Consider the following 288,358-nt stretch of genomic DNA (forward strand, 5'->3'; position numbering starts at 1 on the left):
ACATTAAATTGGAAAGTACCAGTTAGGATCAAGCACATGACAAAAATCTAGCCTATGAAGAAATAATATGGGCCCCAGGTCAAATCAATGAGGTTTACAGTTAACAATATTTATATGCTTTGCCCATATTTGGGAGCTACGCTCTTCCTTGATCCAGCTTTTTAGTCTTACTTCCAGCTCTGACACCATCTCCCCCAAACAATATCTTTAGCTACATGTTAGCTGTCAGGCTCAGACAAAAATTAGTAAAGTCATGGGCCCTTTGGAATATACCTAAAATAGACCTACTAGCTTTTTCCAAAATGGAGACCCTAAATCTTATCTGATATATTCTTGCCTTTAGGTTCCTGATTATTAAACAATTTGTTCTGCTTTATATCTTAATGTTTTTTCAGATACCAAGTTGCAGATGCTACCTGACTTCCCTGGGCAGATGACTTCACTAATGTAACCTGGAACCCCACCTCCCCAGAAACTTACCTCACTAGGAAAAGACAGAAACAGGCTGGGAGTATGGATTGACCTGCCAATGTGCAAATCCATTGGTGAATCAATCACAGAAGCTAGACCTCCCACCTTCTACACCCCATAATGATCCTGGGTCCATGCTCTCAGAGGGATAAAGAGCAGGAACACTTCCAATGGAGGGGATGGGATACAGAACTCTAGTGGGAATTGTGTGGAATTGTACCCCTCTGATCCTATGGTCTTGTCAGTCATTATTAAATCAAGAAAAGAAAGAAAGAAAGAAAGAAAGAAAGAAAGAAAGAAAGAAAGAAAGAAAGAAAGAAAGAAAGAAAGGAGGAAAGAAAAAAAAGAAGGAAAGAAGGAAGGAAGGAAGGAAGAAAGAGAAGAAAGAAAGATTGAAATAGATCCCCAATCTTTCACTTCCTCTTGGAAGATCTAACTAGGAGAACGATGCCTTGTTTTACATGTTACCCTATAATGTCACTGAGCATCAGCATGAAGGAAAGAACTGATGGATTTCTTTCTCAGAGTGAAGTGCATGACGTATCAAAGATAGTAGCAAGAGTATAGTTATGTACTTTTCATACTTAGATGCCATTTTCCTACTCAATGTGCCCCACACTTCATATCATTCTTTTAGGTTAGATGTAATACAAGTTGATGTTTTCTAAGTGGAAGAGTTCTTCTTACAATTTAGTTTTGATTACCCATGTTAACTTGAAGGAGGGATGGTACAGGCACTCCAAAACAGTAAGTGAATAGAAATATAGAAATAAGCTTCGGCTTCAGAGGTCAGAAACTCTTGAGCTATCAGAAAAGCCATAACATATTTTCCTTTCTTTCTTTTCTTTTCTTTTTTTTTTATTTCTTTATTGGGGGATTAATGGTTTATGGTTGACAGCAAAATACAATAGTTTGTACATGCGTAACATTTCCCAGTTTTCCACATAACCATTCAACCCCTACTAGGTCCTCCTCTGCCATCATGTTCCAGGATGTGACGTGTTTTTCTTTTTTTTTTTCATAAACACCATTCCCACCACCAAAAGACTGTGTCCCATCCCAGGCACCCAACCCCACCCCCCACCATATTTTTCTATGCAAAAATGTGTCCTGACTTTTCCAATAACCCAATAATTACTATTTAAAGGAGAAAGATGTTCAAAAGGAGCTCTGTCTCCTAATATTTATATATTATACAGCTACGTACTAACATAATTAATTATGTAGCATAATTAATGTGCATATATATTAAATGCATTATATTTGGTTATGGATAACTCATAAGTCAGATATATGGCTTACTGAGATCAAAGATGAGTTCTAAGGCAACTAGAGCATTTTATTTCTTTGCTGTATATTTTCATGTATAGTTTTAATTTTGATGAAACCCAAAACTCTATGCGAATGCATTTGATTTTTCCCCCAGTATGTTTAAGTTTTCTTTTGATCCAGGTTGATCTGAAAATTTATAAATTGAAACCTATAGTCAAATCATTATGTACTTAATAATTAAATAAAACTATACCTCAAACTCTTTGGTGCTAGACTTAGTTCTATTTGGTGTTAAGGTTTTTTTAAAAAAAAAAATCTTATTTTGAGGGAGTAAAGGAAATAAGTACCAGTTCAGCATAGCCATAAAAGGATTATCCATTACAACATCTAGAAACATGACTTTGTATCTGAATCCACCCAATTTCTATTTCCATTGGCAAATTTCATTCTACTGTTGAGAAAGATAAGTGCTATGATTCATGCATATTTGAAGTACTTTGAGCTTCCCCATAACTTAATAATTCAAAGTATTACAGTAAACTCCCATTTATTCTGAATCTAAGCTACCAGAAAGCTGAAATAATGAGAATATTTTTGTACAATTTATAAAATGGTAATGTCCCTGGAGCATGAAGAGATTCAAAATTCTTTTGAATAGTCATAGAAAGATTAAATTTTGTTCAGCATAATTTTGTGGTAAAAATATTTGAAAGCGTTGTAGTTCTTTGAAGATAGTAATTAAACCATGTGCAGCCTATGGTAATTTTTTAAAACCCCAGTATAGAACTAGTGTTTTTGCATTTCAGGAAACTTGGGCTTTGTATTTCTGGCTTAATTATACCCTAAAATGTATAGCATATCATGAATTTCACAAAGTTTAATAGCAGATAACATATGTCCTACTTTATAAGCTATAAATGATTCGTGTGGATTTAAATAAGAGACACCGACTCAATTAGCTGAAGAAAAAAATACGTTATTTGTTACTAGGATAATAGCTTTTTTAAAAAAACATTTTTATCTTTTTTTATAGGACAGAGAGAAATTGAGAGTGGAAGGGGGTGGACAAGGAGAGAGAAAGAGAGACACCTGCAGCAATGCTCCACCACTCGTGAAGCTTTCTCTTACAGGTGGTGACCAGGGGCGTGAGGCCAGGTCCTTGCTTATGGTAGCACATGTATGTAAGCAGGTACACCATCACTTGGGTCTTGATAATGGAGTCTCCCATAGCAGCCAAGTCTAACCTCAGATATGACTTTGAAATGAGGTGTGCAGAAAATCCTGGGAGTAAGATATTTTCTGTCTCTCATCTCTACTTTTTTTTTTTTTTGGTATGTTTTCTTCATTCTTTTATCAGTCTATAAGCCAACTTCTTCTCTAATTCTCTGCACTAGGCAGAAAGTTGGCCCCTGAGGGGTGAATGAATGGCCTCATGTATTATTGGAGTGTTGTAGAGCCAGATGTTGTAGTGAGCGGGCCGCAGAGAAGAGAGAGAGAGGGTCCGGAGCGAAGAGGAAACACAAATCTTTATTCGCGCTGGCACCTCAGAGTTGGGTGTTAGAGAAGCAGGTTGGGCCACGTGGAGGTAGAGAAAATGGCCGCCTCACGCAGTAACCTTTCCTGCGTCTGAACACCAGATTGGAGCGCCGGCAAGAGAGCGAGGTGCGGAAAACAAAGGGTTTTTATAGGAGTAGCTTTCGCGAGAATGGGAAGGGGGAGGAGTAACCATAGCACTCCAGGATAGGATAATAACTCTCGTGAGAATGGGACAGGGGAGGAGTAACCAGAGCACCATCTGATATCGCAGGGATATAGACAATGTCCTGAGGGCACAACATGGCTGAACAGGCACTCCGAGAATGTCCCAACTCTCCAGGGAACTAGCAGTAGCCTGAGGGGACAACATGGCAGATGTGACTGCATTGGCACAATTTCCCAGCATTGGAGTAGGTGTTGGAGAGACAATGACACTCTTGATCCCATTTGTATTTTCAAAAGACAACAAAACAGACCTGCTTGGGAGTCAGGCATCCATCTGTCCTCTCCAGCTCTCCACTCTTTACCCTCCAATATACTGATAGGTTATGAGGAAAAGAAAGATCACAATCTATGTAAAAAAAAAAAAAAAAAAAGTTCAGAGGCTGGAGAGGCTGGGGACATTTAGTACAGAGAGAATATGAACTAGAATCTTCACAGTAGTACTCAGGCTTTTATGACCTCACAATTACTTTATAGTCTTAAACATTATTCAGAACACAAAAGGCATTAGTTTCTTTGCACATGGCTATCAGTTTTACCAAGTTAGAAAATTAAAGCTGAAGGATTTAAACATATGTTAATTTACTTAAAAGTAATTAACCCATAATATGTCAATATTGATCAAATTTTATTAAAATGGCATTTTCAAAGAAAAAGAAATTAGGGATAAAAACTTTAGAACAGGAGAAAAGCTCAGTGAAAAAAAAAGTGAAATAGGGGCCCGATGGTGGCACACCTGGTTGAGCACCCACGTTACAATGCGCAAGGGCCCAAGTTCAAGGCCCCCACGTGCAGGGGGAAATCTTTGCAAGTGGGGAAGCAGGCTGCAGGTGTCTCTCTGTCTCTCTCCCTCTCTATTTCCCCCTACCCTCTTGATTTCTGGCTATCTCCATCCAATAAATAAACATAATAAAATATTTTTTAAAAATGAAATTAAAAAACTGATACATTTGTCATCGAAATTGAAATCACCTTTCAGAAATGAACAGCTAGACTGGGAGGAAATACTCGAATAGCATACACCTTGTAGAGTACTTGTATACAGAATATACAAATAACTTTCAAAATGTAATGAAAATAGGCAGTTACATATATTTTTAAGGAGAAAAAAATTGAACAGACTTATCATTAAAGATATATTGATGGGATGATCTCTCTCATAGACAGAAGCTGAAAAACAACGTCCATACCACCATGAACACGCCCACTCTCGTCTGATCTCAGAAGCTGAAAAACAAGACCAGAAGGGAAAGCTCAAAGCAGAAATTGGACTTGGTTTGATGTATTGCACCAAAGTAAAAGGCTCTGGGGTGGGAGAGAGGGTTCAGGTCCAGGAATATGATGGCAGAGGAGGACCTAGTGGGAGCTGTATTGTTATGTGGAAATGTTATGCATGTACAAACCATTGTATTTCACTGTCCACTGTAAACCATTAATCCCCCAATATAGAAATAAAGTAATAATAAATAATAATAATAAAGATGTATTGATGGCAAGTAAGCACATGAAAAGATTCTCAGCATCTTCAATGATTAGAAAAACAGTAGCAGATGTTACCATCACAACAACGTGACTTCCCTGGGCAAATGACCTCACCAGTGTATCCTGGTAAGGATACATCTCCTAATCTCTTCTGACATCCTCAGCATAAATGTCTGCCCCAACTAAGGAAAGATAGAAACAAGCTAGCGGTGGGAGGGGGGGAGGGGTATGGATTGGCCTGTCAATACCCAAATCCAGTGGAGAAACAATTAGAGAAACCAGACCTTCCACCTTCTGCTCCCCATAAAGATCTTTGGTCCATGCTCACAAATAAAATAAATAAAAGAATAAAGAATAAAGAGTAAAGAAGCTTCCTATGGAGGGGAGAGGATACGGAGCTCTGGTGGTGGGAACTGTATGGAATTGTGTCCCTCTTATCCCATAATCTTGTCAATCATTATTAAAGCACTAATAATAATAGTAATAATAAAACAAATTGAAACTTCAGTAGGATACTCCTATTTGCCCTGGGGCTGGTTGTGGTACATCTGGTAGAGCACACTTGTTACAGTGTTCAAGGACTCAGGCTCTAGCCCTCAGTCTGCATCTGCATGGTGGAAAGCTTCTATCTACAAAGAGTGATACAGTGCTGCAGGTATCTCTTCTCTTCTCTTCTCTTCTCTTCTCTTCTCTTCTCTTCTCTTCTCTTCTCTTCTCTTCTCTTCTCTTCTCCTCTCCTCTCCTCTCCTCTCCTCTCTCTCTCTCTCTCTCTCTCTCGCCACATATATAATATATACTTGATGCTACTGTATGCCCATTATAGTGACTAAAATTAAAAGACAGATCACAGTCCCAGAACCGCTGGGACTTTGCTTGTATTTCTTGATACTTCTCCTCTCAAGCCTTTACCCTGTTATACTTGCTCTGAGAGCCTCAACTAAATCAACACGACCGTGCCTGCCATGTTATGTTGCCAGTGCTTTTTGTTGCGTACTGTATCCAAAGACAACAAGCCTGAGATGTCAAACTTCCAATTCCAATAATCTGGTGAGACCTTTCCTAATACATGGGACTACCCAATTCCATTTCATATGACACATTCTCAAATAAAGTTACAGACCAGGGACTGGGCGATAGTGCAGCGGGTTAAGTGCACATGGCACAAAGTGCATGGACTGGCGTAAGGATCCCGGTTCGAGCCCTGGCTCCCCACTTGCAGGACGGGGTGGTTGCTTCACAGGTGGTGAAGCAGGTCTGCAAGTGTCTGTCTTTCTCTCCCCCTCTCTGTCTTCCCTCTCCTCTCTCGATTTCTCTCTCTTATCCAACAACAATGACAACAATAATAATGACAACAACAATGATAAACAACAAGGGCAACAAAAGGGAAAAAATAGCCTCCAAGAGTAGTGGGTTCAGTGCAGGTACTGAACCCCAGCAATAACCCTGGAGGCAAACAAAAAAAAAAAAGAAAAGAAAAAAAGAAAGTTACAGACCCTAGATAAAGGCTATGGCCTAGGGACCTGGGTATATGTGTACACTTATCTGTAAGTTAGGGGTGACTACATACCTCAAAGTCAAAGGCTTAGTAGTCACTTGTGATTAGGCTTAGACATAATCTCTCAAAGCAAGTAGAGAAGCCTAAAGAAGGCACCATAAAGGGGCCAGGCAGTGGCACACCTGGTTAAGCACACACATTACAGTGCTCAAGAACCCAGGTTCAAGTCCCCGGTCCCCAACTGCAGGGGGAAAGCTTCACAAGTGCTGAAGCAGGGCTACAGGTGTCTCTCTGTCTCCCTCTCTATCTCCTCCCCTCAATTCTTCTCTGTCCTATCAAATAAATAAATAAAAATATTTTTGAAAGAAGGCACCATAACTTCTCTAATTAAATATTTATTACTTAGACCAAGACACCCTCCTCTCTTAGTTCCCTCAAACACCATCTATTCAACTAACTACACCAAAGAAAGTAAGATACATCTCCTAATCTCTTCTGACATCATCAGCATTAATGTCACCCGTTGATAATCTTTAGAAGAAACCCTGTATACTTTTGGCCTGTATATATAAATATATCAACTAAAGGACAATTATTGCCCCTATTACAACCTTTGTTAGAATCAACAAATGAGTAAATGTAGTAAAACTCAAGGTTAACTTAAATCCCACTAAAATCTTAGGTGTATTTCTTCCCCAACTTCCTGCCAAACCCCATAGACCTAATACCAGCTTGAATACAACAAATGACACTCAATGCTTTGACAGCTGGGAGAAAGTCTAAGCTCGTCAGATGAAGAAACAACTACAAACTCTGGAAAAGGGCCAGAAACTGGCTCACTTAATGATGACTTTCTTCGTCATGCCCAGGCCACCCTATTACCTGGGGCCCTAGTCAGATACGATGGGCCTAGACCTTTAATAGACCCCTCTCTCCATCATCACTGGTCACGTTCATCAGGAATGTCACCGTAAGTCCTTTTAAGGGCTTCTGTAGGACCATGCCCTCACTATAAAGTAGCAATGGTAGGGATGTCCTACTTTCTGAAAGGAGGCTGGGTCAGCCTACTCTGCCACTTGAGGAAGACTGGTCCTGAAATGAGTGCAGCCTACAATGTTCCCAACTGTGACTGTGAGCTCAGACTGACAGGGACTCAGAGATTACACAGGCTCCTGTGCTAAATATAAATAGAAATGGGCCCTAGGTCGATTGAGGTGGTAAACAATTGATTGTTTTTATATATTTTCTTTAAGTTTGAGAGTTGCTCTTTTCCTTAATCCAGCTTTCTAGTTCTGCTCTCAACTCTGAAACCATCTTCACAAATAATATTATTAGTCCATCTCTATGTTAACTGTTAAATTCAAGCAAAACTTACTAAAGTCATGAGGCCCTAAGAACATACCTAAAATAGACTTCCTAACTTCTTTCCACCATGAATTTCCCATTCTCACTTTCTGAGAATGCTTATTAAAAACATTGTATCCTGCTTCAAAGTTAACTGCCTTTTAGACATCAACTCACATTTGATACTATGATTCCATCCTGAACTCCCTAGGAAAATGACCTCACCAATGTGTCCCTGAACATCATCTTTCCAGAGCCCTACCCCACTAGGGAAAGACAGAAACAAGCTGGGGGTATGGATCAACCTGCCAACATTCATGTCCAGTGGAGAAACAATCCCATCTTCTGCACCTAAAACAAAAAAAAGAAATTTAGTCCATACCCCCAGAGAAAGAGAGGAACATTGGGGGAAGATGACCAGAGGGACTGGAAACCTAATTCCATCAGAACCCAGAAAGAGAAGAGGAAAAAAAGAAGACATTTGGAAATAGCAATAGGCAGAGGTGAGAGCTAGAGAGGATGAGAAGGCAAGACCATAGAAAAAAACGGGAAAAAAAGCATATATAGAGAGCTAGATAGTTATAGAAGTAATAGTCAACCTATATCTGTGACTTTGGAAGAATCACTGCTATTTCCAATGGAAGGAATGGGGACACAGAACTCTGGTGGTGGGAATGGTGTGGCATTGTACCTCTGTTATTTTTAATTTTGTAAGCCAATATTAAATCACAAATGAAAATGGTAATAAAAAGACGTGCACACAGACAAAATCGTTCACCTCTGTACATGTATAATTAATAAAGTAAATGAACGGTCAGTAGTAGAAACCACATTTCTCACTATCTGAGTGGGCGATTACCGATAATCAAGTTGTGTATGTAGAAATCATGTGGAGCCAGAGAGATAAGTATTCATTCATGTCTGACTTAATATAAGTGCAAATCATTACAAGTAGAAGTATTAAAGAGATGCATACACTTAAGTGTATACACATATATCTTCATATTCTCCCAGCAGATAAAATGAAAAGCAATATAATTCATTAGTAATAGTACAGTGACCTACTAAATCTTGGTTTATAACACCATAGTGTAATAAAAGGAACCAGTATATATAGTAGGATTCTAGGATTGAGGCAGAAAATAAAAAAGATAAGTCCTGGAGCATTTTATAGTGCCAGATAGAAAGGAAATGCTCAAATGAAAACACCATGACAGAGCTATGTCAGGAGAACACAAGAATCAACGGATGTCACCAAAGGTGTGTGTGTGTGTGTGTGTGTGTGTGTGTGTGTGTGTGTGTGTGTGTTCCTTTTCCTTATCTACAAAATAGAAACATAGATGATTTGAACCTTACTGGGTTATTATGAAGATTTAAATGTGTGTGATGTCTATAGTAAGTATTCAGTAAAGAGCTTTCAAATGTTTCAGATATCTTCAGAGAAACTTCTTTAACATATTACAGAGTGGAAAAAAGAGCAACATAGCACATACGTTAAGACCCTACTGGTTCATAGACATTTTCTAGGTTAATACTAGAGAAGTTGTTAATAAAAGGACAAATACATCCACGTTCAGCAGAAAAGCAATTACAGAAGCCAGACCTTCCACCTTCTGCACCCCAGAATGACCCTGGGTCCATACTCCCAGAGGGATAAGAATAGGGAAGCTTTCAGGGGAGGGGATGGAATGTGAAGTTATGGTGGTGGAAATTGTGTGGAATTATCCCTCTCTTATCCTATGGTTTTATCAATGTTTCCATTTTGCAAATAAATAAAAAATATTTTAAAAGGACAAATATGAGATGCTCATTGTAAAAGTTTCCACAGCTAAAAACTTTGCCATATGTTCATGCTACTGTCACATTTAAAAACACAAATTTTAGTTAAACCATTATTTTGCTTAATAAAAGTTTGATTTATCATATCCAATAAAATGTTTGAAGACATAGTTTGTGAGACTGACTTCATGAAACTCAGCTTGAGCAACCTCTGTGCTCTGGCCAGCCTGAGAAGCTGGTCTTCTAGGCAAACTTGCCATCAAGAATTTCTCTTGCCATTGTCATATCCTATTTTTACATAGTATTAGAAAGAAGAATTCACTAAGAATGTCCATTTCATTATCTTGTGCCTCTCTTCCACCTAGTCATTAATTGTCTCTACAAATGATAAATGGCCACTTAGTTTCAAGTACGATCTGATGCATTTGAACACAGCCATCAATAAAACCAATAAATCCTTGTCATTTTAAAGCTGCCATCCTAATGTAGAGATGTTTTTTTCATCTCTAATCTTGCCTGATAATCAAACCTCCCAAATGGTATCTACAAATAATTTTTTTTTATTCCCTTGGAATCCTATAAGACCCCACATATCTATATTCCAAAAACAGTTTTCCCCCACCATCTGAAAATTGAATTTCCCTTTGGTATGCTATTTTTGGAGTCTAGAAGTGGCACAAATTTTCCATATAAATTAATAGTAAATGGGGCAGGGGTAGATATTACAGTGGTTATGCAAAGAGACTGTCATGCTTGAGCCTCTCAAGTCCCAGGATCAGTCACCAGCATCTCTATAAACCAGAGCTGATCAATGCTCCTGTATAAACAAAATAATTAATAGTAACAACATTCCTACGTTCTCAAAATAATCTACCGAATTTTAATAAATAGAAACGTCCTACTTTTAGATAGAAGTGGAAATCTGTAATGACAGGTGGGTCATTTCCTTGGCTCCACTGATCAAGTCACAGCTATGACAGGTTAGTTAGAATGTTCTAAGACACTTCGTACATTTAAGTGGAGGTTTTATACTCATTCATATGCAGGCCTTCTCCATTTTGCTAGTGTGAGCTTCCTCAGAGTATGGTTGTCTCGGTCCTTACTTATTCTTCTTATTTGACTACTTGTTTCTGAGAAAATGTACTCAGGTTAGTAAGATAGCTCACCTGCATAGTGTCCCTGTATTCCTGTATTACCATGCATGTGACGCAGTTTGAGCCCCGCAACAGAGGAAGCTTAGGTATGGTTATCTTTCATGTGATCTCTCTTTCTCTCTCTCTCTCTCTCTCTCTCTCTCTCTCTCTCTCTGACTATATGTGTAAAAAGGTGACTCAGAGCAGTAAAGACTAGGTGATAAGAAAAGCAAAAATTCCCCCTTCCTTCCTTATTTGTATTGCCATTGGAGTTATCGAGGGAATTGTATCTGCACTATACACCCACTACTCTAGCAGCCATTTTCTCTTTCCTTTTTTCTTCTTTCCTTTACTTAATAGAACAGAGAGAAAATTAAGAGAATGGGAGATAGTGAAGGAGAGAAATAAACTCCTGCAGCACTGCTTCACCATTTATGAAGTTTAAACAGGGGCTGGGTGGTGGCGCACCTGGTTGAGTGTACATGTTACAATGCACAAGTACCTGGGTTCAAGCCCGCAGTCCCCACCTGCAGGGGGAAAGCTTTGTGAGTGGTGAATCAATGCTACAGGAATTTATTTCTCTGCTTCGCTATCTCCCACTCTCTCTTTCTTTCCCTCCTTACCTCTCCCTCCCATTCAATTTCTGGCTGTGTCTATCCAATAAATAAAGATAATTTAAAAAATCTAGAAAAAAAAAAGAATGTCAAAATTTTATTTTATTTTTTTTAAAAAGTAGCTTACCCCTTGTAGGTGGGGACTGGAGACTCCAGCATGGGTCCTCGTGCATGATGACATGTGTGCTCAACTCGATATACCACTGCCTGGTCATGAGAAAATTCTAAGAAATGAAGACAGAAGTCCAAACACAAGTGGTCAGGGAATAGATTCATTTCTTGAGCAATGTCACACTTAAAATGAGAGTGTGGTATGGGAATTAATGCTGTACTCATTTCTGGAGACGTGAGAGAGATAGGTCACCAATATGTCAAATAAGTGAAAACAAATTCTAAAAAAGAATAGTAAGTAGTAAAAAGGAGAATCATAGAAAGTGTGAGTCTGGGATGGGGATGAAATCTTAAGCAGGGCCGTTTGGGAAGCACGCCTTGAGAAAGTTACATTTAGATTAACATCTGAGGGAAATAAGGATTGGCGGAGCAAAAACATTCCAGAGAAGAAGAAACAACTAGTGCAAAGGCCCCGAGGGGGGCAGGTTCAAGAGAAACTACCTGTGTGACTGAAGCAAATATGAAAAAAGTGGCCTCTAAGAGAAATAGAGGAAAAATAGAGAAATAAAGGGTTAGTAGTTCATGTAGGTGTATAGGTACATGTAAGAACTTCTGAGTTTTATTCTGAATGAAATGGGTTCCTTTGGATGGGTTTTGAGTGTAGAGGAGATACACTCTAAATTGTGTTTTCACAGGAGCCACTCACATGCTACACTGAGGAGAAAGTGAGTAGCTTGGATACTGTAATAATCAGTAGGAGATAATAGTGTCTAGAATTAGGGTAGGAACAACAGAGATGTGTTAAGCGGCTGGATTCTCGATATATTTTCACACATACCCATAAGGATTTGCTTATAAATTGGACACAGAATGGGAAGGCAAGGAACCAAAGGTCAAGACTTTTGACCTATATAATTAGAAGGATAGAGATGATATTTATGTGAAGAAAACTGAGATGACAATAAGGAGAGAATATAGTATAAGACTGTTAAATTCATAATGATGTGGTCTGGGAGGTGGCGAAGTGGATAAAGTATTGGATTCTTAACTTTGAGGTCCCAAGTTCAACCCCCAGCAGCACATGTACCAAAGTAAGATCTGGTTCTTTCTCTCTCTCCTCCTTTCTCACGAATAAGTAGATAAATTCTCTTTTAAAAAGTTCATAATGACTATTAGACTTCCAAGTGTGTAGCTGTTTAGTAAGAAATAGAACATGCAGTCGTAATTTTTTTGTTTGTATATTTATACATGCACACTTTAAATACATATAAAATTTGAAAATGTACATGAAAAACATCTAACAGTGAAATCACTGTTAGATCTCTACAAAATAGAAATCTTCAAAAACTGCCACTGGGATGCCAGTGAAGAGAGTAATATGTAACTTTAAAAAAATATTTTATTTATTCCCAACACGAACATAAGCCAGAGTTGAATAGTCCCCTGGTGTCTCTCTCTCTCTCCCATAAATTAATAAAATTAAAATATTTTATTTATTTTAATGAGAAAACATGCAGCATGTTTGAGTGAAAGAGAGCATGAGAGAGAGAATGTGTGTGTGTGTGTGTGTGTGTGTGTGAGAGAGAGAGAGAGAGAGAGAGAGAGAGAGAGGAGAGCAAAGCACAGCTCTGGCTATCAATAGTTCTGGGAATTAAACCTGGGACCTCAGACCATAGGCAAAAAAAAAAAAAACCTGTTTGCATAACTATTATGCTATCTCCCAGTCATGTTTTTTTTTTAAATATATTATCCTTCTGTGTCATGTATATATGTTTAAACATGTCCTTTGTTAATTACTTTTATAACTACAAAATACTTTTTAAATTTTATTCCCTTTTGTTGCCCGTTTTATTGTTGTAGTTATTATTGTTGCTGTTATTGATGTTGTTGTTGTTGGATAGGACAGAGAGAAATGGAGAGAGGAGGGGAAGACAGAGAGGGGGAGAGAAAGATATAGACACCTGCAGACCTGCTTCACTGCCTGTGAAGCGACTCCCCTACAGGTGGGGAGCCGGGGGCTCTAACTGGGATCCTTATGCCTGTCCTTACGCTTAACCCGCTGTGCTATAGTCTGACTCCCCTAAAAAAATGCTTTTTTACAAAAGATTTCCCCCCTTTGGGAAGGGGGATTAATGGCTTACAGTTGACAGTAAAATACAGTAGTTGGTACATGTGTAACATTTCTCAGTTTCCACATAACACTCTAACTCAGCATCTTGGTCCTCTTCCACCTTCATGTTCCAGGACCTGAAGGTCCCCACTCCAACCCCAGTCCTTTACTTTGGTGCAATATACCAGACTAAAAACTTACTTTAAATCTGTGTGGTTGGTGCAATTAATGAAGACAACACAAATAAAATCGTATCAAGAATACCCAGGTTGGACTTCAAATTCTGACACTGATTTCTACAACTGGGAGTTAAGTGCTAATTTTTACTCCTACTTCCTCCTCAAACTTCTGCTAAAGTTGGAGTGTGTGAACAGCCTCTCTAATTCGCTTGTCTCAACTTGAAAACAGTACCAAGGGCTCTCAGAGGTTACCTACCTCACAGGAGATTTGAGGTTGCATGAGATAAGGTGCTCAAATTCTATGAGTTTCCACAAAAGACAGTAGCTCATGAAGGCTGGATATTGAGTTGCACAATACTAAAAGACACAGTGGGTTGTGTTGGATCGACCTTCCCGTGGTGCATCCCGTGAGGACCCATTCATTGGGGAAACTGACGATCCTTCCGAGCCGACTGAATCCACATGGATCCCAGTCACTTTCAAAGCCAGCAACAAGCAGCTCCTGACAGCTTTCAAGCTGACGCTGTTGACTGGCTACGGAAGAAGGGCAAACGCTAGAAGAAGAAAAGACATAGTTCAAAAGAGCTGTTTCTACCTTTTGGCATTCTGACACTCTTGAACTACTACTCTTCATTCAGTCTGCCCTAGAATGAGTGCTTCTCTCCAAACACTACTCATTTTAGCATTTTTGTTCATGCCTCTGTCAAACAAGATTTCCTCTGCCTTTGATTTTTATCATGATTTACTTGACTTTATTCTTCAAAGCATTTAATTCAAAGTTCACTTTATCAGCGTGTGGGTTAATTGAGTAACTGAAAAATCCAGTGCTGAATGTAATAATAATTTATTATAATATCTTTTTTCATAGGAGATATACTTAACTGAAGTCATATATAATGAACAATGATGTAACTGACTATCCAAATAACAGACATTTTTTAAAAGTTGTTAGTGGGAGTTGGGCGGTAGCGCAGTGGGTTAAGCGCAGGTGGCGCTAAGCACAAGGACCAGCAGAAGGATCCCGGTTCGAGCCCCCAGCTCCCCACCTGCAGGGGAGTCACTTCACAGGTGGTGAAGCAGGTCTGCAGGTGTCTGTCTTTCTCTCCCCCTCTCTGTCTTCCCCTCCTCTCTCCATTTCTCTCTGTCCTATCCAACAACAATGACATCAATAATAACTACAACAACAAAACAAGGGCAACAAAATAAATAAATAATTAAATAATTAAATTAAAAATATATATAAAAATAAAAGTTGTTAGTAAGTATGGAATGAAAAAATAAGCAATAGCAGCTCTACAAAACGTTTATTCAGTGTTGGGAAATATTGTGAGGATGTGGTTGAGCTAGGCAGGGCTTGACTTGAGGGGACATCCATCCTCTCATCTCATCAGACTCCCGGCCTCACAAACCACCCTGCATTGCTGATACCATGGCCTGCTCCCTTATTATCTACATAATCATTGTTTTGCCTGAAAGATCCCCACCCATTCCATTCCTTTAATCTATCTTCTTTCTACCCTCAAGACCCTCCCTGCCTCCAGGGTATTATTAACCCTACCAATTAAAACCCTCGAAACACTTTCGAAAGGAAGTTCTTACTTTTCCCAGCCCTTTTGCCTTTCTCTACCCCTTTCCAAACCATATCAAGCCATTTCTGTTTCTGACTTGCCACTTCTGGGTCTGCCACTTCTGTCGCTGATCAATAAAGATTTGAATCGCCTCACCGCCACAAGCGTGGTTCCCAAGTCATCTCTCTCCCATGTCTCTGAGTGAGTAGCAGCTCAGGCTGGTTCCGGTCGCGTTACCTCCGGCCCAGAGAGTATGCGCCCGGGAAGAGGCACCCCCACACTAGCCTGGCAATTCAGTGCCTGTAAGTATTCTTCTAAGGCCATGACTATGTGTTTGGTACTGGATAGGGTGCTAAAAATGCAAGAGAACAAATGTGTTTTCTCTAATGAAGTCTATATTCTACCAGAGAAGTATTTTAACTTTTGGATCACTTCTAATAAAGCATTTGAGATGCTATGTGAGGAGGAATTTGAATGTTGCTGGCAGTTTTCATTTCTGGTGATCACATAGATGGTTATTATAATTTGGGGAGGAAAAAAATCACTTTTAATCCCTCAAAGGTGAGGAGAAAAGTAAGACAGTTACCACCAAACCTGTCACAACAGGCAGTGGAAAAAGTTGCACTTTCTGGAAAGATGAGCTTCTCAATACAGAAGATCTTTCTTAACTATGAAACTTACAGGAAGAGAAGTTGAAATTCTTTTTATTATTATCTTTATTCATTTATTGGATAGAGACAGCCAGAAACTGAGAGGAAGGGGGAGATGGAAAGAGACAGACAGGCACCTGCAGCCCTGCTTCACCACTGGCAAAGCTTTCCCCCTGCAGGTGGGGGACAGGGCTTGAACCTATGTCCTTGCACACTGTAATGTGTATGTCTAACCAGGTGTACCACCACCCGGCCCCAAAGTTGAAAGTTCTAAAAAAAAACTAAACACACATACACACCCCCAAGTGAAAACTAAGGGCTGAATGTTCCTGGATATTTCAGGGCTGAGGGCCATGACTTCTGCCTCAGGAAGGAGATTCCTTCCACGCTTTGAAGGAATATAAATATATACAGCAATTGTGAGCTTCCATTTTCTCTAAAGAAAATGTTTTCAGCAACAAAATGCACTCAAGGTCCCAATATCCTGTTTGTATTGTATGACTATTTAACAATTATATAAAATCAGAGTAAGGACCTCACTAGGAAAAGAGAGAGACAGGCTGGGAGTATGGATCCACCTGTCAATGCCCATGTTCAGCGGGGAAGCAATTACAGAAGCCAGACCTTCCACCTTCTGCACCCCCGTAATGACCCTGGATCCATACTCCCAGAGGGTTAAAAAATAGGAAAGCTATCAGGGGAGGGGGTGGGATATGGAGTTCTGGTGGTGGGAATTATAGAACTGTACCCCTCTTATCCTATGGTCTTGTCAGTGTTTCCCTTTTATAAATAAATATATAAATAGACAAAAGTGAGTAAAGAAAAAAAAACAGGCCTTGTTAATCTACTGAACAGGAACTAAAAGTAAAGCTTTATACCAGTCATTCTTTTGTTTAAATCTCAATTAGAAATCTAACCATTCACTGGTCAAACACCTGCCAGACTTGATGAACCACTAACTAGTTCATGTTCACTTCAAGGCCTGTGACATCATCAATAACTCCCAACCCTCTGGAAATCACACCAAATCTCCAGTGCTTTTGCCAACTGGTTCTAGTTAACTTGCCACTCACATTTGTGATTTCAGAGCCAAGCTCTGATGACTTTTATTTTGTTGTAGGACAACTTGCCACTGCTACATTCTTCTATAGCCTAGTATAAGTAAGACTTCTACAATAAAAATTAAAACTTGGACAGGGGTAGATAGCAGAATGGTTATGCAAACAGACTTTCATGCCTGAGGCTCCGAAGTCCCAGGTTCAATCCCCTGCACCACCATAAGCCAGAGCTAGCAGTGCTCTAGTAAAAAAAATAATAAATTAATAATAATAAATTTTAAAATTAAAACTCACTTTTTTTTTTGTTAGCAATAGCTTAGGCACTAAGTCCAAGTGAATGAGTGTTTGATTGCATCAAATTCACCAGTTCTGATGAAAAAGAATGCTTTCAGCAAAGAAAATATCTTACTCTCAAGTTGTGGTGAGATGTCAGCGGGTAAAGCTCTTGGTCTGATTCCTTCAGGAAACAACCAGGTGAAATCAACCCAGTACCCGGAGCTATGGTAGACATGATGATTGTCTACTCACCTTGCAGTCTCTTCAGTAGTATTGATGTATCCTGTGCTTAGAATAATCTTGGGGACTGAGACAATAATTGCATCAGTACTAATGTCTTTTGGACACTTGCTGTTTTCTGGGATCTTCACAGATAGATTCATAGATAGTTTCTTATTGAATCCTAGCAGTAAACATTTGAGGAAAACCTCATCGTGACTGTTTTATTTTGTTGGGGCATTAATGGTTTACAGGACAGTTGTGGACAAATGGGTACAATTTTTTTTTCCCTCCAGGGTTATTGCTGGGCTCGGTGCCTGCACCATGAATCCACCGCTCCTGGAGGCCATTTTTCCCACTTTTTTGTTGCCCTAGTTGTTGCAGCCTCGTTGCGGTTATTATTGCCATTGTTGATGTTGCTTTGTTGTTGGATAGGACAGAGAGAAATGGAGAGAGGAGGGGAAGACAGAGAGAAAGGGGAGAGAAAGACAGACCCCTGCAGACCTGCTTCACCGCCTGTGAAGCGACTCCCCTGCAGGTGGGGAGCCGGGGGCTCGAACTGGGATCCTTACGCCGGTCCCTGCGCTTTGCGCCACGTGCGCTTAACCCACTGCGCCACCGCCAGACTCCCATGGGTACAATTTTTTATCTCCCCATGGTAGGAGTCTCCAAAACACTCTCACCCCTTTCCACCATCATGCCCCAAGACCCCAAAGCCCCTCCTCCAACTCCCTCTCCCAGAGTCCTTCACTTTGGCACATTTTATTCATTATTATGATTTATTTTTATTTTTAACCAGAGCACTGCTCAGCTCTGGCTTATGGTGGTGCAGGGAATTGAACCTGGGACTTTGGAGACCAAGGAATGAAAGTCCCTTTGCATAACCATTATGCTATCTAATCCCACCCCCTTGGTGCATTTTACAGCAAAGAATTATATAGACAGTCCATTTTCAGACAGTTCAAATAAATCAAAAGTTCCAGGGGAGAAATAGGCCAAGAAATGGGATTCGAAAAGGGAGCATGAGGAGGTCAAATGTATGTGTTAAGTGGGCTATGCAAGAATGTTTGGAAGTCATCTAAGGCCATACGACCCTGAACATGCCCGATCTCATCTGAGCTGGGAAGCTTAGCAGGGTCGGGCCTGGTTAGTACTTAGAACTTGGATGGGAGAATGTTTGGAAGTGGGAGTCTACTGCTAAACCAAAACAAAATGTAGCATTGCATATTTGCCATTTTTAAATTCTAGTTATCAATTTCTTGAGATGTATTTTTCCCCCAACACTGGAACAAAACCCTATGAATCAGTCCTACAACAAAAGCCAGTCCTCACCCTCATCTTCACATGGATAGGCAAAGAGCTGAGTCCTACATATGCCAAAGACTAGCAAAGTGTTGGCTCAGTATGTCTCTTACCCAAATATTTCATTAATAATACAAATGATCAATGATTCTCAAGAGTGTTCATGCAGACTGTTTTCACTTATGTTAGAACATTTAGCCCTGTACTTTATGAGTTCTATACTACAAACATTTTTTATTTTAGTAACTGACTTGGGTTGAAATCAGTCTAATATTCAATACTATATCCAAGTATTTATTAATTTAATTCTTGGGCTCTTTTGCAGTTTTAGCAAAGTCATTATTCTATTTCATAATTTCCCAGAAAAGCTCTGAGAGGACATTTTGATGGGTGACAGCAATCTTACTCTAATTGTATATTTTATAAACATTTCTGGTATAAAAAACCCTAAAGAACAATGTACAGTTGGATTTCACACAGAGAATAGCAATCATGGACTCCATTCAAAGTCCTTGGTGTGAATGCATATAAATGAAGTTTGCCCTGGGCCTGGAATGTCTCCTCCTTTCAATCTGTTCCCTCTCTTTCACTTCGCCACCCTTCAGGCCCCTTGCCTACTGAAAAGAGAATTTGAGAAACTCAGTCATGCTAAGATGTCACAGGTGGGTGCAATTTAATGTGGCACCCTCTCCTTGCAAAAAGGCTGGTAAGATATATATATATATATATATGGTTAATGGTGTCACACTAGTGATCTGAATCCATGTGAGAATCATTTTCACCTTATTATGTTTTTCTCTTTAGAATTGCCACCAGTGTTAGCACTGGGCTCAGCGCCTGCAGCCTGCACATTCTCTTTTCATGTGAATGAATCCACTTCTCTGGCAGCCATTTCTCTCCCCAACCCTGACCACCATCACTTGATAGTGCAGAGAGAAATTGATGGGGTGGGGAAAAGACAGAGGCAGAAAGACAGAGAGAAAGAGAGACCTGCAGCACTGCTTCACCACTGCTTCATCACTCATAAAGCTTTCCCACTGCATGCAGGGAACAGGGGCTTGAACACAGGTCCTGATGCATGGTAATGTCTGTGCTCAATCAGGTGTACCACCACCTATTCCATCTATTTTCACTTAATTTATTAATATTATTTAATTTATAAAATGGAAACACTGACAAAACCATAGGATAAGAGGGGTACAACTCCACATAATTCCCACCACCAGAATTTCGTATCCCCTCCCCTCCCCTGATAGCTCTCCTATTCTTTATCCCTCTGGGAGTATGGACCCAGGATCATTATGGGGTGCAGAAGGTGGAAGGTCTGGCTTCTGTAATAGCTTCTCTGCTGAACATGGGCGTTGACAGGTGGATCCATACTCCCAGCCTGTCTCTCTCTTTCCCTTGTGGGGCAGGGCTCTGGGGAGGCGGGGCACCAAGACACATGGCAGGGTCCTCTGCCCAAAGAAGTCGGGTTGGCATCAAGGTATCATCTGGAACTTGGTGGCTGAGAATGAGTTAAGGTAAAATGCAAAACAAATTGTTGACTAATCATGAACCTAAAAGCATGAATATTGCAGATGAAGATTGGGGTCTCCATTTTAGAAAAAGCTGGTAGGTCTATTTTAGGTATACTCCAAGGGGCCTATGACTTTACTCATTTTTGCCTGAGTCTGGCATCTAATATGCAGGTGGTCCCAGGTTATTGTCTGGGGAGATGGTGTCATATTAATTTTAAAAAAATTTATTTATTTATTTATTCCCTTTTTGTTGCCCTTGTTTTGTTGTTGTAGTTATTACTGTAGTCATCATTGTTGGATAGGAGACAGAGAGAAACGGAGAGAGTAGGGGAAGACAGAGAGGAGGAGAGAACGCTAGACACCTGCAGACCTGCTTCACCGCCTGTGAAGCGACTCCCCTGCAGGTGGGGAGCCGGGGGCTCGATCTGGGATCCTTACGCTGGTCCTTGAGCGTTGTGCCACCTCCACTTAACCCACTGTGCTATAGCCCGACTCCTAATTTTTTTTTAAATAAAATCACAAGAGAGTTGATCCTCTCAGCAGTTTTATATTGATGAAGCATGGCTAAGAAAATTGACCCCATCCTCCCTGAAATTAAGATTTAGAGGCACTTTAATAGGCTACTTTTATTGTTTCTTTTTTTGAAACTATTTAATGGCAAGCATTCTCCTAAATACTTCTGCCTTTTTACCATAACAGAGAATCAGTATGTTGTGATCTAGATGTACTAAAGTCCATGGCAGATATCTTCAGCCATAAATAAAAGGCAAACACTTTAGCCTGACATTTCATGATCTGACTACATCTACCTGGTAAATCTTATTTCTCAGTATTTTCTAAAGTCCTGGCTGGGGAGATAGCACAGTGATCGTGCAAGACTTTCATGCCTGAGACTTTGACGTCCCAGGTTCAATCCCAGGTACCACCATAAGCCAGGTATATATCCTATATCCCAGGGGGTGGTGTCGGGCTGGCTTCACAGGCGGATACAGACGACCAGGGACTCATGGCTGGGTTGTTCGCAGTATCTCTTTATTCATGCAGAACGCAGCGCTATCTGCGGCCAAACTAAGCTAAACTAAACTAAACTAAAAACAATCCTATATATACTCGCCAAGTAGGGCGGAAACAGGATGTGACGCAGAGAGGGTGGAGTGAAAAGTGACTGGTGCAAATCAGGGTGTACTACAAGAGGGGGCGGAGCAAAAAGACATCATGAACCAGTGGGTATTAATCCAATGCCCTGCAGGCATGTTGGTGCTTAGTTATGTAAATAGAATAGTGTTAAGCAGGGGGGATTAAACCAAATGAAACAGAAGAGGTTTTTAGAAGCAGAATTAGAAGCAAACCAACAGGGTGGTACAGTGGTAAGAGCTCTAGCCTTGCAAGTTCAAGATCCTGAGTCTCACTGATAGATGGTACCAGGTATCTCTGGTGAAATAAAAATAAATATTAACAAAATTCACAAATCATCTCCTTAAAAAATATCTATCTCCAGTCATTTGCAACTAATTTATTTCATATTCTGGGCAGACCTTATATTTGCATGTTTTTAATGTTGCCTGTTGCTATGGAAACAAATCTAATACCACCTAGAAGTACATTAAAAAAAAATGAAACCCAAAGTCAGCAGAAAAAGGGAACTAATAAGTTAGGATAGAAATAAATGGAATGGAAATCAAAAAGATGATACAAAAGATCAATGAAATAAAAATCTGGTTCTTTGAATGGTTAAACAAAGTTAATAAACCTTTAGCTAGGATTAACAAAGAAAAAGGAAGAGTGCTCTAATAATATCAACAGAAATAAGAAGAGAAATTACTAATAACAAACTTACAGCTATCAATGACAACGTCAAGTGCTTTTCTGGGATTAGAATCATGACAAAGATACCCACTCTTACTAGTATCATATACATGATATTGGAAGTCCTAAACATAACAACAGGCAAAAAAAAAAAGGTTCAGGTTATAAAAGAAAAACTAAAGTTATCAATTTTCACAGATGACATGCTCTTTGAGACTCAAGTAAATCTGACTGATTTTCAGTGTCAAAATAAAACATAAATACTGTCCTGAGAGTTATTTTAAAGCAGAATTTGTCTCTAATCCTTATGTATATTGTGTTGTAATACATGTACAGAAAGGTATATGATGTTGTCTGCTGTTTTGGATACAAATTTTGGGCTAATTCAATAAAGCAAACACATCTCACTGAATGGAAGAAAATATTCTCACAACATACACCTGAAAAAGAACTGTATCTCCAAGATATACAAAGAGCCCACAAATCTCAACAGAAAATAACCTCATCAAAAAAACAGAGTTGAACAGACATTCAGATACTAAACAAACACATTAAAAATGTCTATCGGGGTCGGTCGGTAGCGCAGCGGGTTAAGTGCATGTGGCACAAAGCGCAAGGAACAGGTAAGGATCCCGGTTCCAGCCCCCAGCTCCCCACCTGCAGGGGAGTGGCTTCACAGGTGGTGAAGCAGGTCTGCAGGTGTCTTTCTCTCACCCTCTTTGTCTCCCCCTCCTTTCTCCATTTCTCTCTGTCCTAACCAACAATAACGATATCAATAACAACAACAATAAAACAACAAGGGTAACAAAAGGGAATAAATAAATATTAAAAAGATATATTATAAAAAAAAAGATATATTATAAGGAAATAGAAAACTCGAAAACAGCATTACAAGGTATGATGGACACTTTGAATGTATTCCAATTTCAAATAGCAAGACAAAAAAGTGATTTAACCATGTAGAACAGAGAACAACAAAAATAGATGACAAACTAGACACATTCTTTGACTCCAAAGTACAAGGGAAGAAAAGACAGTTCAGGAAAAATTAGGTAACTTTTAAAGAAATTGAAGACTCTATTAGAAAAGCAAATATTGGGGCTGGATGGTGGCCGACTGGTTGAGCACAAGGATGCAGGTTCCAGCCCCTGGGCCCCATCTGCAGGGGGAAAGCTTTGTGAGTACTGAAGTAGTGCTGCAGGTGTCTCTTTCTCTCTCCCTTTCTATCTCACTCTACCCTCCCTATTTCTGACTGTCTTTATCTAATGAATAAAGATAATAAAAAATTAAAGAAAGAAAAGCAAATATCAGAAATATAGGTGCTTCAGAAGAATAGGAGAGAAAGAAGAAAAGAGAAACCACATTAAAAAAAAAATAATAGCAGCAAAATTTCAAAAATTTTGGAAATCTGGGATTTTTGTCAACATGTAGAGGACCACCAAATTCCTAAAATCAAACAGATCTACTCTAAGACACATCATTGTGAAACTGTAAAAAGAGAAGGACAAGGGGCAAAAAATGACAAGGTGCCAGGGAACACACACAAAAAAGTGACTTATAAAGGCATCATAGTCAGACTTATATCAGATTTTTCTGCAGGGACCTGGAAGGCTTGAAGAGAGTGGAGTGGTATATTTAAGGTTTAAAAAGAACAATTATCAGCCACACACACTTCACCCTGAAAGACTATCAATTAATTAGGAAGGAGCAATCAGAATAACCAGCCATCCAAAAACTAAAAGAATTTGCCATTACCAGACCTGCCTTACAAAGAGGAATACCCCAGAGAAGGAAGCAGGGCAAGTATACTTCACACTCAGTAAGGTGAGACACAGTAAAATGAACCTAAAAACGTAAGCCACAAAGATAAGAGATGATTTTAAAGTTCCACAGGGGAGGCAGAAATGGAGAGCGGATGTTCAAGCAAAGAATGAGACAAGAAGAGTTTTAAAAAGACTCAGATGTTCATATCTTTACAGAAGAATTGTATGTGTAGTACTTTCATGGATAACATTTACAAGCATAGTCTTCTACGTCTTTTAAAATAACTTTCTCTCTAGTACTTTTTCCATCTTTCTTATATTTTTGTTTTGTTTTTCTGATACTTCCCATCATAGTAAGGTTCTGTAGTTCGGTATTTATATTTAAGGACTGTTGTTCCTGTAGTTTATATATGCTACGAAATAATTCGCATTTCTCTAAAAGATAACAGCTAGACCGTTTTGTTTATAAATGCAGTAGAAAGAACTGAAACACGTAAGTTTGTTAAAAAGAAAAAGAAGAAATCAAACTGTCAGTAAGACTTTGCTAAAACTATGGTGGTTATCCCTGGGGGGCAGGATAAGAGATGGGAAGAGTGCTGAACTCGAGTGGGCCCATGTAGAACTATACCCCTGGAACCTTAGGATCTGGTAAACTATTATTAAATCACTAATAATTTTTTTCTCAAAGAAACTGGACAAGGGGTGGAGGTAGATAGTATGACGGTATTCAAAGAGACTTTCACACCTGAGGCTCCAAAGTCCCAGGTTGAATCCCCTGCGCCTTCATAAGCCAGAGCTGAGTAGTGTTCTGGTTAAAAATGTGTTGGGTGCAGAAGGTGGAAGGTCTGGCTTCTGTAATTGCTTCCCCACTGAACATGGGCGTTGACAGGTGGATCCATACTCCCAGCCTGCCTCTCTCTTTCCCTAGTAGAGTGGGGCTCTGGGGAAGCGGAGCTCCAGGACACATTGGTGGTGTTGTCTGTCTAGGGAAGTCTGGTTGGCATCCTGTTAGCATCTGGAACTTGGTGGCTGAAAAAAGAGCCAAACAAATTGTTGATCAGTCATGAGCTTAAAGGCTGGAATAGTGCAGATGACGAGTTAGGGGGGTACTTCATTTTGTAGATAGCTGGTAGGCATATTTTAGTTATATTCCAAAGGGCCTGTGGCTATACTAGTTTTTTTTTTCCCCCCAAGCCTGAAATCTGATATGCAGGTGGATCCAAGTTACTGTCTGGGGAGATGATGTCATGGCTGGAAAAGGAACAGAAAGCTGGATCAGGGAAGAAAGTAGCTCCCTAATATGGGGAAGGGGTATAAATATTGTTGACTGTAAACCCCATCGATTTGATTTGGTCTGGGGCTCATATTCAGCTTAGGAGCCTATGTGACCTCTGCATCCCTGTAGATCTGGTACTCATTGCATTGATTAGGTTGGGATCAGCAGATGCAATATCATGTGATATGAATTAAAAGAAGCATGCAGGAAAGTGAGCCCCACCCTAGAGGTTCCATGAATGGGGAAATATAGGCTCTGTTGAGGAAGTCAGGCCTCCCACCTTCTGCATCCTACAATGACCCTGGGTCCATACTCCCAGAGAGATAAAGAATAGGAAAGCTATCAGGGGAGGGGAGGGGATAAGGAGTTCTGCTGGTGGGAACTGTGTGGAATTGTACCCCTCTTATCCTATGGTTTTGTCAGTGTTTCCTTTTTATAAATAAAAATTTAAAAAATGTGTTGGGCAGTGCTCTGGTAAAAGAAACTGTATAAATCTGGCAATTATTGTAAGTCAATGTATCTCCATGTATAAAATTCCCACATAGGGGCTAGGTGATGGCGCACCTGGCTAAGCGCACACATTCAGTGCACAAGGACCCAAGTTCAAGCCCCTGGTCTCCGCCTACAGGGGGAATCCCAGCTTCACAAGCGGTGCTGCAGGTCTCTCTCTCTCTGTCTCTCCCTCTGCCCTCTCAATTTTCTCTGTACTTAATTAAAAAAAAACACTGTTTACCTCATATAAAGCAAATAAAATAAATCTTAGAGGCAAGGAGCCTATCCCCTCTCAATTTTCTCTGTACTTAATTAAAAAAAAAAAAAAAACCTCTCTACCTCATATAAAGCAAATAAAATAAATCTTAGAGGCAAGGAGCCTGAGAGTTAAAAAAAAAATCCCACATAGATATGATGAGTTTAGACCTCTTACAGATCCCTCTCTCCACCATCACTGGTACTCTCCATCAGGAACATCATAAACCCTCTTGTGGGCCTCTACAGGACCTTGCCCTTGATGTAGAACTACGGTAGGAACTGCCTCATTCTCCGAAGGAAGGTCAAGTCAGCATACTCTGCCACTCAAGGAAGACTGACTAGTCCTGAAATAAGTGCAGCCTAGAATATTCCTAACTGTGACCATGGACTGAGGGCTCACCTTAACAGGGTTGCAGAGGTTACACAGGTTCTTGTGCTAAATATGAATAGACATGAGTCCCGGGTCAGACTGATGGGGGTTACAGTTAGCAGTATTTATACACTTTCCCCATATTTGGGAGTTACTCTCTGCCCTGATCCAGCTTTCTAGTCCTACTCCTAACTCTGACCCCATCTCCCCAGACAATATTTTTAGCCTACCTTAACCATTTATAGCTTAACCACTTCAGCCCACCTTAACTACTTTTAGCTGCTGGGTTCAGGCAAAAATTAGTAGTCATGGGCCCCTTTGAATATACCTACAATGGACTTCCTAGCTTCTTCCAACATGAAGACCCCAAATCTCATCTGCTATGTTCTTACCTTTAGGTTCCTGATTATTAAGCAATTTGTTTTGCTTTATATCTTAATGCTTTTCAGACACCAAGTTGCAGATGCTATCATCTTCCCCTGGGCAGACGAATTTACCAATGTATCCTGGAACCTGACCTCTCCAGAGCTTTACTTCACTAGGGCAAGGCAGAAACAGGCTGGGGGTATGAATCAGCCTGCCAACGTCCATGTTCAGTGGAGAAGCAATTACAGAAGCCAGACCTCCCACCTTCTGCATCCCATAACAATCCTAGGTCCATACTCCCAGAGGGATAAAGAATAGGAAAGCTTCTGATCAACAGGATGAGATACAGAACTCTGGTAGTGGGAACTGTGTGGAATTGTACCCCTCTTATCCTACAATCTTGCCACATGGCACATGGACTGGTGTAAGGATCCCTGTTCGAGCCCCCGGCTGTCCACATGCATGGGGAGTCACTTCACAGGTGGTGAAGCAAGTCTACAGGTGTCTATCTTTCTCTTCCCCTCTCTGTCTTCCCCGCCTCTCTCTCTTCCCCTGTCTTCCCCGCCTCTCTCTCTTCCCCTCTCTGTCTTCCCCGCCTCTGTCTTCCCCGCCTCTCTCTCCTCTGTCTTATCCAACAACGATGACATAAATAATAATAATAACTACAACAACAATAAAAAACAAGGGTAACAAAGGGGAAATATTAAAAAAATGATTTCCATAAAAATTAAATATATATATCATTTAAAATAAGAAAAAATTATCAATATTCAATACAACATCTATTTTGGTAGCTTGAGACATACTGACACAGCCTAATTAAATATACACAAGACCTTTTCATTCTTTCTTCTAGTAATAGTAAAAGATTATCATATCTCAGAATGTTTTAGTTTAAAGTACAGTCTTGTGGACTGGGAGGTGCCATGGTGGTTAAGTGTTGAACTTGGAAGCATGAGTTTATTCCCCGGCACTGCATGTCAGAGTGATGCTCATTTTTTCCTTCTCTTTCACTCTCATGAAAATAAATTAAACAATTAAACATAATTTTCAGTAACATCTGGAATGTTTTGTCTAGTTTTCTAATTACCAGACACACTGAGACTGCTATTTATTATTTTTTGTTGTATATTCATTCAGACAAATAAAAATATTTGTGATTATTATTGTAATAGTCTAAATTTTGCTAATTGAAATTTATGGTGCTTTGCTTATCAGAATGCAATGACTGGCCAGTTTCTCTCCTGAGAGAAAGGGGCATTTTTTTTTTTCTAAAATGTCTGCATATATTATAGATGTAGACATAAAATACTAGGGGTGGGTGGTGGGGCACCTGGTTAAGCACACACAGTACTAAGCTCAAGGACCTTGGTTTGAACCCCTGCTACCTACCTGCAGAAGGTAGGCTTCTTGAGCGGTGAAGTAGGTCTGCAGGTATCTATCTTCCTCTCTCCCTGTCTGTCTCCCCCTCCCCTCTCAATTTCTTTGTCTTATCCAATAAAATGGAAAGAAAAAGAGGAAACAATGGCCGCCAGGAGCTATGCAGTCTTAGTGCAGTTCTTAGCAACATCGCCCTGCTAGATATTCGTCGGGATGCGGCATCATCTAAGTTCATTTCCCACGTCTGCGCTCGACCGGACCTGCCAATATACGCGGATATCTTCGCCCACCCTGTCCAACGCTTGACGTCTCGTCACCCAATCTGGTCCCCTACGCCTACACTGAACTTCTCTGTTCCAGACTCTTGGAAACAGAGTTGGCAGTCAGCTGAGGTCAAGAACAAACACCTCATCACAGACCCCTGCAAGCATCAACCCGGCTTTGACCTAGCACGTTATGATTGGGCCCTCCTCAAACGCTATCGAACAGGCCATGGCCGGTGCGCCGCTATGTTCCATCGCTGGGGAGCCAGAGACCACCCGAACTGCCCCTGCGGCTCCAGACAGACTATGACCCACATAGTCAACGACTGCCACCTCTCCAGATTCAAAGGAGGCCTCGAAACTTTACATCAGGCTCAACCTGACGCTGTTGACTGGCTACGGAAGAATGGCAAACGCTAGAAGAAGAAGTGCTGGCATCAAGCCCCAGAGATAACCCTGGGGGTGGGAACAGGGGGGTGGGGGTGGAGAAGAAGTGAAATACTGATATAATTGAGCCTGGATTGCTCCCCTTCCCCTGAGGTCCTCTTTGGGAATAAATTAAAACTGAGGGAGGTACATTAACATAAGGAATCTCCTTGTTGGCTGATAGCAACAGTGTAACCTAGGGTCCTAGCTTATCACCACAAAAGACTTACACTCTAGGGAAATTTTGCATGATTGACCTAAATCTAAGGTTGCAGCACAGGATTTTTTAAAAGAGTACAGTGTAACAAGAGTTATATGTGAACATTTAAATAGATATTAACTATACTGAGGTTATCATGGGGTAGTCTTGTCCCAGTTATTGGGTATGCCCTTCTGATGAAAACGATTTCCCCACACTGTTTACTTCTTATCAGTCAAGAGACAGAGACAGACAGACAGAGAAAGAGATATGCTAGTAAGAAGTCTTCATAAATGAATTTTCTTAATCACATGCGACTAGGCTTCCTGATCGGTTTTTGATAGTTTCAAGGCTATCTGAACTGGAAAGAAAACTAGACTGAGGACGCACCTTCTCTGGTCCGTGCAAGACCCAGTTGTTTTTCTATTTTTTTAATCTTTATTTTTTGGATAGAGACAGTCAGAAAATGAGAGGAAGGGGGGGGGGGAGATAGGGAGACAGAGGGACACCTGCAGCCTTACTTCACGACTTGTGAAGCTTTTCCCCTGCAGGTGGGGACTAGGGGCTTGAACCTAGGCCCTTGCACACTGTAACATGTGCGCTCAACCAGGTGCGCCACCATCCGGCCCCTAAGATCCAGTTTCTAACCTCAGTCAGTACTCATGGCACTTAGAGAAGTTTTAGCACTATGTTATCTTCCTCCCCTCTCACTTTCTGGTAGCTCCAGCCCCCAAGAAAGCACTGGTCAACCTTGGCTTTCGGTGGTGTGCAGGATTGAACCTGGGACTTTGGAGCCTCAGGTATGAGAATCTCTTTGCATAGCCATTCCCCTATCACCTCTGCTTCCTTCTCACTTTCTGTGTGAGGAACTTGGCTTGGAGCAGTGAAGCTTCAATGATGACAAAAAGTCCACAATACAATTTTGAATTCAAAAGTTTAACCCATAGTTAATTAAGAGTAAAAAAAAAAAAATGAACATAACGCTAATTATACAAGCACGTCATAGAAAATATTACAACCTATTTTTCAAGTGAAATCTTGTCTTTTCCAGTGTTAATTAAAAATATGCATGAGCAGAAAACCATCATGTAACTATTGTTAGCAGTGAAACAGTTACACATAAACATGTAAATATTCCCAAATAGTAAGTTTTTGAAATTTAAATGCAAGAAGTCAGTTTCATCAACCTTCCATTTAAGAATAGACTAAAAAAAAATAAAATAACAGAGTACTAAGACAACTACTAGAAATATTACCATCGCTTCTAGTTTAATTACTGTTCAACAAGTTGCTCTTTTGTGAATTTTGATAAATTTTCACCACAGAGATGACTATTTTGTATGCCAAAGCACTTCTCTTCTTGCTGATGGCACAACATTTTATCCCTATTTATAGTAGAGTTGTTCTTTATTCATAGTAATACAGGAGATTGCATTCAAATGGCATTTAACAAAATTGTACCAACTGCCCTATAATTCCATTTTGGACTGAATTCATTAACTTCTCTGAGGTGCTGTACAGAAGCCTAAAGAAATATTTGACTGCCTTACATGAACGGTCCTTAAATCCAGGCAGTTTCTATTTTTAATAAACAGTGTCAGGGAAATTCAGTTAGTAGGATTTTAAAGGGTAAAGATAAGGTAAATATTACAGATGGATTTTGTTTTCCACATACCTTTACATCTATTTAAGGAAGTCAGGGGCAGTGCAGATAGCAAGGGTTTAGCAATACTCAGAGCAGAGCTGTCATCATGCCTGGCATTTTTATGAGTATTTTTCTTTCTTTTTAAAAAACTATTTTATTTATTCCCTTTTGTTGCCCTTGTTGTTTTATTATTATAGTCATTATTATTGTTGTTGATGTCGTTGTTGGATAGGACAGAGAGAACTGGAGAGAGATGGAGAAGACAAAGAGGGGGAGAGAAAGACAGACCCCTGCAGACACCCCTGTAGGTGGGGAGCCGGGGTCTCAAACCGGGATCCTTACGGGTCCTTGCACTTTGCGCCACCTGCGCTTAACCCGCTGCGCTACCGCCCGACTCCCTATGAGTGTTTTTCTTAAGAGTGCATTTAAAATAACAAAATGCTTTCTTTGTCCTTGTAAAATGCTCAAATTAAAAAAAAAAAAAAACTCACTCTTGTGTAACAGTTGAAAAACAATACTCTTCTTAATACCTTTGGAAGAAATGTATATCCAAGAACTTGAAATGTAAATGCAATATAGTCTATGTCATTATCTTTAGATCAGAATTATCACAGTTCCATAAAACATCAATTATTTTGTTATTTCTCAATTATATTATCACAATCTGACAGTCGACAATCTTTCTATATCCAGAAAGAAAAGGACACAAAAGAAGTATGAAAGCCAGCTCATACAGAGATGAAATCTCCTATTAGAAGGCCTATTTTTCTGTCAAAAACTTCGTTTAGAAAATGAGAAAAATGAATGTTTCTTTCCTTTGGAAGTAAAGGGAGAAAGGAGGGTGGAAGGTGGAAGGGTAGAGAGGAAGGAGGGTAGAAATGGTGAACAGAGAAGGGGAGAAAGAAAGGCAGGAGGACCAACTTTGTGTTAGCCCTTTGGGGTCAAAATAAACTAACAGTAAGCAGAATGTCACAGAAAGTACAGCAGAAAACCAGACAGGTTTCAGAGCAACATAAAAACAAGATGATTATGTAACACAGAAATATGTTATCTCTAACAAAAGCAAAAAGATCCCCAGAAAAGCATCAATAATTTTGGAGAGATAGCCCTAGGTTAATGGTTCTAACAAAAGGGCTACAGGGCAGGGCTAGAGAGCATAATGGTTATGCAAAGAGACTCTTGTACCTGAGGCTCCAAAGTCCCAGGTTCAGTCCCCTGCACCACCATAAGCCAGAGCTGAGCAGTGCTCTGGTAAAAATAAATAGATAAATTTATTTGTTTTATTGAGACAGAGAAGAAGAGAGGAGCCTGTGCAGGAGCCCGTAGCATCAAAGCTTCTGTCAATGCAGTGGGGGCTGGGCTGGAACCTGAGTCCTACATATGGCACAGCAGTAGATTAAGGAAGTGAACTACTTCAGGTCAGTTCACTTCAGGTCTGTTTAATGTGCCCCGCTGAGGGCACAGCTGCTAGGTAGTTTTGCTGTAAATTCTCTTTCTTATATACCTTAAGAATACTCATTAAAGAACAGTGAAAAGAATTTAAGTTGGAGTGTTAATATGGGCTTGTTATAAAGTTTCAAACTACACAAACAAAAACGGAGGCTAGATACCAGTTTCAGCAACAATTCTGCCTGCGGCCTCATCTAACTTTCAAATTAAAGGACAATGAAAGTAACAAGTGCTGTCAAAAGAGCAGGGGAGTTAAAGAAACAGACAAATTACGATCGTTCTATTCTTTAGATTTTTAATATTCCATTTATTAAATTGGCGACCACAAAAAATTTACAAGAGACTGATTTCTAGTTAGGAGAAAGAAATTAATCCTTTTTTTCCCCTCATGCCCAGCTTTTAGACACATATGTCTGAAGTTATTGGCAAGAACAGAGGAGTTCCTACTCATCAAATACTGTCTATCCTGGCGCTGCCAAGCACAGAGACCTTTGTATCATAGGTCCCCAGAGCCCCAATTCTTACTAGGAGTCCTGGGAAAACACAAAAGTAACCTGGCAGTTACGTCATTCTATATACATGGGGGAAAAAGGCTGCTATCTAAAAATAACAAAAAGTTCCATTTAAGCTAATTATATATACATACATACATATATGTATGTCCAGGGTTCATTTCACTTTTAATAATGCCACTCTGATCCAAACAGAGTTCTTAAAAGCTTTCAAGAGATCTCTAGAAATTATGTACAGGGCAGTCATTTATCTCTTTTATTTTTATTTTCTGCCATGATATTTCAAGTGTGGTTTGAGATGTTTAGTGCTGTTGTTAACACCTGATGGAAACTCTTTATTTGAAAATTCTTATTAGAATTTAAAACTGTTCACTTCTTGTTTACAAAAAAAGCATTTTTATATATTAAAAAGAATGTATCTTTTGTTCCATTAAGGTATTCCATCTTCTTGTTTTTTATCCCTCACTTTATTTCATAATCCTATTTGGGTCACTATGACTAGTTGTCATGGAAATTACCTCCTATGGAAATGATTCTAATGTCATGTTATAAGAATATGACTTTTTATGAATATTATTAATAGCAGACATCAATCCCTTGGTAGAGAAAAGGAAATCTAATTTAAAATTTTTAAAGCATTATCTTGAAATATAACCATAGCCAAATTTTATGTTTTTTTTTTTAAATCTGCCATCTGCTTTTCAAAGAAGTCTTAAGTGGATTTTAAAGTGTTAATCAGATACTCACTTCTCCAAATTTCAGTGTCATAACAGAAATTAGCACTACATATTAAAAAAAAAAGGGAGAACACTTCATCTACACCCCCCCCCCCCCCGCATTAACAAACATTAAGCTTCCCTTGTAAGAATCAATGCCAACAGGATTTAAGCACCCATCAAGGAAACAACTTTGAGTAGCACATCAGAAATTCCCTTTAAAGATGAAGAGTTTGAAATTCCAAAATGTATGCTTGGAATTTAAAAGGTCATTCAGTTCACTAATAAAGTCGAACAACAGATGAGAGCTAGTGAACCAATAGCTGAGAATTCCAGAATGCTACGGAGAAATTTTTTTTTTTTCGGGTGGGTTCTCTAATTTGTGGTTTGAATAAAACTTCTGAAACATTCCATTAGTATTAAAATTCTCACAATGAGAATATGGCTCATATTTAACACATTTTAAATAACTAGACAGTCTCTCCCCCAGGGAAATTTTAGTTCTTTCTTTTTCCTATTGCTTGTTCACTGTCTGGTGCTGACTTAGGAATAAATAACCCTTCCAACAATTAGGACATTGTTGAGAAATTGCCTCTTTAGCACTGCTGGGGAAATCACTTAAATTTTGAAAACCAAAAGTAAAACAGAAGTTCATTTTTTCACTGTAAGACATTTTATACCCCACGGCTTATGTATTAATGCTGGATGCAAATCACTACTATATTTACCTACAGAATTACGTTACTATGTTTGTGGTCACTCTGAATTAAACCTCACAGATAAAAATTTTGTTTGACGTTTCCTATATTAAAGATTTTCTATACTTGTGCTTGCAACCAAGATCTAGGGTCTAAAATGTCTTTGATAGATTTCTGCCTTGGAGCTGCCACTGGCTTGGCTTCAAAATTGGTTTTAGTGTCTTTGTGTTCACCATCGGTTAAACTGTTATTCCTAGCAGGAAGAAGCTTTTGAGGCATAGCCAATGGTTTCTGTAAGTGATGCATTAGGATTGATAATTTGGTATCCAAAGGCGATATCTGTGATACATTTGTTTTTTCCCAGTTGTCTTTAGCCAATGGATCTTTGTTGCTCTGTGTTTTTATGTTGAAAGGTGCTTTATCAGGCGGAGGAAGGGGAGCTCGTCTCTTTTTCCCTTTCCCCTCATGTAACTGCTCGCTTCCAGGAGATATTATCTTTTTCTGGATGACTGCTTGATGACTACCATCAAAGAGTGCGGCCCAAGGAGGCGGTGAGGATTCTTCATACTGACTAGAAAGAAACTGCCCATTTGTCTCTTCAATTTTTTTTTGTATTATATCTGTTACACTTTCAAGTTTCACAGGTGAATCAATGCCTGTAATAATTTAAAGAAAAAAGATACATGAGGAAAAATTCAAAGACAGCTTACTCTTGAGATGTTTTCTAAATCAAAAAGCTACCTACCATGGTCACCCAAAATAAGTCCTTCTTTCTGTTTTCTTTTAGAGAGAGGCAGAGAGCCAATACCCATGTCCAGTGGACAAGCAATTACAGAAGCTGGAACTCCCACCTTCTGTACCCTTAAAAGAATTTTGATCCACACTCTCAGAAGGAGAGACATGACAAGGGGAAGATGATCAGAGGGTTCTGAACTCCAACTCCATTAGGAACCAGAGAGAAAGGAGGAAAAAGGGAGGGACATTTAAATGTAATAATAGGTGTATGGCTGACTTGGAAAGGAAGAAGATAGGACCTTTAAAAAAAAAGCCAAATATATACAAATATAGACAGATATCGGTAGAGATAACAGTTAACCCATCTCTGCAACCCAGGGAACTGCTATAGCTTCCAATGGAGGGACTGGAAATCCAGAACTCTGGGGGTGAAAATGGTGCAGAGTTGAACCCTTGTTATCTTGAAATTTAGTAAGTCAATATTAAATCACTAATAAAATTTTTTTTAAAGAGAGAGAGTGGCAGAGAGAGAGAGAGAGAGAGAGAAAGACACACAACACCAAAATTTCCTTCAGTACAGTGGGGGAAAGGTTGGAACCTGGTTTATAACCAACATGGCAAAGCAGTGCTCTATCCAAGTGAGCCACTCCACTGGCCCAAATAAGTGCTTTACAAGCTTTATTTATAAATTAATGAGAGAGAGAGAAAGTGGGGGAGGTGGCGCCAGAGATAAAACTAGTGAGGCCTAATCTTCAAGTCCAGTGCTCCACCCACTGCACCACCTCTGAAGATTATTATTTTTTCTTTATTTACAAGCACTTAATTAGGCAAACAAAGATTCTGCTTGATCTTTGGATGTAGAGATTTATCAGTGTTAAATACTCATATGGTAGTAATAATAACCTAATTATACAAAAATACTCACAAATACCTAGAGATAAGATGAAAACCTAGTAGCCTAGAAGTAGAACATATACTGAATACTTACTATGCAATTAATAAAAAGAGTCAAGGTCCGTGCTAATCAGTGAATATTGAAAAAGCAAAAGATATTAGTAAAAACAAACAATAGAGGCCCCCAAACATCGCGTACTATGCTCAGCGTTCATGCATACCCATTTAAATATAGTCCTAAAAAAGTGCGTCAAATTAGCTTTCAAAGGAGAAACGCCATTTTTTTTAATTAAAAAAATCTAGAGATTAAGTATTTGTGCAATAACTTTTTTTTTAAATAATTTATTTCTTTATTGGGGAATTATGTGCAATAACTTTTGTTTTGGCACTTAAAATCTCTTTTGACATATAGGTAAGAATAGGCATCTGCTTTCCAAATCGATATGTAAATTTAGATGAGCATAACTCGATAGTTTTCATTTTTACAGACCAGCAAAACTTCTACTAAAAACGGGTGGCGGGAGTCAGGCGGTAGCGCAGCGAGTTAAGCGCACATGATGCAAAGCGCAAGGACCAGCGTAACCATCCCGGTTCGAGCCCTGGCTGCAGGGGAGTCGCTTCACAGGCGATGAAGCAGGTCTGCAGGTGTCTGTCTTTCTCTCCCCCTCTCTATCTTCCCCTCCTCTCTCCATTTCTCTCTGTCCTATCTAACAACGACAACATCAATAGCAATAATAACTTCGACAATAATAAAGAACAACAAGGGCAACAAAAGGGAAAGTAAATAAACATAAAAAATAAATAAAAAAATTTTTAAAGGGTGGCAAGGGAAATACAGTGAAATCCTGCTACAGAGGTATAATAAGGATGATGGGTGATACTTTCCTTGGAAAAAAAATTGGAAAACAGGGAAGATGTTAGATGAATCCATTTTTTAAAAAAACATGTAAACTCCAATGTATTATAAATTAAGGGTCATTAATAACAAAATAGACTAATGTTTAGCCTTGACTTATGCCTGATCATAACATTACTCACTGTAGCTCTCCTACAAAGATAAAGAAATACCCTTCAAAGTATAGGAAAATGGAAAATTAATGAGTCTATAAATCTAAAAAAATTCCAAACTACTAAAAACCATTTTTGGCTGAAGATGAAAGTTTTCACTTATTCATATTCATTTAACAACATACTTAAAAAAACAAATTTAATAAAATTCAGGGGAAAAAAAATACTGAACGTGATCATATTTCAGAATCTCCAATTTTTTATTTTCAGAATTTTAATCAGCTACTCAGCTAATATTTATTTTCAGTGTGCCCTTATTCATTTTGAAGCTTGAGCATTTTTGTTTGATCTTAAGCATTCAAACTATGAAAAATGTGTATTCATTAATTTTGCATTAATTCATCTATTAAACATGAGTTCCTTAGTCTATAATCAGTCTTTTTTTTTTTTTTTCCTTCTTCATTCATTTTGACTATGTGCTGAAAATTGTAGCATTTTAATGTCAACAGAATAAGCTGCTTGAGTATGGACAATGTTGTTTTTGTTACCCCGCAGCTTAGGAAAGACAAACCCCACTTACTCATATCATGGTAGACTGAAGTCGCCTCTTTTGTCAAGAACAAAGGTGGTTTCCGTGGTGACATAATCTCAATTTTCATAAGTTCTGCACAACAATGCTTCCACTGGCCTAAGAAAAACAGAAAAAGGCAGCTAGTTTAAAACACAAATGTGAAGACATGCATTTCATTTTCCACAGTTGTTTTTTCTATTTTGAAAAATAACTGAATTTATTAAGCTCTAAGTTAAGTGACTTAGAGCAAATGACTAAAATCTAGGCCTACGTATAATTTAAAAGTTTAGGCATAACAGTCATCAATTTTTAAAATATAATCTTCTGCACAGATACTAAGGTAAAAAAAAATCTCTATACTATTTCACTAAATGGTGGGTAACTAAAGTTTCTATACATATAAAGTTTCTATACATAAAAAACATATAACTAAAGTTATATGTTTTTTTCTTCTCTGAAATACTAATTAAAATCTTCCAGCATACAAGACAGTTGAAAGTTAAAAATCCACTAAAATACAGTTATATAGAAATGTGTGTGTTGGGGGGGGGGTAGTGGTTCTTAAAATCAGTTTGAACGTTTAACATCCTAATTAAGAAATTAGAACTGCTTATTTTAAGTTTTCACTTTATGGTGATAAGCATACTTTTCAAGGTCAGTTCACTAGAGAAATACTGTATCCAACTAAAAATAAAATTCTCAGATATTGTGCACTTAACATGCTGAATGTCAACTGCTTAGATACACTATGTCCATATACTTGTGTAATAAGTTACTGAGGCTCATCGTTCTCATAGCCCGTCTTTTATCAGTAGGAAAACAAATCTAAAAATGTCACACATGTTTTAGACTAAGGTATGCTACATACTTCTCCTTTTAAAAAAATACATTTTAATCCCTATACTCAATTGTTTTCTATGCCGTAAAAAAAATTAAAGGCATTTCATGTTTAGTTAAATGACCACTTTATTTTTGTTGTTTTTAGTCTAATGCAACTATTATGGTAATATTACACGGTTTGAATAAATTTGCAATCTACCACCTTACATAGCTAAGAAACAAAAAACCTTTTAGTATCTTTTAATGTAATGCTAAGTGTAAAATATAGCAAAAGTTCAAAATAACCACAAAACAACTCTTAAAAGGGAATGAAATCTTGAGCATGAAGCTTCAAAGGTTGCTCTGCAAATTTAAATCTAGGAGGGTCTGAGATCTGATAACTCATTTTTCCCTTCCACTTCCTTTTTTCAGATAAATATATAAAAGTCAGTTTTCCCTTTTTTGGGGGGGTAGAGGAGAGGAAAAAGTGTTCTTATCTAACGGAAAAAAAAAATGAAACCCTTTAAACCAGCAACATTTCTCTGTCACAATCTTAGACAAATTATAAACTGCTGTTATTTTCTCTATATAGATGAAAGCTTCTCTTTGTTAAAGTAGAAGCAGAATGCTAATCATGTTGAAAATTGGTAGAGGAGGCCACATTATCCCATGTGTAACTCAATTCAGATGTCTAAAGATACTATGTTCACAGGTCAAGACTACTCAATTCAAACATCAACACTGCCAGTGAATAAATCTGAATACAGAGTAATATCTGATACCAATGTTCCATCATAAAAACAAAAGCCCAGTATGGAAGGTTAAATGTGTTCCGTGCACAGAAAAACTCATATTAAAGACAGTTAATACAAATGTGTCTATTGTTTGAATCAAAATGATCTGTTATGTGAAATAAATGAAAACCAAAAAAAAAAAAATCTTTTAGCCACTTTTTTTTTAGTTATCATTTCTTTTTTCATCACCCATAAGTTACTCATTACATGATTTTTAGCTCTCCAATATTAAAAAATTGCTATTACCCTGTACCCTCCCTCCATCTCCCCCTTATAATATTCAGTGCTCAGATTCTTCCATGGGCCAAGCAGACCTAATCAGGTTAACCAGAAAAAACCTCATCAGTTTTCTCATAATTTCTAATTATCTCATTCTCCTGACTTTTACCCTTTAAGTATAGACAAAGAATGGACATTTTCTCTAAATATTAAAATAATTACCTTTCTCTGTTTCTGGACTTTTATCCATTTATCTGTCCTGGATGTGCAACTTGTTACAATATTGACTTTAAAAATTAAATAGATTATGTACATACATAAAAAAAATTAGAGGGAGTTGGGCGGTGGCACAGAGGGTTAAGTGCACGCAGGTGGCACAAAGCTTGCAAGGACCGGCGTAAGGATCCTGGTTCAAGTCCCCAGCTTCCCACCTGTAGCAGAGTCACTTCACAAGCGGTGAAGCAGGCCTGCAGGTGTCTGTCTTTCTTTCCCCCTCTCTGTCTTCCCCATCTCTCTCCATTTCTCTCTGTCCTATCCAATAACGATGACATCAATAATCATAACAATGTTAAACAACAAGGGCAACAAAAGGGAAAATAAATAAATAAATAAATATAAAAGATTAAAAAAAATTAGATAGACTAGGGAGGAAAGCACAGGGACTGGTTCAAGGATCCCAGTTCAAGCCCTGGCTCCCCACCGGCAAAGGAGGTGAGGGGTTTGCTTCACAAGCAGTTAAGTAGGTCTGCAGGTGTCTCTCTGACTCTCTCAATTTCTCTCTATCCTATGCAACAACAGCAACAATAACAATGGAAAAAAATGGCCACTAGGAGCAGTAGATTTGTAGTGTAAGCACTGAGCCCCAGTGATAAACCTGGAGGCAAAAAAAAACCCACCACCAACAACAAAAAAACTAGTATAGTCATGGGCCCTTTGGAATATACCTAAAATAGGCCTACTAACTATCTACAAAACAGAGACCTTCAAATCTTCATCTGCAATATTCCAGCCTTTAGGTTCATGATTAGTCAACAGTTTGTTTGGCTCTATATGTTAACTCTACTCTTTTTTCAGCCAGCAGGTTCCAGATGCTAACATGATGCCAACCTGACTTCCCTGGGCAGAAGACTCTAACAATGTGTCCTGGAACCCTGCTTCCCCAGAGCCCTGCCTAAGGGAAGAGAGAGGCAGGATGGGAGTGTGGATTGACCAACCAATGCCCATGTTCAGCGGGGAAGCAATTACAGAAGCCAGACCTTCCACCTTCTGCACTCCATAATGACCCTGGGTCCATGCTCTCAGAGGCTTAAAGAATAGAAAGCTATCAGGGGAGGGAGTGGGATACGGAGTTCTGGTGGTGGGAATTGTGTGGAGTTGTACCCCTCTTATCCTATAGTTTCTGTCAGTGTTTCCTTTTTATTAACAAAAACAAAAACAAAAAAGAAAGAACAAAAAAAAAGTCTTAGAGAAAGCATGCTCACTTTTTTTCTTTTGTCTTCCTTTACTAGTTCATGAGTGTTAAGACTGTGGACTTTTTAAAAAAGAATTTGTTTATTCACTATAAAGATAGGAGGGAGAGAAAGAACCAGATATCACTCTGGTACATGTGCTGCCGGGGATTGTACTTGGGACTTCATGGTCGAGAAACCAGTGCTTTATCCACTGTACCACCTCCCAGACCACAAGACGGTGGACTTTTAATGTCCAGTCACGGGGACCCTCCTGAGGGGTCAAAGTGTGAATGGCCCACACAAACTCAATTCTGAACACAGGCAGGTGAGGTCAATACAAGGAGTCTGATTAAGTCCTTCCCACGTGAAGGAAAACCAATTGGGTGAAAGTACTATTAGGTAGAACTGAATGTTTGCCCTTGGGCATGAGTTTGGAAACTGAGACTGTTCTTTTCAGCATGTGAGGAGGGAATCTGTGTTACGCTGACTGCACTGAAGTGTCTGGAGGTGCCAGGACAGAGCACGCAGACCTCTTACTGGGATGTGCATTCCTGAGGTCTCCCTGCATAGTCCCAGGTGTCACTGTGCTTTATCTCCATTTTCTCTCCCTGACCCAGCCATACTTTACAAACAAAAGAAAATTCCATTACTACAGTTGTAGTTCCACTTGATGATAAGTAACAGAAGCTATTTTAGATGTGCAAACATAGAAAAGGTGCAGGAAACTCTTGGCAAAAGCAGCAATGAATATCCTGAGTCAATAGTAGACATAAGTAACAGTGTGAATCTGAAGGATACATCAGCAAAAGTATTGTAAAAAGTCATTATAGGCACAGAAATTTGGTGGTGGGGGGTGGTGAGGAACTATGTCCTGTAATCTGACAGATCTTGTAAACTACTATTAATCACAAACTAAAACTTGGCTTGATTAAACAAGAGAGAGAGAGGGAGAGAAATGAGAAATTCTCCAACATCCGGAGGTGGTACAATGAATAGAGTTCTAGATTTGTATGTGAGGGATGATCTGCTCTTCCTCCCCCCCCACCACCAAGAAAACGTTTTAAAAAGAAGAAATTAGAAACTTATCATAATACACAGAAACAGACTGAAAGTCAAAACAGAGTAAAGTGAACACTACCAGAAGCACTCTATTTGGAGAAAAAAGCCAAAGAGAGATACAATGTACAAAGAGAACACAATAAAATTCAAACTACTTTGGAAATTTAAGAAGTAGACTTGAGGGAGTCGGGTGGTAGTGCAGCAGGTTAAGCGCACGTTGTGCAAAGCCCAAGGACCTAAGTAAGGATCCCGGTTCGAGCCCCGGCTCCCCACCTGTAGGGGAAGTTGCTTCACAGGTGGTGAAGCAGGTCTGCAGGTGTCTGTCTTTCTCTCCTCCTCTCTGCATTTCTCTCTGTCTTATCCAACAACAGGTTAAACACACATGGTCTAAAGTGCAAGGATGCAGCTTAAGGATCCCAGTTCGAGCCCCCAGAACCCCCCACCTGCAGGAGGGTCACTTCACAAGCGGTGAAGCAGGTCTGCAGGTGTCTGTCTTTCTCTCTCCCTCTCTGCCTTCCCCTCCCCATCTCCATTTCTCTCTGTCCTATCCAACAATGACAGCAATGACAACAACAATAATAAAATACAACAACAAGAGCAACAAAATTGGGGGAAAAAAGACAACTACTGGATGGTTTCACTCACATATGGAATAGAGAGATCTGATACACATGAACTTGAAAAAGGAAAAAACAAAGAAAGAAAGCCAGAAACAAGCAAACTATTTCTAAACCTTAATGATTATATTTGGAGGTGGGAGAGTAGAGGTGCAGACGTTTGGTGGGGGTGCGTGGTGTGGAACTATTAGTCAATGATAAAATAAGTGGAAAAGAACAAAGTTAATTTCATAAAACAAACACACAACAACAACAAAAAACAAACAGGCTTTCTATAGCAGACATCATGAAAAAAGTAAAGATAAGAGCAATAGGAATTCCAGAATGGAGGGGTGGGGGTGAACTGACCAGTCAAGGAAATAACAACTGAAAATTTTCCCAGTCCAAGGAATGACCAGAACATAAATATCCAGGAAGTGAAAAGAATACCCAAATACCTGAAACCAAAATGACCTATACCAAACAAGGTGACATTAGCAATAAAAGAACCAGAAAGAGAGGTAACATTACATCAGATAGTCACAGAAAAGTAAAGAATCTTAAGACATTATCATCAGCATTTATAGGCAAACATTGGACAACTTAAAAGTACAGATCAATATCCTTAATAAAACCAATGCAAAAGTGCTCAATAATTATTTTGACAAATACCAAGCAAATAATCCACCATGACCAAGTGCTTCATCCCAGGATGCAGGGATAGTTTAAAATACAAAAAGCTATAAATATATCACATTAAAAAAAGATAAAAATCATATGATCATATCAATGGAAACTAAGAAGCACTCAACAAAATTAACTACCCACTTATGATAAAACATCTTAGCAAACTTAGAGAAAAAGGCCCATACTTCAACATAGCAAAGGTAAGATAAACCACAACTAGCATAACATTGTGTAATAATAAAGAAAAAAAGTCGAAAGCTATTCCACTAAGATCTGGAATAAGAAAAAGATACCTAATCTAACCACTTCTATTCAATATAGCTCTGAAAGTCCTACCCAAAGCAGTCAGGAAAGAGAAAAATAAATAAATTTAACATATATATATATATGCATATATACACAAATATATGTGTGTGTGTGTGTATTTGAAGTCCAAATTGAAAGAGAAGCAATACTATTGTTATTTGTAACTGACATGATGATATAATTAGAGGATCCTCAAGATTACACCAAAAGCATCTAGAAATAATAAACTCAGTGAAGTACAGGATACAAAATCAATATACAAAACTCCTGCCATATTTCTGTACAGAATAATTGGAGGAAAGAAAAAAAAAAACTCTTTGTAAAAACTGCACCAAAAGAGACAAAATACCTTGGAATGAAACTAGCATAACAGGTGAAGGACATTTACACTGAAAACTATAATGCTTTGTTAAGAGAAATAAGCTAAAAAGAAACGCAAAGATAGTCTATACTCACACTGACCAGTGGAATAGAATTGAGAGCCCAGAAGTGAGCCCCCACACCTATGAACATCTAATCTTTGACAAAGGTGCCCAGACTATTTAACGGGGAAAGCAGAGTCTCTTCAACAAATGGTGTTGGAAACAATGGGTTGAAACATGCAAAAGAATGAAACTGAACCACTATATTTCACCAAATACAAAAGTAAATTCCAAGTGGATCAAGGACTTGGATGTTAGACCATAAACTATCAGATACTTAGAGGAAAATATTGGCAGAACTCTTTTCTGCATAAATTTTAAAGACATCTTCAATGAAACAAATCCAATTACAAAGAAGACTAAGGCATGCATAAACCTATGGGACTACATCAAATTAAAAAGCTTCTGCACAGCTAAAGAAACTACTACCCAAACCAAGAGACCCCTCACAGAATGGGAGAAGATCTTTACATGCCATACATCAGACAAGAGGCTAATAACTAAAATATATAAAGACCTTGCCAACCTCAACAACAAGAAAACAAATAACCCCATTCAAAAATAGGGGGAGGACATGGACAGAATATTCAGCACAGAAGAGATCCAAAAGGCCGAGAAACAGATGAAAAAATGTTCCAAGTCTTTGATTGTCAGAGAAATGCAAATAAAGATAACAATGAGATATCACTTCATTCCTGTGAGAATGTTATACATCAGAAAAGGTAACAGCAGCAAATCCTGGAGAAGTTGTGGGGTCAAAGGAACCTTCCTGCACTGCTGGTGGGAATGTCAATTGGTCCAGCCTCTGTGGAGAACAGTCTGGAGAACTCTCAGAAGGCTAGAAATGGACCTACCCTATGACCCTGCAATTCCTCTCCTGGGGATACATCCTAAGGAACCCAACACATCCATCCAAAAAGATCTGTGTACACATATGTTCTTGACAGCTCAATTTGTAATATCCAAAACCTGGAAGCAACCTAGTTGTCCAACAATGACCCTGGGTCTATGCTCCCAGAGGGTTAAAGAATAGGAAAGCTATCAGGGGAGGCGAAGGGATATGGAGTTCTGGTGGTGGGAATTGTGTGGAGCTGTACCCCTCTTATTCTATGGTTTTGTCATTGTTTCCTTTTTATACATAAAAGAAATTTTAAAAAGGATGACAAAGGAGCAGGTGGTGGAGCACCTGGTTAAGCCCACACTTTACAGTGCACAAGACCTGAGTTCAAGTCCCTCGACCTCACCCGCAGGGGGCAAAGCTTCACGAGTGGTGAAGCAGGGCTGCAAGCATCTGTGTCTTTTCCTCTCTATCTAGCCTTCCCCTCTCACTCTGCTCACACACATATAAAAGGACTGACATTATGTCATTCTAGATAAAATGGATGAAACTGGCAGTGATTAATGTGAAGTAGTCAGAAAGTGAGGTGAGCAATTACTGGATTGTTCCGCTCAGATATGGAATATAAATAACCACAACAAATAAGCCTGCATTAAAATAATAATTGGCTATGAAAATTATGGTGGTTACAGGAACAGGCAGAGGGGAGTGTAGGGGATGGCTGGAGGGTATTATTTGCTGTAAGAACACAGGCACTTGGTGGTGGGCATAACTAAACATATTTAAGTACACACAGGTGTGACTATCCCCCTAAAGTCTTTTAATATAATGTTAAATCAATACAAGCATTCAAGAAAAGAATGTCTTACTTACTAATGCACACATTGACTTACTGAGATCAAAGATATGTTGCCAGAAGGCTTCCATCCATTTCTCAATATCTTCCCTATTATCAACTGTAAAAACATGAGCCACGCTCTGTCCAGGAACAGGATTAACGACAGAGAACTTATGGGTGTTTCTCTTGGCATCTTTATCCACTGTTCGTATTCTGGTGTCCTAAACATTAAGACAAAAAAAATTTTTTTTTTTATAAATGGGGACAAACTTGATGTTTTTATTTATTTTCCCTTTTGTTGCCCTTGTTGTTTTTTCATTGTTGTTGTAGTTATGCTTGTTGTTATTGATGTTGTCGTTGTTACATAGGACAGAGAGAAATGGAGAGAGGAGGGGAAGACAGAGCGCGGAAGAGAATGATAAAACACCTGCAGACCTGCTTCACAGCCTGTGAAGCGACTCCCCTGCAGGTGGGGAGCCGGGGGCTTGAACTGGGATCCTCGTGCTGGTCCTTGCGCTTTGCACCAAGTGCGCTTAACCCGCTGCACTACCGCCCGACTCCCCCAAACTTGATGTTTTATATGAGAATATTTTTGTAATGACCAGGTAATTTATTGCTTAGCTACCGTATTTAAGCCAGAAGCAATTTTCATGGTAATGCTGGTGACTTGAAGCTTAAAAGATAGAATTTTGAGGATCTAGGAGATACCCTACAGTGGAAAGCACACTCCTTCCCGAGTCCCGGCACCGCATGGAAGCACCCTGGGCAGTGCAACATGAGTGTGGCAGATAGTGAAGCAGTGCAGTGATGTTTCTCCTTCCTTCTCTCTGAAAAAAATCAACACGGAAGCTACTTAGCAGTATGATGCTTGTGTCAGGCTGTGGGTTTACCTCATGGCATCACGTACGGGGGGTGGGGGAGAATGTAATTTTGAGAATTTTCCATATGCAAACTAAAATGAGAAACTTTTAAAATGTTTTATATCAAAAGTACTGAGTATGTTACCAAGTCTGCTACATACAGCACTTGTATTTAACTACAGGAGATCGAAACAGTTTTGTTCTCTCAGGTTAAGGGAATTTGCATTTATATACGTATTAAAATTTTCCATCAAAACAATACAACATGTTATAGCCACAATGTGACTAATATGTGAACTATATTTCCAAAAACAATAAAGTCAAAGCAACAATAAAATATGTTCCTTAGTCTAACTCTCATACATAGTGTCACTATTTAAAAAATAAAACTGTAACTTTGTAATTACTGTAGCATAATAGGGTCTTCTCATTTATTTCGTATTTAACATATGTTTACAAAGGTCTGTAGCCTAATATAATCTCATCATGTAGAAATATTTTTTGAAACACTGAATGCAGTGCTCTACGACAAAGGCAACGGATAGTCCAAAATGTTTCTCTTTTTTTTTTTTTCTCAGATTAATTCTTTATTGGGGGATTAGTGGTTTTTAGTAAGTACAGTTGTTGGTATGTGTATCATTTCTCAGTTTTATGCAGAACACTCACCCCTGGACTCCTTCATGTTGGTACAATATATCAAGCTCAGTCCAACTGTTTCTCTCTCTGTTCTTACTTTTCCACTTCTATGAGTGAGGTCATCCCATATTCCTCCTTCTCTTTCTGGCTTATCTCACTTAACATGATTCCTTCAAGCTCCATCCAAGATGAAGTGAAGAAAGTGAACTGATCAGTAGTCCAAGCCTTTTCTTCTGAGTGCTACTAGGTATAACTCTGTTGTGATACTTAGTGGGACCACTGACAGAGGAGAAAAAGTCTGTCACAAGTCACAACAGACACAGTATCCAGCTGTATAACAAGTTAGCAACTACATGTAATTTTAAAGGTGTGTGCGTGTGAAGTCTAGAACAGCAGAAGAGACCTATTGGTATTTATTGCGCATCGAGAAGGATTTGTGTTCCTGAATAATGATCAGTATTTTAGAGATACCCTACCCTAAAATGTGAGTCACATATAAAATTTAAGACTTTCTAATAATTTTAATAAATAAGAATAAAATATGCCTACTAGCTCTCTATAAAATGGAGGACCCCCCCCCCACTTTTCATCTGCACTATTCCAGCCTTTAAGTTCAAGATTGTTCAACAATTTGTTTGGCTTTGTATGTTAACTCTCTTTTTAGCCACCAGGTTCCAAATGCTAGCATGATGCTGACCAGACTTCCATGGACAGACAACCGGATCAATATGTCCTGGAGCTCTGCTTCCCCAGGACCCACCCTACTAGGGAAAGAGAGAGGAAGGCTAGGAGTATGGATTGACCTGTTAACACCCATATTCAGTGGGGAAGCAATTACAGAAGTCAGACCTTCCACCTTCTGCTACCCACAATGACCTTGGGTCCATACTCCCAGAGGGTTCAGAGAATAGGAAAGCTATCAGGGGAGGGGATGGGAATATGGAGATCTGGTGGTGGGAATTGTGTGGAGTTGTACCTCTCTTATCCTATGGTTTTGTCAATGTTTCCTTTTTATAAAAAAAAAAAAGAAGAATGATGAGAATGATATAACTCTACACTTTTCAAAACAATCTATTTCCTGAACTCAATATACTCAAAACATTATTCTAACATGCAATCATGTAATGTCAAAATTTGGAATATTTTACATTCTTTTCTCTCATATGAAACCTCCAAAATCATCTTAATTTGGACAAGTTACATTTTAAGTGCCTAATAGTCATTAGTGGTTAGTGGATATTGTATTGAGCAGATCAGTTCTAGAGGTCTATGGTTAAGCTTATATTATTCAGAATAGTATTTGGCTAGTAGTTGCAAAAAGTGATTCAGAGGGGAAGAAATTCTTAAGTGGACTGAGTGTGTAAGTTTTAGGGGAGGGTAGATAGCATAACAGTTATGCAAAGAGGCTGCCATGCTTGATCCCCTATACTACTATAAGCCAGAGCTGAGCAGTGCCCTGGCTAAAAGAAATAAATAAAGAAAAAAGAAAAGGTTGTATGTAGGCATGGTAATCAAAACTTTCATATAAATAATGCTGTCTGGCTGGGTGGTGGTGCACCTGGTTGAGTGCAAGTTACAAAGCTCAAGGACCCAGGTTCAAGCCCCTGGTACCCACCTGCAGGGCTTTGCAAGTGGTGAGGCAGTGCTTCAGGCCTCTCTCTCTCTCTCTCTCTCTCTCTCTCTCTTTCTACCCTCTTAGTTTCTGGCTATCTCTATCCAATAAGTAAAGAAAATAAAAATAATTGAAAAAAATGATGTCTGTGGGCAATTATATTGAACTGTTGGAGAAGTCATGACACTATTTCTATGCAAAAATGTGTCATTCCTTTTCTAGCAGTCTAGCAAAAGTAGTAAAGAAAAGTTATTCAAACTCTGAAAAGTACACAGATACAGACAAGTGGAAGCTATCTTAAGGTGCTCTTTTTTAAAAGGAAAAAATTCTTTCTAAAAAATAATAAGACAAAACCCAGTAACACTAATGTTAATGAAACTTGGAGTAACATAAAATATTCCAGTGCTAAACATTTAAAGTCTATTCTGTTATTTAAAAAAAAAAATGAATGTAAAGGTCTTCAGATGATCATAACAGACTCATGTCCAGAATTACCATTTTATCATAATGGGTCTTTTTCTTAACACTCCTATGGTAATAAGCCTTGTAAATTAATTCTTTACAAGGAGTAATTTATGCAAATATAAAAAGCTGCCCTAAATGGCATTTTTGTAGCCTGAAAAATGCACATTATCAACCTCTTTAGATATAAAGCTTATTATCACTAACAGAGAATGACTTAAACTCTGGGAAGAACCTTTGATATACTCCTCTACCAGAGTCATTGAAGGCTGACTTGGCAGGAGGTTTGGGGTCCTTTCTTGTAGTATTAAGGGAAAAAAAAAAGAAAAAAGGAAGAAGAAAAATTTTGTTGGCAAAATTGTGCTTCCCTCCACCCAAGTTCATTTTAGTACAAATTTTTGTATTATCTTTGGTATATAGGATTGAGAGAGATTTGACCTTTACATAAGGAAAGCAGAACTATAAATAAAGCATATGAATATTTTTCTAAGATATTTCACAAGGAAATAACTATGTAGAAAATCTAATATATTGGACCACTGACATCACTTGAAGAGAAGATAAAGCAAAGCTTCCTGAGTGCTGAAGCGGTGCTGCATCTCTCTTTCTCCCTCTCTAGCTCCACATTCCCTCTCAATGTCGCTGTTTTTCTCCAAAGTAAATAAATAAATAAATAAATAAAAACTTTATTTTATTTTTTTATTTTTTAAATATTTATTTTATTTATTTATTCCCTTTTGTTGCCCTTGTTTTATTGTTGTAGTTATTATTGTTGTTGTTGGATAGGACAAAGAGAAATGGAGAGAGGAGGGGAAGACAGAGAGGAGGAGAGAAAGACAGACACCTGCAGACCTGCTTCACCGCCTGTGAAGCGACTCCCCTGCAGGTGGGGAGCTGGGGTTCGAACCGGGATCCTTATGCCGGTCCTTGTGCTTTGCACCACCTGCGCTTAACCCACTGCACTACAGCCCGACTCCCATAAATAAAATTTAAAAGGAAATATCGATTGTGTGACAAAATTAATTAATTCTAGTTAACAGAAAGATCCCATTAGGTTGTGCATGATTTCAAATTAAAACTGTACATTACGGAAAATTTCCAGGAGCATGGCCATGGAGTAACAGCAGACAAGAAAAGTGAACACAGAACACATAAAACCTCAAATGGCAGATGAAACTTTCCAATATTTAATCCTTTGTGTGTGGACAGAGGGGCAAAAAGGGGTGAGAGAAAGAATCCCAGTAAAGGAGAAACGGTGAATGCCAACAGTAAGACACCATCTTGAGCCTATGACAACATAGTGGAACATAGTGCTTGCTGCCTGCTGGAGAGTGGCTACTCTCTATGCTCTTAACCCATCACTTCAAGGCCAGAAGGGCACTGAACTCCTTGTAAGGGATCACCTGGGGGTAGCACAGTAAACTTCTGGAGAAGCTATGTGATCTCTCCCTGCCCTAAGGACCATTCATAGGAGATCAAGCAGGTTCTCCTTGTCACGCCATCAACAGGAGACTGGATAACAAAACTGTGGGATACATAGTCAATGAAATATTTCTGTGGGGCCAGGTGGAGGTGCACCTGGTTAAGTGCACACGCTACAGTGCGCAAGGACAGGGGTTCAAGCCCCTGGTCCCCACCTGCAAGGGAAAAGCTTCATGAGTGATGAAGTAGGGCTGCAGGTGTCTCTCTTCCTCTCTATCTCCCCCACCCCTCTCAATTTCTCTCTGTCTCTATCCGATAATAAATAAATAAGCAAATGATTTTTTACATTTTTTAAAAATTCTTTTTTAAATATTTATTCCCTTTTGTTGCCCTTGTTGTTCTATTGTTGTAGTTATTATTGATGTCGTTGTTGTTGGATAGGACAGAGAGAAATGGAGAGAGGCAGGGAAGACAGAGAGGGGGAGAGAAAGATAAGACACCTGCAGACCTGCTTCACTGCCTGTGAAGCGACTCCCATGCAGGTGGGGAGCTGGGTGCTTGAACCCGGATCCTTATGCTTTGCGCCACCTGTGCTTAACCTGCTGTGCTACCGCCTGACTCCAGCAAATGATTTTTAAATAAAGAAATATTACTCTATAATTAGAAAGGATGACAGTGTCCTTCAGGACAAAATGGATGTAATTTAAGAATAAAGCAAGGAGGTGAAAGTAAACTGGTAGGTGGTTTCACTTGTATATGAAATATAGATAATTGAAATATGTAAATTTATTAAACAAAAAAAAAAAGTCAAACTGCACTCTTTCTCTAAGACGTTGTGAGAACCTTGGTGGTTATTGGTGAGAGTTGAAGAGAAAAGCACTTGACAAGGACTAGCCCCACAACTCTGTGATCTAATGAACTACAGATACCAACAAAATTAAAAATAAAAAACAAGCTTTCACACACTTAGTCTTTAGAATACAGATACACAAGAAGCTGAGTGAACACCTTTATTCCTGATTAAAATATCCTCATAGGGCGGGGTAGATAGCTTAATGGTTATGCAAATAGACTCTTTGGCCTGAGGCTCCAAAGTCCGAGGTTTAATCCCCTCCCCTAAACATCACCATAAATCAGTGTTGAGCAGTGTTCTGGTAAAAAAAAAAATAATAATAATAATAAATAAAATATTTTAAAAATATATCATCATAAACTATCAAAACTCAAAGAAAAAAAATTTACAGGCTGCTAAAAGAAGAAACTGATGTACAAATGTAGGAATGGTTTATCACAATTTCACCAGATTTCTTACCACAAACTCTAGAGGCAAAACAAGAATGGAGTGTCATATTCAACATATTCAAAAGATAAGACTCACCAGGCACAAATACTCTACCCTGCAAATTTATCCTTCAAAATGACAAAGAAATTGTTGGGAAATTGTGCAGATGTGGTTGAACATTGGCAGGGCCCACAAACCACTCTATTTCCATGCAAATATTATTTACAGTTCCCCACTATGTTATCCCCTCAGGGTATTGCTAATTCAGTTAAAGCCATTGCAACAGTTGCTAAGGACACTTCCATCTTCCCAGCATGCCTTTTGCCTCTCTCCACCCCCTTTCCTAGCCAATCCCATCCCGACTTGCCACTTCCGGTTTTTTGCCCTATAAAGCCTGCTGCTGTTCCGGTTTCTCTCTCTCCCTCTCTCTCTTTTTCCCTCTCTCTCTTTCTCTTCCGCATCCTCACCTGGAGAAGGGCAGGCCTGTATAGCAGGAGGCGGCCATTTTGCTAGCTCCACGAGGCCTAAACCCACTGTGCCCGCACCCAACTCTGGGGCTCCCACATGAATAAAGATTTGTGTTCCCATGGCCACGAGTTCCTAGTCTCTTCTCTCTCCCGCGACGTGCAACCCGACAAGAAATAAAAGCTTTCTCAAACATACAGAAACTAAAAGAATTTCCTACTATCATCCCTCCCTTGCAAGAATTACTGAATGGAGACCCACAAGAAAAGAAGCAAAGGAATATAAACTTTAAGTAAGGTGACCAGCAGTGGAATAGAACCAACAACACAACAGTAACAGAAGAATGATGAAATAGAAAAGAGAGGGATAAAGAACAGAGCAGTACAATGTAATGATGATGAATCCAGACCAACTTAAAAAAAATATTGACACACAGTAAGTCAGACAGGATACTCATGGGAACCTCAAAACAAAATATGAATCAGAGACCCAAAGAAAGTACAAATAAAATCAGTAAGAAACCCATCACAGCAATGTATAGCCATGAAGCAAGAGAAACAAATGAATCAGGTTGGCAAGATTACTCAAGTACTGGGCTCCTAGGAACGTACTTTAAATAAACACCCTAGCTTTTTTTCTTCCCTAGGGTCCCATTCTCATGTATTCTATTCCTACTATTTGGTTCCTGCTTATTAAACATTTTTTCCCCCTGCTTAGTATCTTAGTGTCTTTCAGCCGCCAAGTCACAGATGCTACTACAGGCCCCTCCTGACCTCCCTGGTAGATGACCTTGCTATTGTATCCCCAAACCTCCCCTCTACAGATCCCTAAAGTACAAGGGAAAGATAAAAGGCCACCTGGGGTTATGGATCAACTGGCCAACATCCAAGTCGAGCAGAGAAGCAGTTATTGAAGCCAAAACTCCTTCCTTCTGCACATCCAAAGTAATTTTGGTCTATATTCCCAGAGGGAGGAAATATTAAGAGGAAGATGACTAGAGGATTCTGAACCCCAGTTCTACTGGGAACCTAAACTTTTGAAACCTAAACTCTTTGTTTTTGTAGCATCACTGAGAAAGAAGAGGATGGGGAGAATATGTGAGGGAGTCAAGCCCTGTTTCCCTTACCTGAGAGGGAGCAGAAAGGGAAACAGAAATTATAATTGGTGTGGGTGTGGCTTAGGAAGGATGTAAAGGTGGGGTCTCAAAAGTAAATGAAAATGGGCATCAGCTTTCACAAGCGGTTATCCGTTTTTGCCCTGTTGTGTGCTCTTTTTCATTTTCCTGATTAAGACTTTAGAATATTTTGGGGGGAAATGCCCTTATGAATAATACTTAAGAGTTAGAGGGGGCAAGCCTTTAACCATAGAATAAAAATCATTTGAGTCTTATAAATGCAGAAGGTGAAGGAGGAGGACACATATATTCAATGGAATTCAGCAGTTAAAAAGAGGCTATACTGTGTTTTTGTTGTTGTTATTGTTGTTTTTTGTTTGTCTGTTTTGTTTTTGGAGGGGGGACAAAATGAATGGAACTACTGGCAGTGATTATACTTAGTGAACCAAGTAAGGGAGTGATGGATAACTATGAGATGACTTCACTCACATGTGGATTACAGAAAAATGAAATACATGACTTTTACAAAAAAGAGGGTGTTGTTGTGTGCCGCGGAGAAGAGAGAGAGGAGGTCTGAAGCGAAGAGGGAACATAAATCTTTATTTGCACTGGCACCTCAGAGTTGGGTGCTAGAGAAACAGGTTGGGCCATGTGGAGGTAGCGAAAATGTAACCTGTCCTGCGTCTGAACACCGAAGTGGAGCGCTGGCAAGAGATCAAGGTGCGGAAGAAGAAGGGCTTTTATAGGAGCAGCTTTTTCAATGGGAAGGGGGTGGAGTAACCATAGCACTCCAGGATAGGATAATAACTCTCGCGAGAATGGGACAGGGGAGGAGTAACCAAAGCACTCCAAATATGCAGGGAAATAGACAATGCCCTGAGGGCACAACATGGCGAAACAGCCTGAGGGGACAACATGGCAGATGTGACTGCATCTGCACAATTTCCCAGCATCAGGGGACTACGGTGGTTTCTGCTGCAGGTGGGGACACAGAACTTTGGTGGTGGGAATGGTGTAAAAAATCTTACAATCTTCTAAATCATTATTAAATCACTAATAAAAGTGACTAAAAAAAAAAAAAAGAAGGAGGAATCCGGCTGGCAGAACAGTTCACTTGGATAGTGTACTGCTTTGCCATGTGCATAACCCAGGTTAGAGCCCTGAAGATGCAGTCAGCAAAACCCAGATTCTGAAAGACACAAAACACACACCACCTTCCTGTGCACTGGACTTGAGCCTTGAAGCAATGGGAGTGGCAGCAGATTAGTTCTATGAATGGGTTAGGACTATGTGGTCTCTCTCATTTGCCACTCCTACAAACAACTCACAGCAAGCTAGGAAGTCTGCTCAGCAATGTGAGAACCTGGCTTTGTTCCTCGACGCTGCCTTAAAAAGAATAAAGTAAAATGAAGTGGGGGCTAGGAAGACGCGCCCTGTAGAGGTCACATTATCAGGCTCCCAAACCTGGGTTCATGCCTTCTACCTCCACCTGGAGGGGAAGAGCCTTCATGATTGGTGAAGCAATGCTGTAGGTGTCTTCGCCCTCTGTTTTTCAACCTCTATCCAAATAAAAACTAAAAATAAATAAAAAGGAAACAAAAATGGCTGTTGGGAGCAGTGGGATCATTATCCAGGCACCAAGACGCAGCAATAACCCTGCTGCCAAAGAAACAAATAAATAAGCACTAAAAAAAAAAAATATATATATATATATATTAAAACTGGATATTTAACTATAACTGGTAATACATTTTATTAATGTATGACAACTGTAATATTTACAAGTAAAATGATAGGGTCTCTAGGATTGGCTGCAAAGTAATTCTATGACGAGGGTAATAATATGTGAGAGCACAAAGGGACTCACTTATGTTTCCTCTTTTATAGATTACCTTGAAATTTTTCAAAATATTCACTAAGGAAATAAAAAAAAAGCCCAAAAATTAAGTGCCTGCTTTCTCATGTATAATGTCATTATTTCACTAACACCTTCTTCACAAATAACTGAGGACAAATGAGTTCTTTCAAAGGTGTTTGGTCTAAAGTCTTGCTAATCAAAAATAATGTTTCCAATTAAAAATAAGCCTTAGAGTTTGTATACACATGAATGCCACACACAGCATACTTTTATTATATATAGCAAGTAAGATTTTAAAGTACAACTATAAATTAAAGCAAGGATTAGATATGGTTAATGCTAGTGGAATTACTGTAAATCTCTGTCAATGTAACCAGATATAAACCAACAGAGAAAAGGCCGTTTTAAAAACCTTATGCATCCTGGTAGCAACAAGAATCCTGTAAATCAGCGTTTCTTCAATAAAGGACACTGAAGTTGAAAAACATAAAAAATCACTAGCTTTTGTTAAATTTGTCATTTGTCACATTTTTGTTTACAAAAGGACACTCAATAGTTCCAGTTCATAGGATTCAGATGTGAGGACTAATACAATCAGAAGCAAATTCCATGTACTTCAGAATAGTAATAACAACAACAATAATAATGCTTGTTCATGAGAAAACAATGATTAAAAGCAATTTCAATACAACTTAACAAAGGCCTATTATGCATCAAATAACACTACTGACATATTTAGTGTATATTCATTCAAATAGAGACACTGCTCGCTTCAGCAGTACATGTACTAAAACAGATGCCCATAAAAGTTCTGTTCCTGCTCTCACTAATAATCCCAAATAAAAAATGAAAAAAAGCATAATATTTAAATTAAGAAAAGACTATTGGTCTCAAAAATGCATAGTTCCTTTCCATTCTATCCAATACCTCATGATTAAAACAATGATTAAAACTTCAGTTAATAAAATGGATAGAAGATTCTGTGGCTCTCATTAAGTCCTGCTGATTAAGAAGGTCTTACTCATTAACATACATAGTCAAATTTTTTAAGCTGAATCCATCACTTGAAGCAAAACAATCTTTTAGATTTGTATTGAAAAGGGGAAGGGAGTGGCTTCTTCTGGGTTTTTCTTTCCTGACTCTATTTCCACAGATGACTCCCTAATGAATGAACTAACGTAGACATATAGGAAACGGCATGAGAATGATAGGAATTCTAGTTAGAGAACAGTCTTTGTGGCCTAAATAGAAGTATCATTTATATACATTAGTAAATGCAAACCATATGTTTTCACATAATTTAAAAAGTAACATTAAGCGAAGTTACTGTTTTCTTTCTTTTCCTTAAATTTTATTTTATTTATTATTGGATAGCGTCAAAGAGAAAATGAGAAGGGAGATAGAGATAGGGAGGGAAAGAGACAGAGAAGCACTGCAGCTCTCATGAAGCTCTCTCCCTGCAGGTGGGGACCAGGGGTTTGAGCCTGGGTCCTTGTGCATTGCAGTGTGTGTGCTTAATCAGATGCGCCACTGCCTGGCCCCAAAGTTACCGTTTTCTAAAGAGAAGACATCCAAAGGAATTCTGATCTAATTAAGTTTTATTAAATTAAGTTTAATGCTTAACACTGTTAAACATAAAAATATTTTAGAGGCCCATCATTAGAACTATGATAAAAACTTAACAGCAACAACAGAAAATTCTAAGAAAGTTACTTGGCGCTTGCCTGGTTCGACACATAATACCAAGCTGGTATTTATGAAAGACTATGTTTAAGAATAAACTAATACCACGTGACCCTTACAAATTTCCAGAGTGAATGAGATGAAACTTCTACTTTTACTTTTAACCAAATTCAAAACACTGCATAAATATGAGCTTATCATAGCTTACAAGATGGAGGAACAGGCAAAACATTCAACCTCTTACTGTGTATCCCCAGTACAAACGTGCTATCAATATGCGAAAGGACTGCAAAGCAACAAGGATGTTTATGCAGTGGCAAAACATCATCAACTACCTAACTGTAAAGAGAGAAAGCTCACCTTGACAATGGGATACCTAGTTGCATGTTAAATTTATATTTACTAAAAGAACTTAAAGAGATCTTTAAGTTACAACTTCAAATATCAATCTGTAATGAAATGTCACTAGTGGTGACTTATGCTCAAATAGCTTATCAAAAACAATGTGTATAGACTTTCAGCTAATAAGGTTTGAGAATGTACAAAAAATACAGTTCTATAGTTGATTATACTGTATTACATAATTAAGACTGGCGAGAGTCAGGCGGTAGCACAGTGGGTTGAGCGCACATGGCACAAAGCGCAAAGACCCGCCTAAGGATCCCGGTTCAAGCCCCCGGCACCCCACCTGCAGGGGAGTCGCTTCACAGGTGGTGAAGCAGGTCTGCAGGTGTCTGTCTTTCTCTCCCCTTCTCTGTCTTCCCCTCCTCTCTCCATTTCTCTCTGTCCTATCCAACAATGGTGGCAATAATAACTACACCAATAAAACAACAAAGGCAACAAAAGGGAATAAATAAATATTTTTAAAAAACCTTTAAAAAACAATTAAGACTGGCTAAAAATATAATATCAGTTTTCTCATCAAAAATGATACCCCCCCATAATAACCCAGCAATGATTGCAAGAAGGATTATACTTCTGGATATTGTCTGTCAAAATAATTTAGTTAGGGGCCAAGAGATAGTTGGTGCACCCACTTCACCCTTGTGCCCCAATACCACATTGGAAAACCACCATCTTAGAGACCACTATGCAGATAATGGGATAGAAGTATCCTATCTCTCCCTTCTCTCTCTTTTTTGTTTTTCCCCAGTCTGTGTCTCTACCTGATATGTTAAAAAGAATGAAGAAAAAAAAAAATCACCCAGGAGTGGTGCAACTTGTGTATGTGCGAGGTCTCAGCACTGCAAAAATAACAACGTATTAAAATTACCCCTGAAAAAAAGATCCAGTTGGGGGCCAGGTGGTGGCATACCTGGTTGAGCACACATGCTATAATGTGCAAGGACCCAGGTTCAAGCCCTGAATCCCCACTTGTAGGGGGAAAGCTTCATAAGAGGTGAAGGTGCAGGTGTCTCTTTGTCTCTGCTCTCCCCCTGCGCCCCAATTTCTGGTTATGTCTATCCAATAAATACATTTTAAAAAGATCAAATTGTAACGTGACACAATTTTATTTTATGCCAGTCACAAAGCTGATTAAAAGTCAACTAAAATATAAAACTTAACATCCCTCAAAGGAGATAAAAAACAAATTTGACAAGTGTTGAGTAAATATGGTACTCAAGTACCCACTATAGTACATTTCAACTCCTATAGATGTGAATACTTTTATAACTTGACTGAAAATAAGAAAAAAAAATTAGCTGAACAGTAGATACACGACGACTACATTTTCAGAAGGAACAAATACGTTTCTTATGTGAGATGGTGTGTGGCACATTTAAATAAGGAAGCAGTGGCACTTAATGTTAAGATTGAGGTTTTCAGAAAGTGGAAATATTAAAAAGGAAACATGAGATGTAAGTAGGATCTGCAAAGAGACAATCTCCAAAAGGAGGACTTGGCACGATGAACATTAAGGGGTTGACATCACAAAGGAGAGAAGGGAAGACACTGGCAGAAATTTAACCTTTGAGATCAGCAATTAAATTATACTAACCCACCCAACCTTAACTCTTACCTCCTGGATTAATCTTAAAGTTTCTTCTTGTGGGGCCCGGTGTTGGCTCACCTGGTTGAACACACGTTACAATGTTCAAGGACCCAAGTCCAAGCCCCCAGTCCCCACCTGCATGGGGGAAGCATTACGAGTGGTGAAGCAGTTCTGCAGGTGCCTGTCTCTTTCCTTCTCTGTCTCCTCCCATCCTCTTGATTTCTGGCTGTCTCCATTCAATAAATACAGATAATAAAAATTTTTCCTTTTGTATTTTACACAAAAGTTACATAGAGATCTGAGGGTATATAGAATAATGGCTCTAGACCCCGGCTCCCCACCTGCAGAGGAGTAGCTTCCCAGGCGGTGAAGCAGGTCTGCAGGTGTCTATCTTTCTCTCCCTTTCTCTGTCTTCCCTTCCTCTCTCCATTTCTCTCTGTCCTATCCAATGCCAACGACATCAATAACAACAACAATAAAACAACAAGGGCAACAAAAGGGAATAAATAAATAAAATAAAAAATAAGTTTGAATAATGGATATGCGCATTTTTATAAATAAAAATTAAAAAAGAGTAATGGTTATGCAAAGAGACTCTTCATGCCCAAGGCTCCAAAGTCCCAGGTCCAGTCCCCCGCACCACCATAAGCTAGACCTGAGTAGTGCTCTGTAAAAAATAATAAATAAACAAAAGTCACATACATGGAAGAGAAATACCTGTATATACCATCAGGTTCAAATATGTAGCCTGTGCTGACCTTACCTCCAAGTCTGAGTTTATAAAAACTAGAGGATTATTTTCTTGTGAATTCGTACTTGTCAAGTGAAGAACACCATCAGGGTTTCTAAGTATGCTTATTTCAGTGAAGTGAGCCCAATAATTCAGGAGTTAATAATTCTGACTACAGAATTCCACCAGTCATCGGGTCATTAGCTTTTATTACCAATCGGAAAAATGAGACAGTTATTTAAAAAAAATGAAGATATACTGCTACAAAAAAAAAAGTTCTATGATAACTATTCTCTTAAATTTAACTAGCAAAGGTTCAACACATACTTAAACCACAGACTATCACTACTGTAGACTGCCTTCAGGCTACCAACCTCATTTCAGAGCTCCTGTTTATGTTCCCAATAGATTCCGAGTGGGTGTGGAGACAGGAAAAGTCGAATTTTATCTTCCAAATATGTATTCTAGTAGTTTGTCCATGGAAAAACTGAAAACCAGCCCATAAATTTCTATCTATCATTTTCCTAATCATTAGGCAAAAAGTGAGCTATATATTTTTACTTGTTAGTTAAGCATGTCTAGCTGATCTCAGAGTCTCTTTTGGTATAAAACAGAAATAACAGACCTGAATCACAAGTTCAACTCACTTGCTTTACCTGCCTTAAAGGTCTAAGGTAAGGTGATATGAGAACCCCAAGAATGTAAAGTAAATTACCTTAATATTTAAGTTAATAAAGTAAAGGGGGCCGGCAGTGTGTGAACACACAGGCTACCATGAGCAAGGACCCACGATCAAGGCTGTGTGCTCCAGTTTCAGGGGAAAAGCTTTACAGACAGTGAAGCAGTGCTGTGAGTGTCTCTTTATCTCTCCCTCTCTACCTTCCCTTTCTCAGCTTCTAGCTCTACTCAATAAATAATAAGTAAAACATAAAAAAGTCAAGTAAGTAACTTAAAGTATCATTTGTTTAGATTTTATTTTATTATTACAACTATCCATCTCCCATTGTTTAGATTTTATTTTATTATTACAACTATCCATATCCCATTGCACTTTTACTACCTGGTTATTTTGTAAAAATAATAATAACTTAAAAAATCTATATAGACCCTGGTTAAAAACATTTAACTCGGGAGTCGGGCAGTAGCACAGTGGGTTAAGTGCATGTGGCACAAAGTGCAAGGACCAGTTAGGATCCCAGTTCAAGCCCCCAGCTCCCCACCTGCAGGGGAGTCGCTTCACAGGTGGTGAAGCATGTCTGCAGGTGTCTCTCTTCCCCTCTATCTCCCCCTTCTCTCTCAATTTCTCTCTGTCTCTATCCAATAACAAATAAAATAAATAAAATAAAAACATTTAACTCAAATTTAATAAAAATGTCAAATACAGATCTGGGAACTGGCATAAACTTTCTAAAAAAAATGTGAAATAACTAAATAATAATAATAATTAAAAGGTAGCATTTAAGAAAATCCTTATTTTGTGGTGCAGAAGGGTGGTAAAGAGCTAGACTTCATGCAGGAGATCCCAGACTCAGTGCCACGAGCAACAGATACCAGAGTGGCGCTCTAGTTTCCTTCCAACTTCATGAATAAATCCCCAAACTTATGAGAGATGAGCGTGGGAGACCCAGGAGCACGGCCCAGCTCCCGGCACACGGTGGCGTCCCCAGACTAGCAAGGGCTCTGCTCTCATACGCACAAGCATCGGAGCCCAGTCCTAAAAGGCAGACTTCAGACGAAAAGGAAACCAGAAGACATGGTTATCAGATGCAGTTTATGACCATTTAAAAAAAAAATTGATTGATTGATTATTGGATAGAGACAGAGAGGGAGAGAAACCGAGAGAGATACCTGCAGCCTTGCTCCACCACTCGTGAAGCTTTCCCCCTGCAGGTAGGGGACCAGGGGCTTGAACCTGCAACCTTGCACATTGCAATATGTGCATTTAACCAGGTACGCCACCGCCTGGCCCCCAGATTATGATACTTGACAGGATCCTGAATCAAAAACATAAAATAAAAAAAAGAGAAAAAACACTATAGAAACAATCAGGACGGTTCGCTGTTTACATCAGAAAACAGTATTGTAGGAGTTCAGCAGTAGCGCAGCAGGTTAAGCGCACGTGGCCCGAAGCACAAGGACTGGCATAAGGATCCCAGTTCAAGCCCCAGCTCCCCATCTGTGCGGGGGTGGGTGGGAAGGGGGAGGTCACTTCACAAGCAGTGAAGCAGGTCTGCAGGTGTCTATATTTCTCTCCCCTCTGTCTTCCCCTCCTCTCTCCATTTCTCTCTGTCCTATCCAACAACGACGGCATCAACAACAGTAACTATAACAACAATAAAATAATAAGGGCAACAACAACAAAAATTAAAAAGAAAAATGAAAACAGTTTTGTGAAGCGAGAAATTTCTCAAGTAGAATATACTGCTATTAGAGTTTTGAAAAAAGGTCCTAGTTTTTGGAGAAACAAGCTGAAAAATTCAAGGCAAAAATGCTACCCTGTTCAGGGTCTGGGAAGTGAGTTCATGTCTTGTATAACAGGTCAGATCACAGCAGGACATAAAGACAAGAAAGTCAAAACCATGGGACATCATAAACGGTAGAAAACCTTGGTTTCTCTTTCATCCCCTCTAAAAGCAAACGCTACTTACTTTCAAATGGTTCAAAAATAAAATACTGAACGATTAGAAAAAACAAATAAACGTATTAACAATAACGGAGGAATCTAGGTTAAGTTCATTCTCTCACTTTTCCTATATATTTGAAATTTTCAGAAGGCCATGGAAGGGAGAAAAGCAAATACTACATAAACACAAGTAGAAGTTGGCATGAAATGGGAAAGAAAAAATTATATAACTTTCCAAGAATAAAATTATGCTTTCACAAACTTGGTTTTCTAAAGCAAAATAAATCTACTATGATATAATGTTGAGACATATTTCTTTTTTTCTTTTTGAGGCATATTTCTTAAGAACACTAGTCTCTCAAATATACAAAACTGAGGAAGTGGATAATCAGAGGTCTCAATGGTGGATTGCCTTTATGTAAAAGGTATTATCCCCTAAACATAATGGATTAAATGATGTTATTAAAGAAGAACATAGGAAATAATATATGTCTTTATAGATGACCAAAGCAATATTCATTTATTTTTAGGACACTAGTTCATATTATTCTTTTTTTCCCCGCCCATCCACCCCACGTCTATATTTTTTCTTTATAGCAAAACTTAAAGACAAGTAGAAACTAAATTGTTAACAGATGTGAAGGCTCAAACTTCGCTACTTATTTCAGTTGAACCTTTCCCAAGGCAAGAAAAGAAAACAACTGAAGTCGAGGCCGGGTGGTGGCACACCTGGCTGAGCACATACATTACAATGTGCAAGGACCCGGGTTCAAACCTCCAGCCCTCACCTGCAGGGGGAACTTCCCAAGTCATAAAGCAGGTGCTGACGGTGTCTTTCTTTCTCTCTCCTTCCCTGTTTCCCCTATACTCTCTTGATGTCTCTGCTTTGATCTAATAAATAATTTAAAAAAAAAAAAAAGGAAAGAAAAATGATGGGAGTTGGGGGGGGGGAAGCTTAATGGTTAAGCAAGGAGACTCTCATCCCTGAGGTTCCAAAGTCTCAGGTTCAAGCCCCTGCAACACCATAAGCCAGAGTGTATATACTCCAGGGGCAGAAAGTAAGGAATTCCACTGCAGAAATGTGAAAGTATGTCAGAGGAGAAAAACACCAATGTTAAGAGGTATCTGGTAATGAACTAGATTGAAGACATGTGTTTACTGAAAAGTTTTCCTTCAGGTTTTTGGGTAAAAGATATATAACTGAAGTCCTCACCTGCAGGGAGAAAGCTTTATAAGTGGTGTGGCAGTGCTGCAGGTGTCTCCCTCTCCCACTTCCCTCTCAATTTCTGGCTGTCGATATCCAATAAATAAATAAAGATAATTTTTTAAAAAATCAAAAACTACCCAGGAATATCGTTTATTTTTCCCAGCACATTGAGCTGCTACATGCACAACCTCTTTACTACTCCCAAGATGATTTGTTTGTTTATTTATTATTTATTTTTAAAAAATATTGTATTTTCTCTTTTGTTGTCCTTGTTTTTCATTGTTGTTGTAGTCGTTGTTATTGATGTTGTCATTGTTAGATAGGACAGAGAGAAATGGAGGGAGGAGGGGAAGACAGAGAGGGGGAGAGAAAGATAGACACCTGCAGACCTGCTTCACTGCCTGTGAAGCAACTCCCCTGCAGGTGGGGAGCTGGGGGCTCGAACCGGGATCCTTATGTCGGTCCTTGTACTTTATGCCACTTGCGCTTAACCCACTGCACTACCGCCCAACTCCCTTTTAACTTTTTATTGCCCCCAGGGTTATCACTGGGACTCTACCTGCATGGGGAACCCACTGTTCCCTATAGCCACTTCCCCCACTCTCATTTATCACTGGATTCTCAAAGAAAAAAGTCATGATTTATTTTTCTGTGCACTGATCTCACAGAGAAATAGAGAGGGAAGAGGGAGCCAGAGATGGAGAGACATCTGCATACCCGCTTCACTGCTTATGATGCTCTCCTCCTACAGGTGGGTGTGGGGGCTGGAACCTAGTACCTTGCACATGGTCCACCACCCCACTCAATCCCTTTTATTATTTTGTTTAAAAAAATCTATATATTTATTTTCCCTTTTGTTGCCCTTTTTAATTGTAGTTGTAGTTATTGTTGTTGTTATTGATGTTGTCATTGTTAGAAAGGACAGAGAGAAATGGAGAGAGGAGGGGAAGACAGGGGAGAGAAAGACAGACACCTGCAGACCTGCTTCACCGCCTGTGAAGCGACTCCCCTACAGGTGGGAAGCCAGGGGCTTGAACTGGGATCCTTCTGCCTTGCGCTTCCGCTTCGGGCCACCTGTGCTTAACCTGCTGTGCTACCGCCCTACTCCCAATCCCTTTTATTTTAACTTCAGGCAGAGACACCGAGCAGGGGAGACGAGGAAGGGGCCACATCATAGCAGCAGGGCTCCCTCCCAGTCCAGGGGCCTGGCACTGCATGTGCTGCCAGGGCTCAAGCCTGGGCAGAGTACATAGCAAGGGATGCCGCCCTATCCTATGAACTATCCCTCCCTCCAATGTCTTTTCTAGATTCACTTGAATATTACTAGAAAGCACCCCTGTAATTTGAATAGTTTGTGTTTAGATCATTCAAATAGTCCACAAAAAATATATTTAAACAATTTATTATTACTTCCCATTAATGTAAAGTTACATTCTTTACTTCAGAATTTATTTACTGGTATTGTTTTCCAGTTACTAATGTTGCTTAGGAAACAGTATTTCCTTTATAGAAAAATTAGATTTGGGGCCAGGTGGTGGCACACCTGGTTGAGTGCACATGTTGCAATGCACAAGGACCCAGGTTCAAGGCCCTAGTCCTCACCTGCAGGGGGAAAGCTTGACGAGTGGTGAAGTAGGGCTGCAGGTGACTCTCTCTGTCTCCCTCTCTATCACTCCCTTCCCTCTCAGTTTCTGGCTGTCTCTATCCGATGAATAAATAAAAATAATTTTAAAAAATCAAAAAAGAAAAATATGATTAAATCAATTTTAATGATTAGCATATTCTTAGCTATCTATCCCTTTTTAAGAATGCAACAATATGAGACATACAGAGAATATAAATTGTATACAAAAACCAAGCTTTAGAAATGTTACAGACTTACTGATTTCCAAAGTAGCATTTCATTTACCTTGTTAATGGATACTATCAAGGCTGGTTCCACTTTCGCTGCAATTTCTTCTGGAGTGTAAAAACAATAGAGTTTACTCCCTCTCAAAACACAATATAACCTTCTCCAACTAATCAGACCATCTATCATTTGCTAAAAGAAAAAATGAACAAACAAAAAAGACAAAAATCAAAACATGATCAACTTTCAGTCACTATCCTAGTTCAAAAGAAGACTTAACAATGACAAAAACTGTTACATTTTCAATTTTTAAAAATGTGATAGAATTACCCATTAATCTACCATTTATCAACAATAAGTCAACAGCCCAAGCTTAAGAAGTTAATATAAGAGGAGAGGTAGAGATACTCAAATATGTCATGAAATTGAGGTGGTGATTTGCATGTAACTTTATACACATAAAATCAAAAATCAATGCAGTTTTAGATAAACGAGTCTTAAAACTCAGTGCTTAGAATTCCACAGCAATTCATACTCAGGAAAAGTAGAAAAAAAAAAAAAAGAACATCCAATGTTCAAAATAGTTTTTTGTTTACTGTTCTTAGAACACTAGAAAAATGTTGACTGCCTTAAAAGAATGACAATTTTCTTTCTTCCTAATGGAATCTTAAAAAAAAAACCAAAAAACTATTGATTCATTGAAGTCCAGAATTAATAATTTACTGAATATAAATAACAGTGGTTATAAATAAATTATAACTTGGTGGCACAGGGGTAGCTTTGGAAGCCCAGAGGCCTAAACTGTGCCAAAAGCTGTCTGCCAGAAAGGTCTTTATAGAAATGATGTTGCGCCATCCTCATCCACTTCCACACAGACTCTTCTGTTCTCGATTATCCTATTACTGCTATTTATGAAGCAGAAGAGCCTGAAGAGCTACCTCCTTAGCCAGGAAAATTGCTTTAGGGGCCAGAGACATGGCTCAGCCTGTTAGCAGCTCCAACTTGGTGCCTGAAGCACTAGAGGTCACGGGTTCAACCCCCAGTATCACTTTCTGCTCCTTACTCTCTCGCCCGCATCTCTCTCAGAATAAATAAAAAATAAATATCTGAGAACTGCACAGGACCTCATTCCCTCTTCACCAGCTCAGGCTAAGTCTAACAACTGAAAAAAACAAACAAACAAACAAACAAAAAAAAAAACCCCGTCATTTTAAAGAGGATGTCTCAGATAGCCAAGTAACTGCCAGTACACGAATATCTAAATTGGAGCTATAATTACTGTAGGATATTTTAAGTTCTCTAACCTGCTGATTAAGAAATCCTGCAAATACATCTTCAGTCATACAAACTGGCTGGGCAACTAACCGACAGCACATGTTTCCATATAAGGGAATCCAAAATGAAGACTCCTCTATTTAAAAGACAGAAGAAAAAAAAAAAGTACCAAGTTATAAATACATGTTTACTTAATGTCACCATATATTTTTAAATTTTATTTTTATTGCGCTATACGGGAACAAAGTTTCATCCTAATCAAATACCAGTACTAGATTTAAAACATCAAATAAGGAAGCTAGATATGAAGATATTATTAACCTAGTAGTTCCTGGAACAGAGGTGGAGCATTTAGTTTCTTGATCTCTTGTCACAATTTAAAGTAGGGTAATCACCAGAGGTGTCTCTGTATATAAAAATACTCATTATAAAAATCATTCTAGAAAGTATTTTGCATGTCAAATTGTACTTTTTGTTGGCTTTTATTATACCAACAAAGTTGTACTCTGAATAAAAAGTGTCAGAGAACAAGTTTGTAATTCAATATACTTTTGGGGGGGGGGATCTTCCTCTTCCCCTGTATTTACTGAACTCTTAGGTGGAATCCCCCAAGATGTGTAAGGTACTGGGGGGGGGGGGAGGGTGGTTTAGGGATGGAGAGCAATGGTACCAGAGTTCAATGGTAGAACCAGCAGTAGGAGAAAGGTTAAGAGATGAGCTTCCTTCATGAATTATCAGCCTGTGAATGGAGGAGTACGGAGGTGATTCACATGAGATAGAGCCTAGGAACCAATATGGAAGTCTCTTCAGGAGCTATTTTGACATAGGGAATCAGGAGCTAAGCAAAGCAATGAGAGTGTCCGTCTGAAGAAGTTCTTCAGTCAGAACGCAGAGGTGAAGAACCTTTTCACGGAAAACTGTAAGATACTGTTAAAAGAAAAAGAGGATAACATAAAGAAATGGAAAGGACCTCCTGTTCATGGACTGAAAGAATAAATATCATTAAAAAGACAATCCTCTCAAAAGCAAGCTATAGATTCAAGGCAATCCCTATTAAGAGCCCAGTGACACAGTTCAAGGAAATTAAACAACTTACTTCAAAAAGTTTGTGTGAATATAAATATATATATTAGGCGCACTCCTAAGAAAAAAGGGAGAAAAACAGAGGTGTCACAGTTCCCGACTTCAGTTTATAACACAAAGCATTAGTAGTTAAAATAGTGTGGTAGTGGAATGGAAAATGTGCGTGTAGACCAATGGAGCAGGATAGAGAACCCGGAACTAAAGTCACATGTACTGACATGTACTGGAAAATTATGTATGGAAAAGGGGCCAGAACTGCCCAACGAGGAAAATGAAGTCTCTTTTACAAATGATGTTGGGTGAACTGGACAACCACAAGTAGGAAACTGAAACTAGACCACCATTGAACACCATGCACCAAAATAAACTCAAGATAGATCAAATATCTGGGTAGTAGGCCTGACATTATAAAATATATAGACGAATACACTGGTGAAACATTTCAGGACAACATTCAAGATGTAGTTGGAGAGTTTATCCCATGAGCAAGGAAAACAAAAACAAGAAGGGACAAATGGGACTGTATCAAATTCAAAAGTTTCTACACATCATAAGAACATTCCATAAAGAGAAACAAGAAAACCATTTCAAGTAAGTGGTTGATATCAAAAACTCTATTATAAAGAGCTCATACAGTTCCACAAAAAGGAAAAGGAACAGCCCAATAAAAAAGTGGACAGGTGACCTCAGCAATGTCCTGCAGCCCAACTCCTCAGAGTCCTGCCCCACTAGGGACAGGTACAGAAAAGCCAGGGGTATGGATCAACCCGTCAACAATGCCCATGTCCAGCAAAGAAGCAATTATAGAAGCCAGAACCCCCACATTCTAAACCTCTTAGAGATCTTTGGGCCATACTCCCAAAGCAATAAAGAATAAGGAACCTCCCTATAGAGGGGATGGGATATGGCAAGCTGGCAGTGGGAACTGTATGGATTGTACCTCTCTCATCCCACAGTCTTGTCGATCATTATTAAATCATCAGTAATACATTTGAAAAGGAAGTTGAAAAAGAAAACACAGAGCAGAACTTGGACTGGGTTTGGCGTATTGCACCAAAGTAAAGGACTCTGGGATGGGGTGAGGTGGGGTGGGGTGTGTTCAGGTCCTAGAATGTGATGGCAGAGGTTAGATGTGGAAAACTGAAATGTTTCACATGTACTGCATTTTACTGTGGACTATAGACCATTAATCTCCCCAAGAAGGAAAAAAAAAAAGAAAGATGAATAAATTTCTGGTATTGAATTAAAATTGGAAGTATATTAACATACAGAGATTAAGACAAAGATCGCAAAGTCTACATGCGTAAGCATGTAACAAGTCATTCTGCACTTAGCTTCTCTTCGGGCCACTAACATGCATTATGACAATCCTTAAAATTAGTCTGAGGATTGGATTGTAGTTATAGATTAATATTCATTTCCTAACCTGGACTGGAGTGATGTTCTATGAGTAGAGATAAAAGAATAACATAGATAATAGAGCGTCATGTAAGAAATGTCTTTTTTTTGGGGGGGGGAGATCCTGCCATTGTAACTTTTCTGTAAATTTACAAGAATTTAGATTTTTTTTCTAGGGGTGGGGAGGTATGGAGCACAAATATTCATGCCAAAGGCACCAGAGATCCAGGTTCAACCCCAGGGTTACTCATTTTGAGTAGTGCTCTGATAAACAAACAGCCCACTTCCCATATCCACACTAAAAACACTGAAATACTCCTTTAATGTAGTGTTCAGATAGGTGTTTAATTGTTATAGCTGTATGGAGGAAATGCACTGCATTATTTATTCTGTTCAGGGGTTATAAATATAGCAAATGGTCCTTTGTTCACACTGGGACACACACACACACACACACACAAATGATTTTCAGAGTTATAATTATACTCCTGATCATAGTGCCTAGACATAGTTAGCAGTGGCTATTACTACTATTATTGTTTTTGCTGGGGCTTAGTGCCTATATGGCTCTACTGCTATAAGTGGGCTCACTGATTTTATTTAACATACCAGGTAAAAATAATACAAAGGGTGGGGGGAGAAGAAACACCACAACCTTCTTCCACCACTAGTGAAGCTTCATCTGTACAGGGTGAGCCAGTTATCCTCCCGGTCTAATTACTAACAGGAAAAAAAAATTAACTGAAAAACAAATGATTTCTTGTAAAAGTACTATTACTTAATGTAATGTATAGATGCAAAGTAGTTGGGGTTTGGTACATAAACTAAGGAGAAAAGATCAGTCTAAATTAAAAGTACAAAGTAAAATAACTTACCTGCACAACATTCTACTACAGAGTAATACAGAACAAACTGTTTGGGACTATTAAAATATTGTTTATTATTACCGTGTTAAAATTGCTACCAATAAAAAAATAAAGGGTTTGACATGAATACAAAATGGACAATGATTCTAAAATGCAGATATAAATGAGAAATATTCTTCTTTCAAACAGGAAGGAAATGAAACAGAAGGCCTACAGAAACATGGGTATGAGTAATATAGCTGAAATCAACTTCATGATTCATGAATTTAAAAATTGAAGGCAAATTTCTTTTTATAGAAAGCCCAGTTTTGCAAATGACTTGTTTTCTAAATACCTATAGGGTACTTGCTTTTAAATTAAGACACATTCCCTAGAGAAACAGAATCACAAATGATGGATTTTTTTAGACCAGTTCATAAGTTTGTTCAAATAAATAAACTCTCAGGAATCTAAATCCAACACGTACCAATGTGCTTCACTGATAAAATAAGTTCCGATTTCATGGCCTGTCAAGAAAACTCCTTCCTGAATGCAATCCTTGAAAAGAGAGACAGTATGTAGAATTCCTTGCTCCAAAGCCCCCTTGCAACACACCCTGTGATCATATGTTATTTCCAACCTAGTTTCTTTACAGCTCAGTGCCACTTAGGAACAAAATGTACACAGCTTCTTCTCTCCAACAAACAAGGCATGTAGGCTAGTCACTTAACTGACCTGCGCATCAATTTTTCATTTTGGAAACTGCTACCTCTCTCAAATAGGAAGGTCACTTTGAAAATCAAACAACATAATGTGCAAATGACATCTATCACTGTGGGTGAAACTAATAAATACTTCTCATACTTTCATATCTAAGGGAGTCTCACTGTCACAACCATATCTTTTTTTTTTTCATTTTGCAGTGCTATTTCTCAGTTATTGTGCAACACATTTAATCAAAATACGTAATTCTTCTTGTAACTAAGGGAGGTATCATGACAAGATGAAACGAAACAGGAAGTGAAAGAGCAGTTTGGCTTTTCATGACTTTTTCAAGATTTTATCTAATTCATCTATAGTTTCAAATGAGGAACAAAAAGCAGTTTAAAAAAAACACAACAGCAACAACAAAAACAAAACACTGGCAAGAGAAAGAATCAAGATAACATCTTCGTTCTGGGTGAGTCAATCTTCACCATGTGGTTTGATTTTCTATAAAAAGTATAAAAACTTCTTGATGACAAATACAAGCCTTATGATATTGCTTTGGTTTTTACCTTCAATTAGCAAGACTAATAAAACTGAAGTACGAATTCCAAAGACTTGTTTATTCATTTTCATGAGAGGGAGGGAGAGGGAAAGGGGGGGAGGGAAAAGGGGAGAGTGAGGGAGTGGGAGAGGGAGAGGGAGAAGGAGAGAGGGGGGGAGAGGGAGAGAGAAACCAGAGCTTGGACATAGGGTTGTGCAAAGGAATGAACCTAGGACCACTAAGGCCTTCTGCATGCAGGTCTGGTGTGTTAATACTGTACTGTCTCTCCTAGTCTAAGTGAAAAATTTCCATCTTTAAAACAACTATTTAGTGGAGCCAGTAGGACACCCAGTAGAGTCCATGTGCAAAGATCTGCTGATCCCCACTAACTGGAGAACTTCACAACTGATAGGATACTGCTACAGGTGTTTCACAAGTGTTTCTCCCCCCCCTTATTGGAAAAAAAAAATGCGGTAACCAAAAGTTGTATGAGCACCAGGCCCCAGAAATAACCCTGCTGGAGAAGAAAAAAGAAAATAGATTTCTTTTTTTAAAAAAAAAAATAATAATAATTATCTTTATTTATTGGACAGAGACAGCCAGACATCAAGAGGGAAGGGTGTGGTTAGAGGGAGAGACAGAAAGATACCTGCAGGTGGGGACTGGGGGCTTGAACCGGGTCCTTGCGCACTGTTAACATGTGTGCTCAACCTGGTGGGCCAGCCACTGCCCGACACCCCCAAAATGAATTTCTTTATGCATATAAAAGAGAGAGAGAAGAAAGGAGAAAAGGAAGGAAGGAAGGGAGGGAGGGAGGTAGGGAGGAAGGAAGGAAGGAAAGATACTAGAGAATCAATCACTGGTTTATGTGATGCTGAGAACTGAATGGGGCGGGGGGGGGGGGGGGGTGTCAGGCGGGGTTAAGTGCATTTGGCTCCAAGTGCAAGGACCAGAGTAAGAATCCCGGTTCAGGCCCACGGAATTCAAAGGCGGTGAAGCGGGTCTGAAGGTGTCTATCTTTCTCTCCCCCTCTCCCTCTCTCCATTTCTCTCTGTACTATCCAACAACAATGACATCAACAACAACAACAACAACAACAATGATAACTATATCAATAATAAAACAACAAGGGCAACTAAAAGGAAATAAATAAATATTTTTAAAAAAGAATTAAATGGGGGACTTGATGATTGCTAGATTAATATGTCACCCACTGCACCATCTGTTAGGCTAAGTTACAAATTTCAAAGGACGTGCTCGATTTTATAGTATTTTGGTAGATGCCTACATAACTTTATTTTTGAGAACCCATTACACTAGTATACAAAATTTTCTCTTTCAATGGAATTTATTTACTAGGTCCTGATTTAAATACATTGAGGAAAACATTATATAAGTAAAGTTAAAGCATATAAACTGTTGTTCTTAAAATGTTGCCTGTTAAATCTACAAGTTTCAGTGCCAACAGTTTTTTGTGAAGATACATCTTCTCACAGCCTGTACTATTAGTCTGTATTGTGTTTCTTTAAGAAAGAGATATCACGCAGATCCTATACTTATTAGTGAGTACTTTGTTCAAAGAAAATGTAATGATATAGGACACTGAAGACAACTAAGAAAACACCATTAAAATTGTTGCTCCCTTTGTGAATTTCATTCCTTTCCACAAATTTTCAGATGATTTGGCTGAAAGAATGAGGCCTTTCATCATCAATTCCATTATTCACACATCGATCGTAATTTGAGCCTCTGGATGCTCTCACAGCAAGCATGCCTGAATGCAAAGCAAAGTAGAAAGCACAGTCTGTCCTGGACTAGTTAAAGTCTGGCCCTATAGCTTGCTAGCTACATGATCTAGCATGTGAGAGTCTCTAGGCTATATTTTGCTCGTCTGTAAAAATGTAAGTGAAGGGAGTCAGGCAGTAGTGCAGAGGGTTAAGCACACGTGGCGCAAAGCACAAGAACCTGCAGAAAGATCCTGGTTCGAGCCCCCAGCTCCCCACCTGCACGGGAGTCAATTCACAAGCGGTGAAGCAGGTCTATAGGTGTCTGTCTTTCTCTCCCTCTCTCTGTCTTCCCCTCCTCTCTCCATTTCTCTCTGTCATATCCAACAACGATGACATCATGAACAACAATAATAACTACAACAATAAAACAACAAGGGCAACAAAAGGGAAAATAAATAAATATTTAAAAAAAAGTAAGTGAATATAAACAGCTAAAACATATGAATTAAAAAAAAAAAAAAAAACTGAAGTAACCAAACTTTCTCTTGGGCTTGCCCCAGCAATAACCCTAGAGGCAAAAAAAAAAAAAAGAGAGAGAGAGAGAAAGAAGAGAAAAAAAAAAAATGATACAAAAGGGACAATCCCAAACCTCAGCACCGGATTTTCCGATAATGTTGACATCTGCAGACTTCAAGCCTGGGTGATGGAAGGCTAGATAGTTTAATTCAATGCTCACTGAAAATACTGAATCAAAACACTAAATGGCTTCACTCGTGTGTGGAATATAGAGAATTGAAACACACAAATAAAAAAAAAAAAGTAGTAGCCTAACTGTTTCTAAGACTTTGTGAGAAATCCATGGTGGCTGGTGTGGAATGGGAGGGTGGCACAATGCTTTCGTGGTGGGTGCAGTCTGGATCTCTATACTTCCTGTAGTCTCACAATCTGAGACACCATTATTAAAAATCACTCATAATTTTTTCCCAGTGCTCTGAAGAAGTAACAAAACTATAATTACCAGTACAAATCTGAGACGATTATGTTAAGTAAGAACAATAGGTGTGTTTTTCCTGAGAGTAACTGCCAATTCCAGTAAATAGGAATTTAAGATCGAATCATCCTGCAAGATGGTGAAAACAGGCTAGAAATAAGCCAAGGAACTAAACACTGGAAAGGATTTATAACAAGACAGTCGTCACGCTAAGATGATATCCCAAAGTAAACACCAACACTGAGGTAAACCGGCTATATACTAACTTTGCAGTACATAGAATTCTCATGCCATAAAGTCAGGGTGAGAGGGCTCCAGAGGAACTCAGATAAAATTTTGTGAAGAGAGGGTAGACAGCATAATGGTTATGTAAGGAGATTCCATGCCTGAGGCTGCAGAATCCCAGGTTCCATCCCCTGCACCACCATAAGTTAGAGATGAGCAGTGCTCTGATTAAAAAAAAAAAAAAGACATGATCTTTGAATAATAAAGTTGGTCTGGACTGATAGTCCTCTCTCCATCCAACCTCCCACCCTCAAGGAGTCTGCCCGAAACATCAAGTATTACTGTTTTTTTAAAATATTTATTTATTTCCTTTTGTTGCCCTTGCTTTTATTGTTGTTGTAGTTATTATTATTGTTGCTATTGATGTCGTCATTGTTGGATAGGACAGACAAAAATGGAGAGAGGCGGGGAAGACAGAGAGTGACAGACACCTGCAGACCTGCTTCACCACTTGTGAAACGAGACTCCCCTGCAGGTGAGGAGCTGGGGGCTGGAACCGGGATCCTCACGTGGATCCTTGAGTTTTGTGCCACTGCGCCACCACCCGATCCCCAAGTATTACTGTTTCTATATGCAAACTTCCTATTGGACAAGCACATGAAGATAACCAGATATGCAAGCAATGGAAACATCATGAGAACTAATAGAAATAAAAAGAAACATATCTAAAAAGAGTCTGTATATTTCAACTAACTATAGACTAGAAAACATCTATGTGTGATCTTTTAATAAAAAGGGAAACTAAAGGATAATAACAGTATATGAAGGCAAGCAAAGCAGCAAAGAAAATTCGAAAAGGAAACACAGAAGTCCTGAGCTGAAAAATACAATTCGCAAATGGTAAACTGGTTTAGCAACAGATTGAACAGGGCTACAGAAAATAAATTAAATGGAATTTAGGCCATGAAACAAATCTACAGAATCATCAAAGATTCATAAAAAGATGGAAAACACACAAGCAAGGATTATAAACATACAGATGTTGATTAAGAAAGGCTAACAACTTTAATAGGAAAGGGAGGAGGAGAATGAAATAAGAGACTGCTCATACAACTGAGGGAGTTTCGGCCTTGAGTTAATGAGTCGCCCAATCAACAATATCTAAAAGTTCATGAACCTCCACACTTAAAAAATGCCAGAGTGATGAATTCACCTTCTTCACCTCATCTCGGATGGAGCTTGAAGGAATCATGTTAAGTGAGATAAGCCAGAAAGAGAAGGAGGAATACGGGATGATCTCAGACATGGAAAGAAGTTGAGAAATAAGAACAGAAAGGTAAAACACAAAGTAGAATTTGGACTGGGCCTGGTGTATTACACCAAAGTAAAGGAGAGAGAGAGAGAATGTGTGTGTGTGTGTGTGTGTGTGTGTGTGTGTGTGTGTGTGTGTGTCTGCTTTCAAGTCCCAGTGCATGAAGGTAGAGGAAGACAGATTGGGAATGCAGAATGCTTTGCAGAAAACTGAGAAATTTTACGTATCTATCAAAAACTGTATTTACCATGAACCATTCATCACCCCAGTAAATAAACAAATAACAACAACAACAACAATAATAATACCACCACGAAGCCTTAGAAAATAAAAGGCAACAAGAAAATTTGCAGTTCACTTCACAGAAGCCAGACACTCACAAATAACTCTGAGGAGCCAGTAATAGTTTACTCGGATGGTGAGCTGCTTGCCATGTGTGGGACCCAGGTTCAATCCTAGTCCCTACTTCATTAAAGGAAGACTGAGTGCTGTGTTAATTCCTTTCCCTCGCTCCCTTTCTCCCTCACCCTGCCCCACCCCCACTCCCCCCTCAGCTTCTCTATCTGAAAAAGTTATTTCAGAGCAGTGAAGCCCAGCAATGACATAAAGTAATAAAACTGTGCAATTATATCTTTAATATTCGAAAGTAATTTTAAATACCAAAATTCTACATCCTGTTCGAGTGATGCTCTGGTGTTCAATTTCTGTCTGTCTGTCTGTCTGTCTCTCTCTCTCTCTCCTCCCCTCCCTCCCCCACTGTGTTTTTCTTATTAATACAAAAATCTTTAAAAAATAGTTCAAGAATAAGAATAAGAACTTTAACTTTCACCTCAAACCTGTTAGAATCCTTATTAAGAACATAACAAAAAACAAAAAGTGACAACGGTGGAAGAAAAAAAGACTTCTCCCACAACACTAGTGTGTGTGTGTGTATGTGTGTGTATGTGTGTGTATGTGTGTGTATGTGGTTGCTGGAAAAATTATGATGCATTTTGCAGAGGAAAGACATAGACAAATACATCAGTCATATATGCATGTATCTACACACTGTGGGGAAACAGTATGAAGATTTCTCAAAGAAAAGAATCTCGAACTGTTATACAATCCAGTAATTCCATTTTTGGATACGTACCCAGAGAATATGAAAATAGTATAGAAAGGACAAGGGCACCTCTTGGATATAGCACTACTCATAATTACCAAGAGATGGAAAAAACCCATGTGTCCACTGATGAATGGGTACAGATGTGACATACATACACAGTGGAGTTTACTCAGCAATAAAAAGACAATCTTGCTATTGTCATTTGTGACAAAATGGACGGAGCTTCAGAGCACTGTGCTAAGTAACTGCCTTAGAGGGGGAAAGACAAATACTTGATTTCAGTCGTGTGTAGAAGATAAAAGAATCAAAGCAAAGGCACAAACTAAAGCTAGTCCTTAGATTCTGACAACAGAAAATGGTATTTGCCTGAAGGGGAAGGGCTGAGTGGTGGGTAGAACAGCTAGAAGTTTTGTCTACTGGATTGTGGTGGACTATCAGCAGACGCCTCATGGTGGACTGTGGTAGGTGTTGGTGTTATAAAAAGTCTGTTGAGGTTTGAAACATATAGTGTTGTAAACCAATAGTACCTCAGTATAAGAAAGAAAGATCAGGGGAGTCGGGCAGTAGCGCAGCGGGTTAAACGCACGTGGCGCAAAGCGCAAGGACAGGCACGAGGATCCGGGTTCCAGCCGCCAGCTCCCCACCTGCAGGGGAGTTGCTTCGCAAGCGGTGAAGCAGGTCTGCAGGTGTCTCTCTCTCTCTGTCTTCCCCTCCTTTCTCCATTTCTATCTGTCCTATCCAACAACGACGACATCAATAACAACAGCAGTAATAACGATAACAATAAAACAACAAGGGCAACAAAAGGGACTAAATATTTAAAAAAAATTTTTAAAATTACAAAAAATGAACAAAATAACACATTTTCATATAAAGTACCGAGAAACATATTAAACACTCATGATTATACTTAAAGCAGAAAGAAAATGAAATCAGATATAGATGTGAGATACAAACATGCTACAGAAACATGTACACATTGAAATAAATATTAAACGTCTAAAACATCATGTGACATTTCAAATGGAATTTGAATACAGAACAGCAGCTCACAGCTAGCCTGGAAGGTGACACTGGATCAAGCATTGGTGGTGGTGGTGGTGGGGAGGGGGTGATGGTGCACCTCGTTGGGCACACACATTACAATGTGCAAAGACCCAAAGACCAGGGTTCAAGTCCCCAGAGAGAGAGAGAGGAGGAGGAGGACGAAGGGGGCCAAAAGAGTATTACTCTGGCATATGTAATGTCAGAGATCAACTCAGGACCTCACGCTTCAGAGTTCAATACTTTGTCCACTATGCTACCTCCTGGGATTCACAAACTACCAATTCTTAACATGTCTAGGAAGAGCTGAAAAAAAAACAAAATAGAATAAGCGAGATGAATAGAAAACACAGGTTATGATAACAGATTTAAATCCAAGCAGTTAATGTTATGTAATAGGGTTTATGAACTCTTCCATATGAAATGGGGGGAACAAATGACAAATTCTTAAGTAAGAAAATGCAAAGATTATCAAATTGGACAAAAAGTAAAATCCAATACCCAATGCTCTTTGAAGACAAATATCTAAAACAGTACATTTGAGATTAAAGAGTACTAGGAAATATGGGCATCAAACAGTAAAGTTTCAAATTATATAGAGCAAAAATAACTAAGATAACTACTAAAATAACACACTTCTTACTGCAATATTTCTAACAAATATTAGCATGCAGATTCATTTCTGAGTTAAAAAAAAATCTAACAAACCTATTTTAAGACTGACAAAAAAAATCCCAGAAAAAGTCAGTATTAGAAATAGAAAATAAGAGTGGTCCAGGAGGTAGCGCAGTGGATAAGGCATCAGACTCTCATGCATGAGGTCCTGAGTTCAATCCTCAGCAGTACATGTACCAGAGTGATGTCTGGTTCTTTCTCTCTCTCCTCCTATCTTTCTCATAAATAAATAAATAAAATCTTAAAAAAAATAAAAGAAATGCAAATAGGAACAGTTTATAGAAGCTGCAAAAATTTGATAAAGCTATCATAAAGACTTCAATGTTGGGCAAAGATAGATATAACATAATGGTTATTCTTTTTAAAAATATTTTTATATTTATTCATTATTGGATAGAGACAGAAAAACTGAAAGGGGATGAGGAAATAGAGAGGGAGAGAGGCAGAGACACCTGCAGCCCTGCTTCACCGCTCGTGAAGCTTTCTCTCTGCAGATGGGGAGAAGGGGCTTGAACCCGGGTCCCTGCACACTGTAGTGTGAGCACTTAGCCAGGTGTGCCGCCACCTGGCCCCCGCATAATGGTTCTTCAAAGATTCTCATACCTGAGGCTCTAAAGTCCCAAATTCAATCCCCTGCACCACCATAAACCAGAGCTGAGCAGCGACTCTGGTAAAACAAACAAACAAAAACAATGGTAAAAATTTAAATGTGTAAAAGAGAAAACACTTCAATTTGCAGTATTGAAATGCCTTCAATAAATTATAATGACACTGTGAAATGTTAAAAAAAAAAAAGACTTCTATGCTCACAAACTGAATTTTATATCAATGGATACATATATATAAACATAATTTGCTGATGCTGATTTAAGAAACCATTAAAGGAAGTTTAATATTAAACTATGTACCTATATGGGTAATATTAAAGTTATTGAATAGGAGGTATATAGTGATATAATAACACAATAAAATAATGCAATGCATTCAACATACTTAACAATGAACAAGACATTTGAGAAGACATGATTCTATCTATATAAAGCTCAGCTAGGAAAAAACAAAATTCTATTCCTCAGGGAAGTACACACCACTAATTAAACCACTAAGAAATGCGAGTAAGTGAAGACATTCACACTTAAGGGAACTGAGAAGTAATGCTGAGAGTGTTCTTCTTCTGGACATAGAAGTAGTTATGCATCTGCTGATTTCACTATTATCTGTTCAACTACATTTGTTAAATTACATTTTATGAACTTGCCTCTACATTTAATTAGTTGAAAGTTAAGCAGTATTTTTGTAAGATAATTCATCTCATTGGCACAGGGTCACCAACCTTTATAAGAATAAATTTAAGGTAGTACATGATTTTACATATCCTGTCTCAGAAAACAAATAAAGTAACCTAAATCATACAACTGAACTTGACCAACACTACTCTATTTATTTATTTATTTATTTATTTATTTATTTATTTTTACAAAAAGAGCTGGAGAGGGTTGAGGAGACAGCATAATGCTTATGCAAACAGCCTTTCAACCAAAGATTACAAGTTCAGTCCCCAGTAGCAAATGCCAGAGGTAAGCATTGCTTAATAGAACATAAATAAACAGAAGGGCAATGAAGTCATCAATTTTAAGTGGAAAAACAAGGACTCAGAATTCACAAAATCTTTCTGTTCTCACTCAGTTTTACAAACAAATCTCTGGCAAGGACAACTTTTCTCTTTTGGGGAGAAGGAGTGACTGTGCTTGTATCAATGAACCCATTGAATTATTCACACTTATATTAGTTAAACCAATATCCACTTCAAAAAGACATAATTAGAAACTGTCACTCTCACCATGTATATAGTAAGTCAAGTATGGGATGTACTTACCATTTCCATTAGTTGACAGGTTATGGGTCTTGAAACTATCCTCAGCACTTTCCAGGGTCAAGGTGGTGTAAGCCAGCAAATGATAATTTGTGCCACTAATAGGAAGAACATGTAATTCAGCATTTTAGTATGCTTTCTTTTTTCTTTTTTTTCTTATGCATTATTAACATGAGAGAGATCAAGAGCAAGATTTTGGCCTCTGCACTGCCCGAGGGGGATCACGCTGGGAACCCAAGTCTACAAGTGGTTCTCTCTACCTGTTGTACCATCTACCAAGCAGCCAGTATGTTTTCTATTCCATAAAATACTGGGTTGTCAGAAAAGTCATTCTTCTGTTTTTCAGTGTGAAACTGTGTCATGACTTCTACAACAACACAACGTGGAGAGGTTAAAACAACAGCAAAATAAACAAACAACTAGATTTTAAAGGGGAAGGTAAAAGATTTTACTAATTGCGGCTAAGACAGCTTTTCCTCAGCTACTTTAAAGTAAACATGTAAATCATTTGTTTTGATTTCCAATGAAGGGCACATCTGCAAATAATAATATGAGGAAAAAGTACAATCGACTTACTCTAAGAATGGCTAAATAGATCATGGTCGTGCAAGCTAATAGCCACTTTAAATGATTATGTAAAGACTCTAGTATTTAAGAAAATACCCTAAAGCTAGCTATTTTTAAAAAATATATTTTTTAAACTGGGAAAGGGGCTGAAGAGACAGTGTAATGGTTATGCAAAAGACTTTTATGTCTGAAGCTCTGTGGGCCCCCAGCACCATGGTAAGTCAGAGCTGAGCAGTGCTCTGATCTCTGTATCTTCCACTTTGTATCTCTCTCATTAAGATGAATTAACAAACAAAACACACCTGAGAGAAGACAGGGAGACAGCTCACCAGGTAAAGTGAGTAACTTACCAGGAGTGAGGCACTCGGCTTGAACTGCCTACATTATGGGCGCACCAAGGACAACAGCTCTATAAATAGTAGAGCGGGTATCAATCCTTTTCAAAAATGAAAAATATTGAGGCACTTGGCTTGGGGCAATCCACTTGTGGTGGTATAATGCATGTCTGAGAACCGAATGTCACTAATGGTGGGGAGACAGCATGACCATAAGTGCAACAGCCGGAAGCACTGGTAGACCCAGGTTCAATTCCTATCACTACCACTAGCTGGAGCTGAGCAGTGTCCCGGTTTTAAAAGAAAAAAAATGAAAAGGAAAAAATAGTCTGGGAGGTGGCTCTGTGGATAAAGCTCAGTGGATTCCTGAGCATAAGGTCCTAAGTTCAACCGCACATGCCAGGGTGAGGCTCTGGTCCTTTTCTTATTAATAAGCCTTTTGAGAAATTAGACAAAGACTGGAAGAGAAATATCAATTTAAAATTATAAAAAGTATTTGACTTACAGTAGCTGAGCTATGAATAAGCATTTTTGCTGTTTCAGATTCTTTTTTTGTTTTTTTTAAGTTTCTGTTACTTTTGTGGTAAAATAATAAATCTGGTGAAATGGCCTTAGGTTGGGTGGGGGAAACAGCAAAATATTATGCAAAAAGCCTTTCAAGCCTGAGGCTTTAAAGTCCCAGGTTCAATCCACCAACCACTGGAGTGCCTTTTCCCCCACCCCACCCCCACTCCCAAGCTAAAGCAGCATTGGGGGGGGGGAGTATTCAAGTGATGTTTCTCATTTAGGGTAAAAACCTCTCCCCTACTGAGAGAGAAGAAATGAAGCCAAAGGGCCATTTCAGGATGTGCCACGCCAGGGCCGGAGCCAGGAGCCTCTAGTGTGCAAGTCTACCAGAGTGCCAGTTGACCCATTTCCTCACTTGTGTCCTCTCTCTCTCTCTCTCTTTAAAGATTTGTTTATTTTAAACTATATTTATTTATTTATTCTTTTTGAATAGAGACAGAGAAATTGAGAGGGGAGGAAGAGATGGGGAGAGAGGCAGCGAGACACCTGCAGCCCTGCTTCACCACATGTGAAGCTTTTCCCCTGCAGGTGGGGACTGGGGGCTTGAACCTGAGTCCTTGTGCATTGTAATGTGTGTGCTTAACCGGGTGCACCACTGCCTGGCTCCCCTCTCCTTAAAGATTTATGTTATTTTACAGACTGGAGGATAGTTCCTCAGTAGGGCCAGTTTATTGCTGTGTGAGACCTAGATTTGAGCCCCAACCCTGTTTCTGAAATAAAATGAAAAGAAAAATAATAAAAAAAAAAACCTCTCCCCTGAAAAATTAGAAACATGCAAAGCATTATAATAGTACATCTACTTATGTGCACTTTAAAGTGCTTTGATAATACATTTTAAAGAGTTTACAAAAACTTTTTAAGATAGGACAGACACAATATTTTCAGATAAGAAAATACAGAGTTTTTTTGGGGGGGGATAGGGAGGGAGGTATTTAGCATAATGGTTATGCAGAAAACCTCATGCCTGGGGCTGAGGTTCAAGCCACCCCCCCTCAATACACACACCACCATAAACCAAAGCTGAGCAGTGCTCTGGTTTAAAAATCAATCAATCAATCAATCATCATCATCATTATTAAAATAATAAAAACAAAGAAAATGTAGTTCAGGTAATCTGACTGTCCAGCTGCGAAGAAGTCATAAACCAGAAGAAAAGCCTTACTAGCCTGTTATTTAATAAGGACGTAATTCTAAATTAAGGTACTTTTTTCTGGTAAAAACCAATACATAGTCACCACATTTTCTACTTCAAAACCTCTGGAGAGCAAGGAGCATGACTTATTAAACTTTTAATTCAATTCATATGTCACATGACATCATAACTGAATAGTCATTTCTGAGAAGACTAAATTATATCCAAAGTCGGGTAATTTTACCTAGTTACATCTGAACAGTGAGTCACAGTTTACACTATAGAAAACCTTTACTATTGCTGCTTACACTAAAACAGACAAACTGTTGTTCCTTACAACAAATCATTTATTCTGGATGTTAGCATACTTGTTTTGCAGCTTCAACAGATCTAACATTTTTTAATAGCTTGCCTTTTTAATCAAGTAAGTAATCATTCCATTTTCACAAAATGATTATGTGAAATATTGTATGTTTATACAATGAAGAATAATGTACAAAATGGTTCATGAAGCTTTACAGTAAATTCAGCTGTTAGAGGAATACTGGAAAAATCTAAGAAATTTCAGTAAGCTAAACCCCACAAATAAAAAATGAATAAATAAATGAGTCACATCAAAAATGGATCATGGCTAAAAATTACCAAAAATGCTCCCTGTCTTTTTTCAGATTAAACAATACTTGATGATAATATTTCAAGTTATTTCATTTTTAAACCATGACTAATTATAAGGCCTAAGCTTCCAAAACTAACAATGATCTCATTTTTAAAACATTCCTGTCAGGATAACATTTTCTTACCAAAACATTACACTTATTCCTTTGTAGCCAACCCTACTACTGAGTTCCCAAAGTTTAACCACTTAAGCTTTCTGAAATCAAGAACAAATTATTTAAAAAAACAATTGGGGGCACTTACAAATGCTACAAAAATATGCCAACTTTAAGTGGAAATCTGAAAAAATATTGGATTATTTTTTAATTATTTCTTAATTTATAAAATGAAGATATTGACAAGAACATAGGATAAGAGGAGTACAATTCCACACAGTTCCCACCACCAGAACTCTCTACCCCGCTGAAAGCTTTCCTATTCTTTTATTTATGTCCATTTTTGTTAAAACCTAAAAACTTAACAGAAATCTTCTCTTTATGCATTCTGACTTCTAATACTATCCTCAAGCACCAATCATGGCTCTCAAGTGGTCAGTCGAGGAAGTACCCAAAAGGTGTATTAGAGTTTGAAATGCTGTATACTCTGGAGTCATAGGGAAACATCTATTTAATAGCAACTGTAGAACCCTATTAAACAGGCAGGGGTAGATAGCATACTGGTTATGCAAAGAGACTCCCATGCCTGAGGCTCCAAAGTTCCAGGTTCAATCCCTTGAACTACCATAGCTAGAGCTGAGCAGTGCTCTGGTAGGGAGGGAGGCAGGGAGGAAGGAAGAAAGTCTTAACTGAATAGTGCTCTGGTAAAAAAAAAATAAATAAATAATAATAATAATAAATAAAATAAATCTAAAAAGCACAGTCCTGATTAAAAACCACTTAACACTAAAAATATTATTTTCAAAAATTCCTCTAGGAGTTGCAAGTTAAATAGAAACTCTAACATAACTTAGATTATCTTCTATTAAATAAGTGTCATTAAATTTTCAAGCATCTGTCTACATGTTATAATACTAGTTTTGTTTTGTTTTTCTATCACTAGGGACTAGGGTCATCATGGACTCAGTGCAGTACAACTCCACCATTCCCGGTGGGCATGTTTTTTTCTTTCTCATAGAGGGAGACATATATACATATATATACATGAGAGAGAGAGAGGAGGGGGAGAGGGAGTGGGAGAGAGAGAGGGAGAGAGAGAAGCAGAGATACTCAACTCCTGTTCCACCAATAGTGAAGCTCTTTCTATCCTGCAAGTGGGAAACAGAAGCTTGACCCTAAGACTCTGAGCTTCACCATCTCACTGCCGAGTTTTGAATCCCAAGGGTTGAAATGGTAGTGCTTCAGTATCAGTTTGAAAATTTAAAAATGGGGCAGGGGTAGATAGACAATGGTTATGCAAAGAGACTCTCTTGCCTGAAGCTCCGAAGTCCCATGTTCAATACCCCACAACTACCATAAACTAGAGCTGAATAGTGCTCTAGTAAAAATTAACAATAATAATAATATAACAAAATTTAAAAACACAGACATATATAGATGTAAAACTGTACTTCTGAAATCTTACAATTGTGTAAACCAATATTAATCAATACTGATATAAACGTATTATTTTCAACTGTTCTATACACTAGTTTTTCACACACAACTAAAATGAACTGATTAATCTATAAATATTTTCATGTTATAGTTATAAAGATATAATTTAAAACACTGACAATATCAGAGATATATATAATAAAGTTGCTTATAAGAAATCTATAGATAATTAAAAATATTTGAAAAGAAGAAAAGTTACTAGTCCTCAGGAAAATTCAAAAGCAAGAAAATGAGGAATTTTTTGTCTATGGAAAATAAATACACCTGTTCCTAACCATGATTATTTCATAATCATAAACTCATACTAAATTTTTTGTAAATGTTCACTGTAGTAACAGAAAAATATAAATAGAAAAATTCACTTGTAACATAAAAAAAGCTCAAGAATCAGGGGCCAGGTGGTGGTGCACCTGCCTGAATATATATTCATTTAACTAGTGCAGTGTGTGTGTGTATTTTTAATCTGTGCACTGCTCAACTTTGGCTTACGGTGGTGAGGGGAACTGAATCTGGCATCTTAAAGCCTCAAGTATGAGTCTGTTTCCATAACCATTATGCTATCTCCCCCCCCCAATAATTTTTTAAAAAAAACAAGCTTAGAAACAGTACTTGTCGGGAGTTGGACTACGGTAGCGCAGCGGGTTAAGCGCACGTGGCGCAAAGAGCAAGGACTGGCATAAGGATCCCGGTTCGAGCCCCCGGCTCCCCACCTACAGGGGAGTCGCTTCACAGGCGGTAAAGCAGGTCGGCAGGTGTCTATCTTTCTCTCCCCGTCTCTGTCTTCCCTCCTCTCTCCATTTCTCTCAGTCCTATCCAACAACGACATCAACAACAATAATAACTATAACAATAAAACAACAGGGGCAACAAAAATAAATAAATATCAAAAAAATATTAAAAAAAAAGAAAAAGCACTTGTCTGTGAAAGTAAAACACAGTAGTTAATGGTAAGGACAACATTCATTAAATACATAGTAAATACTAAGTTCAGAGTTCTTTTTTAGGTTTCATAATGGCCCTATGGCCATCCCATAAAATGGAATAATAATTAGCACATTATTATTCCATTTTAGAGAGGGGGGAAAAGAAAAACCCAGGAGATAAAATAATTTGCCTGGGTCACACAATAACAAATGATAAAATGAAAATTAAATATTCATTGCTAAATAAAGTTTTAAACTATTTGACCAACCCATTCATTATTTTTTTAAACATGTTTTAAAGATGTAGAACCAGAGATATCCCTAAGGAACCTTATAAAAAAAAAAGTGTCTAAAAAATCCTAATCTCTCATGAGAAAACTGAGGTACAGTAAATAATGTTGCTGTTTTAGGTACAGTATATAAAAGCATATACTACCTGCTCTTTTTTTTTAAATTATGAATTCTACTGCTTAAAAGTTTTCAAGATACTGACTTCCTTTTTACGGCTTTCAACTTTTTTTTTTCTTATTTAAAGGGTATACTTTTTTTGTATTTTTTTTATTATTACTGGATAGTGACAGTCAGAAATCGAGAGGGAAGGGGGTGATAAGGAGAGAGACAGAGAGACACCTGCAGCCCTGCTTCACTGCTTGCAAAGCTTTCCCCCTGCAGGTGGGGACTGGGGACTCAAACCTGGATCCTTGCGCTTTGTAACATGTGTGCTCAACCAGGTGTGTTACTACACAGCCCCCACTTTCACTTCTAAGATGTATTTCACCTTAAAACATTTCATTAGCCCAGGAAGTGGGCAAAACACTGAAGTCTCATGAAGGCACGAAGTTGCACGTCTGAGTTCAAGTCAGGTATCACATGTGATTGGTTGATACTTAGGTTCTCTTTCTTGTTCCCTCCCTCTTATTCATGCCTAAATACATCTTGAAAATATGTATGTATTAGTTGTACACTGAACAAAAAGAAATATCTCACTATATTACAAATTACAAATGTACTAAAGTACTTTCCAGAAAAGACTTAACATTATCTTATACTAGGAAAGTTCTAAAGTGGTTTTAAGTCAGTGACATTTGTATTAGGAAAGACATCTATGGCTAACTGGTTTCAGATGAAGGGACACGCCCATTCACCCATGAATTTAACAATACATAAATGACATTTTCAAGATATAGAAAAAATAGCTAGAATATAAATAGTTTGATAAAAATGCTCTACACCTGAAGAGCTGAGTATTGCTTCATGAACTTCATCTGCTTATGAGCTAAATGTATTTCCTAGAATAAATTTTAAAACAAATTAAACACTACAATGCTAGAGTCCTAAGGCCTATTTCATATATAACACAGCAGGTGTGAAAGTTATGTAACTACATTTTGATGATTTACATTTCTAGGATCTATAAATGTTTTTTATATATATATATATATATATATACATATATATATATATGTATGTATACATGTATATATTAGTTTCTTTCTTTTCCAGATAGAGCCAGAGAGGGACAGAAACCACAGCACCGGTTTGCTTCAATGGGCAGAGGGTGGGTGGAAGACTGAGTGGGGAAGAGGTTTGAACTGGGGTCATGCACATGTAAAGCAACACATTATTCAAGTGAGCTCTTCTGCAGACCTATATAAGCTTTCTTTCTCCTATTTGAGAGAGACAAAAAGCACTACTCTGTTATATTAAGTGCTGGAGCTCAAATCCAGTACTCACAATCAGGAATGTACTCTATACCTTAAGCGGCCATCTCCTGGCCACTACAGTTAACATCCTGACATGTCAAAAAGCAAATTCTACTAGACATGTAAGAAATTCTAGGAATGTAGTCAAGAAACAGAAACCTATTTGTGAAGCAACAAACACAATGTTTAAAGAAAGTATGTTAGAGAAACCAGCGTTCCTTAAAGAACTGATCAATTTACCTCTGGATAGAAAAATGTAAGATGAACACGGAACATCATAAAGCCGGAAAGCAAGGCAGCTCTGTAAGACCAGGTGTGTCAAAATGATATAGGGCTCAACTGAACAGTTTCCCTAACCAAATAGGTCATGACTTGGCTTCAAAGATAATCGTAGTTATAAGAGACTGAAGCACAAATATATAAAAAATTTAAATAGTTCACACATAGTACTGTGCCGAAGGACCCACACAAGGAACCGTGTTGGAGCCCCCGGCTCCCCGCCTGTAGGGAGGTTGCTTCACAAGTAGTGAAGCAGGTCTACAGGTGTCCATCTTTCTCTCTCCCTAGATCCCCCTCTTCTCTCAATTTCTCTCTGTCCTATCTAATAAAATGGCTGCCAGGAGCAGTGTATGTGTAGTGTAGGCACTGAGCCCCAATACCAATACTGGATGTGAAGAAAGAAAGAAAGAAAGAAAGAAAGAAAGAAAGAAAGAAAGAAAGAAAGAAAGAAAGAAAGAAAGAAAGAAAGGAAGAATGGAAGGAAAGAAGGAAGAAAGAAAGAGAAAGAAAGAAAGAAAGAAAGAAAGAAAGAAAAGAAAAAGAAAAAATTGTAGGACAAATTTATAAAGTCATATGATTATGATCCCTACTGAACATTAAATAATAAGCCATGATTGCTGAAACCGTAAGATAAAATCTCCGGAAGTGGAGAGATAGCTCAGCGGTGGGACAACAGAACTTACACATAAGGACCCCACTTTGACTTCTGGATCTACATGTACCTAGCTGAGTGGCACTCTCATTGGTTTCTCTTTTTCATTGAAAATAAACAGAGGTGGGGGCTGAGAGGGGACAGAATAATGATTATGCCAAGAGAAACGAATGCCAGAGGCCCCAAAGTCCCAGGTTCAAACCCCTACTCCTGTAAGTGATAGCTGAGCAGTGTACAGGTTAAAACAATAAATAAATAACAAACAAATATTGTTTTGTTTTATTCTATTGACACTACAGTTGTCGTTGGGGCTCAGTGCCTGCACAGCTCCCAGCAGCCATTTCCCCCTTTTTGTTTTATTTATTTATTTTTTAGTTAGCTAGGACAGAGACATTGAAAAGGAGAGGGAGAGAAAGATGCTTGTGAACCGCCCCCCCCCTGCAGGTGAGAAGCAGCAGGGACTCAAACCTGGGTTCTGGGGCTAGGCAATAAGTGTGCTTAATTGGGTGTGCTACTACCTGACTCCAATATTTTTTAAAATATTGTTAGGGGTGAGTTTCAGGCTGACAACATATAAACACAATAACCAACATCACTAAATGTTTGCTAAAAGTATTCTAGAGGGAGACATGAGAGATATACATAATCAATATGAAATATCATTGCTCTTTATGTGAAATGAAGGGGCTACATCAAACTGAAAAGTTTCTGCACATTGAAAGCAAAGTACACAAGGCCAGCCCGGCCACCTGGTAACTGGCAGACAATGTTTACATATCATACCTCTGACAAGTGCCCAATATCAAACATCTATAAAGAACTCTTAAAGCTTGACATAAGAAACAAAAAAATTACCCAATAAAAAAAGTGGGCCAAAGCACCGAATAGTTTTCTAAAGAAGATGCGGCCCACAGACACAAGAAGAAATAACTCATCTTCTCTTATGACTAGAGAAATGTGCCAGTGAACACTACACGGAGATTTTGACCTCACACCTGTGAAGATGGAAATATCTCACACCTGGATGAGAGTATGTGCTGCAAGTGCACAAGGACCCAGGTTCAAGTCCCTAATTCCCACCTACAGGAGGGAAGCTTCACGAATGATGAAGCATGGCTGTAGGTGTCTCCTTTTTCTGTTCTGCTCCCACTCTTTCTCTCCCTCTCCTTCTCGTCTCCATCAAAAAACAAACAAACAAACAAAAAAAGAACAAAAAAACAAAACTTATGATCCAGCCAGCAGTATCATTCTCAGGCATGTATCCAAGGACATGAAAACAGTAATTCAAAGGGACATAGGCACTCCTATTTTTATGCATTAGTCACAATACCCAAAGAATGGAAGCAGCTTAAATGACCTTTGAGAAATGACAAATGACTAGATTTAAAAAAAAAAAAGGGGGGGAGGGTAAGGGATTTATACTATACGGAATACAATTCTGCAATAAAAGACATAAAAACAAATGATACTGTGTCCTTTGGGGCAAAATGGATAGGACTGGAGATAATCAAGCAAAATAAGTAGAGGTAAAAGGAAATTAACAGATGGTTTCACTCCTGGAATCTAGAGAAATGAAACACAAGGGCTTGTAAAACAAACAAACCAACAAACAAACCAACAATAAAAGCAGATGTGAATCACCTGTCTCTAAGGCCCTGCAAGAACTATGGTGATTATTGTGGGGGGGGGGGGGGCGATGACTTAGGTGGTGGGTGTGGTGTCGAACTATATCCTAGAATCTAATAATTTTCTAAACCACTATTAATCACAGACGCTGGGAAGCTGTGCCCATGCAGTCACATCTGCCATGTTGTCCCCTCAGGCTACTGCTAGTTCCCTCGAGGAGTGCCTGTTCAGCCATGTTGTGCCCTCAGGGCATTGTCTATATTTGGAGTGCTTTGGTTACTCCTCCCCCTTCCCATTCTCACGAGTTATTATCCTATCCTGGAGTGCTATGGTTACTCCTCCCCCTCCCCATTCTCACGAAAGCTACTCCTATAAAAGCCCTTCTTCTTCTACACCTTGCTCTCTTGCCAGCGCTTCACTTCGGTGTTCAGACGCAGGAAAGGTTACTGCATGAGGCGGCCATTTTTGCTACCTCCATGTGGCCCAACCTGCTTCTCTAGCACCCAACTCTGAGGTGCCAGCGCAAATAAAGATTTGTGTTTCCTCTTCGCTCCGGACCTCCTCTCTCTCTTCTCCGCGGCCCGCACAACAACACACAGATTTAAAAAAAAGAACTTGGTATAAAATGTTATTGCCCTAAAAGAGAATCTAAATCATCTAACCAATCTTCTAAATTTAACCACCAAGATAACAGAAAAATAGAGAGGACAGAAAAAAAAACTCGAAAATATCACAAAGATAAAATTAACCCAATTCAGAATATAGGAAATCCTGTATGATATGGTTTCCTCAATAAGTAATGGAAGGAAAAAAAAAAAAAGTAAAGAGATAATTGTTAAAGAGTAGAGAAACTGAAAAGTGGGTAGGGGAGACAGCATAATGGTTATGCAAGGTGATTCTCATGCTGGAGACTCCAAAGTCCCAGGTTCAATCATCTGCACCACCACAAGCCAGAGCTGAACAATGTTCTGGTAAAAAGAAAGAACGAGGGGATTGGGCGGTAGCACTGCAGGTTAAGTGCATGTGGCGCCAAGCTCAAGGACCAGCTTATGGATCCCGGTTCGAGCCCCCGGTTCTTCACCTGCAGGGGAGTCACTTCATAGGCAGTGAAGCAGGTCTGCAGGTGTCTATTTTTCTCTCCCCCTCTGTCTTCCTCTCCTCTCTCGATTTCTCTCTGTCCTATCCAACAACGAACAATCAACAATAACAACAACCACGACAAGGCTACAACAACAAGGGCAACAAAGGGGGGTAAAAAAATGGCCTCCAGGAGCAGTGGATTCATGGTGCAGGCACTGAGCCCCAGCAATAACCCTGGAGGCAAGAAAGAAAGAAAGAAAGAAAGAAAGAAAGAAAGAAAGAAAGAAAGAAAGAAAGAAAGAAAGAAAGGAAGAGAGAGAAAGGAAAAGAAAGACAGACTGAAAACAACTTAAACACAATATCCCAGACCTTACTTGGGCCCAGATTTGTACAAGCACATCACAAGAGGTCTTCAGAATAGGGCAACTTGAATACAGATGGTACATCGGATGATACTAAGGACTTCTCTCTTATATTGTTAGGTGTGATCAAGAAAATATGATATTGCTACAAAGGTAAAATATCATGAAATAGCCGTCAGAGGATTGGGGAGACACTACAGAGGTAGCCCATAGAATATGCCTGTGTCTGGGTGTGAAACAAATGGTGAGAATTTGAATTGGTCCCTCATATTATAGTATTGAAATTAAGTCTACTTAATTAATTAATTTATTTTTTCTTTATTGGGGAATTAATGTTTAACATTCAACAGTAAATACAGTAGTTTGTACATGCATAACATTCCCCAGTTTCCCATATAACGATACAGCCCCCACTAGGTCCACTGAATCCTTCTTGGACCTGTATTCTCCCTACCTACCCACCCCCACTCCAGAGTCTTTTACTTTGATGTGATACGCCAATAAGTCTACTTAATTTATCAAGTCATGTTCATGCCCTGATTTTATATACTTGTATCTATCAATAAACATTGTGATACTTGAAAAAAAAAAAAGAATCTGCATGTGTGAAGTCACAGATACGACCTCCATCCCTTCCCAACACCTTCCCAACACTCTACTGGCTAGAGTTGAGTGGTGCTCTAGAGAAAAGAAAAGGAAAAAAAAAGGGGTTGCTTCTGTTCTCCCTGGTCCACACTTTTAAGAGAGTCAACATTTCAAAGACTTGGCCTATGGTCTGTACACAAAAAAGTGTGAGACAGGGAGTCGGGTGGTAGCACAGCGGGTTAAGTGCACGTGGCACAAAGCACAAGGACAAGCATAAAGATCCTGGTTCGAGTCCCCAGCTTCCCACCTGCAGGGGAGTCCCTTCACAGGCGGTGAAGCAGGTCTGCAGGTGTCTATCTTTCTCTCTCCCTCTCTATCTCCCCCTCCTCTCTCCATTTCTCTCTGTCCTATCCAACAACGATGACATCAGTAACAACAACAATAATAACTACAGCAACAATAAATAGACAGCAAGGGCAACAAAAGGGAAAAAATAAATGAAAATTAAAAAAAAGTTTGAGACATTTAATTTTTCCCCCTCTCATATTAATTAAATAGTGATTTATATGACTACAAGTTAATAGGAGTGTACATAAACACCATTCCCACCACCAAGAGAGTGTGTCCCATCCCTTCCCAGCCCCCCCAAGTGAAGCCAAACATCTACCCTCACCCTCAACCCAGAGATTTTTACTTTGGTGCCCTACTCCAAACTCAGTCAAATCCTGTTTTGAGTTTACCTTTCTGTTCTTTCTCAGCTTCTGTTGATGAGTGGGATCATACTCATTTTTGTCTTTCTGATTTAGCTCACTTAACATAATTCCTTCTAGCTCCAACCAAGATGGGTCAGAGAAGGTGGGTTCATTGTTCTTGATAGGTGCATAGTATTCCATTGTGTATATATACCACAGCTTTCTCAGCCACTCATCTGTTGTTGGGCACCTAGGTTGCTTCCAGGTTTTAGCTATTACAAATTGTGCTGCTACGAACATAGGTGTACACATATTTTTTGGTTGGGTATTATAGAGTCTGAATGTGTCCTGGAGCCCCACTTCCCGAGAGCCCCACCCCACCAGGGAAAGAGAGAGACAGGCTAGGAGTATGGATTGATCTGCCAACACCCATCCATATTCAGTGGGGTTGTCCTATGGTTTTTATCAGTGTTTCCTTTTTATAAATGAAAAAAATATATATATATACATAACTATTAAAAGTAAAGCATGAAGTCCAATTAGTAGACTGATACCTTGCTAATACTATGGCATATAGACAGTTCCTTTAAAAAACAACAACAACAACAAAAAAAAATTTCATCTTTCTGGTAATAACCCAGAATTCCCAGTCACTAAAAGCACACTGTCACCAAACTTCCTATCTTCAAAGGAGGGTATTAAATATACCTCAGCTGGGTAAATGTCAGACAACCAAGTTTTGTTTCTGCTTCAGAATGTTTTTCTCATTTAAAATGTAAACATATTCTTCACATACAATCCTTTAAAATGTCACAAATATATAATTATGCTATGTCACTATAAATATTGTATTAAAAAAAACTTACGGAACAGTAGAACTTAAGGGCAAGCACATTTCAGGATCTTCTTGAAGTACTGGGTTTATTTTCTTTCCCGTAGCTTTGCTTATAGATGTCTTAAGTTTCTTAGCTAATTTTCTTGATGTGTTAATTATAGAAGATTCTTCTGCACAACAACTATATATTTCCACATTTATCTGAAAGTCTGGCCCCGCTTCACTGCAAAAAAAAAAAAACACAACCAAAGATATTCATAACATCAGAAATTTTACACAGTAAAATATAAGGTTATTGCATCCTTTGGTATTTTTATAACATTTTAAACCTGCATTTAAAATAGGTTTATGTTAATGCATTTTAATGAAATGGAATTTTCTTATGTTTATTTAGTACTTAAATGACCTTAGTCATTGCAAATCTGAGCGTTACTAGCTTTCTAAAGGACAACTTGAATGCAATTTAACATAAACACACACACCCATAGAACTTAAGTGAAAAAAAAGGTATTATTTTATCACCAGTGTTATTTCTCATTCATTCATTCTTTTAGTATAACCTTCTTTAAAATTTATGTTATTGATTACATGAGAGAAAGTCTTCCATGAGATAGAGAAGGGGAAAAAAGAAGCCAGGGCACACTGTTGCAGGTGATGTTGGGGATTGAACGGGAAACTTTAAAGCATGTGAAGCCAGGGCTCTGAACAATTTCTCCCCTCAGCAACACAACTATTTTTAAAGGATTGTATGTGTAGTTTACCAACATTACTATTCCTCCAAAAGAAAAAAAAGAAAAAAGAAAACTGAGTTAGATTCTCTTATTAAACCTTTTGTTCTTGTTAGAACCCCCAGTCCCCACTTGCAGAGGGAAAGCTTTGCGAGGGGTGAAGCAGGGTTACAGGGGACTGTCTTTCTATCACCCCTACCCTCTCTAATTCTTGCTGTCTCTAGCCAATAAATAAATAAAGATAATAACAAAAACTTTTCTATAATAATAATAAATATAGGGGCCAGGAGGTGGCGCATTGGTTGAGCGCACATGTTACAAGGAGCAAGGACCTGGTTTGAGCCCCCAGGTCCCGACCTGTAGGGGGAAATCTTTGCGAGTGGTGAAGCAGTGCTACAGGTATCTTTTCCCTCTGTATATCCCCCACCCTCTTAATTTCTGATTGTTTCTATCCAATAAAAAAATTAAGGAAATTATTTATAAGAAATAAATATATGAATAAACAAAATTTTGCAAGGAAGAATTTTTGTTTTCAGTGCAAAGCATTTCAGTAGCTCAACTGGTAAGACAATCGAACTTTCACACATGACTCCCGGTTTGACCCTCAGCACTGTATATACCCAACAAGTGCTACTGTGTTATTGTTTGTCTATCTGTCTGTCTCTCTCCTGTTTCATCATCTTAAAAAAAAAGTCAATATTTAGGAGAAAACACTATTAAATACTAGACATCATAACAAAACTCTATATTTAAACATCTAGAACATTTGTCAACAGAATTTAGAATTAAAGATTAAAAACAAAACTATATCATGCGTTTCCTTCCTTGATAACTTGTCCTCTTATTTCCTTGGGGAGGAAGAGCTTTGTGGCCTGGGAGGTGGTATAGTGGATAAGGTGTTGGACTCTCAAGCATGAGGTCCTGAGTTCAGTTACTGGCATCACACGTGCCAAGAGTGAGGCTCAGGGGCTCTCTTTCCCTCCCACTTCCTCATAGATAAATAAATCTTAAAAATGAAATGTTAAAAAAATGAATTTTTTCTCTGTGTTCAAAGCATACAAGAAAAAATGATGCAATGAAAAAAGTCTATTGGATGATTTTGGCAGAAAGAACATTTTCTAGCAATAGTTACAGAAATAAATGTACTTAGATACTAAGTAAAACTGACTCTTAGTTATTTAAGCATTCAGTGACATTTTCGAGATCCTAAGTAAATTCTCTTGGTTCGATACAATGTTTTAGACCTGGGCTACCGTTAATGATTTAGAACAATGAACTTTATTTTTCTGTGTTATACAAATATATAAGGGATATTGTATAGAAACCACAAGACATGGTTTGTGATAGTTTTCTTAATGATATTTGAGTGGCAAAACTAGTACTCAACTGCATAACTTCATATCTAAAAATGAGAAAGAAATAAAGCCCATACATGTTGGTTTTGTTTAATGGCTAAGCTATGGAACACGGTTTCTACAAGTCTAGCAATTAATATTGAGATGCAGAGTCCTTAAAAGCCTGGAAGAGATACAAGTCACACGCTGATTCAAACCAACAGAATGCTTGAAAGAGGCCAAGAAAAACTTATGTTAGTTCAAAATGATTTCTACAACTTCACCTGAGGAATTCTTTCTGGTTTTGTATTACGACCACAATAAAATGAGTCTGTAAAAAAGCAGGGTAATAAAAGCAACCCCAAGGATCGCCCGAACTTTTATTGTTTAAGAACATGAAAGAAGTACACCGTAAGAAAAAGAACATCTGAAATTTCCCTAAATTGTTTTTCCTACGGTACATAGTTTAGGATTATATAATAAAGTCGTTATATTGCTTTGGTATTTCTATTAAGTAAATTTCCCACATGAGATCTAATGCTTTATGCCTAAATCAACTTTATTGAAAAGACTACTAAAATGAGATGCCATTATATTCATAGATTCATAGTTAATAAAACTACAATTTTTTTTGATTCACTGTATCCTGTGAGTTAAATATTTACTGATTATTACATGATTTTCATTTTACTTGACATTGGAAAACTTGAAATGGGCTTTTCAATAAAGTCATTTTCAGTATCCCAATATTTGAAAAATCATTCAAAGACGCAATTATTCATTTTATTTGGTTACCACTAGAACGTTACTTAGTTTCAGGTCAACTTTTTCACATAGAAAGAGAGACACAGAGACAGAGAGAGAGTGAGGAAGATACTATAACATCACGTGCTCTCTCCAGTGTAGTGGACACTGAGGATCATTTAAAAAAAAAATCAGAATATTAGATTTTCCTTTTCTGAGGATTAAAAATACTTACAATAGGGTTACATTTTCAAAGCAGATATCTGTGACTGTTTTATCCACAATCACCATGTCACTATCAAAAACTTCAGTTCCCAATCTGAATATACAAAAAATGGCATAACGCTGTGACCCTGGGGAAGAAAAAAGCATAAGCAATGAGCCATGTCTATTGATTTTAAATCTACTTAAAGTGAAAAAATTAGCTTATGTATTTGTTAATAAATTCTTATTTTCACACACTGAATATGTTATTCCTTAATTTTTTATAATAACTTTTCTCACTAAATATTAATATGCTGCCCAAGAAGAATACAAACCAGTAAGTATCAAAAATTAAAGTTAGTATACATGCCTCCAAATAGCCAAAGGAATTACCAGACTTGTAAATTTTATTCCTATAAAAATATTTAATTAATGTCCAATTTATACATTATATATTATATAGTATATATAACTACATATAATTATATATATATATATATACATATATAAGTATCTCCTATAATTTTGGCTTCCAAGTCTATTTAATTTTCTAGTATAAGAGGAGTAGGCACTAATAGCAGGAAAATGTTGACTGGGGGGAAACCAAAAATAATGAATAAATAAAAGTAAACATGTGAGCACAAAAAAAATAGCTGCTGGAACTTTTAATTTGATGAGATTAGAAAGAATTACGTGATTAGAGGGCTAAATCTTCATTATTGTGAAATGCAGTTCTTCAGAAAAATGTATTCTCTATAGTAATCAGAAAATGTACTTAATCCTCATATGTATTCCTTTGCAAAGTAAATTATATTTCCTAATTGAATAACAAATATAGTAACCTGATTTTGGATTATTCATATGAAACTAATTACACTCAATATAATTCAGTTTTTAAAGTACGAGAAACAAAGCTATCACAATAGACAAGATAAAAGATTATCATCTTTTCTGCTTTGCCTTTTACAACTTGAAATCATTTGAGGTTAATTTCCATGACCTAAGCAATACACGGATTTGTGAAGAGTATAGTATATAAAGCCATTTTAAAATGCTAAAGGGAGGGAAAAAATCAGATTAAACTGAAAACCTTCCTCTTTTATGACTTATTAAATAATGGGAAATAACAAAAGTAAGGCAGAAAATATCTCTCAGATTCTGGACAAAGAGAAATGCTCTCTGTATTCCTTAATAAACACTTTTGTTTTATACTCCTCTTCTCTATAGTCTCTTACTGCTCTACCAACAACCAAAAGCATATTATATCTGTATTATCTTAACAAAGCAATTAAAACTGTTAACATTAAAGATCAGATAAGATAGTCTATAGTCCTGTGTTTATGATCAAATGACATCAATTTATTGCAGTGTGTAAACAAGTTTTTTCTCCCAATAATCACAAACCTCCTATAAAGAACACATTTAATTACAACTTGCAATTATACCTACCTTCTTTATTGCTGAAGTGATCAGAATCCTTCCACATTAATGGTATTCGAATATCTGTTTAAAAAGATAAAAAGAAATGGTAAGTAGTAATTTCAATAAATTTCACCTATTATAGCAAAATGAACTTCTGAAGTCCATAACAGATGGGCCGTAAAGACCAAGATAAAAGGTATTATTTAAATATTCTAACACGAGTGATTTGTCTCTAAAAGTAGGTTAGATTAAAAGAGCAAATCTCTTACTTTAAGTGATTTACTTTAAAAAGACAGCAACCATTACTCAAGAAATTATTTGATTAAGTAATTAAGCTTATGTCAGGGCAATACGCTTGTCTATCACAACACCTTCATGTTGTGACTTATGTTATAAAATATATAAATTACTGGGAACTCAGTGCTGCGTTTGTACTTGGATAAACAACAAAAGCAACTGAATGAAATACATTTTAAAAGTATTAAACAGTAGAGTAGAAATTACTTCAGACCCTAGACTTATATGCAAGGCTTAAAAGTGAACAAATTAAGTCATTTGTTTAAGATTACTGGTTTTGGGGAAAGATAGCAGCCAAGTTCTTTTCATTATGATTAAGCTTGTCTACAAAAAAATCTGTATTTTGTGTCAACAAACTGTAACGTGTCCCTTAAGAAGTAAAACTGAAAAAAAGAAACACATTGCTTCATTAAACCCAAGAAAGAGGTATATATTCTGAAAAGTGACCCAAGTATGTTTTTCTCTCAATTACACATTTCTCAAATTCTTGAAAGTTTTCCAGAAGTTAATTTTAAGCCTTGTCACAGTTGAAAACTTTCCACCTCAGTTTCCTCCATTACTCTCTTGAATAATTAATAATAATAATAAAAATCACTAGTGATTTCATGTTAATAATTATTCATATTAACTAATGGTTCACAAGCCTGCGGTTACAGAGTATAGACCCACATCACACCCCTGCCACCAAATTTCTTTACCCTTACCCCATCAGCAACAACCATCAAGTTCTCAGAAAGAGTTTGTTCACTACTTGTTTTTTATTCTTTGTTTTGGCAAGTTTATGTATTTCAATTCTCAAGATCCCACATATGCGTGAAATCATCTGGTAGCTGTATTTCACCTCTTACTTCACAAAGCATAATCACCACCAATTCCATTCACTTTGTCCTTTGTGATACAATATCCCTTTTAATTGCAGACTAGTAGTCCATGATGATAGAGCAGTATTCCATGGAGTACATCCTGGAACTTGTGTATCCAAGTATCTGTTGATAGGTAGAAAACTTTTTGGATTAAAGTTTTCATGTCCTTTGAATATATGCTTAAGAGTGTTGCTGTTACCTCATTTCCATTTTTATTTGTTTAACAACTCTCTCTACAGTCTTTTTTTTTTGGCTTCCACGGTTATAGCTAGGGCTCGGTGTACCACAAAGCCATTGCCCCTGGTGACCATCTTTCTTTTTTCTTTTTCAACAGGACAGAGAGAAATTGATGGGGTGGAGGAGAGAGAGGGAGAAAGACACCTGCAGACATGCTTCATCATGCATGAAGCCTCCTTGCTGCAGGTGGTCAGGGGCAGGGGCTGGAATCCCAGCCCTGACATAGAACCTTACACTAAGTGCACTTATATGGGGCAGCTCCCCTGTTGGGCAGTAGGCCATCTTCCCCTACTTAACACTGCAGTCTATTTACATAACCACTGTTAACTAAGAACCGCCCTGCCTACAGGGCATTGGTTTAATCCCCACTGGTTCGAACTCTCTTTTGGCTCCACCCCCTCTCCTAGACATACCCTGATTTCCACCACTCTCTTTTCGCTCCACCCTCTTTTTGTCACATCCTGTTTCCACCCTACTTGGTGAGTATAAATTGGTGAGCTGCTCTTCTGATAATAACACATTTGGGATTGCCTTCTGGCTCCGGGAGTCCCAGAGTCTCTCTCCTGTGACACTAGCCCCACACAAATTCCTGTTCCCTCTCCCACGCAGCAGCCTAGGTTGGCTCCAGTTGAGTTCTCTCCAACCCAGAGAGCACTTGCTCGGGGGGGGGGGGGGGGGGGGGGGAGCACCCTCAGGCTATCCCGGCACTCCCCCTCCCCATACAGTCTTCCAAAGGGGCTGTACCACTTTGCACCACTACCAACAATGTAGCATCCTGGCCAACACTTCTCATTTCCTGTGTGTTGATGTAGGTCATTCTCACAAGCACTCTCTAAGCACAGCTTTAATTGGCATTTATCTAGGAAGTGGAACATACTTCATGTCAGTAATCTATTTGCATATCCTCTTTAGAAAATTATTCGGGGGTGAGAGTAGATAGCCTAATAGTTATGTAAAGAGACTCTCATGCCTGAGGCTCCAAAGTCCCAAGTTCAATCCCCCATATCACCGTAAACCAGAGTTGAGCAGGGCTCTGATAAAAATTAAAGAAAAAAAAGAAAATTATTATCATTATTCAGATCTTCTTGTCCACTTTTTTTACTGGACTCTTTTCTTTGGTTGAGCTGTTCAGTTTCTTTATGGATGTATGATAGTGATCTCTTATCAGATGTGTGACGAGTAAATATCTTCTCCGAATTATTGAGTTGTCTGTTCATCCTTGTGGAGTTTGCTTTTGAAGTACAGAAACTTCCTAATTTGATGTCATTCAATTTATTTAACTGTGTTTTCATTTCCCTTGCCCATGGGGTTCAGTCTCTAAATATATCTTTGATGCTAGGGTTCTGATGCTAGGTTCACTGATGTTTTCTTCTTCCTGTTTTATAGATTCAGGTCTACTACCCTGCTCTTTGATCCATTTTGAGCTAATTTTGGTACATGGTGTTAAGTGCTGGCCTACTTACATTTTTTTTCTACCTGTGGCTTTCCAGTTTCTCCGGCACCATGTGTTGAAGACAGCTTCTTTTTCCCATTGAACCATTCTGGCCCTTTGCCTTATACTAAGTGCCTTGTAACTATAGGTTTATTTCTGGGCTCTCTACCCTGTTCCTTTGGTCTGAATGTCCATTTTGCTCAAAGACCACACTGTTTTAATCACTAGTGCTTTGTGATATAAACTGAAGATGGGGAGTGTGATAGCTGCAGTCTTTTTTCCCCAGTAGTATTTTGGCTATTTTTGGTTTTCTATGATTTCAAATCAATTTTTGGATAAACTATTCAATTTCCTTAAAATAAGTGGTCAGAATTTTGATAGGGATTGTGTTCAATTAATAGACTGCTTTTTCATAGGAAGACCATTTAAATAATATTCATTCTTTCACCTCTCAAGCAAAGGATGTTCTTCCATTATATATATATATATATATATATATATATATATATATATATAGTAGGAGGAGACAGACAGAGACATCACTTTGGTACATGTGCTGATGGGAACTGAACTCGGGACCTCACACTTGAGAGTCCAATGCTTATCCATTGCACCACCACCTGGATCACTTTCTTTCTTTCTTTCTTTCTTTCTTTCTTTCTTTCTTTCTTTCTTTCTTTCTTCTTTTTTTTATAAATATCCTTATTTGTTCCCCCTTTTTGTTGCCCTTATTGTCTTATTGTTGTTGTAGTTATGATTGTTGTTATTGATTGTTATTGTTGTTGGATAGGACAGAGAGAAATGGAGAAAGGAGGGAAAGACAGAGGGGGAGAGAAAGACAGACGCCTGCAAACCTGCTTCACCGCCTGTGGTGGGAACCTGCAGGTAGGAAGCCTGGGGCTCGAACCAGGATCCTTTCACGGGTCCTAACGCTTGGAGCCATGTGCACTTAACCCGCTGTGCTACAGCCCAACCCCCCCCCCCCACCCATTTATTTCTGTCATCCTTTTTAACAATGTCCTATAAGTTTCATTGTAAAAAAATATTCACCTTCTTTAAGAGTCACTCCAAGGCTTTTTTTTTTTTTTTTGGGGGGGTGGTGGTGGGAGGTTGTTAGACTGAAAATGGGATTTCTTCATTTCCCTTTCCTCTGACTTGTCATTTGTGTACAGAAGTGACTTAGATTCATGTGTACTGATTTTGTATCCTGCTACTTTACTGAATTTCTTACTGATTTCCAGTAGGTTTTGTTTTGGTGGAGTGTTTGGGGTTTTCTAGATAGACAATGATGTCATCTGCAAACTTCTTCCTTTCCAATATGGATTCTTTGATGTCTGTTTCCTGCCTCATTGTACTCGCAGGAATTGTCCACCACACTACACTGTTGGACAGTAGTGGTTAAGAGTGGACATCCTATGTTTACTTTCAGATTTTAGGGGAAAAGCTTTCAGTTTTGTCTTACCGAGTATATTACTAGCCATGAGTTCTTCAAATATGGTCTTTGTTATGTTGAGGAGTTTTCCTTCGATGCTCAATTGTTTTAAAGGGTCTTTATCATAAATGTGTGTTGGATCCTGTCAAATGACTTTTCAGCATTAGGTGATATGAACATGGGATAGGAGTATCTTTCTTTGTGTTGACGTGGAGGGTCACACTGATTAAACTGTAAATTCTGAATCATTCCTACTCCCCAGGGATTGAATCCCACTGATCCTCTTTACATTAAATATCCAGTCACAGAAGTGATAATTTTCATCTGACACTGCTAAGCAATCTACATGTTTTCAAAGATAGCAGAAGAAATTGTACCGAACATATTAAGATATATGAATTACGTTGTAATACAATACAATGGAAATCTCAGTGGTAGCACAGAGATAGCTTTAATTACCTAGACAGAAAATAATAAAAAAAAACTATGTAAACTATATAAATGTACCTCAAACCTTAAATTCAGTTTATTTGTACAAAATTTCTGTTTAAAACATTTCATGATTAAATTCTCAGATATTTTTGTTGAATTTTTCTTACGTATTAATTATGCCATTCAAATAATCAAAAACTTATGAACATAACTGTAGGACATTTATAATGTCTTTTGTTTTTAGATGCCAGATTCTTTGTCTACTGCTACTTGTTTGGAATTCTTTTGTTAAAGAGTCTTGATTTCCGGGCAGGGGTAGATAGCATAGTGGTTATGCAAAGAGACTCTAATGCCTGAGGCTCCGAAGTGCCCAGGTTCAATCCCCTGCACCACAATAAGCCAGAGCTGTGCAGTGCTCTGGTGTTCCTCTCTGTGTCTTTCTCTCTCTGTATCTCTCTCAAAAATAAAATAAATAAAATAAAAAAAAAAAACGGGAGTCAGGCGGTAGCGCAGTGGGTTAAGCACACGTGGTGCAAAGCGCAAGGACCAGCATAAGGATCCCAGTTCAAGCCCCCAGCTTCCCACCTGCAGAGGAGTCACTTCACAGGCGGTGAAGCAGGTCTGCAGGTATGTTTCTCTTCCCCTCTCTATCTTCCCCTCCTCTCTCCATTTCTACTCCTCTGTCCTATCCAACAATGATGACATCAATAATAACAACAGCAATAAAACAACAAGGGCAACAAAAAAGGAAATAAATATTTAAAAAAAATTTTTTTTAAAGTCTTGATTTTCAGTTCCTAGAAATTTTTTGTACTGCTCCATAATTCCTAATTTGCTCAACCAAGGAGGTGCGTACGAATGCCCATATCTCTGCTACTTTAGCAGTATTGATAAACATTTATTACGTACTGAATTCTCCAAGTTAAATACTTTACACACATCTCCAAGAAAAATAATTTTTAAATGTATTTATCAGCTGGGGAAATATAGGGTTTTATTATTTAACTTTTCGTTTTCTTGACTCATTAAAGCAATACAAATACATTTATTGGCCAATTTGATGGCTGTTCGATTCCATAGCTTACCTCACTCTTCGTCTCACAGCATCTGGCTTGTGGTTTATGTTTTAAAAGTTAATTATTTGATCTATGTGAAATTTTTGGATGCGAGGCAAAAATACATATAATTATAAAAACAATTATTCCAGTTATTTTATAACATTGTTATAAAAATAATCTGACATATTTATAACTATATTTTTATTAAGATAACTGTTAAGGAAGAAATTTTTTTTATTTTTCTTTTTTCTTATAAGGAAAAATATTTTTGCCAGAAAATTTTTCTAACTACTTACTGATGGTTTGAGAGCAGTTACTTTTTTTTTTTTTTTTTTTGGTCTATTTACCTTGAATCTAGCCTCTTGCATAGAATGCTTTATTAATCCAAATAATGTTTTTATAAATTTCCTTAGCTTTTCCTAGGCCTGCAATCTACTACTTTGAAATAGTATTCAATTTAGATAAATTTCCTTTCAGTATTTCTTTCATTTTTGCAATTCTAGCTAATTTTTTTTAAACTGTGTTACATTACATTGACAGTTTAAGCACTTATTTTGTTTTTAATTTTAATGAGATTGTCTTTATTGTTTCAGAATTACGACTTTACTGATGTCCTGCCAAAGAGCCCACTTATTGCTTGACCACGAACTGACTCAGTTCATTTCACAACTGTTCTTGTCCACAGCTGTTCTTCTGTTAAGGTGGTATTAACTATTCATCCTATCTTGGGAAGAGCACACAGACCCTTACTTCTTTTGCTAGATTTCCATCACTTGTAGCCCAGTCTTGCCTTCCCTTCACCTACTGGTCTACTGTTGAATTCTCAAGAATATATATAATAAACCATACAATATATAAATATATTTATATATTAGAATATTTACTATATAATATATATTAAAGTATATATATTTTTAGGTGGCAATGGATAAATAACGTATCAATTACGCCACTTAATTTGGCTTCAATCAACAGTCCAGATTTTTAAAAACAGTTGACTCAATTTTAGTTTTCAATATTGTTACCTCTGTCTTTTTTTTTTTAAGTCTTTTCATAGTTTTTAATGGTGAAATAGGGTAGCAAACTTGATTTTAACAAGCCTTACAAGGGTGTCTATCCTTTTCATAAGTGGAAACTGAGGCACGTTTGTGAACTGTGTTAGCTTTAGCCTTTTACTTACCAGTTAGTGAATATGCTTAGAAAATTAACATGATGCAGTTATTTGGTGTTGAAAAGAAATAATCAGGATGAGCCTCTATATTCACTTCAATAAAGATATGGTCAGTAACAATTATACATAAATATTTGAAATTATAACAGAGAAGTCTGTGCATCTTCTGGAACTCAGAGATTTTTCACTGATTTCTCAGAAACATGAGATTTACTTGTAAATATTAATTTTGATCAAAACAAGTCACATTTTTATCCCAATGTCAAAAGAATATGGATTTGTAAGCGTTAGTATTTTCTTCACTTTTTAAAAATTTAATAAATATAATGAAATCAAATCAAAGATGAGAAGAAATTACATGTGTGTTCCATCTTCTGAAACTTTCATTTCCTTAATTTAATTTAAAATTTATCTTTTAGGAAGGAGGAACACATGCAGAAATAAGTTAAAACTTCTACACTTGAGTAATTGTGGTCAGGAGAACTATTTTTTCTCTCACTTTAAATGCTTCAATCAACCACGCCCAGAAATGTGCTCTTTTTTATTGCTGATATCAGGAATGGCCTTCGCCAAACTACCATGAAATGACAACATATGCTAACTTTATCATGTCATTTGAGTCTTTCATACCAATTCAACATGTCTCATTTGTGTAATGACTGAATCTTTTTTTTTTTTATTTTGATTATTTACTAACGAGAAAGACAGGAGGAGAGAGAGACAAAAAGAACCAGACATCGCTCGGGTAAATATGCTTCCAGGGATTGAACTCAGGACCTCATGCTTGAGAGTCCAATGCCTTATCCCCTATACCAGTTCTCAGACTACTTGATTGATTCTCTATCACAAACAAGCCCACATTTAAGATTTTAAGAAAAATCCCCTTTTAAAAGATCTCTATTTTCTGTAAGAGTCTTTAAAAAAAATAAACTGAATACAGTGAATGATTACAATAAAAGTACTCTGATTGGCTTCAAAAATATAAAAGGAAGAATAAAACCAATTTCTAATATTGTTCAGTTATTTTTCTAAAGAATTGTTGCTGAGGGAAATTTCTCTGATTTAGGAAATTATTATAGTATGTAAAACTCAAGCATATCCTTCCTGTATAAAAAAATTTTTTTTTTTTCCATAAAGATATTTCTGAAAGTAGTTTCTTGGGTTTGAAATACAGCAAAAAGCTTCTTGGAACTAGAAAAAAAAAAAATTGGCTCTCTGAGCCAGAGAGGTAGTTTTTTATTACCTGAACACTGATGCAAGTCTGTTGTTTCCAAAATGTACAAATAATATTGAGCAAAAGGTACCCTGACACATGAGTTAGCCATGTATTCATTCAATGTGGCACCTCCAAGCCATTGTCTTCAGTCTCCTTAACACCTTGGAGAAACTGAGACTACACAACACAAGCGCCATCTAGTGGCAAACGATCTCCTAATTGCATCAAGAATTCCAAGAAAGGAGATGATCACTTCTAGCTGAAATGATACTAGGGGAGGTTTTATACAGATAAGCAAGAAGATGCCATCTTGAAGATGGCAGTTATTTTATGGGCTAACTGAGCGTCAGAAGCATGAGGTGCATTGATAGGTAGGGAGAAAAAAAAAATTCTGCTAAACTTGACAGTTGATATACAGAAGTAGCAGGAGATAGAGCTAGAAAAATAGTTTGGTCAGAATGAAAAATTCTGACAGAAAGCAGAGTGATCATTCATTCAATAAATACTCACTGAGCAGCCCAGGAAGTGTCACAGTAGAAAGGGACTCTAAAGCATGAGGTCCCAAATTCAATCCCCTGTATCACAAATATCAGAGTGATGATCTAATAAATAAGGATGACTAACAAATAAGGATTTAGGGGCCTGATGGTGCACCTAGTTGAGTGCATTTGTCACAATGAGAAAGGACCTGGGTTCCAGCCCCTGGTCCCCACCTGCAGGGGAAAAGCTTTGCGAGTGGTAAAGCAGTGCTGCAGGTCTCTCTCTCTCTGTCTCTCTCTCCCTCTCCCCCCGCTTTGCTCTCAATTTCTGGCTGCTTCTAGCCAATAAATAAAATAAAGAGAATAAAAAGTTTAAAAATAAATAAAGCTTTGAAAACTAAAAAATAATAAGTATTCACTCAACAGTTACTAGCAATGTACAATCAGTTTATAGGTAGACAGTGATGACCAAAACATGGCTTCAATCCTCATGGGGCACCTAGCTTAGACAAACATGAAAAATGCTATGGAAATTCCTGAGTGGAAAAGGAATGGAGAGTCAAAGCCTTGCTTTGCTACCCAACTAATTCATTCACAGAAAGTTCTTTAATCTGAGTCTAAAGAAAAAGACGAACTACTTTACCGAATTAAAATATCTGTACTGAAGAGACATCAGCACAGTACATATGAAGCAGTTCCTTTCAAAATGCAAAGTTCTATAAAAATGAGAAGCACATTCAAAAGTGGCATCAGATACAGAACAAATATTCTGACGGAGAGATGTGAAATAAAATGGTAATAAATGCAGGCAGTTAAAAAAAAAAACAAAAAACCCGGGGGTCGGGAGCTAGTGCATCGGGTTAAGCGCACATGGTGCTAAGCGCAAGGAGCAGCATCCTGGTTCGAGCCCCCGGCTCCCCACCTGCCCAGGAGTCGCTTCACAGGCGGTGAAGCAGGTCTGCAGGTGTCTGTCTTTCTCTCCCCCTCTCTGTCTCCCTATCCTCTCTCCGTCCTATCCAACAACAACATCGATAACAACAATAATAACGACAACAATAATAATAACGTCAACAATAAAACAAAAAGGGGAGAAAAAGCAAAAAAAAAATTTTTTTAAGTTAAAAAAAAAAACTTTTGTGGCATAAAATTAATAATTACCTGGCTATTAGCCTGGCTGGTAGCTTGGGACTAAATGTCCCAAGAGCTTCTCTGTGACTATACCCAGACACAGTCATGCCAACTTTTATCGCTATGAATCACAAAGCCCAGTAGTTAGTCAGTGGGAACTGGCTAACTACTGAGAGCATGAGCGTCAGTGCTCAGGCATGGTGGTATTCGGCTGCAAGTACTATGAACATGTCACGGGACAGGGGAGTGTGTGCATGTGCACATGGCCGATGGGGCATTTTGTTCACCCTTGATTTCTATTACTAAATAATTCTATGATTCCAACACCATGCTGGTGGTCAAATCTCTCTCCCTGACCTGTGCACTCCATGTCTCACTTGACTAAATCCTAACGAATTTACTTATTTTTCCCTCCAGGGTTACTGCTGAAGCTCGGCGTCTGCATTATTAATCCACTGTTCCTGCGGCCATTTTTTTTTCAGTTTATTATTATTTTTTTAATAGAACAGAGAGAAATTGAGAGGGAAGGAGAAGACAGAGAGGGAGAGAGAGGAGAGACAGAGAGACACTTGCAGACCTGCTTCACCACTTGTGGAGCAACCCCCCTGCAGGTGGAGGTAGGGAGCCCGGGCTCGAACTGGGATCCCTGCACAGGTCCTTGCACCATTGCCCTGCCCCCCTTTAATTTACTTCCTTTTTTTTTTTTTTTTTTTTTTTAACCAGAGCACTATTCAGCTCCGGTTTATGGTGGTGCAGGAGAGTGAACCTGGGACTTAAAGGAGCCTCAGGCATGAGAGTCTGTTTGCATGGCCATTATGCTATCTACCCACCCAATTTACTTCCTTTTTAACTTGTCTGCCAATTTATTCCCACTGCCCCATGACCTTACATGTCATGTAAGGCCAGACAACTCCCAAACCCATAAAATCTTCTAACTTATAAGATGAATTTAGCAATATAAAAATAACCCCTTTATCATACCTGATAAAGCAACCTTTCCTTTACATGCTGTTCGTTCTTTACTTCCAAACTCCACATCACTGTCAAAAGAAAAAGAAAAAATATATATATATATATATATATATGTGTATATATATATATATTCGTAACAGGGACCTTCTAGACCTGGGAAACACCCGACTCTAAGACAGTGTGCTACTTTACCATGTGTGCAAGCCAGGTCTGAGCCCAGCCCTAATGCAAGAAAGGAAACTTTGGTGTGGCTTTCCTTCACTTTCTCTGCCTCTATCCAAAATAATAAATAAATAAATAGAATACTACAAGTAATAATGACTTCCAACGAATATTAACTACTTGACTCAAATAAATCCGACGGCTTTAAGAGGAATATATAGAACGATGCCCTTTCACTTTCCATATAAGCTTTATGATTATATATTGACCACAGTAAAATTATTTTTGTGTCCCCTCACATATATAAGCATATATATATTCTGTCTAGATCCTAGGGAGCACAGTGACCTGGATCACCATTTTCTAAATTACATTTCTAGTTCAGCAGACTCTAGTTCCTTGAAAAAGTGAGTAAACGTTCCTGTTCTGAGTTTGCTGCCCAGTAGCACCTTATATTTACAGAATATGACAAGTATAAAAAATTAGCCTTTATATGTTTATATGTAATTATATCATGTTTCATTTCCTTGAAAATCCAAAAATTAAAGCATATACTAGAACAATAAATAAACTAATATGGGGTAGAGATAGATAGCATAATGATAATGCAAAGAGACTCTCACACCCGAGGCTCCGGAAGTCCCAGGTTCAATCCCCCGCACCACCATAAGCCAGAGCTGAGCAGTGCTCTGATATAAAATAAATAAAAAATAAACTAATATGAGGGAAAAGAAGGAAATGGCTCTGAAGTAGAATATTGTTTTAAAAAAGATTGAATAAAAATATCTTGACAACAAAGTTTCAAAGGAAATTCTTGCGATATAAGGGATGTCCGGACATATAGCTTTGGAACATGCTAGTGTCAATAATGTTTTAAAGAAAAAGTCAAGATAGTTATCTCCTGGGCTTGGAAAACGACAAAACAAGGTTTCCATGCCTGAGGCTCCTTGGTCCCAGGTTCAATCCAAGGCACAAATCAAAATTCAGAGTTACGTGGAGCTGAGCAGCACTCTGATTAAGAAGATAGGATGGACGGACGGATGGATGGATGGATGGATGGATGGATGGATGGATGGATGGACGGATAAATACTGGCTTAAGATAGTTATCCCCTATGGACCAATCAAACCTGTCCTCAAGTACTTCTCCAATGTCTTATTTCTTAATAGCTTGTTTTCAGAGATTAGAATTTCTTCTTCTTTTTTTTTTTAACTGGGGGCAGAGATGTGAATAATGGCTTACAAATTTTGTTGACACAAGAACATAATTTCCCAAGTATAAGTAAGTATACTAAGTATATTCTTTGGCAGGTACTTCCTGATTTGGTTAGCTTATGAAGTATGGGCTAATTTGATAAGATACTCCAAGTAAGTGATAAGATAGAGAAACTTTTCATTTTTATTTTTTATTTTACTAAAGCACTGCTCAGCTCTGGCTTATGGTGGTGCTGGGGGCTGAACCTGGGACTTCCGGAGCCTCAGGCATGAGAGTCTCTTTGCATAACCATTATGCTATCTACCCCCACCTGAAACGTCATTTGAATGCTGCTTGATTCTAACAGGGTTCTTGGAGAAAGGCTAGGTGGGAGGTTGAAGTATACGTAACAAATTATCAGAAGATTATATTGCGTTTCAGTAGGCTTATTAAAAATATCACCAATATATTCATTACTATGTATCCAAGCTGGGAAAAAATATATATATCATTCCACTTTGACATTTCCTCCACTGTGTACCTAAATATTAAAAACCAAATATCTTTCAATTCAGTTAAATATTGATAAATTAGCAATGTACTTAAGTTGATGACCTGATACGGGATTTTCTGTGCTATTTATAGAAAAGTGCACCCAGTATAATCAAAATCATAAAGTAGCTTTAAACTAAGAACTTCTCAGAATTATATATAATTATTCTAGAGTCATACCTGGTATTTAAGTTAAGAAACTCACTAATAAAAAATAAATGCTATTTTGTTGAATCATTACTTTAATAAAGAGTATAGTTCAGTGTATTATGATTTATCATGCTGAAAAATACTAGCTTTGGAGTTGGTGTATTGCTCCAAAGTAAAAGACTCAGGGGCGGGTTTGGGGGGAGAGTTCAGGTCCTGGAACAGGATATGGCAGAGGACCTAGTGGGGGTTGTATTGTTATATAGAAAACTGTGAAATGTTATGTATGTACAAACTATCCTATTTACTGGCAACTGTAAAACATAAATCCCCCACAAGGAGATAAAGAAAGAAAGAGAGAGAGTGAGAGAGAGAGAGGAGAAGGAAGGAAGGGAGGAAGAAAAAAAGAAAGAAAGAAAGAAAGAAAAATGCTAGCTTGCTTCGCTGAACACGGGGGGAGTTCAACTTGAACAGTCTACTTAAGAGTTTATAGTAGAAATAGTATACTGGAAGGCTCACCAGAAATCTATACGTATTCAACTCTTCTCAAAGTGATACAAGATATAGAAGTACAACTGGCTGGAGTGTTTTTCTTGTTGCCACCACCAGGCCTTCCCTGCTCTCAGCTAACACTCTGCAGGCAGGAAAAGGGAGGAGAGAGGGGAAAAAGGAAAAGCCTCCTCTGGCAGGACAGGGGTTGAGCTTGAACATGTGCATGACAAAGCAAATGCATTATTAATGATCTTGCTGGCTCAGTTGGCTGGAATCTGTAATAATATTTCCAAATGCAGCCATATGTGAGAAAGCATAAAATTCCTGAAATATTAACCTCAGTGGAAAAAAAAAGAGAAAAACTCTTAAGATGAAAACTCAAGTATTAGACTATACTAAAGTTTAGATCCACTTAGCTTGATCTTCTGGGTTTGGAAAACAAGTAAAATTCTGAAAAACCAGAACTACCAACAGCAGATCTGGTGATTATTAATCCCCCCCCCCCAACCCACACACACAATCTATCTATTTAAACACCTGGGAGAGTTCAGCTTTCTTTTCTATAATTATAAACATTTGCATAGGATTTCTACGACCAGACAATGATCAAATAAAAAATATTGACAAATTATAATGTAAACTTAATTAATAATATAATCTTACAAAATAAGTCTTTAAAAAAAAAATTGAGAGAACTGGGGCCAGGCAGTGGCACACCTGGTTAAGTGCACACATTACAGTGTGCAAGGACCCCAGTTCAAGACCCTGGTCCCCACATGCAAGGGGGAAGCTTTATGAGAGGCAAAGCAGGACTGTAGGTGTCTCTCTCTGTCTCTTTCCCTTTTTATCTCCCTCTCTTTCTCAATTTCTCTCTGCCTCTATCCAATAATAAATAAATCAAGTTTATTTTTTAACTCTACCCAATAACAAATCAACTTCTTTCCACCTCTATCCAATAATAAATTAATTTAAAAATTTCAAAGAACAAAAAGTCTGCCCCATCTTTCTGAAACTTAAATTATTTTTTCATTCAACTAACTCCTTAAATTGTTATCCTTAGTGCAAAAAAATGTGGTTTTTCTCATTAATCCAAATTGGCAATGAAACTGTCAAACATTATCTGTTTAATAATGTGCTACTGTAGCTAATAGTTTGCTACAGTTAAATAAATACTCGTTTGAAATTCTGCAATGCTAACGTCAATTCTAAATGCTACAATTAAAGGAGCAAGCCTGAGGATCAAAAAACAACCAGGAAATTACCAAAAACAAAAGCCTAGCTAAGTAATAGTGTACTTTATGCCCAGTTTAAACCATTATTTCGTGAAACTTCTAAATGTCAATTTGACGTTGCTCTTGGAGATAATGAATAAAATTTTTTAACTTTGTGTTACTACTGAGATATTTTTGGCTGTAGATAAATAAAATAGCCAACAGAGGGTGCCCATCAGCCACTTAATTGCTCAAAAATGTATTAAAATTGAGTGAGTAAATATGGATTATGCTATTCACTATTGTTTCATATGAAAATTTAAAACAGCATTGTGAGGCCAAAAGCAAGCTCTAAGAAGCAATTGCACAGTGATCAAAGTATTTTTTATTGTCTATGTGAAGTACTAGGAGAATTCTAAATGAGTTTATTATTTGAAAGCAGGTTATAAAATCCTTCACCTTTTATGCAAATAAATGAAAATGAAAAGTCATAAATGGTCAACATGGATGGTCTGGGAGGTGGTGCAGTGGATAAAGCATTAGATTATAAACCGCTAGGTCCCGAGTTCAATTCCCAGCAAGTGCATGTCCCAGAGTGGAGTGTTAATCTACTTTTATCTCTCTCTCTCTCTGTCCCTCCCTGTATCCCTCCCTCCCTGCACCCCTCCCACCCTCCTATCTTTCCCATACATAAATAAATGTTAAAAAAAAAAAAAAAAAGGGTGTCAGGCAGTAGCGCTGCGGGTTAAGCCCACGTGACGCACAATGACCAGCACAAGGACCGGCTTAAGGATACCAGTTCGAGCCCCTGGCTCCCCACCTGCAGGGGAGTCGCTTCAAAGACGGTGAAGCAGGTCTCTCTCCTCCTCTCTGTCTTCCCCTCCTCTTTCCATTTCTCTCTGTCCTATCCAACAACGATAACAGCAATAGTAACTACAACAATAAAACAACAAGGGCAACAAAAGGGAATAAATAAATAAATATAAATTTTTTTTAAAAAATTCTAAAAAAAAGGTCAACATGAAATTTTAAGTCAGTCTATAATTAATAGCTTCACAAGTATCTTAAATTTAATGTGAAATTAAAATAAATAATTTTTCACATAAATTCTTTTCAACAGATACCAAACAATAATAAAAGTATTAAGAGCAAACCAGCAATGTCTTTAATAAACTATGTTTTATTAAAGAAATACTAAGAGTACAGTATATTCACGAGTGGTGAAGCAGGCCTCTCTCCCAGTCTATCTCCCTCTCCCCTCTCAATTTCCCTTTGTCTTATCGAATAAAAATAGAAAGAAAAATACTGAGAATACAATTTTCACTTGCAATGCTACATTCTTTAAGTTAATGCATATGTGAAACAAATGAGGATATTGAAATATAAACTATAAATATAAAATATAAACTATTTTGCAATCTCATAAAACTCATAAAGCTATCGTGGAATTATTAAAACCACAGTTGTGGGGCAAGGGGGTGACACCCAGTGGAGTATGTATGTTATAATGTGCAAGGACCTGAGTTCAAGCCCCATGTCTTCAACTACAAGAGGGAAACTTCACAGTGAAGCAGTATTGTAGTTGCCTCTCTTCCTCTCTTGTTCTCTCTTTTTCCTCCCTCTCAATTTGTGTCTAGCCAGTAAAAATAAATAAACAAACAAATAAACAAAACCTCCATCTCTAGGAAGCTATTCCTACCTAAGAAAACAAAAACTCACCAGTGTGTTGCTGTCTGATACACACTTTTAAATCCTATAAATGACTAGTATTATTTTTACAGAGTACTTGACAAGACAAGGGCTAGATTAGTAGGTTGGGACTGGGGGGGGGATGCTATTAAAAATATAAATTCAAAGATAAGTATGGTAGCTATAATGATAATACTATCTTGTATATTTGGAAAATGAGAATAAATCTTAAAAATTTTAGTCGCAAAAGAAATATATGTTGTTTTTTTTTTTTTAATTCTTGGTCCCTGAGATTTTGTGGTGGTAGAATTGTTTTTAACTTAATATAGATTCTGTAAATTGCTGAGCTGCCATATAGCACAATCAATATAACTTCAGTATATGTTCAGTCAAATTGCCTGTCATTTGGCCAAGGTATTTTATTAGAATTATTCTGATTGCATCATTAATCAGACTTTAATTTATACTCTCAGAGGTCCAACTCTTAGAAAGAGACCAGTGTCTCCAATCCTTTTGCATTTTCCCAGTTACAACAGTAGACCTGACATGACAAAGATGTATTTATCTTTTAATGAAAGAGGGAGAAAACCAGAGCATCACTCTCGCACATGCAACGCCAGAGATTTGACCTGGGGCCTCTTTCTTGAGAGTCTAACACTGTTCACTGTGTCACCTTCTAGACAGCAGATACAGACTTTCTATAGGTGACTATGTAAAAAAACTTTTGGCTCAGACCAGGGTGATAGGTACACAGAGAAAAGGGGTCACCTTATTCTTCTATTTTTGTGTATATTTGAAAAATCAAACATACCAGAATTTTTATAATTAAAAAAGAAACATTTTTCTCACACTGAATGGTGATGGTTATTAATTTATTTTGAACATTTCATATATATATATATATATCCATCAACTCATGTTGCACAACTAAAACTGGTATGCTATACACTAATCATAACTAAATCAGAAATAAAAAAGAGAGAAGAAAAGAAACTAGGCTCTTTTAGCAGTAAGATTTTTTTTTTTTAAGGTTAAAAAGACTATTTTTGTTCACTGCTAAATCACCAATGTCTGATGTAGATTCTAAGGCAATCAATAAATGTTTCCAGAACTAAATAAAAATAGGATATAGTAACTTTGGTGGAGCAAATAAATTTAAAATAGAATCTTGAATTTGAATCTTACTCATCAATAACTAGTTTTACCAATGAGTCAATGTTAACCTATTGACTTTAACATCCCTGTCTGTAAAATGGGAAAAGACCTATCAATCTCCAAGCTATGAATATGAAATAGCGTTTAATGTATCCAATATATTATTCTCTAGACTGCTGCACAAATATAAGAATAATTTTGTGAGTATAGTTTGGTCTCAGTATTTAACTTGAAGTATAAACAGGGAAGCATTGAAACTCTCAGTTAGGATAATCAGAGAGAGCATTCCCGGTCCCAGTAAATTAACAGTAATCACCTAGATTGGAATTCTTCAAGCAGACTACAAAACTCTCAGATCAACAAGGTAACAAAATCACTTGCGACCCACTCCTCCAGCACAACTGGAGGAATACTTCCAACTTCATTGTACAAGTAAATAGGAAAAGTAATAAACAAATAATGAGATGAATGTAAAGGGCTACAGCAGTTCAGGGCTGTACACAGAGCATGTTTTTTTCAAGGTAGGAGAGACAGAGTCAGACTTTAAAATCAAATGGGTTCCCATCTTAGTCACATAGTCACTGCCCTTTGAAACATTTTTTTTAATTTAATTATTTTTTAAATATTTATTTATTTATTTTCCCTTTTGTTGCCCTTGTTGTTTTTCATTGTTATTGTAGTTATTATTGTTGTTATTGATGTCATTGTTGTTAGACAGGACAGAGAGAAATGGAGAGAGGAGGGGGAGACAGAGAGGGGGAGAGAAAGACAGACACCTGCAGACCTGCTTCACCGCCTGTGTTATGTCTGTGTTATCATGTAATGGAACTGAGTCACGAACAGAAGAGTTAGTCCAAAGGCAAGGGAGCTAATAAACATTTGTATCAACGTTATTATTACCTCATCAATATTTTGGTTTTATAGAAATCTCTCTCTCTGCCCTGCAAATGCATTTATTTAATTATCACCAGGGCTTCCCAAAAGATAATGACAGAGAAAGGAGGATATGCCACAGAACCAAGGCCACCTCCAGTGCCATAGTTGTGCCATACAGTGTGCCTACCACAAGCCTGAAGCTGGGTCACCTCATGGATAAGCAGATAACTTCCCAGGTAACATCTTGCCCACACCCTGACCTGTGATTTCAATCACACTTCTCAAGAATGTAAAGACAGAACACCAGAAACAGTTAAACAGCTGCTAATGGCTTCTTCTTTTTAAATTCACTGAAATAGTAGTAGTGTGAATAAAACCAGGAAAGATAGATAAGACAGGCAGACAGACAGACAGACAGACCCTATCTGTGACTTTGGACAAACCACTGTAGGTTTTGCTGGAGGGAGATGGGAACAAAGAATTCTTGTGGTGGGGTGGTATGGCATTAGACGACTATTAGAATTTTATAAATCACTAATAAAAAATAATTTCACTAGTGTTAGAATTTTAAGATCGATCGACACTGATGACATAAGACCATTTTTATTAAGTAAAAAATGGGGCTGGGAGATAGCATATTGGTTGTGCAAAGGCCTTTGATGCCTGAAGCTCCAAAGTCCCAGGTTCAATCCCCACCATCACCATAAGACAGAGTTGAGCAGTATTCTGTTTAAAAAAATAAATAATAAATAATCTTTTAATAAATAAAAGATCAGATGTCAGGCTAAGGGAAAAATTAGTAAAGTCAGGGCCCCCTTGGAATATAACTAAAATAGACTTACTAGTTTTTTCCAGAACGGAGATCCCAAATGTTCATCTGCAATATTTTTGCCTTTAGGTTCAGAATTAGTCAACAATTTGTTTGGTTTTATATCTTAACTCTTTCTCAGCCACCAGATTCCAGATGCTACCATGATACCAACGTGACTTCCCTGGGCAGACAACCCCACCAATATGTCCTGGAGCCCTGCGTCCCCAGAGCCCTGCCCCACTAGGGAAGGAGAGAGACAGGCTAGGAGTGTGGATTGACCTGCCAACACCCATGTTCATTGGGGAAGCAATTACAGAAGCCAGTCCTTCCACCTTCTGCATCCCACATTGACCTTGGGTCCATACTCCTAGAGGGTTAAAGAATAGGAAAGCTACCAGGGGAGGGAATGGGATGTGGAATTCTGGTGGTGGAAATTATGTGGAATTGTGCCCCTCTTATCCTGTGGTCTTGTTAGTGTTTCCATTTTATAAATAGAAAGGAAGGAAGGAAGGAAGGAAGGAAGAAAGAGAGGAAGAAAGAAAAAAAGAAAGAAGTAGAAGAAATTAAGCAAGGAGTAGGGTGCTACACCTAGTAGGGCATACACAAGAAGACTTGGGTTCAAGCTCAGTCCTCACCAGCAATGGAGGTAGCATCACCAACAGTGAAGCAGTGCTGTAGGAGTCTCTTTTTTCTTCTCCCTATTTCTCTACCGAGGGGGAAAATAGCCACTCAGAGTGGTGGAGTCATTGCATATGCAATAATCTTAGTTAAAAAAAAAATACACAGCTAAGACGGGGGAAATAGCATTAATGGTTATGTTGGGACCAGGCACTGGACACCCATGTAAACACACATAGTACTAAGTGCAAGGACCCGGGTTCGAGCCCCATTCCCCATCTGCAAGGGGGATGTTCACAAGTGGTGAAGCAGGTCTGCAGGTATCTCTCTGTCTCTCTCCCTGTCTCCCTCTCCTCTCCCAATTTCTCTCTGTCCTATCCAATAAAATGGAAAAAAAAATGGCCACCAGGAGCAGTGGACTCACAGCGCTGGCACTGAACCCCAGTGAAAACCCTGAAGGCAAAAAATTAAAAAGAAAGCATAGTGGTTATGCAAAGAGACGCATGTCTGAGGCTCCAAAGTCACAGGTTCAATCCCCTGTACTACCAAAAGCCAGAGCTGAGCAGTGCTCCTGTGAAAGAAAAGATATAATTTAAAATATTAAAAATAAATTTACATCTAGTCACTAAATAATTTTGTCCAGTAAAATTTGGTAAGTAAGATCAGATATAAATTTCATACACAAATGTTCAGTCTGTTCCTAAAAGCCAGCAGGAAGTGACAAAATAGAGAACCAGAAGATACTGAGGGGGTATTGAGTAACCACTCCCACTCGTTAGGGTCTCTTAACAGTTAGCCACACAGCCTTGAATAAGTCACTTGCTTCTTTACAGCCTGCACTGACCACATGAAAGGGATATGCTAGCATTCTTAGTTCCCAGCTTCTTAAATATTTTTATTTTGCTACTATCCTATCAATCTCTTTCCATGCAGACTTTTTTGTTTTTTTTTTAATTATCTTTATTTATTTATTGAAATAAATACCAGCCAGAAATCGAGGGGGCAAGGGTTGATAGAGAGGGAGAGAGACAGAGAGACATCTGCAGCACTGCTTCACCACTTGTGAAGCTTTCCCCCTGCAGGTGGGGGCCAGGGGGCTCAAACCCAGGTCTTTGTGCACTGTAACATGCGCACTTCAACCAGGTGCACCACCACCTGGCCCTCACTGTCCATTTCTACACCTCCATTTCCCTTACTCTTGGTTGGCTAGTTTCTCTTTAAGTGTTTTGTTCTTCTTGTGGTTCTTTTGCCATCAGGGTTATTCATCACTGGGGCTCAGTACCTATATAACAAATCCATGCTCCCGGCAGCCTTTTTTTTTTTCCTTTTTTTCTTTTAATAATGCCAGAGAGAAACTGAGAGGGGAGGGGAGGACAGAGAAAGACACCAGATATACTGCTTCACCACTTAGGAGGTTTCACCACTTCAGGTGGGGACCAGGAGCTTGAACCTGGGCCCTTGTCCTTGGTAACATGTGCACCCTATCAGGTATGCCACTTCCCAGGCCCTTTAATAGCTTTTTGAAGCACATGGGTTTTCAAAAGCTTTACACATTTCTATAATCAGCCAGCATCCTTCTTAAAATAGTCTTCCAGTCCCTGCAAGCACTGCTCAGCTTTGGCTTATGGTGGTGCGGGGGATTGAACCTGAGACTTTGGAGCCTCAGGCATGAAAGTCTCTTTGCATAACCATTATGCTATCTACCCCCACCAGTCCCTGCATCTTAATTACTTTCATTTTATAACGTGAAAACAACAAAGATGTCCAGTGAAACCGGTATCCTTAGTATAAGGACTCTCCTGTTGAAATGTTTATAATATCCATAGTTACCTCAGTGTATTTGCTTTTTGGAATCTTTGGAGATTTGACATTTTACCTCAAGGTTACATTATATCATGGTTTAAATTCAAATATGTAGTAAGTACATTACAATCCATAAACAAGCCATGTTACTAACCATCCTCCTGTCTGATTTGCAGTCTGCTCCTCCAATCTCTGTAGTTCCAATGTATAAGCCATAATCCGAGCATTGCAAACCAGAAGATTCTTAACTGCAAGCAAAATCTGGTCTTTCTGGGTGCTCAAAGAAAGGAGTTTCCGTATACCTTCTCGCATTCGAGTTTCTAAATTTATTTTTTCTTGAAGGCTGCAGTCCTTAAGAGGAAAAAAAAAAGTATTTTTAAAAGAGCAAAAATCCAAAAATTATATTTATTTGTACCAGTAGTAGATGAAAAAAATAAACTAGATATTTCTAAAATTTCTTATCAAATTGGGAAAACTTTTTTTGTATAGACTGTATACATGTAACTATTCTCAAATGCCATTTTGAGACCACTGGATAAAGCACTGGCCTTTCAAGTATAATGTCCTGCCTTTGACTCTAGGTGTCATATGTACCAAGGTCAGGCTCTGGTTCACTCTTGTGTTCTCTCTCTGTCTCTCTCCTGCTCCTCTCTTATATTCAATAAATCTTTAAATGCTTTTTGCAAAACATAATTTCTTGCTTTATTTGGGAAGCTCTTATACCTCACTGCATAAACATAATAAAGGTGAGAAGCTTTACATGTTCTTACTACAACATCTTAGAATGTAATCTTATTTTTTTTTATTTTATTTATTGGGGGGAATTAATGGTTTACTGTCACAGTAAAATACCGTAGTTGATACATATGTAACATTTGAGAAATGTTTTCCACTTAACACTCTATCCCCTCCCCAGGTGCTCCTCTGCCATCAAGTTCCAGGACCCAAACACCCCCGCCACACCCGAATGCCAGTCTTTTACTTTGGTGCAATGCACCAATGTAATCTTATTTGGATGGAAGATTTTACAAATGGAGTGAAGATAAGCTCATATGAGAGTCACGTGGGTACTAAATCTGACAGCTGGTAGAGGAAAGTCATGTCAAGATATAGGATAGAAACAGAACTTTTTGTTGAAAAGCATGGGAGCAAAAAATGGGAATTATAAGCAAAAACTTCAATGTTATCAGCCAGTCAAAAACGAGTAAAGGAGGAAAGTCCATCCTGACTTCCCTGGGCAGACGACTTCCCTGGCGGGTCCTGGAACCTCACCTCTTCTGAGCCCTATCCCACCAGGAAAAGTTAGAGACAGGTTGCAGGTATAGATCAACCTGTCAACATCCAGGTCCAGTGGGGAAACAATTACAGAAGCCAAACCTTCTACACCTCATAAAGAATTCGGGTCCATACTCCCAGAGGATAGAGAATAGGGAAGCTTCCAATGGAGGGATGGGACACAGAGTTCTGGTGGTGGGATCTGTATGGAATCAGACCCCTGCTATCTTATAATCTTACAAATCATCAAATCACTAATAAAAAAATAGAAGAAAAAAGCTGGTAAAGGCTTCTTTTCTTGAGAAGAATGTGAATTCTTTCTTAGGACTTTCAATGTTAACCAGGTCTGTGCATAAATTGACTTAAGGCTTCTGGCCTTCTGAAATACAGAATATCTTGTTTGAGGTCACCCAATTTTGGTGATGTAGTGGCTTCCCTAGGAAACCAATACATGAACATGACAAACATAATAAATGTGCATATTATTCAAGTTATTTTGTGATGGGACTTTTGGGAGGCATGGCCATGGACCATTAAGTTACAGGTGCTATCATGATTCCATTCTGACTTGCCTGGGCAAACAGCCTGACTAGAGTCCCACCCCACTAGGGAAAGATAGAAACAGACTTGAAGTATGGATCAACCTTCCAACGCCCATGTCCAGTGGAGAAGTTATAGAAGCCAGACCTTCCACCTTCTGCACCCCATAATATTCTTAGATCTATACTCCCAGAGGGATAAAGAATAAGGAAGCTTCCAATGAAGGGAATGAGATAGGAAACTCAGGTGGTGGGAATTGTGTAGAACTGTACCCCTCTTATCCTATGGTCTTGTCAATCATTATTGAATGAATGAAAAAAAGAAGGAAGAAATAAAGAGAGAAAGAGAGAGAGAGAGAAAGGAAGGGAGGGAGGGAGGGATGGAGAGAGGAGGCAGTGGTTCCCCTGGTTAAGTGCACACGATAGTGTGCAAAACCCAGGTGCCCACTTGCAGGGGTGAAGCTTCATCAACAGTGAAGCAGGGCTGCAAGTGTCTCTCTGTCTCTTTCCCTTTATCTCTCCCTTCCCTCTTAATTTTTGTGTCTCTACCCAATAATAAATAAATAAAAACATTAAAAAAAAAAAGAATGGGAGAGGGAAGGATGATAGAAAGAAAACATAGGCAAACAGAAATAACAGTCAGGGGCCGCGGTCCGGGCAGCTCCTCGCCGGCGCCCGGCGGCCCCGGCTCCACCGGACGCCGCTTTAAAAAAAAAAAAGAAAAAGAAAGAACAGTCAGCCTATATCTGGGACCTTGGGAGAACTATTGGGGTTTCTTTTCTTTTTAAATAGTTTTATTTATTTATTATTGGATAGAGACAGAGAGAATTTGAGAGGGGGAGGGGTGAGAGAAAGGGAGGGCGACAGAGAGACACCTGCAGCCCTGCTTCAGCACTCATGAAGCTTTCCCTCCTGCAGGTGGGGACCAGGGGCTTGAACCTGGGTCCTTGCACACTGTAATGCAAGCGCTTAGCCAGGTGCGCCATCACCTGTTCCCACCATTGTAGTTTCTAATGAAGGGAATAGAGACAATGCTGGATCTCTAGTGCTGGAGACAGTGCAGGATCATACGCATTATCTTATGATTCTGTGGATTAGTATGGAGTCACTAATGAAATAAAAAGCTATACTGTGGTAACTTGCACCTAGCCAGGTGTGCCAGTTGTTGGCCCCGGAAAAAAAAGATCTTTTTTTTTTCCTCCAGGGTTATCGCTGGGGCTGATGCCTGCACCACGAATGCACTGCTCCTGGTGGCCATTTTTCCCATTTGGTTGTCCTTGTTGTTGTTGTTATTGTTGCCTTTGCTGTTGTTGTTGTTGTTGTTGTTGTTGGGCAGGACAGAGAGAAATTGAGAGAGGAGGGAAGACAGGGGGAGAGAAAGACACCTGCAGACCTGCTTCACAGCTTGTGAAGCAACTGCTCAGCAGGTGGGGAGCCGAGGGCTCCAACCAGGATCCTTATTCTGGTCTGTGCACTTTGTGCCATGTGCGCTTAACCTACTGTACTACCGCCCGGCCACCACAGATAATTTTTTTAATAATTATTTTATTTGATAGAACAGAGAGAAATTGAGAGGGAAGATCAAGTTACATTGTAATATGGCAAGTTCTGGTTGTTAACACTGAGTAAATCAAGGGAAAACTTTCTTTTTAAAAAAACATTTATTATTCCCTTTCGTTGCCCTTGCTGTTTTCTTGTTGTAGTTATAATTGTTATTATTGATGTTGTCATTGTTGGATAGGACACAGAGAAATGGAGAGAGGAGGGGAAGACAGAGAGGGGGAGAGAAAGACACCTGCAGACCTGCTTCACCGCCTGTGAAGCGACTCCCCTGCAGGGGGAGCGCCAGGGGTTCGAACCGGGATCCTTACCCCGGTCCTTGCGCTTTGCGTTACCTGCCCTTAACCCACTGCGCTACCGCCCTCCCGGAAGAACTTTCTAAATGAAAAGATGCTGAATAAAGAAAATGGGTTTTGTAGCAGGGAGATAACAGGCTATTTGTCATGGAAGTATTGTCAAAATCAAAAGCATTTTAGCAAAAAAATATTCTAAACTATAGGATCCTCTTTACTACAAACCTAATGATGCTTCAGCATGCCTATTTCCTTATTATTTCTCTATCTGAGGGATTAATGGTTTACAGTTGACAATAAATTACAATAGTTTGTACATGCATAACATTTCCCAGTTTTCTGCATAACAGTTCACCTTCCCCTAGGTGTTCCTCTGAGCGTCTATTTCTAAGAAGAAAATGAACGTGCTGGCTTCTGAGCTTTAAAAAATGCTATAATTTACCTTTTTAATTGTATCCATATAAATGTCACTGAAGACTAATAATGTATGTTTCAGATTAAAAAAAGAATGAATGAAAGAATGAGAGAGAGAGAGGAAGGAGGAGGAAGTTGAAGGAGAAATCAACGTCAGGGAAGCAGTATTTATGAAGAGAAAAAAAAGTGGGGGCAGTTGGTGGTGCACCTGGCTGAGGGCACCTCACAGTGAACAGGACCCGGATTCAAGCTCCCAGGCCCCATCTGCAGGAGGAAAGCTTCACGAGTGGTGAAGCAGCACTACAGGTATCTCTCTGTCTCTTTCCCTCTCTATATCCCACTTCCTCTGGGTTTCTGGCTGTATCTATCAAATAAATAAAGATAATGAGAGAGACAGAGAGATGAATCTGCAGTCAAAGATTTAATTTATTCAGACCAGTCAAATGTTCTCTATTTGCACATAGAAAGCAGACCTGTTTAATTATATTGGTTCATCACCTCATAAAACCTTAGCCTGTACTATATCTATATCCTACATACTTGTACGAAGTTGCTTTCCTTATCCGCCTCAAAGTAAGTTCTTAGATGTGATTAGCAATTAATCAAAGAATTAATCTGTGTGACCTATACGTTTATAAAAATAAAAATTCTGTAAGGCTGGTAATAATTGTAGAATTTACACCGGCAGCAGCTTGAAGTGGTGATAATAGTTCTTTCTTCCTCACCACTCAAATACAAACACCATCTGGTGTCACCAAACTCAATTCTGTCTTGTAAATGTTACAATGAAGCAGTCAGTTGGACTGTAACGGTGGTTTGTCAACCAGGGTGAACTTGAAATCACCCTGGATTGACATGAAGGACCTCAGAAAAATACCACATCTCATAGCCTAGCCTAAACTCATCTGACCTTTGGAGGTAGAGCGCAACTATATATATATATTTTACATTGTGGCAATTCAGCATACAGCCAAGACACACTTGGAAATTTCTCTACAACCCAGCAAGTTGTAACAATCGTAAGGAACCAGTAGGTGGCCACAGTCACATTAAGGAATCAATTTGGGTTTCCCAGCTTTCAGCCTTATAAATGAAGATTATCTTCTCTTTGTCACTTATTGGTACCTCTTAAAATTATGTAAGTTTGGGAAATGGCTAAAATAAATAAATAAATAAATAAATAAAATGTAGTGCTCGTGTCAGCAGTACATATACCAAAACTGAAATGTTTCAGAGAAGATTAGCATGCCCCTGTGCAGGGATGGCATGCAAACCTGTGAGTCGCTCCATATATTTTTTAAAAAATTATTTTTAAAATGTGTAAGTTGAGTTAAAAAGACTTATGTGTAAGATTAAATATTCAAGAAAGGAATGTGATATATATCACAGATACTACAAGTTGAATCCTTCAGGAAGGGGTCAGCACATTGTGATCTCATCACTGCTGATTTAATTAATAAAGTTTTTCATTTATTTATTCCCTTTTGTTGCCCTTGTGTTATTGTTGTAGTTATTATTGACATTGTTGTTGTTGGATAGGACAGAGAGAAATGGACAGAGGTGGGGAAGAGAGAGGGGGAGAGAAAGATAAGATACCTGCAGAAGTGACTTCTCTGCAGGTGGGGAGGCGGGGGCTTGAACCTCTATCCTTAAGTCGGCCATGCGCTTTGCACCACGTGCACTTAACCCGCTGCACTACTGCCTGAGTCCCAATAAAGTTGTTTTTAAAGACAGATTTATTTACAAGAAAGGGAGGGAGAGAGAACTAGTGCATTACTTTGGCACATTTGAAGCGTGGGACTGAATTCAGGACCTCATGCTTGAGAGTCCAACACTATCTATCCACTGTACTACCTTCTGGGCAGCTATAAATAAAGTTCCATTTGAATTCAGTCATTGCTATTTATCTTACCTTTCAATGGCATAGCTATTTCTCTTTTTTTTTTAATTCTTTTTCATATTTATTTATTTTCCCTTTTGTTGCCCTTGTTGGTTTTCATTGTTGTTGTAGTTACTGATGTTGTCATTGTTAGATAGGACAGAGAGAAATGGGGGGGGCAGAGAGGGAGAGAGAAAGACAGACACCTGCAGACATGCTTCACCACCTGTGAAGCCACACACCTGCAGGTGGGGAGCTGGGGGCTTGAACCGGGATCCTTGCTGTTCCTTGCACTTTGCTCCACGTGCACTTAACCAGATGTGCTACCTCCCGACTCCCCTCATAGCTATTTCAAGAGTCTGTGTGGCCTGAAAAACTAAAAATATTTATTTTCTCTTATTCTACAGAAAGTTTGCTTATCCTCAACCCATGACATCTATTTGCACAGATACTCATACTATGGTCTTACCTCCGCTGCTAAGGTTGGTCTGAGTCAAAGGGATCTGGGAGGGCTGAGTGAATTGGTCAATGTATGAGTGATTTTTGAGTATGTTCCAGGTAAATGATAAAGGGGGGGTAGGTATAATGCTAACCACTTCTGTATTCTCTCTGCCGCTTCTTTCAATATACATCTACAGTTAAGACACAGAGAAAACCTTGCTAGTTTAGTCACAGCTGCTCTTGTCCAGGAAAGACTTAATGGAAGCAAAGGTCTTGCCTCTAGTCAACAAGGTATCATTGTCTTGGTATCACTCTTTTTATTTATTATTTATGTTTATTATCTTTATTTATTGGATAGAGAAAGCCGGAAATTGAAAGGGAAAAGGGAGACAGAGAGGGACAGAGACAGAGAGACACTTACAGCCCTGCTTTACCATTTGTGAAGCTTTCCCCCTGCCAGGGACTCAAACCTGGGTCCTTGCACATTGTAACATGTGTGCTCAAGTGGGTGCACCAGCACCCAGCCCCTCTCTTGGTATTACTGAAGACTCCCTAAGAGCTTTGAATCCACTAAGGACAGTTCTAGGTTTCTAAGCAAAGACGCTGACTGAAATTACTAGTATCTCAACCATTTGTATCTACAAAACCAGCAAGTCCATATAGTTGATCATGGTTTTGAAATAGTTAAAATAAATTGGAGGTTAATAAATCCAGAGAACAGCTAGAGTGAAATAGGTATAAACCCTGGGCCTGTGTCTACAACTCTGGGGTCACTAAGAAGGCAAAGGGGAGAGGGTCAAAGATGGGGGAAGAGGCCCAGTGCCCTGCACTGAAAGAAAAGGGTATATTGGTGGTGGGTAGGTGGGCTAGCACATTCTTTTAGGGAGGTCTTGCATCTTATAAAACACTTCCTCAAAAAATTGTTTAAAAATTTTAACATTCAGGAATTGGCATAGTGACTAGAGTCCTGGAGTAGCAAGCATGAGATCCAGAGTTGGATCCCCAGAGTCACAAGTGCCAAGTGATGTTCTGGTTCTCTCTCAGCACCCTCCCCCATTAATAAATAAATATAGAAAATAAAATAAAATTAAAGATGTGGAGAAAGAAAGAGAGCTGACCTAGTAATGTGCACACCTTTACCCTCCAGGGTCAAGGTCTAGTCTCAGCACCATACAGAAGGTGCTGTGACCTTTTCTTTCTTTCTTTCTTTCTTTCTTTCTTTCTTTCTTTCTTTCTTTTCATTTTTTTTTAAATTTATGTATTGATAGAGACAGCCAGAAATTGAGAAGGAAGGGGGAGATAATGAAGGACAGAAACAGAGAGACACCTGCAGCACTGCTTCACCACTTGCAAAGCCTCACCCTGCAGGTGGGGACAGGAGGCTGGAACCCAAGTCCTTGTGCACTGTAACATATGCGCTCAACCAGGTGCGTCACCACCCAGCCCCACTGCGAACCTTTTCTTTCAGAGTAAAATTAAATATGGCCCTGAGTGAGGAGGACACTAAGACTCAAGGCCCAGCTATGCAAAAAATTAAAAATCAATAAAGGGAATAAAGATCCAGCTTAAAGTTTTCAGACTTTTTAAGACTGAAGAAAGAATAATGAGGGGGCCAGGCAGTGACACACCCAGCTGAGTGCACAAGTTACCAGGTCCAAGGAATCTGGTTAAAGCCAGGTGACCCAGGTGACTCCTTGCACTGATGGTAGGAATGTCAGTTGGTCCAACTTCTGTAGAGAACAGTCTGGAGAACTCTCAGAAGGCTAGAAATGGACCTATCCTGTGATCTTGCAATTCCTCTCCTGGGGATATATCCTAAGGACCCCAACACACCAATCCAAAAAGATCTGTATACACATATGTTCTTAGCAGCACAATTTGGAATAGCCAAAACCTGGAAGCAACCCAGGTGTCCAACAACAGATGAGTGGCTGAGCAAGTTGTGGTATATATACACAATGGAATACTACTCCTCAGCTATTAAAAGTGGTGACTTCACCGTTTTTAGCCGATCTTGGCTGGACCTTGAAAAATTCATGTTAAGTGAAATAAGTCAGAAACAGAAGGATGAATATGGGATGATCTTACTCTATGGCAGAAGTTGAAAAACAAGATCACAAGAGAAAACACACGTAGAACCTGAACTGGAATTGGCATATTGCACCAAAGTAAAAGACTCTGGGGTGAGTGGGTGGGGGGAATACAGGTCCAAGAAGGATGACAGGATCTAGTGGGGGTTGTATTGTTATATGGAAAACTGGGAAATGTTATGCATGTACAAACTACTGTATTTACTGTCGACATTAATTCCCCAACAAAGAAATTAAAAAAAAAAAAAGCCAGGTGACCCCACCTGTAGGGGAAAAACATCAGGAGCTGTGAGGTAGTGCTGTTAGGCGTCTTTCTCGCTCCTTTTTGATCTCTCTTTTCCCTCTCAACTTTTTTTTATCTCTATCCAGTAAAATAAAAAGCAATAGACATATTTTCTAAAAAGAAACTATATATTGTATTTACTGTTGAATGTAAAACATTAATTCCCCAATAAAGAAATTTAAAAAATAAAGTATAGGGGCCAAGTAGTGGCACACATGTTACAGTGCACAGGAACTGTAGTTCAAGCCCCCAGTCCCCACCTGCAGAGGGAAAGCTTTGTGAGTGCTGAAGCAGTGCTGCAGGTGTCTCTATGTCTCTCTTCCTCTCTATCTCTCTACCATCTCGCTTTATGGCTATCTCTATCAAGTAAATAAAAGATAATTAAAAAAAAAAAGTAAAATGGGGGCCGGGTGGTGGCACACCTAGTTGAGCACACACAGTGCACAAGGACCCAGGTTCGACACCCTCCCCAACCCTGCCACCTGCAGGGAGAAAGCTTTGGGAATGGTGAAGCAGGGCTACAGGTGTCTCTCTTCTTTTCTATCTCCCACTTCTTTTTCAATTTCTGACTATCTCTATTATGTAAGTATAGATAATAATTAAAAAAAAATTACGGAAGTATAATGTAGCATCTTAACTGATGGCCCTTAAAAGTACCACTGGCTTATCGTAAGTACAAAAAAAAAAGTATTTTAACATACTTCATATGGCTAAATAGCAGACATGCACTTTCTCGCCTAAATTATTTAAAGTGGTGTCTTCTTTTCACTCAAATGCGGAATCTAGAGATCTGATTTACATGAACTTACAAAAAAAAAAAGTCCAAACAAAACAAAAACAAGACTTGTGACTGGTGATGGTGGTTATCCTTGATAGGTGGGAGGGTGGGCACACAGAACACTGCTGGTGGGTGTGGTGTGGAACTATAAATTATAATCTTACAGTCTTGTAACAACGAATAAAAAATTAAAGGAAAAAAAAACACTAAGTTGACACGCAGACATCTCAGCAGCAAGTGTGATTTCCCAAATACTAAGCAAACCGTCTTCCATGGACTTCGGGTGGGCGTCCTACGGCCGCCGCGCCCCCCCCCCCCCCCCGCGCCCCCTGCAGAAGGGAGCACCCGGGGCTCGGGGCGAGGCTCCGGGGCGGAGCACAGGTGCGCGGGGCAACCCCGCGGCGGGCCTCCGCGTGTGCACGCACGTTTGCAAGCCGCAGCAAAAATCGCAGACGTGCAATCAGTCACCTACTTCTCCCCTTTGTCCCTAGCCACAACTAAATCCGAAACTCCGTGGTGGTGGTGGTGTGTGTGTGTGGGAGGATGTTCTCAGCAATCAGACAAAAGTACTAAAGGACACAAGTCAGGGTGCTCCACTTACCACCTGGGAGGAAAGTCCTGCCAAGCAGAGCTGGCGACCCTTCAGGGTCTGCTCGTCCATCTCCAAAGCCAGCGATGCCAAGGCCGGGACCGCGACAAAGGCTGGATTTGATTTGAAAAGCCCGCCCCTGGCCGGATCCCGGAGCACGCCGGCCGCCCGGCTGTACCAAGTCGCAGCTGCGGGGGGACCGGGGGATCCGGGGGGGGGGGGGGGGCTGCCCGCAGCCTGCGCAGGCGCAGTGCTCACCCTCCGCGCCTCCCGAGCCGGAAATGTGCCGGGACCAAGCTTTGCGAAGTGCCGGCTGCGAGGAGCTGGAGGCCGGCTTTGTGCCCTTTGGGATGTGGGCGGGTTTGGGGCAGGAGAGGGAGGGGTCTTTGGGAAGCTTTGGCTTGGGGCTTCCCCCGTCTTTACAGCAGGATTACTTTAGGAGGCAGGCCTGGGGTGGGTGGGCGATTCAGAGGTCTCCTCCCTGCAAACTCAAACCTGCCCATCTCTGGGCTCCGACAGTGGGGTTTAAGCTATACTGTTGGGTTGTAGAAGTCACGATGTATTTTTTTTTCTATTTAAAAATATGAGGATAGTAGAGGACCTAGTGGGGATTGTATTGTTGTGTGGAAAAATGATGAGAAATGTTCATTAATGCATGTACACACTATTTACTGTCAACTGTAAAACATTAATCCCCCAAATAAATAAATAAATAAATATGTGTTATGATTATTCTGACAATCAGAAGAGAGTACCAGGGGCCGTTTGGTGGCACACCCATCTGATGGAAGGACCCAGGTTTGAGCCCCCAGTCCCCACCTGCAGGGGAAAAGCTTTGCGAGTGGTGAAGTGCTGCTGCAGGTGACTGTTTCTCCCTCCCTCTCTATCACCACTTGTCTCTAGCCAATAAATATTTTTTAAAAAAAAATATTAAGAGTATGGATTCTTTAAAAGTCCAAATGGCTGTGGGATGGGAGGGCTCGGGTTACTTAGGGGGTTACTGTGGGGGGTTACTTAGTGGCCTAAGCCTTTGCTCTTGACGCGTGATACCCAAGTTTCTAGATTCTGTACCTGGCATCAACATGAGAGCCTCAAATGGATTCCATGGATGATGGGAGCAATGCTTTTATCATGAAGTAAAAATATATGTAAGATGAAAATTGGGCTATAAAAGTGTCTCAGCTGCAGAATGCATGGACTAAGATCATGCATGGTTGATCCAAGGTACTTGATCAAAAAAACTGAAAGAGAGAAAGAGTCAAAATTGATGCGCCAAAATTCTTGTTCCCTATCATGGCTTCTTGAAAATGTAACTTTTTTTTTTTTTTTGGCTTATTACATTTCTTTCTTCTGAAGGGAAATCCACCAAATCTACTTTCCCACCCTTGAGTTTTAGTTCTAGTCACTTCCTTAAACAGGCGGGCCAAGATTTTAATTTTCTTGAGATAGACTCTATTTGGGTTTACTGTCCTAAAGTGAACATTTAATTTAAGTGGATTATCACATTAACTATAGGTTTTTTTTTTTAAGTGTTTAGTTTGGGGATACACTTATGAAAATTAGTGTTTTTTTCAAACGTGTATTTTACCTCTTTAAAGCCCTTTGGCCATGCTAATGACCTTCCTTTACATTAGGAATATGGTGTTCATTAAGAATGGCCCAAGAAACTGAAGAGATAGCATAGTATTTATGCAAACTATTTTCATGCCTTAGGCTCTGAGGTGCCAGGTTTGTGCACCACCATAAACTAGAGTTGAGCAGTGCTCTGATAAATAAATAAAACAAAACTAAATAAGTTCTGAAAAGAAAAAGAAGAGAAAAGAAAAGAAAAAAAGAAAAGAAAAAGAAAAGAAAAATGCCCAAGAAGGATAGCAGAATGATTAAGCAGCAAACTCTCATGCCTGAGGCACAAAAGATCCCAGGTTCAGTCCCTGGAGTACCAAAAGCCAGAGTTGAGCTGTGGTCTAATTAAAAGAATCTAAAAAAAAAATTCATTAAAATGATCCATAGCTTTCCCCATACCTACAAAATATGTGGAAGCTAAAACTAACAGAATTCACCTTATTCACTCTAAAACACAAATCTGAACTCCAGAGTCTTGAGGTACCCACTCCCACGTGCACCCAAGGCTAACCAGTTTGTGGTATAATTACTCCCCAAAGAGAGCTGCATATGCTTTGTATAGTATCTGACTCATAGAAGAAATACACACAAAGAATTCATCATCAGACATATATAATTTCTCATATGACACACTCAGCCTCCTACACTCACATCAAAATTACAGAAGACATCATCTAATGAAAACAGGGCTAAGTCAACCAATTATAAGTCGCACCCACCCCCCAACCTGTGGAGAAGTATCATTGTGTGAGAGTTTAAAAAGCGTGGGGGGGGGGGGCAAATAATGGAAATGCACTTGTTTATAATACTTGAAGAAAGAGGTCTAGGAAAAGTCATACTGAGTATCTATAGACTATCTCATTGTTAGGAAAGACTTTTCTTTTTTTGAAGAGATAATGTGTTCTATTATTCATTGCAGGATGTACTCAGGAAGTGCTTCAGGTATAATTACTAGATGGTGATTATAATATCTTCTAGTAGGAAGGCTGTTTCCTTATTTATCCACAAGTCCTTTCAGATTACTGACAGCTTTACTAAGTATGCTTTTCTCTGGAATATGTGAAATACATTAAAAAATAATAATAGTTGAAAACTGTCGAAAGAAAGATTTTATAAGTAGTTTGGTTAGCTTAAAAGAGAATAAATGAATAGATCTAACTCCCAGAAAGTAAGAAGTGCTGTTTTACACTGGGCTAAATCTTTGAGTGGCCTTTGGATGTCTCTCACTTGAGAGACAAGCTTCTAGCTTCCTTTATTTAGCCAGCTTTGGTGGATCCTTATCTAATTCCCCAGATGCAGGAGATTCAGCTGGAGAATTAATAATAGCCATACTGACTTGACAGGATTGCTTCCCATTATAAGTCCAAGCATAATGTTATTTATGATAAAGATATTATTTACATCTAATAGAGGAAAGTTATTTAAAAATTTATAAGGTAGAAAAATTGTATTGGGTATAGATAGAACGCTCAACTTAGATAATACTAGGGGCCAGATGGTGGTGCACCTGGTTGAGGGCACATGTCGCCGTGCACAAGGATCCAGGTTCAAGCCCCCAGTCCCCACCTGCAGGGAGGAAAGCTTTGTGAGTGGTGAAGTAGGTCTGCGGGTGTCTCTCTGTCTCTCCTCCTCTCTTCTTCTCCTTCCCTCTTGATACCTGGCTGTCTCTATTAAATAAACAAAGATAGTAAAACTTAAAAAAATAAATAGTATTAAAATTGCTAAATGATGAGTTTTTTCTCTTTATTCCCTATATTCCTCTTTTAACTCTCTAAAACAGAACCAAAAGAAAGGAAAATACTGACCTTGAAATCAACTCTCTCTGCTCAGCAAAATAGCTCACTTTGACAGTGTGTTACTCTGGTCCTGTGTGTGGCCCAGGGTCAAGCCCTGGTCCCCACCACAGTGAAGGAAGCTTCAGTACTATGCTGTTGCTGTCTGTCTCTCTTAATAACAGTAATAATAATTGTTGTTGTTATTATCTTACATAATAGGCCTCTTATTTAAAAAAATTTGTCCCAGATTTGTTGTGGTAAAATAGAAAATGTACATCCTATTAAAATATTTCCTCTTTGCTCATGTTTGTTGTCTTATAATAAATTTAGAATGGTAATCACAACTAGAACTACATTTTGAATTATATGCAACGTAAAAAGGAGCTAAGGTAAAGAGGCAACATTTTCTTCTAAAAAAAATTAATAAAAACATGATCTAGAAACCATTGATGCATCACAGTAATGCTATGAAATATAGAGTCTGAATGGCCCTGTGACCTTGGGTAAACCACTCAGTGTCCTTATCTACAAAGCAAGAAACAAGATACTGAACTTGTCTCTTTAAAGCGATTTGGGGACTCAAATGAGATAAGATCTGTGAGACTGCTTGGTAGACTGATTATCTCATAAAAACAAAGACAGCTACTACAGGAAATTAACATGAGAGTCTGACTGAGGAAAAATCTTATCTGGAGTCAGATATATTCAAGATATACCACCTAGCCACTAAAAAAGGAATTAGCACTTAGAGTATGTATAAAGAAGTCCTACAAATCAATAAAAGTTCTACTAGAAAATGATTAAAAAAGTATGAGTGGTGTATTATTGGAGAAAAAAAACACAAATAGCAAAGAAAATGTACGAGGTTTGAGAAATGTTACACATGCACAAACGACTGTATTTTGCCTTCGACTGTAAACCATTAATCCCCAATAAAGAAATGAAAAAAAAAAAAAAGGATAAAGGCAAATGTGAGAAGTTGTTCAGCTTTATTAGTTCTATTGTGTAAGTTGCAGTTTAAAACCCCAGAGATAGTATTTTGACACTGGATTAGTACATATTGAGAAGACTGGGGGGGGGGGGGGTTGCTCCCAGCTAAGCACATAAAGTACTAAACACAAGGACCTGCACAAGGACCTGAGTTTGGAGCCCCACGGGACATTTCACAAGCTGCAAAGCAGGGCTGCAAAGTGTCTTTTTTTCTCTCTCCCTGTCTGTCTCTCCCTCCTCTTTCAATTTCTCTCTGTCTTATCCAATAAAATGGAAAAAGTAGCCACAAGGAACAATGGATTAGTGGTGTAGGCACTGAGCGCCAGCAATAACCCTCGAGGCAAAAATACATAAATAAGTAAGCAAATAAACAAAGTAAATGAAGGAGTGGTCAGTGGTGCACCTAACAAAGGGTATTATTATTATTTGCACCTAACAAAGGGTTATTATTATTGTTACCATTATTACCAGGACTTGGGTTTAAGAGGCTGTTCCCCATCTACAGGTGGGGTGGGAGGGGCCTTCCCCTGTCTCTCATCTCTCTTATCCCTTCTCTAGCTCTGTCTCTCACCTCTATCATAAAGAATATAATAAAATAATTTTTTAAAAAAAAAACAGTGCTATCAAAAAGAAAATAAAAGACGACTCGAAGCAGTGGAGTAGTGCAAATTCCAAGCAACCCTCCTAATCACGAAGATCATAAAATAAAGTAAATGGAAAGAAAATAATAATAAAACTTTTTTTTTGCTTGTAACTAGCATAAGAAAATAAAACTGATTTTTTTCTGTTATTTTTATATTCAAGTGCCTCGCTAAATTTCTTTATTTGGTCTATGAAATTAATAGTACATTTTTAGAGATATTCTATGTAGAAGGGTGTATTCATAATAGTTGTTGCTTCTTTTCTAATTTTTGTTCTTTTTTTAAAAATTGATATTAATTTATTTATAAAATAAACTAATTTATTTTATAAATAAGAGGGGCACAGTTTCACACACTTCCCACCACCAGAATTCCATATCCCAGCCCCTCCTTTGAAAGCTTCCCTATTCTTTATCCCTCTGGGAGCACGTTGCTCAGGCAAATCTTAGTATAAGTCATGGGCCTCTTGGAATATACCTAAAATAGACCTACAAGCTTTTACTAAAATGGAGATCCCAAAACTCATCTGCTATAATCTTGCCTTTAAGTTCGTGACTATTAAACAATTTTTGTTCTTTTAACCTGACCATTGGTTAGGGCAGACACGCAGGCAATAGGGTGTTGAATGAAAGCAGAGGTATTAGATATTCGTATCTCCTTACTGACTTTAAGGAGAATGTTTCATTTATTTTTCATTTAGTTTTACCAGAACACTGCTGCACTCTGGTTTATGGTGGTTTGGGTGTTAAATTTTGGGTTTTGGAGCCTCAGGCAAGAAAGTCCTTTTGCATAACCATGATACCTTTTGCCTCAGGTCTGAAATGCTTGTCTGTTTGTTTTTATTAATTTTTTATTATTTATTGGATGGAGATGGCCAGAAATCAGGAGGGAAGGAGGTTATAGAGAGGGAGAGAGACAGGGAGACATCTGCAACACTGCTTCACCACTTGCAAAGCTATGGGGACTGGGAGCTTGAACCCCAGTCCTTGCACATTGTAACATACACACTCAACCAGGTATGCCACCACCCAGCCCCAAATGTTTCATTTCTTTATCTTGCTAAATATTCCCTGCTCATTTTACAGCTGAGTTCATTCTTGAGCATTACCTCTTTAAAAATTGCCTCTATTCTCTCATCCAGGGATTACAATAAGACAAAGATTAAGTTTCTTTGTTTTATCATATCTTCTAACTTTTTTTTCTTGAACCACAGCTCAGCTCTGATTTATGCTGGTGCAGGAACTGAATCTGGGACTTTTGAGCCCCAGGCTCAAGAGTCTCTTTGCATAACCATTATGCTATCTACCCCTGCCCTATATTTTCTAAACTTTTATGTTCTCAACCTTATTACCATAGTCAGCTAGTACTTAAAGCACTTTAATTTTTCTTTATCTACACCTAATTTTGTTTCCTTATTTTTTAAAAATTTCTTTATTGGGTTAATGTTTTACAGTAGACAGTAAATACAATAGTTTGTACATGCATAACATTTCCCAGTTTTCCACATAATAATTACAACCCCCACTAGGTCCTCTGCCATCATGTTCCAGGACGTGAATCCTCCCCCATCCTCCCACTCACACCAGAGTCTTTTTTTTAAATTCTTTAGTGGGAGATTAATGTTTTATAGTCAATAATAAATACAATAATTTGTGCATGCATAACATTTCTCAGTTTTCCACATAATAATAAAGCCCCCACTAGGTCCTCTGTCATCCTTTTCCAGGACCTGTATTCTCCGCCCCCCCTACCCACCCAGAGCCTTTTACTTTGGTACAATACACCAACTCCATTCCAAGTTCTACTTAGTGTTTTCTCTTCTGATGTTGTTTTTCAGCTTCTGCCAGAGAGTGAGATCATCCCATATTCATCCTTCTGTTTCTCACTTATTTCAACATGATTTCGTCAAGCTCCATCCAAGATGGCCTGAAAATGGTGAAATCACCATTTCTGATAGCTGAGTAGTATTCCATTATGTATATAGGCCACAACTTGCCCAGCCACTCATTTGTTGTTGGACACCTGGATTGCTTCCAGGTTTTGGCTATTACAAATTGTGCTGCTAAGAGCATACATGTACATAGATCTTTTTGGATGGGTGTGTTGGGGTCCTTAGGATATATGCCCAGGAGATAAATTGCAGGGTCATAAAGTAGGTCCATTTCTAGACTTCTGAGAGTTCTCCAAACTGCTCAGAGGTTGGACCAGTTTACATTCCCACCAGCAGTGCTGGAGGGTTCCCTTGTCCCCACAACCTCTCCAACATTTGTTGCTGCTACCTTTTCTGATGTCTGACATTCTCACAGCAGTGAAGTAGTATCTCATTGTTGTCTTTATTGCATTTCTCTGACAATCAAAGACTTGGAGCATTTTTTTTTTTCATATGTTTCTTGACCTTTCAGATCTCTTCGTTGGTGAATATTCTGTTCATATCCTCTTCCCATTTTTGAATGGAGTCTTTTTTCTTGTTACTGAGTTTGGTGAGTTCTTTATTTATTTTGGTTATTAACCTCTTGTCTGATGTATGGCATGTAAAGACCTTCCATTCTGTGTGAGATCTCTTTGTTTGCATGGTGGTTTCTTTTGCTGTACAGAAGCTTTCTGATGTGATGTTGTCTCATTGGGTTATTTTTGTTCTAGTCCTTCATGAGATTGGATTTGTTTCATTGAAGATGCCCATTAAATTTATGCGGAAAAGAGTTCTGCCAGTATTTTCCTCTAAGTATTTGACAGTTTCTGGTTTAACATCCATGTCCTTCATCCACTTGGAATTACTTTTGTATTTGGTGAAATATAGTGGTTCAGTTTCAACCCATTTTTTTCCAGCACCATTTGTTGAAGAGACTCCCCTCTCCCAATTTAATAGTCTGGGCACCTTTACCAAAGATTAGATGTCCATAGGTGTGGGGGCTATTGCGCCGCCCCAACACGATGGCCAGGGAGCCTGACAGGGTCATCTCCTCTGGACCTGCATTCAGACTTTAAGGAAGCTGGGCAGGAGGACGAGAATGGGTCGACTCATTCTCCCCCCATTATTGCTACAAATAATTATACTGTCACAATTGATTAATAGTGCTTTGGCAGTGCCTGGTGGGAATGGAGAGTCAGAAGCACCCCCTCTCCCTTCGCAGGGGCATATTTGAAAGTTACATTATGAAAGTGGGGAAGGTGGGTCAGCATAGACAGACAAAAGAAGTCATGTTATGACTTGCCCCTCAAAGAAAGAATGCAGAGACTGAGGCCTCCCAGGTACAAGTTGACATATTGAAACAAAGAAAGATTAATAGTTAAACTGTACCAGACCTAGATGAGCAGTGGTCCACAACTAGGCAAAGATCCGTATGCCCCCCATAGAAGATTAATGATAGAAATAGCTCTCCGCAAAAGTCAAAAACAATTCTGGGCACGACCTCCCCTGAGAACAGGATGATACTAAGTATTGTACCATTCTTTACAGTTACAGGGGAGTAACATATAGCCTGCCAAAGCCACAAGACTATGATACTTATTGCTACTTCTTTATGAGCTAGTTGCTTAGGCAACCTGAATGTAACCTGAAAAAAGTATAAAAGCTAATGCAGTTTCACTATTAAAATGAGTCCAGATTCACCCTCCAATAGAGTGTGGTGTCTATCTGTTCTCCCTCACGCCGACTCCTGACCCACCGGGGAGGTTGCCTTCAAGACCCCTGACCATCCTGCTGCTCATCCGCTGTGGTGGTCCGCAGCAGGCTATCTACACCCAGTTTACTCTAAAGTATAACCACTGAGTTTTGTTTTGTTTTTAGTTTAAACAACTACTTTTTTTTTTTTTACAATAATTCGGTTGTAGTAATTTCAAAATTCTTTCTTACCGTTTTGGGTAATTTTTTTTGTCTATTTGTGCTTGTGATTCTTCCCTGATTTCTTTAAATCTTTTACATGATTATTGTCTCTTGGTCGTCAGGAAAGTCATGATGTATATTTTCTATGCAAAACAGTGTCGTGACTTTTCTCACAACCAATTTATCCGCTTCTGATCATAACATTACTTGTAGCTTTTGTGGCTGCCACAGACCTAAATATGTCCACCTCAAATATCTGAATTGCTATGCACTCCTTCTTTTATAACTGCGAACTTCTTCTTTTTTTTTTATTTGGGGAATTAATGTTTTACATTCAACAGTAAGTACAATAGTTTATACATGCATAACATTCCCCAGTTTCCCATATAACAATACAACCCCCACTAGGTCCTCTGAATCCTTCTTGGACCAGTATTCTCCCCACCCAACCCCCCCAGAGTCTTTTACTTTGGTGCGATACGCTAACTTCATTAGTTTATTAACAATGTATGGAGAACTGGCAATGTGGTTAAGTGCACACGTTATCATGCCCAAGGATCTAGGTTCAAGCCCCTGTCCCCCACTGGCAGAAAGAAAGCTTCACAAATTATCCACTAGAAAGTAATAATATAAGTAAAAGACTCTGGGTTGGGGGGGGGGAGAGTTCAAGTCCTGGAATATGATGGCAAAGTAGGACCTGGTGGGGTTTGAATTGGTATGTGGAAAACTGGGGAATATTATGCATGTATAAACTACTGTATTTTACTGTCGACTGCAAACCATTAATCCTCCAATAAAGAAATTAAAGAAAGAAATGATAGTTTTTACTCTTGCCTGTAATGTCTAAGTGCCAACTCACTTGAGGTATCTAAGCTTTTATTTCTTCACCTGTGATGTAGGACTAACACTCCCTCTGTTCCACTGGTTTGTTCTGGTATAGAGTATTTGTGAAACCATTTGAAAAAATGTAAAGTATGTGCAAATCTATGCCAGTAGTATCATAATAACACTGAGTTGATTTATTCTTATCTATAGTATGCCAATTCCAAGAAAAAAAAACATTAGGGGAGGTTATTTAAAAAAATTAAAAATCACAGGCCAGGTGGTGGCACACCTGGTTGAGTGCATATGTTACAGTCTGCAAGGACCGGGTTCGAGCCCCTGGTCCCCACCTGCATGGGGAAAGCTTCATCAGTGGTGAATCAGGACTGTAGGTGTCTCTCCCTCTCTCTCTTCTCTTCCCTCTCTCTTTCTGTCTCTATCCAATAAATGAAAGATGATAATTAAAAAAAGGAGGGTAGAGTACAACTATTCTAGTTCTGGACTAGTCAAAAGAATATTTAAAAAAAAAAAACAATCACCAACACTTAAATCAGATAACAATGGAATGAGCAGCTTGATTTCAACATGAAGTGATATGTCTATCTCAAATATCTGAATTGCTATGCACTCCTTCTTGTATACCCACAAACTTCTTTAGTTTATTAACAATGTGTGGAGGACTGGGTGGTGGCAACCTGGTTAAGTGTACACATTATCATGCCCAAGGATATAGGTTCAAGCCCCTGTCCCCCACCGGCAGAGAGAAATCTTAAATGGTGAAGCAGGGCTGCAAGTGTCTATCTCTCCCTCCCTATCCCTCTTTTCTCTCAACCTCTGTGTCCTATCAAATTAAACAAAACTTAAAATCTTTTAAAAAATATTTATTTATTTATTCCCTTTTATTGCCCTTGTTGTTTTATTGTTGTAGTAATTATTGTTGTTGTTATTGATGTCGTTGTTGTTAGATAGGACAGAGAGAAATGGAGAGAGGAGAAGACAGATAGAGGGAGAGAGAGACACCTGCAGACCTGCTTCACCACCTGTGAAGTGACTACCCTGCAGGTGGGGAGCCAGGGGCTTGAACCAGGATCCTTACACGGGTCCTTGTGCTTTGCACCGCCTGCGCTTAACTCACTGCACTACCACCCAAATCCCAAAACTGAAAATCTTAAAAGAGAGAGGGAGAGAGAGGGAGAGGTACAGAGTGACAGAGAGAGAAAGGCAGATGTGCAGGAGGAGCTATGTGGTGATGCGCCTGGTTCTGCCCACATGTCACAATGCACAAGGATCAGGGTTGAGGCCCCGGTTCCCACCTACAGGGAGAAAGCTTCGTAAGTGGTGAGGCAATGTTGTTTCTCTCTTCCTATATCACCCCCTTTCTCTAATTCTTTGCTCTATCTAATACATAGATAAATAAAATATTAGAAAGATTTTTAGTGAAAATGTCTTTGAAATTATATTGTAAGGTAAGGGTCATGACTAACAAAAATAAAAGGGAACTTTAGAAGGAAGCATATTTATTTGGTCTTAGGAAACATTAATTCTTCTTTCAGCCACCAGGTTCCAGGTGCTAGCAGGATGCTGACCAGAATTCCCTGGACAGACAACCCCACCAATATGTCCTGGAGCTCCGCTTCCCCAGAGCCCTGTCCCACTAGGGAAAGAGAGAGACAGACTGGGAGTATGGATTGACCTGTCAACGCCCATGTTCATGGGGGAAACAATTACAGAAGCCAGACCTTCCACCTTCTGCACCCCATAATGACCCTGGGTCCATACTGCCAGAAGGATAAAGAATAGGAAAGCTATCAGGGGAGGGGATGGGATGCAGAGTTCTGGTGGCAGGCATTGTGTGGAGTTGTACCCCTCTTATTTTATGGTTCTTTTCAGTGTTTCCTTTTTATAAATAAATTTTTTTTAAAAGCCACATGTTTTAGAGTCAAACTTACTGTTATTTTCATGTTCTATTTGTCTTTCTCACACTCCAAATTTTGAGTTCCATGGTATTGGGTATAGTTGTCTATTGATACCAGCACACTGGAGTGAATAAACACATGGTCTTCTAAAAATACTCTCCCTATTATTTTATGAAAGCCTAAGGCAGGTAAACACCCCTTGATCACTGTCCAGAGTAGGTTCTTCTTCTTCTAGTGTTTGCCCTTCTTCCGTAGCCAGTCAACAGCATCAGGTTGAGCCTGATGTAAAGTTTCGAGACCTCCTTTGAATCTGGAGAGGTGGCAGTCGTTGACTATGTGGGTCATAGTCTGTCTGTAGCCGCAGGGGCAGTTCAGGTCGTCTCTGGCTCCCCAGCGATGGAACATAGCGGCGCACCGGCCACGGCCTGTTCAATAGCGATTGAGGAGGGCCCGATCATAACGTGCTAGGTCAAAGCCGGGTTGACGCTTGCAGGGGTCTGTGATGTAGGTGATCTTGTTTAGCACTTCTGTATGGGTCAACAAACAGCATGCAATGATTGCTAAAGCCGTCCATGAGGAGGCACTCTGGGGCTTAATAGAATTGTTGCCTTTGGCTTCCAGGGTGCAGAATTATGAATGGTCACTCAGATGGGGTGGGGCTCCTGTTAATTCTATAAAGTGCTATGTTGACTGGTGCTATAGTAATGATAATGATGGTATGTGATGAATGATTATACATGAAACCTCTGAGCTAGCCTTCTTTTATAAGATACTTGGGATGGGTTGGTTACCTCTGTCTTTTCGTTTTCATTGGAAAAATCTAAAAGATTTGAGGTTCATCTGTATAGGTTTTCCTGATTAGTTCTGTAAAAACTAGGCCTTAAATAATAGCTCGTGTGAATTTCTTTCCATGTATCAACTGCCATGAGTTTAATTTCATTTCTTCACACCATTTATTCATCACTTAGAGAAAGGTAACCACTTAGGTAACGTGCACCAAGTTATTTGCTTAAAGCAAATATATAGTGGAAGGAATAATAACTTTATGTCCTCTATCTTTATCTTTTTGGAGCTGCATATTGTCTGCTTTGTAGATCTTGATACAACTATGTCACATTCTATCCTTGACATAGTGTAAATAAAATCTGAGATTTTTTTTTTTACCTTCAGGGTTAATTTATCTTTCTTAATGTGGACCTCTAAACACTTTGAAGAATTTTATATAGGAGTCACACACTTGACTTATATTTGAAATATCTAACCAAAACATGACTCTAAAATGCTGTTACGTAGAAAAGACACTTGAATGAAATAGAAAAGTACAAATAACCTCTTTATTGAAAGAATTTTCTCTCAGGTCCCCCCATGTGTTACTTTTCTGACTAGTTTTTACTTAATTTCTACTTTGTTAAGAGTTTTCTATGCCAATTTAATTATAATTACGCATAAAATGGTATGTGCTTTATTATCTAAAGTGAAATTAATTTTTTTCTTTGAGCTTTACTTATTTCTGAAACTTAATTTGCCTCTACTAGCTGTATTTCAACTTCACAAAATTAATAAAATTAAAAAGAATCTCAAAGAAGTCCACATTATTGTATATTAATTTCTTCTTTTTTTTTAAATCAGAACAATGCTGAACTCTGGCTTATGGTGATGTTGACTGAGGACTGGCCCTGGGACCTGCCCGCCTCAGATGTAATTGCTGTGTAGACCTCTGTGCTAGCTCCCCGTCCCACCCATTTCTCTTTTAGCATAACACATTTTCAACAAAGTGAGGTTTATAAGTTAACAATACATCAAAGGAACAAATTAGTTCTCAAAATGCACTAACAGTAAGTGTATCTTTTGCTTTGTTTGGTTGCCAGGATCTCTGCACCAGCATGATTCCATGATCCCTAGTAGACTCTAATTTGCTTGTTTGTTTATCTTTAGAGAGAGTGGAGGTGGCAAAGAGAAACCAAGAGAAGGTTTGTTTGCTTATCTTTAGAGAGAGTGGAGGTGGTAGAGAGAAACCAGAGACACCATAGCACCACCCCATTGACTGTGCAGCTTCCCCTTTGCATGGTGCTCCAGTGTGGTGGCCAAGGGTTCCAATCTGGTCCTTGCCATGGTAAGGTGTTCCCTCTACCAACTGAGCTATTTCCTGAACCCCACAGGGTACAGTATTTTGTCCCTCCCTTCCAAAAAGTAAGGGGAATAGACTAATAGGCAAGAAATCAAAAGACTAGGATTGGTTAGTATATTAATCACCACATATTTTCCATATAAAATATCTCTCCCTAAAATTTTCAGGGGCAATTACAAATTTGAGTTGTCCTAGAAAACTCTTTAATAATATGACTTGGGAGATTAAACCAACTGAAGATATTAGTACATTTTTGTTATGACAGTTTAGTACCTGTCACTAGATTTGCAAGCTAGATACTATATGCTGTTTTTCTTTTTAATTTTTTTATTATATTTACTTATTTATTTATTGGATAGAGACAACCAGAAATCAATAGGGAAGGGAGAATGGGAGAGAGAGACCTGCAACACTGCTTCACAACTTGCAAAGTTTTCCCCCTACAGATGGGGACAATGGTCTTAAACTGGTCCTTATACATTGTAACAAGTGCACTCAACCAGAGGCACCACCACCCAGTCCCCTAAACTTTGTTTTTCTGAAGTATTGAATTAACACTTACTGTGTACTAATTTTAGAAAGGATAGAGGGACTGGGAAAGTAGCTTGGAGGTAGAGTGCATGCTTCCCATCTATGAGGCTGAGGTTTTAATTCCCCCATAGATAAAGACAAGGAAGACAAAAATAAAAATAGAACATCATAAGTGGCAAGACTGATCTTTCTCTTACACACACACACACACACACACACACACACACTATAGGTATGTGTTAATTCACTTTTCTGTTTGTTTACCAAAGCACTGCTCAGCACTGGCTTATGAGAGTCTCTTTATATAACCATTATGTTATTTCCCAATTCCTGATTCTTTTTTTTTTTAGTGTAGTAATGGAGAATGAAACACAGGGCCTCACATATTCATGATAAGACTGAGATGCCACCCGGGCACATTTAAAAAAATTATTTATTCCCTTGTGTTGCCTTTGTTGTTTGATTGTTGTAGTTATTGTTGTTGTTATTGATGTCGTCATTGTTGGACAGGACAGAGAGAAATGGAGAGAGGAGGGGAAGACAGAGAGGGGGAGTGAAAGACAGACACCTGTAGACCTGTTTCACTGCTTATGAAGCTACTCCCCTGCAGGTGAGGAGCTGGTGGCTAGAACCAGGATCCTTGAGCAGGTTCTAACACTTTGCGCCACTTGTGCTTAACCCTCTGCGCTACTGCCTGACTCCCTCAGGCACATTTTTTTTTTAAGAGTCACAGAAAGGAAGAGAAGTCGAGACTGTCCTCCACCCACGGAGTTCCACCAATGTTCATCATTGGTGCTTATAGACAGATTCCAGGGTCTTATGCTGAAAGATATCAACTCTTCTGCTGAGTCACTTTCAAGCTCATATTTAATTCTTCATGGTTGAATCAGATCACAGACTGACTCGGTGAGACTATTGGATGAGAATATTACAGAGATTTCAGAGCAAACACTAATCAATCATTGAATTTTAGAAATTAGAACCAAATTGTGGTCCGGGAGGTGGCGCAGTGGATAAAGCATCGGACTCTCAGGCATGAGGTCCTGAGTGCAATCCTTGGCAGCACATGTACCAGAGTGGAAGCTAGCAATTTATATTATTAAAGATGCTTAGAAATAGATTATCATTGGTCAGGAGATGGTGCAGTGGAAAAGCATTAGCATTTTAAGCATGAGGTCCTGGGTTCAATCCCTGGCAGTACATGTACCAGAGTGATGTCTGGTTCTTTCTCTCTGTCTTCCTATTTTTTTCATTAATAAATAAATAAATAAATAAATAAAATATATATTTTTAAAAAAGAAGTTAGACTGGTAATTAGTGTTTTTTAAAAAAACAAAGAAATTAGAACCAAATTTAGCTCTGTCTAGTTCTATTGCAATCTGACAGATAAAAATAGAAACAATATGACTTTTACCAAATTTGATAAAATACAGCAGACTTTACTACTTATTAATGTTACTGAGCCATATTGACATCCTATTCATTTTTTAAAAGTATTTTATTTATTTATTTATTAGTTTGTTTATTAATAAGAAAGATAGAAGGAAAGAGGAAAAGAACAAGCCATCACTATGGTACATGTGCTGCCAGGGACTGAACCCAGGACCTCATGCTTAATGCCAATGCTTTTCCACTGCACCATCTCCTGACCAATGATAATCTATTTCTATAAGCATCTTTAATAATATAAATTGCTAGCTTCCACTCACTATGTTTTATATAAACATTATTACATACTATAGGGCATCTTGAGGTATAATTTCGATATTAATAAAAGAACATTTGAAAGAAAAATGTTTTTCTGATGTCATCTTTTGTTTGTTTACTTATTTATGAGAGATCAAAGGAGAAAAGGAAGAGAGAACAGAGTATTATTCTGACATATATGAGCTGGGGTCCAAACTCAGTACCTCATGTGTGAAAGTCCAACACCACTGCACCAACTCCAGGGTCACTGATGTCACTTTTCAGAAGAAAACCTTCCCAATGAACCAAACACAACCATCCAAAAAGATCTCTGTATACTGGGGCCAGGTAGTGGCGCACCTGGTTGAGTGTACATGTTACAATGTACAAGGATATGGGTTCGAGCCTCCAGGTCTCCACCTGCAAGGGGAAAGCTTTGCGACTGGTGAAGTTGTTCTGCAGGTGCCTCTCTGTCTCTACCTCCCTCTCTCTCTGCCTCCCTCTCTCTCTCTCTCTCTCTGCCTCTCTCCCTCACTCTCTCTATCACCCCTTCTCTCTTGATTTCTGACTGTCTCTATCCAATAAAAAATAAAGATAATTAAAAATAAAGATCTGTATATAACTATGTTCATATCAGCACGATTTGTAATAGCCAAAACCTGGAAGCAACCCAGGTGTCCAACAACAGATGAGTGCCTGAGCAAGTTGTGGTCTATATACACAATGGAACACTACGCAGGTATTAAAAATGGTGAATTCACCTCCTTCACCTCATCTTGGATGGAGCATGAATGAATCATGTTAAGTGAGATCAGCCAGAAAGAGAAGGATGGATATTGGATGTTCTCACTCATGGACAGAAGTTGAAAACTAAGAACAGGAAAGAAAATACTAGACAGACTTTGGACTGGAATTGGTGTGTTGCACCAAAGTAAAAGACTCTGGGGTGGGTGGGGGTGAGGGAGGATTTAGGTACTGGAACCTGATGACAGAAGAGGACCTAGTGGGGTTTCAATTGTTATGTGAAAACTGAAAAATGTCACACATATACAAACTATTGTTATTTATTTTACTGTTGACTATAAACCATCAATTCCCCAATAAAGAAATTTAAAAAAGAGAAGTTGAAAAACAAGATCGGAAAAGAAAACACAAGTAGAACCTGAACTGGAATTGGCGTGTTGCACCAAAGTAAAATACTCTGGGGTGGGCAGGAGGGAGAATACAGATCCAAGAAGGATGACAGAGGACCTAGTGGGGGTTGTATTGTTATATGGAAAACTGGGAAATGTTATGCATGTACAAACTATTGTATTTACTGTCAAATGTAAAACATTAATTCCCCAATAAAGAAATTTAAAAAAAGGAAACATTGACAAAAAAAAAAGAAATTAAAGAAAGAAAGAAAGAAAGGAAAAGAAAACCTTTGCTAAAGGACATAAATTGGTTGTGAAAATTTGACCACAGTTTTTTCTCACTATTTTAAAATGACTTCTTGTAGTGGTCAAGTGACGGTTCAACAGAGGAAACACACACATTACCTGGGCTTCACAAGTGGTGGATCAGCAGATTATGTTACTTTTTCTTTCTGATTCTCCATTTTTATCTCCCTGTCTCAGTTTCTATCAAAACAAACAAACAAACAAAAAACCTGACTGCTTACAGTATTGGCAAAGGTTTCACCTAGGTAGCGATTCATCATTTCCCAAAGAGACATCTGTGTTTAGTTTTTCAACTAAAGCCGTATATGAAAGGCTTCTGCCATAGTAAGTCTTACCCGCTGTCCGTCTAAAAGTTGTGTTGCTGTAGGTGTGGATAGTTAAATGGCAAAAGAGAGATGGAAAAAGAAAGGAGTCCCACTGCTGACGATCCTACTGTATCATTTGCTTTTAATTTTTATTTAATTAATTAAATTTAATTTTGACCAGAGCGCTGCTCGGCTCTAGTTTATGGTGATGGGATGGGGGTGGGGACTGAACCTGGGAATTTGGAGCCTCAGACATGAGAGTCTCTTTGCATAACCGTTATGTTATTTCCCCTGCCCTGCTTTTTTTAAATTCTTTTTTTTTTTTTAACACTTTTTTTCTTGATTGGGGATTAATGTTTTACAGTCGGCAATAAATACAGTAGTTTGTACATGCATAACATCTCCCAGTTTTCCACATAATACAACCCCCTCTAGTTCCTCTGTCATCCTTTTCCAGGACCTGAGCCCTTCCCCACCCACCCACCCACGCACCCCAGAGACTTTTACTTTGGTGTAATACACTCACTACCTTTTGTCTTCTATGTCTAGTTGCCATAGTTGATACAAGACGCATTAGTCAACCTCAGTGGTTGTGACAGTTATGACTTTTAAGTATAAGGCTTCCTTAGTTGCCTATAGAGCAGCTGAACTTGCCACAGAACAAATATTTCTTCCTTGCAATCACTGAGAGAAAAATCCCTCAGCGGGTTACACTGTTGTGGAATTCATTTTCAAGTTTTATTACTTGAAGTACAGCCACATCTGAGATTTCATCTGCTGTATTTTTCAGGTGAAAAGTCTAGCAAAAATCTGTCTACACCCTCGATGTCATATACTCTATCGATTTCATCTATTGAATCAAATGAGTTCTCAGGAGCATCATGATTTCTGTGATTACACTTCAAATTAATAATTCAACTTATTAATGTTACTAAGTTAATGACTATCCCAATGTCAAAAGGTTACACAATGTTAGCAAATTATCAGCCCAATAATATAATAATTAATCAAAAAACCAAACTACAAATCTTAATTTGTTACTATGCTCATCCTATTTGTAATTATATAAAATTATTCATTCCAGAAGGCTAACAAGCTCTCTTTCATGTATCACTAAAATAACTTATGTCAAGAACTTGACTAAACTATTGAAGCACTTTCAAGATTAATCATTTCATACAAATGTTTAGAAAAATATTCAGTTCAAATTAATTAAAGATCAATTAGGATAGATTATTTCTCTTAGCTCTTATTTACTTTCTTGATAATCAATTTGCTTCTTTCTAATATAGGTCAATATGAAATGAATCCTAGTCATTTCACAGTACTGGTTTTTAATAAACCAAAACTGCTTACAGAAATGAATTACTCTCTTATAAGTTATTAGTTCATATGAATATTATAAATCATGTTTTCATCTCATAAATTTGATATGCTCATTTTATTTCTCATTTTGTATACTAATAAAATAATACATGTAATTTTATTACTGCTATTTGTAACACACTTTGTAAAAATTGATTTATCCTAAAATTAACCACATTTGACTTCCTAGTACAAGCATCTCTTTCATTATTATGCTACTGACGGACAAAACTTATTTTCAATATGTTTAGATAAAATGAAACTTTAATGTCCAACTTTTAAATTAACTTGTACTCAAGTTTGGATGTTTGTGACTTGTGTTTATGAGAGCAAGAGCTCCCCATTTTGAGAGTTCCTCCATTGTAGGGACTTGCAAGTAACAGTTTTACTTTTACAAGTAAAAGACAACAAAAGTTGAGAAGCAAACTCACCTCTCCCCAAGGAACACCGCCACAGATGACTCGTTTGAACTTACAAGGATGATGTTGCAAAATAAGTGTTTATGTGACAGTTTGCATTTTTGAAACACCCACTCACCTTTACCAGCTCATTTTGCTTCTGTTTATCTGCTCTGCTGAGATCAAAAACTGATGCTATAGATGGAGATTAGAGTGTACTGTTTAGATAAAGATGTAATGTGTAACTTGTGCCCTTCGCTTTGCTCAAGCTATTGCTCAAGATGTAATGTGTAACTGTTTTCCTTAGATAAAGTATACATCCTGCTTGTGTAACCCTGCTTGTGGAAGCCCCCATCCCTTGAAAGTATAAAGCAGTGAGTTTCGGAGTTGCTTGGAGTTCCTAGCCCAGGGAGCAGTCCCAGCTAGTGAACCCTCAGCTATTAGTTCCCCTCTATGTGTGTCTGTGTGAATAAATCTTTAAACATAGTTACTGTGTCCGTGTCTGTCTTGGTTTGTTATCGGGCTTGGTCAGTGGCTTCCTAACATTTGCTACAAAAATCTTCCACTAATTTAAACTGGAATCCAAGAGATTAAGGAAGGATTCTGCCTTTGGTCTTAGACAGTGTGCTGCTCTGTCATGTGTGTGATCCAAGTTGCATGTCCTGCCTCCACTGCATTGAAAAATGTCTTGGTGCCGTGATCTCTCCACTCTTCTCGCTGAAAAAAATCATTCCCAAGTGCTGAAGCCTTGGTGAAAAACCTCAAAGAGGAGGAGGGGGGTGGGAGGGCATTAAACCCTTTGACCTTTCTTTTCTTTCTTTCTTTCTTTCTTTCTTTCTTTCTTTCTTTCTTTCTTTCTTTCTTTCTTTCTTTCTTTCTTCCTTTCTTTCTTTCTTTCTTTCTTCCTCTTTTTTTGGACAGAGAGAAATCAAGAGAGGAGGGAAAAACAGGAGGGGGAGAGATAGACACCTGCAGACCTTCTTCACCACCTGTGAAGCGAACCCCCTATAGGTGGGGAGCCAGGGGCTCCAGCTGGGATCCTTAAACTGGTCCTTGTGCTTTGCACCATGTGCACTTAAACTGCTGAGCTACCACCAGACCCCCGACTTTTCTTATACTTTTTTTTAATGATTGAGGGGGAGGGGTAGATGGAGAGGGAGAGGGAGAGGGAGAGGGAGAGGGAGAGGGAGAGGGAGAGGGAGAGGGAGAAACACTACTCAGCCCTCTGGATTATGCTCCTGCTGGAGATGGAGACTGGGACCTTAGAGCCTCAGGCATAAAAGTCTTTTGCAAGCATTATGCTGTCCCCCCAGCCCTCTTTTGATTTTTTAATATATATTTGATATATATTTGTATTTTTATTTATTTATTTTTCACCAAAGCACAGCTCAGCTCTGGCTTGTGGTTCTCGGGACTGAACCTGGGACCTTTGATGCCTCAAGCATAAAAGTCTTTTTATATAACCATTATGTTTTCTCCTCAGCCCTCCTTTGACTTTTCTTTAACAGAAAATACAGTAAAAGTAAGAGCTACATTTTCTAGTAAGCTATATGGTAAAGAATACACATTTTGGGGTGTTTGTAGCCATGGAGTATCAGCAATTGAAAGATCATGCCCAGGGGAGAAAGAAAGAAAGAAAGAAAGAAAGAAAGAAAGAAAGAAAGAAAGAAAGAGAAATAAAGAGAAAGAAAGAAAAAAAAAGAAAAGAACTTGAAGGAAATCTTGATTGAAAATTAAAACAGTGTGGCTTACCCAGAGTGTAGCAGAAGACTGCCAGATGCCAGAGTATAATTTGAAACAATGCCCCTAGAACTTATTCTGTCTAAAGCTACCCAAGAATATATGGAGAATTCTTCTTCCCACTGCACCACACCACCACAACATATAAATAAAATAACCATAGTAGTACCTGCTAGCTGAACTTTAGAAGCCATACTTAGCCAAAACATGGGGGAAAAACTAACTGTTCTAACTCACAAAGATTTTGGGGGATAATGCCTAAGTTTGATTTCAAAAGGCTTATTATAAAGGTAATTCAAACTCTAACATAAATTCAAGATGCCAGAGACCATTTCACCAAAGAGCTACAAGTTGCAGAGAAGACTCTGAACAGAGGCTACAGGATTAGATGGACGGAGTTGAAGGTGATATAAAAGGCCTAGTATGTTGAATAAATCAGCTTGAGGAGAGAATATTAGGGCTAGAAGATAAAGCCATCACACTCTCTGAGTGCAAAACTGTTGGAGAGGAAAGGTTCCTGAAAGAATGAAGCAACCTCTTGTGAAATAGCAGACTGTACCAGAAAAACAAATGTGAGAGTGATTGGGATACTTGAGGGCAGAGAAGAGGGAAGAGCAGAGAACATATTCAAAAACACATAGCAGAAAATTTTTCCACACGTAGGCAGCATTGACAACACATTCAGGAAACTAATTGAACACCCACATTCCTGGATCCAAAACTTTTATACACTGACACAAAAATAAGGACAAGGAAAAAGCACTGCATGCTGTTAGGATAAGGGAGAATTTGATATTCAGGTATGGAACCATTAGGCTTTTATCAGAGTTCTCATTACAAACCCTAGAATGTCGTGCTGTGACGCGGAGGAGAGAGAGAGAGAGAGAGAGGAGATCTGGAACAGAGAGGGAACACATTTTTTTTTAAAATAATTTATTTCTTTATTGGGGAATTAATGCTTTACATTCAAGAGTAAATACAATAGTTTGAACATGCATAAGATTCCCCAGATTCCCATTTAACAATACAACCCCCACTATTTCATTCATCATTTTTCATGGACCTGTATTCTCCCCACCCACCCACCCACCCCAGAGTCTTTTACTTTGGTGTAATACTCCAATTCCATTTCAGGTTCGACTTGTGTTTTCTTTTCTGGTCTTGTTTTTCAACTTCTTTCTGAGAGTGAGATCATCCCATATTCATCCTTCTGTTTCTGACTTATTTCACTCAACATGATTTTTTCAAGGTCCATCCAAGATTGGCTGAAAACCGTGAAGTCACCATTTTTTACAGCTGAGTAGTATTCCATTGTGTATATATACCACAACTTGCTCAGCCACTCATCTGTTGTTGGACACCTGGGTTGCTTCCATGTTTTGGCTATTACAAATTGTGCCGCCAAGAACATATGTGTACACACATATTTTTGGATGGATGTGTTGGGTTCCTTAGGATATATCCCCAGGAGAGGAATTGCAGGGTGATAGGGTAGGTCCATTTCTAGCCTTCTGAGAGTTCTCCAGACTGTTCTCCACAGAGGTTGGACCAATTGACATTCCCACCAGCAGTGCAGGAGGGTTCCTTTGACCCCACACCCTCTCCAGCATTTGCTGCTGTTACCTTTTCTGATGTATGACATTCTCACAGGAGTGAAGTGATATCTCATTGTTGTCTTTATTTGCATTTCTCTGACAATCAGAGACTTGGAGCATTTTTTTCATGTGTTTCTCAGCCTTTTGGATCTCTTCTGTGGTGAATATTCTGTCCAAGTCCTCCCCCCATTTTTGGATGGGGTTATTTGTTGTCTTGTTGTTGAGTCTGGCAAGCTCTTTATATATATTGGTTATTAAACTCTTATCTGATGTATGGCATGTAAAGATCTTCTCCCATTCTGTGAGGGGTCTCTTGGTTTGGGTAGTGGTTTCTTTTGCTATGAAGAAGCTTTTTAATTTGATGTAGTCCCATAGGTTTATACTTGCCTTAGTCTTCCTTGTAATTGGATTCGTTTCATTGAAAATGTCTTTAAAATTTATGCGGAAAAAAGTTCTGCCAATATTTTCCTCTAAGTATCTGATAGTTTATGGTCTAACATCCAAGTCCTTGATCCACTTGGAATTTACTTTTGTATTTGGTGAAATACAGTGATTCAGTTTCATTCTTCTGCATGTTTCAACCCATTGTTTCCAACACCATTTGCTGAAGAGACTCTGCTTTCCCCATGTAATAGTCTGGGCCCCTTTGTCAAAGATTAGATGTCCATACATGTGGGGCCTCATTTCTGGGCTCTCAATTCTATTCCACTGGTCAGTGTGTCTGTTCATGTTCCAGTACCAAGCAGTTTTGATGACAATGGCCCTATAATACAGTTTGAGATCTGGGAGTGTGATGCCTCCTGTTTTGTTCTTTTTTCTCAAGATTGTTTTGGCAATTCTAGGTCTTTTCTGGTTCCAGATAAACATTTGTAGCATTTTTTCTATTCTCCTAAAAAATGTGCTTGGGATCTTGATGGGGATAGCATTAAATTTGTAGATGGCTCTGGGTAATATATTCATTTTGATGATGTTAATTCTTCCAACCCATGAACATGGAATATCTTTCCACTTCTTTGTGTCTTTTTCAATTTCTTTGAGTAGTGACTCATAATTTTCAGTATACAAGTCTTTCATTTCTTTGGTTAGGTTTACTCCTAGATATTTTATTGTTTTTGTTGCTATAGAAAAAGGAACTGATTTCTGGATTTCAATTTCTTCTAACTTAGTGTTTGCATAGAGGAATGCCACTGACTTTTGAATGTTAATTTTATAGCCTGACACCTTACTGTATTGCCTGATGATTTCCAAAAGCTTCTTGCTGGATTCCTTACGTTTTTCCATGTATACTATCATGTCATCTGCAAATAAGGAGAGTTTGACTTCTTCTCTTCCAATCTGTATGCCTTTAATTCCTTGCTCCTGCCTGATTGCTATGGCAAGAACTTCCAACACTATGTTGAATAGTAATGGTGATAGTGGGCAGCCCTGTCTAGTACCTGATCTGAGGGGAAATGCTTCCAGTTTTTCACCATTGAGTATGATGTTGGCTATAAGTTTGCTATATATAGACTCCACTATCTTCAGGAATTTTCCATCTATTCCCATTTTTTGTAGTGTTTTGATCATAAAGGGATGTTGTATTTTGTCAAAGGCTTTCTCTGCATCTATTGATATGACCATGTGGTTTTTGGTCTTGCTTTTGTTGATGTGGTGGATCACATTGATTGATTTACGTATATTAAACCAACCTTGCATGCCTGGGATAAACCCCACTTGGTCATGATGAACAATATTTTTGATATACTGCTGTATCCGGTTGGCTAGAATTTTGTTCAATATTTTCGCATCTATGTTCATCAGAGATATTGGTCTGTAGTTTTGATTTTTGGTTGTGTCCCTGTCTGCTTTTGGTATCAGGGTGATGTTGGCTTCATAGAAGCTGGCAGGGAGTATTCCAGTGTCTTCAATCTTCTGGAAGACTTTTAAAAGTAGAGGTATTAGTTCTTCTTTGAAAGTTTTGTAGAATTCATTTGTAAAACCATCTGGTCCAGGACTTTTATTTCTGGGGAGATTTTTGATAACTGTTTCAATTTCATTAGCTGTGATGGGCCTGTTCATGTTATCCACTTCCTCTTTACTTAGTTTTGGAAGTTGGTAGGTATCTAGGAAATCATTCATTTCTTCCAGGTTCTCTAGCTTGGTGGCATATAGTTGTTCATAGAAGCCTCGCATGATATGTTGAATTTCCGCAGTGTCTGTTGTGATATCTCCTCTTTCATTTACTATCCGATTTATTTGGGTCTTCTCCCTTTTTTGTTTTGTGAGTCTGGCTAAAGGTTTGTCGATTTTGTTTACTCTTTCGAAGAACCAACATTTACTTTCATTGATCTTTTGTATGGTTTTCCTATTCTCAATGTTATTTATATCTGCCCTAACTTTAGTGATTTCTGTCCTTCTGGTTGCTTTAGGATTCCTTTGTTGTTCTTCTTCTAGGTCTTTAAGATGTGCAATCAGGCTGTTTATTTGTGCCTTTTCTTGTTTCCTAATGTGTGCTTGTATAGCTATGAACTTCCCTCTTAGGACTGCTTTAGCTGTGTCCCAAATATTTTGATAGCTTGTGTCTTCATTTTCATTGAACTCTCGAAACATTTTGATTTCTTCCTTGATTTCCTCTTTGACCCAGAAGTTGTTAAGAAGTGTACTGTTGAGCTTCCACATTTTGGCACTGTTACTAATCTTTTGTTGATTGTTAAGTGTTAGTTTAATTCCACTGTGGTCTGAGAAGATGCTTGGGATGATTTCAGTGCTCTTGAATAGGCTGATGCTGTCTTTGTGGCCTAACATATGGTCTATCCTTGAGAATGATCCATGTGGATTTGAGTAAAATGTGTATTCCAGTTTCTTGGGATGAATGACTCTGAAAATGTACAACAGTTCTAGTTTATCTATCTCTTCATTTAGCTCCCTTATGTCTTTACTGATTTTCTTCCTGGATGATCTGTCAAGTTGAGATAGTGGGGTGTTGAAGTCCCCTACTATGATTGTGTTACTGTTAATATATTGCTGTAGTTCCTTCAGTAGAAGTTTGATGTATTTAGATGGCTTCTCATTGGGTGCATAGATATTAATAATTGTTAAGTCCTCTTGATTGATTGATCCTCTGAGCATTAAGTAGTGTCCATTCCTATCTTTTTTAATCTTATCTATTTTAAAGTCTATCATGTCAGATACGAGAATAGCTGTTCCTGCCCCTTTTTGTGGGCCATTGGCTTGTATGATAGTTTTCCATCCTTTCACTTTAAGTCTGTGTTTGTCTTATTGAGTTAGGTGAGTTTCCTTTAGACAACATATTGTTGGGTTGTGTTCTCTGATCCATCTTCCTACTCTGTGTCTTTTAATAGGTGAATTCAGGCCATTGACATTTATTGATATCAAAGATTGAAGATATTTTAAGGCCATTCTTGTAGAGTTTTAGAGTGTTTTGATATATGTCCTATTTGTGGTGGTCTGGTTGTTTATAGGAGACCTTTCAGAACTTCTTTCAGGGCAGGCTTGGTGATGGTTGCTTCCTTCAACTGTTGCTTGTCTGAGAAGGTTTTGATGCTTCCATCTAGTCTGAATGACAGTCTAGCAGGATATAGTATTCTTGGCTGAAAGCCTTTCTCATTGAGTACTCGATAGATATCTTGCCATTCTCTTCTGGCCTGTAGTGTTTGTATGGAGAAGTCTGCTGCTAATCTTATGGGTTTTCCTTTGTAAGTGACTCTTTGTTTTTCTCTTGCAGCCTTGAGGATCCTTTCTTTATCCTTATTCCTTTCCAATCTAAGTATGACATGTCTTGGTGTCTTTATGTCTGGGTTAATTCTGTTTGGGACCCTCTGGGCTTCTTGAATCTTTATGTCTTTGGTGTTGTCTAGACTAGAGAAATTTTCAGCTATTATGGCCTGGAGAATGCTTTCTTCCTCCCCTTCTCTTTCTTCCTCTGGTAAGCCAATAATGCGTATATTGTTTCTTTTGAAGTCATCCCATAGGACTCTGTAGTTGTTTTCAGCATCTCTTAATCTCTTTTTGAGATCTCTTACTACTTTTTTAGTTGTCTCTAATTCATCCTCAATCTTGCTAATTCTGTCTTCAGCCTCATAGATTCTATTCTCTCTGCCCTCTACTGCTTTCTGGAGTTCATCTATTTTGTTGCCCTGCTCTGATACTGTTTTAGCTTGTTCAGCTAGTTGCCTTCTTAGCTCAGTGATTTCAGCTTTCAGCTCTCTAATAACCATGAGATAATTAGAATTTTCTTCCATATTCTCCTTTGTTGTTCCTGAATTTCTGATTACAATTTTTTCAAATTCTTTACTCACTCCTATTATTATTTCCGTCGCTAATGTTTGGATGTTGAACTCGTTGTTTTGTGCTTCACCCTCTGGAGGACTTTTAGCTGGACTCTTGTCCTGGTTCGAGTCTCCAATATTTTTTCTTGTTGTTTTAACCATTTTATATATGTTAACAGTTTTTTCAATCCCTGAGTTGGAGCTCAGTGGTGTAATAGCCTCTTTCTTTTTTTCTTCCCTGTAGGCTATGGTAGCCTGAGGGCTTTTAAACTATCAATAGGCTTCTTAGCTTAATCACTGACTCCTGACCAAGAGATAAAGCAGGGTGTGGCAGAGATAATCTAGTGGTTATGCAAAGAGACTTTCACAGCCCCTCAGCTATGCCACTGAGGTATAGGTCTTCTCCTGAGTTTCCTGGTTAGATCTCTGTCCCCTGGTGTCCCTCCCTGTTGCTGCTCCAGATTCTGAGGGTAGTAGCAATGGAGAGTCAGAGTTGCACTTAATGAGTCTCTGGGGAGTCCTTTCCTCCCTTCAGCTGTCCCCTTGTTGTGGAGCAGACTGGAGGTGGTGTCTCCACTGATAAACTGTTGAACTGTTAGCAGCCACTTAATCTCTCCTTAGGCCCCTCTCTCCTCTCTGTCACCAGCCACGCGTGTTTGTACTCACGGGTGATTTATTGGGTTCCTGTAGTCATTCTAGTCCTGTCCTGTTTTGGTCCGGGTGGTCTCCTTTGGTATTCCTAGTTGATCCGGGAGAGGAGAGGAGAGGAGAGGAGAGAAAGTGATCTGCTGCTCGTAGCTCTGCCTCCAGAAGTAGAATCTTTTTTTTTTTTTAATCAGGCCAGAAAAGTTAAGAATGGCAGACTCTCCTGGCCAGTTAGGGGGACTAGAGTTGAGAGCCAAGTATTTTTATATTGTTCAGGAATTGTTTGCTTTCAGCCTGGGAGTCGAACACAATTTTTTATTTGCTTGGGCACCTCAGAGTTGGGTGAGAGCGCAGTGGTTCAGGCCACATGGAGCTACCCAAAATGACAGCCTCACACAGCAACCTTTTTTGTGTCTAACCACTGAGGTGAAAACCAGGCAAGAGAGAGAGGGGCGGAAGAAGAAGGGCTTTATAGGGCAAAAACTGGGAGTGACGAGCCAGGACAGGATTGGTTGGGAAGGGCACTTAGAGAATATCATATTAAGTCTTGCTAGAACTGGCACTAGCCTGAGGGGACATCTGCACAGCACTAGAGGCAAGAAGGGAGTGGAGTGATATATTCACAGTACTCACTACATTCCTGTCCCACATCTTGGAATCCGAATCTATGCCCAAAATTTGGCGTCATGTGAAGATAATAGCAGTTTTGAAACCAAAGAAAGACCCAACACTGGCCGCCAGCTACAGACCAATTTCTCTCCTCTCCGTGTGTTACTAACTCCTTGAGAGGCTGCTTCTGTCACGAATTTCTCCTCTTACAGAGAAATTCCTATCACCCGCCCAGGCTGGTTTCCGCCCAGGAAGATCTACCTGCAAACAAGCCCTGGCCCTCTCAACTTACATTGAAAATGGATTCCAGAAGAATTTAAAGACGGGTGCTGTCTTTGTAGATCTCACAGCAGCCTATGACACGGTCTGGCATCGTGGTCTCCTAGTCAAGATCTCAAGATGCCTGCCTCCATGGGTGGCCAACACTATATCGTTTCTTCTCCAAAACAGAAGATTCCGGGTGCATCTGGGTGACAAGTCTAGCAGATGGAGACTTGTCTCAAGTGGCCTCCCCCAGGGCTCTGTTCTGGCTCCTACGTTATTTAATATTGACATCAATGACCTCCCAGAAACTTCTTCAAGGAAGTTCATCTATGCCGATGACATCTGCTGTGCAACTCAGGCATCCAAGTTTGACATCCTCGAGGAAACACTCACGAATGACATGTCTCTGATATCTGATTACTGTAAAAAATGGCGACTAATCCCTAGCACTGCAAAAACGGTATCATCTGTTTTCCATCTACACCATGCCTCGGCCTCGCATGAGCTTAATGTGCAGCTTGGCGATACGAGAATCTGGCATGCAGCCCAGCCAGTCTATCTTGGCGTTACTCTCGATCGCACTCTGTCATTTCACTAACATCTCATAAAAACTGCAGCAAAGGTGGGCGCGAGGAATAACATCATTGCAAGACTGGCCAGCTCCTCATGGGGCGCGAGCGCTTCCACACTACGATCATCATCTCTGGCATTATGCTATTCCACTGCAGAATACTGTGCCCCAGGATGGTTCCGTAGCCCCCATGTCCACTCGGTCGATTCCAAATTATATTCCTCCATGAGGATAATTTCTGGAACCATCCGTTCCACCCTGGTTCCATGGCTGCCAGTTCTTAGCAACATCGCCCCGCCAGATATTCGTTGGGATGCGGCATCATCTAAGTTCATTTCCCACGTCTGCGCTCGACTGGACCTGCCAATATATGCAGATATCTTCGCCCACCCTGTCCAACGCTTGATGTCTCATCACCCAATCTGGTCCCCTACGCCTACACTGAACTTCTCTGTCCCAGACTCTTGGAAAAAGAGTTGGCAGTCAGCTGAGGTAAAGAACAAACACCTCATCACAGACCCCTGCAAGCGTCAACCTGGCTTTGACCTAGCACGTTATGACTGGGCCCTCCTCAATCGCTATCGAACAGGCCATGGCTCGTGCGCCGCTATGTTCCATCGCTGGGGAGCCAGAGACGACCTGAACTGCACCTGCGGCTACAGACAGACTATGACCCACGTAGTCAACGACTGCCACCTCTCCAGATTCAAAGGAGGTCTCGAAACTTTACATCAGGCTCAACCTGATGCTGTTGACTGGCTATGGAAGAAGGGCAAATGCTAGAAGAAGAAGTACTTTAAATTAAAAATTGCCAACCACAAATACTTTGTCCTGCCAAATTATCCTTCAAGTATGAAGGAAAAAGAAACTCTTTCCAATCATACAGGAACTGAAGGAATTCACCACCAATAGTCTTGCTTTGTAAGAATTACTAAAAAGATCCTACATGAGAAAAAAAACAACTCCAACTCTCAGTGAGATCACCCAGAGTATCAATAGAATGGAACCAGTAATGCAAGCAACACCAAAAGAAGAAAGCAAATACACAGGGAAAAGGAGGGTAAAATGGATAATGTAATCTGACCAATGTTGGTGAAACAAGGCCAACTATCACACACCTAAATATTGGACCAGAAACTCTAAAATCTCAATTTCTGCCTCACCTTGATGGAACCTGAAGAAAAAATGTTGGGTAGGATGAGTCAGGAAGAGGGGATGAGGAATACCGGATGATTTGATGTGTAGGTGGAATTAGGGAGACAGGAGCTGGCAGAGAAGACGCAGGATGAATCTTGGAGTGTGGGTGGTGTACTACACCAAAGAAAGGGGATGTGAGGATGTATCAGAAGAGCGGGACTTTGTCAGGGTTTGGGGGTCCTAGATTGGGGGTGAGTATTTTGCAGACACCATGGATGCAGAACTGGGAAATTGTGCTCATGTGTAGAGAACTGTGCTGTAAGCCACTAAACCCCCCCTCCCAATAAAATGGGAAAAAAATTACAGATTTCAAATGTCATGTAAGAATTAAACCTTTGAATCTTAGGTGTGTTAAAGAGATGCTGAGTTTCTGATTGAGTGCTAAATGCTTCCATGGTGACTATAATTGAAAATGGTTATTTTCTTTATGTATGTGTAGTTTACCACTTCACTTGGCAAATGCTATAACCAACTGGTGAATATTGAAATTGAACAAAAAATTTTAAATAACTGCAGAATAAATAGAAGAACAATTATTATCCTGAAAACCCCTATGACACTATCTGCTGAGACAATATCTTGGGTCCACCTGCATTTTAGCTGTCAGGTTCAGGCAAAAACTAGCAAAGTCATGGGCCCCTTGCAATATAACTAAACTAAACCTACCAACTTTTTCCAAAATGGAGACCTCAAATCTTTATCTGCAATATTCTTGCCTTTAGCTTCATGATTAGTCAACAATTTGTTCTGTTTTATATCTTAACTCTTCTTTTAGCCACCAGTTACCAGATGTTACCATGGTGCCAACCTGACTTCCTTGGGCAAATGACCCCACCAATGTGTCCTGGAGCCCCATCTCCCCCAGATCCCTACCCCAATAGGGAGGGAGGGAGAGAGGGAGAGGGAGAGAGAGAGAGAGAGAGAGATAGAGAGAGAGGGGGAGAGAGAGAGAGAATGGATTACCCCATGGTGATCTTGGGTCCATGCTTCCAGAGGAATGCAGAGTAGAGGACTCTCAAGGGAGGGGATGGGATACAGGGTTCTGGTGGCAGGAGTTGTGCCCCTCTTATCCTATGGTCGTGTTAATATTTCCATTTTATAAATAAATAAATAAATTCAACCAACCAATTTTTCTTTCCTAAACTGTTTTTGTTGTTGCTACTGTGATTATTGTTGGGGCCTGATGTTTCCATGAGTCCACAGCTCCTGGCAGTCACTTTCTCTCTCTTTCCTTCCTTCCTTCCTTCCTTCCTTCCTTCCTTCCTTCCTCCCTTCTTTCCTCCCTTCCTTCCTTCCTCCCTCCCTCCCTTCCTTTCCTTCTGATACAGAAAGAAATTGAGAGGAAATGAGGAGATAGGGAATTGAAGTGGAGAGTCCTACAGTTGTATTCTATCTCTCCACATCTCATGAAACTTCTCCCTCTGTAGGTAGGACTTGAACCCAGGTCCTTGGGCTTGAGAAAATGTGGATTCTAAATGTGGATGCACCACCACTTACCCACCACAGACATTTTTTCTTAATGTTAAATTTGGCATTTAACTTAAATGAAGTCAATTCCTTTTTCTGAGACATTATTGAGAAACAGTGTATATTCCCCTGATGGTTCTGCTTTCATAACATATGTGACTACTCTTAAATGATTTTATGAGCTTTAGTATGCAATATAAATGGCATGTTTAGAAAAGCATGCCATGTGATCTAAATCTTTTAAAATTCTTCCCATACAAAAATGAAAATGGAGTCTGATTAGATAAGGATACTTTCATTAGCTCTATGAATAGGAAATTTTGCTTATTGCTTTCTGTATCCTATTTTATTTGCTCCTTATAGCCACACGGAAAATTAAGTATAGAATAATATAGAAGATTCAGAAGTAACCCACTCAATTCACATAGCTAACAAATGATCAGTCTTTTAGTCTCCCCTAGTGCTGTTCATGATGCTCCTGAATCCATTACCTGGTTTCAAAATTATAACAGGACCTTATTTTATTTGACTTGCCTCCTGCTTCCAGGCCCAGCTGTGGATCAATTTAATGCAAATGCCAACAAATCTTTTCTTTTTCTTTTTTTATGTTTATTTATTTCCCCCTTTGTTGTCCTTGTTGTTATTTCTTGTTGTAGTTATTATTGTTGTTGTCACTGATATCATCATTGTTAGATAGGACAGAGAGAAATGGAGAGAGGAGGGGAAGACAGAGAGGGGGAGAGAAAGATAGACACCTGCAGACCTGCTTCACCACCTGTGAAGTGACTCCCCTGCAGGTGGGGAGCCAGGGGCTCAAACCAGGATCCCTACGCTGGTCCTAGCGCTTGGTGCCACATGCACTGAACCCGCTGAGCAAATCTTTTCTTCTAAAACGATTTAGATTAATTCTTTGTCAGAGAATATAATCACAATATTATAATTCCATAATACCATTAAATATCGAGTCAATATGTCTATAGCTTATAATCTTGTTGTTAATACACACACAATAAGACAGTTTTGTTTCCAGGACTTTACTGGGGCTTCATACCTGCATAATTCCACCATTCTGGTTGGAGGTAGGATGGTTACTCATTTGTTTTTCCCCTCAAATACAGAGTGAAAGACAAAGAAAGAGAAAGATGAAGAAAAAGAAAGAAGAGATACACCGCAACAGCACTGCCCCATAATTTGTGAAGCTTTGCCTTTGCATGGTGTTGCCATGTGGTGGCTAGGGGCTTGAACCGTAGACCTTCAGGCACAGTAAAGTGTATCCTATACAAAGTGAGCTAGCTCCCCTCCCCCCACCTCACCAAATGTAGTATTTGTTACTTTGTATGAATCTGGGTCAAAATATTTTTCATACATTGCAATTGCTTGACGTGTCTCTTGGGTCTCTCTCTCTCTTTTTGTCTTTTCCCCTCCAGGGTTATCGCTGGGGCTCAGTGCCTGCACTGCAAACCCACTGCTCCTGGAGGCTATTTTTTCCCTTTTGTTGTCCTTGTTTATCGTTGTTGTTGTTTGATAGGGCAGAGAGAAATCAAGAGGGGAGGGGAACACAGAAACAGGGAGGGAAAGATATATACCTGCAGTCTTGCTTCAAAGCCACTGAAGCAACTCCCCCTTGCAGGTGGGGAGCCGAGGGCTCAACCTGAATCCGTCTGCAGGTCCTAGTGCTTCCCACCATGTGTGCTTAACCCGCTTCCATACCACCTGAGACTTCTGACCTCTTTTCCTCTCTTGCAACTTTTCTTCTTCTTTCTTTTTTTTATTTATAAAAAGGAAACATTGACAAAACCATAGGCTATAAGGGGTACAACTCCACACAATTCCCACCACCAGAACTCTGTATCTCATCCCCTCCTCTGATAGCTTTCTTATTCTTTATCCCTCTGGGAGCATGGACCCAAGGTCATTGAGGGATGCAGAAGATGGAAGGTCTGGCTTCTTTAATGCTTCCCCGTTGAACATGGACATTGACAGGTCCATCCATACTCCCCACCTGTTTCTCTTTCCCTAGTGTGGAAGGGCTCTGGGGAAGCAGAGCTCTAGGACACATTGGTGGGGTTGTCTGTCCAGGGAAGTCTGGCTGGCATCATGCTAGCATCTGGAATCTGGAAGTTGAAAAGAGAGTTAACATACAAAGCCAAACAAATTGTTGACCTATCATGAACCTAAAGGCTGGAATAGTGCAGATGAAGAGTTGGGAATCCTCCATTTTGTAGATAGCTAGTAGGCATATTTTAGTTATATTCCAAAGGGCCTGTGGCTATACTAGTTTTTTTTTTTTCTTTCTTTGTCTTTTTTTTCCCCCTGAGCTTGAAATCTGATTGTCTGGGGAGATGATGTCATTGCTGGAAAAAGGACCAGAAAGCTGAATCTGGGAAGAGAGTAGCTCTCTTATATGGAAAAGGTGTATAAATATTGTTGACTATAAACCTCCTCTATTTGATATGATCTGGGCCCCATATTCAGCTTAGGAGCCTATGTGACCTCTGCATCCCTGTGGATCTGACCTCACATTCTGTGGTCACGATTAGGAACATTCCAAGCTGCCCCAATATCGACCCATCTTTATCAGGTGTAGCATAGAATGTTATCCATCCACCCTTCGGAGGATGGAACATTCTCTACTGTTGTCTCTCTTGCAACTTATATGTAAGAAAAGATTAATCATTTGATCTGTAAAATTTCCCCCATGTGAGCCTTGCTTGTTGCATCATTTACTGTCCTTTGAATTCCTTGTAAGCTGGTAGTTGAACCTAGTGTACTGGTCCTCAATGGATATCAATTTAAACACCTCCCCCCCCCCCCCACACACACACACACTCTCTCTCTCTCCTCAGGAATACTGTCAATGCCTGGAATCATATTTGGCTATCAAAGTCAGGGGCACCTGGTAGGGAGGGAGTGCTCTTGGTATCTTGTAGGACAAAGATAGGAAGGTTGCTAAACTTTCTATAATACGTGGATCAGATCCTCAGCCCACCAGCCCTAGAAATATCTGGTGCAAAGTGTCAATAGCGCCATACTAGAGGCTTAGTAAGATTTAATTTTGATTGTTTTAAATATTTATTTATTCCCTTTTGTTGCCCTTGTTCTTTTATTGTTGTAGTTATTATTGTTGGATAGGACAGAGAGAAATGGAGAGAGGAGGGGAAGACATAGAAGGGGAGAGAAAGATAAACACCAGCAGGCCTCCTTCACCACCTGTGAAGGGACTCCCATGCAGGTGGGGAGCTGGTGGCTGGAACAGGGATCCTTATGCTGGTCCTTGCGCTTTGCGCCACAAGCGCTAAACCCTGGGCGCTACCGCCCAACATTCTGATTTTTTTTTTACCCAACTTTTTTTCTAGTTTCTCTGAATATCTTTATCATTTTCACATTTTAGGCATGTGTTGGTTGCAATAAACCAATTTAAATTACCCTCAAAGCCTGGTTTGTTGCATATCACAGGTTAACGGTATTTGAGTAATTTTAGAGAGCATTCAAAGCTGCAATTAAGACTAGCATTCACCTTGGCTCTCTGATCAGGCTATATTTTTATTCACAAAACTATGATTATACACAGAAGAATTTGATATCTCAATATGAATGTGATTGGGATAAAAGGCTCATTTTCAATAATACCCATTTAAAATTAGTTGCCCTCCTGATAGCTATTTTTTGAACCCATTATAAAAGCTGAGAAAATTTAGTATTTATAAATTTGCCTGTATAATTTTGAGAAAATTCATGCAAAAGACAGTAACAACTTTGCTTCTCATATGTACAGCTATAATTAAATCTGAAAATAAAAAACGCCATCTGCCCTGGCTTTTGAAAAAATTAAAACAACATCCTTAGGAAAAAAAATTTGTAAATCTAATTTACAAATTGTTCAGGTCTTTAAAGTTATTCATGAAAAAAATCACTAAAGAAAAGAAATTCTTTTTAAAGTAGTCTAGCTTTTTTATGAAGAGAAAACAATTTCTGAGTCTTATTTCTGCCAGTGAACTGAGTGAAGCTTTTTTGTCTTCTTGCTCTAAGCTCTTTTATAGAAGGTTTTTGAAGACTGTGTATTACAGTGGTCTGGGGGCTGGTGCAATGGGTAAAGTGCTGGGTCCTCAAGCATGAGGTCCCAAGTTCAATCCCTGGCAGCACATGTGCCAGACTGGTGTCTGGTTCTTTCTTTCTTTCTTTCTTTCTTTCTTTCTTTCTTTCTTTCTTTCTTTCTTTCTTTCTTTCTTTCTTTCCTCCTATCCCTCTCATTAGTAAATAAATAATTTTTTAAAAGAATGTGTAATGAATAAAAGAGCATACTTGCCTTAAAGTCTAAAAGTATTTTTATCTCAAATATTGAAAACAAGATAAACAGAAAAACTTTATACACTATTAATTGATTTTTAAAAGATTGTATTTATTAATGAGAAGGATAGGAGGAGAGAGAGAAAGAACGAGACATCACTCTGGTACATGTACTGGGAAGGATTAAACTTAGGACCTCATGCTTGAAAGCCCAACACTTTAGTCACTGTGCCAACTCCTGAACCACCATTAATTGATTTTGTGTTGGAATATACTAGAGTCCTATTTGTGAGAAAATGATTCAGTTATCTTCTTAGTAAGTGCATGGATGTCTCAGCACATGTGAATTATTGAGTTGACTTCTTCTTCTAGCTTTAATACATATTCTAAAAGTTACTGACTTTTATGTGTTTTAGATTCTGGGGTATTAGTAGTCTGTTTATAAGCAACCTCTCTCAAATATTTATGAATGTATACCAAAGATGAAAATGTCAAATGAACTATTTTGGTGTGCATCATTGACAGAGGCTGCCACTGTTTAAAAGTGGATGAACTCAATGACCTGTCCCTCCTCATGTATCTGAAACCCTCACAAAAACCAGTGTGGTACAAACCTGATCATGATCTACCATTTTTGTTTCCTTTCTGCAAGGACATCTCTCTAACTATGGAGATAAAAATGAGATGGCCTGATCATTTTTAACAGCTAAGTAGTTTTTTGGGTGGGTAGATAAAATATGTCGGGTAGAGGTAGATAGCATAATGGTTATGCAAAGAGACTCCCTACAGTGTTTTGTTTTTAAAGTCTCTCATAAAATTGAAAACTGACTCAGTTTTCTAATATTTGCCAAAACAGAAGTTTTTTTGTTTTTTTTTTTAACATTTTCTCCTTTATTGGGGAATTAATGTTTTACAGTCGACAGTAAATACAATAGTTTGTACATGCATCACATTTCTGTTTTCCACATAACAGTACAACCCCCACCAGGTCCTCTGTCATCCTGTTCCAGGACCTGAACTCTGCCCCCCACCCACCCCAGAGTCTTTGACTTTGGTGCAATACACCGACTCCAGTCCAGGTTCTGCTGAGTGTTTTCTCTTCTGGTCTTGTTTTTCAACTTCTGCCTGTGAGTGAGATCATCCCATAAAACAGAAGATGTTAACATTGAATAAAAGTAATCAGGGTCATTACATTTGGAAAATAGTCCCCTAAAATTAACTACCTTAAAGTTACCAGCTCCTTTATAAATCTCATAATATATGCACTTGAAAGATGTTTTTATTTACTGATGAGAGAGAGAACAAGAACAAGAACATCTCTCTGGTGCATGAGATTTTGGAATAAAATTTTGGACTGCATGTTTCTAAGCCAAACACTCTAGCCATTGTACCACCTCTTGGGAAATTTGTCACTTCTTTATTCTTTCTTTCTTTCTTTCTTTCTTTCTTTCTTTCTTTCTTTCTTTCTTTCTTTATTCCTCTCTCTCTCTTTCTTTCTGATAGAGAAAGAGGCAGAATGAGAGTAAAAGAGACTACAACACTGAAATTTCCTTCAATGTGGTGGGTAGGACTGAAAGCCGGGCCCTACCCATGACAAAGGTCACTATCAAAGTGAGCTATTTTGCTAAACCATCATTTAAAAAATTGATTTACAAAGTTGTAAGATAACATGGTTTTATTGTTATTGTTGTTGCTGTCGTTATTGGATAGGACAGAGAGAAATGGAGAGAGGTTTTTTTAAATTTTTTAAAAAATATTTATTTATATATTTATTCCCTTTTTGTTGTCCTTGTTGTTTATTATTGTACTTATTATTGTTGTTGTTCTTGGACAGGACAGATATAAATAGAGAGAGGAGGGGAAGACAGAGAGGGGGAGAGAAAGACAGACACCTGCAGACCTGCTTCACCGCCTGTGAAGCGACTCCCCTGAAGGTGGGGAGCCGGGGGCTCAAACCGGGATCCTTAGCCGGTCCTTGCACGGGTCCTTGCGCTTTGAGCCACTTCAGCTTAGCTCGCTGTGCTACCACCCAAGTCCCTAGTGGCATAATTTCATACAGCTCCTACCACCAAAGATCTATGTCACCATCTCCTCTACTGGAAACTGCAGTAGTTCTCCCAAAGTCACCAATATGGGTCGATTCTAAAACTATACATATATATCTATAGATAAATATTTCTTTTTTTATTTTTAAAAATTATTTATTCCCTTTTTGTTGCCCTTGTTTTATTGTTGTAGTTATTGTTGTTGTTATTGATGTCGTCGTTGTTGGATAGGACAGAGAGAAATGGAGAGAGGAGGGGAAGACAGAGTGGGGGAAAGACAGACACCTGCAGACCTGCTTCACCACCTGTGAAGCGACTCCTCTGCAGGTAGGGAACCGGGGTTCTAAGGAGGATCCTTAAGCCAGTCCTTGGCTTTGCGCCACAAGTGCTTAACCCGCTGTGCTACTGCCCAACTCCCAATAAATATTTTTTCCAATGGTTCTGCCTTCAATTTTTTTCTAAGCTATCCTTACACCTATCACTACATCTAGGTGTCTTTTCTTTCCCCCCCTCTTCTCTCTCAGATAAGAAAAACAATGTCTGGTTTCCTCCGGTGTTTTTCCCTTTCACTGATGATATAAAAACAAGATTCCTGGTGACAAAGGCTTTAGGTCCTGGTAAAATCAAGGTCCAGAATCTTCTGGTTTATTTACCCCTCTGGAAGTACATGGACCAAAATTCTTTGGTGCTGAAGGTGGGAGCTCTGACTTCTGTAATTGCTCCTCTGCTGGACATTGGGCATTGGCAGGTCAATCCATACCCCAAACCTGTTTCTCAGGTTCTGAATCCCTGACAGACGAAACTCACAGTTCATGGTCACAGCTGGGGATATTCTGCTCTGCACTCTCTTCAGGACCAGTCTTCCTCAAGTGGCAGAGTCTGATGACCCAGCCTCCCTTTGGAAAGTGGCGCAGTCCTTAACACTGCTAGTTCATAGTGAGGGTACAGTCCTCAAGAAGACCGTAAAAAGGTTGATGATGGTGCACAATGGATGTGGCCAGTGATGGTACGTGTAAAGAGATATCTATTAGAGGTCTAGACCCATATTATCTATGGGGGAATCCAAGGATTCCCTGACTAGGACACTAAGTGATGCAGTGGCCTAATAAGTGGCCAAAAAAAGTCATCATTGAGTGAGCCAGTCTCTTGCCCTTATTCAGCTTTTGCAGTCCCTTCTCTATTTGATGAGCTTAGACTTTCTCCCAAAGCATTGGATGTCATTTGTTGTATCCAAACCCCTACTAGGTTTATGAGATCTAGCCTCAAGTTAGGGAGGAAAGAGACCTAGGATTTTAGTGGGGTCTTAATTAGTCTCGAGTTTTTCTACATGTAGTTGTTTGATGATTCTAATAAAGGTTGTCATAGGGACAGTAATTGTCTTTTACTTGATATATAGTTTTTGCCAGTATATCACTTGGCTAATTGTATAGTGTTTCTTCTACAGCTTGTCAAGGAGTAACAATAATGCTTTATCAGAAGAGAATAAAATATTGAGGAATGTATCTTACTTTCTTATTATAGTTAACTGAATAAATAGAGTAAGCGAGGAAATAAATTAAGGAGTAGGGAGAGGAGGATGTCTACACCTAATTAATAAATACATGATTAGGGAATTTATTAATTCTTCTTTAGGCCATTCTACTAGATTGTCAGGTTTAATAGGTCTAAGTCTAATCATGAAAAGCTATTAAGCACAATTACTCTGAGGTATATAATTGTCCCTTTTTTATGAATACATGCACCTACTGCCCTAGACCCTGGCCTGTATCTTGTATTAATAACTGTGTTAGAAAACATGCCACTTGAACTGGAACTAGGTAGTCCCAAGTGTTAGGAAAAAATGTCACCATATTAAAGGAGTTGGAGGTTGAGAGCTCAGGCTTGGGGTCTCTGGAGACAATCCACAGTACCACGTCAGTAGCAGTATAACGTGGCATGGCAGCAATGGTAGTGTTGATTTAGCTAAGGGCAAAAGAGGCAGTACATAAGGGTAAGGGATCAGAGAAAAGAAGCATCAAGAAATATGAGCAAAGGTCCCAGAGGTTCCAGAACTAGGAGAAACGTGAATTTTTAAAGAGAATTGGAAAAGCTTCTTGCAGGCTTCAATAGAGTTTAAAATAGTTAATTATTATTATAACTAAATTAGTTGGGAGCTTGTTTGTCTTTGAAGATCCAATGGTTAGAATTTACATATATATATATATATATACATATACATATACATATATATATATATATATATATATATTTAGAGCCACCTAAATGATTTAAGCCCAGTGTCAGAATTTGATTATCTTACAAATCTGAAATAGTAAATACTTAGGTTCAAGAAAATATGTATACTTAGAACTAAAATCTAAGCAGTTAGAGAACTTGAAGTATTACATCTATATTTCCCCTGAAATATTGAATTAATAGTAATGTATGAGACTATAAGTTAATAGAAATAGTCTCACACCACTCCTGGCACCAAATGGTCCCTCACTTTTTATTTTAAATTTTATTTATTTATTCTTTTAAAAATATTTTCATTCATCTTTTTCCTTACTTTTCTTAAATTTTTATTTATAAAAAGGAAACACTGAAAAAGTCATAGGATAAGAGGGGTACAACTCCACACAATTCCTAACACCAGAACTCCGTAGCCCATCCTTTCCCCTGATAGCTTTCCTATTCTTTATCTCTCTGGGAGTATGGACCCAAGGTCATTGTGAGATGCAGAAGGTGGGAGATCTGGCTTCTGTAATTGCTTCCCCCCTGAACATGGGCATTGATAGGTCAAACCATACTCCCAGCCTGTCTCTCTCTTTTCCTAGTGAGGCGGGGTTCTGGGGAAGTGAGTCTCCAGGACACATTGGTGGGGTTGTCTGCCCAGGGAAGTCCAGTTGGCATCATGCTAGCACCTGGAACCAGGTGGCTGAAAAGAGAGTTAACATATAAAGCAAAACAAATCATGAACCTAAAGGTTGGAATATTGCAGATGGAGATTTGGGGTCTCCATTTTGAAGATAACTAGTAGGCCTATTTTAGTTATATTCCAAAAGGCCCATTACTATACTAGTTTTTTGTTTGTTTGTTTTGTTTTGTTCTGAGCCTGACATCTGATATGCAGGTGGATCCAAGTTATTGTCTGGGTAGATGATGTCATGGCTGGAAAAAGGACCAGAAAGCTGGATCAGGGAAGAGAGTAGCTTCCAAATATGGGAAAGATGTATAAATATTGTTGACTGTAGGCCCCATTGATTTGATCTGGGACCCATATGCAGCTTAGGAGCCTATGTGACCTCTGCATCCTTGTAGGTCTGAGCTCACATTCTGTGGTCATGAGTAGGAACGTTCCAAGCTGCCCCAGTTTCAGGACCCATCTTCCTCAGGTGGTAGGTAGAGTATGTTAACCAGCCTCCCTTTGGAGGATGGAACAGTCACTACCACTGTGGATCCATAGTGAGGGCAAGGTCCTATGGGGGCTCACAAAGGGATCCATTGTGTTATTCCTTACTTTTTTAAAATTAGTGGCTTAATATTGGTTTACAAAGTTACAAGATAGCAGGGGTACAGTTCCACACCAGAGTTCCGTGTCCCCATTCCCTTTATTAGTAACTGCAGTGGTTCTCCCAAGGCCACAGATATGGGTTTACTATTATTTCTATAACTTCCTGTTTATCTACATATATTTTTGTTAATTTTTCCCTATAGTCCTGCCTACTCTTCTTTTCTAAGTAATTACACTAATTACTACTTCCGGATGTCTTTCTTTCTTTTTGTTTTTTAAAATCTTCTCTTTCTAGGTCCTGGTTTTAGAACGCTCTAGTCGTCTTCCCCTAAAATTTCAACCCCACTCTGGGAGTATGAACCAAAATTCTTTATAGGAGCACAAGGTAGAAGGTCTGACTTCTGTAGTTCCTTTGCCAGTGGACATGGACATTGGAGGGTCAGTCCATACTCCCAGCCCGTTTCTAGCTTTCCCTCATGGAGTCCCTCACTTTTGTAAAGCTAAGATTCTCTTACCATTTCTTTGAGACTGCCAGGACCGCACTTGTTTTCTCATATGCTGGAATATGTCTACTGTACTTTTTGTAAAAATTCCAATTACTAAATCCCACTGCATCCCCACTGAATGGTACAGTAAAGTCCAGAAAGTAAAGAGTATCATGTAAAGAAATAGAAATGGTTTAGGGAGATTAAGGTTGATGAGAGAACATTTCTTCTGGGACGAGTCCTGTGATTAGAGGTTAAAATACCTACTGGGTGATTTAACTCACATGTTAACTGATACACATGAACTTGCAAAAAACAGAAGCAAGAAAACTGTTTCTTTGTGAGAACTATGGTGGTTATCTTTGGGAAATGGAAGCGTGAGGACACAGAATTTTGTAGTGGGTGTGGTATGGAATTATACACAGGAATTTTACAATATTGTGACCCACTGTAAAGCACAAATGAATGGAGACAGTAAAAACACCTGGCTCAGATTCCTCATCAGCCCAAACTTGGTGCTTCTTTGTGCATGAGCAAAGAAGATACATTCTCTCTTAGTATCTTTTGTTCAGTAAATAGGTATTTATTCCTCATCTTTACTTCTGATGTTAACCATACTACTTTAGAACTTTCACAAAATAACTCCCATACTTTTTTACATTTATATCTTTCTAAAATGTATCTAATATCTATTTAGAGTTCCAACAGACCTATATTCATGGGCTCTATAAAATGCAGAGCAACTCTGTGTCTTTTTTTTTCTTCTCTCTTTTTTTAAATTAGGGAATTAATGTTTTATGTTCAACAGTAAGTACAATAGTTTTTACATGCATAACATTAACCAGTTTCCCATATAACAATAAACCCCCACTAAGTCTTCTGAATCCTTCTTGGAACTGAATTCTCCCCACCCACCCACCCCAGAGTCTTTTACTTTGGTGTGATATGCCAGTTCCATTTCAGGTTCTACTTCTGTTTTCTTTTCTGATCTTGTTTTTCAACTTCTTTCTGAGAGTGAGATCATCCCATATTCATCCTTCTGTTTCTGACTTATTTAACTTAACATGATTTTTTCAAGGTCCATCCAAGATCTGCTGAAAATGGTGAAGTCACTATTTTTTACAGCTGAGTAGTATTCCATTGTGTATATATACCACAACTTGCTCAGCCACTCATCTGTTGTTGGACACCTGGGTTGCTTCCAGGTTTTGGCTATTACTAATTGTGCTGCAAAGAACATATGTGTACATAGATCTTTTTGGATGGATATGTTGGGTTCCTTAGGATATATCCCCAGGAGAGGAATTGCAGGATCATAGGGTAGGTCCTTGTCTAGCCTTCTGAGAGTTCTCCAGACTGTTCTCCACAGAGGTTGGACCAATTGACATTCCTAACAGCAGTGTAGGAGGGTTCCTTTGACCCCACACCCTCTCCAGCATTTGCTGCTGCTACTTTTTCTGATGTATGACATTCTCACAGGAGTGAAGTGATATCTCATTGTTGTCTTGATTTGCATTTCTCTGACAATCAGACTTGGAGCATTTTTTCATGTGTTTCTCAGCCTTTTGGATCTCTTCTGTGGTAAATATTCTGTCCATGTCCTCCCCCCATTTTTCATGGAGTTATTCGTTGTCTTGTTGTTGAGTTTGGCAAGCTCTTTATATATGTTGGTTATTAAACTCTTGTCTGATGTGTGGCATGTAAAGATCTTCTCCCATTCTGTGAGGGGTCTCTTGGTTTGGGTAGTGGTTTCTTTTGCTGTGCAGAAACTTTTTAATTTGATGTAGTCCCATAGGTTTAGACTTGCCTTAGTCTTCTTTGTAATTGGATTCGTTTCATTCAAGATGTCTTTAAAATTTATGGGGAAAAGAGTTCTGCCAATATTTTCTTCTAAGTATCTGATAGTTTGTGGTATAACATCCAAGTCTTTGATCCACTTGGAATTTACTTTTGTATTTGGTGAAATACAGTGATTCAGTTTCATTCTTCTGCATGTTTCAACCCATTTATTCCAACACCATTTGTTGAAGAGACTCTGCTTTCCTCATTTAATAGTCTGAGCCTCTTTGTCAAAGATTAGATGTCCATAGGTGTGGGGGCTCAGTTATGGGCTCTCAATTCTATTCCACTGGTCAGTGTGTCTATTCATGTTCCAGTACCAAGCAGTTTTTATGACAATGGCCCTATAATACAATTTGAGATCTGGGAGTGTGATGCCTCTGGTTCTGTTCTTTTTTCTCAAGATTGTTTTGGCAGTTCTAGGTCTTTTCTGGTTCCAGATAAACATCTGTAGCATTTGTTCTATTCTCCTAAAACATGTGCTTGGGATCTTGATGAGGATAGCATTAAATTTGTAGATGGCTCTGGGTAGTATATTCATTTTGATGATGTTAATTCTTCCAACCCATGAACATGGAATATCTTTCTACTTCTTTGTGTCTTTTTCAATTTCCTTGAGTAGTGACTCATAATTTTCAGTATACTAGTCTTTCACTTCTTTGGTTAGGTTTACTCCTAGATATTTTATTGTTTTAGTTGCTATAGTAAAAGGAATTGATTTCTGGATTTCAATTTCTTCTAGCTTATTGTTTGCATAGAGGAATGCCACTGACTTTTGAATGTTAATTTTGTAGCCTGACACCTTACTGTATTGCCTGATGATTTCCAAAAGCTTCTTGCTGGATTCCTTAGGTTTTTCTGTGTACACTAATCATGTCATCTGCAAATAGGGAGAGTTTGACTTCTTCTCTTTCAATTTGTATCCCTTTAATTTCTTGCTCCTGCCTGGCAAGAACTTCCAATACTATGTTGAATAGTAATGGTGATAGTGGACAACTCTGTGTCTCAATCCTGCTTCCTAGGTCTACTGTCAACTCTGAAACCATCTTCCCTGACAATATTTTTGGTCCACCTCCATGTTAGCTATAAAGTTCATGTAAAGATTATTAAGACACAGACTTTCCAGCTTCCTTCTACCATAAAGTCCGTATTTTTATCTGCTCTGTTCTTACTTTGTGGTTCCTGTTTTATTAAACATTTTGTCCTGCTGTTCATCTTACTGCCTTTCAGTCACCAAGTTTCAAATGCTACTATGATTTTATACTGACTTCCCTGGACAGAGGACCTCACCAATGCTTCCTGGAATCTCACCTTTCTGGAGTCCTAACCCACTAGGTAAAGATAGAAATAGGTCGGGGATATGGATCAACCTGTCAATGCCCATGTCCATCAGAGAATCAGTTACAGAAGTCAGAACTTCCACCTTATGCACCTTAAAAATTATTTTGGTCTATACTCCCAGAGAGATAAATAATAGGGAAGTTTCCAATGGAGTGTATAGGACACTTGGCTCTAGTGGTGGGAACTGAATGGAATTATACCCTTATTATAATTACAATCTTGTAAATCAATATTAAGTTACTAAAAAATCAAAATATTTAAAAAAACAGACCTATATCCATAGTCATCTTGAATTTCATCTTAGAAAGAATCATTGTCAAGGACTGGTGTAAGGATCCCAGTTCGAGCCCCCGGCTCCCCACCTGTAGAGGCATCGCTTCACAGGTGGTGAAGCAGGTCTCCAGGTGTCTATCTTTCTCTCCCCCTCTCAGTCTTCCCCTCCTCTCTCCATTTTTCTCTGTCCTACCCAATGGCAGCAACAACAACAACAATAAGAAGAAGAACCAGGAGCAGTGGATTCGTGGTGCAGGCAATAAGTCCCGGCAATAACCCTGGAGGCAAAAAAAAAAAAAAAGAATCATTATCAATAGAAATAAAATAGGTTCTCTTGCTTTTTTCCACCCTCTCACCACTATTCTAAGACAACATGAAAAGCAGTGGAAAAATTTAATGTCTATTAAAATAAACATTTAAATATGAGTATGAAGTTAATTTTTGCTGAACAAATACTGAAATGTATGTTTTGAGACTTGCCATTTTCAGGTGTTCTGTTTTTTTCTATTAGATTCAAGAAATTATATGGGAGAAAGGAGGCATTTTTATGCTTTTGTTATTCTTTCAGGAATCAGAATAATGGAAATGAGCTTTGAAAATACTTGGGACTGTATAGATTTATTCTGCTACTAGGGGTTTGTTTATTTCAAGGATCGACAGTAAATTTATAAGAAAACAACAATGTCATACATATTAACTGTGTGATATATTAATTTGAAGATACTCGTTATGACAAGTAATGGGAGGAACAGAATGCTCTATTTGTTAAGTGATCAGAAACCTCATTTCGAAGAATAATGGGCTTTCTTTGGGAATCTGACATAGGAAGTGATGAGGGCACACGTGGCTTATTTAACATATATCTTTGCACTTGTTCTTATTGGAAAGTTTCAATCTTTTGTATTTATTATTTTTGGAAGTAATTATTTTGGAGGACAGAATGCTCTTAGGTTGTACTAAGCTATGTGGATATTCAAATGTTGTGCTCAGTGGAGTAGGATGGGGGCTGTGGAGACAGCATAATGGTTATGCAAAAAATTTTCCTGCCTGAGGCTTTGAGGTTTCAGGTTCAATCCTCAACAACAGCATAACCCAGAGCTGAGCAATGCTCTGGCCTGTGCCTGCCTATCTCATTCATAAAATAAAATAAAATAAAATAAAATAAAATAAAATAAAATAAAATAAAATAAAATAACAGCCAGATTGGGAAAAAGAGAAAAAAGTACTTTTTTCCTTTTTAAAAAAATGTATTTATTTTACTTTTTATAATTTCTATTTTTTATTAATAGTATGTTACAAGATTGTAGAGTCCAATATATATTTCTACACCACAACCACCACCAAACTTCCCTAACCCCACATCCCAGTGATCACCACTATAGTTCTCACAAGTTTTAGAAACAGTTTGCTTGGTTCTGGTTTTGTTGTTGTTGTTTGTTTGTTTTTGTAAATTCATGTAAATCACATCTCTAGAGTCCACATATGAGTGCAACTATCTTGTAGTTAACTCTCATTTCTTTCCTGATTTCACTAAGCATCACCACCTCCAGTTCTGTCCATTTTGTCTCAAAGGATACAATATCACTTTTTTTTAAATCAGAGTAATATTCCATGGGATATATATCCCGTAACTTATTTTTTTAATTTTGATTTTTTATTATTATTATTTTATCCCATAGTTTCTTTAGCCATTCATCTGTTGTTGGGCATTTAGGCTACTTTCAATCTTTGACTATGGTGAATAATGCAGCTATGAACTTAGGATGGTGCATATGGCCCCTTGAATTAGTTTTTGAATAATTCACTTTTAATATGTTTACTCATGAGAGGCAAAATAAGAGAGACCAGAATGAGCACTGCTTAGCTCCAGCTTATACAGTGTTCAGGATCAAGTCTGGTTCCTCAAGCATGCTCTGACCCTTCTCATCTCAACAACTCTGTCTCTGTTTTCTCTGCTTTAGTCATTGGACAGTTCTGTTCTTTAAACCTGTCACTTTGTCTACCTTATAGGCTCTGACATAGGTATGCTCTCTTCTTGGAATGAAGAGCTCCCTGATCTCTTCATTTGGTTTTTCCTGTAATTTTAATTTCATCTGAAATGATACTTCTGAATAGATAGCTTCTTTACCACTCCATCAGTCCCAGACCATTAAATCTAAATCACTTTCAAATCAATTTGTTTTAATTCTCTCATAGTACCTAGCATTAATCTACAGCGATGGGTGGTGGAGGGTGCTGTAAGGCACCATACCCCTCTAATATTATAATCTAATCTTGTTATATTATATATATTACATATATACATTATATATATTACATAAAATATATAAACTTTAAAATATCCCTCTTCAATTTTAGAAATTAAGGCTTCACAGTGTCAACTCAGTCATTAGGAAATATTTGATTGGGAGTTGGGCGGTAGTGCAGCAGGTTAAGCGCAGGTGGCGCTAAGCGCAAGAATCCTGGTTCGAGCCCCCAGCTCCCCACCTGCAGGGGAGTCGCTTCACAGGTGGTGAAGCAGGTCTACAGGTGTCTGTCTTTCTCTCCTCCTCTCTGTCTCCCCCTCCTCTCTACATTTCTCTCTGTCTTATCCAACAACTACCACATCAATAATTACAACAATAATAACTACAACAATAAAACAAGGGCAAAAAAGGGAATGAATAAATATATTTTTAAAAAGAATTATTTGATTTATAAGTTAAATAATTAGTTTGCCTCTAGGGATTGATTTTTAGGCCTACATTTATGAAATATTTTGATTTGTTAACTCTACACTTAAGTCAATGCTTAGAAACGATCCATGTTTAAGTGTCTTTTCACAAGGTCGACTCTCCCCACTCCCAACTCCCTCATGTTCCTCCTTGTGTTTCATTTGATCGTTTCACAGCATGTTATCCAAATGCTATCTAAAACATTTGGCACTTGAAAAAATTCTTAGAATAATTAAGAAAATGTTCTCAAAGCCGAGCAGGTAAAATTTCTGAAAATTTGATGTTGGCAATTTTAGAGCAAATTTACAACTCTGTACACATGGTCCTTACTTCTGGATTGTTACAATTCTCTGCTTCATTTATTTTCCTCTTTTAAATGTGGCTTTTGTCCTCTGCAACAAACTAAGTTATATGATTTTTAACATTTTCTTTACTGACAGTTTTTGCTATAAATAAGATGAAGACAGAAGCTGGAGTCATTATAGACAGGACATTCTCTCTTCAGTAGTAACATTCCTGCAAGCAATGACCATGTGTGTATGTTAAACACTCCATTTCAGGACCTGGTATCTGATAGGTGTTCAGTAAATACTGAGGGATAAACAATTTCACTAGTGTTTGGTCTTGCAATATGCATGTCTTAGGCAAATTATATAAACATGATAAAATCACTGTAGTAGGAATCATGAAACTTTATAGTCCAATACCTAAATTTATCGATAAGACACTTTGTTTCTCGTGATGTATTTTTTTCACTTTAAAATGAGAATTTTGGATGGCATGAAAGGTTTTTTATAGTGAGTTTCATTTTAGTAACGAAAATTCCCCCCACCTAAAGGATATCTTAACATGTTTTATATGCCTACTAAAAGCAGAGCAAACTTGATTGAAACAGGGACAAAACCCCCTTTGCATGGCAAATTTAGCTTCATTTCGTCTCCCAGAATGAGCCTTGAGACATTTTTTTTTTCTTTGAGCTGAAAGCTTCAGAGAACACAATCTAAAAGTCAATGGATTTGCCTATTTTTACATCTCACTTTGAAAATGTTATTGCCACTATGAAAATGTAGACAAGAGAAAGATAATAGACAGCCAGACTCTATCTCTATTGTGTCTGATGTTAAGGCTCAGGTTCTTGACTACCAAATAAAACTAAGCAGCTAATCATGGCCTGACAGCCCATCACTGCCTAACTAAGAAGAAAATCATTCCAGCTGTTTATTGCTATAAAATAAACTTCTGAAAAGACTGTGCTTGAAGTAGCATCTCATGGTGGTGTGGGTCAGGATTTTAGAAGAGTTTATCTAGGCTATTTTTCTGCTGTTTATTGATATTCTGCTCTCTTTTACTAATATACACTTAAAAAAAAAATGGTAGAATTCAGCAATAAAATTCTCCTTTCTGTTTGATGGGATTTCAGTCTTTATTGAGTTTTTTACATTGGGATTAAATGTACCAAGTCAAACAAAGTAACTACTGATTTCTTGAGATCTATACACATGCAACAGAGTGTTTTATGCCTAAACTGTTTGCCAATACTAAATACTATTTGTGGTTCAATATTAACAAAATTTCTCCAACTGTGATGTACTAAATCATTCAAGTCTGGTTTAGATAATGGAAACAGGACACATGCATTTGAGGTCTGCTTTGTCAAACAATCAGAATCATATGGACATTTCCCTCCTACCTCCTCTGTAACATTAAAAGAAAGATGACATTTAAAGTGTATATCACCCGGGGAAACATGCTGAATGTGCAGAAATACATCCTGTCTCTTCAACTCAACACATTTCTACTCCACATGGATCTGGCAATTAGACTTTTTCTCAAACCCACAATTCATCTTCTAGTTTAGGTCTTCTTTAAACTCTGAACTCTTTGCTAAACACACCTAAACTCCTTGACAAAAGGGAAAGAAAACAGATCGAATGTACTTTTAACACAAATTTTGAAGAAAAAAAAAAGCTTTATTATGTGAAAAGAGAATGTGGAACTCTTTGGGGGGGGTACTTATTGTTCCTGATAATGATAGATGGGTTTGGCTGGGCTTTTTCTGTGTAAATGGAAGGTAACAGAAAACCTTGTTTCACCACCCAAAATTATTTTCTGTTTTACCTTTGTTCACTCCACATGTTGCCTGGAGAATTTTTTCTTAATGTGGAATATATAACTCAGAATGCTTAAAGACACAGAAGGGAAAGCAATTTCAGGTATCAAATTGCTTTGGTGGAGAATTGCCACAGACATTTTTCATAAAATGAACTAGTTTTACTTATGCTTTTGTGTGTGTGTGTGTGTGTTTGCAGAAAATCACTTTATACCAAGTGGATCTGCAATCAATAAGGACATAATTACTAAAATGTCTCTTTTAATCATCACAACTGTCTCTTAAACTATTAATAGTAATACTACTAAGCCCTCTGCTGAAATCTAGATAACAGGTCAACTAGAGTTCTGCTGTATTTCAGAGAAGGCAATTTTGATTATTAGTTAGTACTGTGGGATTCAGTATTATGATCTAGGTACCTTACCAGTCCTGAAAAGAAAGGAGAGCAGTGTGTTGAGAGGTTGTGGGGCACAGGAGGAGTAACTATGGTGGGACCTGGAGCTGGCACACCTACTAGAGTGCATGCGTTACAGTGCATAAGGACCAAGCTTCAAGTTCCTGACCCTACATGTGTGAAGTGAAGCTTTGTGAATGGTGAAACTGCTGCAGAAGACTCTCACTTTCTCTCTCTCTCTCTCTTTCAATTTCTCTCTGCCTCTATAAAAAATATATATACTGGATTGACCAGTCAAAGCCATGTTCAGTGGGGAAGCAATTACAGAAGCCAGACCTTCCACCTTCTACAACCCACAACGACCCTGGGTCCATGCTCTCAGAAAGATAGAGAATAGCAAAACTATCAGGGGAGGGGATGGGAAATGGAGATCAGGTTGTGGGAATTGTGTGGAGCTGTACCCCTCTTATCCTACGGCTTTGTTAATGTCTACTTTCTTAAATAAATAAAAAGATAAATAAACTAACAAAATTAAAAGGAAGAGAGAGAAGTAACTGTCCTGTAGCTAGGAGCACTGCTGACTAGAGAGACTAGAAACTAGCACAATGAAAGGGAACCTTGAAATCCAGTGGTTAACATCAGGATACTGTGACAAAAAGAGTCCCAGGAAGGAAATGGAATGGGAAGCAATGCTAACAATAAGAAATATGTTGTTTTGTGCAGGGGTGAGCCTATCTCTGCAATTCGCTGGTTAGGAAAACAAAATAACCTAACCTAGTCAGCAATTGAATTACTGATAACTTATTTACTCTGTTCTTCTTATTCTTTTTTTTTTTTCCCTTCCAGGGTTATCACTGAGACTCAGTGCCTGTACTACAAATCCACTTTTTTTTTCCATTTTATTGAATAAGATAAAGAATTTGAGAGAGGAGGATATAGGGAGAGAGAAAGGCACCTGCAGATCTGTTTTGCTGCTTGTGAAGCATTTCCCATGCAGGTGGGGTGCCAAGGTCCTTTTGCAGGTCCTTGCGCTTAGTACTCTGTGAGCTTTACAGGGTGCAACACTGCCCAGGCCCCTCCCCCCAGGCCCCTCCCCTCTATTCTTTACTTTTACTTGGTAAAATGTGAACAGGATTGTAAAGATTCAGTGAGATGGTAGGTACACCCAACAGTGTTTGGCACAAAGATAAGTAATTGAAAAATGTTAATTGTGTCACTGTGTTCTCAGAAAGAAACAGATGGCACACTCCAAATGACTAATTTGGGTAGAATAAAAAAAATCTTTATAGATATACAGGAAGAATGTTGTGAAATATCAAGTTTAGGACAACGGGGTAATAAACATAATGATATGAGGTCTGAAGAAGTAGTGACAGAGGACAATTGCCAGCATCGCACAAACAGGTTGAGGAGATGAACAAAGACTAGAGTTAGGACTTTCAGTGCAAGAAGTTTATAGTGCTGACTTGTACCTGTGAGAATGCTCACTGAAAAAAGAGATGACGAGTGTTGGCAAAGATGTGGAGAAAAAGGAGCCTGGTATGCTGTTTGGAACGCAAGCTGGCACAGTCCCTATGAATACCAGTATGGAGAGTCCTTAATGAGTAAATATGAAAATACCACATGATAGAAAAGTCACACTTCAGGCATACGCCCAAAGGATATAGGGGTCCCTGTTAGGCTGCATATACTCTTCCCTGTTTATTTCTGCATTATTTACAATTGCCAAAATATGGAAGAAGCCGAAATGGCCAACATCAGATGCCTACATAAAGAAATGATGAGATATATTCAATGGAACACTACGCTCAAAAGATAAAATGAGATTGTATATTTTTGAAACTGGAGGTGATTATGCTAAGCGAAAGAAGGAGGTGAAGGACTACCACTGTATGGGAGCTGTGGAACACAGCTGACGATACTAATGAGCGTCCGAAACACAAAACAAAAGCAGGCTCACCCAACTCTCTCTTGAAATTTGTGAGAACTGTGGAGACTAGGTGGGCATGGGGCAAAGGGCACAGAGAATTTTGGTAGAGAATGGGTGACTGAGGCTGGGCGGTGGTGCACCTGGTACGTGCACGTGTTGCAATGCACAAGGACTTGGGTTCCTGCTCCTGGCATCCACCTGCAGGAGGAATCTTCATGGGTAATGAAGTGGATCTGCGGATATCTCTCTGTCCCCCTCTCTCTTTATCTCCCCCTCCACTCTCAATTTCTTTCTGTTTCTATCCAAAATAAATAAAATAAAATGTAAAAAAAAAAGAGAGAGAGAGGATAGATGACATAATAGCCATACCCTGAAATCTTATAATGTTTTAAAAAATATGTTAAATCACTAATACAAAGAAAAAGATAAACTGTTGCAATAATGTTTAGGTAATGACATAAAAAAAAAAAACTTATTGCATCCTAAGCTTCCCTCCCTGCATTGCCTGTGTTTGACCACCATCATTCAGAGTCTAAGAAAAGATACTGCTTTAATTGATTTCTTCTGTCTTCCCAGAGACTTTTGTATTAGCTATTGATAACAAATGTATATTCTTAACAGTATATTTTTCCTTTCTGCAAAAAGCCCATTATGCTAAAATTAGAATTACATTAAAATTACCTTTTTTTTCCACTTAAAATATATTCTTGGAGGAGTCGGGTGGTAGCACAGTGAGTTAAGCCCACGTGGTACAAAGAGCAAGGACCGGCATAAGGATCCCGGTTCAAGCCACCAGCTCCCCACCTACAGGGGAGTCGCTTCACAAGTGGTGAAGCAGGTCTGCAGGTGTCTATCTCTCCCCCCCCCCCGTCTTTCCTTCCTCTCTGTATTTCTTTCTGTCCTATCCAACAACAATGGCATCAATAACAACAATAATAACTACAACAACAAAACAACAAGGGCAATAGAAGGGAATAAATAAATATTATATATATATTCTTGGGTTCCAGGAAGCTGGCTTAGAAAGTAGAAAATAGGACTGGCAAGCATGAGGCCCCCAAGTCATGCCACGGTCTCTTCTCTCACAAAATAAAATCCTTACTAAAATAAACTGTGTCGTTGTGCAGCCTGGGAGGTGGTGCTGTGGAAAAAGCCTTGGATTCCTAAGCATGAACCTCCAAGTTTAATCTTCAGCATTGCATGTGCAACTGTGGTGCTCTGGTTATCTTCCCCCCTGTCCTATGTAAATAAAAAATATCTAAAAACAAAGCAAGAAAAAGCAACATATGTGTATATAAATATATATATATACACATATATCAATGTGATTTCCACGGAGTACAGTATATAGTGTATGTGTGTTTGTTTTTAGAGAGGTTTTTAAATTTTTATTATTATTATTTATTTATTGAGTAGGTACAGGCAGAAACTGAGAGGAAGGGGGAAATAGAGAAGGAGAGAGAAAAAGAAACACTTGCAGCCCTGCTGCTTCACCACTTGTGAAGCTTTCCTCTTGCAGGTGTGAAGAAATAGAGTGAATCCAGTGGAGGGAAGTCTGCAGAGAGCCACATAGTCGAAAGGGCTGGGTAAGCTGCAGAACGTTTTCCTGAGAGATCAAACAAGGATCCCCAGATCCTTACTAGGGGTCAAGAGCAAACAAAAGCAACTTTTACTGGTGACTTGAAACCAGGTGGGAAAATAACTATTGCAGAGGGTAACATAAAGGAAAGAATAAGGACCAACGACAGAAGTACTTTTTTTTTAAATTAATTTTTATAGGAGTATAGTTTCTTTCTTTCTTCTTTCCTTCCTTCTTTCCTTCCTTCCTTCCTTCCTTCCTCCCTTCCTTCCTTCCTTTCTTTTATAAATAGTGATTTGTAAGACTATAGGGGCACAGATTAACACCATTCTTACCACAATAGATTTGTGTCTCTACACCCGCCCCCCACAAAGGAGCTTAAAATCTACCCCCCCCCAGTCTTTTATTTTTGTGCAATACTCCAAACCCAGTACAAGTTCAGCTTAGTTTCCAAGCCCAGTATTTCTCTTTCTGTTCTTCTTTCTCAACTTCTGTTTATGAGTGGGGTCATCCCATACTCATCTTTCTCTTTCTAGATTATCTCAACATAATTTCTTCAAGCTGCATCCTAGATAGGTAGAAGATGGTGGATCCATTATTCTTAATATCTGAATAGTATTCCATTGTGTGCATACACCACAATTTTCTCAGCCACTCATCTGTTGTTGGACACCTGGGCTGGACACCAGAATTCTTGTTTGATATCCTAGAACTACCTAAATTCTCCTGACTGTACACAACCATAGGCAGGGGCATTAAATATCCAGATAGTGGAGTATAGAAACAACAGGTAAGTCAGTTGCAGAACAAAGAAAAGACTTTAAAAAAAGGGCGGGGGGGGAGTCGTGCGGTAGTGCAGCCGATTAAGCGCACATGGCGCAAAGCGCAAGGGCCGGCATAAGAATCCAAGTTAGACTCCCCACTTGCAGGAAGTCGCTTCGCAAGCAGTGAAGCAGGTCTGCAGGTGTCTTTCTCTCCTCCTCTCTGTCTTCCCCCTCTCTCCATTTCTCTCTGTCCTATCCAACAACAGCTATGACAACAATAACAATTACAACAAGCACAACAACCGGGGCAACAAAATGGGAAAAATAGCCTCCAGGAGCAGTGGATTCGCAGTGCAGGCATCGAGCCCCAGCAATAACCCTGGAGGCAAAAATAAATAAATAAATAAATAAATAAATAAATAATGTTTTTTTAAAAAACAGCATTTACTTCTGTGCCCTGAAATTCTAAGCTTCTATACACATTGTGTGTGTGCACAAATATTTGAGTTTAGACAGAGCTTAAGAGTTTGTCAAACACCTCGAAAAAAATGTAATATAAGAACAATCATTTATTTAAGTGTTTTGTTTCACATTTCACTAATAGTTGAACTGTTGTGTGGCCCCTAAGATACTTTGATAAACATCTCAGAAATGAACACATGCTGCTCATATTTTCAGAGGAGTGCTTTTCAGACTTAGCATACTTTAGGTGTGGAATCCTCTTTAAAGAAATCGAGGGTTTCACTATACAAACAGCTCTGAGAAGTCTTCTGCGCTATCAGAGTCTTGCCCCGCCTCCTTTTATATTCTACGTGACCCAGAGTCAGCACCTTGAAATTCTAGCAACTTGTGCACAAGCTCTCAAGGATTTTTCCTGCTTCTCCAGTTCCCCTTGATGAGATTAGTCGGCAGATTGTGGAGGACGAATAATTTGAGGACTGCTGTCAACAGCACAACTCCTTCGTGTTGTTGGTGAACATAATGTAGTATATACAGATGTTGACTTATAAGACTGAAGACCTGCAATCTTTACGATGTTATAAGACAATTCAGTTATAAACCACAATTTAATGAACAGGTATTTGAGGAGAAGAGACATATGACACACATATATATATGTTTTCATCCAGGGTTATTGCTGGGTTGCAGTAGCCGCACTACGAATCCCCTGCTCCTGACGGTCCTCTTTCCTTCCTTCTTTCTTTCTCTCACTTTTTCTTTCTTTCTTTACTTCTTTTTTTATGGGACAGAGAGAAATTGAGATGGGAGGGGAAGATAGAGAGGGAGAGAGAGAAAGATAGACACCTGCAGACTTGCTCCCCCCCCTCCCCCCCCAGTGAAGAGCTAGAGGCTGGAACCAGGACTTTTGAGTAGTCTTTGCACTTGGTACAATGTGTACTTAACCAAATGCATCACCGTTCTGCACCTGACATCTGACATTTTAACTAAATCTTTAAGTTATGGGAGTAATTACTGATTTACCTTAATTTGATGATCCGATTGGAAGAGAATCTATGTGGTAGAGTAATGTTTTGAGAACTTGGATAAGAAATAATATATTTTCAATTTCAGTGGCATTAAGTTAGACAGTGAGGCAGAACAAAATCTATTCTCTAAAGAAAGAATTTCTAGCAAGAGCAAGTCCTTCGTTTAATTATTTGTCCCTGACTTCATGGAAAACTGTGGCTTGTAGCCGGATGGATAAAGAAAAGATGGTTTTATTCATATGAGCATCAGTATTATCTGCTAGAAGTAGAAATGGTACAAACAGTATTTGAAAAATTTGGAGCTAACGACCATATATTTAAATCAAATCTCAGTTACAATCTTGCTTTCTCTGAGGAGGGCAATATTGTATTTTTGTTAAGTATTTAAAAATTAACCCATAAGGAAATGAAAATCATCACTTAAACCTTGCCTCATATTTGTTTAATAATCTCAAATGATTAATTTTCTAATTAAGGAAGTGGAATTGATTTTGGAATGTTATCATGTCGTATTCATGGTCGAAGTGTTCAATATTTCATTATGACATTTAGCCCAGTTTAATAAAACTTGGACTGCAAAATTCTGCTGCACTTTTCAAAAAGCACATTCGTCCAGATATATCTTATTGCCTCTGAAAGAGGTTAACAGAAATCACAAATACAGAGCCCCCAAACCTATGGCCATCTAATCTTTGACAAAGAGGCTCAGACTATTAAATGGGGAAAGCAGAGTCTCTTCAACAAATGGTGTTGGAATAAATTGGTTGAAACATGCAGAACAATGAAACTGAGCCACTGTATTTCACCAAATACAAAAGTAAATTCCAAGTGGATCAAAGACTTGGACGTTAGACCACAAACTATCAGATACTTAGAGGAAAATATTGGCAGAACTCTTTTCCGCATAAATTTTAAAGACATCTTCAATGAAACGAATCCAATTACAAAGAAGACTAAGGCAAGTATAAACCTATGGGACTACATCAAATTAAAAAGTTTCTGCACAGCAAAAGAAACCACTACCCAAACCAAGAGACCCCTCACAGAATGGGAGAAGATCTTTACATGCCACACATCAAACAAGAGTTTAATAACCAACATATATAAAGAGCTTGCCAAACTCAACAACAAGACAACGAATAACCCCATGAAAAATGGGGGGAGGACTTGGACAGAATATTCACCACAGAAGAGATCCAAAAGGCTGAGAAACACATGAAAAAATGCTCCAAGTCTCTGATTGTCAGAGAAATGCAAATAAAGACAACAAAGAGATACTACTTCACTCCCGTGAGAATATCATACATCAGAAAAGGTAACAGCAGCAAATCCTGGAGAGGATGTGGGGTCAAAGGAACCCTTCTACACTGCTGGTTGGAATGTCAATTGGTCCAGCCTCTGTGGAGAACAGTCTGGAGAACTCTCAGAAGGCTAGACATGGACCTACCTTATGATCCTGCAATTTCTTTCCTGGGGATATATCCTAAGGAACCCAACATATCCATCCAAAAAGATCTATGTATACATATGTTCTTTGCAGCACAGTTAGTAATAGCCAAAACCTGGAAGCAACCCAGGTGTCCAACAACAGATGAGTGGCTGAGCAAGTTGTGGTATATATACACAATGGAATACTACTCAGCTGTAAAAAATGGTGACTTCACCGTTTCCAGCCGATCTTGGATGGACCTTGAAAAAATCATGTTGAGTGACATAAGTCAGAAATAGAAGGATAATTTCGGATGATCTCACTCTCAGGAAGAAGTTGATAAACAAGACCAGAAAAGAAAATACAAGTAGAACCTGAAATGGAATTGGCGTATTGCACCAAAGTAAAAGACTCTGGGATGGGTGGGTGGGGAGAATACAGTTCCAAGAAGAATTCAGAAGACCTAGTGAGGGTTATATTGTTATGTGGGAAACTGGGGAATGTTATGCATGTACAAACTATTGTACTTAACTGTTGAATGTAAAACATTAATTCCCCAATTAAAAAAAAAAGAAATCACAAATACAAGGCATTTCTAAAGGGGACCAGGCAGTGGCATACCTGGTTAAGTGCTCACATTATAGTATGCGAGGATCCAGGTTCAGGTCCCTAGTTCCCACCTGCAGGGAGAAAGCTTTGAGTGGTGAAGCAGTGTTGCAGGTGTCTCCCTGTCTCTATCACCTCCTTCCCTCTTGACTTCTGCCTGTATCCATCCAATAGATAAAGATAATAAAAAAATTAAAAAAAAACTCATTCTTGTCCTTAAGAGGAGTTATCTATTAAAAAAAGAAAAGAAAAGAAAAGAAAGTAGTAAAGAAATGTGGAGAGTCAGGAAATAGCTTACTCAATAGAGAGCATGTCTCACTATTTGAACATCTGTGAAGCCTTAAGTTTGAGTCCAACATCATACAGATACACCATGGACAACATCAGGGAAGCTCTATGGATGGTGGAAAGTAGTATTAAGGTTTCTTCCCAACTTATACACTCCATACACTCTGTTATTCTCTCTCTCTCTCTCTCTCTCTCTCTCTCTCTTTCTCTCTCCCCTTAAGTTAGAGAATAAAACAGCCAATCTGAGAAGGTAACACAGAGGTGGAATCCTCAGACACAAGACCCTGAGGTTGTTTCTCAGTTCCACAAAACACAAACTAAGTTTGGAAAGCATAGTACACATACATTAAGGTTTGAGGTTTGTTTTTTTTTTTAATTTTTTATATTTATTTATTTATTCTCCCTTTTGTTGTCCTTGTTATTGTAGTTGTTATTGATGTCATCGTTGTTAGATAGGACAGAGAGAAACAGAGAGAAGAGAGGAAGGCAGAGAGGGGGAGAGAAAGATAGACATCTGCAGACCTGCTTCACCACCTGTGAAGCGACTCTCCGGAAGGTGGGGACCTGGGGGCTTGAACTGGGATCCTTAAGCCGAGCTTGCGCTTTGCACCATGTGCACTTAATCAGGTGCGCTATCATCCGACTCCCTAAGGTTTGAATTTTAAATACACTATTTGGAGTTATTAGAAATTTCCTTCTTTGACTCTGTGGAGAACTCTCAAAAGGCTAGAAATGGACCTACCCTATGATCCTGCAATTTCTCTCCTGGGGATATATCCTAAGGAACCAACACACCCATCCAAAAAGATCTGTGTACACATATGTTCTCAGCAGCACAATTTGTAATAGCCAAAACCTGGAAGCAACCCAGGTATCCAACAACAGATGAGTGGCTGACCAAATTGTGGTATATATACACAATGGAATACTAGAAAAAATGGTGACTTCACTGTTTTCAGCCTATCTTGGGTGGACCTTGAAAAATTCATGTTAAGTGAAATAAGTCAGAAACAGAAGGATGAATATGGGATGACCTCACTCTCAGGCAGAAGTTGAAAAACAAGATCAGAAGATAAAACACAAGTAGAACCTGAACTGGAATTGGCGTATTGCACCAAAGTAAAAGACTCTGGGGTGGGGGGTGGGGGAGAATACAGGTCCGAGAAGGATGACAGAGGACCTAGTGGGGGTTATATTGTTATATGGAAAACTGATAAATGTTATGTATGTACAAACTATTGTATTTACTGTGGAATGTATAACATCAATTTCCCAATAAAGAAATAAAAAAGAAAGTAATTTTCTTTTTCGAAACAGGTTGGTGACACACTAGGTTAAGTGCATGTATTACCATGCACAAGGACCCAGGTCCAAGCTCCCCACCAGCAGGGGGAAAGCTTCAAGCAGAGAAGTAGTACTGCAGGTGTCTGTCTGTCTGTCCTTCTCTACCTCCTCCTCCCAATCAATTTCTCTCTGTTCTGTAAAAAAAATATAAAGTTTAGATAATTTGACAAAATGTTAAAAGCTACATTATAGAAATGTCCTTCATGATAGGTGCTTCTACATCAAAACTATACACCCCTAGAATAAAGTGGACAAAAGAGAGAGTGAGAGACAAGGGGAAATAGAAAAGGAGAGACCCTTGCAGCATGGCTCCACTGTTCATGAAGCTTCTCCCTTGTAGGTGGGGCCTGGGGGCTTGAACCCAGGTCCTTGTATGTGGTAATGTGTATGCTCTACTGTGTAAGCCGCCACTTGGATTCTACAAAGACAGATTTTTCAAAATAGTTTCCCCCCAGTCCTCCATTTACTTGAAGACTGTAATAGAGGGCAGTCCACTTCTTAATATTCTTGGTTTTCTGAATGGATATTTTGATAGAGCCTAAGGTCATTCCAAACAGTGGTGCAGTATTTCAACTTGAAATACTGCACAAGTATTTCAAGTTGAAAGATCAACTTTTGAGTAGTTTCCACTCAGGAATCTAAGGTAGAAGGAAAATAATTTTTAAGGTTTACTTGCTTATTCTTATGGGGAAAAGAGACATACAGAGAGACCAGAACACTCACTGCTCAGCTCTGACATATGGTGGTGTCAGGAATTTAATTAACCAGACACCTTGAAAACTCAGACCAGGTACAAACTTGGTGTATTACTACTGTACTATGTCTACTCCCAGTGAAGCAAATTCAAGGATGCAATTTTATGATGAACTGCTGATTTTTATCCCTTGATCAGATGAAGTCTGGCTTGTGATTTACTAGTTATACTGTCCAATGTGGTAGCTAGCTACATGTTGCTATTTATAATTACATGCAGATTAAAATTTAAAAACATTTTAAATTTAGGCTTCATAAATACATTAGCCAACTATCAAGAGCTCAGAAATCACAAATGAACATTTCCATTATTGAAAAATGTTCCACTGGGGGAGGGGTGGTGAGTGCACATGTTATAATGCTCAGGGACTGAGGTTCAAGCCCCTGGTCCCTACCTTCAGGGGGAAAGGTTTGCGAGTGGTGAAGCAGTGCTGCAGGTGCCTTTCATTCTCCCTGTCTCCCCCTGCCTGCTTGATTTCTGCCTGTCTCTATCCAATAAATAAAGGTAGTAAAAATTAGAATTAAAAAAAAAGCTCTGTAGGAAACACAGGTCCAAAATTCTGGTCCTAGTCATTGAACACGGCATGAGAATTCTATAATTCTATATCTTCATTCTTTCCACCGAGCTCCCTTGCCTTGATAATTACTTTCATTTTATTATTATTTTTTGTATTAGCAAAGCACTGTTTGGTTCTGGCTTGTGGTAGTGCTGGAGGCATAACCTGAGACCTCAGAGCCTGAGGCATGAAAATCAGTGTATACTACTATGCCATCTCCTTCTTCTTCTTCTAGCGTTTGCCCTTCTTCGGTAGCCAGTCAACAGCGTCAGGTTGAGCCTGATGTAAAGTTTCGAGACCTCCTTTGAATCTGGAGAGGTGGCAGTCGTTGGCATCTCCTTGACCTGACAAATTGCTTTTCTGCCTCCAGGGTTACCGTAGCCCCTGCAATGAATCCATGGCTCCTCTGACCATTGTTTTGATTTTAAAGGAAAAGACAGTGAGAAGTTGAGAGAGGAGAGGAAGTTAGAGAAGGGGAAAGAAAGATAATCACTTGCAGACCTGCTTCACCACTTGTGAAATGCCTCCCCAACACACACACACAAGTGCGGGGGAGTGGGGAAGGGAGGTTCGAACCTGGGTCCTTGGGCAAATTGCTTTTTATCTTATGTTTTCCAAATTCTATTATCACCTTATGAGGAAATGTTGATTTGCAGAAATGTTGTTGTCATCAGGGTACATTTCCCCAGAAGACAACTGCTTTTTTATTGTATGATTTTCCTCTCTAGATACCATTTTAGCTTCCACTGTTGTGCTTCTATTCCCTCTTTTATTTTTCATGATCTGAAAGTTAGTGGGACTCAGTGGATGGTTTGTTGCAGTCACTTGAAAATGACAAGGTATTGACTATTCTATGCTGGGGGCATTATGTGACCTAGAATCTCTAAGAAGGCTTTACCAACATACCAACACCACAACTAGAGTTACTGGAATGGCCAGGAACCCTCTTTTTCTTTACATGCCACTTCAATTCTTGTATCACTTGATAAATAAGTGAGGCAAGAAGCTTCCAAGTCTCTTGGACAGGACCTCAAATTTGTCTAATTATCACTCCTGTCATATGTGGAGGTCACATCAGATCACTAGAAGTCCAGGGGAAGGAAAAATCACCTTCAAGATGGGACTGGAGAAAGAGTAACCTTTCCAGGTCATCTGTTACATTATGGTCTCCATTCATGTTATTATATAGAATCTTTCTTAAAGATAAATGTATAACGCAACTAAAAACTAAGTCACTGGGCAATAAATATTGTTTTATTTTAGCTTTTATAGGCAGTGCTACAGACGCATAAATAGTAGAGAGAGAGCATCTAAGAGGCAGCTATGAAGTCATAAATTGCTGTGATCAGAAAGTTTGGGTGGATAGGGAGGGCGGGCAGGAGAACAGCGTGAACTGAAGATTTCTTTCAGATTCCTTTTCCACCCTTCCTTCCACAGAATAACAATTCACATGAGTGTACCAAAGTGTCTGATAAAAAGCAATCCTTTTTTTTTTTTTATCAAAAGGAATTTAAACTATTTTTTCTTCATATTTACCCATCACAACATGACCTCCCTACTTTGCTTTGTAAGTTGTTTCAAATAACTTAAGAAATTACAGAAGCCACACCTTGTTCACCTTCTCCACCTCATAAAGTATTTGGGTCTAGACTCCCAGAGGGATAAAGAATAGGGAAGTTGCCAATGGAGGGGATGGGATGAGGAACTCTGGTGGTGGAAACTGTGTGGATTTGTTCCTGTTGTCTTGAAATCTTGTTAATCATTATTAAATCACTAATAAACAAATAAATTCTTAGATGAGTGGTCTATACATGTAGGAAATACATGACGCTAAAAGTCATTCATGACGTAAAAATGCAACTGAAAAGCAAGACGCTGTGTTGTGAAAGACTGTCTCCTTAATTAGTACATCAGTCATGTACAGACGAGAATGTGTGGTCTTGAGGCTGGGGTTCAGGGAAATAAAAGTTTGTGAGAAATTTAAACAACTTTTAAATGAATTTTTCATGTTTATTAGTCATTGAACAATGTTTTACAAACATATAAGACTTCAGGGGTATAATATTATTTCCCCACATGGTGGGTCTAAGTCACCATGCCTTCCACCAACTTTCTGTGCACCCCTCCGCCTCTAGAACCACTGGGGTTTTCACACCATCCAAGAGACTGGTTGGTTAACTTTTGTTTGCAAGTTCATGTGTTTTACTCATAAGGATGTTTCAAAACTGTATTTATCAAAATGTGGAAAAAAGCCTATCAGGAGCTAGATAGCAGAAAGCATGTGCTCGCTGAGTAGGACACATGACTTACCCGTGGATTCAAACCCCAGTCCCACCTGGAGGTGCCACAGAGCTGACAAGTGTGTCTCTCCTCCTTCTTTCCCTGTCTGTCTGAATGAGAAACATTAGCCCAAGAGTACTGAAATCACACAATGAGGCCTGACTCTAGAAAAATGAAAGTGTATCATTTGAATTAGCAGTTCTCTTCATAAAAATTCCTCCTCACTCTGAACTGATCTTTGTTTTTTTTATTTTTGTTTTTTATTGTCTTTACTCATTATTGGATAGAGACAGTCAGAAATAGGGAGGGGGAAGATAGAGTGGGAGAAAGAAAGAGAGACACCTGCAGCCCTACTTCATCACTCATGAAGCTTTCCCCCTACAGGTGGGGACTGGGGACTTGAACCTGTAACACGTACTCTCAACCAGATGCACCACCAGCCAGTCCCTGAACTGATCTTTCACTACAGTCTCCCCTTTTGTCACACTCCCTATCCTTAATGACGCTTTGTCTTACAAAGTAAAAGAGATGTATCAGCTCATGAGATGACAGTCATTCTTAAATCATATCAAGATTGGAGTACTTTCTTAGAGCAACAGTTCACTATTTCCATGAATTCAGTGTTTAAATGATTGCAGAGTTTATGGAAATTCTCTTTCTTTCTTTCTTTCTTTATTACCTTTATTTATTTATTGGATAGAGACAGCCAGAAATCAAGAGGGGGGGGTGACAGAGAGGGACAGAGATAGAGAGACACCTGCAACACAGCTTCACCACTCGCAAAAACTTCCCTCCCCTCCCCCACCCCCACCCGCTCCCGCAGGTGGGGACTCGGGGTTTGAACCGAAAATCTCTTTTTATGAGAAACTGTTCCAGGGCTGGTGAAATAATTCACTCGGATCGTGTAATGGTTTGCCATGTGCATGATCTGGTTTTGAACCCATCCCCCACCAAACTGGCAGAAACTCCTGTGCTATAGTCTATTCCATTCTCTCTGCCTCTCTGCTTCTCTATCTCGGAAGGAAGGAAGGAAGGAAGGAAGGAAGGAAGGAAGGAAGGAAGGAAGGAAGGAAGGAAGGAAGGAAGGAAGGAAGGAAGGAAGGAAGGAAGGAAGGAAGGAGGGAAGGAGGGAAGGGAGGGAGGCAGGAAGGAAGGAAGGAAGGAAGGAGGGAAGGGAGGGAGGCAGGAAGGGAGGGAGAAAGGACAGGAAGAAGAAAGAAGAAAACTTCCAGCTACCCGGAGGGTGATTCAGAAAACAGAGTGCTGGACTTGTAAGCACGGTGTCCTGAGCTTGGTCCTTAGGCATCTAATATGCTAGGGTACTACTCCAGTCCTCGCTGTGTGCTCAGTCTCACTGATAAACAATAAACAAGTTTTTGTTTGTTTGTTTGTTGCCAGATCACTGCTCAGCTCTGACTTATGGTGGTACAAGGGATTGAATCTGAGATTTTGGAGCCTCAGGCATGAGAGTCTCCTTGCATAACCATTATGCTATCTGCCCCCACCCACAAGCAAATCTTTAAACAAAGAAACCGTTTCAGTATGTTGTTCAATATTACTATAGTAAATTAGCAGGAAGGACTTGGGATTCCCCAATAATTTCTAACTTGAGGAAGACAATTGAAAGAGGTGGAACACACTCTCTCTTTAAAGATGCCACTCATCCACAGACAAAACCCTTAATCTTTTTTTTTAATAAAAAAATATTTATTTATTTATTTTCCCTTTTGTTGCCCTTGTTGTTTTTCATTGTTGTGGTAATTATTGTTGTTGTTATTAATGCCGTCGTTAGATAGGACAAAGAGAAATGGAGAGAGGAAGGGAAGACAGAGAAGGGGAGAGAAAGACACCTGCAGACCTGCTTCACCACCTGTGAAGCAACACCCCTGCAGGTGGGGAGCCGGGGACTTGAACCAGGATCTGTACACCGGTCCTTTCGCTTTGTGCAAAACCCTTAATCTTGATGATCAGTTTTGATTACTGAAGCCATTGTGGCAATGCTTGAACCTAAGTAAAGTTGTTTTGAGCAGAGAATGGATGTACAAGAACTTCAAAACTAGCTACTAAGTCTGTCAGGCCCTTAAATTTACTCTGTTACTTCTTATAACCAAAATTAGGGCTTTCTTGGGTTGAACGTCCAAGTACCTAATTCACTCTGATAGATAACTCTGAAGAGTTAACAACGTAAAAATGATTACGGGGGCCTTGAGATGGTGCATGCGGTTAAGAGCACATAGGACAAAGCATAAGGATCCCTGTTCGAGCCTCCCGCTCTCCACTGGTCTACAAGTGTCTGTCTCCCTATCTCTCCCTCCCCTCTCAATTTTGTCCTATCAAAAAAAAAATATGAAAATATGGCCACAGGGCCAGTAGATTTGTACTGCCAGCACTGAGCCCCAGCAATAATCTGGGAGGGGGATATATATGTGTGTGTGTGTGTGTGTGTGTGTGTATGTGAGAGAGAGAGAGAGAGAGAGAAAAGAGAGAGAGAGAATGTGATATAAAAGGAAATAACCTTAAAAGAGATTGCTTATCTAAATGACAAGTATATACACAATAAAAACAAGTGTGCGTGGTGGCTGAAATTTAAGTATAGAACTTCAGAGTTAGAGAGTAGAATGTTAAACTTAGAAGCATAAGGCTCCAAGTTTGATCCCTGGCATTCCATTTACCAGAGTGATGTCCTGGTTTTCTCTCTTTCTTCCTCTCTATCTTGGGTTAACAAAGAAATGAAAATGAAAATGAAAATAAAATATATAACTTTTATGTACTTGTATAATAAAATGTGCAAGAGTGTGCTAAGTTAAAAAGGATGCAGAATTTATTTAATTGTTTTAAACTTTACAATTATAGAAGGTTATAAGATTGTGACTCACAGAGCATACATACAGTTCTACACTATGCCCACCACCAAAGTTCTGTGTTCTTACTCTTCAGCCTCCCCTCCCCCCAACCCTCCCCTTGCCAAATCACCACAGTTTTCACAAGTTTGCTTGGTTTTGGTTGTTGTTATTTTTTCCTTTTTTGCAAGTTCATGTGTATCAGATCTCTAGATTCCACGTACGAGTGAAAGCCATCTGGCAGCTGTCTTTCATCTGGTTACTTGTTTAGCTAGGCACAACCATGTCTAGATCCAAAGAGTCAGTAATGGGAGGTGTCGGGGATATTGATCAGCTTATCTCCATAGGTCATATGGAGAAGCAATGATATAAAATGAATCCAGATGCTATTTTTCACTTTTTTTTTTATTGGGAGAAATTCATACAACATAAAATTTCTTCTTTGAATTTATCACTCTGTGGCACTTGTACTTTCACAGTATTGACTAGCCGTCATTATCCCTATTCCATAGCAATTTCATCAACCCCAAAGGAAGTCCCAGACACATTAAGAAGTTAGTCCTGGGGGTGGTGGTGCATCTGGTTAAGTGAACACATTACAGTGTGCAAGGACCCAGGTTCAAGTCCCTGGTTTCCACCTGCAGGGGGAAAATTTTGAGTGGTGAAGTAGGACTGTCTTTCTCCTTCTCCCTTTGTATCTCCCCCTCCCCTCTCAATTTCTTTCTGTCTATGTCCAATAATATAAATAAATAAGTAACGTTTTTTTTTTTTTAAAGATGTTAATTCCCATGTTTCTTCTCCCCAGTCCTTGGAAACCACTAATTATTTTGTTTACATAAACTTCCCAATTTAGGGTATTTAATACAAGTGATATTGACAGTATATAACCTTCTATGTTTGACTTATTTTAGTAACAGAGTGGGTTTCTATGTGTTGTATCCCTTCAGAGGCTTCACCATCCTGACCAACTGTTTCAGAAAGAGACAAAGGGCGGGAGGTGGGGCGCAGGTGGTGGCGCACCTGGTTAAGCGCACACACTTCAGTGTCCAAGGACCTGGGTTCAAGCCCCTGGTTCGCACCTGCAGGGCAGAAGTTTCATGAGTGGTGAAGAAGGGCTGCTGGTGTCTCTATGTCTCTCTATCTCTTCCTTTCTCGATTTTTCTCTGTCTCTACCTAACAATAATAAATAAGTAAAATTAAAATATTTTTAAAAAGAGAGAGAGAGAAAGGGAAAGACATCCCAATATGGTGGGGGCAGGACTTGAACCTGAGTCTTAGACATAGCAAAGCAGACACCACCACCATCAAGGGGACTATCTTTGCTGGTCCTAGAATAGTGTCTTGAAAGTTCATCCACACTGTAATATACTTCAGAATATTATGACTTCTTGTGATCAATTTCCATTGAATGGAGTGAAAGGATGCTTCTGTTGTGTGTTGGTACAAACCAACACAGACACAGCAAATGAGAAGTAAATTTAAGTTTTAATGAGACATTTAGAAGTTCAGATTTTAAGTTCAGGCCAGTAGAATAGACTTACAACACAGAGACAAAACCAAAGGACAAAGATGAATTCCAGCTGGGAGATCTCAGGCCGGTGGACCAGTTTCGGTCCTGTAGCTCTGAGATGCTGTCTTCTTTTAAAGGGTCTGGGAGTGGGGGTTCCCTAAGGGGCTATGTGAGTACATGCCATGGCTAAACTTAGAATAAACATTTCAGGACTATCATCCAAAGCCAGAGAGCAAGCGGGGTTTTACAGAAGCGAAACATGCAGGTTTAAGAGATAACTAGGAAGCACAAAGGTTGCAGAGTAAGGTATCTTCTGGGTAAACATTCTAGTTAACCAGAAACTGAGCTAGGCTAAAGCGTGCATTCTTATATTATCTAGTCTTCTAAAGGTCTACTACTTAACTCTCTATATGAGGGGATTTTTAATTGAATTATCCATAGGGAGCCTTAGGGAGCCCTATTTCTTCACATGGAGTAGACATATGTGTCTGTAGACATATGTGTCAACCTTTCAAATATATGCAATGCTCAACTCTGGCTTAGTGATGAGGACTGAACCCAGGACCCCGGGAACTTCTAGCCCCATCCAAGATGGGTCAGAGAAGGTGGGTTCATTGTTCTTTTTTTTTTTTTTTTAATTGGGGAATTAACGTTTTACATTCAACAGTAAATACAATAGTTTGTACATGCATAACATTCCCCAGTTACCCATATAACAATACAACCCCACTAGGTCCTCTGTCATCCTTCTTGGACCTGTATTCTCCCCACCTACCTACCCCCACCCCAGAGTCTTTTACTTTGGTGTGATATGGGGTTCATTGTTCTTAATAGCTGTGTAGTTACTGTGTCTTTTTTACCTGACATTTCTCAGCTACTGTTTAGGAAATAGAGTAAATATGTGTACTTGTCAGAACAATTAGTGAGTTATTATAGATTATAGATTAATGAGAAATTGTGCTGTTGTTTTGTAGTTCATAGAACTGATTAACAGAAAAGAAAACATAACACAATGGCTTCAGTGGCATTGTTAATAGTTTTAGTTTGGTTGGTGTTCATGTTCTTACATGTAGTCTTTTGAATGTATCAAATAACTCATAAGGAAACTGATGCAAAGACTATTTTAAGACGTCAAAATGGGGGGGTGGTTAAATAGCTTAATGGTTATGCAATGAGACTCTCATGCCTGAGCCTCCAAAGTCCCAAATTCAATTCTCTCCACCACCCACCCCCACCCCCACCAAGTGCAACACTGCAGGTCAGAGCTGATCAGCGCTCTGGCAAAAAAGAAAAGAAAAAAGAAAAGAAAGTCAAAATGTCAGCTTTACAGGCTTTCTGCTTTCCTCACTAAAGAAGAAATGGCGGTGGTTATAGAGAGAAGATGACTCGGTGGGTAGGAAGCAGGACTTAGATGCATGAGACCTCGGTTCAATCCTCAGTGCCACTCATGTCAGAGCAGTGATTTGTGTTAGCTCTCTCTCTCTCTTTCTCTCTCCCCGGTCCCCCATAAAAGTGAATAAGTAAATCTTCAAACAAAATAAAAAATAATCTTCATCTTTCATTGTCCCAAAGGTTGAACAAATCTTAAGATCTACAATGAGTAAAGTAACAGGAGGTTTTGCTTCTTTTTCTTTTCTTTCTTTCTTTTTATTGGTGAGCGAGTTAGTGATTGACAGTCAATACATTTATTAGTACACATATACAATTCCTCAGTTTCCTGAAAAACTTTCACCCCCAGCCTAGGTCCTCCTCCACCATCATGTACCAGGACCTGAAAGTGCCCTGCCTTTCCCCCACCCCCATCCGCCTGCCAGGTCCTTTACTTTGGTGCAATACACCAACTCTAGTCCAAGGTCTGCTTTGCGCTTCCCCTTCTGTGCTTAGTTTTTAACTTCTGTCCATGAGTGACATCATCTCATATTCATCCTTCTCTTTCTGGCTGATCTCACGTACCGTGATTCCTTCCAGCTTCATCCAAGTTGAGGTGAAGAAGGTGCACCCATCATTTTTAATAGCTGACTGATATTCCATTGTGTTATATAGACCACAACTTTCTAGGACACTCATCTGTTGTAGGACAACTAGGCTGCTTCCAGGTTTTGCAAGTTGGTATACCTTTTCAAGAGACATCCTTGGCAAATAAATTGGGCTGCCCTCTATAGAAGGGGACAAATCAGGGTCTATCAGAAGAAATTTAAAAAGGCAAAGAACCAGCCCTGCAGATAAATTCCAGAGGGTCATCACTGGTTCTCTTGCTGATCTAATGGTTAAGAGGAATGAGAAATCTGGAGTTTGAAAGGTTCCATGTGAGCAAACTGTTAGTGCTGCCAAAAAAACATAAAGACAATAAAGACATCAGCTAAGTACAAAATTATGAAGTGTTCTGCTCCCTGAGTTGGTAGGAAATACTAAGTTGGCAAGATCAGAATTTTAAATTTTTTATCTTTATTTATTTATTGAATAGAAACAGCCAGATATCAAGAGGGAAGGGGGTGATAGAGAGGGCAAGAGAGACAGAGAGACACTTGCAACACTGCTTCACCACTCATAAAGCTTTCCACCTGCAGGTGGGAACCAGGGGCTTGAACCTGGGTCCTTGTGCACTATAACATGTGCGCTTAACTATTTGTGCCTCCACTAGGTCCTAAGATCAAAATTTTAAATAGAGATTTGAGTATATATGTATACATATTTATATATATTTAAGTAAATAAAAAAGGAGTGGGTGATATGAAACCACAGCACAGAAACTTACTTTCATATACTGTCCACCTAAGCTATTTTGCTTGCCTGGAATATATTATAAAACATTGAAAAAAATCCAATCAAATAAACTAAATGGATCAGAAATAGGAAATTTTAAGATAAAAAAATTAATAAAGCTAAAAATTTAAAAAGATAAATAAAATCAAATTCTTGAATCTAAGAAACACGAGTATAATATATTTTTCTCAACTATAAAAAAAAGGAAAAGGAAAAAAATAAGACTATGTAATTAAAAAAGAAAATCTTCAGGTGAACTGCCCAAGACAGTATGGTCCAGGGAAATGTTTTCTAAACTAAAGATGAAAAGGATACAGTCTAGGTCTAGGACATTAGTGGAAGGTTATTTGACAGTTTCTAGGATATTCTAGGTTATGAGATCTAGGATATTTTAGGTGAGTTCTATTTTTAAAAAAAATCAGTAGGGCGGTAGCTCAGCGGGTTAAGCACACATGGCGCAAAGTGCAAGGACCTGCAGGAGGGGGTCCCTTCATAGGCGGTGAAGCAGGTCCGCAGGTGTCTTTCTCTCCTCCTCTCTGTCTTCCCCTCTCCTCTCCATTTCTCTTTGTCCTACCCAACAACAACATCAATGGCTATAATAACAATAAGGACAACAACAAGGACAACAACAACTGGCCACCAAATGGGAAAAAATGGCCTCCAAGAGGATTTGCAGTGGATTTGCAATGTAGGGACGGAGCCCCAGAGATAACCCTGGAGGCAAAAGAAAAAAAAAAAAACAGTTTCCATGTCTGGTAAGACAATTCCTTAGGGAGTGACTGATATAAGAATATTTCTTTGCAAGTAATATAGATGTTGACAAGAAGAAGGAAGCAATATTTTATAGGTGTATTAAGACATTACAGGTGGCCACACTCTGACTGGATAATCATGCCTTGGATATCTTTTTTTTTAATTTTTTATTTATAAAAAGGAAACATTGACAAAACCATAGGATAAGAGGGATACAGATTCACACAATTCCCATCACCAGTCCTCTGTATACCAATCCCTCCCCTGATAGCTTTCCCATTCTTTAACCCTCTGGGAGTATGGACCCAAGGTCACTGTGGGATGCAGAAGGTGGAAGGTCTGGCTTCTGTAATTGCTTCCCCGCTGAGCATGGACATTGACAGGTCAATCCGTACTCCTAGCCTGCCTCTCTCTTTTCCTAGTGGGGAAGGGCTGGGGAAGGGTAGCTCGAAGGCACATTGGTGGGGTTGTCTGTCCAGGGAAGTCTGGTTGCATCCACTCACTCATTCAAAGAGAACACTTAATTTATTTCTGTTTTCAAAGGCCAGAGATTTCTGTTTGTTTCATGTATTTCACCATGCAACTTAACCCATGTGTTACTCACTTCCCGTGAATCCAGTCTAACTGTGGATGCATTGGCTCCTCAGGCTCCAGACAGTATATGGAAATCTCTGTGAAGCTCTTACTCATGGTACGCTTGTTATTGGAATACTAATTAGTATTTGTAATGTGGAGGACACGTAAGAGTGAAGTGATGGTTTATTTTCATTATCTGATAATAATTCACATCACAATATTATTGTAAAGAATCACATCCTTGTTGCCTTTTCATCATGCCAATTTAAAGAAAATGGGTGTTTACCTCACCCTTCATGGAAAGATTTGGAATAGATAAAGAGATTGAGAAAAAGACCAGAGGGTAGATAGCATAATGGTTAGACTCTCATGCCTGAGGTTCCAAAGTCCCAGGTTCAATCCCCCACACCACCATAAGCCAGAGCTGAACAGTGCTCTGGTAAAACCCTGTTCAACGCTTGACATCTTGTCACCCAATCTGGTCCCCTACGCCTACACTGAACTTCTCTGTTCCAGTCTCTTGGAAACAGAGCTGGCAGTCAGCTGAGGTAAAGGACAAACACCTCATCACAGACCCCTGCAAGCGTCAACCCGGCTTTGACCTAGCACGTTATGATTGGGCCCTCCTCAATCGCTATGGAACAGGCCATGGCCGGTGCGCCGCTATGTTCCATCGCTGGGGAGCCAGAGACGACCCGAACTGCCCCTGTGGCTACAGACAGACTGACCCACATAGTCAACGACTGCCACCTCTCCAGATTCAAAGGAGGTCTCGAAACTTTACATCAGGCTCAACCTGACGCTGTTGACTGGCTACGGAAGAAGGGCAAACGCTAGAAGAAGAATAGTAATATAAAAAATAAGAAAAAAAATAAAAGTAAATATATTTCTACTCTTAGTATCTTTCTTAGTTGTTACATTTTCAAAGACTTATACAGTAGATTTGGCCAGGTATCCACAACTCAAAAATGTTAGCTAGCCTCTTTCCCTAACCCAGGCATTATCATGGCATTTATCAGACATTATCCTGAGTCTGCTTTCAGGTATTTTTCTCTTTCCATAATCTGCAGAATCATCTACTTTCTCTCTCAATTCAGAAATTAAAGAACCATCTATCTTGTTGACCCTTGCCACATCTAGAGCAAAAATAATACCAAGTCCTACTGAAACCACCTCCTAACCTATATTTAAACCTCTGTGTTCTCTATCTCCACCTCACCTTTGTTACAGCTTTAAGGTTTTTTTTATAATGACCTCTTCATTGCCTTCAGTTTCAACTCTTGCTTTTCTCCAATTTTTTCATTATGCTTTATTTCTAAAAGATCATTGTAAAACTCAAAGCTCATGGTTTTCCCACTGAGTTGAAAATTCACCCATTGTGAAGGGTCTATGCCGTGAGCAGGAATTTACCTGGTGAGTTGGGAAACCTTGTGTTCCCTCTTCAAGAAAAAAATTCAGGGGGATGGAGATCATGACAAGGGTACAGTGCTTACTGAGCAGATAATTCAGTTAAAGAGATTCATAGCTGAAAAGAAGCAGAAACTGCTTTTTAAGACCAGCAAAGGTTTTCAAAAAGATAGTGCACCTTAAAATATACAAGACATTGTTAAACCCCTAAATAAAAAAAGAATAACAACAGTAACAACTTTTCTTTATTAAGAGACTGATTAAGAAAAAGTTCAGGAAATTACATCTCTCAAAATAGCTCTGTTCTCATTTAGGTAAGCATTTTTATACGGTCCTCCTAGAGAACCCTCATGTTCCCCCAGAGCTGGTTGTGTGAGAGATGGTTAGGTCTTCTCTTCAGTTTTGGGCATGATCTACAATGGATTTTGGTTTGTGGGTGTATAGTCCTTTCAGTCATTGTCAGTCTATTATTTATATTTATTTATTTATTTATTTATTTTTCCCTTTGTTGCCCTTGTTGTTTTATTGTTGTTGTGATTGAGGTCATCATTGTTAGATAGGACAGAGAGAAATAGACAGAGGAAGGGAAGACAGAGAGGGGGAGAGAAAGATAGACACCTGCAGATCTGCTTCACCGCTTATGAAGCGACTCTCCTGCAGGTGGGGAGCCTGGGGCTTGAACCCAGGATCTTTATGCCGATCCTTGTGCTTTGCGCCACCTGTGCTTAACCCACATTCTATTCTTTTAGAGTGAGGGGAAAGAGACTGCTGTCATCTAGTAGAAAACATAGTTTCTGAATTAGCTTAACTTCAACTTTCCTGTACATCAAGGCCTGGAATCTCAGTAACTTTCTGGTGAGAGCCCTTCCACTCACCTTTGTGACTTGGGACTTAGTTTTGCTTTCTCCCTAGACCCTCATAATACAAACTTTTTGGTTTAGTCTTGCAAATTCTTCATGGTCTGACCCTTGTCTCCGATATGTACCTAAGACAAAAGCTGGAACTTGCCCTCAACTTGGAACAACAATGGTAGAGAATGTTCCATCCTCCAAAGGAAGGCTGGACAATACTCTATATGCTACACCTGAGGAAGATGTGTCCTTGATATTGGGGCAGCTTGGAATGTTCCTACTCATGACCACAGAATGTGAGCTCAGATCTACAGGGATGCAGAGGTCACACAGGCTCCTAACCTGAATATGGGCCCCAGATCACATCAAATTGTTGGGGTTTATAATCAACAATATTTATACACCTTTCCCTTATTTGGGAGCTACTCTCTTCCCTGATCCAGCTTTCTGGTCCTTTTGCCAGGCATGACATCATCTCCCCAGACAATAATTAGGATCCACTTGCATATTAGATTTCAAGCTCAGGCAAAAACAAAACAAAACAAAACAAAAAACACCAACAACCAAAAACACTAGTATAGTCATAGGCCCTTTGGAATATAACTAAAATATGCCTACTAACTATCTACAAAATGGAGACCCCCAACTCTTCATCTGCACTATTCCAGCCTTTAGGTTCATGATTGGTCAACAATTTGTTTGGCTTTGTATGTTAACTCTCTTTTCAACCACCAGATTCCAGATGCTAGCATGATGCCAGCCAGACTTCCCTGGACAGACAACCCCACCAATGTGTCCTGGAGCTCCACTTCCCCAGAGCCCCACCCTACTAGGGAAAGAGAGAGACAGGCTGGGAGTATGGATTGACCAGTCAATGCTCATGTTCAGTGGGGATGCAATTACAGAAGCCAGACCTTTCACCTTCTGCATCTCACAATGACCTTGGGTCCATACTTCCAGAGGGTTAAAGAATAGGAAAGCTGGGAGTCAGGTGGTAGTGCAGCGGGTTAAGCACACTTGGCGCAAAGGGCAAGGACCACCGTAAGGATCCTGGTTCCAGCCCCGGGCTCCCCACCTGCAGGGGAGTCGCTTCACAGGTGGTGAAGCAGGTCTGCAGGTGTCTATCTTTCTCTCCCCTCTCTGTCTTCCCCTCCTCTCTCCATTTCTCTCTGTCCTATCCAAGAACGATGACATCAATAACAAAAACAGTAATAACTACAACAATAAAAAACAAGGGCAACAAAAAGGAATAAATAAATAAATATTAAAAAATAGAAAAAAAAGAATAGGAAAGCTATCAGGGGAGGGGATGGGATACAGAGATCTGGTGGTGGGAACTGTGTGGAGTTGTACCCCTCTTATCCTCTTATGGTTTTGTCAATGTTTCCTTTTTATAAATAAAAAATTTAAAAAAAGACAATAATCATGGCTGTCACTTAGGCTTACCGATGAACCACACTTGTTTCTCTGGCTCTACATTATTATTATTATTTTATGTTGACCTCCAGGGCTATTGCTGGAGCTCAGTGCTGGGACTATGAATCCTCTGCTACTGGCAGCCATTTTTCTTTCTTTCTTCTAATTTTTTCCCCCTTTTCTTTGCATAGCACAGACAGCAGGGAGGAAGGAGAGAGGGAGAGAGAAAGGTACCTGCAGACTTGCTTCATCGCTCATGAAGCATCCTCACTGCAGGTGGGGAGAAGGAGCTGGGGCCTGGGTCCTTGGTGAATGCTACTATGTGTACTTAACCAGGTGTACCAGCACCTGCCGCCCGCCCTGGTTCTTTATGTTTATTAACATTCCAATGACAAATGAGGCATTTTTCTTTTTTCTTGTATTTTCTTTTGTCTCTCTCTTTTTTTTTAAATAATTTATTTCTTTATTGGGGAATTAATGCTTTACATTCAACAGTAAATACAATAGTTTGTACATGCATAACATTCCCCAGATTCTCATTTAACAATACAACCCCCACTATGTCATTTATCATCTTTCATGGACCTGTATTCTCCCCACCCACCCACCCACCCCAGAGTCTTTTACTTTGGTGTAATACTCCAATTCCATTTCAGGTTCGACTTGTGTTTTCGTTTCTAATCTTGTTTTTCAACTTCGGCCTGAGAGTGAGATCATCCCATATTCATCCTTCTGTTTCTGACTTATTTCACTCAACATGATTTTTTCAAGGTCCATCCAAGATCGGCTGAAAACGGTGAAGTCACCATTTTTTATAGCTGAGTAGTATTCCGTTGTGTATATATACCACAACTTGCTCAGCCACTCATCTGTTGTTGGACACCTGGGTTGCTTCCAGGTTTTGGCTATTACAAATTGTGTTGCCAAGAACATATGTGTACACATATCTTTTTGGATGGATGTGTTGGGTTCCTTAGGATATATCCCCAGGAGGGGAATTGCAGGGTCATAGAGTAGGTCCATTTCTAGCCTTCTGAGAGTTCTCCAGACTGTTCTCCATAGAGGTTGGACCAACTGACACTCCCACCAGCAGTGTAGGAGAGTTCCTTTGACCCCACACCCTCTCCAGCATTTGCTGCTGTTGCCTTTTCTGATGTATTACATTCTCACAGGAGTGAAGTGATATCTCATTGTTGTCTTTATTTGCATTTCTCTGACAATCAGAGACTTGGAGCATTTTTTCATGTGTTTCTCGGCCTTTTGGATCTCTTCTGTGGTGAATATTCTGTCCATGTCCTCCCCCCATTTTTGGATGGGGAAGCATGTAAGTCTCTTTGCTTAACCATTATGCTATTTCCTTTGCCTGCCACTCCTTTTATGTAAAGGGTCAAATAATGAATCTTTCAGCTTTTGAGGGTGTAGTGAGCATACATTCATGTGGTAAATCTGGGAAGATATAATTAAGATTCTTCAACTTCTTAGGAAGCATAGGAAAGCTTCCCACCCCTCTGGGTTCTTCTATAACTAAATGAGTAATCTAACTAAAGCTAGCAAAGGAAAAAACAAACGATCTGACAATGTGCAAGGACAGGGAAAGTTCCCTGGCATGCAAGCTTCACCGGTTTATAATAAAGAATTCAGATTCAAAACTGTGCCTTCAAGGGCTGGAAGGTAATTGACTGGGTAGTACACATGCCCTGCTATGCCTGAAGTCCTGAATTTGAGCCCTGACACCACATAAAGGCACCAGGCACACTCTGGATGGTAGAGCAATACCAATATTTCCTCTCTTAAAAAAAAAAAAAATCACAGAAGATCAGGGAAAACAGCAGTGTTTTTGAAAAAAAAAAAACAGATTTTCATATATGGGGAATCAAAGGTCCTAGACTCAATCCCCAACCACACTAAGTAGATTTCAATAGTTCTCTGGTCAATAACAGTAAGTTATGTCCATATATTTGGACAGGGAAGCCATGAGGCAGTATTTTCTTTTTTATTATTTTTTTATTTAAGAAAGGAGACATTAACAAAACCATAGAATAAGAGGGGTACAATTCTGCACAATTCCCATAACCCGATCTCCACATCCCACCCCCTCCCCTGATAGCCTTCCCATTCTCTATCTCTCTGGGAGTATGGATCCAGGGTCGTTGTGGGTTGCAGAAGGTGGAAGTTCTGGCTGCTGTAATTGCTTCCCCGCTGAACATGGGCATGACTGGTCGATCCATACTCCCAGTCTGAGGCAGTATTTTCTAGGGTTTATTCCTCAGTACTGTTATTTTAAACAAAAGGAAAACTGTGTCTTCAAGGAACTGAAGAGAAGGGAGAAGTCTCCAGATGAAAAAAAAGTAGTGATATTTGAATTTATTTATTTTATTTTATTTATTCATTTATTTATTTCTCTCTTTGATACACACACACACACACACACACACACACACTCACTCACACACACACACATAGAGAGAGAGAGAGAGAGAAATGAAGAGGAGACAACTCTTTACTACTAGTGAAGCTTCTCCCTGTAGGTGGGGACCAGGGGCTTGAGCCTGGGATCTCTGCTCATGGTAATGTTTGCACTCTACCAGGTGTACCACTGCCCCGCCCCTCCCTACAATTGTTTCCCTTTAAATCTAAAAACAAAAGGATGTGAAGTGGCGCTCACTTTGTTAAGGGGGAGGGGGTGTCATCGTCCCTCCGGAGAATTAAAGGCTTCTATCCTCTATAGAGTAAGATAATCTGCATACCACATCAGATCATTTTGGGAATACCAGCTCTGAAATTTCTTGAAGTAGTCAATTTTGAGCACCTTGAAATTCAAACTAAAGCAATCAGTTATTCCAGTAACAAAATTAATTTATTCAGAAATATACAACGGAAAGGAGGCAAGATTGAGGATGGATTAGGGAAACATGACGCCCTCCCGTAATGATATTGCCCCAGGGTAAAACAAGGAGTGACATACACTGCTTATAAGACAGAGAGATGGTATCCCTACTCCCTATTTCTTCTGGCCCCTCCTTTTTTGATATTTTTGTTTTTTCTAAAAAAAGTTGTGACACATGTAAAGATTTTGGGCTTTTCATGGCCAGACTGTGGCACACTTGGTAAAGCAGACGTGTTACAATGTGCAAGGATCCAAGTTCAAGGCCCTGGTCCCTACCTGAATGGGGAAAACTTCATCAATGATGAAGCAGTGTTATAGGTGTCTCTCTTTCTCTCTCCATCTCTATCTTCCCTGCCCCTCTCAATTTCTCTCTTTCTCTATCCAATAAATAAATATTAAAAAAAATTTTTTTAAGTTTTCTTTAATTTTTTTTAATTTCTTCACTTATTTGCTGGATACAGACAGCCAGAAATTGAGAGGGAAGGGGTGATAGAGAGACAGAGAGACACACGCAGACCTGCTTCACCATTCACAAAGCTTTCTCCTTGTAGGTGGGGACCAGGGGCTTGAACCTGGGTCTTTGTGTACAACTATTTGAACGTACATGTTACAATGCACAAGAACCCATCATGCTTATTTCCCCTTCCCACTGTATTGTAGAGTACCTCACTCTTTGGACCGATTCTCTCAGAGCAGTATGAGCACTGTTTCTGGGTTTGAGTCCTCAGCTTGATTCTCATAAACTCACCTAAAAAGTTTAGGGTCGGGGAGATAGTTCATGATGCTTGTGTGGAGGGTACTGCCCAGAAAATAGGAGTGGTGACAGGTGTGGCTTAGAAAGGTGGAGGCAGAGTTGGTTGTTAAAAGCTAGACCTGTGAGTTTCTCTCGCTCTTGGTTTGTCTGTTTTGGGGGAAAGGGAGGCTGGCGCTTGTTTCTCCAACATTAACATTTTTAAAAGTTCGTCATGCATTATCTCAACAAAGGATTGAGAAGAGACCATGATTTTCAGGAATTTTAAACTTTATTTTGGAGAATTGAGAACATTCACATGTCAAGACATGAGAGAGAGAGAGAGAGAGAGCTAGTACTCACACAGAAAGACATGGACAGACAGAGAAGCCCACAGGTCTAGTTATTAACACCCAAGCCCCACCTCCACCTTTCTAAGCCACACCTGACACCGCCCCCATTTTCTGGGTGGTCCCCTCCAGGTACTTCGAGTCTCTCAACAGTTGTACAAACAGACTCATGCTTGAAGCTGCCAGATCCAACCCCCCACACCACCATAATACAGAGCTGAGCAGTGCTCTAGTGAAACAACAACAACAAAAGGATTCTGTTTGTTTTCAGTTAACACAATGTGTGTTGGGTTCTTCAGTTTGATAACTTGCAAGTGTGTGGATATTTTCTTATTGACTTCCTGACCTTTCTTAAATAGGGTCTCTGCATATTAATGTTCAAAAGATCTTGAGATGAGGAATCATCTTAAACTGCATAATGAAACCAAACTTCAATGGAAAGTATAGGTATAAAGATAACATATAGAGAAGATAGACTCAGAGCCCAAATATTTATTTAGCACAGGAGCCTGAGTCCCTGTCTAAGCTCCTAGTTCATGGTCACAGCTGGTCTCTCTCTTAAAAAAATAAATAAATAGGGAGTCTGGCAGTAGCGCAGCGGGTTAAGCTAACTTGGTGCAAAGCGCAAGGACTGGCTTAAGGATCCCAATTGGAGCCCCCCCCACCTGCAGGGGAGTTGCTTCACAGGTCTGTAGATGTCTGTCTTTCTCTCCCCCTCTCTGTCTTCCCCTCCTCTCTCCATTTCTCTCTGTCCTATCCAACAACGACGACAACAATAACAACAACAACAATAAAATAACAAGGGCAACAAAAGGGAATTTTTAAAAAACCCTTTAAAGTAAATAAATAAATAGCCATGGGGAAATGTGGAGCAGTGGAGGTAGTTGGGCCCAGTAATAACCGAGGCTCACAAAAATTAAGTACATGTGTCATCTGAGGGTGTAAACTTGTACTCAGTTTTTGACATTTATTTTCTTGCTAACTTGGAAAAAAAAAGTTCAAAGAAAACATGTCTGGAGTTCAAGTTTTGTTTCTGGGCCAGTCTTTAGCAAGTTTGCATAGCTGATGCCTGAAACATCATTGAATGATACTTTGTTGAATAAACTAATGCAGTCATTAAATTCAAATGCTAAATGATAGCGTTGATAATGAAAAATTGTTCTTGGCACTTTTTGGATAAGGGTCTCTGATCCCACCATGTGGTTTCAATCCTTATGACATCAGTTGCCACTAATCACCTCCCAAAGGCCCAGATCCAGATACTGTTATATTGGGGCTTTGAGAATGCAACATATTGGCTTTGGGACAGGAAGGATAAAGACATTCAGTCAGTAACATGGACTCTCTGAATAAGACGCACTGAAGAAGAATGAAGAGCTTTTACCTGTCCTTTGTCAACCATCACTTCTCTTTAATTTAGCCATCTCACTGGGTGTCGTGAGTGTGTAATAGTTTCTCCCGAAATTAATTTGTGTTTACCTGATAACTAAAGATTATCATTACATGTGTGTATTGGTCAATAGTTTATCTTCTTTTGAGAAGTATTCAGTTCAACCCTTACCCCATTTTCAGTATATTATACAAGGTAGAATACAAAATACATTAATATGTACCGTATACTGTTGTTAAAGTTTCAGGGGCTCCAGCAGGCCAGGCTAGCTTTGCGGTGGTGAACAGAGACTCAAGGACACACGGCTGGGCCAGGAAGCTGTATTTCTTTATTCACAAACGATTCATCAACTAACCCAAACTAATCACCACATAGATCTGTCCCTCATCCTTCTCATGCGGCTGTGCCAAGAGCTCTGAACTCTGTAGGGGTTCCTTGGGGCGGGGACAAGTGGCCCCATGAAACTAGCAAGGGCCAAACCATTTCTCTCAGAGGTAGGGGGAAGGGGGCCAAGCCAACACGAAGAATATCAACATATTCCCTCTTTTCTTTTTAACTAAATGACCACAGTATCAGGGGTGTGGGGTGAACAGAAACCTATATCGTACAGGCATTTTCAAAAAAAGAAACTGGCACAAACATGGAGAAACATGTAAGCGGGCAACAAGGACCAGTGTGCTGCCAAGGGAAGGCCTGAGGGGGCCATTTTTTGCCTCTGTGGGCAAAGCTTTATCAGCTAAAGAACCTTTGCTGCCTCTGGGGGCTTTTGCCTCGACGGGCATTTTTTAGCATGGGGGGAGGGTGAGGCCTAGAGTCTCAAGGCAGCTGGCTACAGTCAGTCTTTAAGAAACCCAGCAGCATAAAGGGAAGCTGCTAGTTTTGTGCAAAGTGTCCGAGGTGTACCAGTGAGTCTGATAGAAGTGCAAGTCCAAATCAGATATCCACCGAAGAATTGCCAGGGGGTGAATTGTTGTACGTCTCGATGGGGAATGTCAGCCATTGGAATTTCGCTTTTCTGTAGAGAGCTTGACAGCTGCAATTTACTTACTATGAAAACTTGTAGCAGGTTAGAAGTTTACCACAATTGATAACTCTATTACAATTGGAAGTCCCTTCCAGCATGATTCTAAGGCTATTTAAAGTTCAAACAATAGAATGTGGAAAGGCAAACATGAACCATAGAAAGAAAAAAGCCTCAGGCATGAGGATTATTAGCATAACCATAGCAACCTAACATTTCTAATTTCTAAGGAATTTGAGACTTTTACATATCAACAACATCTTTCTAACCTTTTGTTACACCCATTCAAGATGGAGACACACCCTAGGTGTGCGCAGGGTGTTTTTTAGACCAACTTAGTTAAAATATATTGATATTTAAACTAATTTTTACCTCAGACTTTAAATGTAAGTTAATTTTATCTTTATGAGAATTACATTGAAAACCTTTTTCATTTAACTTTGCCTGGTAAGAATTTAGCCTTAAAGTTACATTTTTAACCTTAAAGTTACTGTTTACCAAACTTTAAACACACACATAAACATGGTTATTAATACACAAGGAGAGAAACCTTTGTTACGAAGACATGTCATTTTAAACATGAATTTAGATCTGTACTGTCTTAGTTGTTGTTGAGGGGTCACCATCCAGAGGTGGGGCCTCCCACACAGCTCCACTTCTAGGAATTGTAGGTTGCAATCTCTGCACGAATCTCTGCGTATTCTAGCTTGTCTGCCTTCAGACCCGAGCTGAGGATCTTGGCCAGGGGGCCCAGTTTCGGAAGGGAGCCTGCGGTCTCCGGGGCATCCGGGATCTGCCCAGACTTCATAGCACGAGGGCAGGTGGGCCAGCCGTGCAGAAGGCGTGGGCTGAGGTGCCCCGGGGTGGCAGCCAGGATAGGCCACCGAGGCCCTGCCCCATAGCCCTGCCATGTCTGCTGCCCTGCTCCCAGCAGCCGAGCAGCGTGGAGGGAGCCGGGGCCCAATGCCCCGCAACACACGGCGGAAAGCCGGCTCATGCGGGCTGGCGTTGGGCTCCTGCGGGCTGGCATTGGGCGGAAACCACAGAGTGGTCCAGAGATAAATGTTCCAGAAACAGCGAAACAGTCTCGTGAAGAAAGGGCAGAGGCCTTTGGAGATCTCTTCGCAAGCAGAAGAGAAGGCCATATTACATAGGTAGCCAAATTGTCTTCACTTATCTGAGAGATGTGCAGGTCAGGTCCACGTGGGTGCCATTTGTTGTTAAAGTTTGGGCACTCCAGCAGGCCGGGCTAGTGTCGTGGTGGTAGACAGAGACGACCAGAGACACACAGCTGGGCAGTGAAGCTTTATTCACGAGTGGGCAAACATGTGCTCTCCTGTCTGGCGGCAGAGAGAGACCCTTAAACTAATCACCACACAGATCTGTCCCGCATCCTTCTCCTCAAGCAGATGTGCCAAGAACTCTGGAACTCTGTAGGGGTTCCTTGGGGCGGGGACAAGTGGCCCCGTGAAACTAGCAGGAGCCAAACCAAATCTCTCAGAGGTAGGGGGAAGGGGGCCAAGCCAACACAAAGAATACCAACAGTATACATATCATTCCAGATACAAATCATTTGTCAGATGTATACATTTGATACTGCTTCCTCTTTACATATAACCTGCCTTTACCTTTTCTTTACATTTTCTTAAGGCTGTTTCTCAAAAATTTAGAAGTTAATTTTTTTTTCCCTCAGAGATCTGCTCAACTCTGGCTTATGATGGTGCGGGGGGCCTTAAACCTGGGAACTCAGGGCCTCAGGCATGAGGGTCTTTTTGCACAACCATTATGCTATCTCCCCAGCCCGGGAAGTTAACTATTCTAATGAGGCCCATTTCATCCATTTTATATGAATCTTGCTTTTTTGTGTTCTGAAAATTTCTGCCTTCTTTGTAAATGTTTCATTCTAGTTTCTTCTAGAAGTTCTGTAGTTTTGGCTTTTATACACAGATCTATGATTCTTTGGGAGTTAATCTCTTTGTATGGCAGGAGGTAAAGTTCAATTTATATTTGTATATAAGATTAAAGTTACAGCATCACTCATGGAAAAATGAAAGACCTTAGCTAGAAATTCACCCTTTCAAAATGATTAACTTGGCTACCACAGTCTTTGACAATTTATTCAATGCATTCTTTTATTTATCAATTATTTATTTGTCATCTCTGGTGCTTCACTGATCTGGGAAGACCTTTTCAGATAGAAACAGAGAGAATGAAAGAGGCCACAGCACTGAAACTTTCTTCAGTGCAATGGGGATTGGGCTGATACCTGGGCTGTTCATGTGGCAAAGCAGAGCTCTATCCAACTGAGTTACTGACCCAATAAATGTCTCCTCCTCCTCCTCCTCCTTTTCCTCCTCCTTCTCCTTCTCCTCCTTCCTCCTTCCCTTCCTCCTCCTTCTACTTTTTCCTACTCTTCTCCTTTTTCTTATCCTCCTTCTTTTTAAATATATTTATTTATTATTGCATAGAGACAGAGAAATTGAGAGGGGAAGAGGAAGTAGAGAAGGAAAGAGACAGACACCTGCAGCTTCACTTTACCACTTGTGAAGCTTTCTCCCTGCAGGTGGGGACCAAGGGCTTGAACCTGAGTCCTTGTACACTGCAATGCATACATTTCATCAGGTGAGCCACTGCATGACCCCTGTTCTATTCTTGAACTCTACATCCTATCTAATTATTTCATGATTTTTTTCTTTCAATAGAATATTATGTGGCAAATTTATTGCAAATCTTGGAATACGGTAGTTTTTAAGTCTTCTAATTGTGGCCTACTGCCTCTTAAGTAGACTCAGTCAGAATGTCAGTTTTTTGTTTAATTTATAGATCAATTTTTTTTTGGAAAAATCATCCTGACAGTATTTAGCATTTCAGTTCATGAAGATAGTACATCTATCAGTTATTTAGGGTTTTCCTGATTATATTTCTGGAAGACATTTTAGTCTTCATTTTCCACACAAATATTTCATATATTTGTTATATTTGTTATGTTTATCCCTAAGTATTTTAAAGTGATTTTTTGGTGCTAATATAAATGGAATTTAAAAAAGAAAATTCAACATTTACTTCTGAGATAGTATTAAGAATTCTAAGAATTTTTCTCCTTGATAAAGACAGTTAAAACTCTACTTAAAACTGTTTAATTTCTTTCTGTCCCATCAAATAACATAAATAAAATTTGAAAAGAGAAGTGAATAAAAATAAACATCCGCTTCCACATGGGGTCATTCACCTTTGGTCTAATGGTCCATGTGATTCTCTGGTGTGTGCCTTTTCATGTTCCTGATTCAATGTCTAAAATTGTCAGGGGAAAAACACTATGAGCGATACTTAGAGTTGGAAGAGGTATTAACAGTGGAATAAAAATAATTAATTTGAGTCATAAATACAAAGAAGAAGGAAGAGGAGAAGAAAAGGAGGAGGAGGAGAAGGAGGAGGAGGGGGAGGACAGGGAGAAGGGAAGAAGAAGAGGAAGAGGGAGAAAAATAAGAAGGAAGAGAAGAAGAAGAAGAAGGAGGAGGAGGAGGAGGAGGAGGAGGAGGAGGAGAAGAAGGAGAAGGAAATGAAGGGGAAGGGGAAGAAGTCATCACAGGGCATATACTTAACTGAGTACTCCTCAGCAGTTAAAAAAAAAAAAAAGGCTATAATTAGTCCTTTGGGACTAAGTGGATGAAACTAACAGTCATCATGCTTAGTCAAGAAAGTAAGGACGTGAAAGACAACTACAGGATAATTTCACTCATATGTGACATAGAAAGGAATGGAACATGTCAGTTTGAAATATATATTCGACCCATATCTATGACTTTGGGAGAACTATGGTGGTTATAGTTGGAGGGGGGGTGCGAGCACAGGTGGTAGTGGTGTAGAATTAAATTACTATCATCTTTTAATCTCCTAAGTCAGTATTAAATCACTAATAAAGATGTACATGAAAGAGGGGGAAACTAAAGCACAGAACCGGGCAGTTTGTATGACTTTAATTTACCTTAAATCCTCTCTCCACTCTAGCCCCTCCACAGAGTTCTTGAATAAGAGCGTCTCAACTATGATATCAGCCACTGGAGGGCAGTATAAACTTGGAGTTGTACAATACAAAAACTTCATCTCCAGAGAATAGTCAGTATGGGATCTGTTAACAGTGAGCTTAAGAATTCCATTTTAGGCTTTATCTCTGCCCGAATGGATTCCGAGCTCACTTAGCAATCCATCTTGACATACAGCAATTGTCTGAAACGGTGGCATTGTATTATTATTATTTTTTTCACATCACGGCTGTCTGAGGGAGCAGTAACACGAGATGAGCCAACAGTTTACAAGTGAAAACTAGGAAATGAGCTTATTCCACGAACGAAAGGTTGACTGTACATTTTAAAAATCGACCTAACCATATAAATATAGACAAAGGTTATGATGAAATGAATATCTTGACTATTGATGTAGAGACACAGTCTAACATATTTACCAAAGAAATACTTTTACTCCAAATCTTTACCAACAGCAAACATCATACTCAGTGGTGTGATATCAAAAACTTTCTAAGATTGGAGATGTGATTGAATTTCAGTGATTACTATTCATGTTCAGTGTTTTATTGGAGCCTCTAACCACTGCAATATGTTTTAAAAGACACTAAGTTTTTAAATGAAAAAAAAAAAATCAATTGTACTTTATAGACACATGAATCCATACCAAGAAATCTAAAATAATCTGCAAACTATTTGAGTAGTTGCATCTTCAATGTTGCTAGATAGGTCATTATTTTAAAATCAATTTTATGTCCACATATCATTAATAAACAAGCAAAATTTATTTTATGAAACATACTATTTCTAATGGTATGAAAATATGAATTACATAGGAATATTTTAAGATTTGGATTGCCTCAACACTGAAAGCTATAAATATCCTGGAGAAATTAACTAGTCAAGTAAAGTTAGAAATAACCTTTAGACATTTAGAAACTTTAATGTTATAAAGATATCAAATTCTTCTCAAAGTATTTTTTGCATCCAGTACAGTTTCAACCAAAATACTTTTTTTTTCAGAAATTGAAAAGTTGATATTAAATACTGGAAAACACAAAAGGGCCAAGGATACCCAAGGCAAGGCAAGAGAAACAAAACAGACTCATTCTATCTGAGAACAAAATCTATCATAAAGCCACAGTCTCAAACATTTCACGAGATTGACACAGCTGTCCAAACAAATCAGTGAATTAGATCAAAGCATGTGTGCTCTCTGAATACAGAGTGTATCGCTCATGAATGGTCATCTGATATCTGGCAAAGGCAGTAATGAAGAGGGTGAAAGAACGGCTTTTTAATTTTTATTTATTTTAATTAATTAATTTTTATCAGTGCACTGCTCAGCTCTGGTTTATGGTGTGGTGTTGCGAGAGATTGAATCTGGGTCTTCGGAGCCCCAAGTGTGAGAATCTCTTTACGTGACCATTATGCTATCTTGCTACCTACTCTTGCCTTATTTATTTCCGAATCAGAAGTACTCATATAGCCTATATATTATTTAAAGTTTAATTCTCTCCTGCTGATAATTATAAGTGCTTTCTTTCCCTCTAAAAACAAATGTGTACATATATATATATATATTACCTAAAATACTAAAATAAAATTGCCTATGTATTCTAGCTCTTAGAAAACAGGCTCTGTTTTGACAGAACATAATTCATTCTTCACATAATTACATAATTCAAACTCATTATCTAACAATCATCCTATTTTAACTGTGTCTTTTTCTGTATGTATTACCCCATAGCAACATGCCTTCTAGCTCTCCCACAACCCATTCATTTAGGAGAAATGTCTCAAAGATCCATTTTCTCATTACAAACTACCAAGAAAGGAGAAGACTGGAAGCTTTGTGGAAACAGAGAGAGAGAGAGAGAGATATAAAGAAAGAAAGAAAGAAAGAAAGAAAGAAAGAAAGAAAGATAGATACTGAGAACCTTCTAGCATAGTAATGATTACACATTCAATTGTATCTGAAGGTTCTTTGGCTATCAGGCAATGGTTTCGGCATCCAGAGGTACAATGGAGTAATGGTCCAGCATGTAGGTCTGAATCAGGTAGCCTGGATTCAAATCTGAGTTATACAAGTTACAACCTCTATAAATGCGACTTATGGGGTCAGGTGTCAGTGCATCTGGTTGAGCGCACATGTTCCTACGCGCAAAGAGGCTTCACAGTGGTGAAGCAGGGCTGTAGGTGTCTCTCTCCTTGTCTGTCTCCCCCTCCCCCCTTATTTTTGTTTTGTCCTTATCCAAATAAGTACATAAATAAACAAAATATTGAAAATGATATATTTACTTTCTTTTTCTTTGTTCACCTGATAGGACAGTAAATAATTGAGGGAGGAGGAAGGAAAAAGACAGAGAGATAACCTATAGCAGCCCTTCACAGCTTATGAAGCTTTTTCCCTGCAGGTGATGACCCTGGGCTTGAACCCTGTGTATGGGAACATGGGCACCCTACTAGGCTACCTACTGCTCAGCCCCCTATTTACTTTACTACTGTATGACTTAGTTGATCCCAGTTGTGAAATAACTACCCTTGTTTAGAAATTTAGATGATATATTTTATGAAATCACTGAAAGCAATTTTTTTTTCTTACCAGAGAACTATTCAACTTTGGCTTATGGTGCAGGGGGCTTGAACCTGGGACTTTGAATCCTCAGTCAAGAAAGCCTTCGTGTATAACCATTATGCTATCTCCCCCCAGTGAAAACAATCCTTGTTACGGGCTAACCAATCAATTAGGGTCAGCCATTATTAGCATAAGAGCTCATATTTAATGTTTATTTTTTGCCAAATTTATTATTAAAAAACTTCACCACCACCATGACTACTTGTCAATTTTATTTTCTAGCTATTCCATCCATTTTTTTTTTTTAAAGATTTTATTTATTTATGAGAAAGATAGGAGGAGAGAGAAAGAACCAGATATCACTCTGGCACATGTGCTGCCGGGGATCGAACTTGGGACCTCATGCTTCAGAGTGCAAAGCTTAATCACTGCACCACCTCCCGGACCACTATTCCATCCATTTTTAACAAGGAAATAGCAAATGCATTAACTGACCAACAGTTAGGATGATGCCTTTGGAAAGTTCGTAATCTCTTCCAGAAACGACATGAATTTTACAGATGATGACACTGACGTCCAAAGACGTTGCCCAAGTTGGACAAATTTTCACACAGCTAGTGAGGGGGTGAAGTTGGTATTAGACTATGGGTTTCCACATTCTCAGGCTAAGCACTGGGCTGGAGAAATCAGAAGACTAGAAGATTAACCTTTGCTCATTCACGTCTGACCCCATCAAGGATGGCTGGTGAGGATACAGGACACCCAGGTGTAAATTGCTAATTTTAGCCTCTATAGATGGCTTGCTCTCTGCAGATTCACTCTGGTTAACAGTCTACTGCAGAATTGAAGGTATTCTTGGTATTGCTTGGTGGTTGCCATGACAATGTAATTTAACAAAAATAGAGCTTTCTTGTGGATTATTCTGGTGGAGGTTTTAAAGCCATATTTCAGTTCTGACTCTGAAGTAATATATGTATTCCCAGAGTTATCCGTGGAACTCAGTCAGCGTGATGAATTTGCCAGTCCTGGTGGTCATCTCTCTCTCTCCCTCCTCTCCTCTCTCTCTCCCTCTCTTCCCCTTCTTATTAATGGATACACAGAGGGAGGAAAACAAAGGGACAACTGCAGCACTGCTCCACCATTAATGATGATTCCCCTGCACTGAAGATTTAATGATGCAAGTGGTTAGTAGTGGATTCTAGTGGGCACATCGCAATACTTGGAAAGAAGTAGGAATGCATGAATGTTAAAGTTAGTCTGGAGTGAGTTTACTCATAGCCTCCGGTTTCCATAATTAACTGACGTTCTCTGTGTGAAATGATTTATCTGGCTGCAAAGAACTGCCTCTGACACTAAAGTTACCTATTTGCTCTGCCACCCAGGATACTACCCAGGACTACACGTAGCTACTTCAAGCAGATGGAATAGAAATCTGACCTGGGGCTCACCTTGTAGATTCTTTTTCATATGGGAAGCTTACTTACATCTGAGAAGCAACTGGTTAGTACTTCTAGGATCGTTTATTGATAAATGGAATCACCATCTTTAATAAATTTTTTGTGTGTGGGAGGAGAATCTTCAATTGCCTTTGGTCTTTTAATTAATTAATTTATTTTATTTTTAAATTTTAAATTACATATCAATAAGGGTATAACTCCACATTTTTCCTACCACCAGTATTCCTAATCCTCAATATCCCCACTGCAAGCTACCACAGTTCTCCTAAGGCTGCAGACATGTGTCGACTATATGTCGACATTTGTATCTAATTGCCCCCTTTTTCTCCCAGGTCCAGTCCTCTCTTCTCCAAGCCACTCGTGGCACCATTGCTACATGCAAATGTCCCTCTCCTTTTCCTCCTCTTTCTCTGGGTGCTGATGGAGCTGGAGTGCAGTGCCCTCTTATCCTCTTCCTCTTATCACTCCTCTCCCACTGGGAGTATGGATCAAGGCTGTTTTGGGGTGCAGAAGGTAGGAGTTCTGGCTTCTGTAACTGCTTCTCCACTGGAAAATGGTCATTGTTAGGTCTATCCATACTCCCAGCCTGTTTCTGTCTTTCCCTAGTCGGGCAGAGCTCTGGAGAGATGAGGTTCCAGGACACACTGGTGAGGTCGTCTGCCCAGAGAAGTCAGGATGGATGGAATCCCGGCAGCACTGCAACTTGGTGTCTGGAAGGTGGCAGGACATAAAGTGAAACAAAATGGTGAATGAACAGGAACCAAAAAGTAGGAACAGAGCCATCCATCTGAGATTAGAGATCTTAGGGTGGAAGAAAGCTAGAAGTCCATTTTAGGCGTGTTTCTAGGGGCCCACAGCTATGGTAGTTTTTGCTTGAGTTTGATAACTAGTATGAAGTTGAATAAAAATATTGCCTGATCCTAGCTGTGATCACAGAATGTGAGACCTAAGGGATGCGGAGGTTACATAGGCTCCTGTGCTGAATATGGGCCCCAGATCAAATCAGTGGGGTTTACAGTCAACAATATTTATATACTTTCCCTATATTTGAGTGCTACTCTCGTCCCTGATTAAGATTTCTAGTCCTTTTTCCAATTATGACACCATCTCCCCAGACAATAAGCTGGGTCCACCTTCATATTAGATGTCAGGCAAAGGCAAAAACTAGTAAAGCCATGGGCCCTCTGGAATATACCTAAAATAGACCTACGAGCTTTTTCCAGAACAGAGACCCCAAATCGTCATGTGCAATATTCTTGCCTTTAGGTTCATGATTAGTCAACAGTTTGTTCTGCTTTATATCTTAACTCTTTTTCACTGATCAGGTTCCAGATGCCAACCTGACTTCCCCAGGCAGAGGACCCAGCATGTGTCTTAGAGCCCTGCCTCCTCAGATCCCTGCCCCACGAGGGAAACATAGAGACAGGCTGGGAGTATGGATCCACCTGTCAACAGCCATGTTCAGCGGAGAAGCAATTACAGAAGCCAGACCTTCCACCTTCTGCATCCCACAATGACCTTGGGTCCAGACTCCTTAGAGGGTTAAAGAATAGGAAAGCTATCAAGGGGAGGAATTGGATAGGGACCTCTGGGGGATGGGCATTGTGTGGAAATGTACCCCTCTTATCCTATAGTCTTGCCAATATTTCCATTTTATAAATAAAAGGCAAAAATATATATTGTCTGAAAAAATGGTGTTAGAGTAAAGAAAAGGGCTAGAAAATTGGTCTAGGGCAGAGAGTAGCTCCCATTCTTGAAAATATTCTGTGGACAGAATTATTTACCTCCATCTATCTGACCCAGGGAGCGCGCATTGTGTGTGTGTGTGTGTGTGTGTGTGTGTGTGTGTGTGTGTGTGTGTGTGTATTTAACATCAGAGTCTGTGTAACCTCTGAGTTTGATCTGAGCTTGCAGCTCATGGTCACAGCTGGGAACATTGCAGGCTGCACTCATTTCAGGACCAGTCTTCCTCAAATGGCAGGGCAGGATACCCCAGCCTCCCTTTGGAGACTGGGACAATCCCTACCATCCATCGCTGTTTTATGGTGAAGGTAAGGTTCTAGGAAGGCCTACAAGAGGGCTTATAATGACGTTCCTGATGGAAATGACCAGTGGTGGTGGAGAGAGTGACCCATTAGAGGTCTAGGCCCATCCTGTTTGTGTGGGGATCTAAGGATTCCCTAACTAGGGCCCCAAATGATAAGGCGCTGTGCTATTGACCACAAGGGCCATTATTAAGCAAGCCAGTCTCTTGCCCTTATCCAACTTCTGAAGTCTTCTCTCTATCTGATGACCTTAGGTTTTCTCCCAGTTGTTTAAACATTGAGTGTTATTTGTTGAACCCAACCAGAATTAGTTTTTTTGGGGGATGTGTCTTTTTGGGGTCTTTCTGCTAAGTTGCCAACCTAATTTCATCTAAGTCTAATTGATTAGAGAATGTATGATATCTTCTCTAGGCACTTCAACTAGGATTCTAGGTTTATTAGGTCTACGTCTAATCACTGAGGACTATTGAGCACTATAAAAATGCATTTGGTTTTAAATAATCTCTCTGGTTCAAGAAAGCAGTGTTTGAAAAGGAGCCCTTCTGACCATTGTGAGTAAGAGTTATTAGATAAGCATAAGAACCAGGTCCTTCAGACCTAGTGGGGGTTGTATTATTGTGTGGAAAAATGAGAAATGTTATGTATGTACAAACTATTGTATTTACTGTCGACTAGAAAACATTAATTCCCTAATAAAGAAATTAAAAAAAAAGAACCAGATCCTTCTAATTCTTTCAGCAAAGATTTTTCTAACAAACCCACCAGAAGTATTAATTCCCTTCCTAATGACATATATTTCTTCTCAAAAAAATTTTTAAGTGACTTGGGAGGCAGTACAGTGGATAAGGTGCTGTGCTTTTAAGCATGTGGTTTGAGTTCCCACCCTGTCCAACGCTTGACGTCTCGTCACCCAATCTGGTCCCCTACGCCTACACTGAACTTCTCTGTCCCAGACTCTTGGAAACAGAGTTAGCAGTCAGCTGAGGTCAAGAACAAACACCTCATCACAGACCCCTGCAAGCGTCAACCCGGCTTTGACCTAGCACGTTATGATTGGGCCCTCCTCAATCGCTATGGAACAGGCCATGGCCGGTGCGCCGCTATGTTCCATCGCTGGGGAGCCAGAGAAGACCCGAACTGCCCCTGCGGCTACAGACAGACTGTGACCCACATAGTCAAGGACTGCCACCTCTCCAGATTCAAAGGAGGTCTCGAAACTTTACATCAGGCTCAACCTGACGCTGTTGACTGGCTACGGAAGAAGGGCAAACGCTAGAAGAAGTTCCATGTGCATCACTACAGTGATGCTCTGGTTCTCTCCCTTTTAAAGAGAGAAAGTGTGGGTGAGAGAGGGAGAGACAAGAGAGGAAGCAAAATAGTTGTGCTCTGGCTTACACAGTGTTTGGGGATTGAACTTGGGAACGTTAGATCTCATACTTAAAAATCCTGCATTGTGGGGGCAGGTGGTTGCACCTGGTTAAGAGCACACATTACAGGGTGTAAGGACCCAGGTTCAAGCCCCTGGTCCCCACCTGCAGGGGGAAGGCTTCACAAGCGGTGAAGAAGGGCTGTGGGTGTCTTTCCTGCCTCTTTCTCTCTCCTCCTTCTCCATTCTCAATATCTCTCTGTCTCTGTCCAATAATAAATAAATAAGTGGGAGTCGGGCGGTGGCGCAGCACGTTTAGCGCATGTGTCACAAAGCACAAGGACAGGCGTAAGGGTCCTGGTTTGAGCCCCCGGCTCCCCATCTGCAGGGGAGTCGCTTCACAGGCAGTGAAGCAGGTCTGTGGGTGTCTATCTTTCTCTCCCCCTCTCTGTCTTCCCCTCCTCTCTCCATTTCTCTCTGTCCTAGCCAACAAGGACGACATCAATAACCACAACAACCACAACAATGCTAAACAACAAGGGCAACAAAAGAGAAAATAAATAAATAAATATTAAAAAATAAATAAGTAAGTAAGTAAGTATATAATTTCAAAAAGCATTTTAAAAATCTGGCACTCTGCTACTGAGCCCGTTCCTACACTGTGAAATGTGCTGCCTCTATTGTTTGACCTTCCTTCTACTTTTCCTGCCTGTCTCCCTCTTCTTACATTCTTTCCACTCCCTTTCTCTTCCCCTCCCTCTTTTTTCAACAGTAGCAATGGAAGAACATGCTTTTTTGAAGGTCAAATGAACTTCAAGGCGTTATTATTACTGATGCTTTTCTTTTCTTTTTTTAAATTTATGTATTTATTCATGAGAGAAATAGGAGGAGAAAAAAAGAAGCAGACATCACTCTGGTACCTGTGCTGCCGGGGATCGAACTCGGGACCTAATGGTTGAGAATCTAATGCTTTATTCACTGTGCCACCTCCTGGACCATCTGATGCTTTTATGATTGTCAATGTTTATTATTTTTGATCTGGGGTGAAGGTCCATAACGTTCAGTATATTTCAAGGCAACCTTTCCTCTGGATATGTGAGTCCGCCCTGGAAGCTGCAGCAAAGGAGTGTTTCTAAACCTTTAGTGAGTGTGAGAGACACTGAGGGAGAAAGCAGATTGCCAAAACCAATGCTCACAGATTCCAACCCACTTACATCAAGTCCCAGGTTTTGGTTTTCCTAAGAGAGATGTCAGAATGATGCCTTAATTCTCTTTCCAATCTATAAGAAAGAAAAGGGTCGGCCGAAAAACAACAAAAGTTTGCCTGTACAGCGCACTTGTTTTGTCCTTTGAGAGGTTTACTCCTCAGAGTCCTCACATGAACCAGATGACCAAGAGCATCAGGTTCTCCGTATCATTTCTCTGTTGCACTTGACTTTTCTCACTAAATGGGCTGTTGGAATGCACATATTTTTTTTAGAGATTTACAAGATAAATTCAAGTAACTAGAAGTTTTCAAATATGTATATATACACATCATCTGTCAAACTAACAAAACATTAAAATAATTATATATACACATATATTTTTATACATATATACATATATATTATACATATAAAATAATTATATATATATGGTATAATCTCACTCATAAACAGAAATTGGGGAAGGAGAATAGATAGGGAAAAACAAAGTAGAATTAGACTGAGTTTGGAGTGTTTCATCAAAGTTAAAAACTCTGGGTTGGGGAAGAGGTAGATTTTTAGCTTTACTATAGGAGTGGGGGTGGGAACACAGACCTTTGGTGGTGGGAATGGTGTTAATATTATATTTAAATACACACACACACACACACACACACACATATATATCCTTACACAATAATATAAGCATCTTTTGAGATGGCATTAAAATAATTCTTGACTTTTTTTAAGTCAGAGAATGCGCCATCTCACCTGTAACTGAGCACAGTATTAAGAGTCGTGACCTGGAAAATATCATTTTATAGAAGAAGAAATCAAGATACAGAGAAGTCTATCTAGTAACTTGATGCTAGAGCTAGGGACTGAACCTTAGAACAAGATTTTGAATTGTCGTGGTCCGAGAGGTGGTACAGTGGATAAAACATTGATTGGATACTCAACCATGGGGTTCTGAGTTCAGTCCCTGTACCAGAACATGTACCAGAGTGATGTCTGGTTCTTTCTCTCTCTCTCCTACCTTTCTCATGAATAAACAAACAAATTCTTTAAAAAAATAATTTGGGGAGGTCGGGCGGTGGCGCAGTGGGTTAAGCGCATGTGGAGCAAAGTGCAAGGACCGGCGTAAGGATCCTGGTTCGAGCCCCCGGCTCCCCACCTGCAGGGGAGTCGCTTCACAGGCAGTGAAGCAGGTCTGCAGGTGTCTATCTTTCTCTCCCCCTCTCTGTCTTCCCCTCCTCTCTCCATTTCTCTCTGTCCTATCCAAAAACGAACAGCATCAACAATGGCAATAATAATAACCACAACGAGGCTACAACAACAAGGGCAACAGAAGGGGGGAAAAATGGCCTCCAGGAGCAGTAGATTCATGGTGCAGGCACCGAGCCCAGCAATAACCCTGGAGGAAAAAAAAAAATTGAATTGTCTGACTACAGACAATTCTACATGACTAGAGCATGAGTTAAAGCATTAAAAAAAACTTCATTATCTTTATTTATTTGAAAGAGACAGCCAGATATTGAGAGGGGAAGGGGAGACGGAAAGAGGCAGAAAGACACCCACAGACCTGTTCCATCCACCTGTGAAGCTTTCCCCCGTCATCAACTAGCAGCATCACCGCCCTGGCTCCAGAGCTTGAATTCATAAAGGTGTTGATCTATGATTCATCTGTCAAACTAACAAAACATTAAAATAATTATCGACGTATTTTCAGTTAAAACAAAAACCAGCATTGGAATGAGTAAGAAGAGTACACTGATCACGGTCACCCTGGACAGGGGAGTGAGATGTTTCTACACATCACAAATGGGCAGAACCTCCTTTTGACAAGAAATCTCAACAGCCGTAACTTTTATCTCAATTTCATATTTCAAGAGTTAGGCCAGAAATATCCTCAGACTTTTTCAGAACAAAAACCGGAGTCATCATAGTCCTAGTCCTTCAGAAATTAAGAACTCAGGAGTCGGCGGTAGCACAGCGGGTTAAGCGCACGTGGCGCAAAGCGCAGGGACCGGCGTCAGAATCCCGGTTCGAACCCCCGGCTCCCCACCTGCAGGGGAGTCGCTTCACAGGCGGTGAAGCAGGTCTGCAGGTGTCTGTCTTTCTCTCCCCTCTTTGTCTTCCCCTCCTCTCTCCATTTCTCTCTGTCCTGTCCAACAATAACAACAACAATAAAACAACAAGGGCAACAAAAGGGAATAAATAAATAAATAAAAATCTTTAAAAAAAAGGAATTAAGAACTCTCCGGAGACTGGCGGTGGCGCAACTGGTGAAGCGCATATGGTGAGAATTGCAAGGACCCGGTTAAGGATCTAGGTTTAAGCCCCCCCCTCCCCACCTGCAGGGGGTGCGCTTCACAGGTGGTGAAGCAGGTCTGCATCTTTCTTTCCCCTCCTCTATTTCTCTCTGTCCTATCCAACAACAACAACAACAATAACAACAATGATAAACAACAAGAGGGAAAAAAAGAAATTAAGAAATCTCTATTATTATTATTGCTGTTGTTGCTGTCACTGTTGTTGGATAGGACAGAGAGAAATGGCGAGAGGAGGGGAAGACAGAGAGGTGGAGAGAAAGACACCTGCAGACTTGCTTCACGCTTGTGAAATGACCTCCCTGCAGGTGGGGAGCCGGGTTTGAACCAAGCAAGATCTTTACTCTGGTCTTTGCGTTTGGCGCCATGTGCGCTTAACCCACTGCGTTATGGCCCAACACCCTAAATCTCAATCTCTCTCTCCTCTCTCTCTTTTAACCAAAATAACTCTTCCTTCTGTAGGTGGAGGAAGGAGGAGTAGAATGGGTTGGGTCCTGGGACATGGGAGTGTAGCGGGTACTGGACTGGCTTGGTGATTTAACTATTCACACCCCTTAGATTTTTTTTTTTTTTGCAATTTATTTCTGCCTGTTAATTTAGCACCACTCTACTAATTTAGGAAGGCTGGACTGGACTCTTAAGCTTATTTATTTTTGGACTTTCATAGCCTGACCTTCCTGCAGGCAGATTTTCAAAGATGTGCCCAACCTTCCTTCCTCACCCCATCTCATGTTCCCCAGTAAGTGTAAAGTGCCCCCCCCCCAAAAAAAAAAAAAAGCTTGCTAGGGAGTCAAGCAGAGATACACTGGCACACCTGGTTAAGTGCACACATCACAATGAGCAAGGACCTGGGTTCAAGCCCTTGGTCTCTCCACCTGCAGGGAGAAAGCTTCAGGAGCAGTGAAGCAGGGCTGCAGGTCTCCGTCTCTCTCTCTCTCCCCTTCCTCTTTCAGTTTCTCTCTGTTTTTATCCAATAATAACTACATAAAAAGATTAAAAAGAAAAAAGAGGGGGCTGGACAGTAGCAATGGCTGCACAAGGATCTGGGTTCCAGTTTCCCCTTCCCCCCTCCCCACCTGTTGCAGGGGGGAGGTCTCTCCGCAAGCTGTGAAGCAGGCTGCAGGTGTCTCTCTGTCTCTCTCCCTGTCTTTCCTTCCTCTCTCAATTTCTCTCTGCCCTATCCAAGAAAAAATAAAGAAAAATGGCTGCTAGGAGCAATGGATTCATAGTGCAGGCACTGAGCCCCGGCGATAACCCTGGTGGCCAAATGAAAAAAAAAAAAAAAAGAAAGAAAGAAAAGAAAGAAAGAAAGAAAGAAAGAAAAAGAAAAAAGAATGGGGGGCCAGGCGGTGGTGCACCTGGTGAAGCGCACACATTACAGCGCAAAAGGATCCAGGTTCAAGCCCCTGGTCCCCACCTACAGGGAGGAAAGCTTTATGAGAGGGGAAGCAGGGCTGCAGGTGTCTCTCTGTCTCTTTCCCTCTCTCCATCCCCCACCCTTCTCAATTTCTCTCTCAAATGCATACAGACACAGACACAGACACAGACATAGACACACACACACATAACATGGGGGGTGCAGGAAACGCAGTATCCCTGGCAGGCTTCTCCCCCTCCCTCCTTCCTTGCGGGTCCCAGCCTCTCTCCCAGCGGGGTCAGTGGGGGAGGCTGCCCCGCAGCGAGGCCGAGCCGCAGAGCCTCCAGGGCGGGTGTCCAGCCCCCGGGGAGCCCCAGGACCCCTCCAGGCGCCGGCCCCGGGGGACAGCCGGGCTTCCCCGCCACCGCGAGCGTCGCCGTCACCCTCGCTGCCCGCGCCTCGCTCCGCCCCGTGCGCCGCGGGCCCCGGCGCGGGGGAGCGCGGGAGGGGAGAGCGGCCACCCGCTCGCTCAGCCTGATTTACGGCTCTGCTGCAAACCGCTCGGCTCCCGCAGCAGCACCGGCCGCCGCCGCAGCTGCAGTTGCAGCAACAAGTCGGGTAAGTGGCTTCCGTGCCCGCGCTCCGGCCCACGGGACGCAGCAGCGGGGAGCAGCGCGGAGCCTGGGCCGCACCCGCGGGAACTCCGGCCGGGCAGCGGGGGGCGGGGAGGCCCGGGAGCCGTGGGCGAGGGTCGCTGCCAGCCCCGCACCCGCACGGCCGGTCGGGGCTTTCCTGCTAAGCGTGTAGATGCGGTCGCCGCTGGGCCCTGAAAGCCTGGGTACGCGGGCAGTGCGGTGCGTGATTCCCCGCTTCCCCTTCTAGGGCTGTCACCTCCTTTCTCAATTTTGACTTCCCCTTCCTTCACCACTTGCCGACGATCCGATCCCAGCCCAGCCAAGGTCTGCATCCTGTCTCCAGAAAACCCGTGGTCGAAACAGTCCAGTGTAGCACAGGAAGAGACTGACTTCTCTCAGGTCCAGGGGTTTATTAACCTGGAAGCTTTGCCTCCCAGTCTGGGGAGCATTGGTGCATCTGTTTTTCTTTTCTTTTATTTTCTTTTCTCTTTTTTTTTTTTTTTTTAAGAGGATGAGGATCCAACAATACTTTTCAGACTGGGCCTTAAGTTCAGCTCCATCGTGTGTGTGTGTGTGTGTGTGTGTGTGTGTGTGTGTGTGTGTGTGTGTGTTTGCGCCTGGGGGGCAGGGGAGGCGGTATTTGTATTTCTGTAGGAAATATATGTATTCCCAGAGGGAATATATATGCGCTGCTTGCAGAATTGGGTTGCTAGCAGTCATCTGTTGCTAGGGCAAAAATAAATTTTTGCCAGAAAAAGAAAAAAAAAAAAAAAAAAGCAGGAACTTCCAGTTATGAGAAGAGCGACACAGATAGATACCTGGTTCAAACTTTGCCAATTTCTATAAGTCACCCTTTAAAAAATAGGATCCTGGAATAGGTAGACCTACCCACAAGGGACCACTCTATATTAAAAAGGAATTCACCATGACCAAGGTCCCATTTAAGTCCGATGATACATGATACATTGGGATCCCAAATATGGAGGTGGGAGACTGTTGTTTTGAAGACACTTGGAATTGTCATTACAGCAGTAACTAAAGAACAAAACTGAAGGCAAATTCCAGGTTGAAAAATTTCCATCTGCCATCTGATTACGTCCTTAGCTCCTTTGCACTTAGTTTGAGTGATCTTGTCAGGAAATATTTCTGAGCTTGCTCTCTTCGGATCCATTTTGATACTTGATGTGAGTTTTTCTTTCTTTTTTTTTTTCTCCTTTTTTTGTGTTCTTGCTTATCAGTAAACTGGGACACAGCTTTACAGTTCATGTACTAAATCCAGGATGTCGAGAAACTTGAATCGTGATTCTGCATCTGCCATTTTATCGGGCCTTGGATTAACTATTTCACGTCCTTGCTCCAATTTACCTCACCTGCAAAAATAGAAATGTCAGTGGCCATTTTTTTAAAAATAGAGACAGAGAGAGAGAGAGACAGAGAGAGACCGACCATGGTACTGATACTGCATTCAGTGCAGTGGAGGGGACTAGATTCAACCTAGGTTGTGAACATGGGAAGGGAGTCATTTATTTGGTCCTCACTTATTATTATTATTTTTAATTGTAGATAGGCTGTCAGACTTTCTCTGTGACAGTCAAGAAATAAATTTACTTTTGCTTACAGATCATGTTGCTGACTCAACTACTTAGCTCTGTTGTTTAATACAAAAAAAAAACAAAAAAAAAAACAAAAACAAAATCAGCACTGGACAGGAAGGAAATGAGTGAATGTGGCTGGCTTAGGTTTTAACTTTAGTAGAAGATAGCATATGACATGGCCTGGAAGTTGGTGCAGTGGTAGAACTTAGGGCTTGCAAGCATAAGGTCCTGTGTTCGACTCCTGGCACTGCATATACCAGAAAGATATGCTGGTCTCTCTCTCTCTCTCTCTCTCTGTAGCTCATGAAATAAAAGAGATATTTAAAAACAAAGAATACGCAAAAGCCATTTGTAACTAAAACCCCCTTACCATCATGGAAGTAAGCAGCAACAGTTGTTTCTATAGCAGTGTGTGTGTGTGTATTTTGTTTGTTTGTTTGTTTGTTTTTTTACCAGAGCCCTGCTCAGCTCTGGGTTATGGTGGTGTGGGAGATTGAATCTGGGACTTTGGAGCCTCAGGCACGAGAGTCTCTTTGCCATAACCATTATGCTATCTACCCCCCATGTATTGATTTTTATTATTAGTGATTTAACAGTAGTTTACAATCCTATAAAGTTTTCTGGGGGGCATAGTTCCATATCCGTGTGTGTGTGTGTGTGTGTGTGTGTGTGTGTGTGTGTAAACCGCAGTCCTCAGTAGTTGGGTGTTGTGGTTTGTTGCTTTGTTTTTTGTTCTGGAGCACTCCTCAGCTCTGGTGGACTGACTGAAACTAGTACCTTAGAGCCTCTGACATTTGAGCCATTTTGCATAACCTTTATGCCATCTCTGTCTGCATGCCCTCTAGGTAGCATACTGTAAGCAGATGAATGAACTATCTGTTTTACTTCCTCTGCACAGGACTTTTAGAGTAATGCAACAGAAGGCTTCTGAGGAAAGCAGATACCCCTGGCAAGAGTCCTTTGAGAATGTCGCCGTGTGCTTGCCGTTCCGCTGCCCAAGGTGTGGAGACCACACCAGATTTAGGAGTCTTTCATCACTGAGGGCTCATCTAGAATTTAGTCACAGCTATCAGGAAAGAACCCTCTGGACAAAATGCAGCCTCTTCCCATCCCTCAAAGACACAGACCTAGTCACTTCTTCAGAACCCCTGAAACAGGTTAAATTGCAGAGTGGTGGCAACGTGGTGAAGCAGAAACCCAGCTATGTTAACTTGTATAGTATTTCACACGAACAGTCCAAAGACAGGAAGCCATTTGAGGTGGTGGCAGAGAGGCCTGTGTCCTATGTGCAGACCTACACTGCAATGGACCTGCGTGCAGATTCGCTGGATGGCTTGCGCTCAAGTCCTGGGCTTCCCACCTCAGACACCAAAGCTTCTTTTGAAGCACATGTCAGAGAAAAATTCAATCGGATGGTGGAGGCTGTGGACAGGACCATTGAGAAGAGAATTGATAAACTTACCAAAGAGTTGGCCCAGAAAACTGCTGAACTGTTGGAAGTCCGGGCAGCTTTTGTGCAGCTGACTCAGAAAAAGCAGGAAGTTCAGAGACGAGAACGGGCTCTAAATAGACAGGTGGATGTTGCTGTGGAAATGATTGCTGCACTGAGGCGACGCCTCACAGAATCCGAGGAGGAGCTTCTCAGGAAAGAAGAGTGAGTGGTATTGAAACAGGGTATTAAACTTGGGACTTGCGGTACCAACGCCACTCCAAGTTACTAGCAAAACAGGTTAAGCAATGGGGACCAAGTGGTGACACACCTGGTTCAGCACATACGTGACAGTGAGCAAGGACCTGGGTTTAAGCCCTTGGTCCCCAGCTACAGAGGGAAACTTCATAGGCAGCAAAGCGCTATTGCAGGCATCTCTCTCTCTCTCTTTCTCCCTTCTCCCCCCTCTATCTCCCCCCCTCCCAATTTCTTTCAGCCTCTATTCAAAATAAATAAAACAAATACCATTTATTTATTCAGTGAGAGAGACATCAGAGCACTACTCAGCTCTGGCTTATGGTGGAACTGGGGATTGAACCTAGGGCATCAGAGCCTCAGGCATCAAAGTCTTGCATAACCATTATGCTATCTCCCCAACCCATATAAAATTATTTTTTAAAAAAGCAACTTAAAAAAGGTAAGCAAGGTTTGGTTTTTATTACCTGCAGAGAACTTGGCTAATGTTTTGTTTTGTCCTTTGACTTCTTTCTTCTCCTCCTCCTTCTCCTCCTCTTCCCCCCCCTCCTCCTTCTTTTCCTGTCTAGGCTTCTAGCATGCATGATTTTTGGGTTTTGGGCCAACTTTTAACTTTTTTTTTTTGAAGTACCTGAAAGTCCAATGTACTGCTTTTTTTTTTTTTTCTTTCTTTATTTCTGGCTTATGCTGGTGCAGGGGATTGAACCTGGGACTTTTTCGAACCTCAGACATGAGAGTCTCTGTGCATAACCATTATGCTATCAACCCGTGCCCTTCTTTTTATTTCAGAGAGACAGATACAGAGTCAGAGGCAGAGACACGACAACACCACACACATCAGTGATGTCTTCATGTGAGGCCGGGGCTCAAAGCCTAGGCCGTGTATGTCACTGTACTAAATGTGCTATCTTCTGACCCTTTGTGTTTCTGAGTTGAACCTAGGAAGCACAGCTTTAAATACTTACCTTCTCTGTACATGATCTGAAGCCTAGCAACATGGCAAAATATCTCATTCGTTTTCACTTTGAAAACTACAAATAATGTGGAGAGAGAGATAAGTGGCCCAGTGTGTCTACTGGGGGGGTTAATCCTCAGTATCCTTTGGTGAGTGAAGTGAGCTGAATGGGGAAGTGTGGCAGGAAGTGCATGCTGGGTGAACTGCTAGTGTGCAGGTCCTCTGAGTTAGCAAGGCAAAGACATAAGCTACTATCTTTTTTTTTTTTAATTTTTAAACACATTTTTTCATATTTATTTATTCCCTTTTGTTGCCCTTGTTGCTTATTGTTGTTGTTAGTGCTGTCACTGTTGTTGGATAGGATAGAGAGAAATCAAGAGAGGAGGAGAAGACGGAGAGGGGAGAGAAAGATAGATACCTGCAGACCTGCTTCACCGCCTGTGAAGTGACTCCCCTGCAGGTTGGGGGAGGGGGGCTTTGCGCCAAGTTCGCTTAACCCGCTGCGCTATTGCCCGACTCCCAGATACTATTTTTTCAAGCATACGTTAAGCTCTGTTCAATAATTTTGTCTTCTTTGCCATTTTGGGATTATCTGCTTATCTTAGTTAAAATGTTGATAAGTGAGAATTAATTTAATTCGAATTTTGATTTGAAAGAAGTCGACTTTATGCAACCCAAAGGGAGCTTTCGACAATTGCTGTACATCTTTGATTTAAATTGGAGAATTTTCTTTTTGTAAAATGATAGCAAATAACCGAGTAGGTCTTGTCTGCTTGCAGGGAGTTGACTAAATGTTGCCCTTTGTGCAATGAAAGGTCAAGAATCAAATTTGTGATGTTTTCTGTTTGATTCAAGGCAAGTGGGAAGGTAGTTACTTGCATGTATTGATTGTGCTTGTTATACCCCGTGCTAATGAAGGTGGGACTTGGAAAACAGTGTCTATAATATGTGAAGACAGTGTGATGGGAGGTCCAGGAGATGGCGCAGTGGATAAAGCATCAGACTCTCAAGCATGAGGTCCCGAGTTCAGTCCCCGGTGGCACATGTACCAGAGGGGTGTCTGGTTCTTACTGTCTCCCTCCTCCTATCATTATTCATGAATAAGTAAATAAATCTTAAAAAAAAAAAGAGTGTGATGGCAGGGTGGGTCACATGGTTAGATTTAGGTTACTGTCAAGGATCTAATGCATTTGGGTGGAGGGTTCTAGTATTCATGTTGTACTGTAAAAATAAGCGATTAACTTAAGTAAATGTGGGACATGCTTGAATTGGCAAAGAGAGTGTGTAGTGGTTAATCCAGTTCAGTCACCTGAGGACCAGTTGTAAAGCTAACAGGTTTGTTAAAGACAACCATATTGGGGGCTGGGCTGTAGTGCAGCGGGTTAAGCTACATGGCGCGAAGAGCAAGAACCGGATTAAGGATCCCGGTTCAAGCCCCCGGCTCCCCACCCGCAGGGAGGTTGCTTCATGGGCTGTGAAGTAGGTCTGCTGGTGTCTGTCTTTCTCTCGCTCTATCTTCTCCTCCTCTCCATTTCTCTCTGTCCTATCTAACAACTACGGCATCAATAACTACAACAACAATACAAAACAACAAGGACAACAAAGGGGAAAAACAGACTCCAGGAGCAGTGGATTGTAGTGCAGGCATCGAGCCCCAGCAATAACCCTGGAGGCAAAACAAAAACAAAAACCCCAACCGTAAGAGCATTTTTTTTTTTTTTTTGCTTCCAGGGTTATCGCTGGGCCTCTGTGCCTGCCCTTCAAATCCACCGCTCCTGGTGGCCATTTTTTCCGTTTGTTATTGTTGTATAGGACAGAGAGAAATTGAGAGGGGAGGGGAAGACGGGGGAGAGACAGACACCTGCAACCTGTTCTCCACTTGTGAGGCGACCACCCTGCAGGTGGGTTTGAGACCAGGGCTCAAATCAGGATCCTTGCATGTGTCCTTGCACTTCGTACAATGTGCACTTAACCAGATGAGCTACCGCCCGACCCCCACAATAGCATTTATGGGGTAGAACTGTGTGTTAAGCGCCACCCTTCTGCTCTGTGTATATATAGCCCAGGCCTTTCTATGGAGACAGTTGCTGTTTACTGAATGTCCTTCTAGACTTTGTACATGCAATATATATACCTTATTTGCTTATAATTCAGAGAGAAATTGAGAGGAAAGGAGAGAGGAAGAGAGAAGGAGCGACATCTGTGGCAACGCTCTACCACTTGTGAAACTTTCCCCCGTGGTGGCGACCAAGGGATTGGCCCCTGGTCCTTGCGCGCTGTAATGTGCGCACTCAACTAGGTGGGGCACCGTTTGGCCCTGCAATATATTGTCAATACTTTATATAAACTTGTAGGGTTATTGTGTTTTCCCAGATGGAATCACAACACATATTACTTCACCACTTAATTGTAAATTTTACTTTTCTTTTTTTTTTAAATGTTTATTTATGCCCTTGTTGTTTTATCATTGTTGTTATTGATGTCATTGTTGTTAGATAGGAAAGAGAGAGATCGAGAGAGGAGGGGAAGACGGGGAGAGAAAGAGAGACACCTGCCGACCTGCTTCACCGCTTGTGAAGCGACTCCCCTGCAGGTGGGGAGCCGGGGGGCTCGAACCGGGCTCCTTACGCCAGTCCTTGTGCTTCGCTGCTTAACCTGCTGTGCTACCGCCTGACTCCCTACTTTTTTTTTTTAACATAAAAACTCCTAGGCATTTTTGTTGCCCTGTACATAGGATTATGTCATACAGTTTGGCTGTTGCGTGGTATTTTAGAATATGGGCTCAGCATCCCTGATTTTAATCTGTTTGCCATTGATATCTACATAGCTTTGCTCTACTTTCCCAAGACTCAAATTAGTGCCTCAGTTAACATGCATATGTATGTATAGATTGAATGGATTAGTACACATATGTGTGTGTGTTCAGTTCTTTCTGAGAATGAGGGTAAATTTTGTTTGTTTTTTAGTATGACTTCTTTTTTTTTTTTTTTTACTACCATAAACAAAGTGTCACAGAGCCACTTTAAATGAAAATGCTGTGAATTTGGCCTGAACTTTTTAGCGCAAAATAAACAGGATCTGTACTTTTTCAGCCTTCGTATGACCTCTCCCATCAGCTTCTTTTTTCAAACCTCAAATAATCACTCTTTCTGTACACAAAATAGCACTGAAAGTATCTTTGTTTGTGGGATGAACACTGGGGCTGTTGGTCTGAGAGAGTGACGGTGACCAGTGTGCTGCGTGTCTGCTGTGTCCAACCCCTCCCCCATAAGTCGTGGAGCTAGCGAGCCAGATGCCCACCTGCTGCACCATCGATACCTGGTTGATTAGACACATCTGCCTGGCTTGCCTATGGCCCCTTCCCCCTAGCCATTCCCTCACAGAGATGTGCTTCCCATCAAAGAGGTCATCTTTCAGACCTAGGAAGACCCTGTTTGGCCCAAGAGCTGTGTTTTTCTGCTCAGCCCCTTCCAAATTGCTCTCCAAGGACCATTTGGGAAAGACAGTAGATTGCCAACAAGATTGATCGAAACTCTGGGGTTACAGATGGTAGGTTCAGTTTTTAAAAAATGCAAACATTTGGTGTTTAACATTCACATAAGGCTCCCTCATCTTTGGCTTTTTCCCCTCTCAACTGTAAAGTCAGTCAATCTCTCTCTCTCTTCTCTCTCTCTCTCTCTCTCCAGACCGAAGTAAGAGACTCCAGGGCCAGTTCTGCTCTGAGACCATTGTGAGATTGAAACAACTTGGATTGTAGAAGTCATATTTATGCTCTGTAAAAATAGGAAACAATTGTTAGAATTGGCAATATATTTTTTTCTTTTATTCTACTGAGTCTCATTGTACCTCCGCCACGGAGAGCTAATTCCATGTTTCTGACATGAAAATCCAAGAGAGAAGTTGCTCATTGTTACCATAAGGTCTGTGCAGCTAAAAACACAAAAATCCTACTGAAACAGGTATTTCCTTATTCAAGAGTTTTCAGAGCTACAGAGAAGGCAGTGCTCATAAGCAGGGAAATCAACCCTGCTCACCTTACAGTAAGACAACCCTTAAGGAGGCTCAGGTGTGGATTGTAACAGATTCTTGGCTGAGTTAGTCAATTGGAGTTTGGAAAACTTCAGGGCAATTAATATGATTCCCTAATTTATACACTGCTGTCTTGCCAGTAAGGCTGAACATCCTAACCGAGTGCCTGTGTTTGGTATTTTTCCCCAAGGGGCTTGTTCTCTACAAAGGAGATGCAAAATGTGTGTGAGGACACGCTCATGTTCCAACCCAGGGTAATTTGAGTAAGTGTGTGACTACAAACTATGAATTTAGGTTGATAAAATGTCATAGAAAATATTTTTTAAAAAATTCTTTGTTGTTATGGAAGAGAGAGGAGGAGACAGAGCACTGCTCAGCTCTGGCTTATTGGTGGTAGAGGGATTGAACCTGGGACCTCTGGGGCTCAGATATCCATACCTGTAATCTCCTCAGCTTCATGGATAGACTTTTAAAAAGTATTTACTTATTTATTCCTTTTTGTTGCCCTTGTTTTATTGTTGTGGTTATTATTGTTGTTAGTGATGTCCTTGTTGTTGGATAATACAGAAAGAAATCAAGAGAGGAAGGAAAGACAGAGAGGGGGAGAGAAAGATAGACACCTGCAGACCTGCTTCACCGCTTGTGAGCTTGTGAAGCGACTCCCCTGCAGGTGGGGAGCCGGGGGCTCGAACGAGGATACTTATGCTGGTCCTTGCACTGCACCACGTGTGCTTAACCTGATGCACTACCGCCGGACTCCCCAGTGAATAGACTTTTATGTGGAGAGAGGAGTTGAGGGGAAAGAACACGGTTAGCAGTGATGACTGGAGAATGGCCTTGAAGGAAAGAGGGCACAGAGAAGAGCCCCGAGAAAAGCATTAATTTTGGACTGGAAGGCATCCCCCTCTCTCCTACAGAGGACACACACATTTTATAGCTTTGGAAAATCTAAGACCCAGAATAGTGGAATGACTTTCATAAGGACACAAATTCTGTGGCAAAACTGAAACTGGAACCCAGATTCTCTCTTTGCAGAGTCCTTTGCCCATTAATTCATTGTTTCTCCGCCAGACTTTTGAAAATGTGATATTTGCCCAAAGCATCAAGACTTATGTAATACTGAATCCGGCCCATTTCGAGTGGGCTTACTTCTTTGCTATTTTGAGAGAGCTGCTGTGGTGACATCATTTATTTTTCTGACAAGACTAAAGGAAATGCCAGCTGGCATTCAAGCGACGACTGGGAGATGGGGAAATGGTGGCATCATCAGCATGGCTATGATACTGAACTTCCAGAATACCCTTCCGGAACTTTTAAATTCCCTCAGGGGCTTTTAAATGCACCCTTTCCTTGTCTGTGCTTAGTCAGTGTGAAGCATGTGAGACTGCAAACCTTTGATTGCAGTGAGGGCCTCTCTGTAGTTCTAATTCCCTGATGCTGACAGACATAATCTTCCCTCTTTTCTCCTCATCATTTAGCCTATTCCCAGGCTATAGTTGGACACAAGCTAAATCTTAAGTGCCTACTGAATGCTAGGTACTGTTCTAGATTTCAGTCTAGTTCTTGCTTTCATGGCAGGAATAAATCAGAAGGTAAAAAGCAAACATTAGGGGGCCGGAGGGGTGGCGCACCTGGTTGAGCGCACATGTTATGATGCGCAAGGACCCGATTTCAAGCCCTCAGTCCCCACCTGCAGGGGCAAAGCTTTGCGAGTGGTGAAGCAGTGCTGCAGGTGCCTCTCTGTCTCTCCCTCTCTCTATCATGCCCTTACCTCTTGATTTCTGGCTGTCTCTATCCAATAAATAAATAAAGTTGTTTTTTTTTTTAAAGCAAACATTAAGTTAGAGGTATGATTAAAAACACTTCTCTTAGGGTGGCCAGAGCCAGGTCCTATGCATTTAGGTTTCTGGCTGTGGACTGCTAGAAGTTGGCTGTGACATTTTTATTTTTTTTTTAATTATTTTTATTTATTTATTGAATAGAGACAGATAAAAATCGAGAGAGATGGGAGAGTTACAGAGCCAGAGTGACAGAGAGGTTCCTAATGAGAATCATAGGGTATTTATTTATTTATTATTTTCTTGGATATTTGAAGGCAAAAAACAAAAGATTAGGAAAAGAACAGCCAAGAATAGAGCTGTGACATGACTCTACATTATACCCTTTGGGGCCCTGTGAGGTCCTGTGAGGTTCTGTGAGGTTCTGTGAGGGCCTGTGAAGCCCTGTGAGGGCCTGTGAGGGCCTGTGAGGGCCTGTGAGGTTTTGTGAGGGCCTGTGAAGCCCTGTGAGGTATAGAAGAGGTGACTTGAGCTCCAAGTTTCAGTCCAGTTTCCAGAGCTGCGAAGTAGTTAACTCAGGCTGCAGGATTTGCCTAGTGGCTGACATCACAGTCTGCCTGAGATTCCCTGTGATCAATAGCTAGGCTATTTTTAGTCCAAGGTATTTTTACCATTTCGCATACCTCTGAAGAGGTTCATAAATGAGTAATGCAAAATGAAATTTAAGTTATTTGGTTGAGCTTTGTCTTTGGAAGGAGAAGCTGATTGTTAATGTGTTCCTCTGGACTAGAGGTGTTAATTTTGATCACACACCCATTTCTGTAGGAGTTTCTTGTATTATAGATTATTTAATGGGTTTTATGATCCAGTTCTTATCTAGTAAAAATAAAATAAACCTAATAATCTTTTAATCAGTCGAAAGAGATATAGTGCAAATTTCATGCATTCAGCAGAATTTTTATTTATTTTTTTATTTTAATTTTTTTTTTATTTAAGAAAGGATTAATTAACAAAACCATAGGGTAGGAGGGGTACAACTCCACACAATTCCCACCGCCCAATCTCCATATCCCACCCCTCCCCCGATAGCTTTCCCATTCTCTATTCCTCTGGGAGCATGGACCCAGGGTCATTGTGGGTTGCAGAAGGTAGAAGGTCTAGCTTCTGTAATTGCTTCCCCGCTGAACATGGGCGTTGACTGGTCGGTCCATACTCCCAGTCTTCAGCAGAAATTTTTGATAGTCTTTTTTAAAGTTTTTATTAGTGATTATTAGTGCAGGTGGCGCAAAGCACAAGGACCGGCATAAGGATCCCGGTTCGAACCCCGGCTCCCCACCTGCAGGGGAGTCGCTTCACAGGCGGTGAAGCAGGTCTGCAGGTGTCTGTCTTTCTCTCCCCCTCTCTGTCTTCCCCATCTCTCTCCATTTCTCTCTGTTCTATCTAACAATAACGATAACAACAATAATAACTACAACAATAAAAAAATAAGGGCAACAAAAGGGGAAATAAATTAAAAAATTGTTAAAAAAATATTACTGTAAGAAGTGACCTTCCCCCCCCAAAAAAAAAATCAGTGCTATTGTCTTTTTTAAAAAAATATTTTTACTTATTTATTTTTGGATAGAGACAGAGAGAAATTGAGAGAGGAGTGGGAGATAGCGAGGGAGAAAGACAGACAGACACTTGCAGCCCTGCTTCACTACTTGCAGAGCTTTCTCCCTGCAGGTTGGGACCAGGGGCTTGAACCCGGTTCCTTACACACATTAATGTGAGCACTTAACCAGGTGTGCCACTGCCAGGCCCCAGTGCTATTGTTTTTTTTTTTTTTTAAGTTTGGCAGGTTTTTTTTTAAAGAAATCATTTAATTGGGGGTGGTTAATAGTTTACATTATAGTGTTGACACATGGGTACACTTTCTCATCTCCCCATGATAGGTGTCAACAAAACACTGTCACTCCCACTTAGGGCCATTTTCACCATTGTTTACTGCCACCCAATACTCTTTATACCTGGCAGATTTTTTTTTTTAATTTAATAATAAACGACAAGTTTGTTGGATAAGAGGGGGTACAATCCCACACAATTCCCACCACCGGAGTTCTCCATCCTCCCCCCTTCAAAGGAAGCTTTCCTCTTCCTTTTTAAAAATTTTTTTATTTATAAAATGGAAATATTGACAAGACCATAAAATGAAAGGAGTATATAATTCTACACAGTTCCCATCACCAGAATTCTGTATCCCACCCCCTCCCTTGATAGCTTTCCTATTCTTTAACCCTCTGGGAGTATGGACACAGGGTCATTGTGGGGTGCAGAACATGGAAGGTCTGGCTTCTGTAATGGCTTCCCCACTGAACATGGGTGTTGGCAGGTCTATCGATACAGAGGTGGGTTTTCCAGGACTCTTTGGTGAAGTTTCCAGCAGCTATATTTAATACGTGCTTTTATGGAGGGCAGCTGAGCCTTAATAGTCCCTCTGCATTTAGTCTGTCACAAATTTGGTTGAAGCAGATGAAGAACATTTAGTCACACACAGATATAGAGTTGGCAGAGTATTTTAGTAGCCTTTGAAAAGCTTGGTGGATATTGCGCTTTGACACTATGCCAGGACTCCACAATTGATAGTTTCTTAAAAATTAATTACAGTGTGAAATCTGAAACAGCAACAGTGAGCGTTCTCCTCTCTTACACTGAGATCCACTGATCTGTCTTGCACTTTGAATGGAGATTTTACTGGCTGGAGTATAATTATTAAAGAGGTTACTAATGCAGAATACAGAGAGTGGAGACACATGAGCCTGGAATATATGTACATGTATTCCACTCATATCTGCTATGTTGAGAGAACTATGGTGGTTGCCACTGGGGCAGGTGGAGGGAAACATAACTGCATAACGTTGGTGGTGGAAGTGACTTTGATCTATATTCTTATTATCTAATAATCTTGTAAATCACCATTAAATCAGTAATAAAAATACTGAAGGGGGAAAAAAAAGAAGTTCCTAGTGCAAAGTGATTAACTTCATTCCTTTCCACTCAGTAAATTCCCAAGAATCATTGGGGAAATAAGCATTTTTTTTGTGTGTGCGTGTTCTCAATTCCGACCGAACTGGATGTGAAAGGGGAAGCAGAAGTTGTACATGCAAGCTATTCCACAGTTACTAGGTTACGTGACTGCTTTTGTCTACTGTAGATACCAAAGCATACTCTTAGTGTGATAAGCTTCTCCAGACATGCATTTTGTAATTTATCCTTTAAAATGAAATCACTGGATTTCTTTGGTTGTCTCCAGTTGGTGTGAAACATCTGTAAACTGAAATTCAGTTAGCATTGGTGCCTGGTTGGTTGAAAAATACAAAGGGTGTTTGTTAACTTCTCAGCTTCAGGGTGCAAGAAAATGGGAGGAGGGAGGTTCGAAAAATAAATTTATTTTCTACAACATGAGAACACTCCATGACCAACTGGGTGCATCAATATTAAATTTTAAAAGTCTGGAATTGGGAGTCGGGCGGTGACGCAGCAGGTTAAACGCACGTGGTGCGAAGCACAAGAACCGGCAGAAGGATCCTGGTTCAAGCCCCTGGTTCCCCACCTGCAGGTCTGCAGATGTCTATCTTTCTCTCCCCCTCTCTGTTTTCCCCTCCTCTCTCCATTTCTGTAGCCACCATGATAAACTGTGGGCATTCAGTTTATCTTCTTTGCTTTTGTGATGTTAATCCTGTGGGCCGGGTGGGGGGGTCTGGACAGTGGCGCACTGGTTGAGCACACTTATTACCATGCTCAAGGACCAGAGTTCAAGCTCCCACCTGCAGGGGAAGCTTCACTAGCAGCTGTGAAACCATGTTGCAGGGACCTCTCTCTCTCTCTCTCTCCCTCTCTGTCTTCTCTTCCTTCTCAATTTCTCTGTACTTTCAGATTAAAAAAGAATAAATTGTTAAACTTTTTTTCTAATCCTGTGGGGTTAATCTGTCAATTATTGTTGTTTTATATTCTAAAGTATACACACAGGCAGTCTATCAATAAGAATATAAAATATATAGAGAGAAAAAACCTGGAAAAAACATAGGATTTGATGTTATTTTTTTAATTTCTTTATTGGGGAATTAGTGTTTTACATTTGACAGTAAGTACAATAGTTTGTATATGCATAACATTTCCCAGTTTTCCATATAACAATACAACCCCCACTAGGTCCTCTGTCATCCTTTTTGGACCTGTATTCTCCCCACCCACCCACCCCAGAGTCTTTTACTTCGGTGCTATGTGCCAATTCCAGTTCAGGTTCTACTTGTATTTTCTCATGGATGTTAATGGGTTTTTAAATGTTTCTTCATTGTCTTTTTCTATTTTGTTTGTTTATTTATTTATTTGCCCTCAGGGTTATCCCTGGTGCTTGGTGCCTGTTTTACCTGTTTCACGAATCTACCACTCCTGGTGTCTGTATTTTTTTTTCTTTCATTCCTTTTTGTTTTTTGACAGAAGCAGAGAGAAATTGGGAGGCAAGGGGGAGATACAGAGGGGGGAGGAGAGAGAGAGAGAGACAGCACTTTGTACCTACCCCCTGCAGGTGGAGACCTGGGACTGTGTTTTCAGTGTGGCTTTTGAGCTGTGAAGATACTCCTCCTAAAGGAATGTGAAAATGCTGGGTGGATATGACACTATTTTATCTGCTGCTAGTTAAGTTTTGTGCTTTACTAAGGGAGACAAATCAAAGCTAAATGATGGTAGAACTTGAAAACTGGTTGTGTCCTTGGTCCGAACAAGCTTGGAAAGTTTCTCTTCAGGGGTCAAAAAGAATCATCTAGAAACAAACTTAAAATACGATGAAGAAAAAAAGACTCTTACTCAGAAGGACATTTTAAAAATATTTATTTATTTTTCCCTTTTGTTGCTCTTGTTTTTCATTGTTGTTGTAGTTATTACTGTTGTTGTTATTGATGTTGTCGTTGTTGGATAGGACAGAGAGACATGGAGAGAGCAGGGGAAAACAGAGAGGGGGAGAGAAAGATAGACACCTGCAGACCTGCTTCACCACCTGTGAAGGGACTCCACTGCAGGTGGGGAGCCGGGGCCTCCAACCGGGATCCTTATGCTGGTCCCTGCGCTTTGCGCCACTAACCCACTGCACTACCGCCCGGCTCCCTCAAAAGGACATTTTTATGTGATATTTTCTAACTGCTAAAATATAATAGAATTAGTACAAGAATGGGATTTAATTATTTCTTTTTCCTTTTGTTGCCCTTGTTCTTTACTGTTGTAGTTATTATTGTTGTTGTTTATTGATGTCGTCATTGTTAGATACGACAGAGAAATGGAGAGAGGAAGAGAAGACAGAGAGGGGGAGAGAAAGACATCTGCAGACCTGCTTCACTGCCTGTGAAGTGACTCCCCTGCAGATCGGGGAGTCGGGGACTCGAACTGGGATCCTTTTGCATGTCCTTGTGCTTAACGCCATGTGCGATAACCTGCTGTGCTAACTGCCTGACTCCCAGGATTTATTATTTTTATTTTAGATGGAAACTAGAAAAATGGGGTTGGTAGAATAAGCAGTTCTTTGAGTGAATCTTTGTAAGAATGAGTCATTTTTACCATTTTTATAAATACATAATTTCCTAGGTTTTGCAGAGATATTTGACGATGTAGGAAGTATCAGTGTAGCCAAGTGTGACATACATCTGTGAGGAAAAAAAAACATGGCTAATTGTAAAACTTGCTATCTGACTAGTTACATGGAATAAGGAAGCCAGAAACCAGTTATTTTGCAGATATTTTCTGGGAATTCGTGACTTCCTGAGTGAGCCTTTCCTGAAGCTCTACACTCAAGTTGTTCCATTGGTAGTTGAGAGAATCTAGAAGAAAAAAATGAATTTAATTCAAATTATTAATATTATTTTACCAGAGCACTGCTCAGCCCTGGCTTATAGTGGTAAAGGGGAGAGAATCTGAGACTTTGAAGTCTCAGGCATGAATGTCTTTTTCATAATCATCCACTTGAATTAGTTGCTTAAAAAGAAAAGATTTGCAGTCACATGAGCTGAGTATTTACAGTTTGGATTCTACATAAGTAGAACATAGCTTGAAAAGTGAGAATTAACTTCTTGATGCATCAGAGAGTTTTTCTTTTATTTCTTTATTTTTATTTTTTAATTTTTTGTATTTTATTTTATTCTTAATACCTTTTTATTTGTTAGTATTTTTAGTATTTTATTTGTATTTAGTATTAGTATTTTGTTTGTTAGTCTTAGTATTTTGTTATAATGTTGTTAAGATTACAGTGTGTAGTTTCACACCACATCTACCACCAAAGTTCTGTCTGTAGCCCCACCCTCCTACTTCCCAAAGATAACCACCTTAGTTCTCACAAATCTTAAAAGCATTTTGCTTGCTTATATTTTGTTTGGATTTTTTTTTCTTGGCAAGTGCATGTAAATCGGATATCCAGATTCCACATATGTGTGAAACTATCTGGTAGTTGTCTTTCATCTCTAAACTTATTCCTCTAAGCATAATCACCTCCAGTTCCTTCCATTTTTGTCCCAAAGGACACAAAGCATCATTTCTGATCATGGAGTAACATTCCATGGAATATATATTCCATTACTCCTTTACCTATCATCTGCGGATGAACATTTAGGCTGCTTCCACTCTTTGGCTATTGTAAGTAGAAATGCTATGAACATAGAGGTGCATATGTCTCTTCTAGATGGTGTTTGAGTGTCCACTGAGTAAATGTCTCAGAGTAGTATTGCTGGATCATAAGGTAATTCCATTTTTAAAAATATTAATTTATTGATTCCTTTTTATTGTCCTTGTTGTTTTATTGTTGATGTCATTGTTGATGGATAGGACAGAGAGAAATGGAGAGAGGAGGGGAAGACAGGGAGAGAGGAGAGAAAGACACCTGCACACCTGCTTCACTACCTGTGAAGTGACTCCCCTGCAGGTGGAGAGCCAGCGGCTTGAGCTGGGATCCTTACTCTGGTTCTTGCGCTTCGTGTTATGTGAGCTTAACCCACTGCGCTACTGCTGGACTCCTGGTAATTCTATTTTTATTTGTTTAAGGTCTCTCCATACAGTCTTCCAAATGGGCTGCATCACTTTGCATTCCCACCAGCAGTGGAGCAGAGTTGCCTTTTCTCCACAACCTCTCCAACACCTGGATACTTTTCATTTCCTGGTTTGTTGATGTCAGCCATTCTCTCAGATGTGAGATGGAATCTCAGCATAGTTTTTGCATTAGGAGAGTTTTTCTTTATTTACTGATGAGAAAGGAGAGAACCATATGGCATATGTGATGCCGGATATTGAACTCTGAGCCTCATGGTTGTCGGGTTGAGTCGCGGGAGAGAGAAGAGACCAGGAACTCGTGGTGGAGGAGCACAAATCTTTATTCATGTGGGTGCCCCAGAGTTGGGTGTGAGCACAGTAGGTTTAGGCCATGACTAGCAAAATGGCCACTTTCTGCTATGCACGCCTGCCCTTATCCAGGTCAGGACGCGGAAGAGAGTGAAAACAGGAGTGACTTTTATAGGAGAATTCCGGAAGGTGCAAGTCAGACAGAATTGGCTAGGAAAGGGAGTGGAGAAAACAAGGCACTCTGGGAAGGTAGACAGCTTCCGTAGCAATGGTTGCTATAGTTTTTTAGCTCGTGGGAATGGGCGATACCCTGAGGGGGAAATGTGGTGGTGGAGGAGTCATTTTTAAAACAAGGCAGAAGATTGATATGTAAATAATAATACTCGCATGGAAATATGGTGGTTTGTGGGTCCTACCTAACTCAACCACATCTGTACAATACCCCAACACATGGTTCTGGAACACTATATTCACTGTACAGCCTGTCAGGTCATAAGATAGACATTCTCTCTCTCTCTCTCTGTCTGTCTAGTGAGAAGCAGAGAGAGAATGGGTGAAAACATAGAAACTTCCTTCAATGTAGTGGAGATGGGTCTAGAACCAGGGTGGTGAATATGGCAAAGCAGCATACTATCTGAGTGAGCTATTTTGTTGTCCCAGGCTAGATTTTAAGACACATAAAAGAAATACTGCATTAGGGAGTTGGGCAGTATCACAGCGGGTTAAGCGCAGGTGGTGCAAAAACTCAAGGACCGACTTAAGAAATACTGCATTACAACAGGTATCAAAATTATGGAATGCATGACTACCAGTATTCACCACCCTGGTTCTAGACCCATCTCCACTACATTGAAGGAAGTTTCTATGTTTTCACCCATTCTCTCTCTGCTTCTCACTAGACAGACAGAACAAAGGAGAAAAGGAGGTGGAAGGATCTTTATGAACTTGTCTTCAGTGAGATAAATTGGAGGAAGAAAATTGTGATACTCTTCTGTGCTGGTATTACTGATGACCTGGTATTTGGACTGAGAAAAAACAAACAAACCTCTCTCTCTCTCTCTCAAAAAACAAACCTCTCTCTCTCTCTCTTTCTGTATGTGTGTGTGCGCATGTGTATACACAAAGATGTTTGTGAGAATGACCACACAAATTTCAGTGGTGATTGTCTCAGGGTAGTGGAGTTTTAGGTGACATGTTCTTCTTCATATTTTTATCATGCTTTACTGTTATGTAAAGCACATATTGAGTAACGTCAGATAAGTATTATTTTTCTTTTCTGACATTAGAAATAGAAGATTCAGAATAGTCATAATGTTAGTGTTTTCTGGGTATGAGAGTCATAATGACTTATGTAGGTGAAGGACTATTGCTTGAGCTATTTAGCTCATCTTTTAGGGAAGGTCAGCCTGCATACTGCTTCTCTATATCAGCTGAAAAAGCTTTCCTGGTGGATCTTGGATTGGCCTCAGGAGGAATTTCTTAGACCCTTTCATCCTTAATACAAAGTTACAATATTGAACAAGGTGACTCACTGTATCCACTTTGTTGCTTTTGGTTCCAGATTTTTATTTCATGCTGTTTTTTTTTCTTTTCCTCTCTGATAGCCAGACTTTAAAAAATATAAACCAGAACTTTTTTTGCAAAATCATCCAAGGATTGGATTTCTCGTTTCATTTAAAATAAAATCTGGAGGCCTCAGCGATGTGAAGTCCTGCCCAGCCTCCCCTTCTTACTGTCTTTCCCTCCTGCTCTGGCGACACAGACCTTGCTACCCCTCAGACCTGTTCCCGTGCCAGGCCCCTTGCCACCAAGTCCTGGTCCCCCTTCTCAGCGTCTGCATTCCTTGCCTCTTGGTAGTGTGCTCAAATGGCACCCCATGCAATAAGTCATCCCTGACTTTAATGTTGGGGGGGGGGGCAGGGGGCAGAGACAGAAATTGAGAGGGGAAGTGGAAATAGAATGAGAGAGACAGAGAGAGCAGCACAGCTTCACTGCTTGTGAAGCTACCCCTCCAGGGTCTTGAACCCTGATCTTTGCTCATGATAACACGTGTGCACTACTCTGTGCACTGCCACTTGCACCCCATTTTTTCCCCTCTTTCTGTTCCTTCTTTCTCGCTCTCTTATTGCCAACAAGGTTGGCCGGGGATTGGTACAGGCACTTTGAATCCACAGTTCCTGGCAGCCCTCCTCCCTTCCTTCCTTCCTTTTTTCCTTCCTTCCTTCCTTCCTTCCTTCCTTCCTTGCTTTCTTACTTTCTTGATTTGCTTTTCCTTTTTCATTTTTCTGTTGCCTTGTACTCTCTTTTCTCCTTAGTGCTTATCCATACCCAGTACATCTTTCTGTCTATCTATCTATCTATCTATCTATCTATCTATCTATCTATCTATCTGCATGTGTATTTTTTTTTTTTTGTAGTCACTATATTTTTCTATTAAGATGTAGTTTTGTTTCTTTTGTCACTACTATGGACATACAATACTCATTATCACTTCAGAATAGGCAGCAACAAGTACATGCTAAATGAATGAATTCCTGTCTCACATTCTTGCCTTGCAGAGAAGTTGTGACTTTCAACCATTTCTTGGAAGCAGCTGCTGAGAAGGAGGTTCAAGGAAAAGCACGGCTCCAGGACTTCATTGAGAATCTCTTGCAGCGGGTAGAATTGGCAGAAAAGCAGTTAGAGTATTACCAGAGCCAGCAGACCTCAGGCCTCTGCAGAGACACCAGAGAGCAAGCGGTAAGTTATGTAGTTCTAGCATGGTGACCCTGGTTCAAGGAAAGTGGATGGAAGAAGGGATTCACTAACTTCTCAGAAGACTAACAAATGACACTTTTATCTTCCACTTTCTAAGATAATATGTGAAAAATAAGAAATGTGGTAGCCTGACAGTTAATAGGGTTGCTACTGATTAATTAAAAAAAAATAGCTTGAGCATTCTGGAAGCCAGTGATTAAATGATAAAAGATGGGATGAGGTAGGTCTAAAAAGGAAGAGAGGAGGAGGAGAGACAAAATACCAACAAAGAAAAATAAGGGAGAAAGAGGAAAGCAAAAACATCTGAGTGTCACTTACTATAGCCCTCAACTCAGTTTGAGAGCAGTGTAGTAATACAGTCTCCAGCCCTCTCCTGTCAGAGGCAGAAGTATACTGGATGGGAGTAAGTTTGTCAGCTCCTTGACACGTTCATTATTTGGGAAGGTGAGTATCAATAGTTTCCCACATAGAAACGGGGAGATAGAGAGAGAGAGACCTGCTCCACCACTTAAACCTGGGTCATTGTGCACTCAGCCAGGTGCACCACTGCCCAGCCCTCCACATAGACTTTTCTGAAGAGAGAATTATGGTTCCCCTTCCGGATTCCTCTGCTTCCTTTTTAGGAAACCAGTAGAGACCAGTCATGACAAGCCGGCTAGGGAGATATTTTAACCCCCCCCTTTTTTTTTGGCTACCTTTCTCCATCTTGATCTCTCTCAGGTGAAGACTGAGAAAGGAATTCTGACTTTTAGATTATTCCCGCTGTGCTCCTGACTGGGGAATACAGTTCACCTGCTTATAATTTTTCTTCCCCCCCCCCCGTTTTTTGTTGCTCTTGCTGTTTATAATTATTGTTGTTGTTATTGCTGTTGTTGTTGTTGGATAGGACAGAGAGAAATCAAGAGAAATTGAGAGAGGAGGGGAAGACAGACAAGGGAAGAGAAAGACACCTGCAGATCTGCTTCACTGCCCGTGAAGTGACCTCCCTGAAGGTAGGGAGCCTGGGGCTTGAACCGGGATCCTTACATGGATCCTTATGCTTTGGGCCATGTGTACTTAACTGCCCAGCCCCCTAATTTTTCTATAAAATGAAGCAGTAAGATTCTATGTAATCTAAGGTCTTTTGGCTTCTAAAATTCTCAGGTTATCTCCTGATTTTGGTGGTTAGAAATTCTACAATTAAAATACAGCTTTAGCATTTTAAGTATTTAGGCTTACAAACTACCCAGAGCTAAGAAATATGTAAAATTCTATAATAAGTCACAGGATCTTTTTTGTTTGTTTTTAGATAAAGAGAGAAATTGAGAGGGAGAGAGAGAGAGAGAGAGAGAGACCTACATTACTGCTTCACTATATATGACACTTCCTCCCTGCATGTGAGGAGCAGGGACTTGAACTTGGGTCCTTGAGCATGGTAATATGTGTCCTCTATCTGGTGTGCCACTGCCTGGTCCCCTAAAGAGCATCTTAAAGAGAGAATACAATAAAAGACAAATAAGAAGAATGGCAAACCATTAATTCTTTTACATTGCTATTTCTGGGCTCATTTTGTTCTACTTTTTTACTTTTTCATCCTGAAACCTGAACAATTAAACAAAGATCTAGCTAGTCTTTATTCCTCATTGTTCTGTGTCCTGCGATCGAAAATTATACAGTGTCTTAGTGCTTCTCGTCAAATTTATATAGCAGATTATATGTGGATGTGTATCTGTATGTGCATGCTAGTATGATAAGATTCCATCGTCATAGGGGAGAGCCGAGTAATTCAAATACAACAATATACAACCTACATAGTAAAGACTTTAGAAGAGAGCTCTCTGTGTGAGTCGAACTCGGCCAGGTGGTTGTGAGCTGAGCTCTTTGACTCTTTGAGAGAAGATTCCTCTCCCAGAAGAGACTAAGAGTGAGGTACTCCGTTCCTCAGACAGATGGGCAAATGGAGCTTCTCCTGTCTTCACGTCCAGTTCTCTCAACTCTGCTCTGATTGAGAAGAGCCACACTATAAGCAAGACTATAGACATTAAGAGCATTTCTTCTTTTTATTTAGTTTGTTTCCTCCTCCCTCCCCTCAAAAAAAAAAAAAAGGATTAGAAAGGAGGCCCAACAATAAATGGGGAGGGACAAGGAGATGGTTCACTCAGCAGGTGACATGTTTTATTTGTGTCTTCATACTGTAGAAGTGTGACTAATGCATAATAGAATATGATCTTTAGAACCTATGAAACTGATAATGTAATATGTAAATACTGATATATATTACATAATGCTGGGCTTAGCCTGAGGGTGTTTCTTCCCGGGCATGTGCTGTCTGGGTTGGAAAGAATTCGACTGGAGCCAACCTAGGCTGCTGCTTACTCAGTGACGTGGTAGAGGAACCAGGAACTCTTGTGGCTGAGCAGGAACGCAATGCCTTGCTGGCTTTATTCATCTGCATTTATATCTTCCGAGGCGGAAGTGGTAGGTCTGAAAAGGATATAAGTAGGCAAGTGGGTGGAGAGACGGAAAGCTTCCATCTAACCAGTGGGGATTGAACCAATGCCCTGCAGGTAAGGTGGGTCTTCAGCTGTTGTGAAGGTTCTCTAACCAGTGGGGATTAAACCAATACCCTGCAGGCAGAGCAGGTCTCAGACAAAACAGTGATTATGTAAATAGACCACAGCGTTAAGCAATGCAGGGGGCCTGGTGTAATAACCAACAACATAATATTTAAATAATAAATAAGATGTTATAAATCATATTAATGCATTCACCTAAGAGCCTAGGAGCCACTTCATTACAATGAAAATGTTCCCTCTGGGTCCTAAATTATTTGTGACTAGATACACAGAAAAAAACTTGCATTTTTTTTTTTCTAGCAATAAAGACAATTGTTTAGCAATAAAGACTGAATTGTATCTTTAGTAACTCATTGGCTCAGCTTAATAAAGTTGGGGCACACTACAAAGGCCAGGCTCTGGACCCTCAATATGTGCCCCTCCCTCCCAGAGGTCCTTGGCCCACAATGCTCTTGGCTGGACCAGAGCTTCCTGTTTCCACTGCTCCCTCCCTATCCCTCCTCAGCCTCTCAGTGTCTCCCCCTCCGGACCAGTGAGCTGTACTGTCCTCGCCAGGCCAACCTCCACAGAGGCTGCACTAAAATCCCTAGCCAGCCTCTTCTCCCTTCTTTCACCCACCTAACTTCACCAACCTAACACAGCTCCTCTCCTCTTTCACCTTCTTTCTGCTTTCAGAAAAAAAAAAAAAAAAGAAACTTCTAGACTGAAATTCCCAAACTACTTCTTTCTAAGGTATTTTCTTGCTTTCACATTCTTGGATGACCTAGAAACTTCCCCTTTTCTGAAATATTATTGTAGCATCTGTATCTTTCCCTTAATGCCCTTGTGCATTTCGAACTTTTTTTTTCCAACCTGGCTGATTCCTAAAAATGTAATGTGCTGACTCAGATGTTTTGTCATTATGTTCTGAAAAATGCTGTCTAGTTAGACACAAAGTGACCTAATATCCCATCTGCCAAAAATCACAGAATTGCTCAAATGGAAGGTCATGAAACAGCTTGGGTAATCTTATTATAAGCATTGTATTTACTTCCCGCAGGTTGCTAAATTAGGACTAACAGTAATTCATTTAACACATGTTTTTATTTTTGGGGGAGGGATCACCTGCTGACTGCTGCAGTTCTTGCTCTCAATGAAGAGCGGTGGGCACAATAAACAAACAAACAAACAAATCAACAATAGTGAGAGGTACTATAAAGAATTAAAAATTATATGCTTAAGATGTCTACTTCAGCCTTAGTGGTCAGGAAGAGAGTGCCTGAAGAGGCATCTATGGAGGGGCTGGGCAGTGGCACACCTGGTTAAGCGAACATAGTACCAATTGCAAGGACCTGTGCAAGGATCATGAGTGGTGAAGCAGGGCTACAGGTGTCTACCTTTCTCTCTCCTTCTCTATCTCCCTCTCCTCTATCAATTTCTCTCTGTTCTCTCCAAAGGAAAAAGAGTAAAAAGTGGCCGCCAGGAGTGGTGGATTCATAGTGCTGGCACTTAGCCCCAGTGCCTTTTGGAAGAAGAAAAAAAAAAAAAAAAAGAGGCATTCTGTGTATCGTGACCATTGTGACCTGAGTAAAAAAAAGGAGACAGTTTTGTGACAATTTGGAAGTGGAACTTTCTAGGCAATAGGAATTGCAAATGACTTAAGGGAATAAGCTTGAATCTTCTTTCCTTTCCCTTCCTTTTCCTTTCTTTCTTTCTTTCTTTCTTTCTTTCTTTCTTTCTTTCTTTCTTTCTTCCTCTCTTCCTTTCTTTCTGAAAGCATTGTTCAGCTCAGCTGACCTTGGAGCCTCAGGCATGAGAGTCTGTTTGCATAACCATTACACTATCTCCCCCACTCACTTAGGACACTTGAATGTAGGAGACAAGGCAGGAAGTTGGGAAGGGTTCAGATCATGTTGTACCTTCTGGGGCATTTATGGAGTTTGGGGCTGGCTCCAGGACACACAGAGAAGCAATTGGAAGGTTTTAAGCAGGAGATGATCTACATTTTGGTAGAATCACTTAGACTCCACTAGAAGTATTAACTGGAAAGTTATAAGAATAAAAATGAGTTTGACAGCTGTTACGGTATGACAGGGAAGAGGACATATTAACTTGGGTCAACTTGGATGGAGTGGAGATACGGAGAATGGTGGATAGTGAGTATGTTCTAGGAGTAGAAATGGCAAGATCATTTGGCTTTGCTGAAGGATTAGTTTTAATGGGACTAAGAATTAAGTTAGGAGTCTGGAAGGGGACTGACTCAGTGGTAGAAAAATGTACCTTCCATGCGTGATGCCCTGGCTTCAATCGCCTGTGTAACATGAGAGCATCACGGTTATCACCAAGGGACAAAAAAATGGGCGTTACTTCAGGAGTGGTTGAGTGGAACTTTGATGACTCTCCTTCCCACTCTTTCTGGAAAAAAAAAATTATATGGGATAATCATTTGTCTGGGGAGGTGGTTCAGTGGTATCCTTCACTGGGTTCATTTCATAGCACTGCATGAAAAAACAAACAAACATCATCATCATCATCAACAACAAACCCCCTAAGGCTTTGGCCTGCACAATTGAATATATTTACACGAAAGAGAAGCTGCAGTAGGACTGGGTGTCTGTTTCACCCAAACAAGAGGCCTGTGATAGCCAGAGACACTAGGTTTGTGTTAGATTGGCTCTCAGTACAAGATTAGTCTTTCTAAACTGGAACCTTGATCAAGGATCCTGTTGATCTCCATCTGCGGACAGTTTTTCTCCCTAAACAAAGAGAAGGCTAAGTAGTTGAAATGAAGAGAAAATGGAAATAGATGCGCTTAAGTAGGAAGAATATTTGCATCTGTCTAAGGAGGTTGGGTCAGAAAGAACAGAGGCTTGTTGTGTTCTCAGATAAAAGAGCACATGAAATTCTATGGTGACAGTGATAAGAGATCCTGCCTCCATCCCAAGCCTTAGAATATGCAGCAATAATAGGAAGCTCCTCCTCCTCCTCTTCTTCTCTATTGGGGAATTAGTGATTCACAGTGACAATAAAATACAGTAGTTGATACATATGTAATATTTCTCCCTTCACTTCTTTGTGTACATGCGCGCGTGCGCGCACACACACACACACACACACACACACACACACACACACTTTTTCCTGTTCTCCCCTTTCTCAAATCCCACCCTCCTGCTCTCTCTGTCTTCCTTTCTCTCTTGTTCTCACTCTTTTTCTTTCTTTCCAAAGAGGCAGTGCAGAGTCTAGGTTTCCTTGGACTTGAAGTTCAGTCCTAATCACTGGTAAAGCTTTGAGGCTTTGAATCAGTTGGCTAGCTTATCTCTCTTTACCCCCATGTTTGTAAAATGGGAATGGCAATGCAGACTTCATAAGGCTATTTTGATAGTGAAGTGAGCACACCCTTCACCATGAGCAGGGACGGAGGTTCAAGACGCTCCCCGTCCACACCTGCGGTGTGAATGATGAAACAATGCTACAGGTGTCTGTCTTTCTCTTTCCCCTCCATTTCCCCCTCCTATTTCAGTTATTCTCTGTCTCTATCTGGTAAATGAAAATAAAAGAAAAAGATAGTTAATTGAGATTGTAATATGATGAGTATTTTCCTTAGGGTGTGACATGAAGACATTCACCATTTATAGTACTTGTAGATATGTATTTGTCTGAGGTGGTAGCTTATCATAACCTTATGAGTTTTCCTTTCTGCCAATCACAGTAAATTCTTCATATTTTCTTGGTCCCAGCAGGGTCCATCTGTGATATTCACAGATGCTATCATTGCAGTTCTTATATTTTGTAAGCTAGTGACGCTTTAGAACGTTCGATGCCATTGTAGACTTCCCCCACCCGGGAAGCAAGTATTTGCATATATTTATATCTATAGATAAACACATACATATAGACAATATTATACAAAATTCCAAAAGATACTATGTTCACATATGCAGCAGACTATCAGATTATATGACTGTATGCTTACACATATAATTACAGTAAAGTGAATAAAAAGGAAGAATTTAAAGGAAGAAATTATTATTATTATTATTATTATTATTATTTTGAACAATGGTGGGACAAAAGAAGTTGTGGACACTGGTGTTCAGTGGTTTCTGTAGTTGCCAGCATGAGGTCTGCCTGAGTGCCGTCGGCTTTGGACACTGGGCATTGCCATAACACTGCTGCCTTTTTTTTTCCTAGTATCATGCCAAACCCAGCCAGTTTGATGAGGCTCTGTGATAACTGGCTTTTAGTTGTGTTAAGTGGCAGAAAGCAAGAATTCTATCTGGTTTTTGTGAGCAGTTTGTTTAAATAGCTACTGATGTATCTCACAGAGTACAGTAGGGCACGTTCCTTGTACACATGAAACTCCTTGGGGTCCTATCCCTCACACCACATTTGATGGAGTGGTCCTCTTTGTGTCTCTCAAAAGAATGAATGAAAGAAAGAAAGAAAGAAAGAAAGAAAGAAAGAAAGAAAGGAGTTTTCTTTTTTAAATATTTTATTTATTATTGGATAAAGACAGAAATTGAGAAGGGAGGGGAACATAGAGAGGGAGAGAGACAGAGAGACACCTACAGCCCTGCTTCACCACTTGTGACACTTTGCGCCTGCAGGTGTTGCCCAGGGTCTTGAACCTGGGTGCTTGTGCACTATAATGTGTACGTTTAACCAGGTGCTCCACCACCTGGCCCCAATAAATAAATGTTTTCTAACCTCTTTCTGATTTGTTCTTGACTAAAGCTTCACATGTAGATAAAAATTGATATTTGACTTTTTGAATTATTTGAGTCTGGTACAGTCATGGACTGTGTGTGACCATAGGGGATACTGTCCCATCCCTGACACACACACACAGACATACACACACACACACACACACCCTGCTCCCACCAGTATTCTCACACACACACACACACACACACACACACACACACACACACACACACACACACACACACACCCTGCTCCCAGCAGTATTCACATACACACACCCTGCTCCCAACAGTATTCACACACACACACACACCCTGCTCCCAACAGTATTCACACACACACACACACACACACCCTGCCCCCAGCAGTATTCACATACACACACACACACACACACACACCCTGCCCCCAGCAGTATTCACACACACACACACACACCCTGCCCCCAGCAGTATACACACACACACACACACACACACACACACACCCTGCCCCCAGCAGTGTTCCTTTCTCCAGTTTTCTTCTATCCATTTGCCTTCTTATGCCACACCACTTGTTTTAGTGAAAACCACATGAGGGATGTGGAGAACTAACGTAATGGTTGGGAGTATTTTCTGGGTTTGCATATAAAATGGGCTGCTGACACGTGGCTCACAGAAGGACACTTTTCAGCTTGTTCTGCGAATGAAGTTCTGTTACAAAAATGCTTGTTGATTTCTTATTAGGAGTGAAGTAATGTTAGTGATAGATGACCACGGACTGCTGTGGAATTGTTTTTCATATGCTCTCATTTTAGAAATGCTACTTTTCAGGCCATAGACATTTTATGCCAATTCTCCTGTTAATTTAGACATTGCGGTCAGCCAGAGCTGCAGTAAATGAACTGTTACATAGTCCGAGTCAATGAACAATAGTGGCATTATCACTGTTTTTTAAAAAACTGTACCCAGGAGTTGGGTGGTAGCACAGCGGGTTAAGCACATGTGGCGCAAAGCAAAAGGCATAAGGATCCCGGTTTGAGCCCCCAGGCTCCCCACCTGCAGGGGAATTACTTCACAGGCAGTGAAGCAGGTCTGCAGGTGTCTCTCTTTCTCTCCTCCCCTCTGTCTTCTCCTTTCTGTCCTAACAATGATGACATCAACAATAATAATAACTACAGCAACAATAAAAAACAAGGTCAACAAAAAGGAGAAAATAAATATAAATAAATATTTTTTTAAAAAAAACCTGTTCCTTCACACGTTGTTGTATTAGGTTTGTTTGTTTTTGAATCTTTTTTTTTTTTTTTACATCGACTGATACGAGTTTCTTGGGTCACAGAGTCTCGCCAAGTAGAAGTGAGCAGAAGAGGTTCTTGCTCCCTTCTGTGATGGATAGTACCATGGGCGATACTGCCAGTAAAAGTCACTCATTTCTATAATGAGAATATTGCTTATTAAAAGTTTGTGCAAGAAACATGCTGAAAATCAAGTGATGTGATTTTTCTTATTTGTTTTTTCTTTTAGCTTACAGATATCTCCTGGAATAGGAGACCCAAATACTTGTATGTATCTCTTTCGCTACTTGGATCATTTGATGCTTGTGTAATGTTTCCCTGCTGCATCGTATGTGTTACCTGTAATATAAATGAATTGGAAAGTCTGAAGTGAAAATGTAGCTCCTTATAAAATTTGGTGTGGGGCCTGGGAAAATAGTATAATGGCTATGCAAAGAGCCTTTCACGTTTGAGGCACCAAAGGTCCCAGGTTCAATCCTCAGCACCACCACAATCCAGAACTGAGCAGTGTTCAAGTCAAAAACATAATTAATTAATTAATTGGGGTGTGACTTTCAGTCATGTTAGTAGCCTTACTGTCTGAAAGTATGGGAGCACAACAGGAGTACTTTGACATAATATGTAGTATAACGTGTTTCTTGTGGTAGTGTAGTCACAGCAGCTCTGCAGTCTATTAGGGTGTGGTGTATGTACCAAATGATATGTAATTATATGAGTATAGTTTTGTGCATATCATATTATGGTCACTTATATGCTTATTACGCAGACGCTGTGTTTTCACATATATTTTATTACATATTTCCATATGTAAATGTAAACTTCTTACTAGATACACTGCATATTAGTTTACAGATCATTGTGCATCACCCAGAGAGTCAGAAATGTAGATCCCAAGTTCATTTTCTCGGTGGGTTTACTCTATGTATTATCGTGGGTAGTCACTTTAATTTTCCAAACCCTGGTTTCATCCCTGGAAAAAGAAACTAGTACTATGTCCTTGGGTATTTAATAATGTAAGACTATTTCATGAAGGTCACAGAAACTTCGAGAAGAAAAATACTAGTGTGTATGATTTATTTCATTGGCAGCATTCCCACCACTATAATATGCAGGGTAGTTTTTATTCTTCGAAGGTTTTAAAGAAATCTTTCTGCTCACTCCTCTTTCCACCCAACCATCTATAGAAGCCGAGGGCACCCACACTCCGGGTGTAACCACCCTGACCTCAAGACCCATTTTCATCCAAAGGGACGGAGCTACCTGAAAAAAGCCAAGGATGACAGAGCCAGCATGCAGCCTGCAAAGTCCATTTATGAACAGGCTGAGTCTACAAGAGATCTCTGCAGACCACTGAAGAAAGGGGAACCTCTCGGGTTTAGCCGGAAGGGCAACATCAGGCCCAAAATGGCCAAAAAAAAGCCAACAGCCATTGTGCACATCATCTGAAAGAGTGTGGCCCGTCATCACTGGGTTTTGGGGAATGCTGTTCTAGAGACCAAGGGTATGTCCTTCTGGACACACCTCCTAGTAAGACTCATTGGGAAAGCAAAAGGCGTAACACATTTATTTTTGCTTTCACATAAGCATCTGGATTAACCAGAATTTAGCAAACATGAATCTCAGTGAGCCAGAGTTTTATTATAAGTCCATTTGGAACCTATAATAAAAGAGACAAATTACAGAAATAATTTTAATAATGAGAACAGTTTTACCCACACATTTTAGAAAAATGACCTCCAAATTCTAATTAACCCATTCTCCAGTAGTAGTAATTTAACCAGAGCTCTGTTTAGATTTGACTTACTGTGGTACCAGGATTGAACCTGGGACCTTGGAACCTCAGACATGAAAGTCTTTTGCATAATTCTAAGCTGTCTCCCTCTTCCTCCAGTAGTTTTTGACATCTGAGGTTCTATGCAATGCTCATTAATTCTCAGACCCAAAACCACCCAGGATGTGAGGTACAGGGAAGTAAAAATTATCTGTACCCACTTCTGGAGCTGGAATGTAAAGTTCTGTTAATAGTATTTAACTGCATTGTAATATTGATATATATATTTTTTACTTTCACCTCAATTAATTAAAAACCTTCTAATATAAAGTTCTTATTTCCCTGCGTATTCTGGTTAATGAAGATTTCACTGTTTCAGTTGCTTCAGGGATTGTCTAATCAGACTACAGTTCTTATTTCAACATAATGTTCTTTCTAGTTTGTTAATTTGATTGGATTAGTATGTTTTCCTGAATGCATGCCTCTTCTGATTTGGTACACTTCTGTTATTTTTTTGGCTGCATATTCTGCATCCTCAGCACATGCTTCCAGCCTCTGTCTTAAGAGTTGTTTCTATTGCTGTGGTTGGGGAGAGAAATAAAACCCTTGTCATCGGTACCCATCACCAGTTGGGGGTGAGTGGTTGGATGGTAGTGGAATGCATATTCTGTAACTGGTGAGCCATCCTGGAAAAAAGCAGGTGTCTGGCCTGCCCCGAGAATGCTTCTCTGCTAGTGGCAGCATCCTCTCTGTTTTCCAGAGGCGTGACTTTCTCCTGGCTGGCCTAACTTTTCTACCCTGTGCTGTTTCTATGCTCTTTTCTGACTCGAATACACATTCTTCTCTTTCAAGTACGTATCAGAAGTGCTCATTATCCGCTGCTGTTTAGACTAGTTTCTGACGTAAACAGTGCATGTGGGATCCAGAATTTGAGCCTACCTTTTTCTCCCTTCCCCAAATGACCTTTTGTTTCCACAAAGAACCATCTGTTAAGAATTTTCTTTTTTTAAACACTATTTTTATTTTTTAAAATATTTATTCCCTTTTTGTTGCTCTTGTTGTTTTATTGTAGTTGTTGTTATTGTCATTGTTGGATAGCACAGAGAGAAATGGAGAGAGGAAGGGAAGACAGAGAGGGAGAGAGAAAGATAGACACCTGCAGACCTGCTTCACTGTTTGTGAAGCGACCCCGCTGCAGGTGGGGAGCCAGGGGCTCGAACCAGGATCCTTATGCCGGTCCTTGAGCTTTGCGCCATGTGCACTTAACCCAACTCCCTGTGTTAAAAACATTCTGTTTTACACTTTTCTTCAAGAATGACTTTTCATGTTAATTTTTTACATCCAGCAGTATCATCAGATCTTCTGCAGTTTCCAAGTGCTGACATCCTTCCAGAAAAGGGAATAATTATGTCCACAGATATATAGCTATATACATACATATATATATATATAATGCATACAGAATCTATGTGTCAAGTATATGAATAATTTATTTTTAAATACTCACTAAAAAGGCGTGCGTTTGTGGTGGGTGATTTTTAAAACTATATGTTAGTTTATAAAATTAAATTCTCTCATTAAAAACCTATAACTTAATGAATATTAGTAGAATATAGTTGTTATTGCAGTAAGCATCAGATTAGCAGTGCATTAAAATAGGTAACAACTCGGTTAATTAAAATCTCAGTAAATTGAAAAGTGTTACATTATACAAACCTTTGAACATAGTGAAAATGTTGAGTTTTGAATCTTGACTTGAACTTGGCTCATGCAGTTGGCCCTTTTATGCGGTGTACAGACAACTATCAAATGGAACAGAGAACATTGCTGTGAATATCACTGTTTAGGATAACATTGTGACAGCTGTCCTGTTATGATTATTTATTTGAAGAGTGAACCTCCTCCAAAGTTGTTATTGGTGTTTATTATGATTGCACTTTAACCTTTTACACACTGAAAAAAAAAATCAACTCGTTAGTTGTGCTGCATGCTGTTCTTTCTATACCTGTGTGTTTGCCTTGATGACAAATTATTTTTCCAGGTGGTGTAACCAGGGTTTTCCCTATTGGATTTAATAGAACGTATTTTTCCAGCTTTCATTTAACATACAGAAAGGGCATGGCAGCTGTCTCTGTCCATGGCAGTGGTGCCTCACCTCTGATCTTCAAAAGACACCATAACATCATATCCGCTCTCTCGATTGGGTCGTCAGAAAAAAGTCAGGATGCCTTTTTTTGCACAGAGAACAGACAAATGCAGCTCGGCTGTTCCAACAACCCAATTGGTTACACAAGACAAATGAAATTTTTCTAAGATTATGGTAAAAACGTTGTTTTAAATGCCAACTAAATTTAGACCCTCACATGCAGCCAGGCATCATTGTGTATGCTGTGCTTCTTCACAGACATGCATTTGCTGTGGAAGTTTGGGCCCTGGCTCAGGGGCAGGATACCCTGCTTACATGATGTGGCCTGAACCATGCACATGTCCCACAGGCATATTATCTTTAACTTATTTTCTTTGTCCATATGGTGTGCAACCTTATAGTTGCTTTTTTTTTTTCCTTAATCACCAAAGTTTCTGAGAAAACATTTTCAAGATGAAATAGAAGAATGGATCTAATTTCATTATTTTGTGAAGAGAGGAACTTTTTTTTTTTCTTTTCTCATTTATTTATTTTTTTCCTGAAGAAGCTTACAGGTTCTTACCTGTGAAATCCAGGTTGTTTTGGCACTGGTTTCCAGTATGCTGCAAGGCCAGTCAGTTGTATGGAAGTTGGAATATTCTATTCCCAGAAGTTTTTAGCTTATGAAATATGATAACAATAAAACTATATTTCTGACTAACTAGTTGGCGTGTTTTATCTAGAGGATATATTTCTGGGAGCCAAATATACCAGTCTGTTAACAGTGAACAAACTGGTCCTTCAGGAATAAGCTATTCACTGTACATTAAAAAGTTAAGCTATCTAGGACCTGTTAACTTTCTTGAGAACTTGAATCTATCACTTTTGTTCATGATGGTGCCTATATCTACAAAGGTCTTTTTACATCTGTTCTCACTGAGAAAAAACTCTTCATTAAAAGCCAGTTTGGCACTTCCCCCCCATCTTCCTCCACCCCTGAGTGATTTTGCACTTTTAGATCAGTGAACTCTTAAGAAAAGCCATGGACAGATTTCACAATATGTATCATATCCAGCCTAAGTATATCATATTTATGTATGTATGTATTTCAGTCATTGACAAGGTTCAGAGAGTGACCAGGACATAAGTGTATCACCAGGACAGAAGTGTATCACTTATAGGATTGTCTAGTTGCTCATCTTTCAAAAACCATGAAGTTAGGAATACTTTGGGAACTCATTTTTGTTTAGCAGCTGTTAGATCTACCAGAGAGATGGACTCAGTCTACTCTGCTTACTCAAGTTAAAGATCATGGTTCATTAGGGAAGAATGTTACTGAGAAATAATTAGCATTCTCAAAATGATCTCTGGACATGGAAATCCCAGTATCTTGATTCTGCGTAATTTGGGTCCTTGAAAATTGAATTGTAGGGGAGACATACAATATCCTAGAAAAGTCGTAGACAGTTTAAATATTTATTTGACAGAGAGATTTAGGAATTGTATTCCTTTTGGAGTTAAAGTGGTGAAACAATTCCTATCTTTTATGTTCTGTATCGATATAATACACACTTTTGCAGATTTTTAAAAATTATTGTCATTTTTATTTAGTGGATAGAGACAACCAGAAATCGAGAGGGTAGGGGGAGATAGGGAGACACCTGCAGTGCTTCTTCACCACTTGCAAAGCTTTCCCCCTGCAGATGAGGTCCAGGGGCTCAAACCCAGGTCCTTGTGTACTGTAACTTGTGCACTCAACCAGACTTCCTTTCAGTTTCTGGCTATCTTTATCAAAATAAATAAAGATAATAAAAAAATTTAAAAAGAGAGGGAGAGAGGCAGAGAGAGATATGAAGGCCATAACACCAAAACTCCCTTTAATGCAGTGAGCCCTGGCAATTTATCTGGCTCTAAAGGAAAATTCTAGTTGATCCAAATCAACAAATGATAGATGTTGGAGAGGTTGTGGAGAAAAGGGAACTCTGATCCACTGCTGGTGGGAATGCAAACAGATGCAGCCCCTTTGGAAGACAGTACGGAGAGTTCTGAAACAAATACAAATGGGATTATTTTAACAGTTGGTCCATCAATACCTCTCTCTGGCGTTTCCCTAAGGACACTGACACTCTATTTCAGGTAGACACTTACACTCCCATGTCCACAGCAACTTGATGCACCACAGCCAACCTCTCCAATACTTGACATTTCTTTTTTTTTTTTTCTATTCTTAGATTTTTTTAAAAAAATTATTTATAAAAAGGAAACACTGACAAAAGCAGGGGTACAACTCCCACCACCAATACTCTATATCCCATCCCCTCCCCTGATAGATAGCTTTCCTATTCTTTTTTTTTTTTTTTAACCAGAATACTGTTCAGCTCTGGCTTATGGTGGTGCAGGGGATTGAACCTGGGGCTTTGGAGCCTCAAGCATGAGAGTCACTTTGCATAACCATTATGCTATCTACCCTCTGCCCAGCTTTCCTATTCTTTAACCCTCTAGGAGTATGGACCCAAGGTCATTGTGGGATGCGGAAGGTGGAAGGTCTGGCTTCTGTAATTACTTCCCCACTGAACATGGGTGTTGACAGGTCCATCCATACTCCCAGCCTGTCTCTCTCTTTCCCTAGTGGGGAAGGGCTCTGGGGAAGCGGAGCTCCAGGACACATTGGTGGGGCTGTCTGTCCAGGGAAGTCTGGTTGGCATCATCGTAGCATCTGGAACCTAGTGGCTGAAAAGAGAGTTAATGTATAAAGCCAAACAAATTGTTGACTAATAATGAACCTAAAGGCTAGAATAGTGCAGATGAAGAGGTGGGGGGGGGTCTCCATTTTATAGATAGCTAGTAGGCCTATTTTAGTTATATTCCAAAGGGGCCTGTGACTATACTAGTTTTTTTCTTAGGGTCAAGAAGATAACACAGCTGTCACATGCTATATTTTCATGCCCACGAGCAAGAGGTTCCAAATTCAGTCCCTGAAATTATGATAAAGCAGAGCTGAACCATCTTTTGTTATCTTTCTCTCCCTCCCTCTCCTGAAAGTACACTTAAAAATATTTTTTAATTACTGGATAGAAACAAAGAGAAAGTAAGAGGGAGAAGAGAGAGAGAGAGAGAGAGAGAAAGGGAGAGAGAGAGAGAGAGAATGAGAATGAGAGAGAGAGATGCAGCACTGCTTCACCATTTGTACAGCTTTCCCCCAGTAGGTGGGGACTGGAGGCTTTTCCCCAGTAGGTGGGGACCTGGGTCCTTGTACACTGTAACATGTGCTCTCAACCCATGAGCCATTGCCTGGTCCCCTGATTTTCTTGAACATATTAGTTAGTCATATATTTTATTTGTTTGTCTGTTTTATTACTTTGAGGCGCTGGAATGAACTCAGTGCCCTGCACGTGGGCTATACCACTGACTGGCTCCCTTGGTCTAATTTTTTTTTTAAATATTTATTTTATTTATTTATTCCCTTTTGTTGCCTTGTTGTTTTATTGTTGTAGTTATTATTGTTGTTGTCGTTGTTGGATAGGACAGAGAGAAATGGAGAGAGGAGGGGAAGACAGAGAGGAGGAGAGAAAGATAGACACCTGCAGACCTGCTTCACCACCTGTGAAGCGACTCCCCTGCAGGTGGGGAGCCGGGGTTCGAACCAAGATCCTTATGCTGGTCCTTGTGCTTTGCGCCACCTGCGCTTAACCCACTGCGCTACAGCCCGACTCCCCCTTGGTCTAATTTTTTAAGTGTATTTCTTTCTAGTCAGATAGTAATGCACCACTCTTCCCGGGCGAGTTGCACTGGAACATCAATGATGCTTCCATGTGGTGCCAGGGCTCTGGCCCCAAGTTTCTCACACAGTAAGTCATGTGTCCCACCAGGTGAGTTATTTCCTAATCTCACAGGCATCATTATTTTTATGTCCTTCTCTGACTATTCCAATATCGGTGTCATCTGAGATTTTATTTCACTGAATGCTCCCCTCCCCCAAGTCTGATTCTCAGTAATATGGTCCCAACTCATAGTATGCCTAGAAATTTTAAAATTCACTTTCTTAGGGGATATAACAATTTAAAAAACAATCGGTATATATATATATATATATATATATATATATATATATATATTAAAGCTTCTTGTGATAGATGTCTGCACTGTTTACCCAGCACTTAACTACAACTTCCTTCACCATAGTACACTGGGTCACCAACTCCATTTTGATAACCTTCCACCTCCCTCTCTTAGAATCTTTTGATCTCGGAATAGTGGAGAAGAAGTGTTAGGGAGGTACTCACTGCAAACTCTAGTGTACTTCTGCTTTCAGGTATATATTTTGAAGTAGTTTATGGATACGTGTGAACATATGCTCTCTCTCACAGAAACTGGTGTATATCTAGGTTTTGGGACTTTGTTAGAAAGTGAACCACCTGAGATGAAATTAGAGTATACTATGAAAGGAAAGGTCTCACCCGAGTAATGAAGCTGAAGGGTTGTCATTCCACATGTGAAGTCTCTGGACACAGTCTGAAGTGAAGCATGTTGAGGTGGCAATCGTTGCGTTGGTTAGGTTGTGATCGGTGGATGCAATATTATTTGATATGGATTGGGAGAGGCATACGGGAAAGTGGGCCCTATCCAAGGGTTCCAGGACTGGGGGGAAGTAGGGGCTCTACAGTGGAGATGTGAAGTTCCTGCTGTCTTAGGGTTCAAAAAGACAATCGATAGTTAATGTTATCCTAACACTTCCTCTCCACTATTCCGAGCTTTGGGTCCATGAGTGCTCAACAATTTGTTTGGCTTCGTATGTTAACTCTCTTTTCAGTCACCAGGTTCCAGATGCCATCAGGATGCTGGCCAGGCTTCCCTGGATTGAAGACCCCACCAATGTGTCCTGGAACTCAGCTTCCCCAGAGACCCATCCTACTAGGGAAAGAGAGAGGCAGACTGGGAGTATGGACCGACCAGTCAACGCCCATGCTCAGCAGGGAAGCAATTACAGAAGCCAGACCTTCCACCTTCTGCAACCCACAATGACTCTGGGTCCATGCTCCCAGAGGGGTGGAAAATGGGAAAGCTATCAGGGGAGGGGGTGGGATATGGAGATTGGGTGGTGGGAATTGTGTGGAGTTGTACCCCTGCTACCCTATGGTTTTGTTAATTAATCCTTTCTTAAATTAAAAAAAATCTTTTGATCAGCTTCAAATTGAGACTTTGACTCATTTAAGTTTCTAAAAGTTGTTTCAAAAGGTGTTTCAATCATCTACACTCACAGCTTCAGAGATTGGCAAATAGCTGGAGGGTTTATGTGCTTGATATTTCTAAAAAGCTTTTAATTACATTCATACAACCTCACCGGAACATTAAAATTCCTGCTGATTTTCCTTTCCCACGGCAGTCTAAGAAAATCTGAAACTCTCTTAGAATTTGTACATAACCCACAGAGAGGGTGCTTATAGACTGCTGTAAATCTGAAGTTCTTACCAATTCAGATATCTAATTTTTTCTTTTATCATGCTACAGCTCTGTGATGTTTTAAAGAGATGAGAGAATCCATGTTTTATCCAGTGTTGGTAACTGCATTAGAAGCAACTATCAATTTTATTGAAAGGAATATCGGCAAGTCTTAAAGCACTCTATTTTACCTAGAACTAGATCTTCTTCTTCTTCTTCTTCCCTTCTTCTTCTTCTTCTTCTTCTTCTTCTTCTTCTTCTTCTTCTTCTTCTTCTTCTTCTCCTCCTCCTCCTCCTCCTCCTTCTTCCTCCTCTTCCTTCTTCTTCCTCCTTCTCCTCCTCTTTCCCTTTCCCTCCTCCTCCCCCTTCTCCTCCCCTCCTCCTCCTTCACCTCCTCCTCCTCCTTCTTCTCTTCCTGAATTTATTATTTTAATATTTTTTGGCTGTGATATTTTTAGTGGGGGATTAATGTTTTACAGTGGACAGTAAACACAATAGTTTGTACTTGCATAACATTTCCCAGTTTTTCACATCACAATACAACCCCCACTAGGTCCTCTGCCATCCTTTTCTAGGACCTGAACCCTCCCTAACAACCCACCCAAGAGTCTTTTACTTTAGTGCAATACACTGACTCCATTCCAAGTTCTACTTAGTGTTTTCTCTTCTGATCTTGCTTTTCAACTTCTTCCTGTGAGTGAGATCATCCCACATTCATCCTTCTGTTTATGATTTATTTCACTTAACATGATTTCTTCAAGCTTCATCCAAGATGGGCTGAAAAATGGTGAAATCACCATTTTTAATAGCTGAGTAGTATTCCATTGTGTATATATATTACAACTTCTTCAGCCATTCATTTGTTGTTGGACACCTGGGTTTCTTCCAGATTTTGGCTATTAAAAATAGTGCTGCTATGAACACAGGTGTACACAAATCTTTTTGGATGGGTGTGTTGGGATCCTTAGGATATATCCCCAGGAGAAGAATTGTAAGATCATAGTATAAATCCATTTCTAGCCTTCTGAGAGTTTTCCAGACTGCTCTCCACAGGGGTGGACCAATTTACATTCCCACCAGCAGTGCAGGAGGATTCCTTTGACCCCACAACCTCTCCAGCATTTGTTGCTGCTACCTATTCTAATGGATGACATTCTCACAGGAGTGAAGTGGTATCTCATTATTGTCTTTATTTCAATTTCTCTGACAATCGATAACTTGGAGCATTTTTTCATATGTTTTTCAGTCTTTCACATCTATTCTGTGGTGAATATTGTGTCCATGTCCTCTCCCCATTTTTGAATGGGGTCATTTGTTTTTGTGTTGTTGAGTTTGGCAAGTAAGCCCCCACACCTATGGACATCTAATCTTTGACAAAGGTGCCCAGACTATTAAATGGGGAAAAGAGAGTCTCCTCAACAATTGGTGTTGGAAAAAGTGGGTTCAAATATGCAGAAGAATGAAACTGGACCACTATATTTCACCAAGCACAAAAGTAAATTCCAAGTGGGTCAAGAACTTGGATGTTAGACCAGAAATGATCAGATACTTAGAGGAAAATATTGACAGAACTCTTAAATTTTAAACTCATAAATTTTAAAGTCATCTTCAATGAAGCAACTCAATGAAACAGGCAAGAATAAACCAATGGGACTATATCAAATTAAAAAGCTTCTGCACAGCAAAAGAAACCATGATCCAAATGAAGAGACCTCTCACAGAACAAAAGATCTTCACATGCCATACATCTTTTAATTCACACTTTGCTCACACAGTCTCTGGTTTTTCCCTTTGACTTCACTCTGGATACTATTTCTTCTATTACTCTCAACTCTGAGTTCAATACCTCTCCACCCCCAATAACTGGGTAAGTCCAGTGACTGACTTCAGCCTGACAAAATGGAATATTATCAATAGTTCACAACATATTTGATCTCAAGTATTCTAACTGCCAGTTTTAGTCTCCCCCCCCCCTTTTTTTGCCCTCATTTATCATTGCTGTTGTTATTATTGTTGTTGTCATTGCTGTCACTGTTGTTGGATAAGACAGAGAGAAATCGAGGAAGGAGTGGAAGACAGAGGGGGAGAGAAAGATAAGACACCTCCAGACCTGCTTCACCACTTGTGAAGCAACCCCCCTGCAGGTGGGGAGCCGGGGGCTCGAACTAGGATCTTTATGGCGGTCCTTGTGCTTGGCACCATGTGCACTTAACCCGATGTGCCACCGCCTGGTGCCTCTTTTACATAGTCTTCACAATGGTTTGGAGACTGACATCCTGTGAGCAGTTAGAGGCTGATGGGTCCCCAAAGATTTCAGCTTGCAAAAGGAAAGGGGGCCCTTGTCTAGATAGTGGGTACTTAGACACTCACAGAAGACTATTTTGGACCACAGTCAAAGTTGTAAAGTCATCTCACAGATGCTAAATGTTATTTCATGAGTCAGGATTATGTTAATATGACCACATGTGGCTGCAGGGTCATATTCACAACCAAGTGTTACCTGTTCTTTAACAGGCCTGAGCTTTTGGCTGATAAATTGCTCTCTTTGGCCCACAACTTTGCTTCTTTGCTTTCATTTGCTCGGATTTTTACAATGTCAGTGGATTTATTATCTTAATCTGTGGAAATTACTACACTTCCTATACACAAGGCATTCAGGAAAAACTACTATAAAATGAAAACTGATCAGCTGAGCACATAGAGAAACAAATGTAAGAAATGACTTGGTAGAAGAAAGATTACTTGCTCTGATCGATGTTCTCCTAAGAAAAGAAAGCATTTTCTCTAGGTACTCATTTGTCAAATTATTCTTTTCATCATAGGAAGATATCTTCATATTTTCCCAATACTGAATTTCCCCCCCCCCAAAAAAAAAAAACCACATCTGGATACCTTTAGGGGGAAATCCATTACTATTACTTCTAATCTACTAATGACAGACAATAGGAAACAATAGATTAGAGATTTTTGAGAAGCCTGAAAATATTTAGTGATAGTTTGTGTCTTAAACTTCTATTCACACTGAAATCTTATGGGAGCGAGAGAGAAGTTGAATAGTTATATACTCATAAAACATAAAATTCATAATTTAATACACCTCTACCAATAAATTTTTAGAACTCTTGAAGGGAAAGCCACTCTATTTCAGTAATTCAGAGAATTTTAGGTTTTTTGAGACCTAATAGATGTATTTTCCTAGAATAAGAGTTACTAGAAATAATATTAAAATGAAAACGTCTACTAAAAAAAGTAACCTTAATACATATAATTTGTTTATTGAATGACCACTTACATCATTCCTAAATACTTACAACATTGGTAGCCAACTCTCTGAGCTAAATATACTATTACTTCTCCTAATTTCACAACATTATAATGTTTATTCATTCATTAGCCTGATGCTGATTATTATTGTTCATCCTGTCTTAAGTGCTTGGAGTCGATTATTTTTGTGCTTTGTGTCCTAATAGTAAATTTTTAAAATGTCAGTAATGATTCCAGTGTACAAAGTATTTAATGACGTTTCATAAATAGAACACTGCCACTCTAAACATGAGCAAAGGCTCATTCTTATTTCCTCCCTAATGTCATGTTTGATGGGACTAAAATCCTTTTATGTAGCCTTTCCCTCTAAAGAAAAAGGAGAAAAAGTAAATTCAGTTCATCTACATAAAATTTTCAGAGTGGGGAGTCGGGCAGTAGCGCAGAGTTAAGCGCACAAATTTCATCTTCAGGCCACCACATGGGAACACCATGTAAAGGAGAGGACTCAGCAGCAGTGGAGCAGGACTGTCCTGTCTCTGCTTGTACAAAGCACGAAGAATGGCATGAGGATCCCTGTTCCAGCACCTGCAGACCTACTTCACAGCCTATGAAGTAACACCCCTGCAGATGCGGAGCCAGGGGCCTGAACATGGATCCTTACTTCGGTTCTTGTGCTTTGCACCCGTACGCATAACCCGCTGCGCTACGGCCCGGCCCCCAATACAGTTGTTTTTAACAAGCACGTGTTAGCTTTACAACTGGTCCTCAGATGACTGAATTGGAGCGAAGCCAAGGACTGGTGTAAAGATCCCAGTTCAAGCCCCCGTCTCCCCACCTGCAGGGAAGTCGCTTCATAGGCAGTGAAGCAGGTCTGCAGGTGTCTAGCTTTCTCTCCCCCTCTCTGTCTTCCCCCTCTCCATTTCAATCTGTCCTATCCAACAACAATGACATCATTAACAATAATAATAACTACACCAACAATAAAAAACAACAAGGGCAACAAAAGGGAAAATAAATAAATAAAACAAAATGCTCAGAGTGGAAAAAAACAATTAAAAAAGATAGTGGGGCAGCTTAGAATGTTCCTACTCATGACTATAGAATGTGAGGTCGGATCTACAGGGATGCCGAGGTCACATAGGCTCCTAAGCTGAATACGGGTCCCAGACCACATCCAATCCATGGGATTTATAGTCAACAATATTGATACACCTTTCCCATATTTGGTAGCTACTCTCTCCCCTGATCCAGCCTTCTAGTCCTTTTTCTAGCCCCAGACAATAACTTGGATCCACCTGCATTTCAGATTTCAGGCTCAGGGAAAAAAAACAAAACAAAAACCAACAAACCAGAGGCCCTTTGGAATATAACTAAAATATGCCTACTAGCTATCTATAAAACGGAGACACCCCCCCCCCCCAACTATACATCTGTACTACTCTAGCCTTTAGGTTCATGATTAGTCAACAATTTGTTTGGCTTTATATGTTAACTCTCTTCAGCCACCAGGTTCCAGATGCAACGATGATGCCAACCAGACTTCCCTGGACAGACAACCCCACCAATGTGTCCTGGAGCTCCACTTCCCCAGAGCCCTTCCCCACTAGGGAAAGAGAGAGAGAGGCTGGGAGTATGGATTGACCTGTCAAGGCCCATGTTCAGCGGGGAAGCAATTACAGAAGCCAGTCCTTCTACCTTCTGCATCCCACAATGACCTTGGGTCCATACTCCCAGAGGGTTAAAGAATAGGAAAGCTATCAGAGGAGGGGATGGGTTAGGGAGTTCTGGTGGTGGGAATTGTGTGGAGTGGCACCCCTCTTATCCTATGGTTTAGTCAGTGTTTCCTTTCTATAAATAAAATTTAAAAAAAAAGAGAGAGCTATCAAAAAAAAAAAAAAAAGACCAGTTCCTCCAAATAAAACCTCAAAGCCTTATTGCTATTCCTCAGCTTTATGTCTAGCTCAAAATAAATGTGCTCTAATATCCACAACTCACCAGTGCTTCATGTCTATGCAGTTATAGTGGGCGGTAGCCAGCGGGTTAAGCGCACATGGTGCAAAGCGCAAGGACCAGCGTAAGGATCTGGATTCCAGCCCCTTGCTCCCCACCTGCATGAGAGTCGCTTCACAGGCGGTGAAGCAGGTCTGCAGGTGTCTATCTTTCTCTCTCCATCTCTGTCTCCCCCCCTCTATTTCTCTTTATCTTATCCAACAAGAACGACATCAACGACAACAATAATAACCATAACAAGGCTACAACAACAAGGGCAACAAAAAGGGGGAAAAATGGCCTCCAGGAGCAATGGATTCATGGTGCGGGCACTGAGCCCAAGCAGTAACCCTGGTGGCAAATATATATATATATATATATATTTAACAAAAATCACTACTCTTGGGCAGGGGTAGACAGCATAATGATTATGCAAATAAACTATTATGCCTGAGGCTTCAAAGCCCTAGGTTCAGTCCCCCCCACCACCATAAACCAACAGTGCTCTGGTAAACAAAACAAAACAAAACAAAAAAACCCCTCTTAAATGGAGACAGAGAATATTTAGGAACAGGAATGCAGCTAGGATTTCTCAAACAAATTTATTGATTTATAAATTAATTTATTTTACCAGAGCACTGCTCAGCTCTAATTTATAGTGGTGTTGACATTGGACCTGGGACTTTGGAGCCTCAGGCATGAGAGTCTCTGCATAGCCAGTATGCTATCTACCCCTGCTAAAATTTCTCTGAATTACCTTGTTTTGTAATTTTGATTTTGTAATCAACTGAATTTTTGGGTAATAGAACCCATTTAAACTGACAAAAATTTAAACACTGACAAAAGTGAAAATACACAATGGTTTTGCCGCTTTTAAAGATGATGCTATGTACTCGTCCTGACTTTGCTGTATAGCCAGTTTAATCTCACACCCAACTGTTTACTACTTCTCCTTCCTGGGCAAGTTATTCTCTCAGGGGTCTATTTGCATAGATATAAAACTGGCTTCCTATTAGTTCTTACTGCGAAGACTTGCTATGAGCATGAACAGATAACCCGTAAAGAGAATTTAGCACAACCTAAAGTATGTAATGAGAGCTCAGTACATTTTAGCAATTAAAATTCATTTATTTACTGATAATTGAGAGAAAGTGTTGGAAAGAGAGAAAGAACCATAGTATCTCGGCCTGTGCATGAGACACAGGGATACAACTCAGGAGCTCGTGCCTGAGACTCCAACACACCACCCACACTATACCACCTCTCAGGATGCTCAGCATTTTTTTTTTTCCCTCCAGGGTTATTGCTGGGGCTCGGTGCCTGCACCATGAATCCACTGCTCTTGGAGGCTATTTTTTCCATTTTGTTGCCCTTGTTGTTGCCATTGCTGCTGTTGCTGTTGGATAGGACAGAGAGAAACCAAGAGAGGAAGGGAAGACAGAGGGGGACATAAAGGCAGACACCTGCAGACCTGTTTCACCACCTGTGAAGTGATGGCCCCCCTCGAGCCTGCACCGCCGGGGGCTTGAAACGGGATCCTTAAGGCTGGTGCTTGCTCATCACATCACATCATGTGCACTTAAGCCACTGCACTACCACCCAATCCCCAGCATTTTTTTCCCTTAAGAAACATTGCTTCCAAAAATTAAACTGATTGTTTTTATATTTAAAAATGATAGTAATAAGGGGCTGGGTGATGGTAAGTTCAGCTGAGCGCACACATGATCATGCTCAAAAACCCGGGTTTGAGTCCCTGGTATTGAGAACAATCCTTCACTGGTGTTAAAGTGGTGTAGCTCACATGGTGCGAAGCGCAAGGACCAGCGAAAGGATCCCGGTTCGAGTCCCTGGCTCTCCACCTGTAGGGAAGTCGTTTTACAGGCCGTGAAGCAGGTCTGCAGGTGTCTGTCAGGCTGTGCCACGGAGAAGAGAGGAGATCTGGAGCAAAGAGGCAACACAAATCTTTATTGTTGGGTCATAAGGGTGGTTCAGGCCACGTGGAGTCAGCCGAAAATGGCTGTCCCCGCTACCTCACCACCAGGCAAGGGGAGAGAGAGAGAGAGAGAGAGGCGCCAAGAGCATGGAAGTGGGAGGGCTTTATAGGGCAACAACTAGGAGTGATGTGTCGGGACAGGATTGGTTGAAAAGGGCACTGCGAGAATATCACAGGAAGTGGCAAAACCTGAGGGCAAAGACTGCATCTGTATAATTCTCCAACATCTCCTGCTTTTCCTTTATATCTAATGGACACAGTAAGGAAATATAGAATGGAGCAGGCTTAAATGTTTTTAAGGAATGCTGTGCTCAGGTGGGAAGATGTAGGACATTTTTGTGGGGGAGGGAAGGCTTAAATGGCTGCCAACCTTGTGAGATTCATGTGTCCCCCTGTGCTCAACCCCTCTTTAGAGAGAGACTTACTTGGAGGGACTCATCTCATAGGTTAAGCTCTGCCAGGCTCAACCATCTCCTCACAATATCTCTACATCTTTTTCTATCTTTCTATCTAGTCATCGCATAAGATGGTTCAATGTCTGTAAAAGACTCTATCTATGACAAAGGAATAGTAGTGTAGGGCTGAGCAGAAACCTTTTGGGCATAAACCTAAATGATATAACAAAACAGGAAGGGACAAATAGGGGAGTAGTAAAAGCCAGTGTGATACCAAGGGGAGGCTTGGTGTGCAAAGGGGCATTTTCTGTCTTTGGGGGTGTCTCCTGCCTCTGGGGCCAGTATCTAGTAATGGGGGTTTTCCTGATTCTGGGGGTAGGGCTTGCAGGTGGGAGGGCATGCCTGCCAAGTGAAGGGGGCTGTTCAGCGCTGTACAGTCCCCAAGGCAACTGGCTGTAAGCTCCACGAACTACTGTGGGTCAGTCTTTGAAAAACCAGCAGCGTGAACGGAAGGAAGCTGCTTTAAAATTGTGTTAAGTGTCCAAAGGGTATACAAGAAAGTCCAATAGAAGTCTCAGTCCAAAGTAGATGGCTAGGGGAAGAAATGGCAGGGGATGAAACGCTGCACTTCTATCTCCATGAGGAAGGTCAGCCACTGGAATTCCGCTTTTCTGTAGAGAGTGACCTGGAACCGCCAAAACGTGACAGTCAAAGCAGAAGCAGGAAGAGCAGACAGGCATTAAGAAAGTTCTGTCCTTGGAGTCTGTGAATCAGGTTCTTCAGATCGCATCAGGTGACATCTAGGGTTTCGGGGGGGTGTGCCACTGTAGTCGTGCCGTCTAGTGGGTGATGTCAGGGTGTGCAGGGGTTCAGATGTTTTTATCTGGGATTCCTGAGAAAGAAACACAAACAATCTGCTTCTCGTGGTTAGCAGGGCATCTGATTTGAATTTTTTTTTTTTTTTGAAAAAGAGGTTTGGTGCCTTAGCCAACTGAGTATTGGGGGATGAGATACATCACTTAAGTGTAGAAGAATATGTGAATGTTGTTAATTCACATAAGTTGTATATGGAAGAAATTTTTATAGTTTTTTTTTTTATTGTTGCTATATTTGTTGTTATTGATGTTGTTGTTGGATAGGACAGAGAGAAATGGAGAGAGGAGAGGAAGACAGAGAGGGGGAGAGAAAGACAGACACCTGCAGACCTGCTTCACCGCCTGTGAAGTGACTCCCCTGCAGGTAGGGAGCCGGGGCTCAAACCAGGATCCTTACACTGGTCCTTGCGCTTCGCGCCACGTGCGCTTAACCCCCTGCGCTATTGCCCGACTCCCCCAGAACTTTTTATAGTTTAATACCTTACCATATGAACAGATGATTCTTCGTATGAAGGCTTGATAGCTGTAATCACTTGTGGAAAAAAAAAAACTTGTAACAAGTTAGAGGTTTACTATAGTTGAAACCTCAATGATTATAATTGGTTTAAGTATCTTATAAACTTGGAAGGTCTTTCTTGTTTCATTTTAAGGCTGCTTAACCAATTTAAGCTCAATAAAATGTGGTAAGGCAAAGAGCCATTGTTAGAGCCTCAGGCATGAGAATCATTAGCATAACCATTGTGCAATCTACCTTTCTTGATTGAGAAGGTATTTGAGAGCTTTACATATTAATAACATCTTATTTAACCTTTTGTTACACCCATTCAAGATGGAGACACACCCTAGGTGTGCGCAGGTTTTTTTTTAGACCAACTTAGTTAAAATATATTGATTTTCAACTAATTTTTACCTCAGACTTTAAATGTAAGTTAATTTTACCTTTATGAGAACTATGTTGAAAACCTTTTTCATTTAACTTTGCCTGGTAAGAATGTAGCCTTAAAGTTACATTTTTAACCTTAAAGTTAATGTTTACCAAACTTTAAACACACACGTACACATGGTCTTCAATACACAAGGAGAAAAACTTTTGTTATGAAGATATGTCATTTTAAACATGAATTTAGATTTGTACCATCTTAGTTGAGCCATTTTTACTCACACGGTTTAAGACTACTGAAAGCAGAGAGGTTAGACAGAAGCAGGCTTAAGATATTTAGAGAGAGTGAGGGGGGAGAAAGAAATGGTAGGGAAGTTTTGTTTTTGGGCTCTGTGAACTAATTTTTCAGATTCTGCTATTTTTGTATCAGGAGGCCCGGAGGGCGTCCTGCCTCCGGCAAAAGTGGCAAAGGGAGGGGCCGCAGAAGCTGTGGCAGCAGCCTAAGACATGTCTGCCAAAATAGGAGTCTCTGGGCGACAGCCTCGTCGTCAGCTAGACTAGGGCTGCTTCTCAGGCCAGAGTCAGTGCTCCTTAAAGGAGACATGGGAGGGGACCCTGCACATCTTCCAAGCACTGCGATCATGGTCAAGAGAATCCACAGTGCAGCCCCAAGTGAAACATCTCTGAGGTAGAAAGCCTGTCCCCTGTCCGCAGAGGATCGAGTGGCTGTATACTTACCTGTCTCTGGGCGGGTCAAGCCCCACGTTTGGGTGTCAGGTGTCGGGCTGCACCATGGAGAAGAGAGAGAAGAGATCTGGAGCAAAGAGGGAACACAAATCTTTATTGTTGGGTCAGACAGGTGCTTCAGGCCACGTGGAGTCAGCCGAAAAATGGCCGTCTCTGCTACCTCACCACCAGGCAAGAGAGAGAGAGAGAGAGAGAGAGAGAGACCGAGAGTGTGGAAGTGGGAGAGATTTATAGGGCAACAACCAGGAGTGATGTGTCAGGACAGGATTGGTTGAAAAGGGCACTGCGAGAATATCACAGGAAGTGGCAAAACCTGAGGGCAAAGACTGCATCTGTATAATTCTCCAACAGATGTCTGTCTTTCTCTCCCCCTCTCTGTCTTCCCCTCCTCTCTCCATTTCTCTCTGTCCTATCCAACAACAATGACATCATCATCAACAACAACAACTACAACAACAATAAAAAGGCAACAAGGGCAACAAAAGGGAAAATAAATAAATAAAAATTAAAAAAATAGCAGTGTTGCAGGTGTTTCTCTTTATCCTTCCCTGTCTCTTCTTCCCCTCTCAATTTCTTTCTGTCTTATAATACATATATACATATATATGTATAATTAAATAATAATATATAGGGGTGGAGGTAGATAGCATTATGGTTATGCAAAAAGCCTCTCATGTCTGAGACTCCAAGGTCCCAGGCTCAATCCCCCTCACCACCGTAAGCCAGAGCTGATTAGTGCTCTGGTGAAAAAAAAAAATAATCGAGTCAAATAAAAAATAATATATGAACACTCAGTTACTCCAACCTGATATAACACACAGAACGTTTATTAGGGCATTTGTCCCTTTAAGCCATACTTTAGTTTTTATCTTAGAATTAAAAAAGCAAAAGAAATTTCATCTAACTTTTGAGATTCATTTTTTCTTTTTTAACATTTTAAATTTAAGATTTATGTTTATTAATTACATTTCACTCAATGTCTTGTTGAGAGGTGTTTTACTATATAAGTGCACAGCAGCTGTCTAAAAAGTTGCTGATGGATACTGGGGTTAATTTCATTTTTAAAAATTACAGGAAATACTAATATAAACATTTTTATGTTTTGGTAGGTGCAAAGGTGTAAAATTTTCTCTAACACATATTCCCAGAAGTAGGATTGCTGTAATATAAAAGGTACATTTAACAGTACATGGTAATTATAGATTGTTTTCTGAAGTGGCTGAACTCAATTATTATCATTTCAGAAACCCAGCAGATAAGAGATTTGCTTTTATTCTGCTTTCTAGTACTATGTGCTGTTAGTCTTTTTAATTTGAGCCATTTTAATATGTACTGGCTCTTCATTTTTGTTTTAATTTACATTCCATGATTACAAATTAGGTGGAAACTTTTCTTATGCTAAATGACCACTTGTAAGCCCTTTGACAATTTTCTAATTTAGCCTGCAGAAAAATCTTTCTCTTTTGACTATTTTTGTTGTCTTTTAATACTACTTTTGAGTAAGCAGAAAGCCAAAATATTAATGTAGCTATTTTGCATTTTTTAATATATATATTTTGTAGCTTTTCTTTCTTTTTTTGTTTGTACCAGAAATCACAGAGGTAATCCTTACACATTATTTTGTGTGATAATTACCATAATTTTTTGTTGTGTACCATTTCCATATTATTATAGTTCCTTTCAATTCTTAATTTGCTGTGAAAGTTTCTTTTACATGATATATTACATGAGTATAAATTTTAGGAGTTGTTTTCATCTGTGCTAAATAAGCTCTCTTTTGTTATTCTCCTTTTATATTTTAATGTAGTGAAGCATGCTAATTATGATAACATTCTATATTGTTATACATGAATTACAACTGTATTAGACTAAGTTTTACTTGGTCATTATGTATTATTACTATTTTTTAAAATTTCTTTATTAGGAAATTAATGTTTTACATTCTACAGAAAATACAATAGTTTATACATGCATAACATTTCCCAATTTTCCATATAACAATACAACCCCCACTAGGTTCTCTGTCATCCTTTTTGGACCTGTATTCTCCCCCTGCCCCCACCCCAGAGTCTTTTACTTTGGTGCAAGACGCCAATTTCATTATGTATTATTTTTATATATGTTATTGAACTGTGTTACAAGATTGTAAGTTTACAATGTATGTATTTTCGACTGTATGCTGAGATGTCAACCCTCCAGCTCCAATTCTCTGGTGAGACCTTTCCTAACTCATAGGACTCCCTAGTTCCATTTCAAATGGTACATTTCCAAGCAAAGTTACAGAACCTAGATACAGACTAGGGCCCAGATGACAGCGCACATATGTACATGTATCCATAAATTAGGGGGAAATATATACCTTAAAGTAAAAGTGTGCAACAGATTTCAGTGAGTAGACTTAGACTCAATAAGTGCAGCAAGCAAGTAAAAAGACCTAAAAAGACACCATACAGTACTTAATGAAATATTTACTGCTTAGGCCTAGATACCCTCCTCTCCTACCCCCTACTTCAGTTGCCTCAATTACTTTAAGTAAAACCTTGTCAGATAAAGTAAGGACTACAAAAGCTGGATAAGGGCAAGAAACAGGTACACTTTAATGATGGCCCTTTTGGTCACTACCAGGTCACCCCATCATCTGGAACTCTAATCAGGGATTCCCACATAGATACTGGATTCCCACATAGATATGATGGGCCTAGACCTCTAATAAATCCGTCTCTTCACCATCACTGATCACGTCCATCAGGAACATCATCATAAGCCCTCTTGTGAGCCTTGACCTCAATGCGAACAGCAATGGCAGGGACTGCCCTCCTCTCTGAAAGGAGGTTGGGTTAACATACTCTGCCAGGCGAGGGAGACAGCCTAGAATGTTCCTAGCTGTGACCATGGACTGAGAGCTCAGACTGAAAGGGACACAGAAGATACACAGGCTTCTGTGCTAAATACTAATGGATGTGGGCCCTAATCCCAGATGGATGGGATTTACAGTTGACAGTATTTACATAATTTCCTCATATTTGGGGAACTACTCTCTGCTCTAATCTAGCTTTCCAGTACAATCCTCAACTCTGACACATCTTCCCAGACAATACTTTTTTTTTTAATTTATTTTTTATTTGAGAAAGGATAAATTAACAAAACCAAAGGATAGGAGGGGTACAACTCCACACAGTTCCCACCACTCAATCTCCCTATCCCATCCCCTCCCCTGATAGCCCTCTCATTCTCTATCCCTCTGGGAGCATGGACCCAGGGTCGTTGTGGGTTGCAGAAGGTGGAAGGTCTGGCTTCTATAATTGCTTCCCCGCTGAACATGGGCGTTGACTGGTCGGTCCATACTCCCAGGCTGCCTCTCTCTTTCCCTAGTAGGGTGTGTCTCTGGGGAAGCAGAGCTCCAGGACATATTGGTGGGGTCTTCAGTCCAGGGAAGCCTGGCCGGCATCCTGATGGCATCTGGAACCTGGTGGCTGAAAAGAGAGTTAACATACAAAGCCAAACAATTTGTTGAGCAATCATGGACCCAAAGGTTGGAATAGTGGAGAGGAAGTATTGGGGGGTACTCACTGTAAACTCTAGTGTACTTTTGCTTTCAGGTTTATATTTTGTACTAGTTTATGGATACATGTGAACATAAGCTCTCTCTCACAGAAACTGGTGTATATCTAGGTTTTGGGACTTTGTTAGAAAGTGAACCACCTGGGATGGAATTAGAGACTACTATGAAAGGAAAGGTCTCACCTGAGTAATGAAGCTGAAGGGTTGTCATTCCACACCTGAAGTCTCTGGACACAGTCTGAGCTGAAGCATGTTGAAGTGGCAATCGTTGTGTTGATTAGGTTGTTATCAGCAGATGCAATTTTATTTGATATGGATTGGGAGAGGCATGTGGGAAAGTGGGCCCTATCCTAAGGTTCCAGGACTGGGGGAAGTAGAGGCTCTATAGTGGAGATGTGAGGTTCCTGCTGTCTTAGGGTTCAAAAAGACAATGGATAGTTATTGTTATCATCACATTATTTGATAATTGGGTTAACTTTGAAAAGTCCTTTTTTTAGGGTTTACTGTATAGTACCCAGTATCTTGTATATAGCTGTGCCACTGGTTGCTTCTGATCTACTTGGTCTAGGCTTTTGAGAGAGTTCGCATATCAAAGACACAGCCTATATATTAAAAAGACTCAGTCTGTGTTTTACAAACTTTGAGACATACAATTAATTTTCCCCCTCTCATATTAATTAACTAGTGATTTATATGACTACACTTTACTAGGAGTGTACATAAACAACATTCCCACCACCAAAAGACTGTGTCCCATCCCACCCACTCCCATCCCCCACCAGCCCAGGAAGCCACATGTCTACCCCTCACCACAGGGTTTTTACTTTGGTGCCCTACTTTCAATTTAGTCAGATCCTGCTTTTAGTTTCCCTTTCTGTTCTTCTTTCTTGTCTTCTGTTGATGAGTGGGATCATCCCATACTCATCTTTATCTTTCTGATTTAGCTCACTTAACATAATTCCTTCTATCTCTGTCCAAGATGGGTCAGAGAAGGTGGGTTCATTGATCTTGATAGCTGCATAGTATTCCATTATGTATATATACCACAGCTTTCTCAGCCACTCATCTGTTGTTGGGCACCTGGGTTGCTTCCAGGTTTTAGCTATTATGAATTGTGCTGCTATGAACATAGGAGCACACACCTCTTTTTGGTTGGATGTTATGGAGTCCTTGGGGTACAACCCCAGGAGAGGAATTACTGGATCATATGGAAGGTCCATGTCTAGCCTTGTGAGAGTTCTCCAGACTGCTCTCCACAGAGGCTGGACCAATTTACATTCCCACCAGCAATGCGAAAGGGTTCCTCTGTCTCCATAGCCTCTCCAGCATTTGTTGCTACTGTCCTTTTTGATGTATGCCATTCTTACAGGAGTGAGGTGGTATCTCAATGTTGTCTTAATTTGCATTTCTCTGATAATCAGTGACCTAGAGCAGTTTTTCATATGTTTGTTAGCCTTTTGGATCTCCTCTGAGGTGAGTATTTTGTTCATATCCTCTGTCCATTTTTGGATGGGGTCATTTGCTTTTTTGGTGCTAAGTTTGCTGAGCTCTTTGTATATTTTGGTGATTAGTTTCTTGTCTGATGTATGTGAAGATCTTCTCCCATTCTGAGTCTCTTTGTTTGTTTAATAGTTTCTTTGGATGTGCAGAAGCTTTTCAATGTGATGTAGTCCCATTGGTTTGTTTTTGCTTTAGTCTTCCTTGCAGTTAGGTTTATTTCATCAAAGATGTCCTTGAGGTGTAGGTGTGAAAGTGTTTTACCAATGTTTTCCTCTAAGTATTTGTTTCTGGTCTAACATCCAGGTCTTTGATCCATTTGGAGTTGATTTTTGTTTCTGGCAAGATAAAGTGGTTCAATTTCATTCTTCCACATGTTTCAACCCAGTTTTCCCAGCACGATTTATTGAAGAGAGCCTTCTTTTTCCATTTCATACTCTGGGCCCCCTTATCAGAGATTAGATGTCCATAGGTGTGGGGATCCCAGACAATACTTATAGCCCACCTGCACCTGAGCTATCACTCTCGGGCAAAAATTACTAAATTCATGGGTCCCTTGTAATATATCTAAAATAGACTTTCTAACTTCTTCTCAAATGAAGACCCTTTGTTCCATCTGCTCTATGCTAACCTTTAGGTTCCTAATTATTAAACAATTTGTCCTGCTTTCTATCTTACCACTTTTCAGCCACCACAACTGGAGCAGTTTTTCATGTTTGTTAGCCTTTTGGATCTCCTCTGTACCCCTCCTATCCTCCAGTTTTATTAATGTCTCCTTAAAAAAAAAAGAAAAATAAACAGGATGTGGGTATGTATTAATCTGGTAATGTCCATGTTCAACAGAGAAGCAATTACAGAAGTCAGACCTTCCACCTTCTACACCCCATAAGGATTTTTGGTCCAGACCCCCAAAGGGATAAAGAATAAGGAAGCTTCCAATGGAGGGGATGGGATATGAAACTCTGGTGGTGGTAATTGTATGGAATTGTACCACTCTTATCCTAAAATCTTGTTAATCATCATTAAATCACTAATAAAAGAAAGTAAAAAAAATTATATTGTATAGTTCTATACAAACCCACCATCAAAATTCTTTATTCTCACCCTCCTACCACACAAAAATAACCACCATAATTCTCACAAGTCTTAGAAACAGTTTGCTTACTTCTGGTTTTGTTTTCTTTTTTTCTGGCAGGTTCCTGTGAATCAGGTAATAGATTCCACATGTAAGTGAAACCAGCCATCTGCTTTCCTCTCTTTACTTATTTCACTTAGCACAATCACCTCCAGTTCCATCCATTTTGTCCCAAAGGACAGAATATGATTTTTGTAATTGCAGATTAGTATTCCATGGAATATATATCCCGTAACTTCTATGTTTAAATGTTTACTTATTTATTTATATTTTATTAGTGATTTAATATTGATTTACAAAATTATAAATTAACAGGCTTGTAATTCTGTACCATCCTCACCATCAGAGCCGTGTCCCCACTCCCCTCCATTGGAGGCTGTAGTAGTTCTCTCAAGGTTTCAGATGTATTGACTACTATTTCTTTTTTTTTTTTTTTACTGTTATTTCTTTTTCTATTATTTCTTTTCCCTTTTGGTGCCCTTGTTATTGTAGTTATTATTATTGTTGTTGATGATGTCGTCATTGTTGGATAGGACAGAGAGAAATGGAGAGAGGAGGGGAAGACAGAGAGGGGGAGAGAAAGACAGACACCTGCAGACCTGCTTCACCACCTGTGAAGCATCGCCAATGCAGGTGGGGAGCCGGGGGCTTGAACCGGGATCCTTACACTGGTCTTTGCACTTCACGCCATGTGTGCTTAACCTGCTGCACTACCGCCCGACCCTCTTGACGGTTATTTCTTTTTTATTTATTTATTTATTCCCTTTTTGTTGCCCTTGTTGTTTTATTGTTGTAGTTGTTATTGTTGTCTGTCTTCGTTGTTGGATAGAACAGAGAGAAATGGAGAGAGGAGGGCAAGACAGAGAGGAGGAGAGAGAGATAGACACCTGAAGACCTGCTTCACGGCTTGTGAAGCGACTCCCCTGGTAGGGAGCTGAGGGCTCGAACCGGTATCCTTACATGGTCCTTGCGCTTTGCGCAACTTGCACTTAACCCACTGTGCTACCGCCGGACTCCCATTGACTATTATTTCTTTTTTTTTTAATTAAAAAAATTTTTTAAAATTTATTTATTCCCTTTTGTTGCCCTTGTTGTTTTATTGTTGTAGTTATTATTGATGTCGTTTTTGTTGGATAGGACAGAAATGGAGAGAGGAGGGGAAGACAGAGAGGGGGAGAGAAAGATAGACACCTGCAGACCTGCTTCACCGCCTGTGAAGGGACCTGCCTGCAGGTGGGGAGCCGGGGGCTCGAACCGGGATCCTGATGCCGGTCCTTGAGCTTAGCGCCACCTGTGCTTAACCCGCTGTGCTACAGCCCGACTCCCAACTATTATTTCTATAACTGTCTATCTATATTTATGTTTGCCCCCATCTGTTTGTGTGTGTGTGTGTGTGTGTGTGTGCCTATGGACCTGTCTTTTCCTTTCTACATTAAACCTACACCTATTACCACTTTCCAATGCCATTTTTTTAATTTATAAAACGAAAATATTGACAAGACCATATGTTAAGAGGGGTACAATTCCACACAATTCCCACCACCAGAACTCATATCCACCCCCTCCATTGAAAGCCTTCCTATTCTTCTATTCTTCATCCCTCTGAGAGTATGGGCCCAGGATCATTATGGGGTGCAGAAGGTGGAAGGTCAAGCTTCTATAATTGTTTTCCTGCTGAACATGGGTGTTGGCAAGTCAATCCATACTCCCAGCCTGTCTTTCTTTTTCTGTAGAGCGGCAAGGGTCTGGTGAGTGATAGTTCCAGGACATATTGGTGGGGTTGTCTGCCCAGGGAAGTCAGGCTGGCATCATGGTACAATTTGGAACCTGGTGGCTGAAAAGGAGTTAAGATATATATATATAATGCAGAACAAATTGTTGACTAATCATAAATATAAAGGCAAGAATATTGCAGATGAAGATTTGGGGGGTCTCCATTTTGGAAAAAGGTAGTAGGCCTATTTTAGATATATTCCAAGGAGCCTGTGGATTTACTAGTTTTTGCCTGAGCCTGACAGCTAACAAGTAAGTAGACAAAAGGTATTATCTGGGGAGATTGTGTCAGAGTTGGAAAAATGACTGGAAAGCTGGATCAGGGCAGAGAGTGACTCCCAAATATAGGAAAGGCATATAAATATTGGTTACTGTAAACCCCATCGATTTGATCTGATCTGGGGCCCATATTCAGCACAGGATCCTATGTAACCTCTGCTTCCCTGTAGGTCTGAGCTCATATCCTGTGGTCATGGCTAGAAACATTCCAGGCTGCACTAATTTCACAACCCATCTTCCTTGGGTGGTAGAATATGTTGTCCAACCCCCCTTCAGAGAATGCAACAGTCCCTACCATTGTTGATCCACATTGAGGACAAGGTCCTGTAGGGGCCCACAGAGGGGTCCATTATGTTGTTCCTGATGGAGATGACCAGTGGCAGTGGAGAGAGGAATCTGTCAGAGGTCTAGGCCCATCATGTCTGTGTGGGAATCCCAGGACTCCCTGACTAGGGCCCCCGGGGTTGGAGTTGCCTGGTAGTGACCAAAGAGTCAACATTAAAGTCTGCCAGTCTCTTGCCCTTATCCAGCTCGTTTGTAGTCCTTACTTTATCTGACAAGGTTAACTTTGGAGTGATTGAGGGAAGTGGAATAGGAATTAGGTGAGGAGGGTATCTAGGTCTAAGTAGAAAGTATTTGATTAGATACTTTTATGGTGTCGTTTTTAGGTCTTTATACTTGCTTGTTGAATTTATTGACTCACTGCAGACTATTGCGTGCGATTGCTTTCAGGTATAAATTTTCCCCCAACTTATGAATACATGTGTACATAAGCCCTAGCAATGGGCCCTGGTTTATATCTAGATTTTGAGACTTTGTTAGGGAGTGAACCACCCCAATGTCCTTTTTTCCCTCCCTCTTCACTCTCTGGGTCCTGATGGAGTTGGAGTCATCAGTCCTCTGGTCATTCTCCCCCTATCATTCCGGCCCTGCCAGAAGTATGGGCCAAAATTGTTTTTGGGGTGCAGAAGATGGGAGGTCTGGCTTCTGTAATTGTTTCTCCACTGGACATGGGTGTTGGCAGGTCAATCCATACCCCCAGCCTGTTTCTTTCTATTCATTTGGGGTTTTTGTCACTGCTATTTCTGTTTCCACATTTTGTTACTGTACCACCAGGAGGCACTGTGGCCAAGATGTTTGGTTTCTCTGTTTATATATCTTGGTGGGGCAGGGAATATTTTATTCTCTGACACTAGACTAGCTTAGTGTTTTTGATGTTAGTGTAGGGTCTCCCTACTGTTGCTCTAGCCTCTGGGGATGGTGTGTGTGGGGAGGGTGGTAGTGGTTTACAACCTTTGAAAATTCCTTTCTCCTTAGTGAACAAAGAAAAACCAAGGTTTATAGCCTCTCAAATTCCCTGCCTTCCTTCCTCTGCTGATGCACTTTGTTTTGTAAGTACCAAAATGGCACCAGGTGCCACTGAGCACTGCTTCTTACATTTTGAGACCTTTTACCTCACTCCTGATCAGGCTTGCCTGTACCCACTTGGGGCTTAAGAAGTCACAGTTGTGGAGGAGGGTGGATTTTTATCCTGAGTCACCATGATGGTTTAGTGTCTTTGAGAGCAATATGCCAATAGTCTTCCTGCAGTTGTTCCAATCTCTGTGGGGTAATAGCATTGGAAACTTAACAAGTCACAGCTGTGAACTGGTGAGTTTTTAGGATATAGGGGATATAGGGATACAGTTGTTGCTTTCACTCAGATCCAGAAGTGGTGCACCTCAGCTGCTAATCTCCCAATTTGGAGCCAGCCATCCTGGACTTTGCTTTTTAGTCCTGGGAATCTCTCCCTCACACCTTTTCCACCCATGAGCCACACGTGTCTGTGCTCACCTGTGGCTTGGTGAGTTTTTGAAGAAATCCTGGTTGTATTTTGTTGAGTTTTTGTGTGGATTTTCATTGCTTTTCCTAGTTACTCCATAGCCACATCTCCAGAAGCTATTCTAAATTTAGACTAAATTTGCATAACCTATAATTTTCGTTTCTTATGCTATATTATTTGAATATTATAATTAGAACTCTCTTGTCTATAGTTAATCTTGACAGAAGTTTATAATAATTTTTCAAGGAATAAGCCTTATTTTTGTTTTATTATTTTTTTTCTTTATTTCCCTAGTTTCTTATGTACTTATCTTCAATTAAAACATGGATCAACAATGGTAGAGAATGTTCCATCCTCCAAAGGGAGGCTGGACAACATGCTCTATGTTCCACCTGAGGAAGATAGGTCCTGAAATTGGGGCAGCTTGGAATGTTCCTACTCATGACCACAGAATGTGATTTGATTTGGTCTGGGGCCCATAATCAGTTTAGGAACCTATGTTACCTCTGCATCCCTGTAGATCTGAGCTCACATTCTGTGGTCATGAGTAGGAACATTCCAAGCTGCCCCAATATCAACCCATCTTCCTCAGGTGTAGCATAGAGTATGTTGCCCATCCTCCCTTTGGAGGATGGAACATTCTCTACCATTGTTGATCCAAGTTGAGGGCAAGGTCCTATGCGGCAGCCCACAAAGGGGTCTATTGTTCCCAGAACAGAACAGATCAAATCGATGTGGTTTACAGTCAACAATATTTATACACCTTTCTCATATTTGGGAGCTACTCTCTTTCCTGATCCAGCCTTCTGGTCCTTTTTCCAGCCATGACATCATCTCCCCAGACAATAACTTGGATCCACCTGCATTTCAGATTTCAGTCTCAGGGGAAAGAAAGAAAAGAAAGAAAAGAAAAAAAAACTACTGTAGTTATGGGCCCTTTGGAATATAACTAAAATAGGACTACTAACTACAAAATGGAGACCCCCCAAACTCTTCATCTGAACTATTCCAACCTTTAGTTTCATGATTAGTCAACAATTTGATTGGTTCTATATGTTAACTCTTTTTTCAGCCACTAGATTCCAGATACTAGCATGATGCCAACCGGACTTTGCTGGGCAGACGACCACCCCACCAATGTGTCCTGGAGCTCTGCTTCCCCAGAGCCCCGCCCCACTAGGGAAAGAGAGAGACAGGCTGGGAGTATGGATCGACCTGTCAATGCCCATGTTCAACGGGGAAGCACTAAAGAAGCCAGACCTTTCACCTTCTGCACCCCATAATGACCCTGGGTCCATACTCCCAGAGGGATAAAAAATAAGAAAGCTATCAGGGGCTGGGCTGGGCTATGGAGTTCTGGTGGTGGGAATTGTGTGGAGTTATAATGGGTATTTATCCTATGTTTTTTGTCAGTGTTTCCTTTTTATAAATAAAAATTGAAAACAATTCATTCTGTTATTTATCTAGTT

The 288,358-nt window shown here is 39.7% G+C and overlaps 2 protein-coding genes and 1 non-coding gene across 3 annotated transcripts; 2 read left to right on the plus strand and 1 right to left on the minus strand.

Annotated features, from left to right (window-relative positions):
• Window positions 1–31,106: 31,106 nt before the first annotated feature.
• RTKN2 (rhotekin 2) lies at window positions 31,107–130,196 on the minus strand. Its single transcript, XM_007517381.2, has 12 exons — window positions 129,413–130,196; window positions 119,414–119,610; window positions 108,559–108,617; window positions 97,860–97,913; window positions 96,442–96,559; window positions 93,432–93,623; window positions 79,799–79,893; window positions 66,298–66,404; window positions 65,054–65,185; window positions 45,253–45,418; window positions 37,178–37,285; window positions 31,107–34,616 (listed from the first exon to the last, which is right to left on the minus strand). The coding sequence occupies exons 1-12, from the start codon at window positions 129,470–129,472 to the stop codon at window positions 34,081–34,083; spliced, it is 1,824 nt and encodes a 607-aa protein (XP_007517443.1). The 5' UTR covers window positions 129,473–130,196; the 3' UTR covers window positions 31,107–34,080.
• Window positions 124,531–124,636, plus strand: LOC132542759 (U6 spliceosomal RNA). Its single transcript, XR_009553735.1, has one exon. It is a non-coding gene; the product is annotated as a U6 spliceosomal RNA (small nuclear RNA).
• Window positions 130,197–227,752: 97,556 nt separating the features above from the next.
• Window positions 227,753–260,191, plus strand: ZNF365 (zinc finger protein 365). Its single transcript, XM_007517379.3, has 5 exons — window positions 227,753–228,653; window positions 231,164–231,919; window positions 248,626–248,806; window positions 257,574–257,611; window positions 258,529–260,191. Exons 2-5 carry the CDS (start codon window positions 231,177–231,179, stop codon window positions 258,788–258,790), a joined length of 1,224 nt encoding a protein of 407 aa, XP_007517441.1. The 5' UTR covers window positions 227,753–228,653; window positions 231,164–231,176; the 3' UTR covers window positions 258,791–260,191.
• Window positions 260,192–288,358: the final 28,167 nt, after the last annotated feature.

Source organism: Erinaceus europaeus, chromosome 1 (genome assembly GCF_950295315.1).
Source record: "Erinaceus europaeus chromosome 1, mEriEur2.1, whole genome shotgun sequence".
Classification (NCBI taxonomy): domain Eukaryota; kingdom Metazoa; phylum Chordata; class Mammalia; order Eulipotyphla; family Erinaceidae; genus Erinaceus; species Erinaceus europaeus.

Bases quoted from the DNA above. Each gene is read 5' to 3' on its own strand.
- RTKN2 (XM_007517381.2), bottom strand. From the start codon at position 129,472: ATGGACGAGCAGACCCTGAAGGGTCGCCAGCTCTGCTTGGCAGGACTT. The intron at 108,618-119,413 runs GTTAGTAACATG...TTCTTTTGACAG, and splicing joins GCAAATCAGACAGGAGGATG to TGATGTGGAGTTTGGAAGTA. The intron at 66,405-79,798 runs GTAAGTACATCC...TCTTTTAAATAG, and splicing joins CCTGTCAACTAATGGAAATG to AGGAGTCTTCATTTTGGATT.
- ZNF365 (XM_007517379.3), top strand. From the start codon at position 231,177: ATGCAACAGAAGGCTTCTGAGGAAAGCAGATACCCCTGGCAAGAGTCC. The intron at 248,807-257,573 runs GTAAGTTATGTA...TTTTTCTTTTAG, and splicing joins GAGACACCAGAGAGCAAGCG to CTTACAGATATCTCCTGGAA. The intron at 257,612-258,528 runs GTATGTATCTCT...AACCATCTATAG, and splicing joins AATAGGAGACCCAAATACTT to AAGCCGAGGGCACCCACACT.